Source organism: Moschus berezovskii, chromosome 18 (assembly GCF_049115385.1).
Source record: "Moschus berezovskii isolate FMDL1 chromosome 18, NW_MosBer_1.0, whole genome shotgun sequence".
NCBI classification, from domain to species: domain Eukaryota; kingdom Metazoa; phylum Chordata; class Mammalia; order Artiodactyla; family Moschidae; genus Moschus; species Moschus berezovskii.
The window spans coordinates 43,855,165-44,143,522 of record NC_142477.1 but is presented as its reverse complement, the minus strand read 5'-3'; the positions used below and the strand labels follow the sequence as shown (position 1 = coordinate 44,143,522).

The 288,358-nt window shown below is 39.8% G+C and overlaps 1 protein-coding gene and 1 non-coding gene across 2 annotated transcripts; both read left to right on the top strand.

The window, feature by feature from the left end:
- The first annotated feature begins 64,931 nt into the window (after positions 1-64,931).
- TRNAY-GUA (transfer RNA tyrosine (anticodon GUA)) lies at positions 64,932-65,020 on the top strand. Its single transcript is given in 2 exon segments — positions 64,932-64,968; positions 64,985-65,020. It is a non-coding gene; the product is annotated as a tRNA-Tyr (tRNA).
- Positions 65,021-86,204: 21,184 nt separating this feature from the next.
- PLCXD3 (phosphatidylinositol specific phospholipase C X domain containing 3) lies at positions 86,205-280,814 on the top strand. The gene is made up of 3 exons (XM_055422122.2): positions 86,205-86,474; positions 210,498-211,206; positions 273,955-280,814. Exons 1-3 carry the CDS (start codon positions 86,372-86,374, stop codon positions 274,106-274,108), a joined length of 966 nt encoding a protein of 321 aa, XP_055278097.1. The 5' UTR covers positions 86,205-86,371; the 3' UTR covers positions 274,109-280,814.
- The last annotated feature ends 7,544 nt before the right edge of the window (positions 280,815-288,358 follow it).

The following is a 288,358-nucleotide window of genomic DNA, read 5'->3' as shown; positions in this document are numbered from 1 at the left end:
TCATTTAGAACCAGAAGAGAGCCAGAAGTTAATATTAGTTTCACTGTCGTTTCTGTTTAAGTGAAAATTGTTTCTTAAAAGGAAGGCTTATTAGCCTATGCTATGTTGAAACCACACACATAAATATGAAATAAATGATTTAGTGCTTTAAAAAATTGTATTAATTTTCTAGAGCTGATGTAACAAATTACAACAAAACTGACAGTTTGCAAATAGCAGAAGTGCACACTTTCACGGTTCTGAAAGCCAGAAGTCTGCCAGGTAGTGTGCTCTCTGAAGGCTCGAAGGGAGAATTCTTTGTTGCTTCTTTCTTAGTTTTTGGTGAGTACTAACACTTCCTTGCATTCCTTGACTTGTAGACCCATCATCATTCCAGTTTCTGCTTTGGTTGTCACATGGCCATTTCTACATGTGTCTGCCTCTTGTCATAATGATCCATCGTTATACTAGGGAGTATACCATCAATATTAACTTGATTAAATCTACGAAGACTCTGTTTCCAAGTGATGTCACATTCACAGGTACTGACAAGAGGGGGGCTCTTGCACATAATTCTGTGGTTTGGATCTCAAAGTATGATCCTATTCCTTTCCTGTATGTTTCCCTCTCAGAAGCTTTCTCTCTGAAGTACTCTGAAGGCAGGTTTCTCATCTTTTCCTAATTTTTAAAAAATGTCTTTTATTTAAAATTCTTTTATTATTTTTTAAATTTGTGGCTGCATGGGCTTTTTGTTTCAGTGTGAGGAAGCTCCAGAGGTCTCGGGCTTGGTACTTGTGGTGCATGGGCTTAGTTGCTCTGTGGCATGAGGGGTGTCAGCTCCTTGACCAATGATCGAACCCATGTCCCCTGCATTGCAAGGCAGATTCTTAATCACTGGACCAGCATGGAAGTCCCTTCCCCAGTTTTAATAAAGAAAAAATAATCAGAGAAGTGATAGGCCAAAGGCAACATGTTAAGATTTGGAAAACAAAGTCTAGTCAGGAAAACATAAATCACTCCAACTATTTTAATAGAGAGGATTTAATATAAAGAATTGGAGAACTGAAAAGGCAAGATAAAAGTACTGAGGTGACATAGATCTAGTCAAGGAAAGTTTTTCCAGTAGTCAGATATGGATGTGAGCATTGAACCATAAAGAAGGCTGAGCACAAAAGAATTGATGCTTTTGAACTGTGGTGCTAGAGAAGACTCTTGAGAGTCCCTTGGACTGCAGGATCAAGCCGGTCAATCCTAAAGGAAATCATCCCTGCATATTCATTGGAAGGACTGATGCTGAAGCTCCAATATTTTGGCCATCTGATGCAAAGAACTGACTCATTGGAAAAGACCCTCAGGCTGGGAAAGATTGAGGGCAAGAGGAGAAGGGGGCAACGGAGGATGAGATGGTTGGATGGCATCACTGATTCAACGGACATGAGTTTGAGCAAACTCTGGGAGATAGGGGAGGACAGAGGACCTGCTGTGCTTCAGTCCATGGGGCCACAAAGAGTCAGATGTGACAGCAACTGAACACAACAACACAGGAGGGACACAAGGAAGTGGTTGGAACTTGTCTCTGGCAAAGAAGTGTCAAGAGCTGGGGCCCACACTGCTGGGGAGACGGTGCTGGGCAGTCTTCTGGTATCTCTGAAGGGCACAATGAGGCCAGTTTTGTGAGTGTGAAAAAATACAGTAAACTAGAATCCCACTTACCACTGCATGGGTGATGGGCTGTTGCTGAGTGGAGAGTGACAGGATGGCCAGTACTCGGGAAGGGGGCGTGTCTCCCTCTGCCTTCCTCCCTCTCTCTGTTATCACTAGTCCTTTTGGTAGTGGAGCCCCTTTTGCCAGAACCAAACTGGGAGCCATTGAACAAAGGTGAGATGAGGTTCTGATCCCAGTGGTGGCATCTTAAAGTGGATGGCAGAAAGGTGGATTTGGAGTTGGGAGAAGTTTTAGCTTAATAACCAGCAAATGTAAGTTTGCAGGGTCAGTTTTCATATTTGAAAGACTAGTTGACACTGTACATTTGTTTATATACTGTGGCCCTTTTGAGAGACATATACCATTGTAATGACTAAGATTTCCCCTCCCCATGACCTCCATAGCCTCCATAAAGAAGGCTGAGCTTCAAAGAATTGATGCTTTCGAACTTTGGTGTTGGAGAAGAATCTTGAGAGTCCCTTGGACAGGAAGATCAAACCAGTCAGTCCTAAATGAAATCAACCTTGAATATATGTTGGAAGGACTGATGCCAAAGCTGAAGCTCCAATACTTTGGCCACTTGATGTGAAGAGCTGACTCTTTGGAAAAGACTGATGTTGGGAAAGATTGAGGACAAGAGGAGAAGGGGGCAACAGAGGATGAGATGGTTGGATGGTATCACTGACTCATGGGTATGAGTTTGCACAAACTCATGGAAATACTGAAGGACAGGGAAGCCTTTTGTGCTGCAGTCCATGGGGTCACAAAGAGTTAGACATGACCTAGTGACAGAACAAAAACAACAAATACCCTCTAAGAACTAATATCACCCTTGAGGGAACATTGCCTCATGAACATGAACGTCACTGATTCTCAGAGCTGGATGTTTGAAAGCTTACCTCTCAGGCACAGATATTAAAAGCTGAAATGTGTGGTGTGGGGTTCAAACCGTTTGCTCTTCAGGGATAAGCTCTGGGCTTTGAGTTCCCTCCTGATTGTAGGTCGCAGTTCAGTGTTGGGGTTTATGGTGATACTGTGTCTCTGTATCCAGCTTCTGGTAAACTGTAAACCAGCTTCTCCTACTCACCTCCATGTGGACCTTGTGTCATTTGACTGGTATGTAGACTCAGACAGTTTTTCTACATTTTTTTCAGTGAAAGTTGTTGCATATGTAGCAGCAGATTCTGTGTGTCCATGGGAAGAGGTGAACCCAGAATCCTACTGTATTTCCATCTTGAATGGGAAACTCAAGAAGCTCCATCTTAAGGAAAGAGCACTGGAGGTACAGTGGTTAAGCCTTCACCTTCCAATGCAGGGGCTGTGGCTTCCATCCCTGGTCAAGGAGCTGAGATCCCAAGTGCCTCATGGCCAAAAAATCAGAATATAAACAGAAGCAATATTGTAGCAAATTCAACAAAGACTTTAAAATGGTCTACCTTAAAAAATATTTACAACAGAAAGAGTACAAACCAGGTGAATAAGCAGGAGTGAATAAAGAATGATTGTGGGCATCAAAATGAACAAAATGTGTAGGGTTTTTGCAGATGGTGAAGAGGCTGAATATTCAAGTTAAAGAGTAAATCCCAGTGGGCTCTTGGGTAGCTATTTCAGAGAATGACTATCCTATCTATTTCAGGGAGGTTAGGTAATTGGGAAGTGTTCAGAGGAAAAGTGTTCTGAAGAAGTCTTCCCTGGTGGATCAGTTGGTAAAGAGTCTGCCTGCAATGCGGGAGATCCAAGTTCAATTCCTGGGTCAGGAAGATCACCTGGAGAAGGAAATGGCAACCCACTCTAATATTCTTACCTGGAGAACTCTATTGTCAGAGGAGCCTGTACGGCTACAGTCCATGGGGTCACAGAGAGTCAGACTCAACTGAGTGATTAACACATTTTCAGTTCCAGATCCTATATTTTCTCTTTATTTTGCCCTGCTTTATCACTCAAGATCTGCATAATCAACAAACCACATCAACCACTCCTGTCTCCAATTCTATGGTCATCATACATAAATCTCACATTTTTTAAAATTACCCTCTATTGTCCTTGGACTTCTCCCTATGTGTCTCCATCTAAACGTCCCATCTAATCGGTTGCTAGAGGTACCTACCTCTGCCATCTCCCTGCCTTCACTCCAATTGTTTAAGAAAGCAAGCCAGCTCAGTAAGTCAGTCCTAGAAATTAACAAATTGAATTGCTTTGTTTTCTTCTAAAGTTGGACACGACTGGGTGACTTCACTTTTCACGTTCATGCATTGGAGAAGGAAATGGCAACCCACTCCAGTGTTCTTGCCTGGAGAATCCCAGGGACGGGGGAGCCTGGTGGGCTGCCATCTATGGGGTCGCACACAGTCAGACACGACTGAAGCAACTTAGCAGCAGCAGCATAGTTATAAATGACATTACCTATCTTAGGCTGCTGCACTATAGTGGAATTAGGAGTAGGTGAGAAGGAGATAGCTATTTAGAACAACATTTGAAAGACTTCTCTGTCTTCAGAGATCTGACATTTCCAGTAAAATCAAGGCCAGGGTTTGTCAGATGCTCTGCTTTTGGACAAATGAGCTGACGGTTGAGTTTCATTCTTCTTCTTCTTGGCAGAAAAATCATATTGCAGCTTATAAATTAAGAGAGAGCCAGTAAGGAAATTTCATTGAGCATTGGTATGGTTAATGGCCCTGAGCATTTGAGGAAATGCATCCATTAAAAAACAAAAAAGCAGAGTCCCAAAACAGACTGTTAGGAATAGGAATAATCAAATGATAGGGGATCACAGAGAAAGGGACTGTAGGCATCTAGAAAAATGGAGTGAGGGGAGTACAGGATTCGAGAGATAGAAGATTACAGATGGTGCTGATTCTGCAGTTCTTGCTGATTTTTTAAAATTTTGTTTTAAATTTATTTTTGGCGGTGCTGGTTCTGTGGTGCTGTGAGGGCTTTTCTCTAGTTTTGGAGAGCAGGGGCTACATTCTAGTTGTGGTGCATGAGCTTCTTATTGCTCTTTTTGCTGAGCACAGGCTCTAGGGAAACTCGGGCTTCAGTAGTTATACCTGCGCTCTTAGAGCACAGGCTCAATTGTGGTGCAAGGGCTTAGTTGCTCCGAGGCCTGTGGGATCCTCCCTGATCAGGGATCAAACCCATGTCTTCTGCATCGGCAGGTAGTTCTTTACCATTGAGCCACCAGGGAAGCCCGTTGTTGATTCTTTTTACTATTTCTTAGATTTTTCTCCGTTTCTCCTTACTCTTTGCCACCACCCCTCTTCAGATCACAGCCATCACTCACCTGGGCTATTACAATACCCTCCCAGCTTGGCTCTATGTTTCATGCCTTGCCACCCTCAAACCTACCCCAGTTTATTTTATACTTTTCTGTCAATGATCTTTCTAAAATATTCATCCATTAACTCCACAGATATTTGTGAAACATCAAATATGCATGAGGCATTCTATTGGGTGGTGGTCAGACAGTGATCAGCTAAGCATATATGGCTGCTGATTTCAGTGAGCTTGAAATTAATTGTTTTTCGTTCTTCAGTCACCCAATCGTGTCTGACTCTTTCGACCCCATGAACTGCAACATGCGAGGCCTCCCCATCCCTTACCATCTCCCAAAGTTTGCCCAAGTTCATGTCCATTGCATTGAAGTCTTTAATGAACAGTGACAACAATGATTAGAGCTTTGAAGGCCAGGTATGGGAAGGATGATGGTGTGGTTGGAAGGAGAGAAGGGGCAGGGATCTGAAAGAAAGATCCTAGAGGGAGTGATGTCTGTTATGTCAGAGTTTGGTTTTTAGCTGAAAGCATTTGAAAGGTTAGCCAGGGGAAGGTTGTTGACCAGAGGAGATCTGAGTTTTGTAAAGGCCATTCTGGCAGCTGAACGGAGAAAAGTTGGGAGGGTAATTACTAATTAAATGTTTTCCGTCTCTCCTTTCAAAGGATCTCCCAGTGTTCAGATTTAAACACTGATTCCTTATGCTAGTATTCAAAAGCTTTTTGTAAACAACCCTTCCCTCTGCAACTAGTTGCATCAGTTGCTGGACCTTTTCTCACAGTTTACACCTCTGGTTCTTAATGCAGAATTACCTGGGGATATAGTAGAGATTCAGATTCTCAGGCTCCATCCCCAGGGATTTTGTTTTATTAATTTTAGGGTTTGACTTCAAAATCTACACTTCCAAACAGTACCCCATGCTATCAGTCAGGACCAGTTGTTGTCCAAATATTGAACTGGCCGAAAAGTTCCTTTGTGCTTTTCTGTAACATTTCAAGGAAAAATCTATACAAACTTTTCGGTCAACTAGTAGAACTTCCTGTTTTTCTCTGTCTGCATGGTCCAATATGGTAACTGTTGAACACTTGAAATATGACTGGTGTAACTAACTAAATTTTAATTGCAAAAAATTGAAATAAATTTAAAGAGCCACCTGTGGCAAATTGGCCACTTCAGTCTGGATTCTAGTCTGAGACACTTCCTTTATGAGGGTTGTACTCCATGTATGGTTTCTTGCCTTGCGGTCTAGGCACAAGCTTCCAACTCTAGGAGCCTGCTCTCCACTAGTCACCACCTCCTCCCTACATGGTCAGTTTCCATGGAGTCTATAGGTCTCTCCTACAATAGCTTCCTTTTGACCCCTTCAGATACGGAGTAGGTACCCCTCCTTCCATATCGCAGACATAGACCTCTTTTTATCCCCAGCACCTTGAGAGCTACCTGGATACAATTCTCTCTGTACATGCATGTTGTAGAAATAAACAAATAAATGAAACAATTGAGACACAGAACAATAGGTGTTAGAATCATTTAACTGAGTACTGGTTATTAGAAGATGAGGGTTATTGTTTGTTTGCTGCAACTTTGTTATTAGAAATGCCACAAAGCTGGACCCAAGAGAATTAAACTGTTCGTGATCTTTAGTTGCTAATGAATTCAATGTATTGTCTCCAATATCTTTGTGGATTAGTTAGTTTTGCAAAGTTTGGATGGCAGCAGGATTTGGGGAGAAATATTTTGGAGCCATACTGCCTAGATTGGAACACTGGTTCTGTTGCTTACCCAGCAACTGATTCTGTTGTTTAACCTCAGGGAAGATGTTAAGTTACTTAACATTTCTTATATTCAGTTTCATCACCTACAAAATGTGTTAATTATAGTACTTATTTCTCAATGTTATTAACAAATTAATATTTGCAAAGGTCTTAAGACAGTATCTGGCACATATTAAGGAATTAAGTGTTTGCTTAATAAATTAAAAACAAACTTGGCTGTTGGCTCCATTAATATCCCAAGCTTGTGATCTTTCATCTTAGGCAAAAGAAGAATTAGGAGGACAATGTAGGCAGTGAATACACATTATCAATACCCAGCAACCACCCATGCCTTCCAGGATTCAGTTGGGATGAAGAGATGGGACAATGTTATGAACACAGAGGCAGGCTCATGTGTATGCTCAGTGGCTTCAATCGTGTCCAACTTTTTGCGACCCCATGGATATAGCCTCCCAGGCTCCACTGTCCATGGAGTTTTCCAGGCAAGAATAGTGGGGTGGGTTGCCATTTCCTCTGCTGGGGGATCTTCCTGATCCAGGGATTGAACCCGCATCTCTTTTGTCTCCTGGATTGCAAGGAGATCTTTACTGCCACTCGATCTGAGTCACTCTGTCAACTGGAGTTTACGAGAAGTAAGGTGAGAAGAAATTCTGGAAAGGTAAAAATGAAACAGCCAATATTTAAATGTAATCCAGCATGATTTTGATGTAAAATGTAAATTTCTTGAAAAATGCCTCATTTCAGATCTCTTATCACCTTTTCCATCTAAGCCTAAAGTAGATTTTGAAAGCGGAATTTGAGCTCCCACTTCTCCTTTCTCAAAGAACACATGTTGGGCATTTGATATTTACTTGTCTACTTAAATTATAACCTTTTCTTAATAGAACTCTGCATTCTCTTCAGGAAAATTTCCTCCTTGCCATCACAGGCACTCCTGATTGGGAGGAATTCGAGGTGAGCTGTCTACCTCTAGGAGATGGAAATGAATCCAATATAAGTTGATATGACACTTTCCTCTAGGAATTACATTTTGAGGGGAATGATACATGGAAGGATATACCAATCCAGCTATTCATTATCTTGATACCTGGACCCCATAGTTAAGAAATTCCTATAGCTTAAGAAAGAGTTTGCCCTGTTCCTGACTTAATTCTCTGAAATTCTGGCTTATTCAGAATTTTAGCTACTAAATATACCTCTAACAGATTTCATGTTCTGTTTACATGAGCCAAGGTTAGTCTATGATGTAAAGAATTCAAACTGATAAAATTCCATATTTACTTAAGTCATGATCTGGTGAAAGAAATAGTGAACTCTGAAATTTTCCCTCAAAACACTGTTTTTAAATGTACTTTCTTATTGACTATGAAGTAGACTAGGAAATTTCAGAGGTTGCACTACTGAGACTTCTTGACATTAAGGGGAAATGCCACATGTTTAGGAACATCAAGTAAGAAATAATGGACTAATAAGGAAAGTCATATCTAAAAACCCATCTCTAGAACAGTCAGCAAACTTTTTCTAAAAAGGCCAGAGAGTAAATAATTTAAGCCTTGAGAGTAATAAAGTCTTTGTTAAAACTCTTCAACTCTGCTCATTTCAGTTTAGTTGCTCAGTCCTTTTTGACTTTTTGCTACCCCATGGACTGCAGCAGCCAGGCTTCTCTGTCTATCACCAACTCCCGAAGCTTGCTCAAACTCAGGTCCATTGAGTTGGTAATGCCATCCAACCATCTCATCCTTTGTCATCCTCTTCTCCTCCTACCTTCAATCTTTCCCAGCATCAGAGTCTTTTCCAGTGAGTCAGTTCTTCGCATCAGGTGGCCAAAGTATTGGAGTTTCAGCTTTAGAATCAGTCCTTCCAATGAATATTCAGGACTGATTTCCTTTAGGATGGACTGGTTGGATCTCCTTGCAGTCCAAAGGACTCTCAAGAGTTTTCTTCAAAACCATGGTTCAGAAGCATCAATTCTTCAGTGCTCAGCTTTCTTTACAGTCCAACTCTCACATCCACACATGACTACTGGAAAAACCATAGCTTTGAGTAGATGGACCTTTGTAGGCAAAGTAATGTCTCTGCTTTTTAACATGCTATCTAGGTTGGTCATAACTTTTCCTCCAAGGAGCAAGCGTCTTTTAATTTCATGACTGCAGTCACCATCTGCAGTGATTTTGGAGCCCCCCAAAATAAAGTCTGTCACTGTTTCCATTAAACTCTGCTATTAAAGCACAAAAGCAGCTCTAGATAATGTGTAAACAAATGAACATGACCCTGTTCCAATAAAACTTTATTTATAAATATAGGCAGCAGACGAGATTTGGCTCACTAGCCACAGCTTGCTGACAGCTGCCTTAGAAATGTGCCTGGTGTATATCAGGCTTTCAATAAATATTCATTGACTGGATGAATGAAAGAGGGATGAATTTGTAGGCTAGATACAGTTTCCATCTGATGGTTTCTGTTTTCTCAGACTATTAGCAGTGTGAGATTTTTTACTGACAGCCGAGTAGAGCTGGGGCTTTGAGACCATTAGCAAATCTCTGAAATAACTGCTGGTTGGGGACAATGTCTGATTCCAAAATCCAAATCTTATATATTGCTAGGAATAGTTTACTGGAAGGGAAGGAAAGGAACTAGCATCTATTAAAAGAGTCTAATGTCATTTGCACATAATAACGATCTTACCTCTTCCTTTTCAAATGGATATCTTTTGTTTCTTTGTCTTATCTGGTTTCTGTGGCCAGGACTTCCAATACTGTGTTGAATAGAAGTGGTAGAGTGGGCCTCCTTGTCTTATTCCAGATTTTAGTGGGAAGTCTTTTATTAATAGCTTTTCACCATTGGGGATTATATTGGCTGTGGATTTGTCATAAATAACTTTTATTATGTTGAGATATGTTCCCTCTGTACACACTTTGATGAGAGTTGTTACCATGAATGGATTTTGAATTTTATCAACTGCTTTCTTTGCATCTATTGAGATGATCATGTGGTTTTTGTCTTTTCTTTTGTTGATGTGGTATATCACATTGAACCATCCTTGTTACCATGGGATGAGTCCAGCCTGATCATGGTATATGATCTTTTTTGTGTTTAGTTCAGTTTGCTAATATTTTTGTTAAGAATTTTTGCAACTACATTCTGTACACCTGAATCTAACTCAACACTGTAAATCAACTATAGTAGTAGTAGTGTTAGTCCAACTCTTTGTGACCCGACAGACTATAGCTTGCCACGGTCCTCTGTCCATGGGATTCTCCAGGAAAGAATACTGGAGTGGGTTGCCATTCCCTCTCCAGGGGATCTTCCTGACCCAGGGATCGAACCAGGGTCTCCTGTGTTGCAGCAGATTCTTTACCATCTGGGCTACAAGGAACTTTAAAAAAAAAAAAAAAGTTTAATATAGTGCTTTTCAAGGAATGCTCTTTGGAAATTTGAAACAATCAGTTGAGGTGTTTGTTAATAGATGTGGGTTCTCAGACTCCTCACCAGACCAGTTGAATCAGAGACACTGAATGGACCGCTAATTTTATCAAGATCCTAAAATGATTCTCATGCAAAATTTAGTTTTAGAACTACTGGTTTAGTTGATATCAGCAACTTAAAATACATTATGTTTTCTTCACAACAGTCTTTGAAAGAGATATTATTATTAACCCCCATTTACAGATAGAGATACTGGAGCTTAGAGAGGCAAAGAGAACTGCCCAAAGTCACATAGATCCTAAATGAAAGCATGATATTTCACATCCCCACTTGTCTGTCTTAAAGCCCACACTTCCCCACTATGCCATTCTGCCTCAAGCATCATCAGCAAAACAGAAGTATAGATTAAATTATTCTAGTTCATTATCTGATTTGCATTATCTGTTGAAAGATCTAAAATACTACTGAGGTTCAATAGGACAATGAAAGATCTTAAAATTGAATGTTTTGCTCTGAAACTTAAGGACTATAAGTTAAGGAGAAATAATCTTACAATACTGCTGGAGTCACAGGAATCTATGAATTAAGGAGGAGATTCTCTGAACTGTATCATGTTTTTCTTTTCAACGACCTACCACAAAAGAGATATATCAGAGATAATTTCTGTGGCTCTTGTTAACATCAGTTTGAAGCAAACTCCTTTCACTTTACAAGTTGATAAACCAAAATTCACTCAAGCTGTGAAGGAGATCTAGATTGGCTCCTTGGATGGAAATCCACTCCAGAATTCTTGCCTGGAAAAGCCCATGGACAGAGGGGCCTGGTGGACTATAGTCCATGGGATTGCAAAGAGTCAGACATGACTGAGCACACAAACATGATCTATCTTACTGGAATGTGACATATTTAGTGAAACTATATAGGCCATTCCATTATGTTACAAAGGGCTTCCTAGGTGGTAAAGAATCCACCTGTCAATGCAGCAGCTGAGAAAGATGTGGGTTTGATCCCTGGGTTGGGAAGATCCCTTGGTATAGGAAATGGCAACTTGCTCTAGTATTCTTGCCTGGAAAATCCCATGGACAGAGAAACCTGGTGGGCTGCAATCCATGGGATTGAAAAAGAGTCAGACATGACTGAGCAAGCATGAACATTATTTACAAAATTATGCATATTATGTAGACCGTCGTGCTCTTACTCAGTGGTGTCCAACTCTTTGTAACTCCATGGACTGTACCTCGCCATGCTCCTCTGGCCATGGGGTTTTCTGGGCAAGAATACTGGAGCGGGTTGCCATTTCCTACTTCAGGGGATCTTCCCAACCGAGAGATAGAACCCGTGTCTCACACGTCTCCTGCATTAGCAGGTGGATTCTTTACCACTGAGCCACTGAGGAAGCCTGTGTAGATCATGGAGAAAAGAAGTGAAGAAAGTGTTAGGTACTCAGTCATGTTGGACTCTTTGCAACTCCATAGACTGTGGCCCACCAGGCTTCTCTGTCCATGGGATTCTCCAGGCAAGAATACTGGAGTGAGTAGTCATTCCCTTCTCCAGGAGATCTTCCCAAGCCAGGGACTGCACCTGAATCTCCTGCATTACAGGCAGATTCTTTACTGTCTGGGCCACTGTGTAGACCATGCCTCAGTTCAAATCAGGTTCATTTAACTGACAATTGTTTCCAACTATGTAGTACCAGCATTTTGAACTGAGACTTCTGTGCTAACTCCTTGATACAGGGCAATCCTTGACCAGCAAACCAGATGGAAGCAGCATAAGTGTAACTATGATTATTCCTCCATCAGCGAGAAATGCTATGACAGGACTTGGTGAGATCCTTGAACTGTGTTCTCAGGGTAGAGGAAACTCCTATGTATGTCTTCTGGAAAGGGAGCGTATTTGGAATCCTCCTGCCCTCCCATTAAGTGTTAGCTTATGTGTATCTCAAGTTGAACAGATTTCAGTTCAGTTCAGTTCAGTTCAGTGGCTCAGTCGTGTCCGACTCTCTGCGACCCCATGAATCACAGCACGCCAGGCCTCCCTGTCCATCACCAACACTCAGAGTTCACTCAAACTCATGTCCACAGAGTCGGTGATGCCATCCAGCCATCTCATTCTCTGTCGTCCCCTTCTCCTCCTGCCCACAACCTTTCCCAGCATCAGAGTCTTTTCCAGTGAGTCAACTTGTCGCATGAGGTGGCCAAAGTATTGGAGTTTCAGCTTTAGCATCAGTCCCTCCAATGAACACCCAGGATTGATCTCCTTTAAAATGAACTGGTTGGATCTCCTTGCAGTCCAAGGGACTCTCAAGAGTCTTCTCCAGCACCACAGTTCAAAAGCATCAATTATTCGGGGATCAGCTTTCTTCACAGTCCAACTCTCACATCCACACATGACCACGGGAAAAACCATAGCCTTGACTAGACGGACCTTGGTTGGCAAAGTAATGTCTCTGCTTTTTAATATACTATCTAGGTTGGTCATCACTTTCCTTCCAAGGAGTAAGCGTCTTTTAATTTCCTGGCTGCAGTCAGCATCTGCAGTGATTTTGGAGCCAAAAATATAAAGTCTGACACTGTCTCCACTGTTTTTCCATCTATTTCCCATGAAGTGATGGGACCAGATGCCATGATCTTCGTTTTCTGAATGTTGAGCTTCAAGCCAACCTTTTCACTCTCCTCTTTCCCTTTCATCAGGAGGCTTTTTAGTTCCTCTTCACTTTCTGCCATAAGGGTGGTGTCATCTGCATATCTGAGGTTATTGATATTTCTCCTGGCAATCTTGATTCCAGCTTGTGCTTCTTCCAGCCCAGCGTTCCTCATTATGTACTCTGCATATAAATTAAATAAGCAGGGTGACAATATACAGCCTTGACGTACTCCTTTTCCTATTTGTGAACAGATTTGCTGTCTGGATAATTTTATTCTAAGATTTAAAGCTTAAGAAAAAATTCTACTTTAAAAAAAATTTTATTTTTAATTGGAGGAAAATTGCTTTATAATGTTGTATTGGTTTGTGCCACACAACAATACAAATCAGCCATAATTATACATATGTTCACTCCCTCTGGGGATTCCTTCCCCTGCCCCAATCCCATTCCCTCTAGGTCATCACAGAGTGCTAGGTTCGGCTCCTTGTGTTATTCAGTTCAGTTCAGTTCAGTAGCTCAGTCGTGTCCGACTCTTTGCGACCCCATGAATCACAGCACGCCAGGCCTCCCTGTCCATCACCAACTCCCGGAGTTCACTCAAACTCATGTCCATCGAGTCGGTGATGCCATCCAGCCATCTCATTCTCTGTCGTACCCTTCTCCTCCTGCCCCCAATCCTTCCCAGCATCAGACTCTTTTCCAGTGAATCAACTCGTCGCATGAGGTGGCCAAAGTATTGGAGTTTCAGCTTTAGCATCAGTCCTTCCAATGAACACCCAGGATTGATCTCCTTTAGAATGGACTGGTTGGATCTCCTTGCAGTCCAAGGGACTCTCAAGAGTCTTCTCCAGCACCACAGTTCAAAAGCATCAATTCTTCGGCGCTCAGCTTTCTTCACAGTCCAACTCTCACATCCATACATGACCACTGGAAAAACCATGCTGCTGCTAAGTCACTTCAGTCGTGTCCGACTCTGTGTGACCCCATAGCCGGAAGCCCACCAGGCTTCCCTGTCCCTGGGATTCTCCAGGCAAGAGCACTGGAGTGGGTTGCCATTTCCTTCTCCAATGTGTGAAAGTGAAAAGTGATAGTGAAGTCGCTCAGTCGTGTCTGACCCTTAGCGACCCCATGGACTGCAGCCTACCAGGCTCCTCTGTCCATGGGATTTTCTAGGCAAGAGTACTGGAGTGGCTTGCCATTGCCTTCTCCGAAAGCCTTGTGTTATTAATACATAGCAATTTCTCACCAGCTATCTATTTTACATATAATAGTATATATATGTTGATGCTGTTTTCTCCATTTGTCCCACCTTCTCCTTCCCCACTGTGTCCACAAGTCTGTTTTTATATCTGTATCTCCAGTCCTTCCCTTTAAATAGGTTCATCAGTACTATTTTTCTAGATTCCATATATATGCATTAGTATATGATATTGGTTTTTCTCTTTCTGATTTATTTCACTCCGTATAACAGACTCTACATTCATCCACCTCACTAGATCTGACTCAAATTCATTCTTTTTTTATGGCTGAGTAATATTTCATTGTACATATGCACCACATCTTCTTTGGGGCTTCCCTCGTGGCTCAGCAGTTAAGAACCTGCCTGCAATGCAGGAGGTGCAGGTTTGATCCCTGGGTTTGGGATATCCCCTGGAAGAGGGCATGGCAACCCACTCCAGTTTTCTTGCCTGGAAGATCCCATGGACAGAGAAGCCTGGTGGGCGACAGTCACAAAGAGTCGGACATGACTGACGTGACTTAGCACCCGCACATGCACCGTAACTTCTTTATCCTTTGCTCTGTAGATGGACATACAGGTTCCCTCCATATCCTGACTGTTGTAAGCAGTGCTGCAATGAACACTGAGGTACCTATGGCTTTTGGAGTCATGGCTTTCTTTGCTTTCTCAGGCAGTGGCATTGTTGGGTCATATGGCAGATTTACCGTTAGTTTTTTAAGGAAGGAAAGATTCTACTTTTGTTCAATATCTGGAAATTTAAGTCAACTATGAGAATTCATGAGCCTGCAATATAGTTTAGATTACCAGAGGAATACTAATCTATAATAACTCTACAAAAAAAAAGTGCCTGTTCTGAATTTATTAAACACACATTCAAATCAAATGTGTGAAATACTGCCAAGATTTAAAAATTTGAATAATGCTTTAAAATTTTTTTATTGGGGTATAGTTGCTTTACAGTGTTGTGTTAGTTTCTGCTGTACAGCAAAACGAATAAGCTATATGTGTACATACATCCCCTCTGTTTTGGATTTCCTTCCCATTTAAGTCACCACAGAGCATTGAGGAGAGTTCCCTGTGCTCCACAGTCAGTTCTCATTAGTCATTATTTTATATATAGTATCAACAGAGTATGTACATCAACCCCAGTCTCCCAGGTCATCCCATAATCCTTCCTTTCCCCCTTGGTGTCCATGTGTTTATTCTCCATGTCTGTGTCTCTATTTCTGCTTTGCAAACAGGTTCATCCGTAGCACTTTCTGGGCTTCCCTGGTCGCTCAGACAGTAGAGAGTCTGCCTGTGGTGCAGGGGAGCAGGGTTCGATCCCTGGGTCAGGAAGATCCCCTGGAGAAGGAAATGGCAACCCACTCCAGGATTCTTGCCTGGAAAATCTCATGGTTGGAGGAGCCTAACAGGCTACAGTCCATGGGGTCACAAAGAGTTGGACATGACTGAGCGACTTCACTTTCACTTTGTCCCACTTTCTAGACTCCACATATATGTGTTAATATATATTATTTACTTTTCTCTTTCTGACTTACTTCATTCTGTATGACAGTCTCTAGGTCCACCCATGTCTCTGCAAATAAATAATTCTGACTATACGCAAATTTGGGTTTATAGGCTACTCTTTTGAAGATAACCTTCCTGTATGATATGTCTCTATTCTCCTGAAACATTTGATGTATGTTGAATTGCACTTTAATTCCCTGTACATTATTGGGTTAAATGCACAATCAGCACTTTATAAACTACGTGTGAATTTTTCACCACATGTTAAAAAATCATAGCCCAGCTTTTGCTCAATGCCCTCTCCTCTCCCCATAAAACTGCCGGCAGTGGCTGTGTGCCCATATCATACCAGTCCAGGCAAAGCATAGATGAAAAAAATTACATCTATTACAAAAAATCATCCATTATAATATGCTCCCAATTATTATCCAAGTAGTATATTGTGCATTATCTATGCCAAGGCTCAGCTCCTTTTAGCATGGAAAATTGAGAAAGGACTAGAGAGCCAAAATTATAGTGTTTACAAAGGACAACTTTATGAGCCAGAAAGAAGCTGCCCTAAATTCCTGCCAATGGCAGGAGAGAATACTTTCCTCCAAAGCTCAGCCATAAGGTTCCATCTGCCAGGTGATATTGCAGTACCAAGGAACAGATGATTCCACGGTCTGCCCTGATTTACCCACCCTATGGGGAGTCTAACATATAGGATAAAACAGGAGGAAAGGTCGAAAACTCCAGTATCAAATAAAATCTGCCTGTCCAATGATACTTCAGGGTCAATACCCTGTTGATAAATGTCCTCTGAAAAAAGTAAGACATTTCACAGTACCCTTCCTAAGGGAACACACAACAGAACTGCCAGAGTTATAGGGAATAGAAAACTGTTGGCTGAAAACGAGTCATGAGACTCCTCTTGGACTCTTATCTTTTAGAATACAGATCATCTGCAACTTATGAATATTCATTTTTGGGTCATTCCATGTATGTATTAGAACAGGCAGCTCATGCTGGGTTGGGGCAGCAAGAAGGGGAGTTGATTTTGACATTCAGAAACAAAATGAACCAAATCATAACAGGGGCGTGGAAACCACAGACTCTGACCAAGTAGGGAAAGAAATATAGAAAACTTTTAGCAATGGGGAGTCAATTACCACATCGATATTTTGTAAGAAGTAGTAAGTTAGCATGACTAGGTATTATGCTATACAAACTGGGATTTGGACCCAGGACTCCAGATTCCAGAAGAACTGTGGAGAAGAATACAAAAATCTCAGTACCAAGGGAGCCAAGGTAGGGATTAGACATAAGGAAATAACACAATAGAGTTTCCAAGGGCAGGAAGACCATCTTAGTCATTTTGGGGTTCCATTTTCTAACTCAGTGCCTGGTGCATGGAGACTGCATTTGAATCTACTGACCACTCCACTCACTCTTTCTTGAACATTGACTCTTGTTGGCTTCTGTGTCATGACCCTTTTCTTTAACTCTGGGCATGCCCTTTTAGCCTCCTTTGAAGGATTTCTTCTCAGCATATATAGTGCATCTCTATGTGGATGTCTCATTGATGTTGTTTAGTTGCTAAGTGACCCCATGGACTGAAGACTACCAGGCTCCTCTGTCCATGGGATTTCCTAAGCAAGAATACTGGAGTGGGTTGCCATTTCATTTTCAGGGGATCTTCCTGACACAGAGATTGAACCTGGGTCACCTGCATTGGCAGGCAGATTCTTTATTGCTGAACCACTTGGGTGGCTACCAGATGTCTCATTGGTACCTCAAATTCAATGCATTTAAAATACTCTCACTGTGTCCAAACCTGAGCCTTCTCTTGTGTTCTCTGCCTTGGTGCATTGGCATCATCAGTCTTCGCCAGAACTTTAATCATTACTTGAGTGTCAGCCTTTCCTCTCTCGTCTCCCTCACCATTGCATCCAGTCACAAAGTCCAGTTGATTTGACCTGAATCGCTTTTAAAATCCCTGTCCACATTTTTCTATAGTGACTGCCACTTCCCTATTCAGGCCACCATGACCTTTTACTAACATCATTGCACAGTTTGCTTAATATTCTCCTTGCCTCCTGCTTTACAGTCATCCAGTGCCTTCCTCTTACTGCAGCCAGGTAATCTACTAGAAGCACAAATCTAATTCTGTCTTTTCTCTGCTTACGTCCTTCAGTTCTCTGTCAGACTTGGGTTCCCACATTAAGAATAAAAACCTGATTTCTTGAAGTGATTATAAGACTTTTCTTGATTCGACTCCTGATTACTTCTCCAGCCTTCTCTTTCCACTGCGTCTTTCTTTATATACTCTCTAACCCTTTTCAACTTTATTCTAGAAAGAGACTGCTGTCTATAAAAACTTCAGTCAATTGCAAATTTTTCTGTCTGCTTTGAATACTCTTCCCCTCTTAGTCTGGCTAGTTCTTACTTATCATTTAGGTCACACTTTAATATCACCTCTTCTAGAACATGTTCCATGCTCAAACACCTTATCATAGAAATTATCAGAAGGTATAACTGCCTTTTACTTTCATATATTGTCTATCAGAAGTTAATCCGCATAAGGGCAGAAATGATCAATCTGCCTTGCTTGTCATATTTCCAGGCCAGGGCATTTCTCCTGGCATGTTATTCTCTCCCAGTGAGTAATGCATAAATAAAGGTTTATTGAACTCACCTGAAGAAATTTGTAGCAGTGGATTTTAAAAGTTGTTTGAACATGAAAATAAGGAAAGACCTCAAAGTTGACAGTGTAGCCCTGTTAAGAGTCCTAGAAGAACACCGAAATGGATTAAAAATGGCTGAAAAGTTTTGCCATTCTTCCCATGGAAAGGTGAAGAGCTGTTCCTTCTCCCTTTGAATCTGGGCTGGCCTGTGCCAATTTGGCGAATAAAATATGGTGGAAGAGATTCTCTGCCAGTTTGGGCTTGGCATTTGAAAGGATAGGCAGCTTCTACTTTATTCTCTTGGAGTCCTGAGGTGCCATGTGAGAAGTCCGGCTATCCTATTGGAACCCTATAGCTAGGAGCTCTGCGACTCCAGGGAGACAGAGGGGGCCCCCTGCTGAGTGCACCCTTGCAGCTATTCTTGCTGAAGTTTCAGGCATGTGAGTGAAGCCCTCGGGGGTTTTTTCAGAATGTAAGGAACCAAGCTACCAGACACAAGTGATCCCAGTAGACTTTAAGTGAGTGGAAGAATTGCTTAGTAGAAAATTACCCTAACTCCTGACCCCCAGAATCATGAGATATAGTACAGTGGTTTTTCTGTTCAATTTATGTATGGTCTCTAATTTGGAGCATGGCTTGATATAGAACAGTAGATAACCAGAACATTCAGGGCTTCCTTTCATTAGCTGTTAGGGATTCAAAGTAGGGAAGGGGTCATTCTGAACCCTACCATGTTCTCTCTGCAGTAGCTGTGGCTTTAGGTGTGAAGCTGGGGTGGGGAAATGTATGCTTGAGAGTCTCTAGTCTTAGCTCAGGGTCCATTTCCCCATAGCGTCAACTTTCTTTGTGGTTGGGTTTCAGCTCTCAAAAACCTACAAAAACTCACGTACATTTTGAAGGATTACTTTCCCAGCTCACACACATAAATATTTGGAACCTGACCTATTTGGAAACTGGGAATGGAGTGGAGAGAAAGAGTCTCATATCTGTTTAGAAGTGGCAAAAACACTCATGGGGTTTGACTTGAAGCCGACAAAAAGGGATTGACAACTGAAGTGGTTGTGGGGAGGAAAGTGGTGGAGGCTATACATACCTGTTCTTGCACTTTGTTTTGTTCCAGCCCAGGTTTTGGGGACAATCAAACTGCTGGGTAGAGTGAATATTATGGCTAAAGGAAACTGTATCTGTTGCTATTTTGTCTGAACCTACAACTCAACTTCAATTAGTTGACTTGTACATTTTGAAGGATTACTATACCAATTACTAATGACTCATTTTCCTGTGCCAAGTCATTACCTGGCATGGTAGTCCAGTTCCCAAAGATGAAATTCAAAATACCTGCTTGCCTCCTGACTCTTACCTCTCTCAGGCCTCTGCAGTTCCTCTGATTTGGAGACTGCTTGACCTACTTTTACTCAACAACAACATCCCGAGTATTGGACTTGCCCTCTCTCATCTTTGCACTCTTTCCCCTCTCCAGTATTACCATCACCTCTCCAATCCTCCAAAAGGGTAAATCTCCAGTTGGTCCCACTTGACAGTGTGCCTTAGTCTTATGCTTAACTTTGTTTCCAGAATCTCACTCTTTTTAAGTTGGTGATGGACAGGGAGGCCTGGCGTGCTGTGATTCATGGGATCACAAAGAGTCGGTCACGAGTGAGTGACTGAACTGAACTGAAGATAAATTATTTAAGTTGTAAGAATTATATGTCCAATTAAATCCTATTTAAACTAAAAGGGGGGGGGGGTTATTAATTTTTTTTTTTTACCCAACAGACGGAAGGAATCCTCTAAGGGATTTGGATCATGGGAGTGATCCACAAGATTATTTTCTGATCTCTGACATCTTTTTTTTCTCATTTTCTTTTGCTATAAATGTGTCAGGAAACAAAGCTACAGAGCTCAGAGCTTATATCCTTTTAGCAGTAAACCAGAGAAGGAAGAAGGGTTTCCTTGCTAGTATCAATGCATGTGCCCAGCTGGAGCTGTCACTGAAGGGTGAAGGACTATAGCTGCTTCAGACGGCTCTTTGCCCAGCCCTGTGATGAGACAGGGGCCTGTTACCAAGCAGAGCCTAGACAAGTGCAAAGTCTCCATGGAAATAGGTTTGAGCTAAGGAGAGGCCCCAAGTTGCATCTGCAACTCTTGTCTGATTCTCTGAGTCAGTGGAGATTGTCCATTTATGAGTGACCTTGAGGAGGGACAGGTTAGAGAGACTGTGAAGTGCTGAGGAGTGAACATGGGAAATTGGGAATGGAGCAAGGCAGGAGTCTGCCCATCCTGTCACTGCCCAAGTTCACAGAAAATGGGGCAAATGGGAAGAGCAATATGGACTTTTCTCAAAGGTGCCCAGATTGTGACCATATGGCCATGTACAGAGATCTGTTAAGAACAAAACATCAAAAAACAAGCATTTGAAGACTGGACAAACTTGAAATTGAGCGCCTTATGGCTTGTGTTAGAACAGTTGTTTTCTTCAGGTAATTCTGTTTTATTTGAATTGTGCTTGTTTACTTATATTATACCCTGAGGATAATAGCTGAACATCATTTGAGCTGTTAGCAGACTCGGAAAGAGAGCTCTGACTTGAAATAGGGTATAAATGAAGGTGAATATGATTTCTTTTTTTTTTAATGCCAAAAGTAGTTAAAGTGATAAGTTGTTTTAAAATAACTATGAAACAATGAAAATATTTTTTAAAATTTCTTTTTACCAGGAGGAAATGAAATATTTTGAGTTGACAGCTTAATTACTTTAAGAATATAATTTTTACTAAGAAAATAAAATGAATATGTTTAAATAAATTAGGAGTTGAAAAGTTGCAAAATAGTTTAGGAAAACAAACAAAAAAAAGATTTAATTTTGCAATGAATTAGAATACTTCTATTTACTCTGATAGATAATTTGCATATTGCATTTACTATACTAGCTGTCTACAATATCCTTACCACTAAAGTTTAAGAATTATATAGGCCTTCACTGGTTAAGGTGATTGATTTTGGAACTCATGTGTAGATTCTCAGAATAGTGCTAGTTTATGCATATTAAGACAGATACTTAGTTTCCAACTAATCAGACAAATCTTGTTTTGCTGACAGATTATTCTAAAACTTAAGTGCCTTTTCAATTTCCTATCTTAGTTTTGATTCTAAATCAGGTAAACATAGTTTGAGTTTTGATCGGAGAAAGTATTCTTAAGCGGAAGTATTTCTGTCTTCACAGAAGGCAAAGGCACTGTCATTGGATGTTTTTCACACAACCTGGCTTAGTATTCATTGAATTCTCTTCTATTTATGACAGATTGACTTTCCAGAGAAGTTTGGGTTTCAAATCTGTAGTTCCAGTGAGTGCACTTCTGTAAGTTAGACCATGTGTCTTGGCTCAGTGTTCAGAAAACACAGACATTACATTCAGACAGCAAGAGTGGTGGGGATTTTACCAATTTTCCAATTTTCACTTGGAAAGCTTAGTTGAAATTGGCCAGAATGGGAAACTGTCACACAGTGAAAAGTGACTTAAAGAACACCGGGAACGTGGTTAAAATGGATAGAACGTTAGTACTCTAGCTACATCTAGAATTCAGTTGATTAAAATGCAGATTGGACTAGAGAGAAATAATTGTAAACAGCAATTCTCAATGGGTGAGAAACTCACACATTAGTCATCCTCAAAGGGGCACAAGTCGAAAGATAATTTAAAACATCTGTGAGTATGCTGGACCTCTCAAAAACAGACTGATGGAAACAGGTGATGAAAGGCAATGAGAAGGCAAAGTGTTTGGGCTACATGGAAGGAAGCAGTCTCTTCTTGTGCTGTCAAGGCATGGCAACGAGGGAAGAGAAAATTGCTGTGATGCAAAGCCACCTCCTGAGATAGGTCGATGAAAAAATGAGAAGCAGAGTCCCTAGAGGGTCAAGGAAGCATTTGCTTTCCTTTGTATTTCCTTTTCCCTTGCTTTGACCATATAAAAGAATGCAGGGGGCTGAATAAGGTCCCCTTTCCAGTCCCAATTCATATCCAACCGGAACCTCAGAAAGTGGCCTTATTTATAAATATGATTTTTGCTGATGTAATTAGCTAAGGGTGTTGAGATAAAATCATCCTGGATTCGGGGATTCAAGGGCTAGTGTCCTTATGAGAAGAAGAGAGGACACACAGAGACCCAGGTGAGAAAGCCATGAGAAGGCAAGGACAGAGATGAGTTATGTCAGCATACGCCAAGGGACGCCAGGAGCCATCGAAGCCAGAAAAAGCAAGGCAGGATCTTCCCTTACAGCTTTTAGCAAGTGTGCGCCCTTGATTTCAGACTTCTGGCCTCCAGAACTGGGAGAAAACAAAATTTTGTGAGGTTCATACTAGTTTGCAAGGCAGCTCTAGGAAACTAACAGTGAACAACTCTGTAAAACTTCCTGAGACAGCCGGAGATCCCCATGAGGCCATTGTATCTGACTACATACAGGTGGACTGGATCGGTCATTAAACACCTCATTTGTTCGCAGAGAGGGACCAACAGCAGATAACTACTGTGTGGGTGGCGTGAGCCTAGCCAAGTGAAAATCTCATTATATGCAGCCACATTAAGAAATATTGCACATGTGTGGGAGTAGTATATGGTAAAACATTAATAAATGAACTGGGTATCAATTCTGTGGCTGGGAACTGGCATGCAGGCAAATTCTGATAAAGATTAAAAGAAAACACAATGTGTCTGATGGCCTGAGTGTTGAGTGGAGAAGTAAACCTGGCTTTGGGAGCCTCCCTCTATAAACCTGGTGCAGCACATACAGCTATAGCAGCTCGAGGCTCCCAAGAGTAGGCAGTTTTGAAAGAAAGGTGAAGAAACCTAGAATGAGTATTGAGAAACTTATGTAAAATGTTTTTTAAAGAAGGCCTGAAACAAGATAAATGTGATAGGTGTTTAATAAACATAAATTCCCATCCTGGTCCCCTCCTTGTATTACTAAGCAGAGATCAACCCTATAGAATTATATATAGGTAGCTCAGCTGTTAAAAATCCATCTGCAAGGCAGGCAACCCAGTTTGATTCCTGGGTCGGGAAGATTCCCGTGGAAAAGGGATAGGCTATCCACTCCAGTATTCTTGGGCTTCCCTGGTGACTCAGATGGTAAAGAATTCACTTGCAATGACAGAGACCTGATTTCAGTCTCTGAATTTGGAAGATCCCCTGGAAGAGGGCAAGGCAACCCACTCCAATATTCTTGCCTGGAGAATCCCCATGGACACAGGAGCCTGGCAGGCTATAGTCCACGGGCTCACAAAGAGTTGGACATGACTGAGGGACTAAGCACATAAGAAATACTTTTGGAGCTATGCCTCATCTGTCTCGAGGTCAAAGCAGGGTCATATCTGAACAAGTAAAGGCCAAACAACACTTTAAATTCTCCCATCTGCTTCTGTTCCCCATCTGCTTCTACCATAAAATTAGGAGTCTCTTACTCTTTGACCCCAAAGAACACTGCTATCCACACTGCTGCTGCTGTTTAGTTGCTGAGTCGTATCCAACTCTTTGCGACCCATGGACTGTAGTCCGCCAGGCTCCTTGTCCACGGAACTCTCCGGGAAAGAATACTGGAGTGTGTAACCATTCCCTTCTCATCCAGTCCCTGTTATCTTATTTCAAAGACCAGCTGTGGCCCTAAGACATGTTCCTTATACTTTAGTTTCCCAGATACCATCAGATTTCTGGGCATATAGAAATCTTCCTTCAGCACCATGTTCTCAATAAATGATTCATGGAGAAAATTTCACCCTCTCTCTCCTTGAAGAAGGGGAAAAGAAGAGGTAAATAAACAGGCAAAAGTAGTCAGAAAGATACCACAAGCCTCACCACAATATATTATTTTATCTGACTTCCCTGGTGGCTCAGCAGTAAAGAATCCACCTGGCAGTGCAGGAGACATGGGTTCAATCCCTGGATCAGGAAGATTCCCTGGTGGAGGGAATAGCAACCCATTCCAGTATTCTTGCCTGGAGAATCCCATGGACAGAGGAGCCTGGAGGGGTTTCAGTCCTTGGGGTCGCACAGATTTGGACATGACCGAGTGACTGAAGCACAGAAGGCAATGGCAACCCACTCTAGTACTCTTGCCTGGGAAATCCCATGGGCGGAGGAGCCTGGAAGGCTGCAGTCTATGGGGTCGCAGAGTTGGACATGACTGAGCGACTTCACTTTCACTTTTCACTTTCACACATTGGAGAAGGAAATGGCAACTCACTCCAGTGTTCTTGCCTGGAGAATCCCAGGGACGGTGGAGCCTGGTGGGCTGCCGTCTATGGGGTCACACAGAATCGGACACGACTGAAGTGACTTAGCAGCAGCAGCAGCAGCAGAGTGACTGAGGAGGAGCACAATGTGCGATCTAGTTAAACTACCTGTATTTAATCTTCCTGAGCAGCACCCTTCTCTCTCCATTTCATGTCATTTCAATGAATATGGAATCTTCATTATCAACCTAGTATCCCAAATTACCTGATATACGTAGCTGACATATGCTGTGGTTGGAGAAACAAGATTAAAATGAAAAATTTGCCTAGAAAAGTATCGCCAAGAGAAAAATGGATGTGTTGTGAGATTTCCCTTTCCTAAAGCACTGAGAGTCAATTCCTAGGCAGGTTGATGGGAAGTCTGGGGGTTCCCAAGGAGATAGGGGTCTGGAATTCTCAAGGAGGAAAAAAGGACAAACTTTTTGTTTTCCTCTACATTCCTCAGTCTTAGTCATATAAAACATAACTTTAAGCCTCAAACTGATGGCTACACAGCAAACAACTCAGTTTAAACTCTGTACTAAAGAATATATAACAACAATGTACCCTGCCTGAGGATAGTTTCTCCTTCATGAAAACCTTCAGGCTAATTCAACTCAGATGACCATTGTATCTACTACTGTGGGCAGGAATCCCTTAGAAGAAATGGAATAGCCATCATGGTCAACAAAAGAGTCCGAAATGCAGTACTTGGATGCAATCTTAAAAACGACAGAATGATTTCTGTTTGTTTCCAAGGCAAACCATTCAATATTACAGTAATCCAAGCCTATGCCCCAACCAGTAACACTGAAGAAGCCAAAGTTGAATGGTTCTATGAAGACCTACAAGACCTTTTAGAACTAACACCCAAAAACGATGTCCTTTTCATTATAGGGGACTGGAATGCAAAAGTAGGAAGTCAAGAAACACCTGGAGTAACAGGCAAATTTGGCCTTGGAGCACGGAATGAAGCAGGGCAAAAGCTAATAGAGTTTTGCCAAGAGAATGCACTGGTCATAGCAAACACCCTTTTCCAACAACACAAGAGAAGACTCTACACATGGACATCACGATATGGTCAACACCGAAATCAGACTGATTATATTCTTTGCAGCCAAAGATGGAGAAGCTCTATACAGTTAGTAAAAACAAAATCAGGAGCTGACTGTGGCTCAGATCATGAACTCCTTATTGCCAAATTCAGACTTAAATTGAAGAAAGTAGGGAAAATCACTAGACCGTTCAGATATGACTTAAATCAAATCCCTTATGATTATACAGTGGAAGTGAGAAATAGATTTAAGGGACTAGATCTGATAGAGTGCCTGATGAACTCTGGACGGAGGTTCGTGACATTGTACAGGAGACAGGGACCAAGACCATCCCCATGGAAAAGAAATTGAAAAAAGCAAAATGGCTGTCTGAGGAGGCCTCACAAATAGCTGTGAAAAGAAGAGAAGCGAAAAGCAAAGGAGAAAAGGAAAGATATAAGCATCTGAATGCAGAGTTCCAAAGAATAGCAAGGAGAGAAGAGAAAGCCTTCCTCAGCAATCAATGCAAAGAAATAGAAGAAAACAACAGAATAGGAAAAACAAGAGATCTCTTCAAGAAAATTAGAGATATCAAGGGAACATTTCATGCAAAGATGGGCTCGATAAAGGACAGAAATTGTATGGACCTAATAGAAGCAGAAGATATTAAGAAGAGGTGGCAAGAATACACAGAAGAACTGTACAAAAAAAGATCTTCACAACCAAGATAATCACGATGGTGCGATCACTCATCTAGAGCCAGATATCTTGGAATGTGAAGTCAAGTGGGCCTTAGAAACATCACTACGAACAAAGCTAGTGGAGGTGATGGAATTCCAGTTGAGTTATTTCAAACCCTGAAAGATGATGCTGTGAAAGTGCTGCACTTAATATGCCAGCAAATTTGGAAAACTCAGCAGTGGCCACAGGACTGGAAAAGGTCAGTCTTCATTCCAATCCCAAAGAAAGGCAATGCCAAAGAATGCTCAAACTTCCGCACAATTGCACTCATCTCACACGCTAGTAAAGTCATGCTCAAAATTCTCCAAGCCAGTCTTCAGCAATATGTGAACCGTGAACTTCCAGACGTTCAAGCAGGTTTTAGAAAAGGCAGAGGCACCAGAGATCAAATTGCCAACATCCGCTGGATCATGTAGAAAGCAAGAGAGTTCCAGAAAAACATCTATTTCTGCTTCATTTACTATGCCAAAGCCTTTGACTGTTTGGATCACAATAAACTGGAAAATTCTGAAAGAGATGAGAATACCAGACCACCTGACCTGACTCTTAAGAAACCTGTATGCAGGTCAGGAAGCAACAGTTAGAACTGGACATGGAACAACAGACTGGTTCCAAATAGGAAAAGGAGTATGTGAAGGTTGCATGTTGTCACCCTGCTTATTTAATTTATATGCAGAGTACATCATGAGGAACGCTGGGCTGGGAAAAGCACAAGCTGGAATCAAGATTGCCGGGAGAAATATCAGTAACCTCAGATATGCAGATGACACCACCCTTATGGCAGAAAGTGAAGAGGAACTAAAAAGCCTCTTGATGAAAGTGAAAGAGGAGAGTGAAAAGGTTGGCTTGAAGCTCAACATTCAGAAAACAAAGATCATGGCATCTGGTCCCATCACTTCATGGAAAATAGATGGGGAAACAGTGTCAGACTTTATTTTTGGGGGCTCTAAAATCATTGCGGATGATGATTGTAGCCATGAAATTAAAAGACGCTTACTACTTGGAAGGAAAGTTATGACCAACCTAGATAGCATATTAAAAAGCAGAGACATTACTTTGCCAACAGAGGTCTGTCTAGTCAAGGCTATGGTTTTTCCCGTGGTCATGTATGGATGTGAGAGTTGGACTGTGAAGAAAGCTGATCACCGAAGAATTGATGCTTTTGAACTGTGGTGTTGGAGAAGACTCTTGAGAGTCCCTTGGACTGCAAGCAGATCCAACCAGTCCATTCTAAAGGAGATCAGTCCTTGGTGTTCATTGGAAGGATTGATGTTGAAGCTGAAACTCCAATACTTTGGCCACCTCATGCGACGAGTTGACTCACTGGAAAAGACTCTGATGCTGGGAGGGATTGGGGGCGGGAGGAGATGGGGATGACAGAGAATGAGATGGCTGGATGGCATCACCGACTCGATGGACATGAGTTTGAGTGAACTCCGGGAGTTGTTGATGGACAGGGAGGCCTGGCGTGCTGTGATTCATGCTTCTCAAAGAGTTGGACACGACTGAGCAACTGAACTGAACTGAATCCTGTTATCTTAAAATGTAAATTATGGAAGTGGATCTAGTAAGATCTTTACAACCTCCAGACATTCTTTTGATTCATTGTAATAACTAATTTAAAAATATATAACTCCCTTGCTGGTACTAGCGAGGGGGCACTCTTTCTGCCCCCTTCTGATGTCTACATCAGACGCTTTCTCTATCTCTTTTATACTTTAATAAAATTTTATCACACAAAAGCTCTGAGCGATCAACCCTAATCTCTGGCCCTGGATTTAATTCTTCTCCTCTGGAGGCCAAGAATCCTGGCATCTTTCGTGGTTCAGCAACAACCTTTCAATACCATTGCTTTTGTTATACTTAATCAAGTCCAAGTGATTCTTTGTTGCCCCCTTTGCCATTGTACTTCTGCTGTGGACCCTTCTGGTTCCCCGAGAAATAATCTCTTTAGCATTGTGACTCTATGTCAGTTATTACACGGTGATTTCTGTGTTATTCCTTGGTAAATTGTTGATGTAACTGAGTCCCCACAAGACTATTGGTCCTTTATAAATGAGATGTTTATCGTTAGAGTCAAGCACACACCTAGTAGGTATTCTCTAAGCACTGAACTGAGGCATTTAAATAGTTAAATTATTTTTGTATTCAGTTATTACATTCCCCAGTACACTTTCAACCTTTTATATGGAAGGCAACTGGGCTGACCTGGTAATAATGAGGGTAATATCTTAACTTACTGATTATAGGTTTTGTTTTCAGTGGTTTTGACATGTGGCCTTCGGTTAAGTAGTATGATGAAGGAAGTGTCCTTTGTATGGCTGTTTGATTTCATGGTCCAAATGACAAGACCTATATTATTAATAGTGGGGATATCCTAGTATGTGCCACCTATAAATGAGTGACTTCTGCTACAGAGGCTCAGAGGAGATGTGAGGCTGAGGGGAGCACAAAGTCAACAAGAGACCATGATGGTAAACTTGAAATGAGGCCACTAGAAGAAGCCAGCAGCCCCTGGCCCCATTATCCTCAGGATTCCACCTTTTTTCTTCTCCAGAATCAACCACTCTTATCTAGATGGACACTGTGTCGTTTTGGATCAATAGTTTATTTCAGTTGGCCTTCTAAAGTTCTTTCTTACCCCCAGAGGCTGGCATTGTGTGAAGTCGATGATTAAAATTGGCCGAGATTTTTGCCCTGGAAGTCCACGAGGCACAGAAGGGCAATGCTGAAGAGAAGTGCCAAGAACTGAGAAAGTCTTTTCTGTGAACCGAATGGACCACCCTCAGAACATATAGGAACCTGGAAAAAGTGAAAACTCTGTAGAAGAATGTCCTGCTTATTTCTGACCAAAATGTTGATTGTTGTTAAGGGACACAATATGGGCATGGTCTGCTAGTTTAAAGGTTGTAAGTTTGCTTCAAACTGTACTCTCTTCTTTAACAAATACTTCATAGGTTGCCTGCTATTCTGTTATTAACACAGATGGAGGCTACCCAATGGCGTGCAGGGCTGAGTGATCCAAAGGACTGACCTAAGAGAGACACACCCTGACTTGCCAGAACAGTTAGTTGACAGATGTTTTCTCTCACCTAAAAAGATCATCATGGGTTATTTAAGTTTTGATGTCCTCCATATGGCAGAATAAAAGTACAGATGCTAGATTACAGTCATAATAGCAATGATTGTTTCTGTAAACAGCAATGACCTCAGAAAGCTAAAGAACTTGAAAAGTGAAATTTAGTGGAAGCTGAAATTGCTGGAAGAAAAATTAAGCTCATTATCATTTGTCTACCTTTTAATCCTCCTCTGGAGGAAATGGAGGGAGGGGCAGAAATTTCAGGCCAAACCTTTTTGTCAACAGTAGTTACACAGAAAATGCATCAGATGTCTTCTCTTCCTTTCCCTTAAGCTAAACATCAGGGTGAAAATGTTTTGGACATTTCATCCCTTCAAAGCAGCAGACCCTCTACTGCCTGCTAAGAGCCTTGGGAAGCCACAGCTTTGCAAAAGAGATTAGCTTAAAAGAAAACATTATTATCTGGCTTCACAGAGACTTTCAGCTTTGCTTCAAGTCATATGTTTTTTTCCTCCTAAAAAAATAAACATAAAGGACAGAAAAGCAGATTTTTTAGAAGGTCAAATGCATCGCTAAAGGAAGAATATGTGAACTTTCAATATAACTTGTATATTTCCAATAGAAAACCAATTTGGTTAGAATGTGTTGAGTGAAGAGGAGAGAAACGAGAGAACAGTTTGGAGGGATAAGCAGACCTCAAAGGGACTTGGAAGGCATTCTAAGTGTTTTGGACTTTATTAGTAGTTATAGAAAATGACTGAAGAGAAATGATGATTAGATTTACATTTTGAAAAAAATCACCCAACTTAGTAACTGATACAGCCAATGATCATCAATGGATGCTAAAATATTGGGTGAAAGCTTGGTGGGGAACAGGGTATTAGCATGGTGCCAGAGGATCACCTGAAAAATCACTTTCTAACTGAAAATGGAAAAGTATATGGTTGTGATGAAGAGAAGAACAGACAGCTGTCAGCACCCTGACCAAACATTAAAATGTAACATGTCTAAAAACATTATCCAAAATGATACATGCACCCTATTTATGCACATAAAGCACTGTTTACAATGGCCAAGATGTAGAAGTAACCTAAATGTCCATTGACAGAGGAATGGATAAAGAAGATGTGGTACATATATACAATGGAATATTACTCAGCCACGAAAAAGATGAAATAGTACAATTGCAGCAACGTGGATGGACCTAGAGAATGTCATCCAGAGTGAAGTAAGTCAGACAGAATAGGAGAAATATCATATGACCTCCCTTAAATGTGGAATCTAAAAAGAAATGATACAAAGGAACACACGCACAAAACAGAAACAGACTCAACAGACTTCCAGAGCAAGCTTATGGTTGCCAGGGGGAAGTATGGGGGATGGGGTGGTTAAGGAGTTTGGGATGGACATGTACACACTGCTATATTCTAAACAGATAACCAATAAGAACCTACTATATAGCACATGGAACTCTGATTAATGTTATGTGGGAGCCTGGATGGGAGGGGTGTTTGGGGGAAAATGGATACATGTATATGTATGGCTGAGTTCCTTCCTGTTCATCTGAAACTATCACAAAATTTTTTGTTAATTGGCTATATCCCAATACAAAATAGAAAGTTTAAAAAACAGAACTAAAATGTAGCATCTCTGAACAATGAGGAAATAGACCAACATACTCAGAATATGTAACATTCTACAATGCAATTATCTTGAACTTAACTTTTTCAAAGTTCATGTCACTGAAAAAAATGATTTGGAACAATTCTAAACTTGAATGTGAAAGAGATATATTATAATGAATTAATTAATAACAAATTAAATAAATTCATTAAATAATAATGAATTCATTAAATGCAATGAATTAATCCAAGGAGAATTTGGATTGAGGATGCAGGGAGCAACAAGAGAAGAGATTTTTGGGGCAGTTGAGAAATTGAGAATATGGACTGGATATTATGGAATATTATTGCTATTCTCTTAGATATGGTATTGTAGTTATATAGGACACCCTCTGTATTCTTAAAATGTGTACACTGAATTCATAGGGTGAACTGTCATGTTATTTACAACTTATTTTCAGATAGTATAGATAAAACATGAACATTTTTATGGTCACAAACACATTATACAGGAAGAATAAAATAAAACAAACAGTAAATGTCAACAATTGTGGAATATAAGAAGAGGGTACATACACGCATGTTTGTTATTCATTGTAAAACTTTTGAAGATTTTTGAAATTTTTGTTAAATTTTTGAAGATGTTGATAATTAAAAGTGGTGCTCAGTTCAGTTCAGTTCAGTCGCTCAGTTGTGTCTGATTCTTTGCAACTCCATAAATCACAGCACGCCAGGCCTCCCTGTCCATCACCAACTCCCCGAGTTCACTCAAACTCATGTCCATCGAGTTGGTGATGCCATCCAGCCATCTCATCCTCTGTCATCCCCTTCTCCTCCCGCCCCCAATCCTTCCCAGCATCAGAGTCTTTTCCAGTGAGTCAACTCATCTCATGAGGTGGCCAAAGTATTGGAGTTTCAGCTTTAGCATCAGTCCTTCCAATGAACACCCAGGACTGATCTCCTTTAGAATGGACTGGTTGGATCTCCTTGCAGTCCAAGGGACTCTCAAGAGTCTTCTCCAGCACCACAGTTCAAAAGCATCAATTCTTCGGCGATCAGCTTTCTTCACAGTCCAACTCTCACATCCATACATGACCACTGGAAAAACCATAGCCTTGACTAAAGAGTATTAAATATTATAGCATAGAGATAAATGAGGAAAACAAGAGTGAATATGGGGCAATTAGGAGGTCATTGCAGTAGTTCAGGTAAGACCTGGGTCATAAACTAAGGGGTTGGTGGAGAATATAATTAGGCAAATTAGATCACTATTTATGTAACAGAAAGAATTAAACAGACTAAAATAGAGCCTGGCACCTGGTAGGGACTTATTTGTCTCAATGCATAAAAAAAAAATGAGTGTATAAAGTGGGATTAAAGAAGAGGAAGGAATACGATGCCTTCTAGATTTTTTTTCATTAGCCACTGGGTGCATAATAAGACCATTAATTAAAATAAAAAATAAGAGAAGGAGCACATTTTGAAAGGAAAATGACATGAGCAAGTTGAATTTGAGCTTTCTTAAAAATCATCAAAATGGAGGCATTGGGTTGGCATTCATATAGAGCTCAGAAGCAAATGATTTCAAAACTATTGACCAATAAAGTAACAGAAGGAAAAAAAATTGCTCAGAAAAAGTTTATGAAATGAAAGTTAAAGAAAAAACCCAGGATAAAGCCCTGAGGCACTTTAACATTGAATGTATGGGCAGAGATGGGCAGGTAGCCAAAAATATTGAGAAGGAGTGACTAGAGAATTTGCAGCAAAACTAAGAGAGAGTGACAGCAAGGAAGTCAGGGAAGGGTATTTTAAAAGGGAACTACTTGAAAAGTGTCAAATGCTATTGAAAGATCAGGCAAGATGTTTGAAAGGTGAATACAAAGACCTAGAAGAGTTCAGTTCTTAGCTGGAGAGAGCATCTTTGGAAGTGTAGTAAGGGTAGATGCCAGATGACATTGGGGTGTGAAGTTGTGTGAGAGGTGAGCAAATGAGAAGAATGGGTGCATCTTGTGCCTCTGAGAACTGGACTCTGACAGAAGAGACGTGGACTAAAAACTGGAAGGAGGTAGGGAGAAGGGGAATTTTTTAAAAGGTGGGAGACATTTGAGCATATACACATGCAAGTTGGAAAGAGCAAGATGTGAGGCAAGATGGCAGTTACAGAAGAGGGGGAATCCTTGATAGTGCAAGGTCTCTAAAAGGCTGAAGACAGTGGGATCCAAAGCAGAGATGTGTAAAGTTCATCTCATTATCCAGCCAGGCTGGGCTTCATGCTTTTACTGCTAAGATGAAGAGCATTGACTGAAAGATTTCCAAGGCTCTTTCTACCTCTAACCATTTATGTTTGGGAGTGTTTTGAGAAAGAGAAAGAACTTTGAGGATAGATCTTAGTAGGCATCGCAGTGTATAAAGGTTGCAGGACACAGTCCAATTGTAGGGTCAAGAATGATAGTCTTGGGGTGACTGTGTTCCTGGGGTGTCACCTGGAGGGGATGAAATGAATGAATGGACATCTGTGAAACTCACTCAAAACCCAGAAGTGCTGCTCATTGGCTCTCTTCTCATCTAAGGAATAGGAGGAAACAGAAACCAAGCTGTTTTTGTAGCTTTATCCTTGGTTAGTCTTGCAACTGTCAAAGCTTTTGAGACAGACAATGATAAGCACTGATACTGGTTGTGACTCTGCAGGAGTTCAAGCCAATTTTGACCGTTACTGTGAATCATAACACTAATAATGACCATTTATTGAGTACTTGCTATGTGCCAGGCACCACAGACACTGTTTATTATCTCTGTAGACTTCAAAATAATCGCATGGGGTACTTTTATTCTTCCTGTTTTTTTAAATTGTGGTAAAATACATATGGGATAAAATTTGCAATTGAAGCATTTTAAGTGTCATTAAGTACATTAACAAAGTTGTATACCATTATCCCCCAACCATCTCTAGATCTTTTTAATTTTCCAAAACTGAAACTCTGTACTCTTTATACAGTAACTCCCCATTCTCCTTTCCACTACTGTTTCTGCTTGGAGGATGAGGCATCTAAGGCTTGAAGATGGTGAAAAACATTTCCCACGGGCATAGGGCTGGCATGTGTCTTAGTATGTGTCTAGAAGAGCTTAATCTGAAGTGAATATGGATTTCCAGGCAAAATTGCCAGTTTATGCCCTATGTTTCAGCCACTCCAGTACTCTTGCCTAGAAAATCCCATGGATGGAGCAGCCTGGTAGACTGCAGTCCGTGGGGTCGCTAAGTGTCGGACGCGACTGAGTGACTTCACTTTCACTTTTCACTTTCACACATTGGAGAAGGAAATGGCAACCCACTCCAGTGTTCTTGCTTGGAGAATTCCAGGGACGGGGGAGCCTGGTGGGCTTCCATCTATGGGGTCACACAGAGTCGGACACGACTGAAGTGACTTAGCAGCAGCAGCAGCAGCAGCCCTATGTTTCTGGATCCACCAGGGTAAGAAGGATTGTGCTAGGAATATAGTCTGTGTTCTGGAATACCAGAGACCAGTAAAATGCTCACATGTTATTACTCTTAGAGTCCTGGCTGATGAGTTTCTTGCTCCGCATTCTCTTGTGCGTGATCAATGCTTTGGGCCTTTATGAGTCTCTTCTACTTGCCAAGTAAGAAGGTATTTTGATGACCATCAAGAAACTTTCTTGAATTATGTTTCAGGCTAGAATAGCTAGCTATAGAAGAATCCAGTAAAGTATATCATTTAGTCAGAAACTCTGAATTCCTTCCAGAGATTACAAACTTATTAAACAATAGCCAAATTAGAAAACAATAATGGTATTTTTTGCAGATTTACCAGAGAAAAATTTTTTTAAAGTGAGAAAAACAGAATTATTTTGATTTTTATTTTAATTTTGCTTTTGCTTTTGATGCCTTTTTTCTCTCTTAACCATTTTTCTGGAAAGTCAGGTGTACCCACTGACTATTCATACATCAGTTGGCGGCACACTTTAATATGTTGCTTGGATACAGGTGTTTGGAAATATAAGAGCACAGTTTATACGTGACTCTGTTACCAGGGAAACCAGGGCAACTTTGGAATTTTCCTTTGGGAATCACGACCACAAACTGGAAAGAAGTCTGTTAAGAGTTTTAGAAGAAGGAAACTATGTAAGACATGGTTTAATTGTATTTCTACACTGACAAATCATGTTTATAAGTTTCTGTAGCTTCTGTTTCTTCCTGTGGTACGAATATTGCTACAGAAGTCTTTTTCAGTTAAGTTTGATCACATTATATGGAATGTGGGGATGGTCAGAGTATTTAAATATAAACACAAACCACACTTGGAAAACATTTCATAAAATAGGCTAAAAATGATATCATTTGGTGCTTCAGAGGACAGTAGTTACAGATTTTAGTTCTACAAACTTTCTTTCACAACCAGAGCATGGGATTTGCAAGAGATATTCTTTGCTTATATTAACCCTCCTGGAAAAATCATCTCCAAGAAAAACAAACAAGAAGTTAATTGGTAGAATTTATTTTTATCTTCACGTTACAAGTAAATGTTATGCCGGTCTGAGATTTCCTTCCATTTAGACCCTGCCAGACATTCTTAATACTATTGAGTCTGACAATGTGAAAGGTACATTTGGGATAGCAGGGAAAATCCTGCCTGCCCAGGCTAGTGGATAGAGCCTTTTAATAGGTATATGCAATTGTGTGCTGAAACACAGCTACTGGCGCCTAAGTGAGAATGTTCCCTTCCAGAGGAAGTCTTCAACAAAGCACAGTGTTCTTCTTATAGCTCAGATCATCTTCTAAAAGCTGCTGCAGCACGACTATAGGAAGTACCTTGTCTTTGAACACAGAGGCCAAACAGTGCTAAAAAGGGAAATGGAACATATGGTAATAAACTCTCGGAAGCTTTGATGCCGGGTTGTAATCAGCAAGCAGCCAGGGTGAGGGAGGCACTGGCAACCATGAACTCTCCCCCAAGGGCCTCATTAACAAGGCCAACTGTACCGCCGAGGAGGAAAACAGTATCGCACATTTGAGGGAGACTGCAGCATTTCAGAGCAAACCCTAGATTTTCTGTGGCTGGAAGGAACCTTAATTGGAAAGAAAGAAAACTTCCACAAAAGTCTGCAACAAAAACCACTGGCCGAGTGGCCCCTTTACTGTAAATGTCTCTGTGTATTTTGAAATGAGCTTCCGGAAAGTTTATTTTCACTCAGTGTTGTGTTTAGAGCACTGACTCTAAAGGATCAAAGTTTTGCTATTTGGCTACTCCTAGCGCTCACCATAATGGTGGTGGGACGTCACACTTCAGTTTCTCCATAGGAGGAATGAGATTGGGAGCCTCGAACATGGGGAAGCAGTGTGTCTGGCCTGAGTATTCTCCAGGCTTCTCCTACAATTCCCTTAAAATCCTCCTCTCTGCAAGAGCACTGATGTTCAGACATTTTTTTTCCTGCAAGGATGAGAAGATCACTGGGTGAATTCATGGACACTGCCAAGACAGCGTGTCTGTATTTCCTTTTCAATCACAAAAGACTTCTTTACGTACAAGTAGTTCTGAAGAGCAGGTATGTCCCTATACATTGCCTGTCTTCCATTACATCACCTCCCAACCCTCTCCTTCCTTTCTCTTCCTCCTCTTCAGCTGCTGCTTCTAGCTTATTCTTGTTAATGATGGATTTTCAAAATTCTTGGTACTACTATATGCTATGGAAAGATTTCAGGCAGGGTCATATCACTGGTTCTGTCAAATGTTTTAATCACAGAAGCCTTTAGTTATCCAGTCACTATCATATCTACTTACCTATTTGTGTATGCTTTTGGTTTTTTTGTTTTGTTTTTACCTAGCACTTTTTAACTGCATCCTACCTGTTTGTCAACTTGAATGCACTTTGCAGCTTCTCTAATGACAATAATTATTATTATTGAGCAGTTATTACTGTTCTGTGCCTCTTTCAACCTTTAAATACAACATCAAAATTAATCATTAAAATAAGTCTTTGGCATAAATATGATTGTCTTCCTTGTATAATGAAACTGAAGATCGTATAAGCTCTATGTCACAGAGTTAGCAAGCCACAGCCTGGGTTAATAGGCAGTGGCCTGAAAAGTGTGACTTTCTATTATACCAAACTACCTTTTCTCTCAGAGTGTCTGGAAAGATTTTAAGATCTCAGGAAGACTTGATTGAAATTTACCTGGAGTGAGAGAACCATTGAAGATCCTTGCAGAGATGTAACTTGATGCTGTATGTCTACCAGATGTTAGAGATACCAGCAGCCATACTATTTACTGTAAAATACTGAGTAGTGTATGAAAAGATGGTCAAGAAGTCAAGAGAGACTTGGGTTCTACCCTTATTTCCATGGGTAATGAAGACTTTGAGCAAGTCTCTAGCCAGTTTACTATGACCAGTGTGTTTTAACAAAACGTTATTAGCCTTTGCCCTGCTTCATTCTGTACTCCAAGACCAAATTTGCTTGTTACTCCAGGTGTTTCTTGACTTCCTACTTTTGCATTCCAGTCCCCTATAATGAAAAGGACACATAGACATCACCAGATGGTCAACACCGAAATCAGATTGATTGTATTCTTTGCAGCCAAAGATGGAGAAGCTCTATACAATCAGCAAAAACAAGACCAGGAGCTGACTGTCGCTCTGATCATGAACTACTTATTGCCAAATTCAGACTTAAATTGAAGAAAGTGGGGAAAACCACTAGACCATTCAGGTATGACCTAAATCAAATCCCTTATGACTCTACAGTGGAAGTGAGAAATAGATTTAAGGGACTAGTTCTGATAGATAGAGCACCTGATGAACTATGGACGAGGTTCATGACGTTGTACAGGAGACAAGACCATCCCCATGAAAAGAAATGTAAAAAAGCAAAATGGCTGTCTGAGGAGACCTTACAAATAGCTGTGAAAAGAAGAGGAGTGAAGAGCAAAGGAGAAAAAGAAAGATATAAGCATCTGAATGCAGAGATCCAAAGAATAGCAAGGAGAGATAAGAAAGCCCTCCTAAGCGATCAATGCAAAGAAACAGAAGAAAACAATAGAATGGGAAAGACTAGAGATCTCTTCAAGAAAATTAGAGATACCAAGGGAAAATTTCATGCAAAGATGGGATCAATAAAGGACAAAAATGGCATGGACCTATCAGAAACAGAAGATATTAAGAAGAGGTATCAAGAATACACAGAACTGTACAAAGAAGTTCTTCATGACCCAGATAATCATGATGGTGTGATCACTCATCTAGAGCCAGACATCCTATAATGTGAAGTCAAGTGGGCCTTAAGAAGCATCACTACGAACAAAGCTAGTGGAGGTGATGGAATTCCAGTTGATCTACTTCAAGTCCTAAAAGATGATGTTGTGCAAGTGCTGCACTCAATATGCCAGCAAATTTGGAAAACTCAGCAGTGGCCACAGAACTGGAAAAGGTCAGTTTTCATTCCAATCCCTAAGAAAGGCAATGACAAAAAATGCTCAGACTACCCCATAATTGCACTCATCTCACATGCTAGTAAAGTAATGCTCAAAATTCTCTAAGTTAGGCTTCAGCAATATGTGAACCATAAACTTCCAGATGTTCAAGCTGGATTTAGAAAAGGCAGAGAAACCAGAGATCAAATTGCCAGCGTTTGGTGGATTATCGAAAAAGCAAGAGAGTTCCTGAAAAACATCTATTTCTGCTTTATTGACTACGCCAAATCCTTTGACTGTGTGTTTCACAAAAAACTTTGGAAAATTCTTAAAGAAATGGGAATACCAGACCACCTGACCTGCCTCTTGAGAAACCTATATGCAGGTCAGGAAGCAACAGTTAGAACTGGACATGGAACAACAGACTGGTTCCAAATAGGAAAAGGAGTATGCCAAGGCTGTATATTGTCACCCTGATTATTTAACTTATATGCAGAGTACATCATGAGGAACGCTGGGCTGGAAGAAGCCCAAGCTGGAATCAATATTGCTGGGAGAAATATCAATAGCCTCAGATAAGCAGATGACCACCCTTATGGCAGAAAGTGAAGAGGAACTAAAGAGCCTCTTAATGAAAGTGAAAAAATTGGCTTAAAGCTCAACATTCAGAAAACGAAGATCATGGCATCTGGTCCCATCACTTCATGGCAAATAGATGGGGAAACGGTGGCTAACTTTATTTTTTGGGCTCCAAAAATCACTGCAGGTGGTGATTGCAGCCATGAAATTAAAAGACGCTTACTCCTTGGAAGGAAAGTTATGACCAACCTAGATAGCATATTAAAAGGCAGAGACATTACTTTCCCAACAAAGGTCTGTCTAGTCAAGGCTATGGTTTTTCCAGTAGTCATGTATGGATGTGAGAATTGGAGTATAAAGAAAGCTGAGCACAAAAGAATTGATGCTTTTGAACTGTGGTGTTGGAGAAGACTCTTGAGAGTCCCTTGGACTGCAAGGAGATCCAACCAGTCCATCTTAAAGGAGATCAGTCCTGGGTGTTCATTGAAAGGATTGATGTTGAAGCTGAAACTTCAACACTTTGGCCACATGATGGGAAAAGCTGACTCATTTGAAAAGACCCTGATGCTGGGAAAGGTTGAGGGCAGGAGGAGAAGGGGATGACAGAGGATGAGATGTTTGGATGGTATCCTTGACTCAATGGACATGAGTTTGGGTAAACTCCGGGATTTGGTGATGGACAGGGAGGCCTGGCGTGCTGCAGTTCATGGGCTCGCAAAGAGTCGGACGCGACTGAGCGACTGAATTGACTGACTAACCAGTTTGCCCTCCTATTTCTCCTCTGTAAATTGACTTTTAAATTTTTTATAGATAGATTCCATGACTGCTATAAAGGAGAAGTAAAAGCCTTCCATTAATCTGTGGCATTAACTGAGATTTGAATAACGTTTTACATTTTCCTATGGCACTTAGAGCTTCATAGCATTCCTTAATGACCCAGAATCTGTTCTAGAGGAGCTGTGTGTCCATACTGAATGACTTCTCTATGTCTCTAGTGTTGGACCAGAGGTTTAATGGAGAGAAAAGGAGCAGAGCCCATGGTTGAAAATACCTCTGACCCCAAATTTGGACTTCAAATTCATCATGCATTTCTATAATGGCATGTTGACCTGGAAGAGAAAAAGATGAAAGTATGGGAGGAAATCTCCAATTTGAGCTTTTATTCTGGGATAAGTATTTGAATTTCAGCTCCACTTTAAAAACCTATAAACAACTGCTTCTAGTCTCATTTCCCAGGAGAATGAGGTACATGATCATCATGGTGTCTGGAGAACTTTCTGCAGTTTCTGGAGTGCACTTCATGGAGAGCACACGTTGGTAGGTGTGTCTCCTTTTGTTAAGAGAGCTGCTCTCCAGGCAAAGCTGGAAAGACCACTTTCACTCTGAGAATGGGCCCCACATAAGCATGGGTTGGTGCTTTGTGGAGCCTTCTCTCCCAGAACCCTTGGTAGCCATCTTCTTTGGAAGGAATAAAGGTGAGCCTCCTGCCACCACCTAATGAAGAATCATACATCCTCCCTCCTGCATTAATGTTTGGGCTGCTCTTCCTTTATCTTCTGGCCAGATCATCTCTCTTATCAAACAGGTCTTTTCCTAATAAGATAGCAAGACATTTTATGTTAGATCTACCAATTTTGTCTCTCAGCCTTCAGAGTTCCTTATATATCATGGACTGTAGCCCACTAGGCTCCTCTGTCCCTGGAATTTTCCAGGCAAGAATACTAGAATGGGTTGTCATTTCCTCCTCCAGGTGATCTTCCAGGCCCAGGTGTTGAACCCATATCTCTTGTGTCTTCTGCATTGGCAGGCGGATTCTTTACCACTGAGCCACCTGGGAATCCCATAATATATATAGTAGTACTAAAAACTGCCGAACTATATAACGAATATCTGTTTATTCAATGAATAAATGAACTCTGAAGTTGTATCTTGAAAAAACACTGTAATTCCTTCACTTTTCCTCTTTATTTCCCCAAACAAACCACATGCTCTCTGTTCAGGCTCCTGTTCACTCTAGAGCATCAGCTGGCTTTGCAGCAGAACCTCCAAGGTGAGATGTGGACAGGGAGGTTTTTCCCTCACATATTCAGACTCACAGTCAACTCTCCACTGGGCGTTTCCATTTGGGTATCTAAAAAAATTTTGAACCTTTGTATGTTCAACCATTTCTTGCTTTTTCTTCCAGTACCAGCTATTTTCTTATTCCGGATTCCGGATATCTAAGTTACTTACAACTGTCTTCTTTCAGTTACTCGAGCCAAAAATTTTGTGTTATTCTTGTCTCTTTTCTTTCTTTCATATCCCACAACCAACCTGTCAGCAAATCTTGTTAGCTCTACCTTCAAAAATTATTCAGAAACTGACCACTTCTCACATCTCCACTGTCAAATCACCATCATCTCTCACCAGGATTATTTCAATTGCCTTTGAAACTGGGTTCCTGCTTCCACCTGCTCCCCTAGAGTCTACTTTGAACTGTGGTCATAAAGGTCCTGTTAAGGTACAAGTCAAATTATGTTATCTTTTGATCAAAATCTTTCAGGAACTTCCTATCTCACTTGGAATAAAAGCCGAAGTCTGGCTCCTCTGTTACTTTTTAGAACTCATCTCCTATTACTTTACCCTGTGTTCACTCTGCTTCAGCCATGCTGTCCTGCTTGCTGTTCTTTGAAGATGTATGGTACATTCCATGAAGACTTTTTATGTGTTCTTGTTCAAGTATTCACTAGCTGGCTCCCCTGTCTTCAGATCTTTATGCAAATATCTCCTTTTCAGTGAGACTTCTTTTGGCTACTCTAATAATGCATCCGATCCATATTTCCTACGTATACACATGTTGTGTTGATCTTCTCCAATTAATTTTCCTCACAGCATCTGTTATGGGTTGAATTGTGTCCCTAGAAGGTTGTATCACCTGCAATACCTATGGATGTGATTTTATTTGGAAATAATGTCTGTCGATTTACTCAAACTAAGATGAGGTCATTAGAATGGGCCATAACCCGATAAGACGTGTGTTTTTTATGAGAAGAAGCAGCCACCATAGGAAGATGGAGACATTCAGGAAAAACGTTTTGTGATGACAGAAGCAGAGACTGGAGTGATGTACCTGAAAACTAAGCAATGCCTTGATTTTCGACTTCTAACCTCCACACTGGGAGAAAATACATTTTTATTGCTTGAGGATACCCAGTTTGTGGCACATTATTATGGCAGCCCTGGCGAATGAATACAGAATATATCACACCACCTGATATACTATATATTCTACATAGTTTTTGTGTTTATTGCTTGTCTCCCTGATGCTGGGGCTCACCTGGTAGCTCAGTTGGTGAAGAATCCGCCTGCAATGCAGGAGGCCCGGCTTTAATTCCTGGGTCGGGAAGATCTGCTGGAGAAGGGATAGGCTACCCACTCCAGTATTCTTGGGCTTCCCTTGTGGCTCAGCTGGCAAAGAATCCGCCTGCAATGTGGGAGACCTGGGTTTGATCCCTGGGTTGGGAAGATCCCCTGGAAAAGGGAAAGGCTTCCCACTCCAGTATTCTGGCCTGGAGAATTCCTTGGATTGTATAGTCCATGAAGTCCAAAAAGTGGGACACGACTGAGTGACTTTCACTTCCTTGATGCTGTAACGTAAACTCCAGGGAGGACATTCCAATTCTGACTCCCTGTTCCACACTGCTCTGATCTCTGCTGGGTTCTACCTAATTTGACTGTCTAAAGATTGATTGATCCTAATGCTTCCTGGGGGAACTTGAAAAGAAATCTCATGAAAACAAGAACTGAACTCAAAACAAGAACTGCAGCTCCCATATAAAGATAGTAGGGTGGAGGAGGATGGTCAGAGGGAGGTTCATCAGGGAGAGGGTATATGTGTACATATGACTGATTCACACTGTTGTACAGCAGAAACTAACACAACATTGTAAAGCAATTTTACTCAAGTTTAAAATAAATCAGTTCAGTTCAGTTGCTCAGTCATGTCCAACTCTGTGACCCCGTGGACTGCAGCATGCCAGGCTTCCCGGTCCATCACAAGCTGCCAGAGCTTGCTCAAACTCATGTCCATTGAGTCGGTGATGCCATCCAACCATCTCACCCTCTGTTGCCCCCTTCTCCTCCTGCCTTCAATCTTTCCCAGCATCAGGGTCTTCTCCGATGAGTCAGTTCTTCACATTAGGTGGCCAAAGTCTTGGAGCTTCAGCATCAGTCCTTCCAATGAATATTCAAGACTGATTTCCTTTGGGATTGACTGGTTTGATGTCTTTGCAGTCCGAGGGACTCTCAAGAGTCTTCTCCAACATCACAGTTCAAAAGCATCAATTCTTCGTTGCTCAACTTTCTTTATAGTCCAACTCTCACATCACATGACTATTGGAAAAACCATAGCTTTGACATAGATGGACCTTTGTAGGCAAAGTAATGTCTCTACTTTTTAATATGCTGTCTAGGTTTGTCATAGCTTTTCTTCCAAGGAGCAAGTGTCTTTTAATTTCATAGCTGTAGTCACCATCTTCAGTAATTTTGGAGCTCAAGAAAATAAAGTCTGTCACTATTTCCTTTGTGTCCCCATCTACTTGCCAGGAAGTGATGGGACCAGGTGCCATGATCTTAGTTTTTTGAAAGTTGACCTTTTAGCCAACATTTTTACTCTCCTCTTTCACTTTCATCAGGAGGATCTTTAGTTTCTCTTTGCTTTCTGCCATAAGGGTGGTGACATCTGAATATATGAGGTAATTGAAAGTAAAGATAGTAAAATGGTCCTTTGGAGACTGTATGAACGTTTTAGACTGTAGGAACTGTGATATCACCATATAGGGACTCATCCATTGGGACTCACATCTAATACTGACTATGTTCCCAGACTGAGTGGTAAAAGGAGTTATGTAAGTGCCTGCATACTTGCTGATAAACATCCTGATGAACTGGTTGAACATAGAAGGACAGAAATCACAGAGAATTCCTGATAGTTATAAAGATATCTTGCCAAAAACTTACCAGCCTTTATTTTCTCCTCATGTTGTTAGCTGTAATAGCTTTTAATTTTTTTCACAGCAAAGTGTCTCAATAGCACTATGCCCCAAAGGAAAATGTGTTATCTTTGCAACACAATCTTATATGTATTATTGAATTCTGAAGCTAATATGTTAGAAAAGCATGCACAATGTACAAAGTATTCTCTAGAACGTTTTAGAGCATTTAGAATAACACCTAAGAGAAGTGGTGTCCATCACCCTGGAGATGGCCTAAATCTTGTCCCTGGTCTATAAACATAAATAGAGAATGTTATGGGGACAAAACACAAGGAACTGAAAAAGAAAATGAGGGCTCTTATGGCAATATAGTGCAGTGTTTGGAGGAATAGACTATAGAGTTAGAGATGGATTTAAATCCTGTTCCTAAGACTCAATAGCTGTGGATGGACACTATAATTTGCCAGAGTAAAACCTGCCTTAGAGTGTTGTGGTGGGTTGTAAATGAAATGCATGCAGGAACTACTTAGTTCAGTTCTCAGCAAATGGTACCAATTATTGTTATGTTTCCCAATGCAACTACTACCTGCAGGTGAGATTTATTTTAATATATTATGAAAGAACATCTATTGAGAGACTCACCTTGCTGTAGGGCTGCTCAGAACCTCCTTTGAGGAATGATCTGAATGTGCTTGTTGACAGTAACTATTACTTTGGAAAAGAATCATTCACATCCTTCCTGATTAACTACTGTATCTCTTCCCATCATTATCCTTTTCATCCTACTTGACTATAAATATATAATCTAATGATCCTTTCACTTAAATCAGTCCTTTGATGATGGGATTTTCAAAGTGTTTTTTAGCCACTCATTAATTAGGCAAATATACCCATTTTTGTACAGCCTATCACTGAGATGCTTGAAGAAGTTTGGGAAATAGAAAACTCCCCCTGATTCTTCCAGAGAAGACAGACAGACTCACAAATTTTAAAGCATCATATAGAGGAGGAGAAAGGTCCTTTCATGAGTTAACTTTATTACTATTGCCTTACTAGTGTTTCTTCACAAGTTCTTATTAAAAGCTTTTATCAAACACATAAATTGAGTACAGTCTATGACATGACAATTTGACCCTCTTGGAAACTTTCCGTCTCTATTTTAGTTATCATCCTCTTCAAGGCCTGGTATCATGAATTCTGATTCCATAGCATTACCTTCACCTTTCTTTAGTTCAGTTCACTTCAGTCACTCAGTTGTATCTGATTCTTTGTAACCCCATGGACTGCAGCACGCCAGACTTCCCTGTCCATCACCAACTCCCAGAGCTTGCTCAAACACATGTCCATCAAGTTGGTGATGCCATCCAACCATCTCAGTCTCTGTTGTCCCCTTCTCCTCCTGCTTTCACTCTTTCCCAGCATCAGGGTCTTTTCCAATGAGACAGTTCTTCACATCAGGTGGCCAAAGTATTGGAGCTTCAGCTTTAGCATCAGTCCTTCCAGTGAATATTCAGGACTGATTGACTGGTTTGAGGTCTTTGCAGTCAAAGGGACTCTCAAAAGTTTTCTCCAACACCACAGTTCAAAAGCATCAATTCTTCAACACTCAGCTTTCTTTATGGTTCAACTCTCATATCCATACATGACTACTGGAAAAACTAAAGCTTTGACTAGACAGACTTTGTCAGCAAAGTAATATTTATGCTTTTTAATATACTGTCTAGGTTGGTCTTGCTTTTCTTCCAAAGAGCAAGCATCTTTTAATTTCATGGCTGCAGTCACCATCTGCAGTGATTTTGGAGCCTGAGAAAATAAAGCCTGGCACTGTTTCCCTTGTTTCCCCATCTATTTGCCATGAAGTGATGGGACTGGTTGCTGTAATCTTCATTTTTTGAATGCTGAGTTTTAAGCCAGCTTTTTCACTCTCCTCTTTCACTTTCATCAAGAGGCGCTTTAATTCTTCTACACTTTCTGCCATAAGGGTGGTGTCATCTGCGTATCTGAGGTTATTGATATTTCTCCTGGCAATCTTGATTCCAGCTTGTGCTTCATTCAGCCCAGCATTTTGCATGATGTATTCTGCATATACATTAAATAAGCAGGGTGACAATATACAGCCTTGACATACTCTTTTCCCAATTTGGAACCAGGCTGTTGTTCCATGTCCAATTTTAACTGTTGCTTCTTGACCTGCATATAGTTTTCCCAGGAGGCAAGTAAGGGGGTCTGGTATTCCCATCTCTTTCAGAATTTTCCAGTTTGTTGTTATCCACACAGTCAAAGGCTTTGGCATAGTCAATAAAGCAGAAGTATATGTTTTTCTGGAATTCTCATGCTTTTTCGATGATCCAACAGATGTTGGCAATTTGATTGCTGATTCCTCTGCCTTTTCTAAATCTAGCTTGAACACTTGGAAGCTCTCAGTGAACGTATTGTTGAAGCCTAGCTTGGAGAATTTTGAGCATTACTTTGCTTGCTAATGAGATGAGTGCAATCGTGTGGTAGTTTGAATATTCTTTGGCATTGCCTTTCTTTGGTATTGAAATGAAAACTGACATTTTCCAGTTCTCTGTGGCCACTGCTGAGTTTTACAAATTTGTTGGCATATTGAGTGCAACACTTTAACAGTATCATCTTTTAGGATTTGAAATAGCTCAACTGGAATTCCATCACATCCACTAACTTTGTCCATAGTGATGCTTCCTAAGGCCCACTTGACTTTGCATTCCAGGATGTCTGGCTCTAGGTGAGTGATCACACCATCATGGCTATCTGGATCATTAAGATCTTTTTTGTATAGTTCTGTGTTTTCTTGCCACTTCTTCTTAATATCTTCTGCTTCTATTAAGTCCATACTGTCTGTCCTTTAATATGCCCATTTTTGCATGAAACGTTCCCTTGCATCTCTAATTTTCTTGAAGAGATCTATAGTCTTTCCCATTATTATTATTTTTTTTTCTCACTATTTCTTTGCACTGATCACTGAGGAAGGCTTTCTTATCTCTCCGTGGTATTCTTTGGAACTCTGCATTCAGATGGATATATCTTTCCTTTTCTCCTTTTCACCTTTCTTATTTCATGGAAATAGTTACCTAGCTGAGTATTCCATTTTCCTCTTAACTAGGTGGAATTGGCTGTTAGATAACTGAATTTAAAACTACTGGGCTAAAGGAACGCATCAATTTAAAAGTGAAAGTGAACCAGGAATTTGACTGGAGCTGAACTTTGGCTGGCAATCTGAGCAGGGTACTTGGCTGTCAACAAATGAGGCATTTTAATTAAAAACTTTTGTTACATCATCACAGAGAGTAAAGACTATGATTCCAGAGATCATATGTTAGATGGTTAAGGAGGCTATCCTGCTATGAGACTCTCATCAGAATCTGACCTTTAGGATTATGGAAGATGATGAGAAAGAAAATGTGCTATCTTCCTTGGTTTGTACGGCGGTTAAGAAAATAACTAGATTCTTCGAAATTACAGAAAAATTGCCCCTCTTCAGAAATATTTCTGAAAAGGAGAGGGGGATCATTGCTGTGCTCTCTGCAGAGAATTCACACCACAATATGTGGCCTTATCCTCACTTTGCTTAGGCCTCTGTTCAAATACCCGCTCCTTTATCTCTTGTGTAGCATATATTCCAACCTTCTTATTGCATTTTATATTTTTGGAGGGTTACTTATAGTCTGCCTTCTCGAGTGAAACATGAATTCTATGAGAGCAGGAACTTGAGATGATTTATCACTGCTTCACTTCCAGTCAGTAATGGCTGAATGAAGGTTGAATGACTTGAAAAGAAATGGTGGAAAATTGGAGTTAAAGACATGCAGTGTAAAATAATGAGATGGACACAACTAGCTGGTCTGGGAGCTACTGGTCCTAATTTCAAAGAGTTTTATGAAAAATAAATTCTACTTATAAGAGCGTAGCTCATGTTACTATGGTCATGTGGTCATGTTACATGTGGAGACGGAAATGGCAACCCACTCCAGTATTCTCGCCTGGAGAATCCCATGGACAAAGGAGCCTGGTGGTCTACAGTCCACGGGGTCGCAAAGAGTTGGACACAACTGAGCAACTAACACACTCTGGTCATGAGAAGCAGAAATAATTACAAATAATCTACAAATAATTCTAAGAAACCAAAAATTTTGGTCACTAATTTAAGCCCTCTATCAGAGTGACCTCCTTCCTATCTCTGCATCATCTTTCCTGACCCTCGGCAGGAGAGAAAAAAGTTGAGCTAGGTGAGCACCCAAGAGTGAGGGAAGGATGTCCTGGGGCTGACAGGGGCTAAGCGTGAGTGGCAGTGTCTAGGCTTTCTCTCAAGTGGCTGGTGACAAGAGCTTTATGCATTAGCAACTGAATTGCTTCCCCGATCTCCATCACTCTTCCCTTCCTTTCTCACTCCTAAACCTCCTTCCTCTTTTGCTTTTTTTCTGTACCAGTATCTTCCTTTCCCTCTGCCTTCCTGACTGGGATAGCAGATGACTCCCTCTGCTAGAAGTTAGGTATAAGATTTGGAGTTAAGGGGCTGGGACTTTAAAATATTGTCTGTTCTTCTAGTTACTGGTTGAGAAGCCCGGACTCTAGTTTGGGGGCTGGTTATAGATTGTTCTTTTCTTTTTTTTTTCAGTTTGATTTTCTTCCAGGGAGTGTTAAGGATGGAAGAAGTTTCACATGGTGTAATGAACATGAAGAAAGTGAATTTATCAAACACAGAGTCAGGAAAAGTTAGAATTAAATCTATAATTAAAATTATAAAGTGTTGCTAAAAGAAATTAAGGAAGACCCAAGGAAATAGATATATCAAGTTTGTAGATTAGAAGATTTAGTATTTTTAAGATGTCATTTTCCATAAATTGATCTATTAATTCCATGCAACCCCACCCACAGTTCTAGCAAATTTTTGTGTAGAAATTAACAAGCCGATTCTAAAATTAATATGGAAATGAAAGGACTTTAAAAAACTTAGGCAATATTGAAGAAGTGCAGAGCTGGAGGGCTCCACACTATCAGATTTCAAGATTTACTATAAATCTCTAGTAATTAAGACTGTAAGGTATTATGCAATGAGAGGCAAATAGACCAATTAGACAGAATTAGAAGTCCAGAAACAGACTTACATGTATACTATCTCTTGATTTATTATAAAAGCGCCACTGAAGTTCAGTGGGAGGATAGTCTTTGCATTAAATAATGCTATAGTTTTAAATATTCACATGGAAAATGAACCTTGCTTCCTATATTGCAGTGTACAATAAAATCAATTTGAGATGGAGTATAGGTCTATATGTGAAGGAAAGATGAAGCTTCCTGAAGAAAATAGAAGATATGTTTTTAACCTTAGAGTAGACATAGATTTCTTACAAGGTAAATGAAGCACTCATCAAAAATCCCAAACCAAGAAAAAACACCCCCAAACAAACAATCCAATTTAAAAATGGGCAGAGGAATTGAATAGATATTTCTCCTAAGAGAAAATATAGATGGCCAACAGGTACATGAAAAGATGCTTAGCCTCATTAATCTTTGGGGAAATGCAAATCAAAACCACAATGAGATATCACCTCACACCTGTCAGAGTGGCTATTTCAAAAAGAACACAAATAACAAATGTTGGTGAGAATGTGGAGAAAAGGGAACCCTTGTACACTGTTGCTGGGATGTAAACTGGTATAGCCACTGTGGAAAACATATATGTAGGTTTTTCAAAAAACCAAAAAATAGAACTACCACATGACCCAGCAATTCTACTCCTGAGTATATAGCCAAAAAACCCCAAAACACTAATTTGAAAAGATATATCTACCTCAGTGTTCATAGCATCACTATAATTGTCAAGATATAGAGGCAACTTAAGTCCATCAACAGATGAATGGTTAAAGAAGATGAGCTCCTAGCCACATGTAGTTATTGATCACTTGAAATGTGGCCAGGATTAACTGAGATGCTGAAAGTGTAAAATACACACCAGATTTTGAAGACTTCAAATGAAAAGAAGACTATAAAATACACTACTAATAGTTATTTATTCTGATACATGTTGAAATACCATGTTTTATATGTAGGTTAAATACAATGTATTCTTAAAATTAAAAAAAATAAGATATGGGATATATATGTATATGTGTATGTAGTGTGTGTGGTATATATATATGTGTGTGTGTATATATACATATATATATGTGATATGGTATTTATATGTATGTGTATATATACGTACCATACACACATAACACACACAATGAAATACTACTCAGCCATAAGAAAGGGTGAAATTTTGCCATTTGCAGGGACATGAATGGACTTGGAAGGCATTATGCTAAGTGAAATAAGTCAGACAGACAAAGACAAATACTGTATAACATCATTTATATGTGAAACCTAAAAAATTCAGCAAACTAATGAATAGAACAAAAAAGAAGCAGACTCACAGTTATAGAGAAAAAGTTAGTGGTTACCAGTGGGGAGAGGGAAGCGGGGAGGGACTCTTTTTAAGGGTATAGGAGTAAAAGGTACAAACTATTAGGTACAAAATAAGCTACAAGCATATATTGTACAATGTGGAGAATATAGCTGATATTTATAACAGCTATAAATGGAATATAACCTTTAAAAGTTGTAAATCTCTCTATTGCATACCTATAACTTATCTAATAATGTACAGCAACTATACTTCAATAAAAACCTCTCAAACCCTGATACTCTGAACGTCAATAAAATCACAATCTTAGATTCAGTGAAAGATATCAGTTTGTATGAGAATAAAAAGACAAGCCATATACTGAAGAGGATATTTGACAAAGGTCTGGTACCTGAATATATTGAGAGTTCATGCAAATTCAGTTCAGTTCAGTTCAGTTGCTCAGTCGTGTCCACCTCTTTGCTTAATATGACATAAACAAACCATATTTTAAAAAAAAATTTCAAGCATATCATGAAATAGTATATGCAAATAACCAGCAAGTATATTAAAATCTAATTAATACAATTGCGCTGTGCTTAGGTGCTTAGTCATGTCCAACTCTTTGTGACCCCATGGACTGTAGCCCACCAGGCTCCTCTGTCCATGGGGGTTCTCCAAGCAAGAATACTGGAGTGGGTTGCCATGCCTTCCTCATTAATACTCACCAAAAAATATAAATTTTAAAACCACAACAGAATAACATTTTATAGCCACTAAAATGGTAAAAAGTCAAAGGACTTATAGTATGAAGTCTTATTGTCAAATACTATTGGTGTGAGTATAAGCAAATATTTGGAAAACTTACAGTTTCTACTAAATCTGCATTCCTATAATTCAGGAATTTTGCTCTTAGTTATACAAGAAATAGAAACATATGTTTGCCAAAATCTGTACATGAATATTAATAGGATAACTATTCATAATTGCTAAAGACAAGAAACAACAAAACATCTATCAGAAGAATGGATGAAAAACCATGGTGTGTTCATACAATGGAATAGATATAGGCAATAAAAAAAATCAACTACTGGTGAACAACATGGATGAAAAGCAAAATAGTTATGCTTTAAGAAACCAGACCAAAAAATTGCAAAATTCTGATTTTATTTACATTTGGTTCAAAACAGGTAAAACCAACATATTTGTAACAGACGTCAGAATAGCATTTATTTTCGGGGAGTGTAATTACTGGGAGACCTTGACAGAAATTCCTCCAATGCTGGTACTATGTTTAATTCAGTGGTGGTTATCCACATGGATTCATATGTAAAAACATTTCTAGCTGTACCATCAAGATGAGTACACTCTACATGTGTTACAGTATTGCAATTCAAAAGTAAGCAAAATTAAAAATTAGATTTTAGTGAAAGTCAAAGCATTGGTGAAAAGAACATAATCAAATAGGGTAAAATAATATAAGGCAAAAGCTAGAACACAAGTCCCAAATTCTCCCATCTCTGGAGCAGACCACCAGGTTATAGCTCCCTGCAGTGAAACAGCAGGCAGTGTATACTGAGGTCTGTGCAGGGCTAGGTTCACTAAAGGTCAGCTAACACTCTGAGCATCAGGCTTCAGAGCTAACAGCTCTTCGGCTCCTGTGCATGGCTCAACTGGTACCAAATAGGCATTAACACCTTAAAGACAGCAGAACTCTAAGCAGCCTCAGGCACCCAGCTGAACTCTCTGTAGTCCAGTCGCTTGTAGCAAGCAGAATAAAACTTTTGGCAGTTAGCCTTTCCTTTTCTCACCAGCAGATCTCTGGAGGATGCCCCTGGCATGGATTGAAAAAACCACCATCCTTTGCCCTTTGTCCATTTTTCACAAAAAACCAGTTCCATCCTTCTTTTTATGATAGATTTTTCAGTTCAGTTCAGTCGCTCAGTCGTGTCTGACTCTTTGCAACCCCATGAATCACAGCACGCCAGGCCTCCCTGTCCATCACCAACTCCCGGAGTTCACCCAAACTCATGTCCATCGAGTCGGTGATGCCATCCAGCCATCTCATTCTCTGTCGTCCCCTTCTCCTCCTGCCCCCAATCCCTCCCAGCATCAGAGTCTTTTCCAGTGAGTTAACTCGTTGCATGAGGTGGCCAAAGTATTGGAGTTTCAGCTTTAGCATCAGTCCTTCCAGTGAACACCCAGGATTGATCTCCTTTAGAATGGACTGGTTGGATCTCCTTGCAGTCCAAGGGACTCTCAAGAGTCTTCTCCAGCACCACAGTTCAAAAGAATCAATTCTTCGGCGATCAGCTTTCTTCACAGTCCAACTCTCACATCCATACAAGACCACTGGAAAAACCATAGCCTTGACTAGACGGACCTTGGTTGGCAAAGTAGTGTCTCTGCTTTTTGATATGCTATCTAGGTTGGTTAGGCATTGTCAATAGACTACCACTGTGTGTTTGTTCAGTTGCTTAGTCCTGTCCGGTTCTTTGTGACTGTAGCTACGACTGGACGATGGTCCATGGATTGTAGTCATGGACTGCCTGACATGGACTGTAGCCCACCAGGTTCCTCTGTCTGTGGGATTCTCCTGGCAAGAATACTGGAATGGGTTGCCATTTCCTTCTGCAGGGGATCTTCCCAATCCAGGGATAGAACTTGTGTCTCCAGTGTCTTCTATTTTGGCAGGCAGAGTCTTTACCCCTGAGCCACCTGGGAAGTCCAAGTAAACTATTTTAGGACATTAGAAAATTACTTTTAATCCATTCAGATAGAAAAATTTGTTCAATAACTGAAAGACTATTTCAACCCTGGTGTTTGAAATTTTTATCACATTCTCAAACTTTGTTATGTAAAATGGATGAGATTAACGGCCGAAGAGCTCTGTCTTTGCTTTCTGTTGCCTTAAGCTTGCTCCGTGTAGATGCTGGCTCAGATACTGAGCTGAACAAAGAAATCATCATAAACTTCTGGTCTTTGGTGTCATAACCTATAATGATTAAAATAAGAGCTCTGTTTGATCGTGCCTGTCTCAGCCTCTTATTCATCTCAAATTGTAAAGGGAGGTGCATTAGTATTTGTGATCATATGTTGACCAATTGAAATCTCACAGATTGCTTTCAAAAGCAAGTAAAAAAGCGATTTTTAGGGATGAGTTATTGCAAAGAGCAATATAGCATTGTAATAGGTAACTGTTTGTCCAGTGCACATTCATACTTAATATTATCTTCATGTTTATATAAGATGTTAAAATTCAGCACGTTTCCATACACATTGTCTCATTTGATCCTCATGAATTTCCATGAGTTTGTTTATTTTGTGGTTGCAGAGTGTCTTCCTTATTGCATGCGGGCTTTCTCTAGCTGAGGAGAGTGGGGGCTACTCTTCATTGAGGTGTGGGGGCTTCTCACTGTGGCGGCCTCTATTGTTGTGGAGCACAGGCTATAGGTGCATGGGCTTCGGTAGTTGCAGCATGCAGGCTCAGTAGTTGTGGCACGTGGGCTTAGTTGCTCTTTGGCACGTGGGATCTTCCCAGCCCAGGGATCAAACCTGTGTCCCCTGCATTGGCAGGTGGATTTCTACCCATTACGCCACCAGGCAAGTCCATATATGTCTATAAAGTAGGCACCATATCCACTGGGGATCCACTCAAGGTTACTAAGTAAGTGGAGGAATTGGTATTAGAACACATATGCTTTAGTCTCTCCACTGCAATTTTTATGGTTGGTAAGATTGTTACTAAGTTGCTTCAGTCGTGTCCGACTCTGTGCGACCCTGTCCCTGGGATTCTCCAGGCAAGAACACTGGAGTAGGTTGCCATTTCCTTCTCCAATGCATGAAAGTGAAAAGTGAGAGTGAAGTCGCTCAGTCGCGTCCAACTCTTAGTGATCCCACGGACTGCAGCCTACCAGGCTTCTCCGTCCGTGGGATTTTCCAGGCAAGAGTACTGGAATGGGTTGCCATTGCCTTCTCCGTAAGGTAAGGCTGGAATTTCACAATCTTTTGCTTTTGAACTCTCAAATTTGAGAGTCTGAGCTAGAGGTCTCCTTTCCCCTCCCTTTGTTCCCCCTTATATTTGCCCCCAAACTTTGCAACTCTTGACATTTATACAGGAAATATTCAACACACCATTTTGCTGGTCATGCAAGGGGCAAGGATCACATGGAGATATTGTTATATTTCCCCCAAATAATAGATCCCTGTGATGAAAGTAGCGAGCTTGTAATAACCACAATTTGCTTTAGATTTAGAGAATGTCAGACAAACTTATTAAATCATCAGAGAAGGGAGACAAATGCATAACTGCCATCTCAAATACCTGAGAAGTGTCCCTGAAAAAAATGTAACATATAGGACTTAACTCTAAGAAGGAGCCTTATTAGAAAAATTCAGTTCTCTGTAAGTTCCCTCAGTATCTGAAATGACTAAAAATACAACTCAGGAACTGTCATTATTTCATACACTATTTGCATGATTTTTCTCCATTGTTTTAGTAAGGTATAATTTTATATTTAACAAAATCCCTCTTTTTTTTAAGTGCTCAGTTCTGCAAATTTTGGCTAACACATGCAGTTGTGTATAACCATCACCCAATCAAGATAAAGAATAATTCTATAATTCCCCTCAAATCCTATATCATATATGTTTTCTGATTTTCTACAATTACCTAAAATGTGTTGACAAATCATGAAATCCAGAAGCATAGAAGTTAAGCTATGCATTTATACACAAAATACGTAGATAATTTTCCTAACTGGTAGAGCTATATGTCTGTCAGACTCTGCAACTCTTATCACTGTTCTGGGGCACACACATTTGAGATCTGGATCTATAAGCTAAAGAATACGCTAACTTACATAAAGAAGTCTAAGAAAGATCCTTTGTTAGGAAAGTGGGACCTGTTAGAGGTTGACCTCAGCTCTCTGGTTGTAAAAAAATAGATTGTGCTTCTTTTCACTCAACACAAACTCTCCTTCATCATCAGTAATTTTTGATTTAGCCCAGTGTGAGATTTTTCTCCCTTGTATAAACACCAGTCTGATTTTACAGGAGAAATCTATTAAAGGAGGTAATTTACAGAATAGTGCTATACTTATTGCTTAATTCCACAATTCTGTGATTCTAGCTGCAACTTGATCATAAAGTAAGGGATATGAGTTTCATCAATGAGCCCAGCTATTCTGGACTGAAACCTCACAGAGGAAGAAGGGATGATTAATTGGGCAAGTAAAAATTTCCTGCTCATGGCATCCTCCAACTGTGTGTATAGCAAGCATCATTATATTTTAACATGCTGGGAACACTCGACTTGATTGAATGTTAATCAATAAAAATTCCCTTTAAAAGGATTGCTGCTGTGGGGTCTGCTCTTATTTCCTGGAGCTGCAGAGACATACTGAGAATTCAAAGTAAAGCATACTGCACAATATTTAATAACATGCTAATAAAGTACTCAAGAGTCACCGTCCCTTGTCTGCTAAAAATACAGTAAATTTTTCTGAAAGTTAAATTTAATATCATGTTATTTTTTCCTCCTTGAATATTTCCATTAGATCCAAGGTAGACTGACATGATAGAAATGATGAAGTGAAAATTATAGTTATCCATTGGATATCAGAAGAGAAAGAAGATAAGAGATTTATAACAAAAATAAAACACAAAGGAATTCAAACTCATTCCATTTACAATTAAAGCACACATTTAAGCATGAGGTTATGCAGCCTTAGCTGATGAGTTGAGCTAATTCATAGGTATTTAATCAATTCCACAAGGTAGAGTCCCTGTTGTTGTTTTGTGAATGTAATTTACATTGATATTTAATGTAATATAATTTACACTGATAATTATAAGACTAATTTAAAATATTAAAGGAGACCTACATGAATACAGTAAAGCCATTTCTGTCTCAGACTCCAAATGGTCCACATCAGATTGTGAAAACTGACCCTAGTATTCATCAACAACTTTACCTGGGACTTCAGGTGGTAGGGGAACAGGATAAAAAGAGAGGAAAGAAAAATGTGACAAAATCTATTTTTGTTTTCTTTGGGTGAAGAAATCTAGAGTGTCCTATTTCCTTTTTATCATCCTGGCTGAAAGCAACATAGAGCCAACAACTTAAAACAGCATCTTGTTTAAAAGACATGGACTGCTGACCAACCAGTGAATTCCTCAATTCATATTAATTCTATGAGGGTGAAAGAGGAGACTGAAAAAAGCTGCCTTGAAACTCAACATGAAAAAAATCTTAGATCATGGCATCCGGTTTCATTATTTTATGGCAAATAGAAGGGGAAAAAGTGGAAGTAGTGACGGGTTTTATTTTCTTGGTCTCCCAAATCTCTGTGGATGGTGACTGCAGCCTGAAATTAAAAGACACTTGCTCCTTGGAAGAAAAGTTGTGACAAACCTAGACAGTGTATTAAAAACCAGAGACATCACTTTGCTGACAAAGGCCCGTATAGTCTTTGCCTTGCATAGAAAAAGCTATGGTTTTTCCAGTAGTCATGTACGGATGTGAGAGTTGGACTATAAAGAAGGCTGAGCACCAAAGAATTAATGCTTTTGAACTATGGTGCTGGAAAAGATTCTTGAGAGTTTCTTGGGCTGCAGGAGATCAAACTGGTTAATCCTAAAGGAAATCAACCCTGAGTATTCATTGGAAGCACTGATGCTGAAGCTGAAGCTCCAATAGCTTGGCCACCTGATGAGAAGAGTTGACTCATTGGAAAATACCCTGATGCTGGGAAAGATTGAAGGCAAAAGGAGAAGGGAATGGCAGAGGATGAAATGATTAGATACTATTGCTGACTAAATGGACATGAACCTGAGCAAACTCCAGGAGACAGTGGAGGACAGAGGAGGCTGGCGTGTTGCAAATCATGGAGTCACAAGGAGTCAGACAAAACTTAAGGACTGAACAACACAAAAATTTTTTTTTTTAGTTCTCATGCATTTCTCTCACCCCTAGCACAGACACATATTTTTTTCCCCAAAGTTAAAGGCCATCACATGACTGTTTTTCCTCTCTTTAAGAGCTGACTATAGTGTTTGCTCAACGATCAACCCACACAAGTGACTGAACTGAAGGATTATGGACATGTTTCTGATCTCCCAACAGCAGGGGACAACTTTGTTGAGTTCAGTGAGCAGTTTTTTCCTGAAAGAAAGAAAATCTATTATACTCAAACTTCTTAGAGGAAGTAATGACCATGTAAAAAGGGATATTTGTTAGCTGGCAATATTTATTGAGCACCTAATTGACAGTGTCTGCACAATTTTCTCTAAGCTCCATCCTGCCTGTCTTTGAAGAGGGAAATAGAAAGCATCATTTTCTTAATTGTCATGAGTTAAAACTCTGATTACAAAATAAAAGAGAAATGTTTGGTAGGGTAAATAAGTTTTAAAAAGAATGAAAACTTCATTCACTACTCAGCAGTGTATACTTAAAATCCAACACCTTATTTACTGCAGTTCAGCATCTTTAAATAGCTCTCTTGGTCTTCTACTTCTGTCTTCCTGTCTTCTCTGACGCTCCTGTATTCCTCTTGGACCCAGCCAGATAACTCAAGATAATCCCCTCATCTCATCCCCTTAACAATACATACATCTGCAAGGTCCCTTTTGCCATGTAAAATAATATGTATACAGGTTTCAGGGATTAGGATGTGGATAATTGTGGAGGAGCCATTATTCTGTCAACTGCATATGCTAGTTGCTAAGCTGTTTTTCTTTGGTGACAAACCCACTTTTCCATTTCTTTGATAAGAGATAATGGAACTTTGCAAACTGTGTTTTTGCTTTAGTAACTGGTTCTATGTTAGGTTATGCCAATAGGGGGCATTAAAGGATATTGGAAGACAAGAAGAAGGGATTGAGTTCTTTCTGTGTATCTTGATGCTGTTACTGGCATTGCGCTAGCAATGGTCCTCACTGGCAATAGCAGATGATGCAGAGCCAAGCCTTTTTCCAGATTCCCAGAATGGCCACACTTTCACAGTCTCATTACCCTCAGACTACCCACAGAAGCTGGGCAATGACCTTTTGAGAGATTGAAATCTCCACTCATTAGAGCCACTGCTCCAAACATCTGCATTCTCTGATAACCTCAAATTACTTTATTTGTTTCTCCAACCCTAGAGATGACAGCAGTTTCTTGCAATAATTACCATAGTATTCATTTTTAGACTTTTCAGTTCTCCAACATCTGTTTAATCATTTCCCTACATTAAAATCTCTTGGTTGGAATACCCAGTATACTTTTGGTTCCCTGATACATTTGCAGTATAATCAGATTTTCAAACCTCCCAACAAATGGGTACAAAATTAAAGAGTGATAATAGCCTTAAAAGAAATGAATAAGAATAGCTGTGAGGGAAGAAAAATGATCTCAAGTTTGACTGATGCTGATTGTTTTGTAGGATACATTATAGTATAGAAAGAAAAGTCTATCTTCCCAAGAAAATCATTTCACAACATTATAAAGTTAACATTTTCTTTTTAATATGAAGCAACCAAAATCCAAAAGACATTCACACTGGTTTAGATTTATTTGAAAGTGAAAAATCATTTAAAGAAATACAATTCAAGATTATTAGAAAGTCTTAAAGCTTAAAATATGCAAAAAATGGTTTAGTTTGGCAAGATTTAATTCAGTACTTATGTAATTTTTAATATCAGTAGTTTAATGGTTCATCTCAGTGAAGTTACTAATAAAACTTCACAGGCACACATATATTTGTGCACACATGCATGAAAAAGAGAGAGATTTATAAATTATAATGTCTTACAGTCTTGAAACAAGCTGCCAAAAGAAACAATCCATTTGAATTTCTAGATTGTATTATAGTAAAACCACACTCACAATTTATGACCTCATTTACAATATCATATGTTTGAACATTCTTTAGATTACACTCTTGCCAGAGATAAATGCACTTGACATAAAATAGTAATGTTTCAATCATGGAAATGTGATCTTAATCCTGTTTAAATCTGCTTTTTATACTCTGACATTAATTAGCAATCCAGAGCCCCTTCTAAGCCTCCACACCCAGTCTTTGAAGAGGTTATTTATCAGATAGGAATGATGTTTGTCTAAGAGTGCACTTCTCTTAATGGACCTAATATCATTATTTTTAAAATATCCAGACCCTGGCCACTCCCCCTCTCTCCCTCACCCTCTGCTCACCTCAATGGCCTGTATAGCTCTTTGAAGTCATTGAGACACTGGGAGGAGATGAGGTGATATAAATCTAACAGAAGTCAAAACAATCCAGTACATATTCAATAAAAAGACAATACTTTGGGGGCTGGGTGGAAGGAGTTTGGAACCTAGAGCCAGTCCCATGGAGGGTTACCATATATAAAGATGGGTTACATGAACAACGGAGTTTAAAGGGAAAAGTATTTCCCAGAAGGAAAAACTGAAGTGGCGTGTGTATATGCATGTTTATGTGTGTGTATAGATTAGAAGGTGGATATATCTTCCCTAGAGCTCAGTTGGTAAAGAATCTGCCTGCAATGCAGGAGACCTGGGTTCGATTCCTAGGTTGGGAAGATTCCCTGAAGAAGAAAATGACAACCCACTCCAGTATTCTTGCTTGGAGAATCCCATGGACAGAGAAGCCTAGCAGGCTACAGTCCATGGGGTCGCAAGAGTCGGACATGATTTAGTGTTTAAACCAAACCACCACCAATATTCTTGCATTCCAATCTGAGGTCTAGTGCTAGTAGTAAGAGACCCAGGGACTGTAACAGAGGTTCCGCTGTATAGATTATTTCCCACTGGCTGCTGCTTGAGACACTGCCCAACCTTGAACTGCACCCTCCTCCTTAAAGCACAGAGCCTCACGGTTAACAGAATTTTCCTTACCAATAAGAGAGGCTTGTTTACTGAGAATATAATTGGGCTTCCCTGGTGGCTCAGAAGACAAAGAATCTACCTGCAATGTTGGAGACCTGGGTTTGATCCCTGGGTTGGGAAGATCCCCTGGAGGAGGGCATGGCAACCGACTCCAGTATTATTGCCTGGAGAGTCCACATGGACAGAGGAACTTGGTGGGCTACAGTCCATGGGGTCACAAAGAGACAGGACTGAGAGACTAAGCACAACATGATAACAGAAGTTATTCCATTGCCTAAAATATTGACCCACCACAGAAATGACTTGACAGTCTGATACTATGCAATATAAGGGATCCATAATGCATACTAGTTATAAAAGAAAGGAGAAGTTCTATGGATAAATATTAATTTTAGCTTGAAAATACAGAAGTAAGAACAAAGACTGTCCTTGGAGTTTAAATTCTGGAGGAATAGTTTCAAACTTGAAAATGTCTGGGTTCAAAGGAGGAATCAAAAGACAGAAGAGCAAAACCCACTACAAATTAATTTTCAGTTTATAAAACAGATGCACGATTCAAAACTATAGGTAAAGGTCTAACTGCCAAGCTTGGTGCTGGACCCAGACTCCAATAACTCCTTCACCTTAATGTTATAAGACAGCACGGGAAAAATGAAATTATTGGAATAATATTTATTAAGGGATATCAAAAGGCTATGGTTGTGGAAAGAAGATTTGAGGATATTTATAGCCAAATGACTGGAGAAGGCAATGGCAAGCCACTCAAGTACTCTTGCCTAGAAAATCGCATGGACAGAGGAGCCTGGTGGGCTGCAGTCCATGGGGTCGCTACTAGTTGGATACGACTGAGTGACTTCACTTTCGCTTTTCACTTTCACACATTGGAGAAGGAAATGGCACCCAACTCCAGTGTTCTTGCCTGGAGAATCCCAGGGACGGTGGAGCCTGGTGGGCTGCCGTCTATGGGGTCGCACAGAGTTGGACACGACTGAAGCGACTTAGCAGCAGCAGCAACAGCAGCAGCATAGCCAAATGACAAGTCATTTTGAATGGTTATGAATTTATTCATTGAAATTTTTGCATTCTCTGATGACTCAATTGAAAGTTCAAGCCTTGGGCACTGATGGGTTAATGCATTTTAATCCTCATATGGGGTCTAACAGAATCACATCCATAATGTGTCGCTTACCCTAGTGCCTACAGTATGTACTAAGGACTCGGTATGGGTGTGTGCTAAGTTGCTTCAGTCATGTCTGACTTTTTGCAACCCTATGGACGGTAGCCCACCAGGCTCCTCTGTCCATGAGATCAACTGTACTTAACATTATTAGTGTGTCTGTAGTCTTCTCTGGGAGTGATTTTCAGAGAATAAATTATAGGGAGCCTGAAACACTGAGGGAAATGTGGTTGATGAAGTTCTCTTTTAATTATTGTCAGATGAAGGTATATTTTCCAACACTATTTTTAAAAATTTTAATTATTTTTAAATATTATCTTTCATTCTCTTTGCCCTGGTATGTGTCTTTGGAGATTAAACAAAAATTTACCTCTTGTGTGTGATTTCTGTTGATATATACTGCCAGAATACCTTAATGAAAAAAGAAAAAATCAAACCTTACTAATAGGGGCAAAACATCTGAATAATTGAAGGAATCACCCCATTTTCATCTGGGTGTTGTATTATACGGTAGTTTTAGGCACAGTTACACAATATAAAGTGAAGTGAAGAGGAACAAGTTAATTCAGTTCAGTTCAGTTCAGTTCAGTCGCTCAGCCGTGTCTGACTCTTTGCGACCCCATGAATCACAGCACGCCAGGCCTCCCTGTCCATCACCAACTCCTGGTCAAATAAACAGGAATCTAGAGGTGCCAAATTTGGTATCTTCATCCAAATAATCAGTCAAGGTTTTTACATTGCATTAACTGGATAATTTTCAAATTTCATCTAACTTTTGTTTATCTCTCTTCTTTGCTTTCCCTACTTTTAGCACATAATGGTTTCTGCTTTTCTTCTCCTCTGCCCATTGCTTGCAGTATAGATTATACAGACTTGTTTATAGCCTAGACTTTAAATGGTTAATATTTATCAGTGACAGATACTTAAAATTATCCTGTGTTAGTCTGAAACCATTGTGCCATATTACTTATTAGCTGACCTGACAATATTTACTTCACATTAAAGCTATCTGCATAATTTCTAAATCATTTATATTTCAATTACCCCTATAACTATTAACTCCAGCAAATGTCCTACCATCAAATCAAACCACTTAATAACTGGAAGTGTAAATGTGCTTATTTCATATTGCCTTACTATCATTTCCAACAGGTATTTTGTATAGTTTATTTTAAAATCATTTTTAACTAGGTGAAGGATTCCCAATCTCCTTTAGAGCAATTGTAATAAACTGCAGTCCATTCAAATGCAGTCTTTTAAAATGCTGAATTTTCCAAACTCTGTGTCTCTTAGGTATAAACTAGGAGCCACTTCTCAGTTTTTTTTTTTAATATTGGTCAAATAAAATAAGAATGGCATGAATAATCATAATAGACATATTCTTTTAAATCTTAGTAATAAAATTTAATGGTGAGGAATAATGAGTAATATCTTGTGGGAAATTATACCAGCAATTGCCATGTGTGAAGAATTAAAGTTTTGTAACTACACAGAGTATATGATAATGCTGGGTTATAATTTCCTTGCTATAAATTCTTTTAAGTAGAAAGTAACTTACTTCCCTGTTACTAGCCCAGACACACTGGGACATTCTTCCTTAACAGTCTGCAGGTGTCCACATTACTTAGTCATAACTTTATTCATTTTATTGAAGTAAGCTTGATTTATAACATTGTGTTACTGCTGCTGCTGCTGCTAAGTCACTTCAGTCGTGTCCGACTCTGTGTGACCCCATAGACGGAAGCCCACCAGGCTCCCCCATCCCTGGGATTCTCCAGGCAAGAACACTGGAGTGGGTTGCCATTTCCTTCTCCAATGTGTAAAAGTGAAAGTGAAGTAGCTCAGTTGTGTCCGACCCTTAGAGACCCCACGGACTGCAGCCTACCAGGCTCCTCCATCCATGGGATTTTCTAGGCAATAGTACTGGAGTGGCTTGCCATTGCCTTCTCCGTAACATTGTGTTAGCTTCTGGTATATAGCAAAGTGATTCAGTTATACATGCTACTGCTCAGTCGCTTCAGTTGTGTTCGACTCTTTTGCGACCCTAGGAACTGTAGCCCACCAGTCTCCTCTGTTCACGGGATTCTCTGGGCAAGACTACTGGAGTGGGTAGCTATTCCCTTCTCCAGGGGATCTTCCCAACCCAGGTCTCCCGCATTGGGGGACGATTCTTTACCAACTGGGCCACGAGGGAAGCAGTAGCAGATGAGATGGTTAGATAGCGAAACTGACTCAATGAATTTGATCAAACTCCGGGAGATAGTGACCGACAGGGAAGCCTGGCATGTGGCAGTCCACGGGGTTGCAAAGGGTCAGACACGACTTAGTGACTGAACAACAACAGTTTATATCTGCCAGTCCCAAACTACTAATTTATCCTTACCCCATCTTCCCTCTTTGGTAGCCATAATATTGCTTTCTATGTCTATGAGTTTGTTTCCATTTTGTAAATTTCATTTGTATCCATTTCCTTAGATTCCATATATAAGTGATATCACATGATAATTTGTCTTTCTCTGTATGAGTTGCTTTACTTAATATGATCATCTCTAGGTCCATTCGTGTTGCTACAAGTGGCATTAGTTCTCTTTTTTTAAACGAAGAAGTGATATTCCTTTGCATATAAGAATCACATCTTCTTTATACATTCATCTGTTGATGGACATTTAGGTTGCTTCCATACCCTGGCTATTGTAAATAGTGCTGCTATGAACATAGAAGTGCATAAATATTTTTGAATTAGAGATTTTTCCAGATATATGCCCAAGGGTGGGGTTGCTAGATCATATGGTAACTCTGTTTTTAGCTTTTAAAGAAATTTCTATACGGTTTTCCATGGTGGCTGCATCAATTTATATCACCGCCAACAGAATAGGAGGGTTCCCTTTTCTCCACTCCTTCTCCAGCATTCGTTATTGGCAGACATTTTGATGATGGTCATTCTGACCAGTGTGATGCGATACCTCACTGTAGTTTTGATTTGCATTTCTCTAATACTTAGCTATGCTGAGTATCTTTTCATGTGTGTTTTGATAACATGTATGTCTTCTTTGGGGAAATGTGTATTTAGGTCTTCTGTCCATTTTTAAAATTGGGTTATTTATTTTGTTATTGAGTTATATAAACTGCTTGTATATTTTGGAAATGAATCCTTTGCCAGTCACATTGTTTGCAAATATTTCCTCCCAGTCTGTATGTTGTCTTTTGTTTCATTTATTATTTCCTTTGCTGTGCAAACGCTTAATAGTCTGATTATGTCCCATTGTTTATTTTCAATTTTATTTTTATTGCCTTGGGAAGCTGTCCTAAGAAAACACTGTTACTATTCAGAGAATGTTTTGCCTATGTTCTCTTCTAGGAGTTTTATGGTGCCATGTATTATATTTAAGTCTTTAAGTCATTTTGAATGTATTTTTGGGTATGGTGTGAGGGAATGTTGTAATTTCATTGATTTAAATACGGCTGTCAGGTTTTCCCAACACAATTTGCTGAGACTGTCTTTTCTCCATTGTATATTCATTATATTTTCAGTCATATGTGTGTTCCCTTCGGTAGCTCAGCTGGTAGAGCGGAGGACTGTAGATGCCTGTCTGTGGCCATCCTTAGGTCGCTGGTTCGATTCCGGCTCGAAGGAGAAAGGTTTTATATTTATCAATGGAACAGAATAGATAGCCCAGAAATTAACCCACATGCCTCCAGTCAATTAATCTTTGACAAAGGAGACAAGAATGTACAATGGAGCCACAACTTAAAATACTGCATCTTAGAATTTCCAGGCAAAATCAAGATTAGTTTTATGACTCTTTGTGTCTGCAAACCAGCATTATTTACTTTGAGAACTGTGCCATTTTTCAGTGTTCTGACTCCATGGGTTTTCTGCCAAACTCATTAATTTAGATACTTGCTAATTTTTCTGTTTTAGAAAGGTAGCTCCATAATTTCCTCATCCCCCAGTGATATTTATGTGGGGTGTCCTCTTGGATTATATTTTTTAGCTCCTGTTCTCTTCTTTGTACTTTACAAATTAATCATTCAACCTGGGAAATAGGCATCTAGGCATTTCTAGTGTCCTTTCAGAATATTTTGTCAGTAGCTATCTGATTTATTATAGATTTTGGCATTCATCTCTTCTTGGTCCACAATTGTCTTTGTTGGGCCAGGAAAGACATTTTGTGTTTGGCTCCTTAGCCATTTTGTGTTAATGACAGTTTGTCTGTATTTGATATAGTATACATTTTGTAACACTTTCTGTAGGGCATGTAAAGGCAAGTTTATATACATGTTTTTCATACAAGCTATCAAAGATACTCTGACTCCATATATAGCCATTTAGTACTCAGTACAAATATTATATAATTATTAAATAGAATGCATTCTTATATCTTAGAACTATGCTATTTTTCTATAGCAACTGTAAAAAAGTCCTTATATGTATTTTCAGAGATATATGAAAATTTTCTTAGTATTTTGGCCAAATGACATTTCCAAACGATATGCAGTAATGAAATAAAATTATATTATTGCCTATATGGGAAGGTAAAAAATATGTCTTGTATAAATGTGATACATAATAAAATAATTTAGTCATCATTTTGTTTTACTTAGTGTATAGTAGACAAAATGAGGCCAAGGTCTTAGGTTTGACTTTTTAAATCAAAGATGTATGCATTTTCATTTGCTCTTCCCAAAAAAAGGATAATGTTTTGATTAAAAAAAAAGTATACAAACTTCAATCCTTTTAAAAGATCTTTAGGCTATAAAGATTAAATGCAGTGATTACAATATATATAGATTCAAGGAAATCAGTTTTCTCTTCAACATTGTATTCAAATAGTAATTGCAAAACCAGAGAGTGTGGTTACCTTTAACTTAGGATAATGTATGTTTGTAAAGTTTTAATTTCAGTTTTTATAATTTACCTACAAGTTGTATAAATAAGTGCATATATATTTCCCCACATACAACTTGGGTTAAGAAACAGAATTTAATGTATTCCATTTATATTGTATCTAGGATACTAATCAGTGAGTTGAGAAAATCCCAGTTCATCCATTAATTGGTGATTTTTAAAATATGAATTGATTGATTGACTATATTAGAACATCAACTTAATATATCAAAATATTTTGGATTTAATATTATCATACATGGAATTTGCCCTAAAATCATTCAATTTGAAATAGCAGTGTGTAAAAAGTAGAAGTTTCCCATGAGCTGATAGTCATTGAGTCTGAATGATTAGTATGTGGTTTATTAACTGTTCTCTGCACTTTTGCAAGTGTGTGAAAATTTTCATGATGAAATATATTAAAAGATACCAAGTAATAAGAGAGCTGTGACTGAAAATTACCAGAATGTTTGTTATTTACCACCGGGGCAGTATAGGTTTAAAAAAGCTGGCCATCATAAACATACACTCAGAGCAAATTATGAATCTGTTCATGTTCAGCACTAGAGTTGTGGACAGCTACTCTGAATGTAGTTTATAGCTTAGATGCAGGATCCTTTCAGTTCAGTTCAGTTCAGTCACTCAGTCGTGTCCGACTCTTTGTGACCCCATGAATCACAGCATGCCAGGCCTCCCTGTCCATCACCAACTCCCGGAGTTCACTCAAACTCTTGTCCATCGAGTCGGTGATGCCATCCAGCCATCTCATCCTCTGTCGTCCCCGTCTCCTCCCGCCCCCAATCCTTCCCAGCATCAGACTCTTTTCCAGTGAGTCAACTTGTCACATGAGGTGGCCAAAGTATTGGAGTTTCAGCTTTAGCATCAGTCCTTCCAATGAACACCCAGGATTGATCTCCTTTAGAATGGACTGGTTGGATCTCCTTGCAGTCCAAGGGACTCTCAAGAGTCTTCTCCAACACCACAGTTCAAAAGCATCAATTCTTTGGTGATCAGCTTTCTTCACAGTCCAACTCTCACATCCATACATGACCACTGGAAAAACCATAGCCTTGACTAGATGAACCTTTGTTGGCAAAGTAATGTCTCTGCTTTTTAATATACTATCTAGGTTGGTCATAGCTTTCCTTCCAAGGAGTAAGTGTCTTTTAATTTCATGGCTGCAATCAGCATCTGCAGTGATTTTGGAGCCCCCCAAAATAAAGTCTGACACTGTTTCCACTGCTTCCCCATCTATTTCCCATGAAGTGATGGGACCAGATGCCATGATCTTTGTTTTCTGAATGTTGAGCTTCAAGCCAACCTTTTCACTCTCCTCTTTCACTTTCATCAAGAGGCTTTTGAGTTTCTCTTCACTTTCTGCCATAAGGGTGGTGTCATCTGCATATCTGAGGTTAATGATATTTCTCCTAGAAATCTTGATTCCAGCTTGTGCTTCTTCCAGCCCAGCATTCCTCATGATGTACTCGACATAGAAGTTAAATAAGCAGGGTGACAATATACAACCTTGATGTACTCCTTTTCCTATTTGGAACCAGTCTGTTGTTCCATGTCCAGTTCTAACTGTTGCTTCCTGACCTGCATATAGGTTTCTCAAGAGGCAGGCCAGGTGGTCTGGGATTCCCATCTCTTTCAGAATGTTCCACAGTTGATTGTGATCCACACAGTCAAAAGCTTTGGCATAGTCAATGAAGCAGAAATAGATGTTTTTCTGGAACTCTCTTGCTTTCTCCATGATCCAGCAGATGTTGGCAATTTGATCTCTGGTGCTTCTGCCTTTTCTAAAACCTGCTTGAACATCTAGAAGTTCACAGTTCACATATTGCTGAAACCTGGCTTGGAGAATTTTGAGCATGACTTTACAGCGTTTGAGATGAGTACAATTGTGCGGTAGTTTGAGCATTGTTTGGCATTGCCTTTCTTTGGGATTGGAATGAAGACTGACCTTTTCCAGTCCTGTGGCCATTGCTGCAGGATCCTTTAAGTTTATGCATTTACTAAGACAAATACAGGATTTAGCCAAAAGTGTAGTCTTAAATGATGCTAGAATGGTAGTCAGAAAAATGAATAAAAGCACAAATAGTCATTGAGTCTAATTCTTTGTTTTTCTGTGCTGAGCATTTTCCAGAGCTCCTAGAACAGCCAGATACCTGTCCTTCCTGTGTCTCACACTGTGGCCAGATTTCTGACACTATCTCGCATTGCTGATCTGTAGTTCCAGGGCTAAGGCTAGACTGAGAGCTCATTATCTGACTTTTCTTCTGAGAATCTCTTTCTCTGAGGTGTTACTGGTGTCCCACAGCATTACTTTTGCCTGTCAGACAGCCCTAGATATAGATGATTGCCTTTGGGGTTTGCAAGAAGAGACTGAAAAGAAATGCAAATTGAATGAGTTATTCTGCAGCAGGGATTATCATTGCTTCTGTGTACCTTGGGAACTATTCGAGAATGGCAGGGTAGAAAAGGTTTTGCAGGGCATATATGTGCATGAATACTCATGAGCTTGTGCATGCAGGCATAAAAATTGCTTTATTGCATCAATCTGTTCATGCCAAAAAATGTAAGTGAAAATTTTATTGATGAAGAGTACATATCAAAGTTGTAAATGTCATCAATCATTTGCAAAGGTCTACTAGACTAGTACTCTTGGAGCTCCAAATAAATTAAGTTGGGCTGTGTCCTTCTACTTATTCGTGGGAAAGAAAATAGTCCCTGAAATCTGGGATTTCTGGTATGATCAGCCAGGCTTTGGTGTTCACCTGTTAAACATAAACATATTCATGGAACATTGACCCTGGACAAGGCCATTCCAAGACCTTGAGCAACTGCAACAAATAAGAACATGAACCCTCTGTAATCATGTCTGAAAACAGATAAAACATTAGTTAGTGTATATGTCACAAAAATGATCTGATGTACCCTCCTCTAATGAGTGACTCTTGTTTATTTCTTATAGCTCTAGCCTTAGTCTAGTATCTCATCCTTCTAGATAAGATATATGAAGATACTCATTGAATTACTCCCTACACCACTTCCTGACAGAATCCAAATCAAAGCAAAGCCCAACTTCCTTAAATCCTTCCCAAATCTCCAAATATAAGAGAAAGTCCTATAATATGTACTTTCTAACACCCTCTTACTTATATGGCCCAGGTTCCCATGATGTGGATTCTCCCTTGCTACAAAAACTATAAATCCAACTTGTATAATTTCAGGTATGTTCTTGGCAATCATTGGCTAGAGGATAAACTATTATTAAAGGGTTATTATGGGAACCTTATGATTGGTGAAGCAGGCATGGTTCTTCTGTCCAACTATCATTTGTTATTAGCTTTTAAAACTGTGACAAAATATACATAACATAAAATTTACCATCTTATTTATTTTTAAGTGTAAAATTCAGTGGCATTAAGTGCTTTCACATCATTGTGCAACTACTACCATTATCCATCCATCTAACTTTTTAATGATCCTAAACTGAAACTCTGTTATCAGTTAAACAGTCCTCATTCTCCACTCTTCCAGCCCTTCATAGCACTGTTCTACTTTCTGTCTCTATGAATTTGATTATTCCAGGTACTTTACATAAGTGAAATCATAGAATATTTGCCCTTTTATGTCTGGCTTGTTTGATTTAGTATACAGTCTTCAGAGTTCATCTGTGTTGTAGCAGGTATCAGAATTTCCTTCCTTTTACAGGCTGGGGACTTCCCTGATAGTCCAGTGGCTCAGAATCTGCCTGCCAGGGGGCACGGGTTCGAACCCTGGTCCATAAGATCCCACATGCCATGGAACCACTAAGTCTGTGCTGAAAACTACTGAAGCCTAGAGCCTATGAGCTGAAACAAGGGAAGCCACTGTAATGAGGAGCCTGGGCACCACAGTGAAGAAATCCTTGCTTGCTGCAACTGGAGAAAGCCTTCACACAGCAGTGAAGATGCAAGGCAGCCAAAAATATATAAGTTAAAAATAAAGGCTGAATAATATTTCACTATATGATTATACTACATTATATTTATCCATTCATCTGTCAATGAATATTTGAGTTGTTTCAACTTTTTACAATTGTGTATAATGCTACTATGAAAACTGGTATAATTATGGTAATATATGTATATATTAGTAATAAGAAGTAGAATAGTTTCACGATTTTTTTCTGACTCTACATGTAAACCTGAAGCATTTTCCTTCTTCCTTCCCAGGCTAACCTCCACCCTCAGCAATTTGCATGCTCTAGGGAATCAAACATTTTGAGTGATGACCCCTGGAAATCTAGAAGTGTACATCATGTTATTTTCAATGTGACCACTGACTTTACCAAGATAGAAATAAGGATGGAAAGAATTAGAGAAGAAGAGTTTAGAGAGGCAAAATAATTTTTATTTCAAACTATATTTCAAAACTAAGTTATGATGGAAGATGGCAGATGAGTAAGATGGGGAGATTGCCTTCCTCCCCACAAATACATCAAAAATTCACTTGAATATGGGACAACTCCTACTGAACAATTTCTGAACAACAGCAGAAGACCCCAAACTTCCAAAAAGGCAAGACAATCTCCTTAGAATGAGGCAGGGCAAAAGATAAAGACACAGAAAGGGACAAAGGATTTCAGGATGGGGACTTGTACTCCAAGGGAGAGAGCTGTGAAAGAGGAAAATTTTCTGAATATTTAGAAACCCCCTTATGGGTGGGGATGGGGAGAACTTTGGAACCTCAGAGTTAAGTGAAACAGCGGGCACTCAGAGGGCAAAACAGAAAAGGCATCACAGAAATCACTGTCGAGTCTCAACCTGCTGCAGAGGCTGGGGGAGGGGTGCTGAGGCTCAGGCACAGATGTCAGATCCCAGGGAGAGGTTTGTGGTTAGCTGCCGTGAGGATACTCTGAGGGGGCTGCTTCGAAGCACTGGAGGGAGTCCAGAGAAAAGACTGAGTGTCTCAGAGTGGCAAGAAGTCATTGTCACCAGGATCCTAACGCCACACTTGCAGACAGTGGCTGAGTGCCTACTGGCAGCCACCAAAACCCAAACTCAAAACTGGTCGGAGCACCAGTTGCAAAATTAGATATAACTGCCACTTCTAAAGCCAGAAAAGTGCCTGAGGTAGAAGACAAAAAGCCACTGATGCAATCCTGACCCCAGAGGTGGCAGATACCACCAAGCTGTGAGCAGGCACAGGTTACTGCCCACACTTTCCTGGCAGCTTAAACAGCTAGATTCTTACTAGGGTCCCACAGCCTGAGGCCAGTTCCTCTGGGAGAGCACAGGACCTGCCTCAGACTCAGACTCAGAATAGCATCCAGCAGTTCTCTATTGCTGCAGGTACTCCCAATTGTGCCACAGGTACCTCCCAACTGTAGCTGCCATATTCTCCCTTTTCCCCAGCTCAAGTGAAGAAGTGAGCCTTAGTAAGTCTTGGCCTTAGCCTCCTTTTGTCTGGGTGGGAAACAGACTGTGAACTTTAGGGGTAACTGAATTTTAGGAGCAAGTACAAGCTGGAATAAGGCCAGATCTGAGACTGAGCTGACCCCAGCCTGCCTACAATAGGTTCAGAGACCTTCCTAGAGATATTGGAGGATGTTGGTATGAATTGCGCTGGTGTTCTGGACTGTTGAGTATTGCCTTCACCAAGAGTCTTGGGGTTTTGTCTTCTGTGCTGTGTGGTTTGTGAGGTCTTGGCGCTATAGTAGAGGATAGGCATTAACTCTGAGCTTGAGACTTTGATCCACCAGAGAACCCCTGACTCCAGGGAACATTAATAGGTGAGACCCCTGCCACAGGCCTTCATCTCAACACTAAAACCTAGCCCCACCCAAAAGCCAGCAAGTTCCAGTGCCAGATACCCCATGCCAATTCTTCAGCAAAACAGGGACACAACCCTGCACATTAGCAGACAGGGTGCCCAAAGCCATACCAAACCCATAGACACCACAAAACACACTACTGGATATGGCACTGTCCTTCAGAGAGACAAGATCCAGCTCCAGTCACCAGAACACAGGCACAAGTATCCTCAGCCAGAAAACCTTCACAAAGCACTGGTCCAACCCTACCCATGAAGGGCAGATTCCACAATTAAGAGGAACTACCACCTTCTAGCCTACAGAAAGAAGACCTCAAATACAGTAAACTGAACAAAATGAAAAGACAGAAATGTGCAGTAGATGGACACAGTAAAAACCCACAAGACCAAACGAAGAGGAAATAGGCATTCTCCTGAAAAAAGTAATGATATTAAAGATGATCCAAAATCTTGACAGTAAATGGAGACATGGATAAATAGATTGGAAGCACAGGTCGAGAAGATGCAAGAAATGTTTAACAAGGATCTAGAAGGATTAAAGGATAAACAATCAATAATGAACAACATAATATCTGAGATTAGAAATATACTGGAGAGAACCAACAGTAGAGTAACTGAGACAGAAGAATAGATAAAGGAGTTGGAAGATAAAATGGTGGAAATAACGGAAGCAGAACATAATAAAGAAAAAAGAATAAAAAGTCATGAGGATAGTCTCAGAGACCTCTGGGACAACATTAAGTGTAACGACATTGACTCATAGGGGTCCCAGAAGAAGACAAAAGGAAAGGGCATGAGAAACTATTTGAGGAGATTATAGTAAAAAAGTACCTAAAATGGGAAAGGAAATAGTGACCCAAGTCCAGGAAGCCCAGAGAGTTTCATATAAGATAAACCCAAAGAGAAGCACACCAAGACAAGTTTGATATTACTCAAACTAAAAAAATTAAACACAAAGAACAAATATCGAAAAGCAGCAAGGAAAAAGCAACAAATAACATACTAGGGGATCCCCTTGCTTATTTAACTTATATGCAGAGTACATCATGAGGAACGCTGGGCTGGAAGAAGCACAAGCTGGAATCAAGATTGCTGGGAGAAATATCAATAACCTCAGATATGCAGATGACACTACCCTTATGGCAGAAAGTGAAGAGGAACTCAAAAGCCTCTTGATGAAAGTGAAAGAGGAGAGTGAAAAGGTTGGCTTGAAGCTCAACATTCAGAAAACAAAGATCATGGCATCTGGTCCGATCACTTCATGGGAAATAGATGGAAAAACAGTGGAAACAGTGTCAGACTTTGTTTTTTTGGGCTCCAAAATCACTGCAGATGCTGATTGCAGCCATGAAATTAAAAGACGCTTGCTCCTTGGAAGGAAAGTTATGACCAACCTTGATAGTATATTAAAAAGCAGAGACATTACTTTGCCAACCAAGGTCCCTCTAGTCAAGGCAATGGTTTTTCCCCTGGTCATGTATGGATGTGAGAGTTGGACTGTGAAGGAGGCTGATCGCAGAAGAATCAATGCTTTTGAACTGTGGTGTTGGAGAAGACTCTTGAGAGTTCCTTGGACTGCAAGGAGATCCAACCAGTCCATTCTAAAGGAGATCAATCCTGGATGTTCATTGGAGGGACTGATGCTAAAGCTGAAGCTGCAATACTTTGGCCACCTCATGCGACGAGTTGACTCACTGGAAAAGACTCTGATGCTGGGAAAGGTTGGGGGCGGGAGGAGAAGGGGATGACGGAGAATGAGATGGCTGGATGGCATCACCGACTCTGTGGACATGAGTTTGAGTGAACTCCGGGAGTTGGTGATGGACAGGGAGGCCTGGCGTGCTGTGATTCATGGGGTCGCGGAGAGTCGGACACGATTGAGCGACTGAACTGAACTGAACTGAACTGAGGGGATCCCCATAAGGCTAATAGCTGATCTTCAACAGAAAGTCTGCAGGCCAGAAGGGAATGAAAGGATACACTTAAAGTGATGAAAGAGGAAGATTTACAACCAAGACTACTCTACCCAGTGAGGATCTCTTTCAGATTTGAACGAGAAATCAAAAGTTTACAGATAAGAAAACTTAAGAATATTCAGCACCACCAAACCAGCTCTACAATAAATACTAAAGGAGTTTCTCTAGATAAGGAACGCAAAAAGGAAAGGCATGCAAAACAAATCCCAAAGAATAAAATAAATCATAACAAGATCATACATATTGATAACTACCTTGAATGTAAATGAATTAGGTGCTCCAACCAAAAGACAAAGATTGGCTGAATGAATACAACAATAAGCACCCTATATATGCTGTCTATAAGAGATCCACATCAAAACTAGGACATATACATACTGAAAGTGAAACGCTTGCAAAAGATATTCCATGTTAATGGAAATCAAAAGAAAGCAGGACTCATATCAGATAAAATAGATTTCAAACTAAAGATGGTTACAAGACAAAGAAGCACACTATATAATAAACAAGGAATGAATCCAAGAAGAAGATATAACAATTATAAATATATATGCAATGAACACAGGAACACCTGAGTACATAAGCCAAATGCTAAAAATTATTAAAGCGGAAATCAACAGTAACACAATAACAGTGAGGGACTTTAATACCCTACTCACATCAATGGACAGATCATCCAAACAAAATTAATAAGGAAACAGAAGCTTTAAATGATATACTGGACAAGTTAGACCCAATTGATACCTACAGGCATTTCATCCCAAAACAGTATCTTTAACTTTTTTTTTTTAATTGCACATGGAATATTCTCCAGGATAGATTACATCCTGGGCCACAAATCAAGCCTTGGTAAATTTTTTAAAAGTGACTAATTCAAGCATCTTTTCTGACCACAATGCTGTCAGGTTAGATATCAACTATATTGGACTGCAAGGAGATCCAACCAGTCCATTCTAAAGGAGATCAATCCTGGGTGTTCATTGGAAGGACTGATGCTAAAGCTGAAACTCCAATACTTTGGCCACCTCATGTGACGAGTTGACTCATTGGAAAAGACTCTGATGCTGGGAAGGATTGGTGGCAGGAGGAGAAGGGGATGACAAAGAATGAGATGGCTGGATGGCATCATCGACTTGATGGACATGAGTTTGAGTGAACTCCGGGAGTTGGTGATGGACGGGGAGGCCTGGCGTGCTGTGATTCATGGGGTCACAAAGAGTCGGACACGACTGAGCGACTGAACTGAACTGATAGGGAAAAAAACTATAAAAAACACAGACACTTGGAGGCTAAATAATACACTTCTGAATAACCAACAGATCACTGAAGAAATAAAAAAAGAAATAAAAATATACCTAGAAACAAATAACAGTGAAAACTTGACAATTCAAAACCTATGGGATGCAGTAAAAACAGTGTTAAGAGGGAGGTTTCTAGCACTATAAGCCTACTTCAAGAAACAAGACTGTCATCAAATAAACAACCTAATCTTACACCTAAAGCAACTAGAAAAAGAACAAAAATCCCCCCAAAGTAGAAAGGAAGAAATCATAAAGATCAGAGCAGAAATAAATGGAAAGAAATGAAGGAGACAATAGCAAAGATCAATAAAACTAAAAGCTGGTTCTATGAGAAGATAAACAAAATTGACAAACTGTAAACCAGACTCGTTTAAAAAAAAACTTAAATGAATAAAATTAGAAATGAAAAAAGAGAAGTTACAACAGATAACACAGAAATACAAAGGATTATAAAAGACTACGATGAATCAATATGTAGTCATGTGTCAATAAAAATGGACAACATGGAAAAAATGACAAATTCTTAGAAAAGTGTAAGCTTTCAATACTGAACTAGGAAGAAATAGAAATTATGAACAGACCAATCATAAAGCATGGAAATCAAAACTGTAATAAAAATTCTTCCGACAAACAAAATCCCAGGGCCAGATGGCTTCACAGGTGAATTCTGCCAGAAGTTTAGAGAACTAACATCTATGCTGCTCAACTCTTCCAAACAATTTCAGAGGAAGATAACTCCCAAACTCATTCTCTGAGGCTACCATCACCCTGACACCAAAACCAGACAAAGATGCCACAGAAAAAGAAAATTATAGGCCAATCAGTGATGAACATAGATGCAAAAATCCTCAACAAAATTCTAGCAAACAGAATCTAACAGCACATTTAAAAAGATCATCAGTTCAGTTCAGTCGCTCAGTCGTGTCCGACTCTCCGCGACCCCATGAATCACAGCACGCCAGGCCTCCCTGTCCATCACCAACTCCCGGAGTACACTCAAACTCATGTCCACAGAGTCGGTGATGCCATCCAGCCATCTCATTCTCCGTCGTCCCCTTCTCCTCCCGCCCCCAACCTTTCCCAGCATCAGAGTCTTTTCCAGTGAGTCAACTCGTCTCATGAGGTGGCCAAAGTATTGGAGTTTCAGCTTTAGCATCAGTCCCTCCAATGAACATCCAGGATTGATCTCCTTTAGAATGGACTGGTTGGATCTCCTTGCAGTATAAGGGACTCTCAAGAGTCTTCTCCAACACCACAGTTCAAAAGCATAGCGATAAAGTATGCTTTATCCCAGGGATGCAAGGATTCTTCAATATATGCAAGCCAATCAGTGTGGTACACCATATTAACAAATTGAAAGATAAAAAACATATGATCATCTCAATAGATACAGGGAAAGCCTTTGACAAAATTCAATACCCTTTCATGATAAAAACTCTCCAGAAAATAGGCATAGAAGGAACATATCTCAGCATAATAAAGGCCATATATGACAGTCAGTTTAGTCGCTCAGTCGTGTCTGACTCTTTGCGACCCCATGAATCACAGCACACCAGACCTCCCTGTCCATCACCAACTCCCGGAGTTCACTCAAATTCACGTCCATTGAGTCAGTGATGCCATTCAGCCATCTCATTCTCTGTCGTCCCCGTCTCCCCCCACCCCCAATCCCTCCCAGCATCAGAGTCTTTTCCAGTGAGTCAACTTGTCGCATGAGGTGGCCAAAGTATTGGAGTTTCAGCTTTAGCATCAGTCCTTCCAATGAACACCCAGGATTGATCTCCTTTAGAATGGACTGGTTGGATCTCCTTGCAGTCCAAGGGACTCTCAAGAGTCTTCTCCAGCACCACAGTTCAAAAGCATCAATTCTTCGGTGATCAGCTTTCTTCACAGTCCAACTCTCACATCCATACATGACCACGGGAAAAACCATAGCCTTGACTAGAGCCACAGTAAACATTATCCTCAGTGGTGAAGAACTGGAAGCATTTCCTCTAAAATCAGGAACAAGACAAGGGTGCACCCTCTCGCCACTATTATTCAACATGGTTTTGGAAGTCCTAGCCACAGAAATCAGAGAAGCAAAGGAAATAAAAGGATTCCAGATTGCAAAAGAAGTAAAATTCTCACTGTTTGCAGATGAAATGATTCTCTAAATAGAAAACCCTAAAGATGTCACCATAATATTACTAAAGCTCATCAATGAATAAAGTTTCAGGGTATAAAATTAATAAACAAAAATCCCTTGTATTCCTATGCACTAACAATGAAAAATCAGAAAGAGAAATTAAGGAAACAATCCCATTCACCATTGCAACAAAAAGAATAAAACACTTAGGAATAAATTTACCTAAAGAGATGAAAGATCTATATGCAGAAAACTATGAGACGCTGATGAAAGATATCAAAATGACACAAACATATGGAGAGATATATCATGTTCTTGGATTGGAAGAATCAAGATAGTGAAAATGACTATACTACACAAAGCAATCGATCTATAGATTCAGTGTACTCCTTATCAAACTACCAATAGTATTTTTCACAGGACTAGAACAAATAATTTCACAATTTTTTTTTAAAACACAAAAGACCCCAAATAACCAAAGCAGTCTTGAAGAGGAAGAATAGAGCTGGAGAAATCAAACTTCCTAACTTCAAACTGTACTACAAAGCTACAGTCATCAAGACGTCATGGTACTGGCACAAAAACAGAAATATAGACCAATGGAACAACATAGAAAACCTGGAGATAAATCCATCCATGCATCTACTGGCACCTTATTTTTTAAAAAGGAGGCAGAAATATACAATGGAGAAAAGACAGTCTCTTCATTAAGTAGTGCTGGGAAAACTGGTCAGTTACATGTTAAAGAAGGAATTACAACATTTCCTAACACCATACACAATAATAAACACATAATATATTAAAGACCTAAACATAAGGCCAGAAACTACAAAATTTTTAGAGGAAAACATAGGCAGAACACTCTCTAACACAAATCACAGCAAGATCCTCTATGACCCACCTCCTAGAGTAGTGGAAATAAAAACAAAAATAAACAAATGGGGCCTAATTAAACTTCAAAGCTTTTGCACAGTAAAGGAAACTATAAACAAGGCGAAAAGACAACCCTCAGAATAGGAGAAAATAATAGCAAATGAAGCAACTGACAAAGGATTAATCTCCAAAACATGCCAGCAGCTCATGCAGCTCAATACAAGAAAAACAATCTACCCAATCACAAGGTGGGCAGAAGCCCTAAACAGACATTTCTCCAAAGAAGACATATAGATGGCTAATAAGCACATGAAAAGATGCTCAGCATTGTTCATTATTAGAGAAATGCATCAAAACTAGAATGCGCTATCATCTCACACCTGTCAGAATGGCCATCGTCAAAATGATTACATGCAATAAATGCTGGAGAGGGTGTGGAGAAAAAGAAACCTTCTTGCACTATTTATGGGAATGAAAACTGATACAACCACTATGGAGAACAGTATGGAGATTCCTTTAAAAAAAACTAGGAATAAAACTATCATATAACTCAGCAATCCCACTACTGGGCATATTCTCTGAGGAAACCATAATTGAAAAAGACACATGTACTCCAGTATTCATTGCAGCACTATTTACAATAGTTAGAACGTGTAAGCAACCTAGATGTCCACTGAGAGATGAATGCATAAGTAAGTTGTGGTACATATATATACAATGGAATGTTGCTGCTGCTGCTGCTAAGTCACTTCAGTTGTGTCTGACTCTGCGTGACCCCATAGATGGCAGCCCACCAGGCTCTGCTGTCCCTGGGATTCTCCAGGCAAGAACATTGGAGTGGGTTGCCATTTCCTTCTCCAGTGCATGAAAGTGAAAAGTGAAAGTGAAGTCACTCAGTCATGTCTGACTCCTAGCGACCTCATGGACTGCAGCCTACCAGGCTCCTCCATCCATGGGATTTTCCACGCAAGAGTACTGGAGTGTGTTGCATGTTATCCTGCTATAAAAAGGAATACGTTTGAGTCAGTTCTAATGGGGCGGATGAATGTAGGGCCTATTATACAGAGTGAAGTAAATCAGAAAGAGAAAAAAACATATTGCTTATTAACACACACATACATATACAGAATCTAGAAAGAATAGTACTGATGATCCTTTTTGAAGGGCAATAAAGGACACGCAAACATAAAGAACAGACTTTTGGACACAGTGGGGGAAGGAGAGGGTGGGATGTTTTGCAAGAATAGCACTGAAACATATACATTACCACATGTAAAATAGATAGCCTTTGGAAGTTTGCTGTATGATGCAGAGAATCCAAAGTTGGTGCTCTGTGACAACCTAGAGGAGTGGGATGGGGAGGGAGGTTGGAGAGGGGTTCAAGAGGGAGGGGACTTACGTATATCTATGGCCGATTCATGTTGATGTATGGCAGAAACCAACACAATATTGTTTATCCTCTAATTAAAAATAAAAATGAAAAAGAAAAGATTTAATGAGATCCTCCATCATAAAATTGCCCTGGCTTTTTGACAGCATCCAATTTATAAGAAATTCCCACTTTCTTAGACCTTAGCCCTAAATCTCTCAATTAGATCCTGAATCTTTCATTAAGTACTTTCTAGCATCTTATTTGGAGAAGGCAATGGCAAGCCACTCCAGTACTCTTGCCTAGAAAATCGCATGGACAGAGGAGCCTGGTGGGTTGCAGTCCATGGGGTCGCTACTAATCGGACACAACTGAGCGACTTCAGTTTCACTTTTTACTTTCACACATTGGAGAAGGAAATGGCAACCCACTCCAGTGTTCTTGCCTGGAGAATCCCAGGGACGGTGGAGCCTGGTTGGCTGCCATCTTTGGGGTCGCACAGAGTCGGACACGACTGAAGCGACTTAGCAGCAGCAGCATCAGCAGCATCTTATTATTGGAGAAGGCAATGGCACCCCACTGCAGTACTCTTGCCTGGAAAATCCCGTGGATGGAGGAGCCTGGTAGGTTGCGGTCCATGGGGTCACTAAGAGTTGGACACGACTGAGCGACTTCACTTTCACTTTTCACTTTCATGCATTAGATAAGGAAATGGCAACCCACTCCAGTATTCTTGCCTGGAGAATCCCAGGGATAGGGGAGCCTGGTGGGCTGCCATCTATGGGGTTGCATAGAGTTGGACACGACTGAAGTGACTTAGCAGCAGCAGCAGCATCTTATTATTGAGACACTCTGCCATTCCCTGTTCCTGCTCTCTTGTGTTCTTCCTCTAGGTAACTTTAATAAATTCCACTTGTTCAAAACAAGAAAACAAGTAAGTTATAAGTTGTTTGCTACATTGCGAAGTACAGGAAAACAGAGAAGCTAGAGGAGGGCTTTTGACATTGAGGCCATAGATACAGCCAAGTCATTTATTTATTCAGTCATTAAGCTATCATTTGCCCCTTTCTGCCTGGAACATAAACTCAGTGAGTTCTGTCTTCTCTCTCTAGGACAGAGCACTTAAAAGACACTCAATAAATATTTATGAAATAAGTAAGTGAATGATTATAATGAGTCCTTATTATGTCTTAGGCACTGAGAGGCATCATAGGGTATCAAATATCACTATTCTCTCCACATAAAGCTTGAAGGCGAGCTAGGGAATTAGAAACACACTCCAAGATAGCTATAAACAAACTGTAATGGGTGTGCAGGAAAAGGAAAAGTTACTACTACTTACAAATAATGACAGAATTTCCAAAGATTAATTAGAATGGAAAGGATTTTTTTCAGGTGAAAACATGGAAGTGTATTCCAAGTGGAGTTAATAGCATGAGCTAAGGCATGGTGGTCACAAGAAGCATAAACTATATTTTATTGAGCTTCCATTCTGTTCAATACTCTTTAGATTCTTCACTTAATTTAAGTTTCATAGCACCTTCCATTTCCCACCTCCAGGAGGGAATAATCATTATCCATGCTCAATTAAGGAAACTGAGAAACACATAGTAAGTAAATAGGGAAAACTGAATTTGAATCCAGGCTTTCAGATCCCAAATACTAGATAGTATTTAGTGAGCATTACTCAGCTTATTTTGGACTGGCATACAAGACGTAGATATAGGGGAAGAGAAAATGGTAGGACTGAAAACTCTAAAGGGTTAAAATGGTAGAGAGAAGTGAAAGTTATCATGTTTTTTCTATTTTGAATTTAAGTGTAAAAAGCATTTTTATATACTTGGAATACAGCTAAGTTCTGCTAAAATATCTGGGTAGAGGTTGTAAAGAACGATCAAGAAGCATTGATCATTAGTAGTTTTTACAAAGATTCTTTATTGCCCTTTTGTATATGTTTTCTTTAACTGTAACTCTATAAACACTATTTCTGAACACCATGATTTTTAATGATTTTTTGACAGAGTTGTTTTAAACAGAGCCCCTATTTTTAAACATTATTCATCTGAAAAGTGTTCTAAAGTTTTCTGATCTATAAGAATTCTTGTTTTGAGGAACATAATTCAACCTAAAACTATATATCTCCAACAACTGAGAAATATGAACTAATGAAAGAAACTAAATAGTAAGAGCCATGTACTTTTAAGGGTAGAGGAGGATATGAAATAAAAAAAATGTTCCAAATGAGTAGCATGGTTATAAACTGCATACTGTGGACAGCTAAGGATTATACAAATAAGTTTAAATAGAGGCAAGAAACCACAGCAATGTCATTCTCCTCTTTCCATTTATGCTTAAAAAATTTTAAGGTTGGCTACTCTCAACACCACAATTAAAAATGATTAGCATTTTTTCATCTCTGTTGTAATGGTAAAAATGTTGATCCACACCTTGAATACTCTGGATAGAGTTAAAAAAAAAAAAAGAACTAAATATTTTCGTTCCTCCTTTTGCTACTACCAGCAACTATATGCATGAGAAATAATCATAAAAGAAGTAAAATGGTGGAATAATAGAGTCAAAAGAGAAGATCAGCAACAATTTCTAGTTTGGTTTGTCCCTGGGTGTGATGGTTAATTTCATGTGTCAACTTGGCTAGGCCATTATGCTCACTAGTTTTATCAAACACTGGTCTAGATGTTGCTGCGAAGGTATTTGTGGATGCAATTATTTGTATATGCAATTATTTGACTTTGAAAACAGCAAATTACTTTTTATAATGTGGGTGGGTCTCAGCTAATCAGTTGAAGGTAATAAGAGCAGACAGTTTTCCCAGAGAATTTTGTTTCAAGGTTGCAACATAAAAATTCTACCTGGGCTCCAAGCCTGCCGATCTGCCTTTCAGATTTACCAGCTCTCACAATTATGAGTCAGTTGCTTAAAATAAATCTCTATACATCTATATGTTAGTCCGCCAGTCAAGTCCAACTGTAGACCTCCAGGCTCCCCTGTCCATGGAATTCTCCAGGCAAGAATACTGGCCTGGGTTGCCACTCCCTTCTCCGGGTGATCTTCCTGACCTAGGGTTTGAACCTGGGTCTCCTGCATTGCAGGCAGATTCTTTACCATCTGAACTATACATCTGTATCTACATTTATATCCATATTTCTGTGTCTCTTGGAAACCCTAACTAATACAGTGGGCAAACTAAAGCACAGAGAAATTATATGATATTCCTAATAGGAAAAGGAGTACGTCAAGGTTGTATATTGTCACCCTGCTTATTTAACTTATATGCAGAGTACATCATGAGGAACGCTGGGCTGGAAGAAGCACAAGCTGGAATCAAGATTGCTGGGAGAAATATCAATAACCTCAGATATGCAGATGACAGCACCCTTATGGCAGAAAGTGAAGAGGAACTCAAAGGCCTCTTGATGAAAGTGAAAGAGGAGAGTGAAAAGTTTGGCTTGAAGCTCAACATTCAGAAAACGAAGATCATGGCATCTGTCCTATCACTTCATGGGAAATAGATGGGGAACGGTGGAAACAGTGTCAGGCTTTATTTTCTTGGGCTCCAAAATCACTGCAGATGCTGACTGCAGCCATGAAATTAAAAGACGCTTACTCCTTGGAAGGAAAGTTATGACCAACCTAGATAGCATATTAAAAAGCAGAGACATTACTTTGCCAACCAAGGTCCATCTAGTCAAGGCTATGGTTTTTCCCGTGGTCATGTATGGATGTGAGAGTTGGACTGTGAAGAAAGCTGAGCACAGAAGAATTGATGCTTTTGAACTGTGGTGCTGGAGAAGACTCTTGAGAGTCCCTTGGACTGCAAGGAGATCCAACTAGTCCATTCTAAAGGAGATCAATCCTGGATGTTCATTGGAAGGACTGATGCTAAAGCTGAAACTCCAATCCTTTGGCCACCTCATGCGAAGAGTTGACTCACTGGAAAAGACTCTGATGCTGGGAGGGATTGGGGCATGAGGAGAAGGGGACGACAGAGAATGAGATGGCTGGATGGCATCACCAACTCGATGGACACGAGTATGAGTGAACTCCGGGAGTTGGTGATGGACAGGGAGGCCTGGCGTGCTGTGATTCATGGGGTCGCAAAGAGTCGGACACGACTGAGCGACTGAACTGAACTGAACTATCATTTAGTAAATGATGTCAGAAGTATAACAAAGAGATGGGGAAACTGGGTCACAAAATTGCCTGAAATACTGATTGTAAGTCTGGAAAAGAAATTCATAAGCTATCCACTTTCATCACTGTTCTATCTGGTGGATTGCATGCAGTGAAATGTGAAGTTTCATGGAAAGCCAACACATTAGAAAAAAATCTGAAATTTGAAGCAGATAAAATAGAGGAGGGATTGCTTATTTTCTTAACAAAAGATAAAGGGTACATTTTAATTGGAGGAAAATTGCTTTACAGTGTTTTGTTAGTTTCTGCCACACAACAATGCAAATCAGCCATAATTTTACATATATCACCTACCTCCCCTCCCCCATCCCACGCCTCTGGGTCATCACAGAGCACCAGGCTTGAGTTCCTGTGTTGTATAGCAACTTCTCCCCAGCTATCTATTTTACCATTCTTGAGAGAGGCAACTTTTCTCAACATTTAAAGTGGTTTTCTTTTTTTTTTTTTTTAAATGCCAGGTTCCTCTGTCCATGGATTTCTCAAGAATACTGGAGTGGGTTGCCATTCCCTTCTCCAGGGGATCTTCATGACCCAGGGATCAAACCTGGGTCTCCTGCATTGTAGACAGATTCATTACCATCTGAGCCACCAGGGAAACTTTAATAAACATAGATCACACATTTTACATGATGCTTTGCTGATAACAAAGCTCTTTCATATGTACTCTTCTGGAAGCTTCACTGCAAATCTCTGAGTTACTGTCACCAGTTTATGATGGAGACAAGCAAGGCTGACAGAAACTAAGGGACTGCCTAAATGACTCAGAGCAGCTGATTACCAGATCTGAGCTCACCTCCTTGTTCTGCAATGATGCCTACAGAGCACCAGCATTAGCCAGAAGGGGGATGTTTGTAGGTCTCTTGACCAGGAATTCCACAGTGAGCTGAATTCTTAGCCTAATCAAAAGGATATGTGAGTTCTACTGTGCTAACAGGAATATTAAGATTTACTTTGGAAGAAAAAAAATCCCAATATATCTCTTTCTCATTCTTAAAGATAGCCCTATCATATCCTTTTTCAACTATGAATTGATTCTAAGGCAGAATAGAAAATCTGATTTCTTTTCTTTTTAATGCTATATAGTTTACTGAAACTGTTTATTCCCATGTTTTATAGCTCTTTCTCCTACCTGGGTTTTCATTTTCCCAACTTAACAGAATGTACTTTAAGAAAAGGACTTTGCATCACTGGATCAAAGAACAGAGGCATCTGTATTACATCTACATTCACTGGGCTGCTAAGACCCTGCACATTTTCAGTCTATTGCTTATCATACCTACCCAGGCCACAGCTGGACTCATACATTTGTAAGACTTGATTCCTCTGCTGTTTCTCATCTGAGAGCAGGTGAACCAAGACAGTTCTTTGGAGACTCGACAAGTGATTTCTCTTGAGAGAAGTGCCTCTGTCTAGTCTGCCAAGGAATGAACATTCAGACAGTCACATAGATCATTTTGAATGGTGCCAAATAAATTCCACCAAATGCAGTAGTATTGCCAGTAGGCAATAATTACAACGTGCCACTGGGAAATGTGGTGATTTTCGTCTAACATCAGGCTTTAGTCTTATCCTGAGTGTCACAAAAATGACAGAGAGGACGAACTGTTTTCTCCATAGATATAGCACCATTTTTCATATTCAGGGAAATGGGGGTGAAGTGCTTCTTTACCTTGAAATGACTGGAACAGGATGCCAGGGATTGAATAGGTACCACCTAGAACTTAACTGATCTTTTCTGACAGCACGCTTGTCAACTACTCCAAAAAATTAAGCAAAGTGGTGAAGAAAGACCACCATTTTGTTGTCAGCAGGGCTCTCGGCCCCAGCTGAGGAAAGAAATAACCTGTTGTAGTTTACGAAAGGAAAAGCTCTTCAGTAAGAATGGAAAGTCCTGAAAGCAAGTATGAGAGTCTGCTCAGGGGAGGTGATAGCATCCCAAAGTCTTCCAGGATTTTAGCTTCAACCCGTAGATTGTGTCTTTCAAACATAAGCAAGACCAGGAAGCCACATTAAAGGGCCGAACAAGATCGTGGGCAAAACAGCTGTGTGAACCAAGTTTAAAAAAACCATAATAAATAATAAGAAGCCAAGGAATGCTGTAGAAATGGCGAGAAAAGAGAGAGACGCATAGGAGGGATAAGACGGGAGGAGGGAGTCGGGGAGGGAGCGGAGAGAGCAGAAAGCTGAGTGCGGACGTCAGGAACAAAAGCTCCAGCGGAGTCTGGCGGAGGCACTAAGGGAGCATGGGGTGTTTTGAATAATTATTAAAATTAGCATGTGTCTGCGCCATCCTGTGGGTGTGGCGCACAGCGGAGTGTAAACTCTAGCGGGGCTGGGAGCAAACATTGGATTAGCGGCAGCAGCCTGCCAGCCTGCGCGAGGAGTGTGAGGACCAGCGCGCGGCACCCCGACCGCACGATGGCCTCGTCTCAAGGGAAGAACGAGCTGAAATTCGCCGACTGGATGGCAACTCTGCCGGAGAGCATCCACAGCATCCCCCTCACCAATTTAGCCATCCCAGGTAGGCGCTCAGAGGCTGCCGCCGGGGCGCTCGGCGTCCGCTCCCCCTGCCCCGCCCTGCTTTATCTGCCACTGAGTGGTAACTTGCCAAGATGCCCGCGGGAGGCAAACTCGTCTCCACGGGCGGGTCTCGGGCCAGGCGAGTGCGCGCCCGGGCGCCTCCGGCCTCCCAGCGCTCTCCCAAAGCCCTGGGGAGCGTGGCGCGGGGAGTCAAGGTGACTGCTTTTCCGTGGGTTTTTGAAGCAGGTTGTGTTGAGAGGGCTGGGGCAGGGGAAAGGCTTGGCTCGAGGGTGGCGCCTCGTACCCCACTGCCCCCCTACAGTTTTTTCCCCCCGGAGACTTGGGTCTGGGGACGATTTCTGGGGCTGTGGGATGGTGGTGGTCGGCGAGCGCGAGCCGCTGTCCTAAGGGCTCGGCTCTGGCCCGTGGACCTCCGACTCCATCTCTGTCACGGAATCAAGAGAATTGGGTGGATTTCTCGGTTAGAAGCTACTCGAGTCATTAATATTCGTCCCTAGTCTCCTTTCAAGAGACAAAGCGCTTCCCGAAGAGTGATGAAAGTTCAGGGACCGCCGGCGGCTTTATCGATGCCCTTGACCTGGAGCTGAAGCGGGGACAGGAATGTAGGGAGCCGTTTCCTGATCTGCGTGGACCTAGAGGGCCCGGCCGGGTGGTCAGCATCTGGACTGTGGTCCCAGGGCGGTGAGCAGCGTCCAGCGCGCGGGCCAGGAAAGCAAACCCTCGTGGACCGTGCATTTGTTGCTCGGGACAGAAGCCGGGCAGGGGAACCTGTGTAAACTGCGGCGGAGGGGTGGGCTTCACCGGCAAATCTTAGGAAAAAGATGATTGCGCTGGTGTCCAGAGAGGCTAGAAAGAAGGAAGCCTGGACAAAGCGAGGAAGAGACTGGAAGGGTCAGACGCTTCAGCGTGAAGCGCGCGACTTGGACCAGAGGACTGGGCAGTTTTCTGGGGGCGGGAGCGCAGCAGACCCTAGTTCGGGTGTGCAGGGGCAGGGTGGTTTCAGCACGGTATACCACGGTGACAGCAGGGTTCATAGCCATACTTCGTTGACTTTTCGCTTGGGCTGAGAGTGCAGATTATCTCCCTGACCCGCCTGACCCTTCCAGGATTCAGCTAGAGGGCAAAATACCGACAGGTTGTTCGTCCCTTGCCTTGAATTATGCCGGGTTATCAAGTTCAACCTTCTGGTCTCCCTTCTCTGATCTTACCCATCCGGCGCCCTCTCTCAGCCACTGGGGGAAATCATGCTTTAAAAAAAAAAAAAAAATTTTTTTTTTTTTTTTTAAGGGAAAGATGGGTTTTCTTGAAAATATCTAACCAGTAGCACTGGAATTGATCAGTAAGTGAAATCAGTGGTTATTAGTCAAATAGATGTTTGGCAATTATGACAGACACAGGCTCTGAGCACCAGCCCTGGAAGGGAAGGGTTTCTCTCCTCTTGCCCTTCTTCAGAAGGGAATTTCCCAAGAGCCCAGGTGTCTCTAAGGAAAAGAACAAGCCAGCTTCTCCACTCTGCATTTACCCTCCTCCTGGGTGAGCCTAGGGATTGCTCTTTTGAAGGAGACAATAGAAACTACAGAACTTTGTTGGCAAAATTCCACTGTCACTTCCACAGGCATTGCTATCCCCCCTTTCTTCCTTTTTATTTGGTCTTTAGACAGGTATTTTCACATGGTCTCACCTGAGCATTTATGGAGGCCTAAAAGGTAAGAAGGGCAAGGAGTCTGATGCCAGTTTCCTGACAGGTGACTCTCCAGAGACACAGGGAGGTTAAAAGTGCAAGCTCACATTGCAAGTTCTGAGGCTTGGCATGATATCATGTCTGAATCTAACATACATTTTATAATACTTCACTTTTCAAAGCCCTAACATATAACCCGGGAGAAGGCAATGGCAAGCCACTCCAATACTCTTGCCTGGAAAATCCCATGGATGGAGGAGCCTGGTGGGCTGCAGTCCTTGGGGTCGCTAGCGGTCGGACACGACTGAGCGACTTCACTTTCACTTTTCACTTTCACACATTGGAGAAGGAAATGGCAACCCACTCCAGTGTTCTTGCCTGGAGAATCCCAGGGATGGGGGAGCCTGGTGGGCTACCATCTGTGGGGTCACACAGAGTCGGATACAACTGAAGTGACTTAGAAGCAGCAGCAGCAACATATAACCCAGATAACATAATCCTTCTCCTTACCTTGTGAAGCAGGTGATGCTGATAAATATTAACTCCATTTCACAGATACGAAAGTTGCATCTCAGTGAAGGGAAATGACCTGCTATCAGTTCAGTGATATGATCTTTAAATATGGTCCTTAGAAAAACTAGCTAGGAATTTTGGAGGGAAATGCTTTGCAGTTTGGATCTGGATGATTCGGCAGCAACAAGTACTAATCAGGCTGAAAGGACAAGGAAATAAGGCATTGACAGGAGCGGGAGGAATTTTCTTTTCTTTCCCACAGGACAAGGTGGAAACCTGTATTCAGAGGCTTCGAGATTCTGATAGTTCTACAGTAGAGACACAATGATGATAGCACTCGACACAGTGGGAATTTCCATTACTTGCCTAACTCCTCTTAGTTTTATACTCAAAGTGGATCCCCTGCAAAGCTTTCCATTCTCATCCTCAATAATTCTGAGATAAAAACCCTATTTCGCCCATCGGCATCCCTCAATTCCCCCATGATTTTTTAATGTAGGTTTGGCAGATCTACACAGGTTTAAAAATGGGTTTGGTACCTTTCTGCATTACTCAAACTGTGAGAATTTTTGGAGGAAAAAGAGATGTTCAAACTTCGATAGTCAGGGAAGACTAATTGGAGAATATTAAACGCTAATGGAATAATTGCCTTAAAATCATGCTAATAGCTTCCTGGCTGCTACATGTTTACTTGGCCAGTTGCTACAGCTTGAATTAAGTAATTATCTCCACCATTTAAAACCACTCCTGATGTACCACCCAAGGGTTTCTGTAGAAGGGAACGGCTGCTTAGTCATGCTCTAAGCTTCAGGTTTGCTTAGGTGGAGCAACTGGAGAGTGAAGAGCTGTGTAATTATGAAGCCATCCTCTTGGGTCAGCTGACCTGCATTACCCAGAGCTAGTGCAAAGAACCATCTGCAGTTGTGTGATATTCCCCCCAGGTGTGCAGTTCTGGCATCTTTAAACTGTTTCTCAAGATGTCTGTATATTGAATGCTTTCATAACTGAATTTCTGTGTCTGTTTTGCATTTAAATGGCATCATGATTTGGTATTGACTGGCCCAAAGAATTAAGTTAGTAATTGGTATTAGTAGTTTTACTTTCACTTTATTTTTCAGAGGAATGGTACTGTCGGAACACCCTGTCAGTCACTCAGATTTCAGTCTCATTTGTCTTTTCTATCTCTGATGACACCAAGCTGAGTTTTCATTCATACATGCTTGCTTAACAGTATTCTGGCATTTTGGACTATGAATGACGCATCTTCTTACCATAAACAGGTGAGAGAGGGTAAACAGGGATGGAAGCTGGGAGACAAAGTGTCAAGTTCAGGTGAAGGTGAGTCTGATGAATTTCTGGCATCTTCAAAGCCGAGTTTTAACTTTTATAATCATGGTGCTGCCAGAACCATTGTAAAAAGATCCATCATGGGAGCAAGCAAGCTGTTGCTTAATCTGGGTAAGTTGCTGGTGATCTGGATCTATGACAAGGAGTCATTCTGTCTGAAATCTAAAAAATCAGGAAGGGTTTTTATTTTAATGGGAAGGGTCTGTTACGCATTTGCTGATAGGTGATGAAAGTCTTCGTCACATAATACAGTAAGTTGACCATGTAATACTGAAAGACTGGCTAGTGTTGTGGGACTAGAGCCTCAGAAGGAGTGTATGTTTCCTTGGTGTCAGAGTTGTTTACTGAGTTGACCACCAGTTGGCCTGTGAGCGGGACCTGGGCAGTCAGTTTGCTTACCCTCTCCCCTGTCCTTGAAATGCACTTTTGGCCCATCATTTCCACAGTGGGAGCCTTTTTCAAGGAAGCAGCCTTGAGAGAGCAATGTGTTATTGAGACCATCTGGACAGTGTACGTGGCTGAACCTTGTTAAGGCCTCTGTATAAACTTTTAAATAGGCACAGAGATCCATTTATCTTGCAGCTACTTCCAAACAAACTTCCTACGTAAGTTTCCTGATTATGACACTTACCTACCAATCTGGAAGTCATCTGCCTTTCTTTGGTCTCTCCTTGCCAGTTTTCAAACCAAAACTTGAACAGCAACTGTTGACTGTACTTTACATAAGGAACACAGAAATGCCTTAGAAATCAATGTTCTTGCAGACTTTGTACACTCTTCCAGGAAATGCTAACACCAATAAAAAAGGACAATGTTACTTAAGGAAAAGAGATGTGTTTAAAATAGCTCGGAATTCTGTGATCCTGTGTTGGCTTTTATTAGTTTTTAATTTCTTTCCTCACAGTGATCTCTTCTTGTTGTTCCTAGAGTCAACTGTTTTCCTTTTCCTTGTCATTTACTATTTCTGTTTTGATTAAGATGGGATAAGATTGTCAGGGCAAATCTGGAACTGGGTCTAATTGTACAAGTTTCTTTTAGGAAGCAGGGCATTTCCCCCCATCATTTTAGTCCTTATAGTGATATGGTAGTTAATCTTATTCAAAGCAATCAAAAAGCAACAAAATTGTTTAAAATGACCAGCTTTCTTGTGCTGCTTGTTCAATTCCCAGTTTTGTTTTTGATTTTGCTAAAAAGAAAAAACAAATATCAGAACATAATTTTTTACACTTTTGAAAATTTTTAATTGGAGCATAATTGCTTTACAATATTGTGTTAGTTTCTGCCACACATCAACATGAATCAGGCATAGGTTTACATATGTCTTCCTCTTCTTGACCCTTCCTCCCACCTCCCGTCCCATCTTACCTCTCCTAGGTTGTCACAGAGTATCAGGTTTGAGCTCCCTGTATCATACAGCAAGTTCCCATTGGCTATAAATTTTACACACGGTAATGTATATGTTTCAGTGTTGCTCTTTCAATTCCTCCTTCCCTCTCCTTCTTCCATTGTGTCCACAAGTCTGTTCTCTATGTTTGCGTCTCTGTTGATGCCCTGCGAAAAGGTTCATCTGTACCATCTTTCTAGATTCGATATGTATATGTTAATATGTTTGTTTTTCTGACTTGCTTCACTCTGTATAATAGGCTCTAGGTTCATCCACCTTATTAGAACTAACTCAAATGCATTGCTTAATTTATCCTATTGGGGCTCTTCCTTGTTGAATTGAACTGAATCACCAACTATTACTAATTAATATAAAGTGATACTTGTGTCATTTTACAGTTTACAAAGTGTTTTCTCATGAACACACATGATTTTCACATGTTCTATCAATAATCTCCTCAGGCCTTGCTACTCACAGTTGATCCAGGGACCAGCAGCATCAGCGAACATGGGTGCTTGGTAGAAATACAGCATCTCAGACCCCAGTCCTCAGACTGATTTAATCCCAAGCTGTATGTTAACAAGATCCCCAGGTCATCTTTAAATCTGCACACACATTTAAAGTTTGAGAAACACTGCTTAGGGAATCTCTAAGGGAAACCTTTATGTAAGTGGCAGAGCCAAATTTAAATATACTTGTTTGATTGAGCTCTTTCTAACAGACCATGAAGTCTATATGTGAATGTTCAAATTTACATTTAGGCTTAGAGCCAGAGGCCCATATCTGACTCAAGGCTAATGGCCCAGGTTAGGAACATTTCTGATAACTGACATTACAGTTCATCATGCACCTTGAACAATAAAAATGATTTAATTGCTATTTGAGTGTTCAAATTGGGTCACTGTGATAAATGTAAAACCTTCCTCCTCATTTCCTTAAAGTCCTGATGCTCTTTGATACCAGCCATCAACAGCACTTAAATTCAGTCCATCTGGCGATGCTAGTGGTCACTAATGACAATTTAGGAGACACTCTGTATTGGTTCTTTGTCCATTTGGTATCATTTTTGTTGTGTCATAGGACCAGCTATTTCTGTTGTATTTATAGGCCACAGGTTTGTTCACCTTATCTATAAGCTTCCTTGGTGGCTCAGACAGTAAAGAATCTGGCTGCAAAGTGGGAGACCTGGGTTTGATCCCTGAGTTGGGAAGATCTCCTGGAGGAGGGCATAGCAACCCACTTCAGTATTCTTGCCTGGAGAATCCCTTGGATAGAGGAGCCTGGTGGGCTACAGTCCATGGAGTCGCAAGGAGTTGGACATGACTGAGTGACTAAGCACAACACAACACAAATTTCAAGCCCCTTTGAAGTAATAGTGGCATCATAAATGCAAACTGTAGTAATGATCAGCAGCAGACAGCCATCAAACACAAAGGTAAATGGTGAATTGTTTTATAATAGGAAGAAAATGATCAGTCTTTGTATTTGTAAACCATACCTCATTTATTTAAATCATGACTTATGTGGATTTGAAACATGCATAACTCACTTGATTTTAATTATTTATTATAATTAAAATTATAATTAAAATTATAATTATAATTTAGCATAATCCAGGCTCTGAAAGAATTGAATTTTAAAAAAGAAACTTCAGCTGGCTAAAATAGATACATTTATATGTTACAGCTCACACACTTTACTCATATGAAGATTTCTCATATCCTTCAGTTCAGTCGCTCAGTCGTGTCCGACTCTTTGCGACCCCATGAATCACAGCACGCCAGGCCTCCCTGTCCATCACCAACTCCCGGAGTTCACTCAAACTCGTGTCCATCGAGTTGGTGATGCCAAACAGCCATCTCATTCTCCGTCGTCCCCTTCTCCTCCCGCCCCCAATCCCTCCCAGCATCAGAGTCTTTTCCAGTGAGTCAACTCTTCACATGAGGTAGCCAAAGTATTGGAGTTTCAGCTTTAGCATCAGTCCTTCCAATGAACACCCAGGATTGATCTCCTTTAGAATGAACTGGTTGGATCCTTATGTAGAGTTTATTTTCTCCTGTGTAATTCTAACCCTGCCTAATCAAAATAGAAAGAGTAAGTTACAAAGAGCTTGAAGAGTAAAGCTGTTGAGTGACATATATTGGCTATAAAAATAGGCAATATTTTTGAGGGAAGACTAATAAATAAGGATATAGGTATCCTTACATAAAAGGTAATGTTCCCTAAACTCTGAAAGTCCCAAAGTAAAATCAGAGTCATGTTAATTGTCAGTTTTGATCCCTTTAAAGTACCTCCTTCATGGACTTCCAAATAGTTCTAGAAATCTCTGGACAAATTCTTAAATAAGTTTTTATAAACCAGTTTTGTGGGCTATCACACACTGCAATTTTCTTTCTTTCCTGTTCTGGGGAGGTTATGGGGAGTTGTCATTTTTGCTGCTTTGACATGTAGAGGAACTGTACTTCTGTAGTTTTATACTCAGAACACCACTGCTGTTGGCAGTCCCACCAGAGCCTGTGCTGTGTCTGCAAAGGCCCAGCATTGAGGATGTTAATGTGTAAAAAGGGCCTTGGATAGGATTCCACTGTGGTCAAAGGCTCCCAGAGCTGGGTCCCCTGCTGTAGAAAGTGTGGATGCCAGTCCTACTGCTGGCTTTGTCTGCCATCAACACTGAAACCATGAGTGCCAATGCTGCTAGATCCTATCAGTCCTTTTGCTTTGCATGGATGCCAGCAAAAGAGTTCTTTGACTGACGTTGATTCTTTTGGTGCTGCCACCTTGCCCTAGGACTTAGGAATGAGTTTATGAGGGCCAGGCAGAGGACAATATGTAGGACAGATTTATTCTGTACTCTGCATCACTCTCAGTGTTAATTTGCTCTCTGCATGCACATGTACATGTGCGTGTATGTGTGTGTTTATCAACTTTCTGTTAGGATAACTTCTTTTCTGAGAATCTTCTGAATAGATCCTGTCAGTAGGCCTATGGGGCTACCCAATTAATCATTCCTCCAGGCAGATCCAGGGTAACAACACAGCTGGATCCATACTGTCCCCAGTGAGCAGCCTGGGACAGTGTAAATAGACCCAAATCATCTGATAGACCTAAAGTAATTACTAACACCTCCATTGCTTTGAAGCACATAAATAAAGTAATCGATGCACTCTGAACCTTCAAGAGAAGGTTAAGTCTCAAACATACATAGGCATGCATTTTAATTATCTTTGGTTAAAGGGATCAGCTCTGTTAATATGGATATTTTACCTATTAATGTTACCACCAATGAGATTTACCCATAACTATTGCCCATGGACACTCAAGGAACTTCTGGGTACAATCATGTAATTTATTATCCTCAAGAAGCTTATAGATTCTATTACCTGTCTCTCAAGGGTTAGGATCAGCCTCAGAAGATCGGGGACCAGGAAAATATGTAAGTCATATACTCTAAAAGGCAAGAAAATGTGAGAGAGAAATTTACCATGGTTCAGATGAAATTCGGCAACCAGACACTTTCTAGAGCACCATATGCTTTTATTATGCTCTGTTAAGAGAGGAAGATGGGTCAGGAAGAGAGGCAGAAGGAGATAGTTAAACATCCTTGAGAAACTGCCAGGATTAGTCACCTCCGGAGATCAGGTACTGAAACAGATGGCCCACTGCTTTGTTAGATGTGCTATTGTTTTGTGTCTGCTTTTCATTATGGATCCTGGGAGTGGACAACTCTTAGACCACTCCATTTTTAATGTCAGCTAATTTTATGTTTCACATAGAATAATTCTTCTTTTGCATTAATTTTTATGGAGCAGTCATGTTTTTCCTTGGTCAACATTGTAAATGATGGTTGTGTTCCTTGATTCACTTGGAGAATTTTTATTTCATGAAGGAATGTGGACTCCAGTGAATGAATGACAGTCTTAGTTGCCTGGGAGGCTTTCCTGTAGGTCTCCTTTGGCTTGTTGGCTGGTGCAGAGGAAGATGTACTTGAAGGAGTCCTCATGGGCAAATGGGAACCTATCTCAATGCACAGCTCTGACTATATTCCTTGTTCCATGTGGAGGAGGAGGAAGATGAGGAGAAGCACGACTTAGGCTGCCTTAGTACAGAATTCATCCTAAGCACCCACCTGCTACGGCCTGCCCTGGGCTTTTCTGAGAGAAAAAAATTGGTCAAGGGGTTGTAAAGATTCTGCTTTGCGAGTTGCTAGGAGGGAAGGCTACGTAACTGTCACCTCTCGTGTTCTCGTTTCTGTTTGCGTCAGTTCAAGTTCCTTGGGTCCAGCATTAGAGTTTCACTCTTGAAAATGTCCTTAATTCTCTTGTCTTACTCTTTTCTGCTCTGCTTCCTTGGAAAAAAGTCCAACTTAGTCTAACATTTTTCTTTTTTTAAAATCTATTCCAATCCCAGAAAACTTCAATGGTGAAATATTACTGAAATACACAGCCTGGATGGTTCCACTAACCAGAAATTTCTCACCATGAATCTTACACATCAATAGTAAATTCAGTTTTCTACTCTCTGATATAATAACTTCATGCCTCTTCTTACTTCTCAAATCAGAATCTCCTTCCCACCCCACTCTAAACTTATGACTTCACCTCTTATTTTACAGGAAAAGAAATAGATGCAGACATGAACTTTTTGTTTCCCACCATTAACCCATCAACCTACTTGCATCTATTTCTGCATATCCTGCATTTTCTTTAGGTAAGAAGTCATGGACCTTTTTCTGCCTGAATTCAGCTTCTCTACTTGTGGTCTGGATCCCCTTCACTCAGATCTCCTAAGTTTTACCCCCAGTTTATTCCCTCCCCTGCATAATTATTTTTCTCTACCACTGCTGGATCATTCCAGTCACCACACAATCATGCTTTATTACCCTTCTTAGTGAAATAAAAATCTCCCTTGACTCCACATCTGTGCCTCTCTCCATTGTGCTATTTCTCTGGTATTTGTGAAAGCATTACCTCTGTCGTCAGGTTGTTATTTCCTTTCCTTGCCTACCCCATTTTAATGTTATTTCACTACCACTGCAGCAGCAGCACTAAAATTGTTTTTATCAAAGTTGCCAGTGATTTTTTTTTTATAAAGCTAATGAGTGATTAATTCTTTATCATTTTATTCGACTTTTCAACATCATTTGATGTGACTGACCACACTCTTCTTGAAATGTTTTCCTCTTTTGGCTTCTTAAGACACGTGTGTGTGTGTGTGTGTGTGTGTGTGTGTGTTTATGTGTGGCTAAAAAACACATGACATAAGATTTACCCTCTTAATGATTTTTTAAATATTTAGTGTTCTTAGTTCTAAGCACAAAGGTATATAGAAAATCTCTATAACTTTTTCATCTTGCATGACTGAAATGTTATACCCATTAAACAGCAACTCATCATTTCTCTTCCCAGCAGCCCCTGCAACCACCATTCTACTTTTTACTTTGATGAAATAGATACCTACCTCATATAAGCAGAATAATGTAGTATTAATCCTTTTGTGACTGGATATTTCACTTAGCATGGTGTACTCAAGGTTCATTCATGTTGTAATATATAGCAGAAATTTCTTTCTTTCTTCACAGCTGGGAAATGTCCCATTACATGTATATACCAATTTTGTTTATTCGTCTTTCAGTGGACATTTAGTTTGTTTCTGTATCTTGACTATTGTGAATAATGGTGCAATGAACATGGGGTGTTACTATCTCTTTAATAGCCTTTTGAAATTCTTTTGGTTCAATACCCAGAAATAGGATTGCTGGGTCACATAGTAGTTCTATTTTTAACTTTTTGAGGAAACTGCATTATTGTTTTCTGTCTAGTGAACGTTTTCAATTTCTCCATATCTTCACCAATACTTATTTCTGTTTTTTTTTTTTAATAATTACCATCCTAGTAAGTGTGGGTTTATATCTCAGTGTGGGTTTGATTTTTATTTCCTTGATGATTTGTGACTTTGAACATCTGTTGATGTACCTGTTGGCCATTTGTATGTCTTTCTAGGAGAAATGTCTTTCAAGTCTTTTGACATTTTTAAATTGGGTTATTTGTTATCTTGCTACTTGGTGGTAAGACAATGATGTATTTTGAAAATTAATCCCTTACAGATATATGATTTGTAAATATTTTCTCCCATTTCATAGGTTGCTCTTTTACTCTACTGATTGTTCCCTTTGCTCTGCAGAAGTTCTTTAGTTTCATACAGTCCCACTTGTCTATCTTCTGTTTTGTTTTCTAGCTTTTTATATCATATTCAAGAACACATTGCCAAGATCAATGTCTAGAAACTTTTCCCTCATGTTTTCTTCTAGAAATTTTACAGTTTTAGGCCTTACATTTAGATCTTTAGTTCATTTTGAACTTATTCGTGTATGGTCCAGTTTCATTTTTCTGCATGCAGTTACCCATTTTTCCCAACACATTTGTTGAAGAGACGAACCATTCATCATTGTGTATTCTTGACACTTTTGTCACAGCTCAGTTGACTGTATATGTGTGAGTCTACTTCTCTGTACATTTTGCTCTGTTGGTCTATATGTTTGGCTTTGTGCTAGCATCATACTTCTTTGATTGCTTTATCTTTGTAATATGTTTTGAAATGCGAAATGTGATGCCTCCAGCTTTGTTCTTCTGTCTCAAGACTGTTTTGTTTAGTTGGAGTCCTTTGTGGTTCCACATTAATTTTAGCATTGGTTTTTTTTTCTATTTCTGTAAAAATAAAATACCGTTGGGATTTTGATAGTAATTGCTTTAAATCTATTAGATTACCTTAGATAATTCGGGCACTTTAGCAATACTAAGTCTTCCATCCACCAACAAGGAGTTTCCTTTTACTTGAGTCTTGTTTAAATTCTTTCATACATATTTTCTGAGAACAAGTCTTTCACATCCTTGGTTAAGTTTATTTTTAAATACTTTATTCTTTTTGATGCTACTATATCTAAGATTGTTTTCTTAATTTCCTTTTGGAGTGTTGATTTTTAGTGTATAGAAATAAAGGTGATATTCATATGTTGATTTTGATCCTGCAACTTTACTAATTGCACTTATTATAACAGGTTTTCGTTGTTGTTGTGTGTTAGTGTACAGTGTGAAATGAACAAGTGATAACATGAAATAAGAACTGTTGATTTAGGCAGAGGAGATCCTTTAAAAATGCAGGCTCTGGTTTCAAATACCTGAGGTTTGTAGCCCAGCTTTGACATTTACTAGCTCTGTGCTTCAGTATTCTCAGCTAAAACATGAGGCTAATAACAGTACTTCTTAAGCTATTATGAGTACTTCATGGGTATAGTACTTCTTAAGTTGTTGCAAGGATTAAATGAGGATATGTATTAAGTGTCTAAGAAGGCCTGGCATACATAATGTTACCTACTCAGGTTTCACTTGTGATTTTCAATCCCGATGAATAATCTTCAGAACAAAATAGAAAGCGAACGTGAAAGTCTCTCAGTCGTGTCCAACTCTTTGTGACCCCATGGACTAAGTCCATGGAATTCTTCAGGCCAGAATGCTGGAGTGGGTAACGTTTCCCTTCTCCAGTGGATCTTCCCAACCTAGGGATCGAACCCAGATCTCCCACATTGCAGGCTGATTCTTTACCAGCTGAGACACAAGGGAAGCAGAAGAAAATAGAGAAGATTGTAATAAAATATGTTTTCAAACGTGTGTCCAAGCTTTTGTGCCAAGGCAATGTATATCTCTAGGTACTAAAGAGGAGAGATGATAAAATATTACAGAAGTGAGCAATCATTTCTAGAGATTGTGAAAATGGAGGTATAAAGATAATACAAATGTCACAGTGTCCAAAAGAGGAAAAATAGACCCCAACAAATTCATATGGTAATATCTGAATGATGTGTAAGTGAATAAAAAAGGAAGTGATGATAAGGTTCACCCTTCCTGTGAAAAGTGAATCAGTTGGGAGGCATGGGACCCTGACTGCAGTCCTGGATCTGCAACCAAGTGTTGGTCAAGTCAGTTAACTCTGCTGGTCCTGTGGTATTAGATCTGTAAAACTGCTCAGCAGTTAATGTTGTGGACAAACTTGCCTTGAACCATAGCTCTGCTGCTTACCAGCTGACTCAGGGGACCCACTGAAAACCCTCTGAGTTACAATCTCCTTAGTTCCAAAATGAAGATGATAGTACCAACCTCACATCCTCTGTTGTGACGAATCAATAAAATATGTCGTATACCTGTCACCGGAGAAGGTAATGGCACCCCACTCCAGTACTCTTGCCTGGAAAATCCCATGGAAGGAGGAGCTTGGTAGGCTGCAAGTCCATGGGGTCGAGAAGAGTAGGACGCGACTGAACTACTTCACTTTCACTTTTCACTTTCATGCATTGGAGAAGGAAATGGCAGCCCACTCCAGTGTTCTTGCCTGGAGAATCCCAGGGGTGGGGGAGCCTGGTGGGCTGCCATCTATGGGGTCGCACAGAGTCGGACACGACTGAAGCGACTTAGCAGCAGCAGCAGCATACTTGTCACAGAATAAATGGTCAATAAATGGAACTTTTTTTTTTTATCATTCCATCGTGTATAATTCACTTCATTTATTTGCTAACAAGGTGGTTCTTGTCTTTGTAAGATCCTTTTCCCTCACCTCCCTTTAGTCACAGCTTGTTGACTTTTTTCCTTGCAGGCTCAGCCCTGCCTTAGGCTCCAGACCCAGTCCAAACCTTGGATAAGGGAATGTGAAGAGGACTGTTTGATTTCACCAGTTTTCTTGTTGCGTCTAGAACTCAGCTTCTGATACAGCTGGTTACCGAAAAATCAACTGTCATGGGAGGGGCACACCTGCTCAGCCCAGAGCGAGGAATGAAACTTCCCACAGGTGGAGATGTTGGCCAGATAGACTCAGTGGCAAGTTATTGGGAGAATATCCATATCCAGAGAGGACAGTGATCAGCAATACTTTTGATCCAGCACAGGGAAAAGGGTCTAATATGTGGACAGAGACCCTTAAGAAACCTACAAGCAGATTTCTCAGAAACACAGGGAAACCTCAGACACACTGAACTTCCTCATATGAAGTTTACTTGTCCAAGTCAGAGCTTTGGACACCATCTTAGATGATTAGACTTTTCGCTCTAAGATTAAGTTCTTAGTCCCAGGCTATACACAGATCCTAGGAGGAAAATTCTGTATAATTCTTTCTAATCCCAGCTGGTCCCTGAACACCTTGTGCCTGACTGAGTTCTCTTTCACTATGATGGATGAGAAAACTCCTGGTTGTTACAAGTTGATACATTAGGCAACAGAGCCTAAATTTTAAATTGATTTTTAAACATGAAGATTAATTGGAGCTATTTTGACAAGCTTTAACAAGAGTGAAACTAAAAAAGTTTTGAAATATAGAATATGTAAGAGCAGGTCCATAGAAACTTGACTTAATGTGGTCTGTGAGAAATAGACCTGGGGCATGTAGTCAACAGGGGGCTGGCGGTCAGTCAGTGGCAACACACATAACAATGTGTGCGCACTATTGGGCTGCTGCTCCAGATGTAGTTCAGAGAGCAAGGGGTGTGATAGCCTGGCTGACCCTGTACTGGGCTGAGCTATCTGCAACATGGAATTCTGTTCTGGGCTTCAGACTTTCATGGGTACTGTGGAAAGTTGCAGAGTTTTGGGGGAGCAAGGGGTTGGGATTGTGGGGAGGCCTTTACCAAGCCATTGATTTTGAAGTTTCTGGAAGCCACCTTAATGGGAATATAGCCAGCTCTCTTCAGACACACGGAGAGGTCTATGAAGTTCTAAATTAAAGCAACTGCAAAATAGAATTTAAAGGGATGATGCTTTTGGAAAGCTACAAGACAAGGAGAAACCTTTTATCAATGTGATTTTTAAGCAGTGAACTTACCCTCTCTAGAAGTGTGTAAAAAGAGGCTGAATGGTCATCTTCCAAACATCTGCATTTATTAATACAAACCATTTGATCCAGATGACCTCTAAGGCCTTTTCTGCTTCTCTGACACTGTGATAATGGATAGGTTGTTATTGTTTAGTTGCTAAGTCATGTCTGACTCTTTTGAGACCCCATGGACTGTAGCCCTCTAGGCTCCTCTGTCCATGGGATTTCCCAGGCAAGAACACTGGAGTGGGTTGCCATGCCCTCCTCCAGGGGATCTTACTAACTCAGGATTGAACCCACATCTCCTGCATTGCAGGCAGATTCTTTACCCCTGAGCCACCAGGGATGCCCCATGGATAGGTTACTTAATGTCTCATAACATCAGTTTCTTAAATGAAAACAGGAGTAAGAATTGTATTCATTTTTATGATTGTAAAAATCAAATCACTGATCACTGTTTCTCCCTTAACCCATTCTCCACTTGTAGCATGTTTCTGGTCTTTTCCCTTCATTTTTAATAAAAATTTATTTATTGTTTTAATTGCCTAGTAGAATTTAGCAATCTCTCCTAGCAGACAGGATATAAACTGAAAATTGAATACAGCAGGAAGAAAGCCCATTTTAACACCTGACTGTTATTTACAGGGTTATTAGACTAAGAATAATATTTTGGCATATCAGTAGGTAGAACTGATTTTTCTCTTGTGTCAGTATAATTACTGAAGCTGACCTCCTATGACAGGAGAGGTGCAGACTCCCAGCTGCAACCATTCCATTACCCTTACACAGATTGGGATCCTCCGGGCCTTTCCTGAAGTCAAGATGCCAGAATGACCCTAAGGACTTGACTTCCATCAAAGCTCTTGAAGGCGAAAACAACAAGCTTGAGATACAAAAAGGTTTTGAAGAATATTTTTTTCCTTAAAGCCAGCTCACTCTCCAGGCATTTTGTTATGTTAACAGACTGTTCATCTTTCAGCAATGCAGTGGGGTACACTACAGAATGTGGCAACAATAAATATCAAAGAGTAGAATAATGGTTGCCAGGAGCTAGTTGAGAGGAGGGAACACTGGAGAGATGTTTAGTGCGAATAAAGTTTTAATTTTTCAAGATGAAAAAGTTCTGGAGACCTTTTGCACAACAGTATGAATATGCTTAACAATATTGCAATGTACAGATAAAAGTGGTTAAGACTGTGAGTTTATGTTTGCTTGTTTTTTTTTTGTTTGTTTGTTTGTTTTATACAATTGAGAAAAAAATTTGCTCAGTCAGATCAAGTTTTATAGTTTTTGACATAAGTGCCTGGAGGCTTGCTATATAGTTTTCTGCGGTGTTTGTAATTCTTTAAGGCTCTAACATCAAGAAAAAGCATTGCTCCTGGCTATGAGGTTAATAATCTTGTTTTTCCCTCTTTGTATTTCATTCATGATTTCACTGATTGAAGATGGCGAAATCATATTAACTTCTTAGGTCTCTGTTTCTTTAGTGTGATATCAGATTAATGCACTTTGTCCTCTCAGGTACCCTGCTGGTGAGGGTTAATGAAATAATATACAGATGCTTTCAAATTCCTTATATTGGAAACACCTTCCTGGGTTTGTGAAAATTTAGGATTCACATGGCCCAGAGTTACCTGCCAAGGTCAGTTTCTCTTCTTGGATGGAATCTTGGACAAGATTAGGATTCATTCATTCGAAATTCATACTAAACATGGAATATGTTTCAGGCTGTTCTGTTGTTTTTCATTGTCCAGTTGCTAAGTTGTGTCTGATTCTTTGTGACCCCATGGACTGCTGCACGCCAGGCTTCCCTGTTTCCCAGAGTTTGCACAAAGTCATATCCGTTGAGTCGGTGATACCATTCAACCATCTCATCTTCTGCTTTCCCCTTTGTTCATAGAATTCTCTAGGCGAGAATACTGGAGCAGGAGTAGCTGTTCACTCCTCCAGGGGACCTTCTCAATCCAGGGATCGAGTTGAGGTCTCCTGTCTTGCAGTTAGATTCTCTACCATCTGAGCCGTGAAGGAAGACACCAGTGGTTTGTTATTGTTTAGTGACTTGGTCATGTCCAGCTCCTTACAACCCCATGGACTCTAGCCCTCCAGGCTCCTCTGTCCATGGGATTTCCCAGGCGAGAATACTGGAGTGGGCTGCCATTTTCTTCTCCAGGGAATGTTCCCTGAGCTAGGGATCAAACCTATATCTCCTGCACTGGCAGGCAAATTCTTTACCACTGAGCCACCAGAGAAGCCTGTCCAGGCTGTTCAAGGGGTTGGAAATAGAGGTAGACAAGCTTGATTGGGCAATTCCATTCTAGTAGTAGACAGGAGACTATAAGCAAAATGTATGGCAAAACAAATACAATAATGTAAAGTAATTAGCCTCCAATTAAAATAAATAACTTAAAAAAAAAGAAAATGACCCTTTTGTAGGATTTACCTAAACCAGGGGAATCATGTTGATTGTTGTTGAAATATCTGAGATCTAGGTTCTCATAAGTTCCCTTGGAGGACTTCATTTTTTTGTTTTCACGCTAAAATGTGGAAAAAGAGCACAATGGTTGGGACCCATCCTATACTCCCAAAGTACTCAGGTTATTGTTCACATGGAGTGGCCCTGAAGAGCCAATTAAATAGGGTAGATTTCAGGGTTTATTCTAGATAGTTCCTGTAGCAGATGGCCTGACCTTACCATCTTCCACGGGGATGTTTTGTAGACTTATTCCCCTCTCTCCATGCCCGAACACAAGAGAAGGGAGGCGGGCTGTGGCTGAGGGCTCGTCACAGAAGCATTTTTCTCTTCCTTTAACTTTGTTCCACGTGCCTCGTTTCTTATACAGCCTCCTTCCAGGCCTCCTGATGTCCTTGCAATCATGTTACACTCTTGACTTACTTTAAGGCTCAGTTTCAGGCACTGACCGAGGTAATCAAAGAGTATTTATCCTTTTTCCTGGACCTTTGGGAAGCTGTTGATCTAGTTGAGGAGCATTTGCTGAATTTTAAGGTCACTCTGCATCGTGAGAGTCTGAGGAAGTTGTTTCAGAGGTGAAAGACAGTTGTTGGTTTTGCTTTTTACCTGTGATTCCAGAAGTATAATCCGATTCATTTTCAGTAGGCTGAAAAGCTCTCCCACAGGCAGAACTACAGTTTCAGGAGATGCAGCTGAAAGTACTATTCAGTAATATCATAGGGAAAGATCATAGGAATAACTACCATTTATCAAGGTCCTCTTCTGACAATAACTTACACATATTAACTCTCTTATAATAACCCTGTGCAGTCAATACTGTTCCCATTTTACAGACATGTGAACAGAGAGATTAAGTACTTGTGCTCTAAAATGTATTAGGTGATGAATACAGAGAGCTGTCAGGCTTAAAAGCCTAAGAATTTTTTTTAGTTAGGTATTATATCCAGAATAAAACTCCAAGGTCTTGAGTAGCAGTCTTCATTTTTCCAAGATTCTCTTCACTGACAATTATAAGTCATCTTTTTCTCTGTTCTTTTTATTTAAGCACAAATTTATCTGAGCCCTTTCAAAAACAATTGGCATTTGTGGATTTAAATGTTTTAATTTACCTTTCCATCAGGCAATAAACTTTAAAAATGTACTGAGATATTTTCTTAAACACTTAAACAAGTAAAACCCCAAGACTAATGGAATTAAATTCAGGAAGAGTGAGATTAAATATTTGCTTTATGCTTAAACTCCAAGTTATGTTTTCCCTTCATACCCTACCTGCAAAATTTCATACCTGCAAAATATCATGCCTGCAAAATGTCATCATACATTTTCCTATAATGAGAAAAAAGCAAATCCTATCAGTGGGAAAAAAAAAAAAAAACATGTTCAGTGTATCCACAACAGACTCTTAAAGACTTAAGTGGAACTTCAAACCCCAACGTTATATTCAAAAGGACACCATTGAAGGCCTCCCAATGGGTGGCACATTGGGCCTTGACCCTGGGAGATGGCATTTTGATTTTGATTGCTTTTCCATTGAGAGTTTAAAGGCATCCTCAGAATATTATTTTCAAGGGATTTTTCTTGGCTAATGTTTGGGTAAAAATTATTTTTGTTCCTGCTGAAAGGCCTCATTTCTAGCAGAATCCAGAATAAGATATGACAAAGCTTTGGCTCCTGTCTGTTTGTGACATTGCTGACAGTCATAACAAATACACTTTCCCAAACTTTATGACATTTTAATAGGAAATTAAATGAAAGAAATCCATCTTACTAGCTTTTATTCTTCATTAAAAAGGATAACTTTTGGAAACATTTAACAATTGGTTTCTATAATTCTAGGAAGTGTGTTAGATGTTTTGGCAAATATTGGCTAACATTTATATTAATACAATCATGGGGTCACTTTTTTAAGTATAGAATTTGCCTCTTTAAAGATAATACCATGATTAATTTCAAACATTTTGAACAGTTTTTTAAGGACCATATTCTTTTCTCTCTCTCTCTTTTTAGCAGAGTACTAAGGACGTGTATAATTTAGCCATTTTATCATACAGGATTATGATTATTGTTAGCATCATTTATTAAACTACATACCGTACAGAGATATTTAGAAGAAACCATTGGTATGTTCACAGCTGTTTGTGGCTATCCCTGCTGGATCAGACATCTATATTTTTAAGTTTTTGTGTTTGATTTTTAGGGTTTTTTTGATTTTTATTCTTTTAACATGACATAAAAGTTACCATTTTAACCATTTTTGAGTGTTAAGTTAGTGTTAGCAGTAAGTGCACTCACATTTCTCTGCAAACCATCACTACCGTTCATCTACAGAGCTTTTTTCCCTTTCTCAACTGAAGCCCATTAAACACTAACCTCCCCCTTCCTCCCTCTTCCCATTGCCTGGCAATCACCATTCATCCTACTGTCTCTATGAATTTGACTACTCTAGGGACTTCATATAGGTGAACTCAGATAATATTGTCCTCTTTTGAATGGCTTATTTTTCCTAACACAATGTTTTGAAGGTTCGTCTATGTTACAATATGTGTCGGATTTTCTTTCCTTTAGAAGGCCAAATCATAATGCGTTAGATTTATATACCACATTTTGTTTATTCATTCATTTGTTGGTGGATACCTGTGTTGCTTCCACCTTTCAGCTATTGTGAATAATGTTGCTGTGAATATTGTTGCACAAATATCTGTTCATGTCCCTGCTTTTGCTTCTTTTGACTATATTCACAGAAGTGAATTGCTAGTTTCTATGGCTAGTTCTATGTTTATTTTTTTTTGAGGTATCTTATTCTTATAGTTTTTATCTCTCAATGCCTTTTCATTGTTCCTATTTTCAAGAAACCTTACCTAAATAGTTACACCTCTTTCTACTTTGCTGTTTATTTTCTCTTAGCTGAAGAGGGATTTAGCTAAGTTGATTACAATTGTGCTAGAACAGAAGTAAATAGACTCTGAGGGACATTTAATTAAAGTTCATCAGCTTTAGTGCATAAATTTTATCATATATACTTTATCACTGAAAGGTTCTTTTATGTACATTCAAAGTATATAATTGAGAGTGTTACCAATGGCATTTTAGATAATTAATAGAGTAGAAGTGGTGACTTCTAGATAAGTAAGATGCTGTAGTTACTTGAATTAAGATGTCTAGTGGTCATGTATGGATGTGAGAGTTGGACTGTGAAGAAACCTGATCGCCGAAGAATTGATGCTTTTGAACTGTGGTGCTGGAGAAGACTCTTGAGAGTCCCTTGGACTGCAAGGAGATCCAACCAGTCCATTCTAAAGGAGATCAATCCTGGATGTTCATTGGAAGGACTGATGCTAAGGCTGAAACTGCAATACTTTGGCCACCTCATGCGACGAGTTGACTCACTGGAAAAAACTCTGATGCTGGGAAAGGTTGGGGGCAGGAGGAGAAGGGGATGACAGAGAATGAGATGGCTGGATGGCATCACCGACTCTATGGACTTGAGTTTGAGTGAACTCCGGGAGTTGGTGATGGACAGGGAGGCCTGGCGTGCTGTGATTCATGGGGTCGCGGAGAGTCGGACACGATTGAGCGACTGATCTGAACTGAACTGAACTGAATCTAGATATTTGGCTTTCCTGGTGGCTCAGTAGTAATGAATCCACCTGCCAATGCAGGAGACTCAGGTTGGATCCCTGGGTCAGGAAGATCCCCTGGAGAAGGAAATAGCAACCCACTCCAGAATTCTAGCCTGGAAAAATCCCACCGAGAGAGAAGCCTAGTGGGCCACAGTCCATGGGGTCACAGAAGAGTCATGACTTAACTAACACATGACTTAGCAAACAAATAACAACAAATTTAGATACAGTGTGTTGTTACATGTTCCAGTAATGGACCAAACATCGGATGATATTCATAGCAGAACTTCCTTGGAATTCATGAATTATTATTAGTTATAGATGCTCATTATCTATCTGTGTGAGTCCCTAAGCACAGGTCTGGATTAACATGTGGGAATACTGAGTGAGTCTAGACATTGAGCATAAAATGGAAATATAAGCCTTTGTGCATCTGTCAAAAACCAGATAAAGCATAATTTCCTGGTAGAACAAATGGCCTTAATAATAGCCAGTGATTTCACTCAAAATAAATAAGTACAGATAAATACCATGACCACATGGAAACAGAATATAATCATCAGTTTATCATGATTATCAAACATCATTTTTAGCCACATTATATAAGAAATTAGAGAATTTTTCAATGGTGTAGTTTTCATCCTCAGACTTTTGAGAAATAACCATTACGAACCACTGCAGCATTTTAGCAAATGGTCGTCCCTGAGTCCTTGCCTTTTCTAGGGAAGCCAGACCACCCAGCCAGTTCCTTCATACTCCAGCTCAGATCAGGACATTTATCTTGGCTCCTGGTTATTTTCCTTCCCTCCTACACTCCCACTCATGTTCTGTGTCCATGTTTCCATCCAAAGTCTACTTGGATTCTAACCCATTTGGCTTTATCTCTCATTTCCACTTGCCTGTAATACTTAATGACAGAGAAAAACAGACCTCTGCAAAATAATACAGGAAGAATTATCATTATCTTCATTAGAAATTTCATAGAAAGCAAAACCAAAATAAAAAAAGTCTTCCTTCTCCAGAAGTACTTTTTTGAGGAGTAATCATAGAAAATCAGTATATCCCTTCTGCCTTTACTCATTTAATGACCATTTATTTACCTTAAAGAGCTTATTAGACACTGCTAGGTTCTGTGCCCACAAAAAATAAGATCACCTCTATTCCTAAGTAGTTCATAGTTTCTTGGAGAAAGCACACATATTTAAAATAATGGTAATACAGTATGAACGAAACCAAAGTAGAGATACACCTAGCTTCTCTGAAATGTATTAATGTAAGTAGTGAGGGGAGTAGACAGAAAAGATTGAACCATAAGAAGCAATGCTGAAATTGAGTCTCAAAGAATTTGTTTTCTTGGTACGAAAGGAAGTTCAGAGCAATTCCAGGCAGGAAGGGTCAATGCGTGCAAAAAGCATCAAATTGTCAAGTAATATGACACAGTCAAGGAATCATTAGTTGTATGATGCAAGGTAATTTGGAGATGAAATAGAGCAGTTAACAAAAGCTGGCGGATAATGAGAGCTTCAGCTGGAGTTGAGAAAGTAGCATCTTTGCACCTATGCCCAGTTAACAATTAAAAGGTAATATGAAAATATCACAGGGTGCAAAGAACTGCCATATAAGACTTCATAATAGAACCTTACATTACCATGTGTAAAATAGAGCTAATGGGAACCTGTTACAAGCACAGCAAGCTGAACTCAGTGCTCTGTGATGACCTTGAGGAGTGGAGTGGGGGGGACATGGGAGGGAGGCCCCAGAGGAACGGGATATATGTATACACATAACTGATTCACTTCACTGTACAGCAGAAACTGACACCACATTGTAAAGCAATTATACTCCAACAACAAATAGAATAGCTGTAAGTCTTAGGAGTCCCATATCACTGCATCCTTTGATCTTTGTTGTGGCATGCAGGATCTAGTTCCCTGACCAGGGATCAAACCTGGGCCCTCTGCATTGGGAAATCTGAGTCTTAAACACAGGACCACTAGGGAAGTCCCTTGCATTCTTTGATCTTTGGAACTGGGACCTCTCAGGTTTCCCTTTATAGTGTGCCCAGCTTCAGGTACTTCATCCAGTGCTGACTCTGAGCAATAAGCTATTGCTTAGTTACTTATCATTAATTTAGCTTCATTTTCTTGTGTACTGATTTTTTTCAGTGTAAGAGTGGCTTTGGATTATTTTCTCAGTTCAATTGGTGACCTCACTCCAACTTTTTATATGAGGTATAAAAAGTCTTAATACAGAATCCCAGAGTTAAACTGGCTTACCCTAAGGAGCTTTAAATGCCATCCCCTGGTAGAAAGGGATGCATTAACACATTCTCTGGTAGGTTGGGGTGTCCACTGGGAATTCTAAATGTGATTGTCATTCCTGCACCCACCATGGGAAGGACTGCAGAAGTACATGGAAAGAGGCCCAGAGCCTCAGAAGTGAGGGAGGAATTTTTCTCCTCCCAACACTCTCTGCTCAACTTACTATAGGACTATCAGCTTTATCTTTCCCCCTAATCCTCCAAAGGACTTGTTGTGCCTTGAATCATAGTGCTCATGATCCATCCTGCTATCCAGTTAGACACCAGAATACTGCACCTATCTCAGCTTTCTTTTCTTGTTTTCTATTTAAACTTCCCCCTATTACTTTCTGGTTTGTCTCAGCTTCATAACCTGTCAACAAAGCCTAACAGCCAAATATTGTTTATGATGGGTGATTTCATTCTATCTAAGCTCTTATTCCTTCAGAGGGAAGATCATGGTATGTATGATTCATCAGGATACCAAAACATGGTTTCCTTGGGCTAGCTGCTATTTAACTTGTCTGATATTCGAATTCATGTCTTTGAAATTTCAGAGTTGGACTAGATGATCCCTAGGATCTGGGAGACTGTTTTATCCTGTGACTCTGTAGTAGCTTGAAATGTTTTTCCTGGATCTTCACCCCCTCCTATATCCACTTGGCATAGTTTCATTATGAATAGAGAATACTTTCTTACCCCTTGATTTCAGAATTGGCCACGTGACTTCCTGAGAAAAGAATAAAAGGTACAGTATTCCAGTTCTGCATCTTGAAGAAGCCTCCTTCTTTGAGCTGGCCAAAAATTTGTTCAAGTTTTTCCTCCAACAGCTTTTGGAAAAACCCAAAGAAACTTTTCGGCCAACCCAATATTGTTGTGATAATAGTTTTCCCTGGTTAACTTGCCAGTCCCAAGAGGAAGCAGAGAGATATGTGGCGTATAACCACACAAGCCACTGCTGTCTGAAGTTGAGCCTTTTCAGCCACTTGACATTTGTGAACAAGAAGTCAATGCTTATTGTTGTGTGTCACTGAGATTTTGAAGTTGTTATAAAGTATTATTATGTGAATACCTAACAACTTCAGCCTCCATGGTAGGAATGTTTCGCATGTAGCAGACTTGATAAATACTGATTGAATGATCTTGTTACTGAGAATTGTTTCACTGTATCTGTTTCACATGAAACACAAGGGTCAAAGTAAAATGTCTTCTGGATTACAAATATTATCTATCCAAAGTGCAGTGGCCAGGGATTCTTAAACCTTTTCTATAAGGGAAAGTGGAGTAGTAAAAATATATTTTGCCAGACATTTCCTAAAGTACTGTTACTTCTGCAACCATACCCAACCCCATGCTTAGCCAGTACTTGTCTGTCACCAATTCTTAGAGACTCCACTCCATGCAAGTCCCTTCAGAAGTTTTTCAAGTGACTTTGTAATTTTCCCAGCTGGTTGTATTGGGCCATTCTGACCTAGCTCATTTGTGGGAGAAAAGAGAGGCTACTAAAGAGTTGAAGGCTTTTAATGAGACTCTTTCACTGGAGTCTTCACAAATTAGGTCAGTTCCAATCTGATAAAAGCAAAAGTTAGTCTGTAGTGGATAATTAGGAAATTTCACTGAGATATAGGTCAGCCTCTTCAAAATGACTTCTAATATCTACATGAGTTTGTTGTTGTTGTTGTTGTTGTTGTTTTTTGAGCAAGTGACAATGCTGAATAACCCAGAGTTTAGAAGCTGTTGTGGAGGAGGCTGGGTATTAGGGATCATGGAAGAGACATCTTGACTGTGAGTTCCATTTCAGACCAAGGATCTGAGAAAGGATGTACCTGATTCTTTGAAGTGCCCTTCAAGGAGAAATGGGTAATGTCACAGGTGTGTTTAGCAACAAGGATGCTGAAACTCAGAAAAGAGAAAAAATTGGCAGAAATTCTCCCTACACCAATCGGTAACATGCTGGCTACTTTCTACATTACAGTATGAATAAAGTATATTTTTTTATTGATCAGCTGTAACAAGATCTGTACTATACTAACAGATTAAATGATGATTTAATATTATAGAAACTACTACAGGTAGCAAGTATGATTTCATGAGTTCTTATGATGTTTAATCTATATTATTTCATTTAATTTTCATAATTTTACTATGATTATAATATTTTTTTCCAATTTTCAGATGAGGAAACTGAAGTCCAGGGGGGAAAAAGTGATTTTCTTTCACATTCACAGGAACAGAAACATCAAACATGGGCGCTGGCTTTTAGAAAAGGGAGTTTTCTCAGGATAGCTGGTTGGAAAAATGATATATGGGAGATGAGAACAATACAAATGGCACAAGGTCAGCTAGGAAAGGGAAGACTTGACCATGAAGGGTCTAGAGGGGGAGTCTCAAACTTTTTCTGTCGAGGGTTTCAAGAACTATATGATCTTTGATGCAACTACTCAACCATGCCATGAAGTATGAAAGCAATCACAAAAATGTGTAATCCAATAGACATGGATGGTTGCAATGAGAAATCATATGCTCAGACGCTCAGTCATGTCTAACCCTTTGTGACCCTATGGGCTGTAAACTGCCAGACTCCTCTATCCATGGGATCCTCCAGGTAAGAATACTGGAGTGGATTGCCATGCCCTCCTCCAGGGGATCTTCCTGACCCAGGGATTGAACCTGTATCTCCTGTGACTCCTGGATTGCAGACAGATTATTTACCACTGAGCTACTGGGGAAGCCCAAAGCATCATATGTGGACACCTAAATTTGAATTCATCAGAATTTTAATATCACAGAGTATTATTATTATTTTCCCTTTTTAAAACTAAAAATATAAAGCCATTTTTAGGATGCAGGATGCACAGAAACAGGTGGCAGGCTCAATTTGTCTTGTGATTTGCAGTTTTGTGACTCCTGGTCTAGTGTCTAGCAGTACATTTGTGTACATATATATATATTTAATGAGTGAATGAATTAAATTTCTGTAGTAGGAAGTGGAAAGTACATTGTCACTGAATACTAGTTAAACAGGGAAATCTATGGAAACTATATTTTGTATCCATGTCAGAATCAGTAGAAAATAAGGGTATGATGCACTGTTATGCCCTACAGAATAATATTTGATCTTTACTAAAAGCCTTGATGAAAACTTTGAGATCTCTGTAATCTTTTTATAATATATTTTATTTTTATAAATATTGTTTATAAATCTTGTTGATGTGGACCATTTAAAAAGCCTTTATTGAATTTGTTCCAATATTGCTTCTGTTGTTTATGTTCTGTTTTTTTTCTCTGCAAGCCATGTGGGATCTCAGCTCCCCAACCAGGGATCTAACCTGCAGCCCCCCTTCATTGGAAGATAAAGTCTTAATCGCTGGACCACCAGGGAAGTCCTTGAGATTTCCTAAATCTTTGTGTACTTTAGTTTTCTCCTAATGTAATGTGGATAATAAGAATACTTACTCTCTGTGTCAAGTTCCCTGAGACTAGTGTGTTAGGTTGCTCAGTCGTGTCTGACTCTTTATGACCCCATAGACTTCCTCTTCCATGGAATTCTCCAGGCAAGAATACTGGAGTGGGTAGCCATTCCCTTTTACTGGGGATCTTCTTGACCCAGGGATCAAACCTGGGTCTCCTGCACTGCAGGCAGATTCTTTACTGTCTGAGTCCTGAATGATAGGACTCAGGATATGCTCATACTCACAGCTATAATTTACTCTGGTAAAAAGACACAAACTAAAATCCTAAATGGAAAAGGCACATGGCACAAAGTCTAGGAAAACCAGGCCCGAGCTTCCATTTTTCTCTCCTAGTGGAGTCACACAGGACGTGCTTAATTCTCTCAACCGTGAGTTATGACAACACATGTGAGAAGTTGCCCACTGGGGAAGTGAATAAGAGACTCAATACCTAGGTTTTTAATTTGAGGTTAAAATAACACATAGATGTCCTCAGCCTGGCATGCATCAAGCTCCAGACATCCAGAAGGAAAGCATATATTCAACATAAACAGTATTGCATAAGCAATTTAGGCACAGTAAACTATTCTTACCAATTCTGGAAATGGTGGGAACCCTCCTAAAATCCAAGTTCCTAGATGCCAGTCAAGGGCGAAGCTTATAGGTAGACTTTTCAGAGAATAACAGTCAAGAAGATGCCTAGTTAACTCTTTTCTGCTGCTGCTGCTGCTAAGTCGCTTCAGTCGTGTCCGACTCTGTGCGACCCCACAGACAGCAACCTACCAGACTCCCCCGTCCCTGGGATTCTCCAGGCAAGAACACTGGAGTGGGTTGCCATTTCCTTCTCCAGTGCATGAAAGTGAAAAGTGAAAGTGAAGTCGCTCAGTTGTGTCTGACTCTTCTCGACCCCGTGGACTGCAGCCTACCAGGCCCCTCCGTCCATGGGGTTTTCCAGGCAAGAGTACTGGAGTGGGGTGCCATTGCCTTCTCCGAACCCTTTTCTGCATCCTCTCCCAAAATGGGGAGGATTATGTGAGATAATATGTTATGCTTGGCAGAGAATGAGCCCACAAAACAGCATATTTTACTCTCAGCAGATTGACAGGGAGGCAAAGAGGGATAAAGAGGAAGTTTCACAGAGTTGCAGATATGGCAGGATCTTTTGTGGATATATTTGTGTGTTATGAATTATTACACACCCATATAACCACATGGGAAAATGTCATTAATTCCATCTGTCAAGCTGTAGCAAGTGTGATATGACCTCCCTAGGAATTTCTTGAGCATTATGCTTTATTGCCCACATACTCGGAGAAGGCAATGGCAAGCCACTCCAGTACTCTTGCCTAGAAAATCCCATGGATGGAGGAGCCTGGTAGGCTGCAGTCCGTGGGGTCGCTATGGGTCGAACACGACTGAGTGACTTCACTTTCACTTTTCACTTTCACACATTGGAGAAGGAAATGGCAACCCACTCCAGTACTCTTGCCTGGAAACCCCTGGTGGGCTTCCGTCTATGGGGTCACACAGAGTCAGACACGACTGAAGTGACTTAGCAGCAGCAGCCCACATACTTAGGTTCACACACAAGAGACAATGTCATCCTGATGTACAGAATTCCCATGATAGTACAGGATACTCATGCCCGATAGACTTCTATAAATTTGAAGATTTGTTTGAAATTAATGAAGAAGAAGGGGCCTCTTGCTCTAAATTTCCTCTGAAGGGAACATCCAAACCATTGTATAATAGTAATTGACAAGTTTACTTCTGTGGGCTCTTTCTGTGTGCCTTTCTCTCTACCAAGGAAGGCTGAATATGGAATGGCTGTACTGCTGGCTCAGTCATTGTATTGCTCATAACAGGCACCAAGAAAAGATACAAATGTACTATTACACACTTATTGTGCTTTGTATGAGGGAGTAAGCCAGTACATTGTTTTGTGCTATAGAAAGTCCAGTGATCCTAAATTGATTCATTAAAGGCCCAAGATATCAAAGTTCTTCCTTTATTCCGTTGTGATATTGCTAATCCTCAATTACCCACCAAGACATTTTTCAATTTATGCCTACATTAGATGCTAATTTTTGATATCAGGCAGATTTTCTCCTGCCATCAGAATATTTTCCATCATGTTCAAACTTTTTTAGACAATAGAAAATGCTTTAGAAAGTAAAATATTTAAAAATAAATCTTTGATATAAAATACCATGCAAATTATCAACAAGATAGACAGAAAAGGCTTATAGTTTTATTTTGATTATCCATAGTCTTGATGCTGATTTTTGAGTCAACCGTGAGTTTTTTCTAAAAACATGTATTCTTAAAGGAAAACAAAAAATTCTGTTCTTTACACTTAATAAACCAATTATCCTTTAATAACAGAGATACAACTTAAGATTACATTAGTATTTGCAGTGAACAGTTTTTCCTTCTTTGGTCAACTAACGAATCTCCTAAATGTTGAGAAATTGGTACCAAACTAAAGATCATAACCTCTTTAATAATCCAGTGCATTTCTGACAAAACTATTAATTTCCAAACCTTAACTGTTTCTTAGAAGGCAGAGCTTTAAGCCACTGCACTGTTACCTCTCAGAAAGATAGCAATATATTTCTCCTGTCCTGGATGAGATTTTGTGTTGTTTTACTAAATAACAATTGGTCTAGATTGCTAGTTATTTTCTTTTTAAGAGCCTGCTTTAATTATCCAAGGACTTTTTAAAAAATGCACTTGAGTGAAGACTCAATAACATAACCATTTCTAATTCTATGATGTACAATTTAACATAGTTTATATGCTTCTTCATTATCTTAAATCTCTTACTGAATTGTAGGCAAGGAAATCTAATCATTGGAAAAATAATATTTGATTAGACAATGAAGAGAATAAATTATTTATCCAATTCTTAGACCATACTCTACTTACCAAATGGTTCAGAAACCAGGCAGGGCAGCTTGGATACAGCCAATAATGCTTATAAAAATAGCTATTGTTCCTGACATGTACAGAATGACAGAAACAATGCAATTTGAAAAATTAAGAAGCAATAAACAATAAGTCTTTTGTAACCAGATAGGGCATCCTTTATGCAGAGGCTTGCATAAGCATATCATTTAATTTGAAAATTTCAGTTATGAACTCATTATATTTAGCAACTTACATTTTAAGTGGGAAGTAGATCCAGATTTCAACCTTGTGACATTGTTCTGAGATTGGTCTAGGGACTTGGAGTCTTGCTTGTCAAGGGAGTAGTGAAGGAGATGTGATCATCATTCAAACCCAGCTATATAGAGAGGGCAACAAGAAGTAAAGCAATGTGAAATGGAAGTGCCCTTGGGTGTAAGAAAATAAATTCTATTTTAGCTTTACTGACGAATATTTCTATATGTAATAATAAGAAAGGTCATTTTGGGGTTTGACAAATGATCATATCAGTATTTAACCTGGGTTATAACTGACAGATTAAATCCCATAGGCAAATTGAAGGTCAATTTCAATACCAAAACCTTGGTTAGTGAAGTAGAGAGTGGTTTCATTTATCTTCGAAGATGTACTTAATGAAGTGTTCCTACCTTATTGATTTAACTAGATTCAAGATCAAACTCATTTTATTAAAGTCCATGTAGGTTTATTGCAAATGTTCACTTAGTTATCTAATTAAAATCTGACATTAGGTTATCTGTCACTCTCAGCATGAACACTCAAGACTTGCTTTTACCTAGAAAGTCCACTGTTAGGAACATATCCTGATATGCTTGCACATTTGCAAGTGGTATATGTAATAAGATATTTCAGTGTTTGCAGTAGTAAATGACCTAAACGTGTAGCAGGAGGGGTCTGTTTAAATAGTTTATAGTTCAATGAAATACCCTGCCAGCATTAAAAAAATACTTAGACAGCTCTATATGTCCAATGTGGAATGATTTTCATAATATTTTAAGTGAAAACTATTATGCAGAAATCTGTATTACATTCAGCCATTTGTGTTCAAGTCTATTTTAACACTTCTGTATGAATATATATTTATATGCTCAGAATGCATAGAATATCTTTAGAAAAATACACAGTTATTGGTAACAATTATTAGCTCTTGGGAGGTGAAAAGTTGTTGAAGACCAAGAAAGACAGGGAGATTGAAATTTCACCATATATGTTATTTTAGATCTTTTGACTTTTGTAATGTGTATATATTATCTATTCAAAACATTGTTTTAAGAAAATTCACCTGCCTGGGAAGAGCAAATAGACTTGTCACCTGTTCTCCAGAATATTTTCTTCATATTTTTATCACCACATTAACCAAACTGTCTCCTGTTAAGGATTTTCTGTTGAATCCCCTTGCTAGTGTGTGAGCCTCTTAAGCCTAGAATTGTTTTATGCATTTTAGCAGACTCAGAATCTACACTATCTGGCATGTGTAGGGGTTCAATAATGTCTGAATGAAGGTATGAATTTTTATATGCCTTGGTTCTCTTCAGTTACTGTTTTTAATTTTTATTTTATTGTTTTATGATAATTTATAAACAAAGTTGGAGGAGGAAATGGCAACCCACTCCAGTATTCTTGCCTGGGAAATCCCATGGATAGAGGAACCTGGCAGGCTATAGTCCATGAGGTGGCAAAAGAGTCAGACATGAGCACCTAAACAACAGCATAAAGTAATAGCTTTAACTTATATAGTACGAAAACACTGAACAGTGAAGTCGCTCAGTCGTGTCCGACTCTTTGCGACCCCGTGGACTGTAGCCCACCAGGCTCCTCCGTCCATGGGATTCTTCAGGCAAGAATACTGGAGTGGGTTGCCATTTCCTTCTCCAGGGGATCTTCCCGACCCAGGGATCGAACCCGGGTCTCCCGCATTGCAGGCAGACGCTTTAACCGCTGAGCCACTAGGGAAGCCCATATAGTATGAAAGCATATACCAAAAAGCAGAAGTCTTCTGTGCCCATTCTGTCCCTTTTTATAGAGAAAACCTTTCTTCCTTTTAGCTATATCTTCTGATATTTACCTCCATATCTCTAAATAATAACCTTCTACTGATGCTTACTGATTTGCGAGTTTCAGTCACCATCTGTTGACTTCTTGGTATAGTACTGGAGGACTACTTACTCACTGACTCCTACTGATTCCCATCTCCACCCCTTTTCTCATTATAATTATATTACTGTCTTCAGTTAAATCAATTAGTTGCTATTTACATTCCTATGACTGCTACTGCTGCTAAGTCGCCTCAGTCGTGTCCGAATCCCTGTGACCCCATAGACAGCAGCCCACCAGGCTCCCCCGTTGCTGGGATTCTCCTGGCAAGAACCCTGGAGTGGGTTGCCGTTTCCTTCTCCAGTGCATGAAAGTGAAAAGTGAAAGTGAAGTCGCTCAGTTGTGTCCGACTCTTAGCGACCCCACGGACTGCAGCCTACCAGGCTCCTCTGTCCATGGGATTCCTATGACGAGGTAGCTATTTTTTACTATGGAGTTAAGTAATGATATGATTATATTTTACACAGTTTTAATTTTTTACTAAAGTTAAATTTTTTTAGTTTGCAGTTTTAAAAGTTGTTTTTTTTTCTTTATGCTTATGAATATTATATTCCAAATGCAAAGATTTTGTCATCTTCTTATAATAATTTTTCTAAATTTTCACAGTTCCAAATAGTGCATCAGATCCATTTTCCCCTGGACACCTCAATCCTGAGCCTTCCAACCTCCTGCCCTAGTATGGATTACTCTCTAGATTTGATGTGCAGCTGTCATCTGAACTTACACTTTCTGACCCTGTGTAGAATTTCCTATATCCTGGATAATAAGCCCATATCGTCCATGGTATTCCATGATGATAATTATATTCAGCTCTGTTTACATGCATGGACTCACTGAATGCTTGTGATATAGGTACTATTATCTCCATTTTACAGATGAGGAAATTAAAGTATATAACAGTTAACAATTTTTGTAATGCTACACAGCTAGAAAGTGGAAGAGTCAATATTCAAATCCAGGATTCTGATTCCAGAATCTATGCCTTGTATCATTTTAATATGCTGCCTCTCATTCTCAAGATATATCTTAACTACATATTAAAGAGTAGAGGGTGCATGTCACCTCTAAATACTTTTTGAATCCCTGCATGTCAGAAAATGTCATTATATTATGCACATGATTGATTGATATATTAACTAAGTATAGAATTTTGTTTTGACTCATAATTTTGGAAGTATTATCATTCAGCATCAATGTTTTTTTTTAAGAAATAAAATGCCACTGACTCCATGTGTAGGAGCTGTTTGTAAATAATCTCTGTAACCCCTTAGAAACTCCTGTTTATCTCTTGAGTTTTGAACTCTGATGATTTCCCTTCATTCATTTTTTTTTTTTTTTGGTAATTAGTGGCCCTTTCAATCTATAAACTTTACGTTTTGGGGCCTCTGAATTTTTTCTTTATTTATTCATTTATTCTTTTTACTATTTTCTTCCCTGTTCTTTTAACTCTTTCTTCATAAAAAGCTTTATTAGCCTGTGTCCTTAGATATTCCTTTTCTTATTTGTTTGAGTCCTTCTCTTTCATGCTGGAGGCTTTGTTCGAATGTCTGATGATCTTGGATGTCCGTTCATATTTAAGAGTGAAGGAACAGATAGAGATTTATTGGAAGTTCGATGATGATGATCATCATGATGCTGGTGTGTATTGAAGGGGGCTTAGGGATGAAGTCTATCAACTCTTAGAATTTACTCCAAGGTGTTCGGTCTATTCATTAAGGTAGATGCCTCCCATGGTGGTTTTGTGGAAGAATTTTTTTTTTTCAGAAGCTCTGCAGGTTACTTGGAGAATATTCTAGTCTTTTGTCTGTTTAGACTTCTAATACTAAGGGGATTGGCTCAGTAAGGAAGCTGGGATTTCCACTGGTGAGTGACATTTACCCACCTTCAGTTTCCACCATATACATGCCCTTTCCTGAATAAATTTCTCCGGAGCATAAATCTTTCTTATTCTTCCACTGAGGGAAGGAATCCTTGCCCAGTTTTATGAGAGAGGAAGAGACCTAACTACTCTGATTCAGAGACTTTTGACTAATGCTCCCCTCATATCCAACTTGTCTCCTCATTGTGTCTTCCCTGATTCTTGCACTTCTAAATCTTATACTTTTTCAGAGTTCTGTGAAATGATTGTCTTTTTTTCATCAGTATCCTCTCTTTAGGCCCTTGGGTTTCGGCTCCCTCTGCTTTTTTAAGTTATTTATAATTAATTCATTCATTTACTTTTAATCTTCCAGATATGTATTGATATCTCAGTTTCCTTTCATATTCTCATCATTATTATAGTTTTTAAATCTCTCATTCTTTAGGTTGGGATGGGGATAGAGATCAGCACATATATTTAATATAAATCATTTCACATCATGTATTTTTAAATGATGTCTTGGTTAGCAGAGTCATTAGAGCTACTGGTCTGGATCACATGAAAGAGGCCATTGTTGAACTCTTTCCAGACTAGCTTTTATCAGCCCATTATCACTTTTGGCCCCATTATTCTCATTCTTCATCTCACTCAAGAGAAGCAAGGTGTTTAAGAAGATAGAAACTGTGGATAAACTCTGCTGGTGTCTAAGACTTTTCAGTTAAGTAAAAGAACATGGTAGGTGAATTTATGACTCACATCACTGAGAAAAGTATTGAAAACAACATATGTTCTGATACAAAAAGAACATCTTCCTACCAAAATGATATATTAGTATGGCATGGATAAAAATACACCCTAATTTCTTCTCACTTGCTATTTCATCGATGGTACATTTTTAAAAAATTATCACCGTTTTATAAAAATGAAAGTATAGTAAAAATTTTATAGTACCTATGATTTTTCTTCCCATGTTGCTAGATTCAATTATGAAATTTGTAAACATTTTTAGTTGTGCTTTTTCCCTCCAGTAATCAAATTTCTTATATATTTGAAAATACTTTTCTACGAAATCTCTAAAAACAATTTTGTGACCCTTAAAATATATACATAGTATTTTAAGATCAAATTCTTATTAAAGTTTTCATTCAATGTGGAGACTACAACACTTTAGAAGATTAGAAAAAGTGAGCATGAAAGAGAGCAGTATTTAAGTGTTGGCTAATGAGATTGAAGGAGAAAGATGAAAGAAACGAGTTCCCTTTTGTGTCTATAGAAGGATGAGGGGAAAAAAGGAAGGAAAATCTTAATTGGTTAGTTTTTTTTTTTTTAATTCAAGGTCTTGATTTTGTGGGATAGGAAAATGTGGGGCTTAAAAACTCTTAGCCAATTTCATAGCAGAGATATATTTTCAAATTGAATTGAGGGGAAAAGTCTTTTGAGGTTAGTAAGAAGCATCCATAAGTGAGCTGAGACAGCAGCTTTTACCCTAGGCTATTTCAAAAATCAAGAGCAGAGCTAAGAATAGAGGTTCGTAATGGCCAGTCCAGTTTTCCGACCACAGGCACATGCCCTCTGGTCCCCAAGTCTGCTTAGAGCATCATTTTAGATGTGCAGTGGTTGAATATCTCTAAAGAGACTGTGAGTCACTTCCATACTCAACCACAATTTTTTTTTTTATTTCCCGGGTTAATTATTAGATTGAAGCAAAGCTGAGGCAACGACCAAGGACAAGTTTTCTGATTCAAGAAGGTGAATAGAGAATTGAGTACATGTCAAATCCTCTCCCGTCTGGTCCAAACTCATTAAAAAATACTGGATAAATACTTATAAAAATTTAGAAAACACATAAATATTTCAAACTCTGGGAAAGGGAAATCTCCAGAGACCACAGGTAGAAACGTTGCTTTAAAAAGAGAGAAATCTATGGGAATAAGTAGGAACTGAACTTTAGGAAAATAAAGTTCAGGCTATTAAATAGCCTGAGTTTCCCTAACAGAGCCTGAATACTGGGCACCACACCCCCGATGCTGGGGCCTCCATGAAACTACTTCGGATGTACACAGATAATGATCTCTTGGATTCCTGAGAAGACTTAGGAATCTACACTTCCCAACACAGAAATCATTGACCAATCTGAAAAAAATTAAAGCAAATACGTTTAATATCTTTTAAAAGATAAAGAATTGAATGGGAGCACCAGAAAAGTACAGGGGATAATAAAACATGAATAAGAAATAGTGAAGCAAAAAGCAGGTGTATTGAAAATTGCCATTAAAGTTCTTAGAACTTAGTAAAACAGTTATTGAAATAAAAAGGAATGCAGCTATATGCATTAAATAGTAGACTGGAAACAGTTGTGAGAAGAGGCTAATGAACTACCTGCTGCTGCTGCTAAGTCGCTTCAGTCGTGTCCAACTCTGTGTGACCCCATAGACGGCAGCCCACCAGGCTCCCCTGTCCCTAGGATTCTCCAGGCAAGAATACTGGAGTGGGTGGCCATTTCCTTCTCCAATGCATGAAAGTGAAAAGGGAAAGTGAAGTCACTCAGTCATGTCTGACTCTTCATGACCCCATGGACTGCAGCCTACCAGGCTCCTCCGTCCATGGGATTCTCCAGGCAAGAGTACTTGAGTGGGGTGCCATTGCCTTCTCCTAATGAACTAGAATGTAGCCCAAAGATATAGAAAAGAAAATGTGAAAGGAGACTTAGGAGACACAGATTTAGAAGTCCATCACACACGTGCTGCAAATTCAGAAAGGAGGAAATACGGAGAATGAAAGAGAAATAGTGCTTTAAAAGATTATGGTTGAAAATTCCCCAAAATATAAGACATAAATCTAGAACTGGAAGCAACTTCTAGGGACTGAGCTAGAAAAATGGCCAGCAAGGCTAAAGGAAAATTTTTGAAAGTAGAGACTGGAAGTAAATATGATTTTACCCATGCTTTTTAAAAAATTTCATGGTTTTACCTCTATTTTTAGCATGTGTTTCGAGCAATGCCTGTAGCATAATTGCTAATAAAACATTTATATTAAAGTGTTGTCTCTGATTTTGTTGAGTTCCCAAGGATTTAGGAAGCCTAATTCTCTTTGACAGGACAAATATCCAAAGAGGAAGGTAACTCTGAAAGTGAATGCTATGACGGGTGGGAAAGAAGGAAGTCCAGGGAAAACCAGAGCTGATGGTGGTTAATGCCAATGCACAATTCAGAGAAGCTTCGCACCAATAGTGCAGCAGCAGTACAGAGATACCTGTCATGGTCAGGAATATAAGCCTTGAGTTATGGTATTTTAATTCTATGGAAAATATGGAGTCTGCATCCAGATAGCAAGCTCTGGAAAGAAGCATGAAGTGCTGCAAATATATATTTGAGATAGAAAGCTAACTAGAACAAAGACCAGAAATGTGAATCTCCTAGCAGAAGAATCAAGTACAATATGACAACTTTTCTTTGAGGTGGGATTGGTGTTTAAGTGAAACCACAGTTGTTTTGAACAATTGGTTTTAAGACGCATAATATATAAACTTTCCTCAAAGACAGCTTAGCTCAGAGTTGCCTTTGACTCTCCATTCTTTTTCCTATTCAAATCAGTCTGGCTGATGTCCTCACCATTCTATTAAAAATGTCCATTCTAATTCACCAATAACTTTTAAAATCAGCATCTCAACATCACTTCACAAAGTTGAGCACATCGTGTTTATTTAAGAGGATCCTTTACTCTACAGGCTTCTGCTACATGGAACTTTCATCGATGTTCCTCCTACTTATTGAGCCATTATTCCTCAGCCCTCCTCTATCATCTGATTTTATTTGGCAAGTATACGTATATATTACTAAACTATAGATGCATATATAATTATGTATATAAAACTCATAGATATGACATATAAATGCAATGTCAAATTAAGGAAATATATACTGTCTAAAGAATGTGTTTGGGATATAAGTTCTTTCTTGAGATGTTAGGCTCGCAGCTGAAAACTCTACAAAAGGAAAAATGATGGGATATACAGTCTATAAATTTTAGAAAACACAGGGAAAAACCCTTAAAATTTTATTCAGGAAATGTTACTTTTAAATATTCTTATTTTAATCAACAAAGATTAAATCCAAGCTGAAAACTCATGTCATATAAGGTTTTGCTAACATATTCAAAGGGCTTCCCTGGTAAAGGATCCGCCTTTCAATGCAGGAGACACAGGTTCAATCCCTGGGTTGGGAAGATTCCCTGGAGGAGGAGATGGCTACCCACTCCAGTATTCTTGCTGAGAAATCCCAAGGACAGAGAAGCCTGATGGGCTATGATCCATGGAGTTGCAAAAAGTTGGACACAACTTAGCAACTAAACAACAATAGCATATTCAATGTCACAACCTTTCCTAAGTATTAGATTTAGGCTTTGTCCTGGATCCCTCTTCTCTCCTCATTCTGTATTCTCACTCTAGATGAGACTGTTGAACATTACCTATATACAAAGAGCTCCCCAATTTATATTTCCAGTCAAGAGCTTTCATCTGAGCTCCAGGACTGGCCAGCTACCAACATACCATCACCACTGAATTGTCTCACAGGTGTTGCAAACATGTTCAAAACTGCATTACTGCTGTTACCTCACTTCCCACGCTGGGATTTCATAGCCCTCACTCCAAAGTTTCTTCAAGTTAAAAAAAAAAAAATATAATGATGCATCTGTCTTAGTCCATTCAGTTCAGTCACTCAGCCGTGTCTGACTCTCTGCGACCCCATGAATCACAGCACGCCAGGCCTCCCTGTCCATCACCAACTCCCGGAGTTCACTCAAACTCATGTCCATCGAGTCAGGGATGCCATCCAGCCATCTCATCCTCTGTCGTCCCCTTCTCCTCCTGCCCCAATCCCTCCCAGCATCAGACCCTTTTCCAGTGAGTCAACTCTTCGCATCAGGTGGCCAAAGTATTGGAGTTTCAGCTTTAGCATCAGTCCTTCCAATGAACACCCAGGATTGATCTCCTTTAGAATGGACTGGTTGGATCTCCTTGCAGTCCAAGGGACTCTCAAAAGTCTTCTCCAGCACCACAGTTCAAAAGCATCAATTCTTCGGTGATCAGCTTTCTTCACAGTCCAACTCTCACATCCATACACGACCAAGGAAAAACCATAGCCTTTAGGGATAAATAAATAAAATATTGTAGAGTAGGTGGGTGGCTCAGAGAAACATTGTTCTGGAGGCTGAGAGGTCAATGATCAAGGTGTTGATTTGACAGAGCTTTGTCGGCCAAGTGATGTGTCTGTGTTTTAATATACTGTCTAGGTTTGTCAGAGCTTTTCTTCCAAGGAGCACGCATCTTTTAATTTCATGGCTGTAGTCACAGTCTGCAGTGATTTTGGAGTCCAAGAAAATAAAATCTACCACTGTTTCTACTTTTTCCACTTCTGTTTGCCATGAAGTGATAGGACCAGATGCGATGATCTTAGTTTTCTGAATGTTGAGTTTTAAGCTAACTTTTTCACTCTCCTCTTTCACCTTCACCAAGAGGCTCTTTAGTTCCTCTTCATTTTCTGCTATTAGAGTGGTACCATCTATATATCTGAGGTTTTTGATATTTCTCCCAGCAATCTTGATTCCAGCTTGTGATTCATCCAGCCTGGCATTTCACATGATGTTCAGTTCAGTTCAGTTGCTCAATTGTGCCTGACTCTGTGACTCCATGGACTGCAGCACACCAGGTTTCCCTGTCCATCACCAACTCCTGGAGCTTGCTTAAACTCATTTCCATCAAGTTGGTGACTCTGCATATAAATTAAATAAGAAGAGTGACAACACAAAGTCTTATCATACTCATTTGCCAATTTGGAACCAATCTGTTGTTCCATGTCTAGTTCTAACTGTTGCTTCTTGACCTGCATACAAGTTTCTCAGGAAACAGGTAGGTTGGTCTGGTATTCCCATCTCTTTAAGAATTTTCCACAGTTTAGTGTGATCCACACAATCAAAGGCTTTAGCATAGTCAATGAGGCAGAAATAGATGTTTTTCTGGAACTCCTTTGCTTTCTCCATGATCCATTCATCCCTGCAAGCCCCTTCACCATTACAAGGCTGTGATCCATGAAGAGGTTATCTATGCATGTCTTTGTTGGAAAACAAAGGCTAATTAAGTCTTCTAAACTGTAGTTGCTTTTCTCTCTGCACTGCATAGTTAAGCTCTTTGTTATATGACCTTGAACTGGGATTGTTTCTTAAAGCTACATCTTGACCTTTAACATTAGCACTTTGCAAAGATTTGTGTTGATGTATCTAATTATTCTTCCTTTCTCTTCCATGACACTGTAGCCTGATGATAGGCACAGAATAGATGCTCAGCCAATACTTGTCACTTACTTGATTGTATACTTGGAGGTAAGCCTTAAATTGGGTACAAAAGAAGTTGCTTGGTTATCTGTTTTATACATAGTACCAATAGTTTATCTTTTCACATGTTTATTGGCCATCTGTATGTCTTCTTTGGAGAAATGTATTTTTAGGTCTTCTGCCCATTTTTTGATTAGTCTGTTTGTTTTCCTAATATTGAGCTGAATGAGCTGCTTATATATTCTGAAGATTAATCCTTTGTCAATTGTTTCACTTGCAATTATTTTCTCCCATTCTGAGGGTTGTCTTTTAATCTTGTTTATTGTTTCCTTTGCTGTGAAAAAGCTTTTAAGCTTAATTAGGTCACATTTGTTTATATTTGTTTTTATTTCCTGTACTCCAGGAGGTGGATCAAAGAGGATCTTGCTGTGATGTATGTCAAAGAGTATACTGCCTATGTTTTCCTCTAAGAGCTTTATAGTTTTCTGGATGTACATTTAAGTCTTTAATCCATTTTTGGCGGGTTTTTTTTTTTGTGTGTGTGTGTGTGTGTCTGTGGTGTTAGGAAGTGTCTTAGTTTTATTCTTTTGCATGTAGCTGTCCAGTTTTCCCAGCACCACTTATTGAAGAGGCTGTCTTTTCTCCATGGTATATTCTTGCCTCCTTTGTCAAAGATAAGGTGCCCACAGATGCATGGGCATTATCTCTGGGCATTCTATCTTGTTCGTTGGTTCATATTTCTGTTTTTGTGCCAGTTCCATACTGTATTGATGACTGTAGCTTTGTAGTATAGTCTGAAGTCAGGACACTTGATTCCTCCAGCTCTGTTTTTCTTTCTCAAGATTGCTTTGGCTTTTTAGGGTCTTTTGTGTTTCCATACACACTGAATTTTTTTGTTCTAGAGGGAAAGAATGGGATGAATGGAGAAAGTAGCATCAATATATATATACACAATCAGGTATAAGATGGATAGCTGGTGAAAAGTTGCCGTGTAGCACAGGGAGTCCAGTCTGGAGCTCTGTGATCACCTGGAGGGATGGGATGAGGGGAGGGGAGGGGAGGGAGGCGAGGGAGGGAGGAGATTTATGCATAATTGTGGCTGATGTGCATTGCTGTATGGTGAAAACCAACACAACATGGTAGAAATTTGAAAAACAAACAGAAAGAATATATATATACATATATATATATATATATAGCTGAGTCACTTTGCTGTACACAAGAAACTTGCATAGCTTTGTAAATCAACCATACTTCAATAAAATAAATTTAAAAAAATAGTGTATATGAGATAAGTAATGAGAACATAGTGTATAGAGAACTCTGCTTAATGCACTGTGGTGACCTGAATGGTTAAGGAAACCCAAAAGGGAGAGGATATATGTACATGTTTGGCTGATTCATTCTGCTCTACAGGAGAAACTAACACAACATTGTACAGCAACTATACTCTAATATAAGTTAATTTTTAAAAAGAAATTGCTAGGAAGAGATCAGGATCTGACAGGTAGACTGAGAGTGATGACTGAAGATGCTAACAGAGAAAGAACTTAATGGTAGACTGAGAACTTGTATTGGGGAGTCTCTGATGGAATGCAGTGGAATGTGTTAGGAAGCAGTAAGAGATAAAGCCACCTAACCGATTGGCAGTCTTGAAGCCAGGGGCTATGAAATTTTGTTATTAACCTTACAGATGTGGTATTTTAGGAATATTAACTTGACATTTGTGTGCTAAAAGGACTTGAGTCATGTGATGCTAATGGACATGCTCCATTCATTCAAGAATTTACCATTCTTTGAAAATTATTATGATCAAGATGAACTCTACAGTATTTATTCATCATGGCATTATTATCTCGCCCCAGGTTGTGTTGATTGATCCCCCCCTCCACTGATAACAATGGAATCTAATTGAAGGGCTTTTAAGCAAGCTACTCTGCCACATTGATGTGGGTAATTTTTTATAGCATTTCTGAAATCCTGGAGACTATTTTTTCCCTTCTGTCTAGTCTGAATGTCATTTACATTTGGAAGAATCAAGACACAAAATCCTCCTAACGTGTTCAAACATCAAAGTGGCTGCAAATGTATTTTTGTCATTTGTCTTCTTAAGGCATATTTTCTCTATAGCCTTGAACCTAAGTGAACAGACTCAGAAAGAGAAGAGAACATTTAATCAATAACTTTACTATTTTTCTATTTAATCATTTGAAAAAGTACTTGGCCTTTAAGGGAAATATTTTTCTTAGGAAAAATTAGTTAAGGAAGCAAGAAGAAAAATCAAGCAATACTCTTTGGAAATGTCTACAAAAAAGATTTTTTTTTTTATATATATATAAGGAAATAAGTTGTAGGACAGAAACTCTGAGCAAATATAAATATACCTTATGTGAATACTAAAATATGGTTATATGTTGCATTTGTCTGCATAATACCATTCAATGTTTCTGTGTAAATTACCTTACAGGGTCAGATAAGGTATTTTCCCTGTTAAATGTATGTATAGTTCTTGAAATAAATGTTATTTATGTAGATGCATTTGAATATTCTTCCTCAGAACCCTGGGTTTTCACTTTAGCCCATTCTTCAAGCTTTAGCTTTATCTGGCCTCACAGTGCAGAGAAAAACATACTGATTTCCAGGGGAGTTCAGTGTTACTCTGAAATGACCAGCCCTTGGCTCTGGCCACTTGCTTTATTGCTGTATAGGTAGCTAGGTAAATAGATAGATATATAACTAGGGGGTAATTACTTTACAATATTGTGATTTTTTTTTTGCCACACATCAACATGAATTGGCATTAGGTATACATATGTCCTCTTCCTCTTGAATCCCCCTCTTACCTCCCTCCCCATCCCACCCTTCTAGGTTGACACAGAGCACTGGCTTTGGGTTCCCTGCATCATACATTGGGGGCTTCCCTGATAGCTCAGTTGGTAAAGAATCTGCCTGCAATGCAGGAAACCTCAGTTCGATTCTTGAGTCGGGAATATCCTCATCAAACATTAAATTTCCACTGTCTGTCTATTTTGCATATTGTAATCGTAGTTCAGACAGTAAAGGATATGCCTGCAATGCAGGAGACCCAGGTTTGAACCCTGGATGGGGAAGATCCCCTGGAAAAGGGAACATCCATTTGCTTTAAATCCACTGTTTTGACTACCATTTCAGTTCAGTTGGTCAGTTGTGTCCGACTCTGTGATCCCATGGACTCCAGTACACCAGGCATCCCTGTCCATTACCAACTCCTGGAGCTCATCAAACTCATGTCCATCAAGATGATGATGCCATCCAACCATCTCATCCTCTGTTGTCCCTTTCTCCTCCCACCTTCAATCTTTCCCAGCATCAGGGTCTTTTTTAAGGAATCAACTCTTTGCATCAGGTGGCCAAAGTATTAGAGTTTCAGCTTCAGCATCAGTCCTTCCAATGAACACTCAGGACTGATTTCCTTTAGGATAGACTGGTTGGATCTCCTTGCAGTCCAAGGGACTCTCAAGAGTCTTCTCCAACACCACAGTTCAAAAGCATCAATTCTTCAGCACTTAGCTTTCTTTATAGTCCAACTCTCACATCCATACATGACTACTGGAAAAACCATAGCCTTGACTAGACGGACCTTTGTCGGCAAAGTAATGTCTCTGGTTTTTAATATGTTGTCTAGATTGCTCATAGCTTTTCTTCCAGTGAGCAAGCGTCTTTTAATTTCATGGCTGCAGTCACCATCTGCAGTGATTTTGGAGCTCTCCGAAACAAAGTCTCTCACTGTTTCCCAATTTATTTGCCATGAAGTGATGGGACGGGATGCCATGATCTTAATTTTTGAATGTTGAACTTTAAGCCAGCTTTTTCAGTTTCCTCTTTCACTTTCATCAAGAAGCTCTTTAGTTCCTCTTCACTTTCTGCCATAAGGGGGGTGTCATCTGCATGTCTGAGGTTATTGGTATTTCTCCTGGAAATCTTGATTCCAGCTTGTGCTTCATCCAGCCCAGTGTTTCTCATGATGTACTCTGCATATAAGTCAAATAATCAGGGTGACAATATACAGCCTTGATGTACTCCTTTCCCAATTTGGAACCAGTGTGTTGTTTCATGTCCAGTTCTAACTGTTGCTTCTTGATCTGCATTTCCAGCAATTAGCTCAGTGCCTGGCACAAGACTGGCATTCAATTAACACTTCCTTCTCCAGGGGATCTTCCTGATGCAAGGATCGAACCCAGGTCTCCTGCATTGCAGGCAGATTCTTTACCATCTTAGCCACTGGGGAAGCCCAGTTAGTTAATATTTACAGAATGAAAATTTTTAGACCTCCTTATATTTGGTCCAACTTTCTTTGTCACTGAAAAATTTTGCTCTTCAAGGTAAAATGACTGTATAAATGTATTATTCATCTTGGTAACATTTCTCCTTCTCTCTTACAACCCGAATTGTGTTTTTATTACTTTTGGTTTTATTTTCAACTTTATAGTTTCAGCTTCTAACCTATAATTTTCATTTAAGTTTCTTGGGCTGTTCACCAAATCTTTTATCTTTCTATATTCAGTTCTTCAAAGATTAAATCCTTAAAGTTTCATCTACTTGGATCATATCTGAATCTGTTTTTAAAAATATGACACTCACCCCTCTACTCACTCACCTCTGACCAAACTCATCTTTACCACCATGGATGTTGTGTAGAACAGGGTGAGGGAGAAGAAGCAATTTATGTGATTAAACATCATTCCAGTGACAATTCACATTTGTTCTCTCCTTTTTAAAATTATTGTTGTGTCTCCAACACATTTCATGTATAATGATTACTGATTTTTTTCCCCAAGTTAAATTTGCTGCTTCTGTTGTTTCTTTCCAATCATCTAGCTACATAGCCTTTCTTTGCATCCATATACAAGGAGCCCTATATTTCTGTGGTTTATGAACTACTTCCTTTCTTAGAACTACAGAACATTATGGGCGGGTAGGAGAATGAGCTGAAACACACTGGTCCACAGATGATGGGGAAGAGCCAGTCTTTTTGAATCTCCTTTATCAACTTTGCCGTGTCTCGGGGGTAATCTGCTGTATCATGAGTTTTCACGTGCCTCCTAAGAGACCTAGGCCCATGAAAGAGTTCTGAAACAAGCATAAGCAAAAGGAATTTATGTGACTTATTTTTTAAAGGGCACCATTTTGAAAATTTTCATACTTTTCTGGTACCAAAATTAACTTGAACACAGTCAGCTTGGGTTATCCATGTTCTGCTTATATTATGCCCAGGGACAAATACAAATTCCCCAGGAGTAAGCTATACCAGAGAAGGCACGCTCCTGGGTTCCTGGGTTCCCGTTATCTGAGAGGAGACTGGGCACTCCCTTGACCAAGACTAAGCCCTAGTGTCAGCTTCTCTGAGTGAGCTGCCATCTGCCAGGTGCATGAGCTTCATGTAGATAGCTGATTACATCCACCATAGTCACTTATATGTACAAATATCTCCCTCTGTTATTAGTAGGCTATTGTGATGGTTGCATTTAATTTTCCTATCATTTAAAAAAGCCAATAGATGGAGAAACAGTGGAAACAGTGTCAGACTTTATTTCTTAGACTCCAAAATAACTGCGGATGCTGATTGTAGCCATGAAATTAAAAGATGCTTACTCCTTGGAAGGAAAGTTATGACCAACCTAGATAGCATTTTAAAAAGCAGAGACGTTACTTTGCTGACAAAGGTCTGTCTAGTCAAGGCTACGGTTTTTCCAATGGTCATGTATGGATGTGAGAGTTGGACTGTGAAGAAAGCTGATCATCGAGAAATTGATGCTTTTGAGCTGTGGTGTTGGAGAAGACTCTTGAGAGTCCCTTGGACTGCAAGGAGATCCAACCAGTCCATTCTAAAGGAGGTAGATCCTGGGTGTTCATTGGAAGGACTGATACTAAAGCTGAAACTGCAATACTTTGGCCACCTCGTGCGAAGAGTTGACTCACTGGAAAAGAGTCTGATGCTGGGAGGGATTGGGGGCAGGAGGAGAAGGGGAGACAGAGAATGAGATGGCTGGATGGCATCACTGACTCGATGGACATGAGTTTGAGTGAACTCCGGGAGTTGGTGATGGACAGGGAGGCCTGGTGTGCTGTGATTCATGGGGTCGCAAAGAGTCGGACACGACTGAGAGACTGAACTGAATGTTCTCAGAGTGTCATACCTTTCACTTTCTAATGATTGTCTGATGAGTAGACAAGGATAGATACCAGGCTATACAGGTGTCAGTAGGCCTTTAAGTTGGTTATCCAATGAAATTGAATTATATATTTCAAGTATTTATATTGGTTTTACTTACTTTTATGCTTCTGAAATGGCAAAAGCATTCCCCAAATGCATTTTTGCAGAAATTTCTTGTTTCTTATTGATTTGTGTGTACTTGGTATGTGCATTTTATCCTTAGTGCTAATGTGTTCTCATAGTACACCATCCACTTTGCTCAGACAATAGAAAAGTAATCTTCCTTAATAAAATTTAATCCACCTGGGCTTCCCAGGTGGTACAGTGGTAAAGAATCTGCCTGCTAACACAGGAGATGCAAGAGACGTGGGTTGGATCTCTGGGTTGGGAAGATTCCTTGGAGGAGGAAATGGCAACCCACTCCAGTATTCTTGCCCAGGAAATCCCATGGACAGAGGAACCTTACGGGGTACAGTTCATGAGGTCACAAAGATTCAGACCCACTGAGTAACTGAGCACACAATATACCATCCACTTTTCTAAGACAATAGAAAAATGATCTTATTTAATAAGATGGATAACTGCCATTTTTGAGAACTCTTTTTTTTTTCCAACATGAATGGCCATTTTATGTTTCATTTATCCTTAGAAGAATTTTTTCATCCTGAATTTCTCTCCTTTAGAAAAAAATCAGCTATTGCATGAAAGTGAACGTTGCTCAGTTGTGTCTGACTCTTTGAGACTCCATGGACTATACAGTCTGTGCAATTCTCCAGGTCAGAATGCTGGAGTAGGCTTTCCCTTCTCCAGGGTATCTTCCCAACCAAGGATAGAACCCAGGTCTCCCACATTTCAGACAGATTCTTTACCAGCTGAGCCACAAGGGAAGCCCAAGAATACTGGAATGGGTAGCCTATCCCTTTTCCAATGGATCTTCCCAACCCAGGAATTGAATCGGGGTCTCCAGCCTTGCAGGCACATTCTTTACCAACTGAGCTATCAGGGAAGCCCACTATTGCATATACACTGTATTTAATACTGGGAAACACATAGATTCTTTAGGAACAATAGGTTTTAATGGCTATCAGAATTTCTGTTTGCTAGGTAATTATGTACAGAGATCATAAAAAGAATCAGCTTCCACAAAACTAAACAGAACCTGGGATGCCAGGAGAATTCTAGGGTTATTGAGGACAATAAACAACTGCTTATTGTCTAACTACAGGGATAAATCCAGTTCTTCTTTCAGATCTCTGCTCAAATATCACTTTCATTATGAAGCCTACCCTATCATCCCATACAAAATGGAGCCACTCTCCCTCAGCACTTATCAATTCTATTTATGTCACTCTACATAGCTTAATTGGAGAAGGAAATGGCAACCAACTCTGGTGTTCTTGCCTGGAGAATCCCGGGGACAGGGGAGCCTGGTGGGCTGCCGTCTGTGGGGTTGCACAGAGTCGGACACGACTGAAGCGACTTAGCAGCAGCAGCAGCAGCACATAGCTTAATAAGTGAACAGTAGGATTTGAGTCTCTATTTCCCTGACTCTAGACTCCATGTACCAAGCTGCCTAGTTACCTAGGAGTAAAAGACTGGGCAGTAGCAGTAGTAATATCATGTATTTTAAATCTTTTTATAGTTTGCAACAAATTTTCACATGTATTATTTTTTAAATGATGATATGGAACAGTAACTTTATATGTTTCTGTTTCTCTCAGGACCTGCACTGTCATGTTTGAAAATGTAGTACAGGCAATATAGTTCTGAGATTCCCCTTGTGAGCTTATTATAAGATTGATAATGATTCAAAATGGTTTTTGAGAATCTGCTAGAAACAAATATTCTAAAAATATGAACAGATATTTTAAGACAGGCATTGTTTCTTTTCAGAATGCATGAACTCTCATGTGGCAGGAGTGTGCCCTTTTGTACTTAGATTTATTTTCTGGAGTCTGTGTTCCTGCAGTTTAATCCATGCAGGTCTCCACCTAACTTTTCTCCTTCCATTTCCTCTTTCCATCAGAGTTATGTTTCTTTTCTCTTCTGATTTTGGACTCTCCAGTGCTGTTCAGCCAGCCATTGCCTTTGTGGTTAAGGCTTGCCCCTTAACTTCTGCCTGACATCTGATTTCATTGTCCTTCTGGGAGAGCTGGACTAGGCTTCCTTATTTCATGTCACTTGCAGTTTTCAATCATAGTCAAACTGAGAAAATGGTGGTTTAGGCTGTTGATATTGGGAAAAGAGAGTCAAGGCATAGAATAATAAGGAAAAAGAACAACTTTATGTATTAGACTCCTAGGGTTGCTGTAACAAATTACCAGAAACTGGATGGCTTAACGGGGGCTTCCCCTGGAGGCTCAGAGGTAAAGAATCCACCTGAAATGCAGGAGATGCAGGTTCAATCCCTGGGTTGGGAAGATTCTCTGGAGGAGGGCATGGCAACCCACTCTAGTATTATTCCCTGGAGAATCCCATGGACAAAGGAGCCTGGTGGGTTACAGTCCATGGGGTTGCAAGGAGTTGGAGACAACTGAAATGACTGAGCATGCGCACATGGGTGGCTTAAAACAACAGAAATGTATTCTTTTCCGTTCTGGAGGCTAGAAATCTGAAATAAAGTTGTGTGCAGGATTGGTTCCTTCTGAAGGTTCTGAGGGAGAATCTGTTCCGTATCCTTCTCCTATAATCTGATATTCCTTGGCTTGTAGATACGTCACTCTAATCTCTGAGTCCATCATCGCATAAATGTCTTCCCTTTGTGTGCATCTCTGTCTTTACATGTGCTGTGCTTAGTTGCTCAGTTGTGTCCGACTCTGTGACCCCACGGACAGTAGCCTTTCAGGCTCCTCTGTCCATGGGGATTCTCCAGGTAAGAATACTGGAGTGAGTTACTATGCCCTCCTGCAGGGAATTTTCCCAACCCAGGGATCAAATCCAGGTCTCCCGCATTACAGCCAGATTCTTTTTTTTTTTTTTTTTGGTACAGTAGTGGGGCCAGCTAAGACTTTTACATTTTCAGCTATTACATTTAGGGTTTTCATCCTTTTTTAAAAAAATATATGGTATGAGGTAATCATGGGATTTGAAATAGCTCAACTGGAGTTCCATCACCTCTACTAGCTTTGTTTGTAGTGATGCTTTCTAAGGCCCACTTGACTTCACATTCCAAGATGTCTGGTTCCATGTGAGTGATCACACCATCATGATTATCTTCATCGTGAAGATCTTTTTTATATACAGTTCTCCTGTGTATTCTTTTTTTTTATTTTAATATTCCATTTTCCCAAATTATCTCACCCTTGCCCTCTCCCACAGAGTCCAAAAGACTGCTCCACACATCCGAGTCTCTGCTGTTGTCTCGTATACAGGGTTATCGTTATCCTCTTGCTATATTCCATATATATGTGTTAATATACTGTATTGGTGTTTTTGTTTCTGGCTTACTTCACTTTGTATTATAGGCTCCAGTTTCGTCCACCTCATTAGCACTAATTCAAATGTATTCTTTTTATTCGCTGGGTTGTAAAAAAGTCGCTCCATTGTGTAAATGTACCAAAGCTTTCTTATCCATTCATCTGCAGATGGACATCTAGGTTGCTTCCATGTCCTGGCTGTTATAAACAGTGCTGCAATGAACATTGGGGTACATATGTCTCTTTCAATTCTGGTTTCCTCAGTGTGTATGCCCAGGAGTGGGATTGCTGGGTCGTATGGCAGTTCTATTTCCAGTTTTTTAAGGAATCTCCACACTGTTCTCCATAGTGGCTGTACAAGTTTGCATTCCCACCAACAGTGTAAGAGGGTTGCCTTTTCTCCACACCCTCTCCAGCATTTATCTCCTGCATTGCAGGCAGATTCTTTATCTTCTGAGCCACCAGAGATGTCTTCACATGGTCTTCTTATAAGGACACCAGTCATGGCTTTAGGCTCACCCTAATCCAATGTTTCCCCTGATTCTGGGAAAGATCAAGGTCAGAATGAGAAATAGATGTCAGAGGATGAGATGGCTGGATGGCATCACCAATGCAATGGACATGAATTTGGGCAAACTCCGGGAGATGGTGAGGGACAGGGAGGCCTGGCATGCTGCAGTCCATGAGGTTGCAAAGAGTTGGACACGACTGGGCGACTGAACATCAATCCAATGTGATGTCATCTTTATTTAATGATTTACATCTGCAAACACCTTATTTTTAAATAAGGTCACATTCTGAGGTTCAGAGTAGACATGACTCTGGGAGAGTTATTATCTAACCCAGTGTACATTGTGATCTGTTTCTAGCTTTCGAACGAGTGCTGGTATTATGAGGTGTTCTTACCTGTGATTGAGCAGACGCCTTGAAAGTCTATACCCATGCCAATAAAGATATTTTTCTCTTGTCAAATGGAAATAACATGTGCAGAATTAGGTATTTGGAACATGGAAACATAGAAGCCTAAAAGTCATGATCATTGTTTGGATAAAACCTATGAAAGATGCGTAATCAAACCAAGCTTTGTGTATTATAACTCAATTTCTCATTGCCAACATCAGCACATAGAGTGAATCAGGAAACATGATGAATCAGGAATCTAGAAACTGGAGACCAGCTGAATGACTCTGGGCAATTCAGTGGATGTGTCTTTCTGGGGAAAAATTACTGAGACAAAAATTTCCTGCATATGAACTTACTCTCCTGTCCTTAGAATCTGGGATTATACAACTGTGCAGAAACAACATTTGTGTTTCATTGAAGAAATATATTTAGCACCTACTACATGCTGGGTGATATGATGGATTCTCTATTAAATGTAAGTAACTCATTTGTTTATCAAAACAGAGGTGTATGATATTTACTACCCCCATTTTACAGATGAGGTAATGATACTGAGAAAGTTTAAAAATCTGCCCAAGATAAACAGTCCTAATGAGCCATTGAGCCAGAATTTGAGCCCACATCTGTCTATGCTTATGTCATACAACAGAAGCAAAACCAAATGGATAAACTTTGGGTAAGTGGCTGGATAAGGGGACATGCTTATGAAAGAATAAAGTTATCTAGGAAACTAGTTCCCATATGGTAGAGAAAAGAAAATAGGAAATAGTCAGCAGAGTTGCAAAACATCCAGTCAAGAATTGGTGACACTTGTGTCAGTTCTTTGGCATAAGAATGTTGATTGTCTTTGTTGTTTAGTTGTTAAGTCATGTCAAACTCTTTGTGACCGCATGAACTGTAGCCCATCAAGCTCCTTCTGTCTATGGGATTTCCCAGGCAACAATAATGAAATGGGTTGCCACTTCCATCTCCAGGGGAACTTCCTTCCCCCAGGGACTGAACTTGTGTCTCCTGCATTGGCCAGCAGATACTTTACCACTGAGCCACCAGGGAAGCCTAAGAATATTGATAGGCTATTTCAAAAAATGCAATGGCACACGGTTTTTGAGATCAGAGTTAGCTATGGGAGCATGAAAAGTGTGTGTGTTCCTTTACGTGCAAATACTTTTAGATTTCTGGTACTAGCTGGGCTGGCCAGCATTGTTCAAGAAAATCACTAACCGTTGTTTAAATAAATATGTTTGTGCCCACAATGACCTTGAAGTAGACTATATGGGGATGCTCTGTGCAGGCAGCAGTTTGAATGTGTATCACTGCTTGTGTATATGAATGTCTGCTTGCTTTTGAGAATTTTCATTTGGAGGTCATATTTGACACTACTTTTGTTTGTTTGTTTACTCTGCAGTCTATGGCATGTCTCCTTATCAGTAGTTACCCAGGGCTCTTGGACTTGGTTTCACCTGCTCTGGGAGATCACTGCCTACTTATTTTAGTTGCTGTCTTGGATGACAGCCTTAGAGCCTCTATTTATAAAGTTGAGAGCCTTTCAAACATGTCGTCTAAATTTGGCAAAAATCTAACCAGCTTCATTTTATGTATGCAGATTATTTTTCTTAGATCATTTCTCCTTTGCTTTTCCTTAATACTTATGAAAATTCTGCACTTTGAAATCCTGATGGTACAGTGCTAAAGAAAATCAAAGAAAGGTTGTTTTGTCCAAACTTGGACAAACGATTTAATAGGAGCCAACATCCGTGAAATTAGAAAGAAGAGAACACCAAGGGAAGGACAAATTTGGGAGACAAAACCAGGGCATCTCAGTTTGATTTTCCCATCAGACTCCTCCTTCAGGAACGGATACCTAAGGTATTGGTTGTATTTCAATAAGGAGCATAATCCCCATGAGAAGAAAGGAATATGTGGCTGACAATGTGGCAATCAGGATCTCACCTTTGTCCAACACAGCCACAAAACTGTCTTCATCAAAGTTGGTAGATATTCTACTCCAAGTGTCCAGAGTCAGGCAGGCATTGGGAAGCCTCCATACCAACAAGAAGATGATATTTTATCTTACTGTTCAGTGAATCAGTTGATTATATTGTTTAAAGAAAATTGCTATCTGAAGGCTCTCAAATAAAGTGACAAATGTGAAAAAAGGAAGACCTCCCATGCGGAGTCAGCTTCTAGGGCACAGACTCCCTCCAATGTCTTTCATTAGGTGAGTTCATCTGGTCCTTTGCTGATAACAAGGATTTGGAGTTGATGCCCGGGGATAAATAAGCAGAACCCAGGTCTACCTGACAAAATAATCACTTTTCCTATTCTAAGGTGTTTCTCTCAAATGTCATTGGCCAAGCAGTGCTGCCCCCCACCCGCCCCCCGCATAAGCATTTGGAGCATGTCACCTCTGTTATTTCAGTGGTCTGTACTCACCTTTTCTGCCCGACTCTGTCCTTCATGGCATCAGTAATGGTTTTGTGCTCACTTTAGCACTTTAGGCACATGGATGTCTGTCAAATTGAGTTGTAAAGACAATCCCACCATGTCCCCGCTCAAGATTTTTATAACATTGCCCAAAGATCATCAGATGGCAAATATTCTGTACATGTTTTTTCTATCTAGAAATTTCACTAACTTTCAAAATATTCTATGTGTATAGCTCAGGGGACAAAAAAAAATAATAATAAAAAACAAATTTAGATTTACATTTCTGCCTTTAATTGAGATGTCTCAGTACACCTGAAGGTGTTTGGAACCCTTGAGCCTTCAGTATCTCCTATTTACTTGTTTAGCTGTGCTGGGTCTCAGTTGTGGCATGTGTAATCTTCAGCTGAGTCATTCGAACTCTTAGTTGCAGCAGGTGCGATCTAGTTACCTGACCAGGGATGAAACCCCGGCCCCCTGCACTGGGATCACAGAGTTTAAGCCACTGGACCACCAGAGAAGTCCCTTTTCCTCAGTATCTTCTGAAGTCTCCCTTAGAGTAAAATTCTGTTCAATATGTACTGAAAGAATGTTGCTTTTCCAGATTCCATTAATTTCATCTGAAATATGTGCAAGCAGAACTGCTCCTAACATGGAGGTCTCCTCTAGACCACAGAGCTGACTCCAGGGTCCCAAAAATTTGGCATAGAGGCAGCAGGAGACTCCAGCTCCAGCTTTCCTAATTGACCTCCTATTCCTCTTCCTCTCTCTATATATATATACATGTGTATATTTTTTGGTTTCTGTCCTCCCCACTGTTTGCTGCAGCTCATATGCTTAACCCTCTTCTTACTGCCCCCATTCTCTCTGTTCATCTCCATCTGGGGGATCCCTTGAACAACAAAGATTCAGTTGCTGTCAGACCCTCTACATTACTCATGGAGCAGGATCTGTGTGTTGATATCTGAGGTAGCCCGTGTTTAGAAAATGTGTCATTGATAAGGAAATTCTGTAGAAAGTCTTAACAAGTAACGCATTCTTAGGAAGACAAGGGTTAAATGGGAAAACAGTAAATTAGCCTCTCTCTTTGTGCTGCTGGAGAGACCTCAAGTCAGGTGTATCTTTTCCAGAAACTTGCATCCTGCTTCAATCAGTGTTGTCAGTCTTGTGAGCTATGTGTAAACTACCAGTCCCTCTCTTGACAGCCACCTTTCCTAAGCACCACCCGGGGGAGCTTCATCTTTAAACTATTGATGAATAGAAGGTTAAATTTTAATTCTCTGTCATTTGCAACTTGCTAATTAAAATTCCATGTTCTTTTATCTCAGAGACCTTTGAAAAATGGAGTATAGAAGCCTGTCTGGAGATAACATAACTACCACCTGTTTTGAAGCTTTTGTGCCTAAGATGCTATAAATGTTAATTTCCTATCAATTGCAACTTGCAAAGAAAATCAGCAGGTTTTCTGCTCTCCTGGCATCAATTATTTTTTATATGGCATCTTTCCAGGGTGTCCTTTGTCCCTGCTTCCATCAAGCTCCTCAACATTTTGATCCTGGGGAAGTCAAGCTAAGACCAAGGGCAGATTTGAAGTTGGAAGAAAGGATGAGGTGTCATAGGACAGAATCACTTTCTTTTCTTTCAGCTTATTTTCAGGGTACCATTTCTATATGTAGACATACTTACTATATTATTGCTGTCTTGCATACTTCTCCAAAGAATGCCATTGACATATCCTTTAGGATTAAAATTATAAAAGTATTTGGTGTCAATACCATTTCTCTGGTGAGGCTTATAATTTTATGCTTTAAGATAAACAGTAGAGCAGGCACTGTTGGTATCCTAGGCATTCCCCACTCCCGTGCCTGCAATGGCTGCTAAACACAAGGAAAAGGAGCAAAAGGAAGTTGATAGATAAATATCCCAGCCTCCTAAACCCCTGGTGAAACAGCTCTGAGGTGTATTCAGTATTATATCCTAGACAGTCTCAGTGGGAGAGAGCCCCAAGTCTCACAGTGATATTCTGCTCATTAAGCCTTGCATAGGCTTCTTTCCCTTTCCTGGGTCACATGCCCAAAATCCTACTGGTGCTTCAAGGATCGCCTCTCAAAGAAACTTTAAAATCTTAGGCTCAGCATCTACTTTTAGCAAGCCAAACTAAGCCACAGACAGAAACAATTTATTTTATTCCTTGAACATGAAAATGTATGGTGTCACTGATAAATAGAAATACCTGCATACAGTTTAGAAAATTAGAAAGTTATTTTGAAATTAGACCAGGGCCTATGCTGTAAGATTTCTGTGTTATAATCTCAGCACAATCTTGATTAGTCACTCATTTTAAAACCAATTTCTGAGTTCTGATAGGAAAGGCATTAATGCAAATTGCTATAAGGATAACAGAAAATCTTTTAAAATAGAAATCTTTTTCTATTTATAAGAATATTAGTTCACTTGAAGAGAATAGGGGAAAACATACAAAGATAAAAATAAACATACAAAGATAAAGATAAACATAGAAAGATACAAAGATAAACATACAAAGATAAAGATAATAGATAAAATACTATGCAGGTTGCCAAGCAGTAAATGTCAAAATTTAACATGAAAATGGAGACAATATATACTGGAGGAGTTCAGAAAAGAAGGCATTTTTAGGAAAGTGTCCTGGAGAATGAGATAGAAAAGGATGTCTGATGGCTAGAGGAGTTTTATGGGACTAGAGAGGACAAGGTGTGCCTGTGTGGCGTTCTTGGTCTGCCTGAAATGGAAGATTCTTTCAGGGAAGCATTAAAGACATGAGGTGATATTGTCCTTAGGTTAAAATCAATCTGAATGTCAGGCTAAGGAGTCTGGAAGGTAAATATAATTTTTCTTTTTTTTTAACCTTTTTTTTGTTGTTGTTGGGAGGACAATTGCTCTACAACATTGTGTTGGCCTCTGTCACTCATCAACATGAATCAGACACAGGTATACATATGTCCCCTCTTTTTTTTTTTTTTCTTGTTTTTTAACAAGGTACTAGCATTCATTCATTCTCTCAATCATCTGTTTCATTAAACACATACTGAGATCCTGCTCTACTTAAAGGCAATAGACTGGGTGTTGTTACCTGGTGAAAAAAAGACAAAGAAAAGGAAAAGATAATGACTCAGAAGGGGGATGACTGAAAAGTTAGGAAAATTAAGGGAGAATTGATTTTGGTTTTAGAGAAATTATGTATTTATTTATTCAATTAACTTCCGGAAATATTTAAGGAAGGCCACGCAAAACCCATACATCAACCCTGAATGGTTTTACACAGTGAGACATCTTACAAAATTTTATCTGATTCTAACCATTTTCTCAGTTACTTTTGGAAAACTTTAATTGGTACCAATTCTCAAGGCAGTATTTCAAAAGGATTACTGTATTGACTAGTGGCCAGTTTGTGAGATGGGAAGTAAGAAGACTCCAGCCCAGTTGGTAAATGCACCCCAAGATTGACCCCAGACCTCCTCTATTCAAGGGTAGGTGGTCTTTTCATCCTTCTTGTCTCCTAGAGGTCAAAAGGGTTCCTGGTTTGGACCAGTTCTGCAGGCTCCAGGAGTGAGGGGAGAAGTGGGCTCCAGGTGCCAGGAAAGCACACCTTGTCAGATGCGTTCATTTCATCACGTCTTCGATGTCTGTTTTGGTCCTGAAGATCTGCAGAAATATGATCTTAGAGTTGATGTTCCAACTCTATGGCATTTTAAAAACCATTTATGAGGCTTTCAGTTACAGCTGCACCAGTGTCTGAGTGTTTTAGAGTAGCCTTTTCTCTTTCCTCCTCCTTTCTGCCCCATCATTTTGGTGTATGAATGATAGGTGGTGTTTGTACTGTTAAACTGCATATCAGCCAACAACAGCCAGAATGCTTCTGAAAACGAATTTAATTTATTCACAGCACAGTGTGCAGCCAGATGATGATGGCAAGTTAATGGGCTTTGCCTTAATGAGATAACTGTTTGCCGCCCAGGTTTAGAGGTTTATGCTAGTTTTATCTGTCAGTCTTACCTAAGTTCAGAGAAGAAAAAAAATTGTAGCTTTATGCTGATATATTGTCAGGTCCATTTGCAGAGAGAGACAGATGTTATGACCTCCTTCTGCTGCTTTGTTCTTTGAGCCATTTCAAGTTTTCTCCTCTATTCTTGGCAATTAAATGCAACACCCCTTGTTGTTCACCCATGTGGCTTAGATGAGGAGGCTGTTCAAGTGGCATAATCCACAGAGTTGCATCTTCATTCTAATATGCTGTTATTAAACAGGGTCTGCCAGTGCACTGGCTCTGTCTCTGCTCTTTGCTTCCTTTCTTCTTTGCTCCTGATTTCCCTCTCTCTTTTAATCCAGCAAGATTTATGGTTCTGGAAATAATATGACATGAGAACCTAAGCTTCCCAAAGAAAGAGGAATTAGCATGACACTTTAGCTTTTTCAAATATTTTGGCCTAGTCCTTTTCCTCTCAAATTCTTTTTCTCCATTCACTTCAATTACCACTGAATCTTTAACCCTGGCTAACAACCACCTCTTTTCCAGTCTGCCTTTCTGATAACTTATTAGTGTTTAGCAATGAGAAAAGGGCAACAGTTCTATTAACACAACCAAATTGATTCATAATCAGTCATGAACCAAGAACTGGGTAAGGGTTTTTTACAAGCACTAGAGGTTAATAGAACCATTCTCCAGCCCATTTTCCAAACCAACCTTCATGAAGTATTCTGACCTCCACCCCCAGACGTACAGCCATTGCATAAGAGCTTTTGGCATGGGTGGCATGTAGGTGGAAGTTATTTATGAACATTAATAGCTTTTTCAACTATTGAGCAATTATTAGAGCACCCCTACATGTAGCCCCAGCTAAGTTCAGAATAAAGTAATTATATAGTTAATTTAGCATTTATCTGGAAGACTAACTTTCAAATTAAAAAGCTTGTTCAGTTGAAACTAGCATTTATTCATTCCATGGGGATTTTTACACAGCCTCTATTTGCCAGTATGAAACACCCATGTGCAGCTCCTTTTCAGAATTGACTAGTTGAGTCAGATCACAGTCCAATCAATTTGAGAATGAACAGCCAGCTGGATAGAAGCCATACTTTCCATTACTGGTTAATTGCTTTGGGATGAATATGATTGGCTAGTCCAGCCTCTAAAGCCAAGGAGACCTTAAAAGAGCTCATGGCTGCTAGCTCACTGGTAGGAAGGAGCTAGACAATAGCACTGCCCTTCCTGCTGTATACTGTTCTCTGACTGTCCTGAAAAATAGTTTCACCTTTCTCCCTCTCCCCGCCAAATATAATTTCTCTTCCATCTAAATTTTGGGGTGAATTATTTAATTGATCTTTTCCTCAGAGTTGTTGTTGTTGTTCAGTTGCTAAGTCATGTCCAACTCTTTGCAATGCCTTAGACTGCAGCATGCCAGGCTTTCCTGTCCTTCAATATCTCCCGGAGTTTGTTCAAACTCATGTTAATTGAGTCAGTGATGCCATCCAACCATCTCATCTTCTGTTGCCTCCTTCTCCTCCTGCCTTCAGTCTTTTCCTGCATCAGTGTCTTTCCAATGAGTTGGCTCTTTGAATCAGGTGGCCAAAGTATTGCAGTTTCAGCTTTAGCATCAGTCCTTCCAATGAATATTCAGGGTTGATTTCCTTTAGGACTGACTGGTTTGATCTCCTTGGAGTCCAAGGAACTTTCAAGAATCTTTTCCAGCACCACAATTCGAAAGCATCAATTCTTTGGCAGTCAGATTTCTTTATGGTCTAACTCACCTCTACACATGACTACTGGCAAATCCATAGCTTTGATTATATGGACCTTTGTTCTGGCAAAGTGATGTCTCTGCTTTTTAACATACTGTCCAAGTTCATCAAAGCTTTTCTACCAAGGAGCAAGCAACTTTTAATTTCATGGTTGCAGTCACTATCTGCAGTGATTTTGAAGCCCAATAAAAGAAAATCTGTCACTGTTTCCACTTTTTCCTCATCTATTTGCCATGAAGTGATGGGACAGGATGCCATGATCTTAGTTTTTGAATGTTGAGTTTTAAACCGGTTTTTTCACTCTCCTCTTTCACCCTCCTCAAGAGGCTCTTTAGTCCCTCTGCTTTCTGCTTTTAGAGTGGTGTTATCTGTATATTGTCACCTTGCTTATTTAACTTATATGCAGAGTACATCATGAGGAACGCTGGGCTGGAAGAAGCACAAGCTGGAATCAAGATTGCTGGGTGAAATATCAATAACCTCAGATATGCAGATGACACTACCCTTATGGCAGAAAGTGAAGAGGAACTCAAAAGCCTCTTGATGAAAGTGAAAGAGGAGAGTGACAAGGTTGGCTTGAAGCTCAACATTCAGAAAACAAAGATCATGGCATCTGGTCCCATCACTTCATGGGAAATAGATGGAAAAACAGTGGAAACAGTGTCAGACTTTGTTTTTTTGGGCTCCAAAATCACTGCAGATGCTGATTGCAGCCATGAAATTAAAAGACGCTTGCTCCTTGGAAGGAAAGTTATGACCAACCTTGATAGTATATTAAAAAGCAGAGACATTACTTTGCCGACCAAGGTCCGTCTAGTCAAGGCAATGGTTTTTCCCGTGGTCATGTATGGATGTGAGAGTTGGACTGTGAAGAAAGCTGATCGCCGAAGAATCGATGCTTTTGAACTGTGGTGTTGGAGAAGACTCTTGAGAGTCCCTTATACTGCAAGGAGATCCAACCAGTCCATTCTAAAGGAGATCAATCCTGGATGTTCATTGGAGGGACTGATGCTAAAGCTGAAACTCCAATACTTTGGCCACCTCATGCGACGAGTTGACTCACTGGAAAAGACTCTGATGCTGGGAAAGGTTGGGGGCGGGAGAAGAAGGGGACGACGGAGAATGAGATGGCTGGATGGCATCACCGATTCTGTGGACATGAGTTTGAGTGTACTCCGGGAGTTGGTGATGGACAGGGAGGCCTGGCGTGCTGTGATTCATGGGGTCGCGGAGAGTCGGACACGACTGTGCGACTGAACTGAACTGAACTGAATCTGAATAAATGAGGTTATTGATATTTCTCCTGGCAATCTTGATTCTTGGGATTCATCCAGCCTGGCATTTCCCATGATGTACTCTGGATATAAGTTGAATAAGCAGAGTGACAATATACAGCCTTAACGAACTCCTTTCGCAATTTTGAACCAGTCTGTTGTTCCATATCCAGTTCTAAATGTTGCTTCTTGACCTGCGTACAGGTTTCTCAGGAGACAGGTAAGGTAGTCTGATATTCTCATCTCTTTCAGAATTTTCCATAGTTTGTTGTGATCCACAGAGAAGACCCCGCTAATCAGTTTCAGAGAGGGATTCAAGGAAGTCTTTCCTCATTGAATTCAACCCTCCCTTCCTTGTGAGAATTGGCGGCATCATTGCCATATTCCCACAGAAGGAGACCTAAGGCTTTTCCCAATTCTTCCCTTCTGAATGACTTGCTTTTTGAAATCCTGTCATGTGTTTGAGATATTAGTCTTCCTTTGGCTCACTGGGTAAAAGGTGGCGTAATAAGGATGTCCCAATCAGCATAATTCCTAGGTTGAGAGCCACTATGTGCCTTTCCTTAATGAGAGACCCTGAACACTGGATATGAATAAATTGCTACTTGAAAATAGTCTATCACCAGGAATTACTCCCCACAATGCAATAAACCAGCCTTGTTGTGAATGGAGTTGGCAGGATCTTCAAAGTCACAAATCAAAATTGACCTTCCTCCTGTTGACTGTGCTCGGCTTATTGAAGAAACAAGTTTTTCTTCAGGGCCACGTACGTAGAGTCTCAGCAGTGGAAAATTATTTTTAGAGCTACATTCAGGGAGAGCATATTGCATATTTACACATTATTACAAGCTGTCTATGTGACAAAAGCTTACTGGACAAGCTCTTTCTCATCCTTTCACTTCAAGAAGATGAACCAGTGTTTTACTTCCTTCTCTCCTTTTCTTTTTTAAAATATAATATGCCAAAGTACTCAACTCGTTCTATTACTTAATTCATGCCAAGATTAATAGCCATCCTAACAGCAGACCCTTACATAGAGCTTACTATGTGCTCTCATAAACAGAAAGCCTACCAGGTGCTAATAAGATAAATTTGGCACAGCTTTGCTATGATAAATTTGCTCGTGTCTGTTTGCTTTGATGCACAGTTAATGGGCTTCAGCCTACGATACCTATTGAAAATGGAACTGGCCATTTGATTATTCACTTTTATTAATATCATTATCTGCAGCTCTGAAATTGCTGCTTAAAATGTGTCATCTTTTATTAATTCATGTATTATTAACCTTCCAGCATGTATTGCAGCTTAACTGCTATTATAGGACTTGAGTTATTTGTTTAAGTAATTAGGACAAAACAAGAATTGGGCTTATATTTCAGCAGGAGGAATTGAGTTCAATTATAGATAAACAGGCTAATCTTGGCAGACAAAGTTGATGCTACTGCTCAGGTGGAAGATGTTACCTGATGCTTTCTGAGAAGCTCTGAATGAGCTCCTCTACCCCCAACCAAAACTGCAACTCCATCTGTTTGTCTTGGCACCTGAAGTGCTATCCCTAGGATTTCTCCCCTTTGACTCTAACTTTGCCCTCCTCAGACAGAATGGTTACCATATTGATACTCCTAAGTTTGAGGAATCCTGGAGACATGTTTGAAGAAACCCTAAATTGAGGGTGATATCTATGTGTAGACTTGGGATATATAATGTTTAAAATAGCAGACAAATAACCACATGACTATTATGTGAGAAATTTGGTTGTCATCACTGTTCAAATTAAAGCCACTGATTATTTGCTGTGTAGTTGCTAAGTTGCGTCTGACTCTTTGAGACCCCATGAACTGTAGCTTGCCAGGCTCCTCTGTCCACGGGATTCTCCAGCCAAGAATACTGGAGTGGGTTGCCATTTCCTCAGTCTCTTGTATCTGCTCTATTTGCAGGCAGATTCTTTACCACTGTGCTACCTGTGAAGCCCCTAGAGATGAGTCATAAAACCCAAGAAAAAAATATATCTACAGACTGATTTGCACTTCATTGATCTTCTCATTTAAAAGAATTACTACAATAATTTAACTCGGGGAAAAAAAGAGGCAGATTCCAGCTTCTTACCAACAAAATAACTCAGAAAAAGTATCAATACAGAACAGAGTTTAAAACAAACAAACAAACAAAAAAAAAACAGATGAGGAATAGTTCACATGGATTCTCAGACAAATTTGTTATTCTTTTAGCACACTCACAGTTCTCCTAGTACTTATACTTAAGTCTGGTCTGTCTGTATATCATCCAGTCTGCCCTGAAATGCTTGTCAAGAAAGGTAATCATTTAAACAGCACATCCCAAGTTTCCTAAAGGGGAGACGCAGTTTAGATTTCTTCCCTTAGATAGCTAGCCTTCTCAGGATTCTTGCGAGTGTTATCAGCCCCATTCTTCTATACTCCAGGCTGTGTCTCTCACATCATTGTCATCATTGTCATCATTATCAACATCATCATCATAATGACAATATATTGCCGGTTTGCTAAACCTTAAGTCCTGTAATGACTGATTGTATCTATCTACTTATCTATCTTTGTATCCTCTCTCTGCTGGACAAATATTAGACCCCTGGCTCTACTCCTTCTCCTCCTCCTCATACTTAGGAGAATCTTGACTTTGCTGCCCTCATTTTCGTAACTTGTGTGGGTTGGAGTAAAGAGTGAAGGAAAAGACTGAAACAAACCACGACAACTTGACTGAGTCCCTTTGGCAGATACAGACAGAGAAGAAGAGACAAGGAAGACGAGAGTCATCCAGTCAGGCTTGGTTTGAGGTGTTTGTGCAAGGCAGTGGGGATGAGGGGCATCTCATGAGACGGGGAAAGCAGACAGTGACGTTTCTCCTGTGTGGTGAGTGGAACTCTCCTTTGGCATTTTTTTTGCCACTGCAGCACCACTTTTTAAAGCTTGCTTAGTTTCATTATTTTGGGATATTGAAAAAGTGTCACTTCTCAACGTGCCTTGTGCTCAGGGAAACCATAAAATACCTCCATGATTTATTATGTATGGTTTAACACATTCATGAACACATTTAATCCTCACAATAGTGACTTTTGTTTTCCTTCTACTTTATGGATGAAAAAACAGTGGCTTGTAAACAGTGATTTGGGTAAGATGGCAGTGGCCTAGTCCTCATATATATATTTAGCATTATTTTAATGTGTATTTAATATGTAAAGGGTTGGGATGCACCAACATACCAGAACATATTAAAGAATCTCTTTGGCGCTGGAAACTGTCCAGTGAACTTGGAAGAGTGTAGAATATTTTCAGCTAAATGATACAGCATGCTTACTTTGTGCACTCACTTACCTGTTAGTAAACACTTGAGTTGTTTGTTCATTATTACATACGGATTTAGAAAAGAATATATTATTATCCTGGAATATTCAAAGTTTGTTCTTTTTAATATTAATAGTATTTCTTTCCATAGTATGGAATGATTTTTTTCCATGGGATGATCAAAATTTCATTCTGATCATATTATAACACTCTGGAATTCTTTGCTGATCTACATAATTTTTCTTAATGGACAGCAAAAATTGAGTCAACTTAGGGGAGAATCTAAAGTGATCTGTTACTCAAATCTAAATTTTGCTTTTCAAATATGGTAATACTTTTAAAAAAAGAGTAATTTAAATTCAGACACTGAGACTCCCCCAAAAATTAGCCCTCATATAGATTTAAACTGTTTTCTGATTGTTTAGAGAAGGTCAAAGCAAGGTTCTATGACCTATGTGTGGAGACACTTTAGGTATTTGCATTTATAGTATGAACCATGTTTTATTTTCATCTATGGGCAGGAACTTGAAATATAGGGAGGCGAGATGATCCCTTAAAGTTTGTTCAATAATTTGTTTGTTGTTCAGTTGCTCAGTTGTGTCCATCTCTTTGCAACCCCATGGACTGCAGCACGCCAGGCTTTCCTGTCCTTCACCATCTTCTGGAGCTTGCTCAAACACATGTTCATTGAGTTGGTGATGCCATCCAAGCATCTCATCCTCTGTTATCCCCTTCTCTTCCCACCTTCAATCATTCCCAGCATTGGGGTCTTTTCCAAGGAGTCAGTTCTTCGCATCATATGGCCCAAGTATTGGAGTTTCAGCTTCAACATCAGTCCTTCCAATGAACACCCAGGACTGATCTCCTTTAGGATGGACTGGTTGGACCTCCTTGCAGTCCAAGTGACTCTCAAGAGTCTTCTCTAACACCACAGTTCAAAAGCATCAATTCTTTGGCAATCAACTTCCTTCACAGTCCAACTCTCACATCCATACATGACCATTGGAAAAACCATAGCCTTGATTAGACGGACCTTGGTTGGCAAAGTAATGTCTCTACTTTTTAATATGCTATCTAGGTTGGTCATAACTTTCCTTCTAAGGAGTAAACGTCTTTTAATTTCATGGCTGTAGTGACCATCTACAGTGATTTTGGAACCCGAGAAAATAAAGTCTGTCACTGTTTCCATTGTTTCCCCATCTATTTGCCATGAAGTGATGGGACCGGATTAGCCCTAAGAGTTGCCCAGGACTTATCATCACCACAGATGGTAGGAAAGACACCCAGGGAGACAAAAGAATCAAGAAACTACTTTAGAGTGCATGATGAGGTCCAGAACATGTAAATCCACCTAGAGAAATGGTGTTGCATGTGGGCAAATGGGATGCTCTGGAGAAATCTCTTGTGATCCACTTTGCATTCCTCCCTGGAGAGAGGTTTCCGTATGAGGGTGCTTAGGGGCGGTATCACAGGTGAGGAAATTCTATTAGTCATTCTATTAGCTTCTCATGAGAATGAGGAGAAGGGTGAAAATCAGGGCAATACTAATGGGTTTGGATGTATTTGTACTCTCTCCTGTGAGAAGTAATGATCTTGCAAACAGTAGCAGAAGGGACGCCTTGTTTCTGCTAGAGTTGCGTTACCTTTAGTGAGTAATGACACTGACAGGGGATAAGTGAGTTTTCGAGTCCAGTTCTCCTCTGTCTTTGCTAGTGCTATTCCTTTTTACTCTCCTTTCACTGCCCTTCTCTTTAAGACTGCAGTTTGGGGGTCTGTCCTCTTTTCAAGTACCAAAAACCCAGCTCTAACTGTTTTAAGCAAAAGCTAACTAACTAACTGAATGAATGAGGAGACAAATGGACAGAACTTAGTGGCGAGATGTTTGGGTAGATCACACAATTAAAGGAAGTGCTGCCATCACCAGATAGCTCTGAGTCTGTGGACCTGGAATATCATCAGAATTGTCTGTTTTTGTTTCTGCATCTCTCTGTATGTTGGCTTCCAGGGTCACCCCTAGGCATCCTGTTCTGACAGTCCAGTCTCCTGCTATCCTGTTAGAGTACCACAGTGGGCAGAAGGAGCATAAAACAGGGCTTGGGCATAGGGCCTTGGGGTGATCATATGGTCACAAATCCTGGAGTTTCTCAGAGCATCTGGTCACTCTATGTGCGGGACTAGTGGGCCTGGGAGAACAACAAAGGGATTGCAACAACAAAAGAATCATTGCAATAACTCTATAAATTAGGTGTTATTTCTTCTACTTTATGAATTAGAAAACTAAGGCATGAGAGATTATATAATATGCTCAAGGCTACATAGTTAGTAGTGGAAATAGGATCTGAACTCAGATGGGCTGGCTCCTGAATCCCTAGACTTAGTCACTGTCCTCTACTATCCCACAAATGGTCATCATACAAACCATGCCCACATCCCACCTGTCTATGAATCCTTCTACACCTGTCCTGATTGACTTCTCCTTTCCACTTAAAAGTCACAGTCACTTCTATCTAATTTAGAAAAGTTATTATTGTTTTTACTCTTTATTCTCTAAATTTTGCCTGCTCAACTAGTCTGAGAAAATGTATAAAGGAGCCAATGTTATATGCTTCTTTTGTGTCTCTGGAGAACCTAATACTTGATAAGGGGCCAATGTATAAGTCAATGGAAATAAGATATTGAAGGTTTTAGAAATTAGGTTTAAAATATATAAGACTGTCAATTTAGAAGTGAGTTTCATTGTATATTGCAGAATCCAAATAATAGCTTAAACAAGATGATTTGTTTCCTCTCACCTGAAGGAAGTTTGGAAGAAGTTAATCCAGTGCTGAAATGGTAGTTTTATGACATATTGATCATAAAGATAAAGGTTCCTATCTTTGTACTCTGTCATCCTTTGTTTTTGGCATCCATCCAGGTCATCTCTGCTATCTAACCATCTCAACCTTTGCCACCCCTTTCTCCTTTTGCCTTCAATCTTCCCCAGCATCAGGGTCCATTCCAGTGAGCCAGCTCTTCACATCAGATGGCCAAAGTATTGGGGCTTTAGCTTCAGCTTCAGTCCTTCAAATGAATATTCAGGGTTGATTTCCTTTAAGATTGACTGATTTGATCTCCTTGCAGTCCAAGGGACTCTCAAGAGTCTTTTCCAGCACCACAATTCAAAAGCACATTCCCACTAGGTTGAATCTATTAAATGAAAGATAAAATGGAAAAATACAGAAGTTTTTAAAAGAGAGACTGGACCAGAGGGCTAACATTTCAATCAGAAGTTCAGATTGTACATCACTCCCCTTTCTAACATCATGAGATCCTATGATGAGACTTGTCCATATGCTGCTTAAGTAAAAGAGCTTTCCAGAAGAATTAACATGACACTCTAAGTATACTTTTTCCTTCACTATGCTAAATACCCCAAAGTATAGAATCCATGAAATAAAATAACAGAACTTTAGTTGAATTCTATAGGTAAGTTATTTTGAATTTTAATGCACCAAGTTTGGTCTTAGAAAATCTATTCTGAGGTAGGTTTATATCTTTTGCCCATTACATCCCAGAGAAGTGTGAAGCAGCTTTCTGTAGGCTTTGATTTTGCTCTTTCTACCCTCTTGCTGGGCACCTGCTAAGTAAGTGCTTATTGAGAGGGGTTGGATAGCTTAAATTGAAAGATTTCATGGTTTCTTTTCATGCTGGGTGGTATTGGAGGGTCACAACCTTCTACTTTGGGATTTATTAGTAGAATTCCTGCTGATGCTCTTACAAAAAAATGTCTAGTAACTTTTCAGATAATTCAGCGATAGTAAGAGCTAACATTTATTGAACATGTTAAGTAGAGAACTCTGTACTTGTGTGTCTAATTTTTTCAACCAAGGTTTTGGTTGGAGATGAGTCAATCAAGGCTTGGAGACATTAAGTAACTTGCAAATGATTTACAGCTGGTAAGAAACAAAGCCAGACTCTGAATCCAATTTAGTCATATAACAGATCCCATTCTCCTAACAGAGAAGGCAATGGCACCCCACTCCAGTACTCTTGCCTGGAAAATCCCATGGACGGGGGAGCCTGGTAGGCTGCAGTCCATGGGGTCTCTGGGAGTTGGAAACGACTGAGCGACTTCACTTTCACTTTTCAATTTCCTGCATTGGAGAAGGAAATGTCAACCCACTCCAGTGTTCTTGCCTGGAGAGTCCCAGGGACGGAGGAGCCTGGTGGGTGCGTCTATGGGGTCACACAGAGTCGGACGCGACTGAAGTGACTTAGCTTAGCAGCATTCTCCTAAACAATACTGAAATGCTCATATTAGTGGGCATTTACAGGGACATTGTTCAGTGATACATAAGAAATGCTATTCCAGATAATTGCTAAGGTGGCTGTCAGTGTTGACATTTATGAGCCTAACCAGTCATAATATTCAAAATATCAAGCAACTGGTCAGAGTGGATAACTAACTAGTCTGAAAAGATGCCAGCACACTCTGGTTTCTCAAAGGATGTTTATCAGAAGATGACTTACAATAGTCCAAACTTGAAAGATAATCTCCATCAACATGGGACTAGTCACATAAGTTGTGGTGTAACCATTTAGTGACATCTACCATTTTTATAAATAGAATGACAAACTGTACACTTGTTGAATTGAAGATGCCCAGGAAATATCAAAAGGTGATAAAGGCAGCTTACAAAGTAATGTTCTCAGTGTGACACCATATGTACCTTTGTGCATGTAGATGTTGCTGTTTTTCAGTCACTAAGTCATGTCTGACTCTTTGTGATCTCATGGACTGCAGCACACCAGGCTTCCCTGTCCTCCACTATCTCCTGGATTTTGCTCAAATTCGTGTCTATTGAGGTGGTTATGCTATTTAGCTATCTCATCCTCTGCTGTTCTCTTCTCCTTTGGCCTTCAGTCTTTCTCAGCATTAGGGTCTTTTCCAATGAATCAGCTCTTCACATCAGGTGGTAAAAGTATTAGAGCTTCAGCATCATGTAGACATATGTCTGTGTGTAAAGAAAAATATCTAAGACCCTATATATCAAAATACTAACAGACAACTCTTTGAATGGTAGCATTATATGTAATTTCTGTTTTATTCATATACTTTTTATACTGCTGGAAACATTTTATACCATTAAAATAAAGAGGGAAAAGCTATGAAGCTACTTCCATTTAGGAAAACAAAACATTAGGCCTCTCCCTTCTGTTTCCCATTTACCAATTCTAAACCCATCCACTTTCTCCTAGTGAAATATCTGTAACACCAGCTATAGGCATGACACCAGGGGCTCTCTCTGGATAGTTCCTTCTGCCCTCTCTTTCACCAGGCTAATTTCACCCAGGTCCTAATAATAACTTTTCTGCTTTTCAGTGCAATGCTCACCTCTTCCCTTTTTATCTTATTACCTCCATCCACCAAAATTCTATCCATCTTTCAAGGTCCATTCCAAGATTCACTTTGGATGATTCGGATTTTGATGCCTTTGAAATCATCCTATCGGTTGTGTTCTTTTTTCTGCTCTTACAAGACTTCCTATCACAGAGCAAGATAAGGACCTCTGGGCTCATTGTACCCTGCATAAAGGGATGTGACTGCAGGACTGAAAAGAGAATAAAATCCAGGTTGCAATCTGGTCACCAAGCTGGTCTCCCTGACCGCCTTAACTGGGTTAAGTCATTGTTATTAACTGTTATTAGTCATTGTCCCAGTTCACAATCATACATTATCCATACCCATCTCTTCATTACCCAATGAGGAGAGGGCTCAGGTCTGCTTTTGGCTACCACTGTACCCCCAGCCCTCATACAGTGTCTGGCACATAGAAAGTGAAGTCGCTCAGTTGTGTCTGACTCTTTGTGAGCTCAAGTTCTGTAGCCTACCAGGCTTCTCCATCCATGGAATTTTCCAGGCAAAAGTACTGGAGTGGGTTGCCATTTCCTTCTCCAGGGGATCTTCCTGACCCAGGGATCGAACCTGGGTCTCCCACATTGCAGGCAGACACTTTACCACCTGAGCCACCAGGGAAATCCACATAGAAGGTACTCAATAAATGTTCATCAGATGAATTAATAAATGAATGACAGGTTGAATGACTTGGCCAAAATCATACACAGAAAACACATTGGAGGGGTGCTTTGTAATATAGCAACATGGGTTGCAGCCACTAGGGCAAATGGAAGCAAGTAAAGATATGTGGAAGAAGCACAAGGTTCATAAGCCTCGGGATCTTTCTGCAGTGGCTGTGAGAGCATCTCCCGCTGCTTCCCTTTGCAGGAGAGAGGTGAATGGCTCAGGCACTGCTAGTGAGTGTGTTTGTCCCTCATGCATGCATCAGTTCAGTTCAGTTCAGTTCAGTCTCTCAGTCGTGTCTGATCTTAGCGACCCCATGAACCACAGCACGCCAGGCCTCCCTGTCCATCACCAACTCCTGGAGTTCACTCAAACTCATGTCCATCGAGTCGGTGATGCCATCCAGCCATCTCATTCTCTGTCGTCCCCGTCTCCTCCCGCCCCCAATCGCTCCTAGCATCAGACTCTTTTCCAGTGAGTCAACTCGTCACATGAGGTGGCCAAAGTATTGGAGCTTCAGCTTTAGCATCAGTCCTTCCAGTGAACACCCAGGATTGATCTCCTCTAGAATGGACTGGTTGGATCTCCTTGCAGTCCAAGTGACTCTCGAGAGTCTTCTCCAGCACCACAGCTCAAGAGCTGTCCTGAAACCTTGCATCCCATTGGCTATAGTCAGATCATATCACATGGCAGTTACTCCAGTGGTCCATTCATTTTCCCTTCTCACCTCCAGGCTTTGGGGGGAAGGAGATTAGAAGAGGGGGGAAAATCATATCACCTCAAGGCAGAGGAGTCATTGTATATTTTTTCCCCCTGTGCATTAAGAATCCATTCATGAGGTTTTAATGGCTTACTTAATATTGCAGCAATACTCTCTCCCTACTGTGAGGGTGCTGATTAGATCAACAGAGCTGAGCAAGGCTGTGTTTACACCACTTTAACCATTCTTAGGAGGAGCATTTTATTTGCTGTTTTTTACACTCATCTTTTCAAGTCAGTGATAGGAGAAACACTGTGGCACCAAGAGCTCAGGTCTCATTTCTCCTGTGCCTGAGAAAACACGGAAAAATCTATAAAATTGCTCTCAGAAGTTACTGAAAAATTAACCTAGCTGCCTCCATCTTGAGACTGAAGAAAGGTGTGTTGGCAATGATTCAGTGGGATTCTTTAAAATAGGGAGGTTTGGGGGAGCCAACCTCAGGCCACTTTTCTGACTCTCTCTTTAGTATTACTTAGTAGATAATGGGGCTTTCCTGGTGGCTCAGAAGATAAAGAATCCGCCTGCAATGTAGGAGACCTGGGTTCAATCCTTGGGTTGGGAAGATCCCCTGGAGGAGGGCATGGCAACCCACTCCAGTATTCTTGCTTGGAGCATCCCCATGGATAGAAGAGCCTGGTGGGCTACAGTCCATGGTGTCACAAAAAGTTGGACATGACTGAGTGACTAAGCACAGGTACAAAATAGGTGGGAAGGGGGCAAAAAGTAAAGATATAAGTATCACTTAAAGAACACTGGACATTATAAGCATTAGGTACTTACTATCATATTATCATGGAGAAAGCAAGAGAGTTCCAGAAAAACATCTATTTCTGCTTCATTGACTATGCCAAAGCCTTTGACTGTGTGGATCACAATAAACTGTGGAAAATTCTAAAAGAGATGGGAATACCAGAACCACCTGACCTGCCTCTTGAGAAACTTGTATGCAGGTCAGGAAGCAACAGTCAGAACTGTAAATGGAACAACAGACTGGTTCCAAATAGGAGAAGGAGTACGTCAAGGCTGTATATGGTCACCTTGCTTATTTAACTTATATGCAGAGTACATCATGAGGAACGCTGGGCTGGAAGAAGCACAAGCTGGAATCAAGATTGCCGGGAGAAATATCAATAACCTCAGATATGCAGATGACACCACCCTTATGGCAGAAAGTAAAGAGGAACTCAAAAGCCTCTTGATGAAAGTGAAAGAGGAGAGTGAAAAGGTTGGCCTGAAGCTCAACATTCAGAAAACAAAGATCATGGGATCTGGTCCCATCACTTCATGGGAAATAGATGGAAAAACAGTGGAAACAGTGTCAGACTTTATTTTTTGGGGCTCCAAAATCACTGCAGATGCTGATTGCAGCCATGAAATTAAAAGACGCTTACTCCTTGGAAGGAAAGTTATGACCAACCTGACAGTATATTAAAAAGCAGAGACATTACTTTGCCAACCAAGGTCCATCTAGTCAAAGCTATGGTTTTTCCCGTGGTCATGTATGGATGTGAGAGTTGGACTGTGAAGAAAGCTGAGCGCTGAAGAATTGATGCTTTTGAACTGTGGTGTTGGAGAAGACTCTTGAGAGTCCCTTGTACTGCAAGGAGATCCAACCATTCTCAAGGAGATCAATCCTGGGTGTTCACTGGAAGGACTTATGCTAAAGCAGAAACTCCAATACTTTAGCCACCTCATGCGACGAGTTGACTCACTGGAAAAGATTCTGATGCTGGCAAAGGTTGCGGGCAGGAGGAGAAGGGGACGACAGAGAATGAGATGGCTGGATGGCATCACCGACTCTGTGGACATGAGTTTGAGTGTAGTCCGGGAGTTGGTGATGGACAGGGAGGCCTGGCATGCTGTGATTCATGGGGTCGCAGAGAGTCGGCCATGACTGAGCGACTGAACTGAACTGAACTGATCATATTATCTTCAAACAGGGCAGTGAGATTGCTTTGATTATTTTTACTTACAGTATGGATTCTGAGGCTCAGAGGAGCAAAGAATTTGCCCAAAGTTACCTGGTTGTTAAGTAGCAGAGTCCAAATTCTCATCCTCGTCTGGCTCCAACAGAGGAGCAGACACAGAGGCAAACAACAGGCTGGTGCTGTGCAGATTACCTCCGAGTTCCTCTTTCATGCAACGATGAAAGCCCTGCTCTCAGGCTGATTAAATAGAACTTCAGGAGTGCAATGTTCTGACCTCACCACCACCATCAGCTTGCTGCTCCGAGACCTTCAAAATAAGGTCAAGTTCCTTGTAACATAAGAAAATAGTTCTGGACCAAAAGAAAGCTACAGACTGAGATGTGGACAGAGTAGGCAGCCCTTTCTGTCCTTTCACAGGGAAACAAAAGATGTGGCAGTTCAACTTGTGAGCAGATCACTTCAACAAAAATAAGAGAGCCACTGGAGCATGGCTATTTATTTAAGACGCAACAACTGGTCGATTACATTTCTTTCATCTGTGAGTTGTGTTATTATATTAAAATAAGCAGCATCTTCTTGCTCCCATGTATTTGTTCAACAGATATCCTTCCTGCATTGACTGTGGTAGACTGTGCTGGTTACTCAGGTATCACAGACAGCATCGCTTTCCTCTTAGAACTTGGTTCTCTCACTTGCTTTTTGCTGGCAAGTTGTGCTCTGGTGAACTGTGGTGTTGGAGAAGACTCTTGAGTGTCCCTTGGACTGCAAGGAGATCCAGCCAGTCCATCCTGAAGGAAATCGGTCCTAATGTCCATTGGAAGGACTGATGCTGAAGCTGAAACTCCAATACTTTTGGCCACCTGATGCGAAGGACTGACTCATTTGAAAAGATCCTGATGCTGGGAAAGATTGAAGGCAGGAGGAGAAGGAGATGACAGAGGATGAGATGGTTTGATGGCATCACCAAGTCAATGGACAAGAGTTTAAGGAAACTCCAGGAGTTGGTGGTGGACTGGGAGGCCTGGCGTGCTGCAGTCCATGGGGTCGCGGAGTCAGACATGACTGAGTGACTGAATTGAACTAAACTGTGCTCTGGAAAGGAGAGTTTTAAAGCAATGTATGGCAAAACCAACCAATATAATATTGTAAAATAATTTGCCTCCAATAAAAAATAAATTAATTACCAAAAAAAAAATAAAATAAAAAAAATAAAAAATAAAAAAAATAAAGTAATTACTTTATAAGTAGGCATTTGAAAACATGACATACAGCTTACCCCCGAAAATTTTAAGACTTTATTAGATAAATAAGGAATTAATTATTATAATAAGGGGTTAATGATCTTGTTTCAATATATCTGCTCTCTCCTCTTTCCTTTATTCCTTTCCTCCCTTTCTCTTCCATTCTTACTTTCTCTTACCTTTGGAATAAACTCACACTGGCCACCAGAAACACAGTTGTAGTCAAAGAAATTAGAGTCTTTCAGCTTTGATAAATTTACCCAAATTTCACAATTGGAACATTTAGAAAGGAACTCCTCTACTTTTAGTACCAATATGACAATTGCAGTTTATGCAAAATTGTTTGTATTTTAAATTACAAAGTAAAAGGGGCTTGAAATATTCAATCTGGATTATATTGAGCAGGTATTCATATCTACATCAGATTATAAAGAAATTTTAATAATTTCACAGCATTTGAGAGCAAGAAACTAGGGAGAGTTGGGTCATTTTTAAGTGGACACTAGGTAGTTGGAAGTCTCTTTCATGTTCCAGACAGAAGGATCTCTTACCTCTGCTTCATCTTTCCTGCTCCATCTTTCTGGTTTCTCTCTCTTGCTCATCCCAAGTGGTTGCCCTCGGCTTTTTGCATACAAGTTTCATGGACCTAGCACCCATCAAGTGACTTAGCAGCAGCAGCAGCAGCACCCATCATGCACCATTTGTAAAAGAGTGACTTGAAATTGGAGATAATCACGTTACTATTCCCCTCCTAAATTTCTAAAAGCAAAGTGTTACCTGAAATCTGAAATTATCTGTTCTTGCCTTCAAAAACCTTGTTTCTAGTAGAGATCTGTGAATAATGGCTCAGCAAGACAGCCAGGTCAATGAGACCTCCCTCTGTGGGGTTTAATGTAAAATACTCCCATTTAGTCTGAAAACAATCAAACAAAAAGGATGATTAGACTTTGTTCTGCTAGTTTTCTTTTTAAGTGAAGAACAGAAAAGTAAAATACACAGATAGGCAATCAGCCCTTTAATGTAAAATCTAGCATTTCCCTCCCAATTCATGTTGTATAATTTCTAGAACCTCTCTATAAAATTAACTACCTTGACAAGAAAATTTAGGATAAATTTTTACAAACGTGTATTATGAGAATAAACCTATAACCTAATACAAACGTCACCACCAAGTAATATGCAAGAATTTATAAGTTTAAATATCAAGAATTTCATGGTTATCTTTATGACACAGATTGCGGTGTTGGTTTCACAGATGTATACCAATCTCTAAACTTATCGATATGTAGATATTAAATATGTACAGCTTTTGTATATCAATCTTATCTCAGTAAAGTGATGTAAAAAAGAAAGCTCCTATAAAAGAGGTATATCATATGTACTTGGTGTGCTTTTTTTTCCACTTTTTAAAATGTTTGCTCATTGTATTTATTTGCCTGTGTTGGGTCTTTGTTGCTACATAGGCTATTTGTTGCGGTGTGTGGGGCTCTAGTTGCTCCACAGCATGTGGGAACCTACTTCCCTAACCAGGAATCAAACCTCTGTCCCCTGCATTAGAAGGTAGATTCTTAACCACCAGATGACCAAGAAGTCCCTAGACTTGGTATGCTTTTTACCTTTACAAACTCTAGCACAATCTCTTGTATATTGAGAATATACTGAAATAACTTTTTTTTTTCTTTCACCAGTCCAGGTTCCACGCATGATACAGGATGCTTGGGGGGCTGGTGCATGGGGATGACCCAGAGGGAGGATAGGGGGAGGAAGGAGGTGAAATAACTATTTTTTCTCATTCCTATTCAAACCAGAGAATAGGCCAGGAGTTCTATCAAGGACCATTCTTTAATTAAATAAAGTTTGGGGGTAATAGCTCCAAACCTAGTGCTTGGAATTCAGGACATCATCAGCAAGAGGTTAAATCCCTACATGGAAATAGACTGATGATTTCCAGTCGAGGGTATTGGCATGCATCTCCTCTAATTCTGATGTTTTGTGCATCTGTTCTGTGACTCGTGCCCACAGAGCTCCTCACTAGAGAGTTCCTCTGTCACATATTTCCAAGTGAAGGCAATTTGGTCAAATACCCTTTAGAGGACAACCAATTGGTCAGCCAAAGCTGGGAGAAAACAGTCGTTCCTAGAGCCAGTTTGGATAAGCAGATGGAAACAGTGTAATGGGCTGAGGGGACAGACTTCTGATGTGCCCAAATTTTCCTGTCTTTCATTGAAACATTTCTATTTTCTTTACACTTAGTATATTTTTTAAAGGATGATTTTATAATTTAAATATTTCATTCCCCTTCCCAAAGATTTTGGATAATCTATATCTTCAAATGATGAGAGCCTCAAGGACTACTCTGGCCCCCTTGAAGGTGTCCTGGAGAGAAACTAGGGAAGGTCATTGAATAAGTGAATACTCCACACACACACACACACACACCCCACCCAGCACATAGCACACACAGCAGCCGGGTCAGAGAATTCTCTTGTAGGCTTGCCGAATTAAATTTAACATAATTGTGTGTGTGCTTAGTTGCTCAGTTGTGTCCAACTCTTTGTAACCCCATGGAGTGGAGCCCACCAGTCTCCTCTGTCCATGGGGATTCTCCAGGCAAGAATACTAGAGTTGGTTGCCATGCCCTCCTCTAAGGAACCTTCCCAGCCCAGGATCGAACCCAGATCTTGTGCATGGCAGATGGATTCTTTACTGTCTGAGCCACCAGGGAAGCCCAAGAATACTGGAGTGGATAGTCTATCCCTTCTCCAGGGGATTTTCCTGACCCAGGAATCGAACTGGGGTCTCCTACATTGCAGGCAGATTCTTTTCCAAACATGTAACCACCATCCAAATCAATAAACAAACACCTAAAATTTTCCCTTATCTAGTCACTCAGTCCTCATGGGTAAGACTATCCTGATATCTATAAATTAATGGTGCTCATTTTTGTATTTTATAAATGGAATTGTACATTCAAAATTTACATTAAAATACTTCATATATACTCTAGATGACATGATTAAATTATAAAGAAATTTGTATATTCTACTCCACTATAATTTATTCATTTCATTTGCAATGATTTTAAATTTATTAAAGTGAAGAAAAAAGGAAACAATTGGGGCAGGTAAAGGCTGAGCAGAGAGGAAAGTGAAAATGCAACTATGTTTGTGAAGCATTTTGTGTCTTTCTTATATTTCCTGCCTCATGAAACCCTATTATTGAAGGAAGATGTAGAAATTTTTGCTGCTTCAAGATAAGACATTTTCCACAAGTTGAATTCCTGCTGTTCCCATATTTAACCTTGTAAAATTATAGACAGCCCGATATCTTTATAAGTTCACTATTTTTTTTTTCTGTAATCTAATATTGGACTCATTTCAATTTAGCAAATCTGTTTTTGGTTCATTGCTTTCTCATGGAAAACAATTAAATATGTATATTTACTTTATTGACAAACATTTCTATAGCATTTGCTATAGTCTAGGAAAAGTTAAAGTGTTTTATAAAGATTAACTCATTTAATCTATAACAACCTTATGAGTGAGTGAAAGTCACTCAGTTGTGTCCAACTCTTTGTGACCCCATTGACTATACACTCCATGGATTCTCCAGGCCAGAATACTGGAGTGGGTATCCTCTCCCTTCTCCAGGGGATCTTCCCAACACAGGGATCAAACTGAGGTCTCCCGCTTTGCAAGAGGATTCTTTACCAGCTGATCTACAAGGGAAGATCCAGAATACTGGAGTGGGTAGCCTATCCCTTCTTCAGTGGATCTTCTCGATCCAGGAATCGAACTGGGGCCTCCTGCACTGCAGGAGGATTCTTTACCAATTGAGCTATGGGGAAGCCCCATTGTTATGTCTAAAATAATATAAAAGCTATTATTATTCATATGATAGAAGTGAAGCAACTAAGGCACAGAAGTTAACTAACTTGCTCAAGGCTGCACAGTGGGAAACTAGCATTCAAACTCTGACAGTCTTGCTCCAGAGTATTCTCTCTTGATTTAGATAACTGGAGATCCCTTACCAACTTGGCATTGGCCCCTTCTTTGACATTTGCTTTCCTCCGATATAGACACAAAGTTGATGAGAGACTGCTTATTTTTCTAACATTATGATACTTGTAATTAATTGGTGCTAAATAAGAGCATCAAATGTAAGTTAAAACTTTAACTTATCTGACTCCTCAAATGACCTTTGGATCCTTTTGGATGTGAATAGATGTTAACTCTTATGGAAAAGTCTATCTGACTTCCTTCTTCATTCCTATTTGTCTCCTTTTTTTCTTATCGTCCTTCCTTATCATATTTTCTTGTTCCTCTTTTTCATGGGCATTTATTTCCCAAAGCACCCACATAGTCACAGCATCCAATAAACTTGATTGTGGCTTTTTTTTATTATTTGAAATCATATTAGCACATTCATGTTCAAGATGATTGGGAACTCAAGTTCTGTGATATTAGAAATCCCAGTCCTGTAAGATACAAATCCACAAAATTTTCCTTAAATCATTCGGCATATACTCCTGTTTTAATCAATTCAGTTTGACCAGGTAGTTGTTAAGGTAACAAGAGATAACATCATTACTATTTTCTCTCTTCTCCTCCCTTCCTCCTTTCTCCCCTCCATCCTTCCATGCTTCATTCACCACAACCCCCGGCAGTAGATTATCTCCAGATATGAAGCCCACCCCCAGTGTCCATCTGCCCACCCCCAGTAGTGCTATCTTTTTTGTCTTTTTTCTTTCAGTTTTCAGTCTCATCCGTTCCTAACTCCATTGGACAGTCGCTTGGTCTTTCCTAACCAAGCCCTAGTAGAAAACAGATCATGAGTCCAGTGGCTTCTCTGAGTGGAAAGTTTCCACCAGGTAATATTGTGTAACTGTTTTGGTGATTGGCAGTATGCCTAACATGATAGACTCAATGAGTCATTTTCCTTTTGAATGAAATCCCAAAGTTTGTATTGCTTGGATAGCCTGAGTAATATAGACATAGAGAAATTTCCTAGAAAGCTGGAATAATTCTGTATTTCTCTAAGGAAGAAACACTCTCTTCCAGATCTCCCAAGTCTGTCCATAGTCTGATTATTCCAGTGTCTGGAAATGGCCTGAACTTAGGAAGTCTTTGAAATACCATATGACTAAAACCAGCATTTGTTTTACCTCATCCCATTTATCTTACTGTGACATCAATTTTTTAAAAGTACCTTTCCTAATCAACTGTTTGGTTTTAAATAACACATGAAGCTTCCATAAAGCATTTTCTTTGTGTATAAAAATGCAGTAACTCTTATGCAGTGGTAGTAGGGAAGATGATGGTATTGATTTTAAAAGATAAATAATTTCTGAAAAATATCAGAGTAGACTAGGATGAATGAAGATTTTTATGCTAAAGCACTACATAAGTTTGCTAGCTCTCATGACAAAATGCCTCAGACTGAGTGGCTTAAAAAACAGAAATTTATTTTTTCACAATTTTTAAGACTAAAAGTGCAATGATCAAGGTGCCATCAGATTATGGTTTCTTCTGAGGCCTCTCTCCTTGGCTTACAGATGGTCACCTTCTCTTGATATCCTCATATGATCTTTTCTCTGTGTGTTCACACCCCTTGTATCTCTTTTATGTGTCCAAATTTCCCCTTCTTATTAGGACACTGGTCAGACTGAGTTCATGGCTTTAATAGCCTCATTTTAACTTAACAACCTCTTTAAGTGCTTTGTCTCCAAATGGTCATTCTGATCTTAAAGCTTAGAGGTTAGAGCTTCAACATATATATTTTGTAGGGGACACAATTCATTCCATAACAAACATTGAGGAATGCTGGTTGAAATAAAATTTTTTAAATATATGTCTAAACTTAGAAGAAAGATACAGAAATTCCTGTGAGCCAGGGATGAAGACAGAGCTAAAAGCTAAAGGAACTATCTTCCATTTAAGCCATGACAAGTTGGGATACAGGTGTTGAGGAAGGGATGAAGCTTAGATTTGAACATCTTCCTGGAGATAGAAGACAAAATATCTGACCCAAAGAGATCCCATAGAAGGTGAAAATATCAATAGTTACTGAGACTTCTGATGAGAGGTCAAAAGGTTCAAAGACTAATACCCCAAGAAAAGGGGACTGAATGGATTCACAACTTGGCTTGAGATAAGTGCAAGATGTTTGTTTCTTTTACTGTTTTGAGTGGATTAAAAAAAATGTTTCCCTTATTCCCTTAGTGATATTGGAGCCCAAATTTATTCTACCTAAGTGTAACTTCAAACCTTAGGCTCAGGAAATTGGCAAAAAGTTGTTTCCATGAGAATTATATTCATGGGGTGAAAGGGGGGAGAAAACGCCAAATTGTTTGAGAGTAACAGTTCAACAAGCCAGACACCTGGAGGAAAGGGAGTCAAGGTTCCCTTAGGAAAAACAGTACTTGCTTAAAATGATCCCCCACTGAAAACTTCCTAAACATACCTGGACATTACCATAAACAACAGGCAGCAGATAATTAATTTGTAAGGCTGGGTAGAGGATTAGCAACCACTTGAGATAATAGACAAATCATCTGAAAGAGACATTCATGTAAGTATAGCTAAAATTATTAAAAATTAAAATAAAATTTGGAAGCCAAAAGAGTATGGTATTATTTATAATAAGAAGAAATACATGAAAAATAAAAACAAAGTAAAGCTAACAGAATTTCTGAAAGAAGTAAGGAGACTAGAGACTGGGCAATATTCAAAGAAATCAGGACTAAGAATTTTTTAATTTGATTAGCAATATGAATCCTCATATTAAAAAACAATCATTGATCCTGAATAGGAAAATGAAAAATAAATCTACATGTAAGCATATTGTGCTGTAATCACAAAACAACAAAAGTCTTAATAGAAACAATAGAGGAAAGATTAATATGTTGTAATTGCAAAACAACAAAAGTCTTAATAGCAACAATAGAGGAAAGATTAATATGTTATAAAAAATAAAATCAACTACCAGAATTCTCAGTAAAATCATTAGTGATCAGAAAAGAGTGAAGTAATACCTTCAAAATACTGATAGCAAAATAGTCATACTAGAATTGTCTATTCAGATAAATTATGACAATGAGAGCAAAATTAAAGACATTTTTAGAAAAGCAAAAACTCACAAAACACATCTCACTAAAGGCCCAGGTAGCCCAATGTTGAGGAAAGAACCAGTTCAGGGACTTCTGACTGTGAAAGGCCCTAGAACACTGAGACGTCTAGCTCTAGAGTCCTGCCCTCTATTTGCAGGTAGAGCTGTGGAGGCCCCCACCTGAGCGTGGCTGCAGTTCTGAGCTGTCCAGCTCACTGCCCCCCGGCTCACTTGCTCTTTCCCACTCATGCCTGATGGCTCAAAGACCCTCATTAGATGAACTACCTTAAAAAGGAAAGGGATGAAATTTTACAGACAAAGATGCCAGATCAGATCAGATCAGATCAGTCGCTCAGTCGTGTCCGACTCTCCGCGACCCCATGAATCACAGCACGCCAGGCCTCCCTGTCCATCACCAACTCCCGGAGCTCACTCAAACTCATGACCACAGAGTCGGTGATGCCATCCAGCCATCTCATTCTCCGTCGTCCCCTTCTCCTCCCGCCCCCAACCTTTCCCAGCATCAGAGTCTTTTCCAGTGAGTCAACTTGTCGTATGAGGTGGCCAAAGTATTGCAGCTTCAGCTTTAGCATCAGTCCCTCCAATGAACATCCAGGATTGATCTCCTCTAAAATGGACTGGTTGGATCTCCTTGCAGTATAAGGGACTCTCAAGAGTCTTCTCCAACACCACAGTTCAAAAGCATCGATTCTTCAGCGATCAGCCTTCTTCACAGTCCAACTCTCACATCCATACATGACCACGGGAAAAACCATTGCCTTGACTAGACGGACCTTGGTTGGCAAAGTAATGGCTCTGCTTTTTAATATACTATCAAGGTTGGTCATAACTTTCCAAAGATGCCAGAAGTAATTCTAAATAAACATTAAATGCAAAACTATTAACAGTGATTATTAATTTGGACAGGGGATTGAAATCAAAGTAGAAATAAGATTTTGACAATAATGACTTATAAAGTAGGAAGAATATTCAGTTTTAAAATATTATTATGTTTTTCAAGAGAAGGATAAAAACATTGATCCTAGACTGTAGAGTAAGTATGTTTGTTTAAATCTTAAGGATAAGGAATAAAATATAAATATTAATAGAATGCATAACTTCCAAACCAGTAGAAGAAAAAGAGATTAAAGCAAACTTGGTAACACAAAAGAAGGCAAAAAATAAAACAAGACAGAAAGAAAAAGTTCAGCAAATTGAAAGTGCAAATAAGCTGGCAAGAGAAAATCCAAATTCATTAATACAACACATAGAAATAAAAGACAATTAAGAAACAACACTGTGGCTTAGACAGTAAAAGAATCTACCTGCAATGTGGAAGACCCAGGTTTAATCCCTGGGTCAGGAAGATCCCTTGGAGAAGGAAATGGCAACCCACTCCAGTATTCCATGCACAGAGGAGCCTGGTGGGCGACAGTCCATGGGGTCCCAAAGAGCCAGATATGACTGAGCAACTACACTTTCACTTTCTTTCTTTGTTTTTTTTTTTTAAGAAACAACTCTATTAAAAAGTGCATCATTGCAAGTCCTAGCTACAGCAATCAGAGAAGAAAAAGAAATAAAAGAAATTCAGATCAGAAAAGAAGACGCAAAGCTCTCACTATTTGCAGATGACATAATACTATACATAGAAAACTCTAAAGATACTATCAGAAAATTACTAGAGCTAATTAGTGAATTTAGCAAAGTTCAGTTCAGTTCAGTTGCTCAGTCGAGTTGCAGGATACAAAATCAATACACAGAAATCACTTGCATTCCTATACACTAACAATGAAAAACCAGAAAGAGAAATTAAGTAATCAATCCCATTCACCATTACAACAAAAAGATTAAAATATCTAGGAATAAACTTACCTAAGGAGACAAAAGAACTGTACACAAAATTATAAAACACTGATGAAAGAAATCAAAGATGACATAAGCAGATGGAGAGATATTCCATGTTCCCGGGTAGGAAGAATCAATATTGTGAAAATGACTATAGTACAAAATGCAATCTACAGATTCAATGTGATCAAATTACCAATGGCATTTTTCACAGAACTAGAACAAAAAAATTCACAATTCATATAGAAACACAAAAGACCCTAAATAGCCAAAGCAGTCTTGAGAAAGAAGAATGGAGCTGGAGGAATCAACCTTCCTGACTTCAGATTATACTACAAAGCTACAGTCATCAAGACAGTGTGGAACTGACACAAAAAACAGAAATATAGACCAATGGAACAAGATATAAAGCCCAGAAATAAACCCAGTCACCTATGGGTACCTTATTTTTGACAAAGGAGGCAAGAATATACAGTGGGGCAAAGACAGCCTCTTCAATAAATGGTGCTGGGGAAACTGGACAGCTACATATAAAAGAATGAAATTAGAACACTTCCTAACACCATACACAAAAATAAACTCAAAGTGGATTAAAGACCTAAATGTAAGACCAGAAACTATAAAACTCTTAGAGGAAAATAGGCAGAAGACTTGATGACATAAATCAAAGCAAGATCCTCTATGACCCACCTCCTAGAGTAATGGGAATAAAAACAAAAGTAAACAAGTGGAACCTGGCTAAATTTAAAAGCTTTTGCACAGCAAAAGAAACTATAAGCAAGGTGAAAAGACAATCCTCAGAATAGGAGGAAATAATAGCAGATTAAACAACTGTCAAAGGATTAATTTCCAAAATATACAAGCAGCTCATACAACTCAATACCAGAAAAACAAACAACCCAATCAAAGAGTGGGAAAAAAGACCTAAATAGACATTTCTCCAAAGAAAACAGATGGCTAACAAACACATGAAAAAATGCTCAGCATCACTAATTATCAGAGAAATGCAAATCAAAACTGTAATGAGATATTCCCTCACTCTAGTCAGAATGGCCATCATCAAAAACTCTACAAACAACAGATGTTGGAGAGGGTGTGGGGAAAAGGGAACCCTCTTGCACTGTTGGTGGGAATGTAAATTGATACAGCCACTATGGAAGACAGTATGGAGATTCTGTAAAAAATTAGGAATAAAGCCACCATATGACCTAGCAATCCCACTCCTAGGCATATACCCTGAGGAAATCAAAATCAAAAAAGACACATGTATCCCATTGTTCATTGCAGCACTATTTACAATAACTAGAAAATAGAAGCAACCTAGATGTCCATTGATAGATGAATGGATAAAGAAATTGTGGTACATATACAAAATGGAATATTACTCATCCATAAAAAGGAACACATTTGAGTTAGTTCCAATCAGGTGGATGAACCTAGAGCATATTATACTAAGTGAGGTGAGTTAGAAAGAGAAAGATAAATATCGTATACTAACACATATATACGGAATCTAGAAAGAAGGTACTGAAGAATTTGTTTGCAGGGCATCAGTGGAGAAACAGACATAGACAATGGACTTATGGACATGGGCAGAGGGGAGGAGAGGGTGAGATGTACGGAGAGAGTAAAATGGAAACTTACATTACCATATGTAAAATAGATAGCCAAAGGGAACTTGCTGTGTGTCTCAGGAAACTCAAACAGGGGCTTTGACTCACTGGAAAAGACTGATGCTGGGAAGGATTGGGGGCGGGAGGAGAAGGGGACGACAGAGAATGAGATGGCTGGATGGCATCACTGACTTGATGGACATGAGTTTGAGTGAACTCCGGGAGTTGGTGATGGACAGGGAGGTCTGGCATGCTGTGGTTCATGGGGTCGCAAAGAGTTGGACACGACTGAGCGACTGAACTGAACTGAACTGAGAGGAGTGGGATGAAGAGGGAGATGGGAGGGAGGTGCAAGAGGGAGGGGATATATGTATACCTATGGCTGATTCATGTTGAGGTTTGACAAAAACAGCAAAATTCTGTAAAGCAATTATCCTTCAATTTAAAAATAAATAATTTTTTTTAAAAAGTACACCAAAGATGTTAACAGACACCTCACTAAAGAAGATGTACACAAAACAAGTAAGCATTTGAAAGATGTTCCACATGATATGTCATTAGGGAAATGCAATTAAAATATCAAGATATCTATCAGGATGGCCAAAATCCTGTACTATGGTGAGACTGTGGAGCACCAGGAACTCTCATTCATTGGTGGTAGAAATGCAAAATGGTACATCCACTTTGGAAAACAGTTTGGCAGTTTCTTATAAAGCTAAATATACTCTTAAACCATACTACCCATCAGCTGTGCTCTTCAGTATTAACTCAAAGGAATTTAAACTCAAGTCCATACAAAAACCTGTACTTGGATGTTTATAGCAGCTTTACTTATAACTGCCCAAACTTGGAGACAACTAAAATGTTACCTTCAGGTGAACAGATAAATAAACTGTCATATATCCAGACAGTCAAATATTATTCAGTACCATAAAGAAATGAGCTATCAAGCTATAAAGAGGCGTGAAGGAAACTTAGATGTGTATTACTGATAGAAGTCAACCTGCAAATGCTATATACTGTGTGATTCCAACTATGTGACATTCTGGAAAAGGCAAAACCAATGGAGATCAGTGATTTCCAGGAGTTAGAAAGAGAAGTCGAGTCAATAAGTAGAACACAGAGAATGTTTAGGGCAGTGGAATTGTTTCTTTTGATAATTATGCACAAACAAGAATATGCTGTAAAATGTACGTACCACTCTGGCAGGGGGAGGTTGACAATGAGGGAAACTTTGCATGTGTGTGATGGTAGGGGACGTGTGGGAAATCACTGTACCTTCCACTCAATTGTGCTGTGAACTTAAAACTGCTCTAAAATATGTCTAATTTTTAAAAAGACAGAAGACAATTTCAAAAATATTCTGCTTTTATGATCTTCATGAGAGAAATGAGGACAGCTGAGACATAAGGAAATGCAAGACACTGAGACAGAAGGACACAGAAAAGTTGAAAGCAAAAGGATGGAAAATGCATATGTGGTAAATATGAATAAAAGGAGCTGATTTAGCTATGATAATATCACACAAATCAGACTGTAAGGCAGAAAGCATTGTTATGAAAGGAAGACAGTTACTATACAATGATTAAAAGAACAGTTCACCAAGAAGCTTGACTAGCCCTAAAACTGCATACACCTCACAGAGTGGCCTCAAAATATACAAAGAAATAGTTTATTGCACTTTGGTAACAAAATTCACAATATTAGTTGAGGGGCATTTTTAGCATGGGCTTTCCTGGTGGCTCAGGCCATAAAGAATCTGCCTACAATGAAGGATACCTGGGTTCGATCCCTGGGTTGGAAAGATCCCCTGGAGAAGGGAATGGCTACCTACTCTAATATTCTCACCTGGGGAATTCCATGGACAGAGGAGCCTGGCAGGCTACAGCCTGTGGCGTCGCAGAGTCGGATATGACTGAGCGACTAACACTGTCACTTTTAGCATAATTCTCATTTTGTGTGCCAGACCACAGTAAAAGGGTAATTGATAAGATGTTAAAACTAGACATAATTTGACAAGAAAATTGGGACTTCCCTGGTGGTCTAGAGGCTAAGACTCCACACTCCCAAAGCAGGGGGCCCGGTTTGATCCCTGGTCGGGAAACTAGATCCCACTTTCCACAACTGAGTTCTCGTGCCAAGACAAAGACCCAGCACAGCTAAATAAATATGCTCGGGGCTGGCATGCGGGGATGACCCAGAGGGAGGATAAAGGGAGGAGGGAGGTGGGAGGGGGGTTCAGGAGGGGGAACTTATGTAAACCCAGGGCGAATTCATGTCAATGTATGGCAAAACCAACCAATATAATACTGTAAAATAATTTGCCTCCAATAAAAAATTAATTAATTACCAAAAAAAATGACCAAAAAAAAATAAAGTTTATTGCACTTTGATTAAAAAAATCTACACTTTTAGCTGAGGAATATTTTTAGCATGATTTTCATTTTGTTTGCTAGATCAAACAGTTAACAATTTGGTAAAATTATGTATGATTTGACAAGAAAATAAACAGGCTTGATATAATAGGGACATAAAATTGTGTTCTCTCCAAGTTAAAGAATACTCATTTTTTGAGCACATTTGGGATATGTTTGAATGTTAACTCCATATTAAGCACATAGGTAGATTGCAACAAATACTAAGATTAAATATCAAATTTGTATACACCAGGTTATTTAAAATGCAAAAAATAGAAATAAATTAAGAAAAAGAAAAATAATTTACAGAAGTATTAGGGAATTAAAAATTAAAATATTTTCTAGGTTGAAGAAAAAGTAATGAACTGTAAAAGTGAAGTAGGTATTAAAACTTGCAAAATGAAGTTAAATTGATTCTTTTGGTGAAATTCAGAGCCTTTTATGCATACATTAGAGAAGAAAAAAGTGTAAATAAGCTAATCAGTTGATTTAAGAAGTGAACAAAGTAAAAAAGGAATTAAGCTGAAATAAAGGTGATGGACAGGGAGGCCTGGCATGCTGTGATTCATGGGGTCGCAAAGAGTTGGACACGACTGAGCGACTGAACTGAACTGAACTGAAAGGAGGAAAAAGTAATGAGACAAATAGATTAAATAAAATCAGAAAATATAAAGACAACAATATAGTAATAAAAATCTATCTCTTCTAATGAAATAGACTAACCTCTAGAAACATTTATCAAAGAAAATATATAATATAAAAATAAATACGCTAGAAATGAAGTCATAACTATTGGTGCAGTAGAATTTCAAGAGACATCCACTTTATGCCAATACACTTGAAAAAAATATTTTAGAAAGTAGAACTTACTGAATATAATTTAATCAGAAATAGAAAACCAAAAAGCCTATAATGATTAAGCATAAAAAAACTTAAAAAATCTATCTTAACTGACACATGTAACATTTGGACCAGAATATATTCCAAGCATAATCTTCCAAGCCATCAAAGAACATGTAACTCCTATTTCATATAAATTGTTCTGGAGCAGAACCTAAATCAAAGTCAAATAGGACTTATGCCAAGAATGCAAGGATATTTTGAAATTAGAAAATCTAAATGTTATTTACCACATCAAGAGATTAAAAAAGGAAAAGACCATCTCAGAAATATAGAGAAGGCATTTGATAAAATTCAACACCAATTCATAATTTTTTGAAAACACACTTTTTAGCAAACTAAGAATAGAAAAGAGGTTCCTTACTCTGATAAAGTGCATCTACCAAATATATAAATTTAGCATTTTATTGAACAATAAAAGTGACTATTTCTCTTTAAATTTAGAAACAGGGCAAAGATGCCTACTATCCTTATTGCCAACTAGGACTATATTGGAAGACTAGCTAGTATGAAGAATGAATTGATTAAGCATTGATTAAATTAAGAAATAATTGATAAAAAACACATATTGTAATGAAAGAAAGAAAACTGCTACTTTTGTGGCAAACCATACTATGAGATGCCTAAAATGAGTCTAACAGAAGGGGCGTAGACGCTTCATGAACAAATTATAACGCTTCATTGAGTAAATAAAGAGAATAATAATGTTGGAAGGTAGGATGAGTTCAAAATAATAAAAATTACAATTCTCCCCAAATTGTCTGATCAATTAATGCCATCGCAATCAAAATCTCAATAAGTTTTTCAATGGATCCAACTAATATATTCTGGAATTCATATGGAAGTATGAAACTCCAATATTAGCCAAATCAATTTTGACTGTGAAAGGGAAGAGAAAGGGTGAAACTCTTTCTACCCAGATCACCAAAAACAATGGATGATAAATTTCCCAAGACTGCAGAATTTAGTAAAAAGGCAGAGGAAGGTTAAACCATGGTTCATGTTGCTGCCAAGTCCACACTCTTACACACGATGTCCTCCAAGGACATTGAAGTTATAACTTAAGGTCATTTCTGGAACTGATAAAATGAGGAGTGTGCCTGTGAAAGAATAGTGAGGAATAACAGATTTATTTATAAGAAAGACCAAGCTGATTAATTTGGCTGTGAACCACACTGAATATACATTATGAATAATTATCAAGAGTGTAGAATTCTAAAAGCTTTTAAATAGTAATATATACTTCCTATTGTCTATAAAGACACAGAATATGGATAAAATTACAATAAGCATGTTAAAAATACATGTATAAGTAACTCTTAAAAGCAAAGTTGATAGCTTTTTATATGCATTAGAAAATATGTATATTTGGAAGAACCTAGGTCGTTTATCATTTTATGAATGATACTGAGAATTATGGTAAATATGTGAAGAAAAGCACGTGATTACATCCAACTTAGTTTTTAATGGGTAAATAGGATATGAGATCTCACTGCTCAGGATACCTGAGTGGACTTGAGTCAGAAATTTTCTTAAAGTCGGCTGAAATTAGAATGTGCATATATTTAAGCTTTGCATTCATCTTGTTTCTGCCAACTAGTATTTTTTTTAAGATCTGTTAAACATCCAACACTCTAATACTCTGTAGACTATTAAAAGAAATATAATTCATGGACCCTCCATACCCTCATACTCTTTGTATTTTAATTAGAGAGATATGGTCCAGAACCCAATTAAAAAGATATGAAGGGTTGAGAAATGTGAATATGATGAAATTTTATGAAAGAGATGCACAACAGAAATATAAGCAGGGAAGAATTTATACATACTGTTTGGGGTTGATATTAGGCATATTTCCCCCCATCTTTAATATTACCTAGAAATAGCTTACTTAGGACTCCAGAGATCATATACTGTTACTGGCAGGGTCTTCTGTTTACCTTGGGAGAGTAGTAGGGGATCAGGTTTCTATTTGGAGAGGAGGATTCAACCGAAAATACATAGAATGCAGCAGAGAGAGGTGTCCTAATTTATGAGCTTAATGAATGGTTGCATTTGATTACCTGTAGTTTTACATAATCTGACTACATGATTGCAAAGAGAAACTGCTTGAAAGAGTACAGTGAAAACAACTAATAGATTGCAGATAATACAGAACTGATGTAACAAAATGAAGGGATGGGGAAAGACTAAATATGCAGAAATAATGTTCCATGGCCTGGCCTATTGTCTATGATTATCCTGCTGTGCAAAGATAAATTCTTTACTGAGCATTGGTAGGGTCACTTGCCACAGAAGAGCAACTGGAGGAACTGGATTGCTAAGCCCGGCAGTTTTGGCAGAAATACAGCCTGAGAGATAAAACCCATTTGCAACTAGCAGGGGAAGGAGTTTGGTAGGTAGGCACACTTAATTCCTTTGCATCTTTGCTTTTGCTTAAAGAAAATAAATGTAATTATCATAATCTTGTTTCATGTGGCATCTGAAGTTGGATGTTTCTGAGGATGAGAAACATTTCAGTTCAGTTCAGTCGCTCAGTGGTGTCCGACTCTTTGAGACCCCATGGACCATAGTACGCCAGGCCTCCCTGGCCATCACCAACTCCTGGAGTTTATCCAAACCTATGTCCATTGAGTCGGTGATGTCATCCAACCATCTCATCCTCTGTCGTCCCCTTCTCCTCCTGCCTTCAATCTTTCCCAGCATCAGAATCTTTCCAAATGAGTCAGCTCTTGCATTCACGTGGCCAAAGTATTGGAGTTTCAGCTTCAACATCAAACCTTCCAATGAACACTCAGAACTGATCTCCTTTAGGATGACTGTTTGGATCTCCTTGCTGTCCAAGGGACTCTTAAGAGTCTTCTCCAACACCACAGTTCAAAAGCATCAATTCTTCGGGGCTCAGCTTTCTTTATAGTCCAACTCTCACATCCATACATGACTACTGGAAAAACCATAAACTTGATGAGACAGATCTTTGTGGGCAAAGTAATGTCTCTGCTTTTTAATATGCTATCTAGGTTGGTCATAACTTTCCTTCCAAGGAGTAAGCATCTTTTAATTTCATGGCTGCAGTCACCATCTGCAGTGATTTTGGAGCCCAGAAAAATAAAGTGTGTCACTGTTTCCACATCTATTTGCCATGAAGTTGTGGGACGGGATGCCATGATCTTAGTTTTCTGAATGTTGAGCTTTAAGCCAACTTTTTCCCTTTCCTCTTTCACTTTCATCAAGAGACTGTTTAGTTCTTCTTTGCTTTGTGCCATTATGGTGGTGTCATCTGCATATCTGAGGTTATTGATACTTCTCCCGGCAATCTTGATTCCAGCTTGTGCTTCATCCAGCCCAGTGTTTCTCATGATGTACTCTGCATACAAGTTAAATAAGCGGGGTGACAATATACAGCCTTGGCATACTCCTTTTCCTATTTGGAACCAGTCTGTTGTTCCATGTCCAGTTCTGACTGTTGCTTCCTGACCTGCATACAGGTTTCTCAAGAGGCAGGTCAGGTGGTCTGGGATTCCCATCTCTTTCAGAATTTTCCACAGTTTATTGTGATCCACACAGTCAAAGGATTTGGCATAGTCAATAAAGCAGAAATAGAGGTTTTCTGTGGATCTCTTGCTTTTTCGATGATCCAGTGGATGTTGGCAATTTGATCTCTGGTTCCTCTGCCTTTTCCAAAATCAACTTGAACATCTGGAAATACACAGTTCACATATTGCTGAAGACTGGCTTGGAGAATTTTGAGCATTACTTTACTAGCATGTGAGATGAGTGCAATTGTGTGGTAGTTTGAGCATTCTTTGGAATTGCCTTTCTTTGGGATTGGAATGAAAACTGACCTTTTCCAGTCCTGTGGCCACTGCTGAGTTTTCCAAATTTGCTGGCATATTGAGTGTAGCACTTTCACAGCATCATCTTTTAGGATGTGAAATGGCTCAACTGGAATTCCATCACCTCCACTAGCTTTGTTCGTAGTGATGCTTCCTAAGGCCCACTTGACTTCACATTCCAGTATGTCTAGCTCTAGGTGATTGATCATACCATCATGATTATCTGGGTCATGAAGATATATTCTGTGCTGTTCTTCTGTGTATTCTTGCCACCTCTTCTTAATATCTTCTGCTTCTGCCAGGTCCATACCATTTCTGTCCTTTACTGAGCCCATCTTTGCATGAAATGTTCCCTTGGTATTTCTAATTTGTCTTTCCCGTTCTATTGTTTTCCTCTATTTCTTTGCATTGATCCCAGAGGAAGGCTTTCTTATCTCTCCTTGCTATTCTTTGGAACTCTGCATTCAAATGGGTATATCTTTCCTTTTCTCCTTTGCTTTTGGCTTCTCTTCTTTTCTCAGCTATTTGTAAGGCCTCCTCAGACAGCCATTTTGCTTTTTTGCATTTCTTTTTCTTGGGGATGTTCTTGATCCCTGTCTCCTGTACAGTGTCATGAACCTCTGTCCATAGTTCATCAGGCACTCTATCAGATCTAGTCCCTTAAATCTATTTCTCACTGCTACTGTATAATAGTAAAGGATTTGATTTAGGTCATATCTGAATGGTCTAGTGGTTTTCCCTACTTTCTTCAATTTAAGTCTGAATTTGACAATAAGGAGCTCATGATCTGAGCCATAGTCAGCTCCCAATCTTGTTGTTGCTGACTATATAGAGCTTCTCCATCTTTGGCTGCAAAGAATATAATCAGTCTGATTTCAGTTTGACCATCTGGTAATGTCCATGTGTAGAGTCTTCTCTTATGTTGTTGGAAGAGGGTATTTGCTATGACCAGTGCATTCTCTTGGCAAAACTCTGTTAACCTTTGCCCTGCTTCAGTCTGTACTCCAAGGCCAAATCTGCCTGTTACTCCAGGTGTTTCCTGACTTCCTACTTTTGCATTCCAGTCCGCTATAATGAAAAGAACATCTTTTTTGGGTGTTAGTTCTAAGAGGTCTGTACATCTTCATAGAGCCGTTCAACTTCAGCTTCTTCAGCATACTGGCTTGGGCATAGACTTGGATTACCGTGATATTGAATGGTTTGCCTTGGAAACGAACAGAGATTATTCTGTTGTTCTTGAGATTGCATCCAAGTACTGCATTTCAGACTCTTTTGTTGACTATGATGGCTGCTCCATTTCTTCTAAGGGATTCTTGCCTGCAGTAGTAGACATAATGGTCATCTGAGTTAAATTCACCCATTCCAGTCCATTTTAGTTCACTGATTCCTAAAATGTTGATGTTCACTCTTGCCATCTCCTTTTTGACCACTTTCAATTTGCCTTGATTCATGGACCTTACATTCCAGGTTCCTATGCAATATAGATCTTTCCAGCATCGGACCTTGCTTCTATCACCAGTCACATCCACAACTGAGTCTTGTTTTTGCTTTGGCTCTGTCTCTTCATTCTTTCTGGAGTTATTTCTCCACTCATCTCCAGTAACATACTTGGCACCTACTGACCTGGGGAGTTTATCTTTCAGTGTCCTATCTTTTTTGGATTGACTGGTTTGATCTGCATGCTGTCCAAGGGACTCTCAAGAGTCTTCTCCAAACACCGAAGAGGGAACGAATAATGACATAAAGTAGCATCCACTGTCCATTAATCATGGCCTCAGTCATTGCCCCAAGGTGGCAGAACCCAGAACTCTCTGCTGCCCGCAGTTCAGTCTTGGCCCCTCTCTGACTCTTCTGCTTTTCACACAGATTTTGACTTTTATGATGAACAGTGTAACCTTTCGGGATGTAATGGTTCATCATTTTGTTGTGCATCATAGGAAATGACAAAATATTTGGGGGTCATATTCTAACAGAGAGTGATGAATGACTTAGCGTCACTGTCAGAATAACAAATGGTTCAGATAGTTAATGATTGAATGTGTTTTCAGCTGGAAGCTGGGGTGGAAGATGTGGATAGGGTATGTGACAGGAAGAAGAGAGGGAACAATAAGATATTACGTCCACTTTAGGAGCCCTTGATCTAGTTTAGTCATAAAATGGAGGACTTACGGATATTGCCTAGGCTACCATCAGGCACACAATAAATATTGTCTGCCAAAAAATAAAGCTCATATATTTTTTGTCTTCAGTTTCCAAGTTTATAAAAGACTTTGGAAGTTCTTTCTCTCTGCTTCCATGTAGAGTTGTACATCACTAGAATTCCTTAGAGCTTTCCATCCAGGTACTTCTAATGGCTGTATATGGCCCACATCCCCTGAACAGAGGGGTGTGGCTTTGTGTGTTGTTTAGAGTAGCTTGCCACAGAGAAGACAGTTTTGGAAGCTTCATGTCTTATCTTAAAAACAGAAGCAAATTTTGTCCTCTTCTCCTTAAAATATATGTCTGTATGTGTGTGTGTTTGATGAAAATAATATCTTCCTTCTTCAAATATCAGGTAAAGCTGATGTTCTAGAAATAGATGTCATGTTTATGCATTGGCTTCTAGAACACTACACTGCCATATATCTTTATTACCATTTGAAAATACTATCCTGAGTCAGTCGGGACATTTTCCCCCTAATAATGAAGAGGCAATTACATTTGTTGTCTGATTGTTTGATAGAGCTCAAGTTTGGAAATCTTAATATACTATTTGAATTCTGAAAACCAATCCATAGATAATTCCAAACTGTTAGTAAGTAGTGAGATGAAACAATACTTGAGGTTCTTTTCTTTTCTCTATCCCACATTTCCTAATCTCCAAAACCCTGGTCAGTCTGTTCAGCTAGTCTGATGTGCACCAGATCAGGCTCCACTGTGGGCAAATTTCCCTGGCCAACCTCCCCTGGTATGCAGTCACCTTACCCAAATATCTGTGGCTTCCTCACAGAAGTCCAGTCATCAAAGATCTGTATAGTACAGATTTGTGCCATAGCTTGACAGCTTTGTGATGACAGCACTCTCCTAATCATCAGGGAAAAGGTTGGTAAACTCATTTGCAACAATTAACTGCTAATCAGGGAGTAGTTAATATTAATGTATTATTCTATTCCAGGATTCTTTTTCTTCCCTTGGGATTTCTCCAGGGATTTCTCAGAGGCCTGATTGCTGCTCTCCTGTTGATCCTTCAGTCACTCACTGTCTTTTTGCCTTGCTAGCTAGAACGAGAACAAAGGAGTGCTTCTTCATGGTCTAATCAAACAGCACCCTGAGCCCCTCTCTTGGCATTGAGCTAAGAGTTATTATACACTGCTTCTAGCTACTAGTTCCTGGAGTGGGAAGGAGGAAACTGACTCACCTTTTCTAACTGACTCAGGATTTCAGCTGGGACCCTGAAAAGGCATACTCCATCACCTTATCTACCCAATTGCTATGGGAAAACTCATTTTGTAATGCAGATATCAGCAATGGAACTGTTTTTCAGAATAATAGCCATCCTAAGGGGTAGAAAGGAGTACTGGAGTACTCTTGCCTGGAAAATCCCATGGACAGAGGAGCCTGGAAGCCTGCAGTCCGTGGGGTCGCTGAGGGTCAGACACGACTGAGCAACTTCACTTTCCCTTTCATGCATTGGAGAAGGAAATGGTAACCCACTCCAGTGTTCTTGCCTGGAGAATCCCAGGGATGGGGGAGCCTGGTGGGCTGCCATCTGTGGGGTCACACAGAGTCGGACACGACTGAAGTGACTTAGCAGCAGCAGCAGCAAGGGGTAGAAATGGATATTCCCTCCTGAGACCATTAGACAGCCCACAAAATGGGTAATAATAACAACTGTTATGTGTAGAAAGCCCTACAGCTTAAAAAGTTATTTTGTTCTTTCACTTGACTATCGTAATAGCCCAATGAGATATGTGTAGAAAGTAAAAATGGGTACCATTATTATTAAATACAGATTAGGGAAATAAAGAGGAGTCGTAGATATCTAGTATTAATATATCATCCTGAAATGATCCCACTGTTGTTCTTGTCATGCCCATGCATATTATTGTTGCCTTTATTTTTTAATTTATTGAAGTATAGTTGAATTGCAATATTGCATTAATTACTGCTGGACAGTAAAGTGATTCAGTTATACATACATATATATATATACTTTTTCATATTCTTTTCCATTATCCTTAGCACAGGATATAAATAGAGTTATCTGTGCTATACAGTGTGTGTGAGTTGCTCGGTTGTGTCCGATTGATTCTTTGCAACCCCATGGACTGTAGCCCACCAGGCTCCTCTGTCCATGGAATTCTCCAGGCAAGGATGCTGGAGTGGTTTGCCATTTCCTCCTCCAGAGCTATAGTAAGACACTGTTATTTATCCATTCCATATATACCAGTTTGTATCTGCTAATCCCAAACTCCCAATCCAAACCTCTCCCAACCTCTCTCCTCCTTGGCAACCACCTTCTCTAGGTCCCTGATTCTGTTTCATAGATTCATTTGTGTCATATTTGAGACTTCACATATAAGTTATATCATATGGTATTTGTTTTTCTCATTCTGACATACTCCACTTAGTATGATAATCTCTAGCTGCATCCATGTTGCTGCAAATGACATTATTTCATTCTTTTTTATGGATGAGCAGTATTCCATGGTATATGTATATACTACATCTTATTTATCCATTCATCTGTCAATGGACATTTAGGTTGTTTCCATGTGTTAGCTATTGCGAATACTGCTGCTGTGAACATAGTGCTCAGTTGCTCAGTTGTATCCAACTCTTTGTGATCCTATAGACTGTAGCCCACCAGGCTCCTCTGTCCATGGGATTTTTTTCAGGCAAGAATACTGGAGTGGGTTGCCATTTCCACCTCCAAGGGATCTTCCCGACCCAGGGATCAAACCCTGAACTCTTGTGTCTCCTGGATTGCAAGCAGATTCTTTACAATTGAGCCATCAAACATAGAAGTGTGTGTATCTTTTTGAATTTTAGTTTTGTCTGGATCTAGGCCTAACAGTGGGATTGCTGGTTCATATGGCTACTCAATTTTTAGTTTTTTTGAGGAAACTACATATTGTTTTTCACAGTGGCTGCACCAACTTACATTCCCACCAAAAGTGTAGGAGAGTTCTCTTTTCTAGGAGAGTTGCCTTTAAATCTACAAAGAGATGTGCATCTACTCCTGTCTTCTTGAGGGAGGAGGCAGATGGGCCTTCCAACCCAAGGTAAAGTGATTGGAGATTCATTCCCCGTGAATTGAAACTCCAAGATGAGAATAGCAGGACAACCAAGGGAGAAGGCTGGGTCCTGCCCTGACCACACATTTCTTTTCCCAAAATTAAGAGACCTCCTAACCACACATGTGTAGAAAAAACTCCTTGCAGACTAAAGGGGGAGTTAAGTCAAGGGATATTCTACCCAGATGCCTTTTCGGTAAAATCCATCGTGGTTAAGAGATGTGCATACTCACATAGGAGGATCCTGAGATATACCAAATATGGACTGTGAGCCAGGCAAATCAAGATCGGCCAAAGGAAACCCAGAAGAAACACCCCATAAAAGAAATTCAAACCGTCACAAGGGTGCAACTCAGTGACTCGCTGTCTCCCTAAGTCTGCCAATGTGTCTATCCATATGCGCTGTATTCTTTTTCCTCTTAATAAATACCTTACTTGTTCTATCACTTTCCATCTTTGTGGGAATTCTCTTCTGCAAAGCCGAAGGGCCAGGGCCCTTGTCACTGACCACTGATCTAGTGACTAGGATCTGGTGCTCTCATTGTTGTGACCCATTGCAGTCTCTGGCTGGGAACCCAAGCTCCGCTCCAAGATGTTGCAGGCAGAGGCCACATGAGATCATTCTGGAGTTCAGTTCCACCCCTGACTGGAGCATGGGTCTTAGATCAGTGCAAAGGACCAGTGGTTCTTGAACTTTTTCAACCTACCCAGTCTCTTCTCACATGGAAAGACACTTCCTAGCATTAGCTCTCAAATTCTGAAAACTGACACGTCTCTTTTAAGCCAGACCAGATCTGCCTTTGGCTATGGTCCCACACTTCACACAGTGTCCGGCCTGCCATATGCTAGGCTGTGTCACTGTTTAGTAGAAGAGGATGCTGAATGGATCTGGTTGTTTCGAACATTCTACTCACTTGGCCCTGGGCTTCCCATCTGTTTCTGAGTACAGTTCTTGGTTCTGACTCCAATTCTGACAGTAGGAGATGGTAGAAGACTCACCCTCACTGGGCTGTGACTCAACATTACATGCCCAGTGATTCCTTCTTGTTGGGAAGTTATCATTCAATTCAGTAACTCAGTGCATTTAAGTATCTTGAGTAATGTGAGAAGAATTATGTTGAGAGTCCCTTGGACTGCAAGGAGATCCAACCAGTCCATTCTAAAGGAGATCAGTCCTGGGTGTTCATTGGAAGGACTGATGCTAAAGCTGAAACTCCAATACTTTGGCCACCTCGTGCGACAAGTTGACTCACTGGAAAAGACTCTGATGCTGGGAAGGATTGGGGGCAGGAGGAGAAGGGGACGACAGACAATGAGATGGCTGGATGGCATCACCGACTTGATGGACATGAGTTTGAGTGAACTCCGGGAGTTGGTGATGGACAGGGAGGCCTGGCGTGCTGTGATTCATGCGGTCGCAAAGAGTTGGACACGACTGAGTGACTGAACTGAACTGAACTGATAGTGGACTTAGAGTTAGGAGAACTCTATTACAACCAAAGCTATATGTCCCAAACAGTGTTTCTTTTTCCCTCCAGATCTCTCCAACATCCTTCACCTTGTCATTTGCTCCAGAAGGCTCACTAGTATGAAATTCATTAATGGGTTTCTATGTTCTCAAGCTTACAGTTGGGCTTAACCATTGGAGGTACCTCAAGTGGCTATGGGAAAGTGATGGGGCATTTATCGCTCTGCATCCCTCTCAGAGCTTGCTTTGGGACAAGTAAGTCCCTTCACTTAAGGTCCTTGTTCCTCTCAAGGCAGCCTTCATTATAGCCCTTTTCTACCAGTTTTTGGTAAAACTCCTGTCCTTATTCTTTGCAGCCTAGAAATGGTAATGGTTTTTCATGTATTACTAGCCTTGAGACACTACATTACAATCCATGGTTTTCTACATCGCATCCACATAATCCCTTTATAAGTAAACTCTCTTTGAATTATCCTAATTGGATTTTTCCATCTGTTTTCTGTTGACATTCTGAGAGATACATTGTGTGATTTCAGGCAAGTCACTTCATAGGACTAGTTACCTCAAATGTAGTATGAGAGGCGTCAAGCAGATTCCATGCCCTCCAGCTTTAAATCTGTTTGACAATGCAGAGATTGCAAAAGAAATGTCTTCTTCAAGTCTCATTGAGGAGATGATGCATATACCTATGAAATACAGAATAAAACTAAGAATACAAGTGATGATGATGCGTAAGTGCACTAAGAATTCAGAGATGGGCAAGGTCAGTATAAACTGAATGGTTAAAGGAAACATGTGGATCTGCCAATAACGTCTGCCCCAGCAAAGAATCCCAGAAAAACCCATCTATGTAGGCTTTCTAACTTAGATCCATGATGGATTGTGTATTCAAGGCTGTACCAGGCAGAAAGCCTGTTATGGAGCTGTACCGAAGAGCTCACACAGTGCAATCAGCCCTCAGTATTCATGGAGGAATGGTTCCAGGACCCCTCCCATACCAAAATCCTTGGATACTCAAGTCCCCTGCATAAAATGGCAAAGTGCAGTCAGCTCTCCAGTGAGTTCCGGTGGATTCAATCAACTGCAGGTAGATGCAGAACCTGAAAATACAGAGGGTTGACTGTTAGTAAGTCTTAGATGAGGCCTGCTGGAGATGATTTATTCGTGAAAGTGGACTCAGTCATATCTCTCAATAAAATATCAAGCTTCTAGGATTTCTTGAATTGAAATATTCTTTTTAAAAATCATATAGGAAGGTGAAGGGATTAAGAGTTTTGAAGAGGCTACAGGTCTGATTTTAATTGTCATTAGCTATACCTTTGTGCTCGGTCGCTTCAGTCATGTCCGACTCTTTGCAGCCCTGTAGAGGGTAGCCTTCCAGGCTTCTCTCTCCCTGAGATTTTCCAGGCAAGAATACTGGAGTGGGTTGCCATGCCCTCTTGCATGGGATCCTCCCAACCCAAGGATCGAATCCACATCTCCTCGATTGCAGGCTGGCTGTTTAACACTGAGCCACTGGGGAAGATGTACCTTTAAATGTGTTTTAATCTGAAAACAATGCTATGTTTAATTTGGTATAGACTCCTTTTCTTTGATTCAGAGATATTGAAGACATACACACTTGTATGAGAATAATAGAATAATCACCTTCATATCCACTGTACAAGTTAAGAAATAAAATATTATTCATATAATTGATGTCCATAGCATATCCTCTCCTATTTGGATACAACTTTTTTTTCAACCAGAGATAATTTCTTCTCCCTGTCTTCCTCCAACCCTCCCAAACTAGCACCAAGGCCAAGACAGACAAATTGCTTAGCCAACTCCCTTTGTGAGCTTCCCTGGTGACTCAGATGGTAAAGCGTCTGCCTGCAATGTAGGAGACTCGGGTTCAATCCCTGTGTTGGGAAGATCTCCTGGAGAAGGAAATGGCAACCCACTCCAGTATTCTTGCCTGGAAAATTCCATGGACAGAGGAGCCTGGTGGGCTACAGTCTTTGGGGTCCCGAGAGTCAGACAAAACTGAGATACTTCACTTTCATTTTTGTGTCTAGTAGCCTCCTTTTCATTGAGAGTATAAGATTACGCTATAGCCTCAGAGGATTTTAGATTTATGTGAATACTACTTGCTCAGGCCCAGGCCTTTTTCCTGCATACCAGTAAAAACCCAAAACCTTGGATTTTTCTACCAATATGTGTCTACATTTCATCAGCTTCCTGACAGTACAGGTTGACTTACCTACTGGATTTTATCTACTCTCTGGTTTGGTTTTAACCATTAAAGATTTTCCTTATTCCTTATTAGCTTAGTTGTGCATCCTTTAAATAAAATACTTTTGAAATATATTTTCACATATTTCTCTTGTGGTTCAGTTCAGTTCAGTTCAGTCGCTCAGTCGTGTCTGACTCTTTGCGACCCCATGAATCACAGCACGCCAGGCCTCCCTGTCCATCACCAACTCCCAGAGTTCACTCAAACTCATGTCCACAGAGTCGGTGATGCCATCCAGCCATCTCATTCTCTGTCGTCCCCTTCTCCTCCCGCCCCCAACCTTTCCCAGCATCAGAGTCTTTTCCAGTGAGTCAACTCGTCACATGAGGTGGCCAAAGTATTGCAGTTTCAGCTTTAGCATCAGTCCTTCCAATGAACACCCCGGATCGATCTCCCTTAGAATGGACTGGTTGGATCTCCTTGCAGTCCAAGGGACTCTCAAGAGTCTTCTCCAGCACCACAGTTCAAAAGCATCAATTCTTCAGCGATCAGTTTTCTTCGTGGTAGGAGACTTTAAAAAAAAAGTCTAGTTTATCATATTTTAAAATTCAGAAACAAGGCACTCTGCTTTGATTCAAAGATGACTTATCATGGAAGTTTGAAAACCCTGCTTTCATCTCATAAGCAAGATGTTTGCATGAGTGCTCAGTTGCTGAGTTGTGTCTGACTCTTTGTATCCCCATGGACTGTAGCCCGCCTGGCTCTTCTATCCATGGGATTATTCCAGCAAGAATACTGGAGTGTGCTGCCATTTCCTACTCCACGGGATCTTCCACATCCAGGGATCGAACCCAAGTCTCTTACGGCTCTTGCATTGGCAGACACTTTCTTTACCACTGAACCACTTGGAAAGCCCCATAAGCAAGATGATTATTGCCTAAACTAATTATAAAAATATACCTATGGCTGATTCATGTTGATGTTTAACAGAAAACAACAAAATTCTGTAAAACAATTATCCTTCAATTAAGAAATAAACAAATTAAAAAAATAACTTATATTTATAAAGAAAAACTTTTATAGCCAAATAGCTAATTCAGCTAATTCAAATCTGCTGCAATTCAAGTACCTTGACAGTGAGAAATGAATAGTGGAAAGTAAAATAATAGTCTTCTTGGTAGTATTCTATAGAATGTTTAATTTAAAGTTTCTTAAAGATAAGGACCATTCTTTTAAAAACATTCATTTCAGCTTATTGGAGCTAGAACTTGTCTTATTTATTTTTATCTCTCTCATGGTGTTTAGTATGTCTCCTTTCACATTGCAGGTTTTCAAAATGTATTTGCTTAGTTGATCTGAATTGACTCTTCCAAGTCCAATGCAAAAACAAAATGAACTTAATATTTCCTCTTGTTCTGATGCATAACTTCAACCAGCTCACAACAATCTCTTCCTTATGTTGCACAGAATCTGTGACTTTCATTATCTAATCTTGGGCTTATTCACTTACAGAGTATTTGCTTGGCTTGTGTAAAATAAATAACTTCTAACTAGAGAGTTGTTTTTTAATTATTTGTAATCTTCTGTGATCAAGTGTTAACTCCCTAAGTATACTTAAATTCTAGCAAGTGTAATACTGTAAATAGCAGGATTTATTATAATTACTTTTTCTTTGTTTTTGTCTTTGTTGTTGTTATTTTTATCTCAATCTTAGATCACTAGGAAATGACTGGTTACCATGGGAAATTCTTTCAACTTTCATTTGCCAAAAGTGGGTAATAGCATGGAGTAGGTATTTGGCCACAATTTAATTCCAGTTTGAACAGTTCCTACCAGAAGACAATACAAATAGTCTGGCACAATAAAAAGGTTTTTCAAGTAAAATAATTTCCTTAAGAAGTAAAAGAGAAATTTCTCTAACGGTCTAGTGGTTAAGACTTCATTCTCCCAATGCAAGGGGTACGGATTCAATCCCTGGTCAAGGAACTAACATCCTGCATGCCACATGGCTCAGGCAAAAAAATTAAAAAGCAAAACAGCTGTTTGTGATCTGTTTGTTTCTGTGTGTGTTCTAAATAGTGTGCTTTCCAATACAGATAATATCAAGACTTTTGGGCATGAGGAAATCTTTGAAGTGAGATCTTGAGTGGCGAGATACTTTAAGTAAGGGCTGAAAAAAGGAAGATAAATGAGGAAACAGAGATGTGAGGCATCAAACCTGAAGCAAGAAGTGCCTGTGTCCTAGGGGGTACTGATGGAGAAAGGCATAGATTACAAGAAGGTCATTATCAGAAGCAAGTGGACAAGGAGGTCATTGCCACCGTAATTTCCCCGGCTCATAACTGTCGTGACTTCCACAGCCAGCTCTGAGAGTCCTGTACTTCTCTTAAGGTTACACAACTCTGGGAGGATGCAGGAAGAAGTGATAAAGTAGAGGAGGAGGAAAGATTGTTAAATAACTCCAAAAATAAGACTACTGAGTTTCTGAAAATTTATTGTTAAAAAAAAGGAAGAAGTTTCCTTTATAGAATTTATATGAGAGGGAACTCAGAAATAAATACTAATAGAAGAATTGTTAAAGTATGTATCATCATGTGCAATTTGATGCAATCATTTAAACAATGTTTGAAGACTGTAATACCACTGACAACATTGATGCTATAATCCAGTGTGCTTGGTATATACCAATCAAATGATTAAAATATGAATGTATGTGAACACAGACTAAAAGTGGATAATTTTCTCTATAGTAGCTCTCTTAGGGTAGGAAAATTCCATATCTTCTTTATTTTTTTAACCTATCTCTTGATGTTATCACATTTGCTTTGCAGTTAATAAAATCAGTGTATAATGTTGGCATATGGAAGAGGGAATGAAGGAAGCTGGTAGAAAGCAGGACCAGCCCCTGGATAAGACTGGTGCTGTCATTGTTGCCAAGTTTCCTTTGTTGTCTTATTTTTACCATGAGAGACTAAGAAAGATCTTGAACGATACAGAACAGCTATCTCCTTTCTATATACATACTAGCCTGCTACAGCACATATACTAGGTGCTTGTGAAATACTAAGTTTTCAGTGAATACATTTTGAGTATCATTGAGTATTTTTTTCATTTCACAAGGAGCAACATCCATTACCCATTTTAGATACATGGGTTTTTCATTTGAAATCAAGACAATTCTGTATATCCCTGATTAAGACTCTTTTTGACCAACCTTGATAATATATTAAAAAGCAGAGACATTACTTTGCCAACAAAGGTCCGTCTAGTCAAGGCTATGGTTTTTCCAGTGGTCATGTATGGATGTGAGAGTTGGACTGTGAAGAAAGCTGATCGCTGAAGAATTGATGCTTTTGAACTGTGGTGTTGGAGAATACTCTTGAGAGTCCCTTGTACCGCAAGGAGATCCAACCAGTCCATTCTAAGGGAGATCGATCTTGGGTGTTCATTGGAAGGACTGATGCTAAAGCTGAAACTGCAATACTTTGGCCACCTCATGCGATGAGTTGACTCACTGGAAAAGACTCTGATGCTGGGAAAGGTTGGGGGCGGGAGGAGAAGGGGACGACCGAGAATGAGATGGCTGGATGGCATCACCGACTCTGTGGACATGAGTTTGAGTGAACTCCGGGAGTTGGTGATGGACAGGGAGGCCTGGCGTGCTGTGATTCATGGGGTCGCGGAGAGTCGGACATGACTGAGCGACTGAACTGAACTGAACTGATAACCAACACTAATGAAAAAACAATGTGTGTGCCATGTTTAGTCACTCAGGTGTGTCCAACTCTTTGCAACCCCGTGGACTATAGCCCACCAGGCTCCTCTCCATGGGGATTCTTCAGGCAAGAATACTGGAGTGGGTTGCCATGCCCTCCTCCAGGGACCTTCCCAATCCAGGGATCAAACCCAGGTCTGCCGAATTGCAGGTGGATTCTTGACTGTCTGAGCCACCAGGGAAGCTGCCAAAAACAAAGCTTTATAACAAATAAGTACTCTAGGGTAAGTGGTTTGGGAATGATTATACAGCATGTAATACATATGTGTGTTCTTGGATTTATGGAATGAAATATGTAGCATTGAAAGCAAAAAAGAGAAGTCACTCAGTCGTGTCTGACTCTTTGGGACCGCATGGACTGTAGCCTGCCAGGCTGCTCCATCCATGGGATTTTTCAGGCAAGAATACTGGAGTGGGTTGTTATTTCCTTTTCCAGGGGATCTTCCCAACCCAGGGATCAACCTGGGTCTCCCACACTACAGGCAGACTCATTACCATCTGAGCCACCAGGGAAACCCATGTAGCATTAAGTTGGTGCTATTCTGAATTTTCTTGGGCCAAATAATGGCCCTGGTGACTCAGATGGTAAAGAATCCACTGGCAATGCAGTAGACTTGGGTTCAGTCCCTGGGTTGGGAAGATCTTCTGGAGGAGTGCATGGCAACCCACTCCAGTATTCTTGCCTGGAGAATCCCATGGACAGAGGAGCCTGGCAGGCTGCAGTCCATGGGATCACAAAGTGTTGTACACCACTGAGTGACTAAGCACACAGCACAGCACATATTTAGCTTTATAAACCAGTGTGTACGACTGAACTGAACTGAACTGAACTGATGTATGCACCAGATTAACAGACCTTGCTTATTATTTTAGCTTTGCCTGAGTTTGAAAAGTAAGAGGAGGTATACTTTTCTTTACATGTCCAAAAAAGCTGGAGGAAGACAAAAGGAGACTGGAAGGAAGACAGGAGGAATAAATAATCCCCATGCCTCAAACACTTCTTTGATAAAAAAAAAAGATCCAGCTGTTGGCAAGTGGTGTTTTACGGGGCATCACAGAATCAAAGGCTTATATTTCAAGTAGATGTTCTTTCTGTGGTACAGACATGATGAAGGGTAATGTGTTGTTTCAGATTTTCATTATTCATAAAAGAAAAACCAATAGTGCTAGACATGTAAGAACAAAGCTAAATAGGTTTCAGAGGCCTTCTGGCTCTCAAATCTAAGAGAATGTAATAAATGGACTATTTATTTGCCATGTTTTATATTTGTTTTCTTCTTAGAGGGAAAAGCACAATAGAGATTCTTTATTCAGAAATAGCTGATCTTAGTAATAAGGATTTGGCTTTATCTTGGTTTTCTCTAATCTGCCTCCCTTTCCCCAGTTCATTTCTTTTCTCTGTCCGGGTAACCAGCTTGTTCCAGTGCTTACAGATATTCACATATCTGCCCCCAGTTCTGGAGTCTGCCTCTACAGGGAGGTTTTAGTGGAGAAACAAGGGAAGGAGGTGGCATTAAAAAAAAAAAAAAATCAGCATCTTAGACAATCAGTTCCTAAAAAGAAGTGGGAAGGTAGGGCTGATTGTGTGGCAACCACATCTCTTTCCCTAACATTTTTTCTTTCCCTGGCTGGGGTAGATCCCCTGGAGAAGGAAATGGCAACCCACTTCAGTATTCGTGCCTGGGCAATCTCATGGACAGAGGAGTCTGACAAGCTACAGTCTATGGGGTCACAAAGAGTCAAACACTACTTAGCAACTGACAACAAGGACAAATGATGGGTGTAACCTGAGTATGTTTGAATCTCTTTTGCATCTCTTTCAATGCCTACCGTACATGCTTAGATTTAGGTACCAAGGATAAAACTTCTGGGAGGAGAGGTGGTCATGGGGTAAGCTACCCTACACTTGAGCCCCATATAGGTGGCCTTAGTTGAAGGAGAGTCCTGAGTTCTGGCTCCACATCTCAGGGGAAATTACACTTGTGATAAGACTCTGGAATGGCCTGTTGGTAAGGAGCAGAGCCTTCCAGAGATGGTGGCTCTTGGCATTGCTGCATCTGGTACAGGAAACGGAACCCATAGTCCAGGGAATCAATAAGGGAGAGGACTTTAAACACTTTTATCTATCTAAGGCACTCATCAATGAGTGCCTCATGATGAACCACTCATCCATTGAGTGGTTCTAAGAATTTATGGCAACCATAGTGTTTAGAGCTTTTTGGTGCAATTCTCATTCATTGGTTTATCCAGAGAACCTATTATGTGTCAGGTACTTAGTGCTCAGAGTTAATAATGCAGAAATAATAGTGATGATAAAAGCTGGTATTTGTGAAGTATTTTCTGTAATCCATGTCTAGTAGTTATCATTTATTTTATTTTGCAGTCTTATATGTAGATGGCATCATCTGTCCATTTTCATATTAGTAGATACTGAGGTTTATAGAAATGGAAAGATATTATTTCATAAAACAAATATTTGAGTATCTTTTATGTGCCAGTGCTGTGCCCTTTGTTAGAGATACAATAGTGAACAAGACAGATTCTATTCTAATTCTTATGGAATTTGAATTCTAGTTGTGGAGTGGGGAGATAGACAAAAAGCAAATAAGAAATTAAATAAAATGGAACCCGAAGTTAGTGATAAATACAATGAAGAAAATAAAATTTGATCATATGATGGAGGCTGGCAAGCAGCAAGGGCGGGTGAGTTGAGTTAGATACTTTAGATGCTAGAAGGTTCACTTAAGAAGATGATATTTAAATGAAGACTTGGATGAAAAGGTGCCAGTCACACAAACAACTGGGGGCAGAGCAGAGGGAAGAGTGCTCACAAGGGCTCAGTTGGAATGAACGTAGTGTTTTTGATTAGCAGAGAAAAGTCCAGTGTTGCCGGAATGCAACAAGCAAAGGGGGTCTCATCTTGAGTGGCCTTAGGACCATGTTACTTAAGGCTTCTGGGAGTTCAGTTTCTTTTGACTTCATGGATCATCTTTAGGGTAGTGAATGGGGAAAGAACCAGCCTGTCTACAGTTGAAAACAGATTTTCTTACATTTTCTTTTACGTAAAGAACATCTCTCTTAGGTACAGACTGGGCCCTGAGAGTTGAAGCAGAGTAGAATATCAGAAAAAGTATGGTTTCCTTCTGGTTCCCTTCCACATTATTCACCAGCAGATCAAGTTCCCTTTGGAATTCTTCTCTAGGCTCTACTAAAGCAGCCAAGGCCAACAAAATATGCCATTTTCTCTCTAATATTTGCCACAGTTCCTTCAGGACTACCACCTCCCATCTTTCTTATTTAGTCATCCTTGATTCATTCTTCTCTCTGACTCATTGCATCTGGTAGAGTGGTCACTAGGAATCTGGAAATACAGACATTTGAAGGACAGCAGCTTGGTGTCCTCAAGGATAAAGGAAGTGAAGCTTTCTTGTGTTCTGATGTGCTACTGCCTCATTCTTGTGGCCAGGGACTTGTGTTTGGCTTATTAATTAGGATGAGTAGATTAACTTCACATGTAAGTGATCTCAGAAACTTATCAAAATAAATATTTTATTATAAAGATTATTAATAAATGTTGTGAAGTATTGAAAGTGTTAGTCACTCAGTCGTGTCTGACTCTGCGACTCCATGGACTGTAGCCCACCAGACTCCTTTGTCAATGGAATTCTCCAGGCAAGATTACTGGAGTGGGTTGCCATGCCCCTCTCCAGGGAATCTTCCTGACCCAGGGATCGAACTCAGGTCTCCTGCACTGAGGCAAATTCTTAACCATCTAAGCCACCAGGGAAGCACCAACTTAATAAGCAAAAAGATCAATGCAGACTTTCACCTGAGTGACACAGCAAAGTATTCAACCAATAACCCACAACACAGGTGCTTATGCCATCTCCCCAAACTTGGAAATCACACAAGCAGAAGTGTGTGCATCAGTGTGTATGTATTTATGCATATGTGTGTATGTGTGTGTGTAAAGAGATGGGAACTAGGAGTTCAGAAGCATAGGAAACTGAGGAGAGAAGACAGTATAATGGGTATGTAATTGATGAGCAAGAGATGCTAATATTACTTTAATTACTCACTATTCAAAAATGGCCCTTTAAACAACAGCATTGATAATACCTGGGAGGTTATTGCAAATGCAGACTTTCATGCCCCATCCCAGATATTAACAAGTTCCTCAAGTGATCCATATGGACATTAATATTGGAAAGTATAGCCTTTTTTAAAAAATTTTTTATTGGAGGCTAATTACTTTACAATAGTATATTGGTTCGTTTTGCCATACATTGACATGAATCTGCCCTGGGTGTACATGTGTTCTCCTTCTTAAACCCCCCTCCCACCTCCCTCCTTATCCTCCCTCTGGGTCATCCCCATGCACCAGCCCCGAGCATCCTGTATCATGCTTTGAACCTGGACTGGTGATTCGTTTCACATATGATAATATACATGTTTCAATGCCATTCTCCCAAATCATCCCACCCTCACCCTCTCCCACAGAGTCCCAAAGACTGTTCTGTACACCTGTGTCTCTTTTGCTATCTCATATACAGGGTTATCATTACCATCTTTCTAAATTCCATATATATGTGTTAGTATACTGTATTGGTGTTTTTCTTTCTGGCTTACTTCACTCTGTATAATAGGCTCCAGTTTCATCCACCTCATTAGAACTGATTCAAATGTATTCTTTTTAATGGCTGAGTAATACTCCATTGTGTAAATGTACCAAAGCTTTCTTATCCATTCATCTGCAAATGGACATCTAGGTTGCTTCCATGTCCTCGCTATTATAAACAGTGCTGCAATGAACATTGGAGTATATGTGTCTCTTTCAATTCTGGTTTCCTTGGTGTGTATGCCCAGGAGTGCGATTCCTGGATCATATATAGCCTTGATGATTGGGGTATTGTTCTCACACTTTATCTATGATTATTAATGATCTCTAGAAGATGATGTTCAGCTCAGTACTGAACTACCGTTTCATCAAAAGATATCACATATAGTTATTATAGTATTTATCACACTTTATAATAATGGTGATTTTCTTGCCTAATTCACCCTACTATGATATGAATTCCACAAGAATGAACAATATGGGTTTGAACTGTTTGGGTCTACTTACATGTAAATATTTTTCAATAGTAAATACTATGGCATAGCACAATTTGTGATTGAGTTGGCAGATGCAGAACCGAGAGTGCAGATGAACCAAATATACAGAATTCAGTTCCGTTCAGTTTAGTCGTTCAGTCATGTCCGACTCTTTACAACCCCATGAACCACAGCACTCCAGGCCTCCCTGTCCATCACCAGCTCCCGGAGTCCACCCAAACCCATGTCCATCAAGTCGGTGATGCCATCCAACCATCTCATCCTCTGTCATCCCCTTCTCCTCCTGCCCTCAATCTTTCCCAGAATCAGGGTCTTTTCAAGCTCTTTGCATCAGGTGGCCAAACTATTGGAATTTCAGCTTCAACATCAGTCTTTCCAATGAACACCCAGAACCGATCTCCTTTAGGATGGACTGGTTGGATCTCCTTGCAGTCCAAGGGACCCGCAAGGGTCTTCTCCAGCATCACAGTTCAAAAGCATCAATTCTTTGGCACTCAGCTGTCTTTATAGTCCAACTCTCACATCCGTACATGACCACTAGAAAAACTAGAGCCTTGACTAGATGGACCTTTGTTGGCATATACAGAGAGGCAACTATAAATTATACGCAGTTTTTCGACTGCACAGAGGGTCAGCATCCCTGGTCCCTGCCTTGTTAAGGATCAGCTGTGTACTCTTTTATTTCCATATCTTTGACCCAATGTATGGCATGCAATATATACTCAATAAATAACTACCAAATGCTTGATACTATAGAGCAGGACATGAGGAATACTTAGCAAAAGAAACCCACCTCCCCTTCTTTTACTTGATAAGTACTGTTATTTTAATCTCCCAACTGCCCACCTCTTTTCAGACACACACAGAACTCCTTTCACAGAATTGCACACAACAGGCACTTGATTTATTAACTAAGTTGAATAAGAACTAGACAAATCTAGTCCCTACAAAAGTCGTGCCACAAAGAACTTTCTGCAGTGGAGATGGAGATCAATGAATAAAAAGTACTTATCTGCATGGTTTAATTTTAGCCTGAAAGATTTACTGATTATCTCAAGAAATGTCAGAATAATCAAAAGGAATTCTAAAGAAAAATCAAGAGATTGGTAGAAATCAGTGTCTAAGCCACATAGTCTGATAAGGGTTTCAAACAAACTCAAAAGCAATGCTTCATGTGTGGTAGTTTCGGTTGCTCTAAGTATTCAGAACAACTTCAAAGTAGAATGGCACAATGAGAAGCTTGTGAGAGATGAATTTTGCTGTGGGAAAATGTGTATGTGGGTGGAGAGAGGCAATTCAGTGTTTGGTTTCTATTTCTGGAAATTAATCTGCCTGTTCCGTTTTCACTAGAGCAGGCTTTTTCAACCTTGTTACTACAATAGTCCTCCTTTTTCGAGGTTTTTTTTTTTTTTTTTTTTTTTTGTGTGTGTGTGTGTGTGTGTGTGGTTTCAGTTATCTGAGGTTGGCCCTGGTCCAAAAATATGAAATGGAAAATTCTAGAAATTAGCAATTCACAAGTTTTAAGTTGCTTGCTGTTCTGAGTAGTGTGATGAAGTCTCATGCCAACCACTCTGTCCCACCTTGTAGTGAACCATCCCTTTGAGTAGGATATCCCACCCGTTGGTCACTTAGCCATCTTGGTTATGAGACTATCTAGGTATTGCAGTGCTTGTTTTCAAGTAACTGTTATTTTACTTAATATTGGCTTCAAAGTGCAAGGGTAATGATGCTGGCAGTTCAGCTATTCCCTTACTGTCTAATCTGAAAATTAAACTTTCTCATAAGCGTGCACATACAGGAAGAAACATAGTATATATGGGCTTCCCAGGTGGCGCTTAGTGGTAAAGAACCTGCCTGCCAATGCAGGAGACATGAGACACGGGTCGATTTCTGGGTTGGGAAGGTCTCCTGGAGGAGGTCATGGCAACCTACTCCAGTAATCTTGCCTGGAGAATCCCATGGACAGAGAAGCCTGGTGGGCTATGGTCCATAGGGTCGCAAAGAGCTGGACATGCTGAAGTGACTTAGTATGCACACATGCACTATTTACGGTGTCAGGCATCCACTGGGTGTCTTAGGACCTATCCCTTGCAGATAAGGGGAACTACTGCATAGACATTTGGGGCTGGTTGATTCTTTGTGTGGGAGCTCTCCAGTGCATTGTAGGATGGTCAGCTGCATCCCTGGCCGTCTACCCACTAGATGACGGGAACACCGCCCCTTCACTTGTAACAGTACAAAACATTTGCAGGAGCTGTCAAATATCTTCTGGGTCAAAATAAACCCTGGTAGAGAACCACTTGTCTATGGTAACAGATGGGTCTATTGGTCTTTCTGATTATCTAACAATACTGCTGCTGTACTGATTTTCCTCTTAAATTTTTACATTTCATGCATAGATTTTTCCTGGTCCCAGGACCTTCCCATTTAAGAAGCTGCCCTCCCTGGGACTGTGTTGGCAGATGTAGATGTTTTGGGATACTGTTATCCTTGGCTTAGCAGCTCCTGTACACAGCAGGACCTCAGGAAAGGATTCCATTTGACTGTCTGTTGAGAAGTGTCCAAACAGATGCTGCAATGGAGAGGGAGAATGCATGTCTGAGCTGATTTATGTGAAGATAGACAGTAATTTAGGACTTCTTTATTTCTTAGGGTCTCTTTATTTGTTCAGACAGCCCTACTGATAGTCCTTAAAAGGAAATCCATATGACAAAGAGGCTTAATAGTTTCACTAAGAGGTCGGTTGGAGCAGCTCTTTTTCCTGCTCCTTGATGAGAATGCTGCTGCTCTAAACTAATCACTGCCCACTCATCTATTGGTTTAAAGAAACAACCCAGCAAGTTTAAAGACATTGTGATGAATATTGAACTCCTCTACTGGGAGGCATTAATGTAATAGGGCTTCTCAGATTTAGAATCCAGGATCCTGGATCAAAAGACTTACATAAGGAAACCAACCTCTTGCTGTCTCTGAGATGCGCTGAGGAAGAAGGCTTTATACAATATAAAAGGCACAGATTTACCCAAGGAGAAATATCGCAGAATGATCATTTTGATTTTTCCTTTACAAAAGGATTAATCTCAGTGTTCTACAAGATATGTCAGGTTTAATTTAATATTAAAAATTATATTTCCTATATGTTTATGTCAAATGAAGTACAAATATTGAATTACCAGTATGTAGTAGGCTGCAGTCCGTGGGGTAGCTAGGAGTCAGACACGACTGAGCGACTTCACTTTCACTTTCATGCATTGGAGAAGGAAATGGCAACCCACTCCAGTGTTCTTGCCTGGAGAATCCCAAGGACGGGGAAGCCTGGTGGGCTGCCATCTATGGGGTCGCACAGAGTTGGACACGACTGAAGTGACATAGCAGCTGCAGCAGTTTTTCAATTATCTGTTCAATTTTAGAAGTGTTTTGGTTTGTGATACATATTGTGCATTTTCTCTGATGACACAAAATCTCTTATATTGTCCTCAGAGCCCTGATCATGTGTTGGAGGTCTGAGGTAAGATGCCAGGAATAAGGAGCAATCTTTATTCTTCAAGATTTGGTCTTTGCTGCTGAAAAATCCAAATAACCAATCACTTTAATCAATGGAGTAAACAAAAATTAATGAGGTTAATTGTAGGTTGTCAAATAATAAATTATAATGGATTCTGTAGCTCAGTTGGTAAAAGAATCTGCCTGCAATGCAGGAGACCCAGGTTTGATCCCTGGGTCAGGAAGATCCCCTGGAGAAGGAAATGGCAGGCTTTCCAGTATTCTTGTCTGGGAAATCCCATGGACAGAAGGAGTTTGGTGGGCTCCAGTCTATGGAATCACAGAAGAATTGGACATGACTTAGCAACTAAATAATAGCAACAAGACCTAAGTCCACAACAAGAGCTGTGTTTGGGGATTTAGTATAAGGTAACAGGGAATGGAGCTGGCTGATTAGTACTATGGAGTCAGTGATACTGAAGGAATAATAGCAGGCAGACAGACACAACACGTAACCAGGTTCTACTTACCTGTGTAACACTTAGTGCTGAAATTTTAGTATTCTAATGATGGGAGGGTGTCATAAGAGCAAATAATTCCCTTGGAATACTTAAATACTAGATAATTTATCAAGGTAAAATTCCTGTTAATGAAACTGAGGCAGAAGGCAAGAGGAATTTGTTCAGATGTGCCACTCTATTGGCTGGAATCAATTCTCTTTTTTCTAAGATTGAATCCATTCTAGAGACTGAGCAGAGTAATGCCTATAGAAGAGGTTTGGATGGTCGTAGCTGGGATGTTTGTTAGGGATACTAGGGATATATCAGGAACATTACCTGAAAGCTGTGTCAGTGGTCCCAACAGGAAACCATTCCATTAGCAATGGAATGCAATGGAGATGAAGAGGCCATATTTGAGAGAGAATTTGGAGGTCAATATGATGGGACTGGAAGACTGATGAACATGAGGTTTGAGGGGTGAGTTAGAACTCAAGATGAATCCAAGATGAGATGGAAGGAATATGAGATGAGCAAAGTCATGCTCAAAATTCTCCAAGCCAGGCTTCAGCAATATGTAAACCGTGAACTCCCAGATGTTCAAGCAGGTTTTAGAAAAGGCAGAGGCACCAGAGATCAAATTGCCAACATCCGCTGGATCATGGAGAAAGCAAGAGAGTTTCAGAAAAACATCTATTTCTGCTTCATTGACTATGCCAAAGCATTTGACTGTGTGGATCACAATAAACTGTGGAACATTCTGAAAGAGATGGGAATCCCAGACCACCTGACCTGCCTCTTGAGAAACCTGTATGCAGGTCAGGAAGCAACAGTTAGAACTGGACATGGAACAACAGACTGGTTCCAAATAGGAAAAGGTGTACGTCAAGGTTGTATATTGTCACCTTGCTTATTTAACTTATATGCAGAATACATCATGAGGAACGCTGGGCTGGAAGAAGCACAAGCTGGAATCAAGATTGCTGGGAGAAATATCAATAACCTCAGATATGCAGATGACACTACCCTTATGGCAGAAAGTGAAGAGGAACTCAAAAGCCTCTTGATGAAAGTGAAAGAGGAGAGTGAAAAGGTTGGTTTGAAGCTCAACATTCAGAAAACAAAGATCATGGCATCTGGTCCCATCACTTCATGGGAAATAGATGGAAAAACAGTGGAAACAGTGTCAGACTTTGTTTTTTGGGGCTCCAAAATCACTGTGGATGCTGATTGCAGCCATGAAATAAAAAGACGCTTGCTCCTTGGAAGGAAAGTTATGACCAACCTTGATAGTATATTAAAAAGCAGAGACATTACTTTGCCAACCAAGGTCCGTCTAGTCAAGGCAATGGTTTTTCCTGTGGTCATGTATGGATGTGAGAGTTGGACTGTGAAGAAGGCTGATCGCCGAAGAATCGATGCTTTTGAACTGTGGTGTTGGAGAAGACTCTTGAGAGTCCCTTATACTGCAAGGAGATCCAACCAGTCCATTCTAAAGGAGATCAATCCTGGATGTTCATTGGAGGGACTGATGCTAAAGCTGAAACTGCAATACTTTGGCCACCTCATGCGACGAGTTGAGTCACTGGAAAAGACTCTGATGCTGGGAAGGGTTGGGGGTGGGAGGAGAAGGGGACAACGGAGAATGAGATGGCTGGATGGCATCACCGACTCTGTGGACATGAGTTTGAGTGTACTCCGGGAGTTGGTGATGGACAGGGAGGCGTGGCGTGCTGTGATTCATGGGGTCGCGGAGAGTCGGACACGACTGAGCGACTGAACTGAACTGAACTGATGATAGGTACACTGATAAAGGAGCTGGTTTGAAAGAGAGTATATGATAATTCATCTAAAACATTGTAAGTTTAAGGTTCCCATGGAGCAATAAAATTTAGTTACCTGATAGGCAGACTAGAAATCTGTAATTCAAGTCAGATTAGATGGTATCAATTTATTATGTATCTATTATAAGGCATGAGGCCAAAGAGATTAATGAGATCACCCAAGGAATAACCATGGAGCAAGTTGAAGTCTTGACTGGAACTTTGGATAATATTCTCATTTAGGAACTGGAAGGGCAGCAAGAGGCAGCAAAGGAGGCTGGGATGGGACAATAACAAAAAAGTGGAAAAACTAGGAAAGAGTCATGTCTAAAAAGCCGAAGGGGGAATATATTTTAAGAAGGAAGAAGGAAGAATAGCAGTATCAAACATTCCAGAAAGTCTGAGCAGGATTCACTCATTGATTTATTTGACGACAGTAATGAAATGCCTGCCTCTAAGTTCTGTGCTAGGATTTAGGAATGAGGCCACAGAATTCTGATGAGTACTTTTAGTTATCATTGAGGCTATTTCACAGAGGTTTTATATGAGTTACAATCATGATAGTCTGATTACAGCAGTTAAAGATGGAACCAGAGTTAAGGAGAGAGAGCCAAGTTGTTTAGCTTAACTTTCTGAGAAATCTAAGAGGAAATGTTAAAGAAGACAGGGGTCAATAATGGCCTAATCCCGTATGAACTCATTTTGACGCACTGACTTGAATCAAATGTTTATTAATAAAGCTGGATATAGTAGTGAGCACAGGAGATGATAGTTTTTTTTTGCTTTTGAGGAAGCTTACAACCCAGATGTACTTTATTTTCTTGAGCTCCAAAATTACTCAGATGGTGACTGCAGCCATGAAATTAAAAGACACTTGCTCCTTGGAAGAAAAGCTGTGACAAACCTAGACAGCATCTTAAAAAGCAGAGACATAACTTTGCTGACAAAGGTCCATATGGTCAAAACTATGGTTTTTCCAGAAGTCTTATATGGATGTGAGAGTTGGACCATATAAAAGGCTGAGCACCAAAGAATTGATGATTTTTAAGTGTGGTGTTGGAAAAGACTCTTGAGAGTCACTTGGACAGCAAGGAGATCAAATTACTCAATCTTAAAGGAAATTGTGGCCACCTGATGTGAAGAGACAGCTCATTAGAAAAGACCCCGATGCTGGGAAAGATTGAAGGCAGGAGGTGAAGGGGATGGCAGAGGACGAGATGGTTGGATGGCATCACTGACTCAATGGACATGAATTTGAGCAAGCTCTGGGAAATGGTGAAGGACAGGGAAGCCTGGCATGCTGCAGTCCATGGAGTCACAAAGAGTTGGACATGCCTGAGAGACTGAGCAACAATGAACAACAAACAATCTAGATGAAAATTAATGTGTATATTTGTGAGGGGATTGCAGGTGGAGAGCAAGATATAAAGATTGAATAAAAATTCAATGAACATAATGAGCATTAGTTACAATATCTAATAACAATTATTGGTTGATGAAAAGGAGCTATAGACTAACAAACTGTGAATTCAGGGGAAGGGAAGATTACCATGAGAGCCCAAAGGTTTTGCCACAGAGAAAGAAATACATGTAAGTTGCAAAAGAAGACTGCTGCTGCTGCTAAGTTGCTTCAGTCGTGTTTGACTCTGTGCTACCCCATGGACAGCAGCCCACGAGGCTCCTCTGTCCACCGAGCTCTCCAAACAAGAATACTGGAGTGGGTTGCCATTTCCTTCTCTAGGAGAACTTCCCAACCCAGGGATTAGAACCTGGGCCTCCCAAATTGTAGGCAGACACTTTACCATCTGAGCCATCAGGGAAGTCCATCAAAAGGGGCCTCAAAAAATAAATCTACTCTTCCTTACACACTCAGCAGTCTCTTTTTGGCTCACAGATTGCTGGTGCATATGCTTCAGTACTCCTGTGGTGCTGGCCTTATCATCACAAATGGTACCAAGATATTAAATATGCAGGAAACCTGTTCGCAGAAAGCAGGAGTCTTAAAAACCTTAGCCCTGTGCTAAATAAAACAGGCACAGAACAAACAAGGAAAGAGAAATGCAGAGTGTTACAAGCTTTTGCAAGCAAGTTCAGCGCCCTGCAGAAGCCAGGAGGGGAGCAGTTCTTGTATTGATGGAGTCAGAGCCTGAATTCTAAGGTCACGATATAGATATTAAAACTGCACACTCATGGGCACATCAAACCTTAGCCATGTGGGCCTTTTTGTTCTGAAGATTCACAGATGAAATTGACTTTTTGATGAATCTATACATTTTCTTTGATGTTTATTAAACCGTAATTTTGTAGAATTTGAAATGGAATGATGGCTAAACTGAGAAACCAATCAGAAGTTCAGCTCAAAGAACTTTAATAGAAAATAAAAGAGGTAATACTTATTAGATCAATGATCAATTTTCTTAACATGGCAGAATGTAAATATTTAGGTGCTGTTTATTAAAATTTCAAGTTAATATATTAGACAGTTGGGTCTGTAGATGTCAAATCCTCTCATTAACCCCAAAAAGTTGTTATAGTCTGCATTAGTTAGCTATTGCTATGTAACAAATTATATGAAAATTTAATCACTTAAAACACAGTCTTTGTGGGTCAGAAATCTAGGCAAATATTCACATGTCCTAAGATCTCTCAACGGTAGCAGTCAAGATTCCACTGGGGTAAGAGGTACTTCCAAGCTTATACATTGCCTGTTTCCAAGAAACAAAAGAAAGTAACTTCTTTCATTCCATTCACTTATTCAGAGCTAGAGCAAAGGTTCTTGATTGAGCAGGGTTCATAATGGGAGTGGCCAGCTCTTGTCTGACTAAAGAGGACAAATTGAACCCCAAATTGAGCGGGTAAGTTCAGAATCAGAGGTTCAACATTAAATATAATGTCCAAGGTATGAGTTGGAACTGTAGATAAGAAAAGAATAAGAGGACAAGCGGATAGGAATACTAAGCCAGTGTAGAAGCAAAATATTAGACCAGATAAGGCAGACAGGTTGTAGATTTCAGGGCTTCCCCAATGGCTCAGCAGGTAAGGAATCTGACTGCATTGCAGGAGACGTGGATTTGACCGAATTAGGCATGAACAAAGAAATAGTGCTTAGCACTGTTTTGCTCATAGGCAGATTCCTGGTTTTAAAGACAAAGGGCTGGGCCAGAGGTTTTCTCTGTTATTGAAAATCATAAAGTAGTATTGCTATATTTTTGTTTTATGTTCAAATAAATAGAAAAGAGTCTAGAGGAAATGTTGAAATTTGCGAGGAACTACTACTCCAAATGAAATTAAAAGTCCTGAAAATATTATTTCTTAGCCAACATTAGATTATGTATTTTCTCCCAAAATGCACAGGTAATGTTTTGCATTGATTGAAAATTTAATTCTCCTCCTTCTTCAAACAGTATTTGCATCTGGTCATTTTTTCTTCATGTCAGTGTCATTTAGCTTAGAATAAATACTGGTGGGGGTGCCGATGGTTTCTTCTGTTTGCTGTTTTTTAATTTTTATTTTCGGAGAAGGCAATGGCAAGCCACTCCAGTACTCTTGCCTAGAAAATCTTCAGACATGCCTGAGGACTGTGCACACATACACACAACAAATTAGTATTTTTATTAACACGTTGCAAACAAACAACAGCTCATTTCTGAAAGAACAAATCTAGTCATATTTAATTCCCTTTTTGCTTGCTTCCAATTATGTCTTCTACCGGATTACAGAAGTAATCAATTTCTTTCATCCACCTTTTTTTCACATGCCTGCAAATCAATTATTAATTTTTTTGATTTTATAAATTAACCCTTATTTTGAGGGCTTATTACTTTATTTGTACCTATTTCAATCTTAGATCATTTCATTATAACTCTTCTTAAGCTTGCTTTTTACTTTATTTAAACATATTCTTGCTGTGTTTTAAACCATAGTACAATTTAGTTTCTTCATTTATATTAGCCATTGACTGAACAATTAATAAGTCAACATGCAGTAATTTAAATCTCTATTAAAATTTGTCAATGCCAGCTCCAAACAGACAGTTTTCTTTATTCAGAAAGTGTTGACGTTTTCTTCCCATCAGTTCAGTTCAGTTCAGTTCAGTCGCTCAGTCGTGTCCGACTCTCCGCGACCCCATGAATCACAGCACGCCAGGCCTCCCTGTCCATCACCAACTCCCGGAGTTCACTCAAACTCATGTCCATCGAGTCGGTGATGCCATCCAGCCATCTCATTCTCCGTCGTCCCCTTCTCCTCCCACCCCCAACCTTTCCCAGCATCAGAGTCTTTTCCAGTGAGTCAACTCGTCGCATGAGGTGGCCAAAGTATTGCAGTTTCAGCTTTAGCATCAGTCCCTCCAATGAACATCCAGGATTGATCTCCTCTAGAATGGACTGGTTGGATCTCCTTGCAGTATAAGGGACTCTCAAGAGTCTTCTCCAACACCACAGTTCAAAAGCATCGATTCTTCGGCGATCAGCCTTCTTCACAGTCCAACTCTCACATCCATACATGACCACGGGAAAAACCATTGCCTTGACTAGACGGACCTTGGTTGGCAAAGTAATGTCTCTGCTTTTTAATATACTATCAAGGTTGGTCATAACTTTCCTTCCAAGGAGCAAGCGTCTTTTAATTTCATGGCTGCAATCAGCATCTGCAGTGATTTTGGAGCCCAAAAAAACGAAGTCTGACACTGTTTCCACTGTTTTTCCATCTATTTCCCATGAAGTGATGGGACCAGATGCCATGATCTTTGTTTTCTGAATGTTGAGCTTCAAGCCAACCTTTTCACTCTCCTCTTTCACTTTCATCAAGAGGCTTTTGAGTTCCTCTTCACTTTCTGCCATAAGGGTAGTGTCATCTGCATATCTGAGGTTATTGATATTTCTCCCGGCAATCTTGATTCCAGCTTGTGCTTCTTCCAGCCCAGCGTTCCTCATGATGTACTCTGCATATAAGTTAAATAAGCAAGGTGACAATATACAACCTTGACGTACACCTTTTCCTATTTGGAACCAGTCTGTTGTTCCATGTCCAGTTCTAACAGTTGCTTCCTGACCTGCATACAGGTTTCTCAAGAGGCAGGTCAGGTGGTCTGGGATTCCCATCTCTTTCAGAATGTTCCACAGTTTATTGTGATCGACACAGTCAAAGGCTTTGGCATAGTCAATAAAGCAGAAATAGATGTTTTTCTGAAACTCTCTTGCTTTCTCCATGATCCAGCGGATGTTGGCAATTTGATCTCTGGTGCCTCTGCCTTTTCTAAAACCTGCTTGAACATCTGGGAGTTCACGGTTTATATACTGCTGAAGCCTGGCTTGGAGAATTTTGAGCATGACTTTACTAGCGTGTGAGATGAGTGCAATTGTGCGGTAGTTTGAGCATTCTTTGGCATTGCCTTTCTTTGGGATTGGAATGAAGACTGACCTCTTCCAGTCCTGTGGCCACTGCTGAGTTTTCCAAATCTGCTGGCATATTGAGTGCAGCACTTTCACAGCATCATCTTTCAAGACTTGAAATAGCTCAACTGGAATTCCATCACCTCCACTAGCTTTGTTCGTAGTGATGCTTTCTAAGGCCCACTTGACTTCACATTCCAAGATGTCTGGCTCTAGGTCAGTGATCACGTTATCGTGACTATCTTGGTCGTGAAGATCTTTTTTGTACAGTTCTTCTGTGTATTCCTGCCACCTCTTTTTAATATCTTCTGCTTATGTTAGGTCCATACCATTTCTGTCCTTTATCGAGCCCATCTTTGCATGAAATGTTCCCTTGGAATCTCTAATTTTTCTTCCCATACCATCTACTAAAGATAAATAGATCAGATAGTATCAGATGAAAGTAAATGTGGCATTTCTATATCTTTTGGTTACCATTCATAGTTTGAAAAATTCCATTAATTCTGAGGAGTTTTCTGTTCCAAATCTTAAAGGTAATGATTTTCAGGATATCAAAGTATTTTTCAAAATATTTTCTCTAACAACCTACCATGGCATCTGAAGTTCATACTCTTGTGATTCCTGTGCGTTGTTTAATGCTAGATAAAGATATATGTAGATGCCTGTAGGTACAAATTGACATATATATATGGACAAAGACAAATATTGCATCACTGATAAAATTTGCTATAAACAGCTTATTAAAGGCCCTGCTGCTACTGCTGCTAAGTCACTTCAGTCGTGTCCGACTCTGTGTGACCCCATAGACGGCAGCCCACCAGGCTCTCCTGTCCCCGGGATTCTCAAGGCAAGAACACTGGAGTGGGCTGCCATTTCCTTCTCCAATGTGTGAAAGTGAAAAGTGAAAGTGAAGTCACTCGGTCATGTCTGACTCGTAGCGACCCTATGGACTGCAGCCTGCCAGGCTCCTCCATCCACGGGAATTCTAGGCAAGAGTACTGGAGTGGCTTGCCATTGCCTTCTCCTTAAAGGCCCTGAGGTGATGATAATAAGTTTAGAGATGTTTGTGTGTTTGTGTGTGCTTGCGCACATATTGGGTTGGAAGAGTGAAAAATATAGAAAAAGCTGTACCTCAATGCATGTAGATTAAGAGTGAGCAACAATGTATGAGAAAGCCTGAGTAACAGATGGGGAATAATAATATCTGCCTTTTCTAATGTGTGTAAAGTCCAGAATATATTAATTTAATTTTACCTATTTAATAAGTCATGGCCAAGAATTAAAGGAGGCTTTAAAAATAAAATTGAAATAACTTTTCTTTTTGGTTCCAATAATATTTTAAATGGCAATCTGTACTCACAGATAAATCATACACGTGTTCATTGCTACATTTATGGATTTGAAGTAACTCTAAAGAGAGCTTTCACTTTTTTTGAGAGGAACTATCTGTGAAGAAAATAGTCTATTAGCTAATTTTTAAATACTGTTAATTGTGTTAACCTGCAAGAAAAAGTAATTGTTTATTCAATATTTAAAGTGTATTTGACTTCATGTACATTCACAGTTGCCCAAATGCAGGGTCAAGAATAATGTTAAAATACCAGTATTGTACTTTTCTCTCACCTTATTTCTCTCTTCCTCTATTCCTATGACCTCCTGTGCTTTCCAAAGTATAGGTGGTAATACTGATTGTCTACTTATGAAACAGGCTTCTTTATTCATTGAAATAAGCCCACTAGGCTTAAAATCAACCCAAAATAAAGGGAAAGGAAAAGATTTAGACAAAGCATTTGGGAAGTGATGAGTCCCTATAAATTCTACTCTATGGTCACTTATGCCACCTACATGGACAACCAGTTCTTGGACTTCTCTGGTGGTCCAGTGTTTAAGACTTTGCTGTCCAATGCAGGAGGTGTAGATTTGACCCCTAGTTGGGGGAGCTAAGATCCCACATGCCTCATGGCTACAAAATCCAAAGGCATAAAACAGAAACAGTATTGTAACAGAATAAATAGAGATTTTTTTAAATGGTCTGCATCAAAAATCTTTTTTAAAAAGAGAAAGCCTGTTCTAATTAGTAAATTCTTGGTTTACAGAAGTAGAAGATGATCTTTTGAATTTTAAAATATTGATTAAATGGGATTTTAAAAATTATTATTGTACAAACCACTTGGTCTGTTGGACCCCTCTGTGTACTATTCTTGTTGAGTCACTAAGTCGTGTCTGACTCTTTGCAACCCCTCTTTGCCGGACTGCAGTATGCCAGGCTTCCCCGTCCTTCATTCAGTTCAGTTTAGTTACATAGTTGTGTGCAATTCTTTGCGACCCCATGGAAAGCAGCACACCAGGCTTCCCTGTCCATCACCAACTCCTGGAGCTTGCTCAAACTCAAGTCTATAGCGTCAGTGATGCCATCCAACCATCTCATCCTCTGCTGTCCCCTTCTCCTCCTGCCTTCAATATTTCCCAGCATCAGGATGTTTTCCAGTGAGTCAGTTCTTCACAACAGGTGGCCAAAGTATTAGAGTTTCAGTTTTAGCATCAGTCCTTCCAATGAATATTCAGGACTGATTTCCTTTAGGATGGACTGGTTGGATCTCCTTGCAGACCAAGGGACTCTCAAGAGTCTTCTCCCACACCACAGTTCAAAAGCATCAATTCTTCGGTGCTCAGCTGTCTTTATAGTTCAACTCTCACATCCATACATGACCACTGGAAAAGCCATAGCTTTGACTAGATGGATCTTTGTTGGCAAAGTAATGTCTCTGCTTTTTAATATGCTGTCTAGGTTGGTCTTTCTTCCAAAGAGCAAGTGTCTTTTAATTTCATGACTGCAGTCACCATCTGCCGTGATTTTGGAGCCCAAAAAGTCTGTCACTGTTTTCATTGTTTCCCCATCTATTTCCCATGAAATGATGAGACCAGATGCCATGATCTTAGTTTTCTGGATGTTGAGTTTTAAGCCAACTTTTTCACTCTCCTCTTTCACTTTCATCAAGAAGCTCTTTAGTTCTTCTTTGCTCTCTGCCGTAAGGGTAGTGTTATCTGCATATCTGAGGTTATTGATATTTCTCTCAGCAATCTTGATTCCAGCTTGTGTTTCAACCAGCCCAATGTTTCTCATGATGTACTCTGCATACAAGTTAAATAAGCAGGGTCACAAAATACAGCCTTAATGTACCCCTTTCCCAATTTAGAATCAGTCTATTGCTCCATATCAAGTTTAACTGCTTCTTGATCTGCATACAGATTTCTCAGGAGGCAGGTCAGGTGGTCTGGTATTCCCATCTCTTGAAGAATTCGCCAATTTGTTGTGATCCACACAGTCAAAGGCTTTGGCATAGTCAATAAAGCAGAAGTAGATGTTTTTCTGGAACTCTCTTGCTTTTTTCATGATCCAACGGATGTTAGCAATTTGATCTCTGGTTCCTCTGCCTTTTCTAAATCCAGCTTAAACATCTGGAAGTTCCTGGTTCACATATTGTTGAAGTCTGCTTGGAGAATTTTGAACATTACTTTGCTAGCGTGTGAGATGAGGGCAATTGTGTGGTAGTTTGAGCATTCTTTGGCATTGCCCTTGTTTGGGATCAGAATGAAAACAGACCTTTTCCTGTCCTGTGGCTACTGCTGAGTTTTCCAAATATGCTGGCATATTGAGTGCAGCACTTTCACAGCATCATCTTTTAGGATTTGAAATAGCTCAACTGGAATTCCATCACCTTCACTAGCTTGCTTTGTAGTGATGCTTCCTAAGGCCCACTTGTCTTCCAGATATCTAGGTGAGTGATCACACCATTGTGGTTATCTGGGTCATGAAGATCTTTTTTGTATAGTTCTTCTGTGTATTATTGCCACCTTTCTTAACATCTTCTGTTTTTGTTTGCTCAGATTCATGTCCATTGAGTCAGTGATGACATCCTACTGCCTCATACTAGGTTAAAAAAAAGAAATTCTAAGACACTTGGATGTACTAGTTAAATGTTCCTTAGCATTTCCCTTGGCTCATTTGAGGCAGAAATATGGACTCGGCAAGAGGGAAAGAAGTTGGGTAGGACAAAGGACTGAAATGTAACCATGTTGTGCCTTCTTATTCTTCTAGGATCTCATGACTCCTTCAGCTTCTACATTGATGAAGCCTCTCCAGTGGGGCCTGAACAGCCAGAAACTGTCCAGAATTTTGTCTCTGTGTTTGGGACTGTGGCCAAAAAGCTGATGCGAAAATGGTTAGCCACTCAAACCATGAACTTTACTGGTCAGCTAGGAGCTGGGATCCGTTACTTTGATCTTCGAATTTCCACCAAGCCTAGAGACCCCGACAATGAACTCTACTTTGCTCATGGTTTGTTCAGTGCCAAAGTCAATGAAGGTCTTGAGGAGATCAATGCATTCCTCACAGATCACCATAAGGAGGTAGTATTCTTGGACTTCAACCACTTTTATGGGATGCAGAAATATCACCATGAAAAACTGGTCCAAATGCTGAAAGACATCTATGGGAATAAAATGTGCCCAGCGATCTTTGCCCAGGAAGTGAGTCTGAAGTACCTGTGGGAGAAGGACTATCAAGTGCTGGTCTTCTACCACAGTCCAGTGGCTCTGGAAGTGCCCTTTCTCTGGCCTGGGCAGATGATGCCAGCACCCTGGGCCAACACCACAGACCCGGAAAAATTGATCCAGTTTCTTCAGGCGTCCATCACTGAGAGAAGGAAGAAGGGATCGTTTTTCATATCTCAGGTGGTGCTGACTCCCAAAGCAAGCACCGTGGTCAAAGGGGTGGCCAGCGGTCTCAGAGAAACTATCACAGAAAGGTAAGTGTCCTTAAGTTCTCAAGGGGAGAGTTGAAGCAGTTTAACCCAACATCAAAGAGCTGTTAAGTGATGGAGCTGATTCACACCCGTGTATGTTAGTTTCCCAGGGCTGTCACAACAAAGTGCCACAAACTGGGTGGCTTAAAACAGAAGAAATTTACCACCCCTCAGTTCCAGAGGCTAAAAGTCTGAAATCAAGGTGTCAGCAGGCTGGCTCCTTCTGAGGGCTCTGTGGGAGAATCTTTCCCATGCCACTCCCCTAACTTCTGGTGATAGTTGGCATCCCCTTGTGGTCCTTAGCTAACACATGCATCACTCCCATCTCTGCCTCCATCTTAACATGATATTCTTCCCTGTTTCTCTGTCATCTCTTCTTATAAGGACACTAGTCATATTGGATTAGGGCCTACTCTAGTGACTTCATCTTAACTTAATTACGTCTGTAAATGTCCTATTTTCAAATAAGTTTACACTTAACAGTGCTGGGAATTAGGACTTCAGTATGTCATTTTGTGGGCTTTCCTGGTAGCTCAGCAGTAAAGAATCCACCTACAGTGCAGGAGATGCAGGTTGGATCCTTGGGTTTGGAAGATCCCCTGGAGAAGGGAATGGCAACCCATTCCAGTATTCTTGCCTAGGAAATCCCATGGACAGGGGAGGCAGAAGCTGGTGGGCTACAGCCCATGGGGTTGCAAAGAGTCGGACACAATTTAGCAACTAAACAACAACAATAACACCATGTCATTTTGTAGGACACAGATCAACCCACAGGAACATGGAGTTTTTGTTTTGTTTTTGCTGTACCACATGGCTTGCTGGGTTTTAGTTACCCAATCAGAGATCGAACCTGGACCCCTTGCAGTGGAAGTGTGGAAACCTAACCACTGGATCATCCAGGGAATTCCCACATTATGCATTTTGACTCCATATCTAGTTATCTTTTCATAACACTTCTTTTCATATGTGCTTAGCATTATATATATAACAAAGCTCTTTCTCTACTGTTTTCAGAGTATTTTCACATACCTGATTCCATTTGACCTGCATAATAATCCTGGGAAGTAGATACTATATTACAGATAAAAATTAAACTTCAGAGACATGAAATGTTTTACCTAAAGTCACTTGGACAATGAATAGTGAACCAAAGACTCAAACCTCATTTTTCCCAAATTGTGTTCTATGTCTTTACACTTTATCCAAAGCAACAATCAATCTCCAGAGAGTAGGCATTCTACTGGTCAAGCCCCAACACACCTGTAGGGCAGTGGTCATCTGTGAGCCACAATTAGCAACCACAATTAGCAAAAACGTCTGTAACTCATTCCCAATTACAACATGTATCGTTGTACATATTGCTTATTCTTTTGAGTTAAAATATTAAACAAGGCAAACATTGAAAAGCAAGCATGGTTCCTATCACAGCTTTTTAATTGGTATTTTGAATTATGGTAAGGAGACAGAGAATGAATGTTTTGCTCAAGGTCTTGTAGGGAAAGACAAGAAAATGAAAAGACTGAGAAGTGGAAATACTATGGATGGCCTTTACAGGTGAAAATGCTAGATGGTGGGAAATGGCCGGTGAAATTAGTAAAGGGGCAGAAACAGATTTGTATGAAGACTTTTAGGCAGGCTACAGGGAATGTCATCCTATGACCCATGGGGAGCTAGAAAATGATATCTAACAGTGGAGTGATTTGACCAGGTCTGCATTTGCAGTGGATAAGAGGTGAAGCATGGAGGGTAAATGGAATGCAGAGACTAAGCAGTTAAGAAGTGCATGAAACTGTTTTAGCAATCATATGGAAGCTCAAGAGAGGAAGTGAGAAAATGGAGAAGGGGACAGTATGCCCCAGCAAAAGTTAGAAGGACTATTTAGCTATGTGGTGTGAATGTGAGAAAAGAGAAATAGAATAAGTGATGGATGCATTCACAGAGGCAAAAAACAAAGATACAAGGACTTGGTAAAAACATGAGGAAGATCCAATCAGGATTATGTTAAATTTGTTTGCTCAGTCCCTCAGTTGTGTCCAACTCTTAGGGATCCCATGGCTTGCAGCCCACCCATGCGCTCCTTGTCCATGGAATTTTTCAGGTAAAAATACTGGAATGGGTTGTCATTTATTCTTCCAGGGGATCTTCTCAACTTAGGGAATGAACCCATGTCTCTTGTGTCTCCTGCACTGGCAGGCGGGTTTTTTACCACTGCATCACCTAGGAAGCCCCACGCTAAATTTGAAGTACTAGAAAGACATCCAGGTCAAGGTGGCCAGTTGATCATTAGGAATATACATTAATGTTTTGGGGAAATATTATATTTTTTGGCAATGACAGGCACAGAACCTTGGAGAGGAAAAATTCCTCCATACAAAATTATAACTTCCTTCTGTTATTCAGATATTTGCTAGACTCTCCCTGTTCCTTCAATACAAATAAGATTCCCAACCCTTCACTGTACACTGTATGCAAGTGTAAAGTCTTCCCTAAAATTTCTGCTGATGTCTAGATTTCTTCCATGCATACAGAATAAGCCCTTGCTCTTCTGGATTTGTGTCATTTTATGAATTGATTGTCCAAGGTGGCCTGTCCATGTTCCACCCTCTATAACCTGAGATGTGAAACTTGCTGCTGCTGCTGCTGCTAAGTCACTTCAGTCGTGTCCGACTCTGTGTGACCCCATAGACGGAACCCCACCAGGCTCCCCCGTCCCTGGGATTCTCCAGGCAAGAACACTGGAGTGGGTTGCCATTTCCTTCTCCAAGAGATGTGAAACTTACTTCTTGCTTAATTGCTATATAATGGTTTATTCAGACTTTACTAAGGATCTGAGCAGACAAGGGAGGTTTTATAATCATAATGTAGACGATTTAAAGTTGAACTTCAGATTCATCTGGAATTACGAATCTCCTGACCTGGAATATCTTCTGATGACATCCGTACCACTATTCATCCTAGACTCAGGTCCTCTGACGGAATCGTCTCCTTATCCTTTTCTCACCTGTTTTACCCGCTTCCCCCTGTATTGCAGTGGAGACACTACTCTCTCCTCTAGATTACTACACCTCTCTCCCTGGCCCTAAGCCTACATTCAAGTTAGTCATCAATGTGTTCGTCAGAACAAGAAGACTATTTCTTTAATAGAACCACCTTCTATAAAAATTAATTGTTCTCATAAATAACAACTTACCACTTATCTTACCTATTTAAAAATGAGGGCATTATATACACAGAAGAATGTGTTGTTTTCAAATTTACCCCATAGAGCTCCGAGATTTTAAGAAATCCCCACTAGAGGTGGGGAAGGGGCAGGAGAGGGTGACTGACTAATTTTCTTCATTCTTGCTGCAACTTTAATTAAGAAAAAAAAAATCTTTACTTCCAACATCTACATATTGGGCCTGAAAGGAATTTTCCCTTCCAGCTTTACCCTCTGCTGTTTTAGTCTATGCTTAGGAAAACACTTTTCCATACAATTTGCCTACTTTGCATTTGGCCAGGAATCACACCCTGATTCCATACTTGTGTACAGAATAGTCTTTGGGAAGCCGAGAAGGAAAATCTATTCAAGAAAACCTACTCAAGGACTTTTGTTTTTCTCTCTTATGGACTTTCATGCAGTGTAGAATTTTATAAGTTATAAATTGAACTTCTTTCTGGTTACATATGCTCTAGTACAGCATTAACAAAATAGGATTTATAGAATAAAGATTAGAAAAGTTAGGAGAGTATTGAAAATATTAATGTATATCTACACAATTCTCCCAAAAGAATCACAATGCACATTAGCATATAAAAGGCACTAACCAGTATTTTAGTGAATAATCCTATTTAAATTTAACTAATACAATTTTTCCCAAGCACTTAATTTTTTTCCAGATAACACTTATTAACACCCCATGGAATTAATTTGGACAGAATGTCCTCAGCCATCTGCTCTAATTCAGAACTTCTCATTTGCCTCTGGCTTATATATCTGGAATAGTAGAGTTGTTTCAGTAAAAAGGGAGCTTCCCTGGGTAGTGCTAGTGGTAAAGAATCCACCTGCAGGTAGATATAAGAGATGTGGGTTCCATCCCTGGGTTAGAAAGATCCCCTGGAGGAGGGCATGGCAACCCACCCCAGTACTTTTGCCTGGAGAATCCCATGAACAGAGGAGCCTGTAGGGCTACAGTCCATAGGATTGCAAAGAGTCAGACCTGACTGAAGCAACTTAGCATGCAACATGAACATCAGTAAAAAGGGGGCTTCCCTGTTGGCTCAGTGATCCCTGGGTCGGGAAGATCCCCTGGAGAAGGAAATGAAAACCCACTCCAGTATTCTTGCCTGGGAAATCCCACAGACACTGTAGCCTGGTGGGCTACAGTCCACAGGGTCACAAGAGTCAGCACAACTTAGCGTTTAAACAGCAACAACAGCAAATCAGTGAAAAGAGGGAGTGGAAAAAGAATTTAAAAAGTAGAAATGAAGACCCTATAGGTAGAGTCAACCTTTTGTCTCTAGAATTATGCATATGACTTACAAATGATTTGTGAATATGTCTGAATCTGACCATCATACTTATGCTATAAGCATTCTCAGTGCAGTTTGTCTCAGTACTCAAAGACTTTCTTTTAAACCAATTGCAGAGCCTGTGTTTGCCTGTGGTGTTAATGTGATATTCAGAGGGTTAGTTTGGTTTGTACATATTTCGGCTTTCTGGGTATGCCTAGGATAGATAGGCTCAGATAGTAAAGAATCTGCCTGCAATGCAGGAGACCTGGGTTCGATCCCTGGTTGGGAAGATCCCCTGGAGAAAGGAATGGATACCCACTCCAGTATTCTTGCTTGGAGAATTCCATGGACAGAAGAGCCTGGTGGGCTGCAGTCTATGAGTTCACAAACAGTCTGACACGACTGAGCAACTGACACTTTCACTTTCTATAGGGAAATATCACTGTCAGTCCTCGGATGATGCCTTGCAAAGGTGACTTACTCCTGAAACAGTGAAAGAACACTTGACTCTCCAAAAACATGTTTCCTTTCTCTTCTCACCAAGTGATGAAGCCCGCAAAGAAGACTTTTTCTGCACACTTTTCTTTTGCTATTGTGCCAGATCTGCTCATTCAGAAAGTCCTTTGCCACCAAAGAGGAAGTCTCTAGGCAATGTTAAGACTTGTCTGGAACTTGGTGTATTTTCATTTGTAAAATTTGGAGTTTGAATTCAATTATCTCCAAGATCTTTCTGAGTTCTAAAATCCTACATTTCTGCACCTGACAGGTTTCTCTATAATTTTTCAGTATGTCTAATATTTGGGTTAACAAAACTCTGAGCACATGAATTTAGAAAACAGTGTTTTAAGATGTGGGTGGCTTTCAGGGAAACTAAATCCAGCTTGGATTTAGGTACCGTAACTTTCAATCTGGCTACTGGTTCCAAATACTGCAGATGCGTTCTCTACATTTTAGTAATGCCAAAAGACACAGATTTTAACTTCTTAAGACCTATTTTTAATTTATTTTTCAAACACCAGCTTTTGCACCTCACCCCCACGGAATTCACACCTTCTTAAAAAGAAGGTGCATAACTTGAGTCAAGTCCTTCTCTAATTTGTGGAAGTTTATTAAATCATAGGTTTTTTGGTTAAAAAAACTCATTAGACCACCTGTCAGAATATTTAAGGAGCAGTGCATTTTTGTAAGTAAATTGATGCAGGATTAATTTAGACAGTGTTTACACAAGTCAACAATTTAGATGATGATGATGAAGATAACAGTAGAAGTAATGATAATTTATTAAGTACCCTCTATGGTGGCTCAGTGGTAATGAGTCTGCCTGCCAATGCAGGAGACGCTGGTTCAATCCCTAGATTGGGTAGATGCACTGGAAAGAAGGAGAGAAATGGCAACCTGAGCTAGTATTCTTGCCTGGGAAATCCCATGGACAGAGGAGCCTAGCGGGCTACAGTCCATGGGGTCACAAGAGTCAGACACAACTCAGTGACTAAACACACACACACAGACACACACACCTGTTTAATACTAATTGCCCTGCCCATTTATTCTCATGATCACAGCCACTGCCTTGAAGGTAAGGTAGAAGGATGTGGATAGGTTTTAATAAGCTCCACTTTCTTCCAGCTGAGGAAAGGAAGGCAACTACATTTGTTGAGCCCTCTTTCTGTGCCAGGCACTGTGCTAAGTGTTTCACACGAATTGTGTCCATTTAATCTTCCCTGCAGCCTTACAAAGTAAGCATCACATCCATTAGAGATGGGAAACGCAGCCTGAGAAATGTCTAGCACTTTGCTCAAAGTCCCATATTAGTTTAGCAAAGGCAGGATTATTATTTGGGTCTGACTCCTAGTCCCATGTTTACTTCTATAAATTAGGTGAGATTCACATTTCTTAGCAGTGAGTGTATATAGTACATCATTTGTCATCTTGGAGGGCAGAATCAGATCTGAGGCGTTGGGAAGGTAAAGTATGGTGGAAGTGGAGTGGGCAAGGCTATGAAAGAGCAGATATTAAGTGTAGGCTTTGCCTCAAGATAGCATGCTGTCAGGGGTCCCCCAGGGATCCACTGCTGTTGAGTAATAAAACAGAAGGGGAACTTTGAGATGACCTGGCTCTATCCTTCTTGCTTTGTGCCTATTGCTCATTTGACTGTTTTTCATTTAGTAAGGAAACTGAGGCTGAAGGAATGCTAAAATGTAGCCCAAGGTCACAGAGCTGTTGGCAAAAATGGAATCATAATCCAGGTCTCCCAGCTTGCAGACAGATTTCTGCCCTCCAAGGAATGCTGACAGAAAATGGACAGGAAGACTCGGATGAGTCAGTGACCATCAAGCTGCAAGAAACAACATGGAAGAGTGAACCAGCTCTCAGCCTGCACTGTTCCCGACATAACATGATGCTCTGGAACCTTGAATGGAGGGGGTCAGAGGTTGGGCCTGGGATGCTCTATGGATTTTGTTCCTGGCTGACCTTCACGGGGCCCTCTCTCTTTCCGCTTCGCAAGCACAATGGTCTTTTTTCCATTCAGTGGAGACACCCCAGCTCACAACAGCTCCCCAGAGAACACTCCTGCTGTTTGATTTATCCCGTCAGTGCCTGGACTCAGTAGGTATGGACTGGTCTCTGAGAAGCTGTTCCCTTGCAGCACCACTCAGCATAGCAGCTCTGGGGAGCAGAGAAACACCTCACTGAGGGAATGGGAATCAGAATGGTTCAAAAGCTGCTACAGGGGACATCAGTCTTCATGAAGAACAGCTTTCTGGCTCCACCTCCAGACCACGTGGCCAAGTATGTCAGCGCATTTGTTGTTGTTCAGTCACTCAGTCATGTCTGGCTCTTTGTAACCCCATGGACTGAAGCACTCCAGGCCTCCCTGTCCATCACCAACTCCAGGAGTTTACTTAAACTCATGTCCTTTGAGTCAGTGATGTCATCCAATCGCCTCACCCTCTGTTGTTCCCTTCTCCTCCTGCCTTCAACCTTTCCCAGCATCAGTCTTTCCTAAAAAGTCGGCTCTTTTTACAGGTGGCCCAAGTATTGGAGCTTCAGCTTCAGCATTAGTCCTTCCAATGAATATTCAGGGTTGATTTCCTTTGGAATTGACTGGTTTGATCTCCTTGCAGTCCAAGGGACTCTCAAGAGTCTTCTCCAGCACCACCATTCAAAAGCATCAATTCTTCGATGCTCAGAGCATTTGTAGAGCAGATCTATTATCAGTCTATTCTGTAAAAGGGGCTGCCTTCTCAGGCTACATATGCCTAAGGAGAAAGAATATCAAGGACATTATGTAAAATGAGTATTAGAATAATCATTGTTTACAAGATGCTGGTATCATGTTTCATTTTTCAACATATATTTATTAGAAGCTTCATTTATTCAACTGATGATATTCCCAATTTGCAATTTAGAAAACCAAAGGTCAAAAAGGCTAAATAATTTGTTCAGATGGTAGTGTGAGCTAGTGCTGGGATCAAATCAGAATCTGGTCTTTTGGAAAAACTTTAATTGGCAAAGATATACTCGTGTTCATAGCAGCACTATTTATAATAACCAAGACAAGGAAACAGTCCAAGCGCCTATCAAAAGATAATTGGTTTAAGAAAGGTAAGGGATATGTGTGTGTGTGTGTGTGCGTACGTGTACACATGTGCGTGCGTGTACACATGTGCGTGCATGCTCACTTGAGCAAATGTGCTCAGTCGTATCAGACTCTTTGCAACCCTACGGACTGTAGCTTGCCAGGCTCCTCTGTCCATGGGATTTTCCAGGCAAGAATAATGAAGTGAGTTGTCATTTCCTCCTCCAAGAGATCTTCCAATCCAGCAATCAAACTGTGTCTCCTGCATTGCAGATGAATTCTTCACTGCTGAGCCACTGGGGAAGCCATATATATGCAAAATGGAATATTAGTCAGTCAGAAAAAGAATGAAATGTTGCAATTTACATCAATATGGGTGGACCTCGAGATTATCTTACTAACTGAAGAAAGTCCCACAGAGAAAGACAAATGTATGATATCACTTATATGTGGAATATAAAAAATAATACAAATGAACCTATATGCAAAACAGAAATAGATTCACAAACATGGAAAACAAATTTATGGTTACCAAAGAAAATATAGGGGAAAGAGAGGGAAGGATAAATTGGAAGTATAGGGTTAATAGGTATAAGCTACTATATATAAAACAGATAGTAAAGTGGAATCATTCAGTTGTATCCAACTCTTTGCAACCCCTTGGACTGTAGCCTGCCAGGCTCCTCCATCCATGAGATTTTCTAGGCAAGGACACTGGAGTGAGTTGCCATTCCCTTTTCCAGGGGATCTTCCCAACCCAGGGATCGAACCCGGTTCTCCTACATTGAAGGCAGATTCTTTACTATCTGAGCCATCAGGGAAGCCCAAAGCAACAAGTATTTACTGTGAAGCACAGGGAACTGTATTCAATATATTATAATAACCTATAATGGAAAATAATCTGAAAAAAGTATATACATAATGGAATCACTTTACTGTATACCTGAAACTAACAAATATTGTAAATCAATCATACTTCAGTTTAAAAAAAGAATCTAGGTCTTTTGAACCACTTAAAGAAGGAATCTGCCTTGTAAATCAGAAGGAAGCTCCAGAAAGCAAATTTTCTTCTAGCCCAGGGCTTGGCAAACTGAGCAATGCTATGCCACCCTCTGAGGTTATGATTCATGAGTCTGATGCTTAAAGAGTTTAATTTCTAACACATGAGGCTTACTTTGAGTAACACTGCTCTTGTTTGCAGACAAGGTGTGCCTCAGCTGTCCCCACCCACAGATGCACTTGGTTTTAAGCAATCTAAAAAGAGAGTCAACTCCAAGATTTATCTATCAGTCCCTCCCCACCCCAGGTTCAGGTATTTCTTCCTTAAATCTAAGCTATGACTCCTCTAAGTTCAAATTTTCTTGTCCTATCACTAAGGTAGAACTGCCCATCATCAATTATTTCCAAATAATTGTTGTAGTTGTTATTGTCCAGTCACTAAGTCATATCAGACTCCTCGCAACCCCATGGACTGCAGCGCATCAGGCTCCTCCGTCTTCCGCCATCTCCTGGAGTTTGCTCAGATTCATGTACATTTAGTCAGTGGTCCTATCTAACCATCTCATCTTCTGTCACTCCCTTCTCCTTTTGCCTTCAATCTTTCCCAGCATCAGAGTCTTTTCCAAAGAGTCAGCACTTTGCATCAGGTGGCCAAAGTATTGGAACTTCAGCTTCAGCATCAGTCCTTCCAATGAATATTAAGGGTCTATTTCCTTTAGGGTTGACTGGTTCAGTATCCCTGCAGTCCAATGAACTCTTCAGAGTCTTCTCCAGACCCACAATTTGAAAGCATTGGTTCTTCGGCACTCAGCCTCCATCATGATCCAAATAATGGTCCTCTGCTATTCTCCTTGTATCTTCTCTCTCACATCTTGGATGACTGTGCTTCAGAAACATAGACAAAGTCTCCTGGGAGCGATTCTTTGTTCCCCTGGGGTCTAAAGCACACCTCATGGCAGAAGCCTTAATAACTTCTAGACTCTGTGTCTTTCACCAAAACTGATTAACATTTCAGCACCAATTAACATCACGGCTCTTTGCAACCCAATGGCCCTCTAGCCCTGATTTCAAACAGTAAAAAAAAAAAAAAAAAAAAAAGATTCTGTAACAGCTTCCAACCATGAGGCTCTGTGACAGAAGAGTGATTTTAGCCCAGGTCATGCTGGGGTATGGAAGGAGGGAGGGCTGTCTATAACTCTTTTTTAACAACTTTGACGCAAGAGTTTTTGAAGCAGGAGTGCACATAAAAGCTTTTGCTCTCCTTCAGTCTGCTGATGTTGTAAGATTAAAGTACAGGCAAATGTAGACAGGCACCTTTCACTATCCGTAGCAGGAGAGCCACAGACTAGAGAGAATTGCCAAGCTACTGAGAAGTCAGATACCCATTCAGTGCCTGCTGAGTGTGTGTGTGTGTGTGTGTGTGTGTGTGTGTGACAGAGAGAGAGAGAGAGAGAAAGAGAGAGAAAAAACATACTTTCCTAAAAAAACACAGCTTAGGATAGAGGTCTACTCACTCTAGTAAATCTCTCTGGAGCTCCGTTTTCTTAGATGGAGTTGCTGGAGTTTAATATCTAAAGAAAAACTAACCTAGTGGATAGTTGGCACTCACAAAGACGTAAGAGCAGGGAGATTGATGGGGGTAGAAGGAATACAGAGGAAATGTCCAGACAACAGGGGTGTTTAGTCAGCCAGGTCAAGGCACAATAGGGTGGACATTCAGCCAGCAACTGGGGAGGGGAGGCTAGTTTGGGACTTGAAAAGAACTGTGATGTGAACTGACAAGCAGTTGAGCAAGAGGTTTCTGAGACTGCGAGGAGGGAGCCTTAGTCAAGACACAGACTGTGGAAACCATGAACATCCCAGTAAGAGAGGGTAGGAAGCACTTGCTGGTGACTTGAGGGAAGGTTTAAAGGAAGCAGAGGTCCTCACTAGGTTGGAAGCTGTCAGAACAAGTCTATAATCGGCTATCTCAATATGTCTTATCTATAGAACTAGGGTGAGGATAAGCTATAACTGGTAAAGAAGTCATAGTAGTTTGTTTTAGTCTAGAGAGGTCAATGTTTCATATTTTGTGGGTGATGTTTCTGTGTTGAGACAAAATTACAAAATATCTTTTTTATCTCACTTTCTCACGATCTTGAATAATCTTGTCTGGGGTTGGTATTCTGGGAGAGTATGTCCAACAACAGGAAGAGAACATGACCTTGTTGTGAAAGTCAGGTCAGCTTCCAGATGTCAGGACTTGCTTTTAAATTTCTTTTTATTTACCCACTTTGAGTGCACTTATTTCCATTTGGTTTGAAAACCTCTGATGTGAATTAGGCTTTATATGTGCTTTGTTTTATTGTTCTTTTCCTCATTAAAACAGCTGAGACTGTATCTGTGCAGATTCCCAGACCATTTTGACAATGAGACAATTCAAAGAGTTGGTGAAAAACTAGCCCAAGGCTTGTCTGTTGACAAGCAAGCTAATCAGATTGAGTCATACTGAAAATCAGCATTCTCCGTGGCTGAGGTTTCTGCCTATCTGTTTGGACAGGGATTGGAAATGACTGATGATGAGTATAAGGAATCCCAGGTGGTAGAAGCCAGAGGGATTGAAACTGGAAAAGAAATGTGAGCACACAGCATTGTGTAAAGGGAATTCCTGATTCTTTGATATTGGTGAACATTCCAACTTCTTCCTCAAGGTATTACAACTTATTCAGGGAAGAAAGAAGCAGCAGGTGAGGTGGCCAACAGTCATATTTTCACCTGAATATTTATCTTGCCCTTTTAGGCAGGGGGAGCTATATCTTTCTCAGTCTTGGTTGAATGAGTGCCCCTGAAGGCTTGTTTGTGCTGGGTGTACTTGGAAGACACAGCTTTGGATGCTGTTGTTCAGTCACTCAGTCCCGCCTACTCTGTGCAACACTGTGGCCTGCAGCATGCCAGGCTTCCCTGTCCTTTACCATCTCCTGGAGCCTGCTCAAATTCATGTCCATTGAGTTGATGATGCCATCCAACCATCTCATTCTCTATTGACCCCTTCTCCTCCTACCTTCAATCTTTCCCACCATCAGGGACTTTTCCATTGAGTGGGCTCTTTGCCTCAGGTGGCCAAAGTATTGGAGCTTTACCTTCAGCATCAGTCCTTCTAATGAGTATTCAGGGTTGATTTTTCTTTTGGATTGACTGGTTGGATCTCCTTGCAATCCAAGGGACTCTCAAGAGTCTTCTTCAACACCACAGTTCAAAAGCATTAGTTCTTTGGCACTCAGCCTTTTTTGTTGTCCGTCTCTTACATCAGTTCATGACTACTGGAAAAACCATAACTTTAACTACATGGACCTTTGTTGGCAAAGTAATGTCTCTGCTTTTTAATACACTGTCTAGGTTTGTCATAGCTTTTCTTCCAAGGAACAAGCGTCTTTTAATTTCATGGCTGCAGTCACTGTCTGCAGTGTTGCTTTGGATGACTGATCTATTAATTGCCAAGGGTGATTCCAACAAGTGTAAGTGCTTATTTAAGTGAGATGATATAAGCCAAATCATCCCTGCTAGAAGTGGGCTCCCCCTAACAAAATTGTTAAATAATCTCTAATAACTTGCTAATATCATTCTAGGCAATGACATTTCAGCTTTTAACTTACATTCAGTTGACAAAATGTTTTCTTTCATAATCTTTTCAATATAATAGCAATTTTTTAAAAGTTGGATGTATGAAATTTTCTCAGTTTATCTGGCCTGGGAGGACTTCAGAAGAAAATACTACACATATCAACTGAAGACACTAATTTTGGCTTTATTATATGAAGGGCAAATCTTCTGGCTCTTGCCCTGTATGTCTGGGATTATAGCCTATTTCTAATTAACTTATTTTAAAGTACTAAAAATAATTAGATAGGACTTGCTAGAGATTTTCTTGTCATAATTGACTTTTTTCCCCCCAGAAAGCACAAGTATAGCTTGAATTTTGGCTTTAAAATATTCCTTCCTCCCACCCACTCATCACTTATTTCCCTGTGGCCTCAGCTGTTAAAAGAAAAGAAGCTTACAAGTTGTTTCTGGAGCTGTGGCATCCTATCCTGAAGGAGCAGTATGTGGAGGTGAGATTGTAATGTGTGATTTCAGTAGTAGATGCTAAAAGCACAGGCTGCCCTTTGGAAATGTATGTGAGATTTGGCCAATGTAAAACTGAGCAAATTCACCAAATAACTGCTGCTCATCTAGAATACTAAACAGAAAAGCTGTTGCTCTTATGATTTAGCTCAGGTTCAAAAATGAACCAGTCATGAAAATAACTAACACCATAATGCCACAAAAAGTGATTCATGAAAATACATCTTTCAGATCTTTGGGATTCATTTTGGAAGGGTTTAATTTATATTTCCTATTTCTCCAAATAAAATATCTGTAATAATTACTTTGTCATGAATAGACTGTAGGGAAACTTCGTCAAGAGCATGGTTCAATCTAAGTTCAGTCTGTTAACAAAGACCATATGTGGATTCAGGGAAGACACGGTGGATCTGTTGCTAGAAAATAGCCAGGAAAATTAGTGCTATTTTTAAATTTATTGGTGAGCAGTTAAGGGGGTTATTTAATGAACTTAACTCTTACTGCTCTTCACAGGCAGAGCAGGCTACCTCGTACATATCTGCATGCTTTGACATGACATGAATTTATTGGTGAGCTGAAATTTCACACCTTTGAAGCACACACAACTCATTGACCACTGTGTTGTACTTCAACAATGTGTCCAAGCAGCTTCCAAATAGATATGGCCACAGATTCTTGAATCTGATAAAGACTGAGAGATTCCTTAAAGCCATAAACCATGTTCAGGGGCATCTTGATGTTTCTATGACATGAGCTCTGCATATAAAGGCTGTTTCAAGGGGTTACTGTTTACTGCTCCTACTGGCACTAGGTGGACAGCTTTAGACCTAAAAAGTGTGTGTATGTTGAAAAGAGAGAAGCACTTAAAGTAAGTAGAAATGTAGTCTTCTCTCAGCCTCTATGAGAATACATGACTTTACTCCTGCTCATGCAGGAAGTTTTTTATTTTAATCAAAGTATAGTTGTTTACAATGTTTTGTTAATTTCTGCTGTACAATGAAGTGAATCAGTTATACATGTATATACATACATTCTTTTTAAATATTCTTTTCCATCATGGTTTATCAGAGGATATTGAATAAAGTTCCCTGTGCTATACAGTAGGACCTTTTTGTTTATTCATTCAAACAATAAATGTTGTTTATTATTAGAATGAATAAGCCCCAAATCTGCTAATCCCAAACTCCCAATCCACCCCTCCTCCAGCTCCCTCCCCCTTGGCAACCACGAGTTTGTTATCCATGTCTACGAGTTTGTTTCTGTTTCATAGATAAGTCCGATTGTATCATATTTTAGATTCCACATATAAGTGATAATCATGTGGTATTTGTCTTTCTGACTTCACTTGGTGTGATAATCTCTAGTTTCATCCATATTACTGCAAATGGCATTATTTCATTCTTTTTAATGACTGAATAGTATTCCATTGTATATATGTACCACATCTCAGGAAGGCAGAGTTTTACATCCAGTTTTTCTTTATCTTCCAATTGAGGTTAGAGAAAAAAGTTGGGCTTAAATACCCAATGTGGAACTTTTTTACTTGGTTTCATGATTGTCTCGGAATGAGCATTTACATTCTTTTAGCTTGCTCTAGATCTTGTATCTTCTTTAGTGTTTTTCTTGAGGGATTTCTTTGGTGGTTGTACTTGGGAAAGTTTTTTTCTTCCCCAAGAGTGCATGACTTATCTCTGTGACATTTGGGGGGTTTTTCCTTCTGCAATCCTTGCTAAAAATTCAGATAAAATTTACACATGGTGAGGTGGGGAGGGGAAAATGTAGTACAACCATTTGGTGACTAGGATGTTATTTATGGTATGCCTTTAAAGAATTTTAATTTTTCTTTTTAAAAACCAACAAAAGCATTTCCCCCCAGTGCCTCAGCATAAGAATCCATCCATTTATTGAGTTAGCCAGTACCTCAATAACAAGAATGTAACAAGACCATGCTGTGGGCTTGGAGTGGGCACAGGAGAGGCATGGTGTAGAGTGAAAACACTTTCCTCTTGATTCTTGTCCTTGATTTGCAGGGCAGTCTTCTTGGAATGTGAGATTTATATGGACACAGTTACAGAATGGTACAAGGCAGATTGCAACAGAGTACTAACATTTTGACTTGTAGACATCACACGCTGTTGGCGCTCAAAGAAAGGAAAAATGGCAGCAATGACTTATCTAATATCTCAGGACAATAGTACCCTGACCTTCCCTACCCTTTACCTTTCCTCAAACCATTGTAATGTTTTGCCCAAATATGAAGAGCACATCTATTTTCTTTATTTAAATGTGATCTACTTTTTTAGATCTAGTCATGGATCCATGTGGATTCAGTGGTCCAGTCATAGACCACTGAAAATAGTAAAAAAGCATCTCTTCTAAGGCAGAAAACTGTGCTTGGTTTGGGGATTGCTTGTAGACAATGAAGTTCAGATTAGGCCAATGAATGAGAGTTTCATGGAGATTTGAAAGATCCAGCAGCAGACATTCGACACTTTGTGTTCTCACTGGTGTTAATGACAATTGCTTATGTGAGGGAGGGGGGATAGCAAAACATTAGGTGAAATGGTTCTCTTTTTTATTAATTTTTAATGGAATATAGTTGCTTTACAATGTTGTGTTAGTTTCTGTTGTACATCAAAGAGAATCATATATAAACACACACATTTATCCCCTCTGTTTTGGACTTCCTTCCCATTTAGGTCACCACAGACCATTGAGTAGAGTTCCTTGTACTATACGGTAGGTTCTCAGTAGTTATCTGCTTACACAGTAGTGTATATATGTCAATCCCAATCTTCCAATCTATCCCAAGCCCACTTACCCTTTGGTATTCATACATTTGTTCTTTATATCTGTGTCCTTATTTCTGCTTTGCAAATAATATCATCTATACCATTTTTCTAGATTCCATACATGTATGTTAATATACATTGTTTTTCTCTTTCTGACTTACTTCAGTCTGTATGACAGTCTCTAGGTCCATCCACATCTCTGTAAATGACATGGTTTTGTTCCTTTTAATGGCTGAGTAATAGTCCATTGTATATATGTACTACATCTTCTTTATCCGTTCCTCTGTTGATGGACATTTAGGTTGCTTCTATGTCTTGATTATTGTTAATAGTGATGCAATGAACATTGGGTGCTTGTGTATTTTTGAATTATAGTTTTCTCTCAGCGTATGCCCAGTAATGGGATTGTTGGGTCATATGGTAGTTCTAGTTTGGGTTTTTTAAGGAACCTCCATACTGTTCTCCAGAGTGGCTGTATCAGTTTGCATTCCCACCAATGATGCATCGAGGTTCCCTTTTCTCCACACCATTTCCAGCATTTGCTGTTTACAGATTTTTTGATGATGGTTATTCTGATTGGTGTGAGGTGATACCTCATTGTAGTTTTGATTTGCATCTCTCTAATAATTAGTGATGTTGAACATCATTTCATGTGTATGTTGGCCATATATATGTCTTCTTTGGAGAAATGTCTGTTTAGGTCTTCTTCCCATTTTTTAACTAGTGGTTTGTTTTTTAGATATTGAGCTATGTGAACTGTTTGTATATTTTGGAGATTAATCCTTTGTCAGTTGCTTCACTTGCAAATAATTTCTCTCATTCTGAGGGTTGTCTTTTCATCTTATTTCTGGTTTTCTTTGCTGTGTAAATGTCTGTAAGTTTAATTTGGTCCCATTCATTTATTTTTGGTTTTGAAATGTTTCTCTTTTGACCATAAAATTCAGCAAGTCCTCTGAGAACATTTGATAACTACATGTTACATATTTTCATTTAAAAAACCTGAAGTGGAAAAAATGCTTTTAGGCTTGACATTCTGTCCTATACAATGTATATGCCAAGACAGATTATTTATTTTCAAAAGTATGTATCCAATGAAGTGCATTCCTTCATTTATTGAATAGACAAAAGGGAAACCACCTTTGGGACTCCCGAAAGACAGCTGCAAAGCAACCTTTTGCTAAGTGTGGGTGGCCTTTGCCCCGTTTTTTTCCTGTCTTCCTTCTCAGTTTTGCAATGAGAGGGGACAATTTTATAGTAAGTTGATGAAATGACAGAGCAAGAAGTCCCAGCTGCTCTTGCCCCAGCTGTCTCTCAGATCTAATATTATAGGGTGGGAATAGCACATTTCTCCGAAGAGCACACACATGTTAAGTTGCTTTAATTTTCCTGCCAATTAGACTTTTAAGATGCCAAATACATCTCCAGGCAACCTCTCTGACAATTTAGTACTCGTTGGTAAAGGAGCCGAAGGCAGAGAGAAAATTTCAAGTGGCAAAACAGCATGGAAAAAAATTATTCTTTCATCACCAAAGAAAAATTCACGTGCATGCTTTTATTTAGGGAAACATGGGGACAGGGGGAGACTTTTTTTTAAAGTTTTTTTATTGGAGTGTAGTTGATTTACAATGTTGTGTTAATTTTAGGGATACAGCTAAGTGAATCTGTTATACACATATCCATTCCTTTTTTTTTTTTTAGATTCTTTTCTCATATAGACTATTACAAAATATTCAGTAGAGTTCCCTGTGCTATACAGTAGGTCCTTATTAGTTCTTTATTTTATATATAGTAGTGTGTGCATGTCAATCCCAGTCTCTCAATTTATCCCTTCCCTCAGCTTACCCCCCGCTAGTCATAAGTTTGTTGTCTGCATCTGTCTCTACTTCATAGTAATATTGATACTAGCAAAGGCTACCAAAGAGCCTGGGAGTCAAAATTCTCAGCCTAAGTCAGGGTTTCTCAGCTTCAGCATGGTTAACATTTTGGGCGGATAATTCTTTGTTTTGGGGGGCTTTTCTATGTACTGTAGGATATTCAAGGGCACCCCTGGCATCACCTGCTGAATGCCAGTAGCACTTCCCCCCTTCCCCCAGTCATTACAGTCAAAAATGTCTTCAGATATTGCCAAATATTCACTCCCTAGGGCCATGTGTGAGAAAAAAAAAATCCCTCTGTTTGGAAACCACTGGACTAGAGAAGCCGGCACAAAAAAGGTCTTGTCTTGTGACAATCACTTTTCCTGGTGCTCAATTTCTTTCCTTGTTAGATAGATGATACCAACTGCCCACGGATTAAGGAAACATAAAATATTTAGTTGTATGATTTATTTTTTGTGTAAATGAATATGCCAAAAATTTATTCATCTTTAGTCTCTGCTGCTTTCAGATTAGTCACCCTGGGAATTTATTCATCCATCCAAGTGATCCTGAAGCAATTTTAAAAATAGTTTTAGCGAGGGGTAAATCTTGATCCTTTCCAGGTGAATTGGTTTTAGAAGCAGCCTAAACTTATTCAGAGCCAAGTAAATAAGGTGGGTGAGCAAAACAGATGAATGCTATTTGGAGACAAAATACAAGTGGAACAATAATGAGATTGATTTTTCTAATGTGCCTTGTGAACACACCCTGAAGGCAATCTCAACAGAGGAGTCATAAAAAGCTTTTGAGTCATCCTGCCACTGATGGGTTCAGTGAACAATCATCTCCACAGGTAACAATTCTGAATGATGGCTCACTTTCAGCCTGTACATTTGGGGGTGTTTGTTATAAAAAGAAAATCCCACTACTTTAGAGTCATACTTCATAGAAAAAGCTTAAGAGAAAATGTTCTTGATTGTTGAAAAAGAAGTCTTTCCTTAAATATATTTATTATTATTTGTGTTACTTAAACAATAGATATTTGCATAACTTTTATTACTGAGTCTATGCTAAGTGCCTGAACTTCAAATTGACTACAATGCAGACCCTCACTGATTCTCAGGGTGGTTACTTTCTAATAGGGAAACATTTTAATAGATATTTTAATTAGAAATTCTAATAGGAACAGTTAATTTCAACAGAGTGTAGTAAGTGCTAAGCTAAATCAGAAGCAGGTGTTTACCTGGTTTATCAACCCAGCACTGACACTGAATAAACTGAAGAAGTCGATTGTACCTGCCTTCAGCTTCCTGATCTTGTGCAGAGAGCCATTGCTAACCTTTGTCCTTTCTTCTAGCATCAATAATCTGAGCCTATGGCAACCGTGACAATTCCCAAGTGTGTATGTATTGCAGTGTTTTGTAAAGGAAACCTTATCAGATGGTATCTAAATATTAACCATCAGTTCCATTGAATCATTACCAAAAGAGGAAGAAATGCCCTGTAAAATGAACACTGACTGTCAAGAGACATGGCCTGTTACTAAGTTCATTATTAAAGAGTGATCATGAGCCAAATGAATTATGCTGACTTTCTTCTTCCTGGATTCTGTAGGATTATAATGAGCTATATGTATCCTTGGTGGACCAGAAGTTGCTGTATCCTGGGAAAACGGCAAGAAATGAGAAGTGAAGTAAAATGTCTGTATTTAAAACAATCCACAAATTCTTTGTTAAATTCATGTATAATATTGGGAAAAAATATAATTTGCATCCATCAACCTAGGTTCAAGTTTTTATAGCTTTCAGGATGTCAGTTTCTGACCTCAACAGAATTCTCCATTCTCAACTGTAAGACGAAGGGATTGAGACAAAAAATAATATATTCTAAGTAGCTACAATAGACACATAAAACACGTTCTCATTTTAGACCTCCTAAAGGAGATCAATCCTGGGTGTTCATCGGAAGGACTGATGCTAAAGCTGAAACGCCAATACTTGGGCCACCTCATGCGATGAGTTGACTCACTGGAAAAGACCCTGATTGGGGGCAGGAGGAGAAGGGGACGACAGAGAATGAGATGGCTGGATGGCATCACCGACTCGATGGACATGAGTTTGAGGGAACTCCGGGAGTTGGTGATGGACAGGGAGGCCTGGCGTGCTGTGATTCATGGGGTCGCAAAGAGTCAGACACGACTGAGTGACTGAACTGAACAATTGAATGATGCAGATATTTTCACTTCTATTTTGTATGTGGAAAAAAAATGAGACTCAGCAAAGTAAACCAACTCACCTTGCCTTATACAATGTCTATGGCAGAATGTGTTACTCGCTCAGTTGTGTCCGACTCTATGCAACCCCATGGACTGTAGCCTGCCAGGCTCCTCTGTTCATGAGATTCTCCAGGCAAGAATACAATACTGGAGTGGGTTGCCATGTACTTCTCCAGGGGATCTTCCTGACCCAGGAATAGAACGCAGGTCTCCTGCATTGCAGGCAGATTCTTTACCATCTGAGCCACCTGGGAAGCAGAGCAGGAAGTCAATCCTATGTCTGTCTGGCTTCAGAATCCTTCTTTTTTTACCCCCATACATCCCTCCACCTGTGGAGTTGTCTCCAATTCACTTCCGAAATTATATAATTCTTTTCACAAGTAATCTAAAGCAGTAGTTTGAAAATATCCCATATTTACTAACTGCAAGAGAAACAGAAGAAAATGTTTATATCTACTTCCAAATTCAGGGATTTTTAAATGACGAAGAATATAAAAGTCCTTGCATTTCCCCAACAAGTGAAAACAATTTCCAAGGAATGTTGTTCATTCTTATTCAGAATATTTTAAATTTCCGATGCTTCAGGGAAAAGGGGCTGAAGGTTTTCCCTTTGGTCAGTGTACTACCAGACATGGTAATGTGAAAATAAGTGTGCTATGCTATTTGATGGCTGCCCACTTCTATCTCTAGTTTTTAACTTTCATTTGTGAGAACCTTGTGTATATTGTTGGTGGTGTTTAGTCACCCAGTCGTGTCCCACTCTTTGCAACCCCAAGGGACTGTAGCCCACCAGGCTCCACTGTCCATGGGATTTCCCAGGCAAGAATAGCCATTCCCTTCTCCAGGGGATCTTCCTGCCCCAGGGGTCAAACCTGCATCTCCTGCATTGATAGGCAGATTCTTTACCACTGAGCCACCAATGAAGCTCTTGTATATATTACAATCATGAAATCAGTTCAAGGTTATAATAGCCAATTAAGTGAAATAGTCCATTTTAACATTAGTACCTTTGGGTCATATTGTAGTAAGTCAAATTGTAGAGAATTGTAGGGCAGGAAATTAACTGATAGCCCTGGGATGTGGCTTTCAGCAGAGATCAAAGTAGTCTGTCCATTCATTTCTTCCTTCCCTTATTTGTTCTCCCTCCTGGAGGTGAGTGAGGCAGAGTCTCACGTTAATTCCATTAGGCATCTCATTCATGTTTCCAGTAGAGATGAAGTAGCGCAGAGCGTTCACTCTGCAGACAGGGCTGGGCTTGCCCTGACTCTGCCACTTGACCGTTGTGTGATCTTCAGAATATTCCTTAACCTCTCTGAGCCTCAGTTCCTTCTCCATAAAATGGAAAAAAAAATACACTTGTTTCATAGGGCCATTGTGAAGCATATATTATATAAGACAATCACTCAAGGTGTTTTTCTCAGTACCTTGCACACAGTGAGTGATCAATAAGTGTTGACTTTCATTATTATTATTAACAACAATTTTGAAAGTACACCCAACAGTGCTCTTCTAAATTAAAAAAGTAAATATGCCTTTTGGAGAACCTAATTTCCTAGGAAGAGACTTCATTATTGAGACTAATTAAGTTTACTTTAGATAGAACTTTATTGTAATAGAGATTATTATGATTTGGATTTTTCAATAGATGTGGGTACATATAACAATTCCTTACAGTAACTGTTAGATGTTGTGTGGCCAATTTGAGAGATATCTTGGGATTTTCTTTCTAACATTAATACAGATTTCTACTATATTGATTATTATCTTTATCATGGTATAATCATTTTGAGAACTAAGCTGAAGTGTGTTAACAGTGATTTTGTGCATCAGAATTACCAGTGGAACTTTACAATCTATTATGTGTCCTTGCAGAAATGGACCACCACCTTTTCAGTTTTGTACCCCTAAAGTGGCTTAAAATAACTATTACATGTTTTGTGAGTAGCTTTGGAAGTCAGATGCTGTAGACTATGATAAAAGAGAAATTGAATTACATTTTCTAAACAGAAACAAAGTCTTCATGTTTTAAGAAATGAGTTTATATCTGATGAATTTTTAATTGGCCAGTGCTACCTTATTCCATGGACAGAGGAGCCTGGTGGGCTACAGTCCATGGGGTCACAAAGATTCTGACACAACTGAGTGACTTTCACTCCCTTCACTCACCTTAAAATAAGACAATAACAATTTTTTAATTGACAACATTGTTTTCTAAAATTCAGTCTCTAATATTTTTCTGACATCTATATTGATTTATTCCAAGGAGCAAAGACTAGTCATATGAATAAACAGTTTAAATACCTGTTCTTCAGGGATCTCTTGATAGGTTGGACTGACTGAATAATGTTGACAAAGCAGTGTTCTGAGGAAGACATGTTGTTGTCATTAATCACATTTCCTTTATTTAAATATACAAACCAACCTAGCAGATTTTGTTGCAAGTAAGCATATGTCTGGTCCCAGGGAGACATCAAGCGTGTCTGCATACACAGGGTTGTTACCATAAAGCTGAAAATGGTTCATTAAGTTGATTCTAGGATCTCTGTCACCATTGGTGACAACTTGGTGTGACTGGGGTAATTGTGCAGCTAATTCGGGGAGCTAATGTGGCCCCCTGGGATGTATGAATTTTCCATATTCCCATGCAACTCTCCCTGTTTGCCATGTAGCTTTCAATAACACCATGTGTCCCTCCAGATGGCATGGCCTACTGAGCCATTCCCATTTAAGCCCCATGAGCAGAAAGATGGGAGAGGAGAAAGATCTCTCCTATCTCTGGACCTGAGTCCCTAAGAAGTTTTGATAAGGGTGTATAGCCTGTGTTTCAAAACACATTAATAGCATAAAGGTTTGTTCAGATGTGATACTCTGTAAACTGGGTTATATGTAAACGGAGTTAAAGTGAGATGACATTTTCATTCTTAAAAATGGGGATCTACCTAACTTGGCAATTGTTGATATACTTAATGATAAGAAGCTTAACACTTATGCTAATGAAGGGACAGTTAAAAGTTGTGACCCAAAATTCAGTTAATAGTAATAGTATCTCAATAATTGCTGATGTCTTGGAAGCAACCTAAATCTCCATCAACAAAGGCAATGGATAAAGAAGGTGTGGTACCTGTATACAATGAAATATTACTCAGCCATAAAAAGGAACAAAATTGGGTCATTTGCAGAGACCTGGATGGACCCAGAGTCTGTCATACAGAGTGAAGTAAATAAGAAAGAGAAAAACAAATGTCAGATGTTAATACATATATGTGGAATCTAGAAAAATGGTATGGGTGATCTTATTCACAAAGCAGAAACAGAGACACAGACGTAAAGAACAAATGTATGGATACTAAGGAGCAAAAGAAGGCTGGGATAGATTGGCAGACTGGGATTGACGTATATACACTACTATGTGTGAATTAGATAACTAATGAGAACAGACTGTACAGCTCAGGGAATTTTACTCATTGCTCTGTGATAACCTAAATGGGAAAGAAATCCAAGGAAGAGGGATATCTGCATACTTGTGGCAGATTCACTTTGCTGTACAACAGAAACTAACACAATATTGTAAAGCAACTATGTTCCAAAACAAAAAAAAATTCTGATGCCTATGCTTTTAGATCCACACACATGTAAAGACTTACCCAGCGTCACTTACTGATTTTCACCTAGATTAAACCTTCTATAATCATGCCTAGCTTTCCTCCCAATACCACCCGCAAGACCATCTTTTGGTTGTAATGCTCATTATTGTAGTAAATCTGATAAGGACATCAAGATTCTCAGTGTTCTGGAGAAGTGACTGCGTAGCAAAGATAAATGGCCTAATTTTGCAAACAATCATTTCATATAAGTTAAAAATTGAAGCCAAAGGAAACTATTTTATGCCCAAAGGAAAAAAATAATCTAGTTGGAAAATAAAAAAGCCCTGAAGTAGGATGAGCGGAAGTTATTTTCTTCTTCTCCTGATAAGCTCACCTGTCCCAATCTAACCTTCAGGCTGACCAACACTCCCCCTCACTCACTCTCCATGTGTTACATGCAACCCACTCTTGTGAGATGGATGCATGGATGCAGAGGAAGACATCGTTTGGTAATTGAAAACAATGCAAAGATACTCATTTCCTTACTGTGTGTCAAAGGAATTCAAGAAAAGCCCCAGCTGCCAGTGACATTCTCCCCAGGGGTGACAGGGAAAGTTTGGACAAAGTGTAAATGGACATTGATAGTTTATGGCATGACTCTGTTAAGAGTGCAAAAAAAGGTGGAGCTTCAGGCTGAAGCAGGAGCACGGAGGTTGTGGTAGATGTGGGTTGTGATGTCATTATTTCAAATAAGTGCTTTATTGCCTAGGAAGATAATTATGCAAGCTGAAAAGTGTTCTAGGTTACATCATCCCTGTTGTGTTTGGAAAGGTGTCGCTCCAGGTGCTGTGTGGCTCTTTGTGGCTCTGTGCATTTAAAAGTACAATCTCCATGGGGATCCCTGGTGACTCAGTGGTTTAGAATCGGAGCTTCCAAAGCAGGGGACTTGGGTTTGATTCCTGGTCAGGAAACTAAGATCTTCCTCATGCCATGTAGTGTGGCCAATAATAATAATAATACAATCTCCAAAGACAGAAAAATAGTTTATATCACATAATCAAATGTTGTATTAGGAACTGTGATATCCAGAACTCCAAAGGTATTTTCTGTCTGTTTTAGTTGTAAGAGGTTTCTTGCTTCTATACTCTTAGTAGACTGATACCCGGAGTCAGGCCAGTGTTAGGGGAGGGAATAGATGGTGGTGCAGTCAAGTCTGTCTTAGAGTAACCCATGAACACAATTTGCATATCAGAAGCTTTGTGTGTGTCTGCCTGTATTCTGCTGGCAATTTTTTCTTTAGACATAGAGACCTGCATGTGTCTGGAGTTAAGAGAATGTACACAATGCATTAAGAAAATAGCAAGGGATTCTATACAGAAATGCAAAAAGGCAAAATGGTTGTCTGAGGAGGCCTTGAAAATAGCTGAGAAAAGAAGAGAAGCTAAAGGCAAAGAAGAAAAGGAAAGATATACCGCTCTGAATGCAGAGTTCCAAAGATTAGCAAGAAGAGATAAGAAAGGCTTCCTCAGTGATCAGTGCAGAGAAAATAGAAGAAAACAATAGAATGGAAAGACTAGAGATCTCTTCAAGAAAATTAGAGATATCAAGGGACCATTTCAAGCAAAGATGGGCACAATAAAGGACAGAAATGGTATGGACCTAACAGAAGCAGAAGATACTAAGAAGAGGTGGCAAGAAGACACAGAAGAACTATACAAAACAGATCTTCATAACCCCAGATAACCATAATGGTGCGATCACTCACCTAGAGTCAGACATCCTGGAGTCCAAAGTCAAGTGGTCCTTGGGAAGCATCACTAGGAACTAAGTTAGTGGAGGTGATGGAATTCCAGCTCAGTTATTCAGTTATTTGAATCTTAAAAGATGATGCTGTTAAAGTGCTGCACTCAATGTGCCAGCAAAATTGGAAAGTTCAGCAGTGGCCACAGGATTGGAAAAGGTCAGTTTTCATTCCAATCCCAAAGAAAGGCAACACCAAAGAATGTTCAAACTATTGCACAATTGCACTCATCTCATTCACTAGCAAAGTAATGCTCACAATTCTCCAAGCCAGGCTTCAATGATATGTGAACTGAAAACTTCCAGATGTTCAAGCTGGATTTAGAAAAGGCAGAGGAGCCAGAGATCAAGTTATCAATATATGCTGGATCATCAAAAAAGAAACAGAGTTCCAGAAAGACATCTACTTCTGCTTTACTGACTATGCCAAAGCCTTTGACTGTGTGGATCACAATAAACTGGAAATTCTTGAAGAGATGGTAATACCAGATCACTTGACCTGTCTCCTAAGAAATCTGAATGCAGGTCAAGAAGCAACAGTTAGAACCAGACATGGAACAATGGATTGGTTCCAATTTGGAAATGAGTACATAAAAGCTGTATATTGTCACCCTACTTATTTAACTTATATGCAGAGTACATCATGAGAAATGCTGGGCTCGAGGAAGCACAAGCTGGAATCAAGATTGCCGGGAGAAATATCAATAACCTCAGATATGCAGATGATACCACCCTTATGGCAGAAAGTAAAGAGGAACTAAAAAGCCTCTTGATGAAAGTGAAAGAGGAGAGTGAAAAAGTTGGCTTAGAGCTCAACATTCAGAAAACTAAGATCATGGCATCCTGTCCCATCTGCTGCTAAGTCACTTCAGTTGTGTCCGACTCTGTGTGACCCCATAGACGGAAGCCCACCAGGCTCCCCTGTCCCTGGGATTCTGCAGGCAAGAACACTGGAGTGGGTGGCCATTTCCTTCTCCACTGTGTGAAAGTGAAAAATGAAAGTGAAGTCACTCAGTCGTGTCCGACCCCACGGACTGCAGCCTACCAGGCTCCTCCATCCATGGGATTTTCTAGGCAATAGTAATGGAGTGGCTTGCCATTGCCTTCTCCGTCCTGTCCCATCACTTCATGGCAAATAGATGGGGAAACAGTGGAAACAGTGGCAGACTTTATTTTTTTGGGCTCCAAAATCACTGCAGATGGTGATTGCAGCCATGAAATTAAAAGATGCTTACTGCTTGGAAGGAAAGTTATGACCAACCTCAGTTCAGTTCAGTTCAGTTCAGTCACTCAGTCGTGTCCGACTCTCTGCGACCCCATGAATCACAGCACGCCAGGCCTCCCTGTCCATCACCAACTCCCGGAGTACACTCAAACTCATGTCCACAGAGTCGGTGATGCCATCCAGCCATCTCATTCTCTGTCGTCCCCTTCTCCTCCCGCCCCCAATCTTTCCCAGCATCAGAGTCTTTTCCAGTGAGTACCTAGACAACATATTAAAAAGCAGAGACATTACTTTGTCAACAAAGATCCATCTAGTCAAGCCTATAGTGTTTCCAGCAGTCATGTATGGAAGTCAGAGTTGGACTGTGAAGAAAGCTGAGCGCCGAAGAATTGATGCTTTTGAACTGTGGTGCTGGAGAAGACTCTTGAGAGTCCCTTGGACTGCAAGGAGATCCAACCAGTCCATCCTAAAGTCCATCCTTTATCTGATGTTGAAGCTGAAACTCCAATACTTTAGCCATCTGATGGGAAGAGCTGACTCATTGGAAAAGACCCTGATGCTGGGAAAGATTGAGGGCAGGAGGAGAAGGGGACAACAGAAGATGAGATGGTTGGATGGCATCACCGACTCGATGGACATGGGTTTGGGTGGACTCCGGGAGTTGGTGATGGACAGGGAGGCCTGGCGTGCTGCGGTTCATGGGGTCACAAAGAGTCGGACACGACTGAGCAACTGAACTGAACTGAATATGATCATATTTGGATTTAGACAAATCACTCTCTCTGTAGTGGAGGAAATGAATTTGAATGAAATAATACTACGGCCCTGGACACCAGCGAAACATTACCCAGCCAAATTCCTCATTAAAGGAGGGACTTGATCTATTTTTGCTCATCAGGATGGGAATCATAAGATTGTTGAGAGAGGGAATGAAAATCCAAAAAGGAAGGGGCAGTTAGGGAGGTTGGTATTGACATGTACACACTGCTATATTTAAAATGGATAACCAACAAGGACCTACTGTATAGCACAGGGGACTCTGCTCTGTGTTATGTGGCAGCCTGGATGGGAGGGGAGTATGGGAGGAGAATGGATACATGTATCTGTATGGCTGAGTCCTTTGCTGTCCATGTGAAACTCACAATATTGTTAATTAACTATACTACAATATAAAATTAAAAGTTTTTTTTTTAAAGAGATGGGTTTTGATTTTTTAAAAAAGAAGAACACAATCACCAACATTTTAGTTTGGGGTAGAAGAAAATTAGTTGCAGAAAAACTGAGAAGGAGCCAAAGGTTGACAGAAAGCACCTCAAGGAATATGTCTTCATAGAAGCCAAAGGAGGATAAGAAGGAGCACATATTTTAGACACTGAAGATATAAAGACAAAAGAAACATAGTCCATCCATGGACCAGTTCACATTATGATAAGATGGGAAACAAGCTGATAATACAGAGCCACCAACACTCACAATGAAGAAGTAAAGTCTTGTTGGAGCCCAGAGGAAAAGTGCCTCTACCAATTCCTTGACTCTGAGCTTCCAACATAAATTCAGAAGTTGAAGAATCCTGAATAATTGCTTACTTAATGAGTGGTTTTGTAGCACAGCATAACTCTATATTTTACCTGACAGTTTATTATCTGTCTCTTTAATAACACTGAAACTCCACAAAGGATTTTTGTCTCTTTTGATCACATTTGTGTCCCCAGTGCCAACCATGGTGCCTGGCATATCAGTTCAGTTGAGTTCAGTTGCTCAGTCGTATCCGACTCTTTGTAAACCCATGAATCGCAGCACGCCAGGCCTCCCTGTCCATCACCAACTCCCAGAGTTCACTCAAACTCATGTCCATCAAGTCGGTGATGCCATCCAGCCATCTCATTCTCTGTCGTCCCCTTCTCCTCCCGCCCCCAATCCTTCCCAGGATCAGAGTCTTTTCCAGTGAGTCAACTCGTCGCATGAGGTGGCCAAAGTATTGCAGTTTCAGCTTTAGCATCAGTCCTTCCAATGAATACCCAGGATTGATCTCCTTTAGGATGGACTGGTTGGATCTCCTTGCAGTCCAAGGGACTCTCAAGAGTCTTCTCCAGCACCACAGTTCAAAAGCATCAATTCTTCGGTGCTCAGCTTTCTTCACAGTCCAACTCTCACATCCATACATGACCACTGGAAAAACCATAGCCTTGACTAAATGGACCTTGACATATAGAAGATGCTAAAAATTTTTTTTGTTGAATGAATTAATTGTCAATCATACCTCTGGACCAATTGTGTACTGACCTCAGACCATATCTAGGAAAGGGTGCAGGCATGCTCAGTTGTGTTTGACTCTTTGCGACTCCATGGACTGTAGCCCACCAGGCTCCTATGACCATGGGATTGTTCAGGCAAGAATACTGGAGTGGGTTGCCATTTCTTACTCCACGGGATCTTCCTGATCCAGGGATCAAACCTGCGTCTCCTGCATTGGTAGGCAAATTCTTTACCACTGTCCCACTTGGGAAGCTATCTAGGAAAGTCTGTTTATATAAAATTCCTAATATGAGTTCACTTTCCTGTGTTATGGCTTCTTCTTGTGAAAGCTGAGTGTTCAAAATTTTGATTTTGATTTAAATTTCAGGTATATGGTGCTTTAGGTAACCAACAGTTCACTGTCATAAGAATTATTCATTGCCTCTAGTAAAGCTCCTTAGCAGGATGTGCACTGTCTAAATCATATGAGGAAATCTTCATAGTATCTTGCTCTTTAAAATGCTCACTAAGCAAGGAGATCCAACCAGTCCATTCTAAAGGAGATCAATCCTGGATGTTCATTGGAGGGACTGATGCTAAAGCTGAAACTCCAATACTTTGGCCACCTCATGAGACGAGTTGACTCACTGGAAAAGACTCTGATGCTGGGAAAGGTTGGGGGCGGGAGGAGAAGGGGACGACGGAGAATGAGATGGCTGGATGGCATCACTGACTCAATGGACATGAGTTTGAGTGTACTCCGGGAGTTGGTGATGGACAGGGCGGCCTGGCGTGCTGTGATTCATGGGGTCGCGGAGAGTCGGACACGACTGAGCGACTGAACTGAACTGAACTGAACTGAAGAGAACTCTCCTTCAGATAGGTTTAACTCTGGGAAGTATTCTGTAGATAGTGAAGGCTTTGGGTCTTTTTCTGTCAAGTTAACTCTATTTGTGTAGAACTCTCCTAGAAAATTATCTGAAACTTAATACCATAACTCTAAATGAATGACTTATTAAAATTCTGTTTTAAGCTCTCTAAACAAAGCATTTCTCATTTGTCAATAATTGTTCAGATGTATGTTTGCTGTTTGCTTGAATACCTTGAAGACAGCTGAATCTTAAAAATTTCAGATATACTTCAAAATAGAAAAAAATGGCTTGTATAATGGATTAAATATTTATTCTAATCAAATACATTAGGAAAATGAAGAAAAATAGGCAAATATTTAGGACTGGAATAATTACCGTTCACTCATATCTTAAGCACTTGCTTTTCCAGCATTTGCTACATATTGTCCATTTGAAGTTAAGTAAGGCATTGTCTCTGCTTTCATGATCCCAGAGGTTTTTAGGAAAACTTCAGAGAGAAAGTGATTTTTGATCTAAGAATTTCCCAGATGAAAAAGAACTTTTGAGGCAGAAGGACTACTATGTACAAATTGTATAAAGTATTACATATGTTCATATTCAAGACCCATAGGTGTTTAATGAGTCTTGAGCCAAAGTTCACAAGAGAGGGGCCAGATGAAGTAACCAGAAGCTTAAAAGAGATCAGACAATGGGGTGGTTCCCTTGTTGGTCAAACTTTTAAAGTGACAAGAAGACATCATTCTGTATTTTATGACTTAAAATACACATATGCATAGGGAGAATGTGTCAATATCTATGATTATAATACATACTGTGACCAGTTTTATCAGTCAAGTTCATTGATTAAAAGTCTCAGGATCTGGCCATTTTGGGGAACAGGCCATTTCTGGCCTCATTAAACCCACATAACTTAATGTTGCAGTAGATAAATTAGGTAAAAATGCCCTAGTTCTGAAATCTAATAATCACCGTAAAATGTAATATTCATCATCCCAGAACACTGCAATTATTTTGCTTTTTTCCCAAATGTTCCCTCAAGAAAATAAATGGCATATTTCTCACATGTTTCAGAACATAATAACTAAGGAATAGTGACTAGTATGTTACAACTGAAGTCACATTGACGTGAAATCGAAAGCAACAAGTGATGTTAAGTGGAAAAATGTATGGCCCAGTAAAAACATTTGTCAGAGGGACTTAGTGAGTCATTATTTACCTTGATTTTGTTGTTGCTGTTTTTTCTTAGAAAATCAAGCAAACCAAAGGTTAAAGTAACTTTCTTCAAAAAAAGTATCTTCTCTGAATTCTTGGGATTTATTTGATAGTTTATGAAACATATCATCACCTAATTTAATTTTTTTCCAATCTTTGCCACAAGCAATATTATAAAGCATGGTTTGGTGAATTTTGCCCACTTCAAGAGCAGGAATGACTTCTTTGCAGAGCTTTTCGTTTCAAGATGGTGGTAAAGGTATAAATAAAGTCATCAAAACTAGATATAGATATTAAAAGAAAGATAAGATCTAAACAGGAATTCAAAGAACAAGAGATTTTGATTTGTTTGTGCAATATTTTTATTATACTTTAAGAAGCAATTTTCTGGGGAAAATAATATTGTCTATAATTGCCTTACTTCACAGATCTCTGGCCTTTTTCCATACTGAGTCTTCTAAAACAACCTAGAAAAATTGTAGTGACCTTCTCTTTGGACAGGATTGCACCTGATTTTCCTGATATGATGTTACATGCTCAGAGCATTGTTATTGTATTCCTTTAAGCATAATTCAAGAAAGATGAAATTTGTGTTTAGTTACCCAGTTCTCCACTGCCTCAACAGTCTTTCTAATGGCATGTATCTAAACCCTAAGAAGATAAAATCCCATGAAAATTTATAGTATCCTCTGCATAATGGAGCTAGGACCTATAGCCTAGGATTAATCCCCCTACTTAAGCTTCAGGTGGAGATAAAAGAAGAAAAAAAAAAAATAGAGAAGAGCAAGTGAAGAGAATCTTAAAAAGAGCAGGGGTGTGCAGCAAATGATTTCCCCGGGGGTCCAGTGATTAAGAATCCACCTTGCAATGCAGGGGATGTGTGCTCAATCCCACATCCGGGGAACTGAGATCTCACCTACCATGGAGCAGCTAAGCCTGTACCACGACTACTGCGCCTGCGCACCACAACCAGCGAGCCTGTGCCCTGCAACAAAAGATCTCGCATAACTCAACCAAGACCTTACGCAGCCAAATAAATAAATAGATTTTTTATAAAAGGTTCTCAGGTGGTGAGAACTGTAGCAAACAGAGTTTTCCTAGGATCTTTCTTATGGAGTTTGCTGTAGAATTGCCTGAAATCAACCATGCCTCATGCTTCAATGAGTAAACAGAGAGGAGAAGCTAAAAGAGTACGAGAATTGGGCTTTTAAAAAGAAGGGAGTGGAGGAGAGGCGAAGCCGCGCATAAGGTGTTTCAAGCCTAGATTCTCACAGTGGACATGACCTTGAGTATTTTGAAGCAAGGCTACCCAAGCAGCATGTTGCAAAACCACACGCTGAGCTGTCAAATTTTGATCAATGTGTAGAATTTATTTAGGCTTTGTTGTGAAAATGAAGCAGTCCGCAGATTGTCCCTGATGTTTAGTACATGAAGAAGAAAACAGGCAGCAGATACTCAGCACAGAGGAGAATGACTTGGCTTTCCAAGCTCCTCGGTACCTTGACGTTAAAAATGTTCTACGTAGAACTACTTAAAAACCTGAGCAAGGGAGAGATATGTGTCATGCATCTCTCATGACACAGGGGACACTGGAAACTTCTGGCATGGGAGTTGAGCAGAGTCTTCATCAACTTCAACCATTGTGGGGTCATCTGAGGACAGGTATTAGCCCCACTGCACAGCCTGGGAGCATTGGATAGAGCTGGATACAGTTGTCGGCAACAACATGGTGCAGAGCAGTAAGGAAAAAAATAAAAGTGTGCTCACCAGGACACTTCAGCTTGGCTTTGGGAGTTCACAGGTTTGGCCAGGGCAGTAAAAGCAATAAACACAGTACTGAAGGACCACCAAGGGGCTAGTGAATGCTCCATAGCCCTCGGTGATTTATATGCACTGTGCTACATGCATTTGTGTTGTAATAATTACTCATCTGCTTAGTGCCTTTTTGAGTCTGCTAATCTCCTCAAGCAGCCAAAAATATCTAGCATTTTAAAGTGTCATTTAAATCTCTGAAGGACAAGACTCACTTCTTGGTCCATTTCATGTGGGGAAAGTACGGGATGTTTTTGACAATCCCTCACCTCCATCTCCACAATAGCCATGGAATGGGATGTGCCCTGGTGGCTGCTGCTTAAAAGAATATTGATTTCTCCACGAGACTGTCCTTTCATCACACTGTGTGGCAGAACTTAGTACAACAAAAGGTTAAAGAATGCCATGCACTTTTCCTAGCAAGAGGACTTGACATCTCTGAATTTGGGAAAAGTAATTTCCCTGAGAATGACAACCCTCCTGAGGAGATGTTTGATTCACAAAATGACATTTTTTTTCATCCAGACACAACACTTTGAATTTCTGATTGCTCCTTGGTGCCTAAAATCATGTTCAGTGTTCTAATGACCTTTAATAAGCCCAGCTATCCTTTTAAAAAATGAAGTTTGCTTTGGAAATACTGGCTGCTTAAACAACCCCTGGAGAGAGGAGTTTTCCTGCAGATGCCAGACTGGCAAAATATAAGTATCTAGAATCTCTAATACTTTGCATTTATTTATTTACAGTCATTATCTGTTGATGAATATTGTCAATAATTCATAGGAAAGATTAGCAAATCACATTACAGTCATCTAGGGATTTTGAATTATACGGTTTAGATCCAGTTACTTGGTACTTGGAGCAAGTACTTGAATGTGTGATTATTATTTGACCTTGTTAAAGCTTGGCACTTTACACTATCCTGGGTAGACCTTGCAGAGCTTAGTGTTTCTGCGCTTTCTCTGAAAGTGAGGGCTTGTTCTCATTCTCAGGCAGTTTAAAGTCTCTCTTCTTCCTTGCCAAGTACTCTTGGATCAACTGCAGGTCTTGATCCCAATGCCTTTCTACTTAGTGAGCTTGCATTGTGCAGACTGCCAACCACCTAATGTATTCACCATCACCTCTGGTCCAATGGTTTTGGAATCTAAAACCAAACCAAACCTCCTTGTAATTTGTTCTATTTTCAAGTCATTATTTTATATGATGGTTATGACATTTCCAGAAAAAAATCTGTTGCAAAGTTGGAAGGCCTTTTGCTATATTTGCAAAAGCCACCTTACCTTGTTAATTAACTGGTTAAGCTAGAGTAGTAGGTAGTGACATTGCACCTGGAGAGGATGGGGGTGGGGGTGGGGCAAAGGGAAAGGGGGAGAAAGCCAGCAACTTTCTATTTTTAATGGACTACCTACCCCTTTGGGGACTATTTTGTTTTTTTCTCTCTGTCTTTTCTTTCTTGCCTTTACTTGATTGTTTGAGTAATAGTACCTTTACTTGATCTAGTTTTAGAACAGGGAGAGGCCACAAATGCAACTTGAGAGAAGTTAGTGAGGCAGAGGCCAGGATTGATTTGAGTTGACCTCGCATGTCCTCGAGGCTTCCCAGGTGGCGCTAGTGAATAAAGAACCCACCTGCCAAGGCAAGAGATGTAAGCTTCAATCCCTGAGTCAGGAAGATCCCCTGGAGGAGAGCATGGCAATCCACTGCAGTATTCTTGCCTGGAGAATCCCACGGACAGAGGAGCCTGGTGGCCTGCAGTCCATCATGTAGCAAAGGGTCAGATGCCACTGAAACTACTTAGCATGCACACATGCACATGTTCTCTACTGATATCTGTCATAATCAGGAACAGCTCCGAGCTGATGACCACCACATAGGGACTCTGTGTTCAGCACAGGGCTGCAGACTCATTCACCTCAAGTTTTCTGCCTTCAGAACCTCAAAGTCCAGTGAGAAAGTGTGGCATAGCAATATATGCTTATGGTACAGTGTGATAAGCAAGCAATATAAGAATGAACAGTGTGCTGTAAGAGCGCAGAAAAGCGATCAATCATTTCATCTCGAACTGAAAGGTTGCTAAAGACCTCGAAACTGATTTAGTAAATATCTAAAGTGGACCAACTTTAGAATGGCAAACTTTGCCAGTAATGGATCAGAGGTTATTTTAGTAGGTGAAGCATTTTATTTTACTGTACTGAGGATTCTCTTCAACATTGTAATTTGGAAAGTTCTAAAATGTCCATTTATTAAAACAGTAAGATACCACTACAATTAGGATGGCTAAGATCCAAAATGCTGGCAACACCAAATGCTCCACCAAACTTGGAGCAACAGGAACTCTCATTCTTTCTAGGTGGGAATACAAAACAGAACAGGTATTCTGGAGAACAGCAACCTCATTCCTAGGTATTTATCAGGATGAACTGAAGATATGTATACACAAAAACCTGCACATGGATGTTTATAGGAGATTTATTCGTAATTGCCAAAACTTGGCAGCAACCATGGTGTCCTACAATACCTGAGTGGATAAACAAACTCTGATGCATCCATGTATGTGTTTGTGTTAGTCACTTAGTCGTGTCCAACTCTGTGACTCTATGGACTGTAGTCTGCCAGGCTACTCTGCCCTTGGAATTCTCCAGGCAAAAATACTGGAGTGTACAGGGTAGCCATTCCCCCTCCAGAAGATCTTCCCAACCCAGGGATTGAACCTGGGTCTTCTTCATTGCAGCAAATTCTTTACCATCTGAGCCAGAAGGGAAGCCCAATACATCAATACAAAGGAATAACATTCAGTATGAAAAGAAATGAACCACAGAAAGGCATGGAGGAAACTTAAATGCTTAATGGTAAGTTTAAAAAGTCAGTCTAAGAAGGCTACATACTGTCCATTCCAACAATATGGCATGTGGGGAAAGGAAAAGAAAAAGAGATAGTTGAATAGTGGTGTTGCTTGCAGTGTAAATGTGCTTAATGCCTGCTGAATTGTACACTTAAAAATTGTTAAAATTGTAAGTTTTATATTCTGCATATTTTACTACACACATACAAAACAATATGTATAGTAAAAGATCAGCAGTTGCCAAGGTTTTAAAGAAAGGGAGGATAAGCTGAATAGGTGGAGCACAGAAGGTATTTAGGGCAGTGAAACTATTCTGTATGACTCCGTAGTGGTGGATTCAGGACATTTTTCATTTGTCAAAATCCATAGAATTGACTGGCTTCTCAGGTGGTGCTAGTAGTAAAGGACCCACCTGCCAATGCAGGAGAAATAAGAGATGTATCTTCGATCCCTGGGTTGGGAAGATCCCCTGGGGGAGGGCATGGCAACCCACTCCAGTATTCTTGCCTGGAGAATCCCCATGGACAGAGGAGACTTGCGGGCTGCAGTCCATGGGGTTGCAAAGAGTCGGACACAACTGAAGCAAGTTAGCACAGCACAGCACAAAGAACTGACAGCACAAAGAGTAAAATATAAACTATGGACTTCAGTTAATAATAATGTATCAATATTGATTATTTGATTGTAACCAGTGTACTGTACTCATGTAAATTTTAGTAATGGGAGAAACTGTGTATGTGGAAAGAGGATATGTATGGAAGCTCTCAGCACTCTCTGTGTATTTTCTGTAAATTTAAACTTCCCTAAAAACTACAGTTTATTGAAAACATCCATTTGGATAAAATCAAATAAATATACAGGAAAAATGGTATATAAGATTGGCCATGAATTAATTTCAGTTTTGATTTGAGCAAAAGAATACGAGTCTATAAAGGTTAGTGGCTTTAAACCTAAAGATACATATACGCACACACAATTTAAGGAAAAGAATGAAGCATGATAATTAACTGGAAACTTACAAGATATCTGGTTGTATGCCTAGCTACAGTTTTCTTTCAGCTGTGGCTTGAGCTGAGTGACAGATTTTGTTCAGAAAGTAATTGTTCCTTCATGAATATTCTCATTTTCTAGGCTTTCTTACCATATTGCTATTTCAGTTACTGCCTCAGTGCATTAGATAGCATTAGGTAAACCAGACGCAGGGTGGTATGGATGAGAGGCTTGTGCGCTGGAGAGAATTTTAGCATTATGGGGTTCTAATTCCATCTCTACCACTGAGCGGAAACAAACAGGCAAGCTATTCACCCTTCCACAAGCATAGTTTCCACATCTATCCAGTACGAGGGTTGGACGACAAGTTCTCTGAATTCCATTTTTGCTCTCAAGTTTTTTTGTCTTGTCTGGTTAAATTTAGCCAAGACGTAATTTGGAGAATCTCAAACAAAGCCCATGTCTGCAAAGATAATTTCATTTTGAGACAAATCAAATGTTGACTTACTTCATCAATTACTATTTGGACTTTGAAAAAGAAAATACCCACATCAGTATCCTGACTACTCTGACTAGGTCAGAGTTGCCCTGTAACATGCTCTTATAGAACCATTTAACTCCCTTCTGTATCTCTTACCACAGGTTTTAGTTAAACCCTTATTTTTATGATTACCTTTAATACCTGCACAGATACACACCCACCACTAAACTGTGAGCTGTATAAGAGTAGGCAAAGAATTTATGTTATTTACCATTAATTCTCTAGTCCCTGGAGCCCAGAGTATGTGGACTATACATATATAAGTAAATAAGTAAATGAATGAAGATATTAGCTTAATATAACACAAATATAATTTTTAATTTATGTGAAGAAAAATAAACTTATGATTTTTAAGGCATGCCTTACTCTATACGAATTAGGAAGCCTTTCCTAAATGATATCTAGCATAGATTGCAAACTTAAGCTGAAATAAGAGCAACTGAGTAATTTTAATATTTAGGAATCAGTAGTAATTTCTTTTACTTTATTGATCTGCTATTAATTATGTGAGTCACTGGCATCAGTTACATTTATACATTTTTCATCTAAAGTAGTTTCTAGGCAAATGGATGAATTAAAATTGTCATAAGAGAAAATTAATGAGAGTAGAGGAGCCTGGCAGGCTACAGTTCATGTGGTCAGAAAAGTTGGACATGACTTAGAGACTAAACCACCACTACCATATTCAGTATAAATGTTAGAACAAAAATAACTATCTTCTTAAGTAACAAATGGAAATAGGTTTTTCATTTTAGATTCAAATATTTCTTCAACTGGTGATTTGGTCACTTAGAATTTACATTTTCATTTGCTGTGAAAAAAGAAAATGAAAAAATGTAAAAAAAGAAAACTCCTATTATTTTATTTGAATAATAGCTGAAGAAATCTGAAATCTTAATTACTTAGTCTACCCTTTCTAAAAATAAGTTACATTTCTGCATGGCTGACTTGGTACTTCTTTTGGTCAGATAACGTCAATAAGCTATTGGGCAGACTATCTTTTGCTTTCTTCTATCCTGTGTTTGTGGAGATGATTCTAAACACCAGTTTAATGTTTGTCCTTTATGGCCAATTTATTATTCATGTTTTAAAAGTCCATCTAAAACCATCCCTTTAATTCATTTAATAACATGCCTAATAATTCAAAACATCAATTTACAAAGATTATTTGTTTAGTCCAAGAGAGTATTCTATGGCAAATGGAGAACCATAGATTTAAAACTTAGAACAAATACAAGATGGTAAAAACACAATACAGTGTTTTAAGACTTATCTGAAATTGAAATAGATGCCTGAGGTGTAAAGAATTTTTCAAACAAACAAATCATCCAGTTCAGTTTAAGCAAGTAAATAACACAATTCATGAAAATGTTTGCCTTGTGTATACAGCAAATATAGACCTTGGCTTTGGGGGAAAATGTTTTAATATGACTGTGATTGCACATTGGAAAACATTTTCATTAAGATCAGAAAAATGTCAGAATGCACTATTAGCTGATGTCATTCTTTATTTTCCCTAGGTTTAAGCATATTGGATTTTCATTGTGACTGAAAATATTCTCAGTCTAGACATGTGTGTTGGTTTTAAATTATTTCAATCTATTGTTCAGGCTGTAGATACACACTGAGCTTAGTGATTTTTGTGGTAGTCCAACATAGAACCACCTACTGGGGTTAGAAATTTTTACTTTGAAACTAAATCAGCCATTTATTTTCGCTGAAAAGAAGGCACTTTGTATATATACAAAGTTCATTTTCCTTTGCCTAACAGTAATTCATTTTCAAAATACTCATTGGATACTTGGAGATAATTTGTTTTTGCTTTGGATTTTTTTTTCCTGCTTATATAAAATATTTTTGAAGCAAAACAGTAGATTTCAAGTAACATAGACTCTTCAGATCACATAATAAAGGGTAGTCCCGTTTGAAGGAAAGAACATGCTTTTAATACCTTTGTTCCAGTTTCCGTAAATCATTGTGACATATTAAGTATGTAAATAAGTATACCCTTAGAAGCTCAGTAAGTGGAGGGTGCAGGACACCAAAAGATCCAGCCACCTGGGTTTAACTGTAAGAATCCTACAGCTTGTGTGAAGTTGAAGCAGCCTTGACAGCACACGTGTATTGATGAGTTAATTATCATTAAACTTTTACATGCTTCTAATGAAAAGAATTTAACCTGGTGGTTCACCAGTAAATGAATCCACCAATAATTTAGGAGATTCAGGAGATGTGGGTTCGATCCCTGGGTCGGGGAGACACCCTGGAGAAGGAAATGGCAACCCACTCCAGTAATTTTGCCTGAAAAATCCCATGGACAGAGGAAACTGGTGGGCTACAGTCCACAGGGTCACAGAAAGTCAGTCACAACTGAGCAAAACAACGATGAAAAGAATATCCGTCTTCATTCTATATTCACATTCAGATAAGTATAAATCTTTGAAGCTGTCACATTTCCAATTCTAAGAACATAAAGACTTCTAGGACCCACCCAGTCATCTACCACTATTCTTAATTTTGTCCAGATGGTATCGTTCTTAGATAAAATGGGCGGGGAGGGGGGGAGCCAAAAAGAAAAGAGGGACACCATTGCTCATGTTTTTCTATATGTGAAGCAAGGGTATCAGCTCATTGAAATAAGTAACTACAATCCAAAATCTTATGTATGTGAATTTGGGGATGAATCAGCTACTTCTTTCCTACTGATTTATATTTATTTTTATGCTGCACTAGGGTGTTTCACTTCTGTTTTGAAATTTTTCCTACCACAGTTGACTATTGATATCTTTAAAGAGAAATAAGAACAAGATGCTAAAATTGGTAATAGAATACTGACATTAAATGTACAAGCCATTCTGGATAGCTTTTATTGTATGTTTAGAAAAACATAGTTTGTGAAGCTTCATCTTAAATCATCAAGCTACCTTTTGCCTCAAACTCTGTGGTATGAAACTTTTTGTCCCATCATTAGGGTATTTGGTGAACAGAGTTAATAGCACCTAACTGCTGCACAGATGGTAAAGCTAGGGCCATTTCTTGAGTTCTAATTTCTTATGTTCCAATATTTGGTTTAAACTAGAAACCAAACATTAAGGCCTTATCGCCACATACTCTTCTGAGCTCACTCTTCAACACCTGTGAGTGATGCGTCCATCACCTAGCACAGTGCCTGGTATGCAATAGCATTTGGTTTGACAGCAGCAAATGAAAACTATGGCATCATTGGCCAGAATGATCCCAAAGTGCTATACTCTGGTCGAGCTGGTATTACCATGCCTCGATCAACTGGAGAATATATGGATTACTCTGTAAGGGATGGTACCTTCAAAGTCATATCTCCTTGCTGTGCTGCCTCATTTCCAAAATGGACAGATTTCTTCCTAGCTACCTAGGTTTATTCTTAAGTAGATAGATGAGAAGACAGGAGTTCACCAGACCTTAGCCGCATAATCAAGTCTCCTTTACTGCAATTAGAAGAAAGCCTTCTTGTGGATGGTAGAAACTGAGAGGGGACTGTGGACTATCTTGAGCAAGAAACTATGACTGAGAGTGTGCCCCAATGCTGCCCAGTTGAGTTGCTTGGTCTCCAAGCATCAAGCTAGAATTTCAGTTTATAATCTTTAGGTACATTGTGGCAGATGACTCCAACTTCATTTTAGATTCTAATCATCTGAGATCAGCAACATGGGGAAGAGTCCAAGAAATGTAAAAATAGTGATAGAAACTCTTTTCTTCCATGACCTTGACTATTTTCTGCCATCCTTCATGACCTCTAATAAGGTGAAAGGATTGATACATAACCAAGGCAGGTTAGGTGAATAAACACAGAAAACTCAATGGCAGGCCAACCCATTTACAAGTGAAAAGTTCAGCTGAGGGCAGAAGGATTTTCATTTTACATAATCTCAAATAGTTTGTTTAATTAGAAAACCTTAAATTTGTAGGGCGTGTTGTCATTTTCAAGATTTGTTCACAGTCATGAATATATCTGAACTACCCAATAACCCTGAGGTGGAGTGATCTATTTCTATACTGCACTTTGCACAAAGAGAGTCAGTGACTTATAGACATGGTTAAAGCAGGTTTGCAGCCTTGGTTTCATGACTGACTTTTTCATAGTCAGGGAGGAAGCCTGGACATCGATGTCACAGACTGCTGCTGCTGCTAAATCGCTTCAGTCGTGTCCAACTCTGTTCGACCCCATAGATGGCAGCCCACCAGGCTCCCCCGTCCCTGGGATTCTCCAGGCAAGAACACTGGAGTGGGTTGCCGTTTCCTTCTCCAACGCATGAAAGTGAAAAGTGAAAGTGAAGTCACTCAGTTGTGTGCAACTCTTCGTGACCCCAAGGACCGCAGCCCACCAGGCTCCTCCATCCATGGGATTTTCCAGGCAAGAGTACTGGAGTGGGTCGCCATTGCCTTCTCCATGTCACAGACTAGAGATGTGAAATTGATGCTGTTGTCTTTCACAGATAGCCTTTAGTAGTACAGCCAGGCTGAGGATCAAAGATTTACAATTCTCAAGTCGATCTTCATGATTTTGTTTTCCATTCAATTCTGCTAGATGTAATCATATAATGTAGCTGAGACATGGATCCGTGGGTGTGCATAGTCGTGTTCGACTCTTTGCAACCCTATGGACATGTAATTTGAAACCCCATACCCCACTAGGTTCCTCTGTTCATGGAATTTCCCAGAAAAGAATACTGGAGTGGGTTGCCATTTCCTTCTCCAGGGGATTTTCCCAACCCAAGGACTGAACCGGAGTCTCCTGTATCTTCTGCATTGCCAGGCAGATTCTTTACCACTGAGCCCCCAAAGTAAGTCATCATTATGGACTTTATGAAAATAATAATGAGTGTCATCCAAAAATGGGGAGTATTTTAGCAGCAGCATCTTTTACATTTATATAAAATGCCTTACTTTGGTGGATATTATTGAAGATTTCTGTTTGTTTTTTAAATAAAACCCTTTTCATCCCCTAAAATGGAACTGAATACCAGGAATAAAACCTGTTATAAACTATATTCTATTATTAGTAGCTATGAAAGCCACACATTTGAAGATATTTTCTATTAATTTCTATTTAGTGACTTCCAGAGAGACATGAATTCCTAATGAAATTAGAAGCAACATTCTTTAGGTTCTTTCCAACTGATTTCAACTTTTAGTTGAAAAATATTCATTAATTCTTTAACTTGAAAATAGTGCTGGCCTTCTGAAACAGTTCCCTATCAGAGAGACTTTTACACCTTGGAGAAGATGCTACTCTGTCTTAGCCTGTCCCCCAAGGGCAGGGCTCACAACACTGAGGAGAAGCTGGCCCATAGAGCCCTCTGAGACAGTGCCCATTCCAGGGGCTTCCATCCAGTTTCCCAGTGACTTTCCTTTGTGGATTCCTTTTCAAATTTGGACTCCAGTTGTTTGAAAGAAAAGTTCCCAGTCTAGAGTAGAAAACAATACATTCAATCTTTATACTTCTAGCCTAGAACTGAGAGACTGAGAACACTTGGCATTCATGTTATTTTATGACTTTCAGATAATTGATATGTACTATCAATTATATACCATATATTTTGTGGCCTCTAGGGTAATTTTGATATTTCAGTATATTATTTATTTAATTAAGTTGTTTCGTAGGATCATGTCATCTGTTTTCAGGACACTGTGCAGTCATTTTCAAAATTCAGTTCCAGGCAAATACCTTGATGTAAGGCTGACTGTGGTGCCTGCTCATCATTGCATTCTCTGAATGAGACTACTTCTTCTACTTTTAGTATTTATTTATTTGGCTATTTCTTCATTTGGCTGTCGAGTCTTAGTTACAGCATGCAGTATCTTTAGTCACGGCATGCAAACCCTTAGTTGCAGCATGTTGGATCTAGTTCCCTGACCAGGTATCAAACCTGGGCTCCCTGCATTGGGAGCATGGGGTCTTAGCCCCTGGAGCACCAGGGAAGTCTCTGTATCTTATTATTGATATCTCACAGAGGTACTGCTGACAGAAGGATTTAGGAGCACAGCATCTTTATAAAAATATGCAGTTAATGCAATTGTAGATGTGACTTTATAGAATTTTGGAACTTGAGGTTCCAGAAAACACACACACACACACACAGCCTCTTTTCTGAATTTCCAACAGCTCTACATGTGCCCACCTGAAGGCTCCTTTGGCCTGTTTTATGGCCAGTTATTTTCCTTCTATTCCAGTCAGAAGCAATCCTATAACTTGTAAAGACCTAACCCTGAAAACCTCCCATGAGATCATCCAGGACTGGATATGGTCTGCCATGAAGGAGCATTTTATTCCACCTTTCTAGGAATTATTTTGATTGAATTCTAGATAAATGTGAGGGAGATTTTAATTAAGAAAAAAAAAAAACATAGCAAGTGCTTTTAGGACCACATTGTCAAATGTTGCCCTAAAATATAACCAGACACAGTTGCAAATAATGTGGTACCCCTTTATATGGTACATTCTATGCTCAATGACTTTTAGAATCAATAGCTAGGTAATTAATGACTTAATTAAAACTGCAGTGAGGAAGGGCAGCATTATTGTCATTATGTCACTTGACCAGACCCTGCTTCTGTACTCACTAAGTGCAGACTCAAGCAGGCAGTAAGATAATATACATGGCCCAATATTTACATGCATATATGATTTCAAGTTTCAGAGAAAAATACATTTCTCTGTATTCATTGCCATCCTTGCTCTAAAACAACCCAGAGGAGACTCACTTGGATATCTAACATCCCCTGACAACACCATTGTTACTGCCAGCTGGAGCTACTTCCTAGAAGATCCAGACTTCCATATTTCTCATCTGCTGCCATACTTTAGTCTCCAGTACCATCCAGTCTCGGACAACTCTTGAAGGCTTTTCTTACATTTCTAGTGGGATCATACCTCATGCATACTTGGTATCTTTTTTGGTGACAGATTTTTTGAACTCAGGAGGAAGAAGAACGCATAAGAAAACCAGCTGGAGTTGACTCTTCTAGAAGTAGAGCTTGAGGGGTACTGCTTAATACATTCCTGCTTGCTTCAGAAGAAGCTGTTAAAGAATTCCCAAAAGATGATGGTGGAATGACTGGGAAACATGAATAGAGAAACAGTCAAAAGAATCTTAGGTGGTAATAAGAGAGCCATAGTACTCAGAATAAGGGTGGATATACTCTTTGATACTCTCTACCCAAGTTAGAAAATTGCATGATTTTCCAGAGGTACCTCTTTTGGAGGGAGTATAGACAAAGTGAAATGTTCAGAAGGGAGTGAAAGAACCATAAGAAAGTTCTTAATTGATCATCTAAAGGAAAGAAAATGAGATGTTAAAGATGGAGAAGGGCAGATACAGATAGTGGGGCAGGAGGATCCCAATCATTTGCAAATATATAAAGGAATACCATGTCACAGAGGGATAATCTTGTGCTGGGTGAACCAAAGAAGACTAGAGGGTGGTCAGAAAGAATTCTAATAGTGGGAGCAGGCCAATGATGGGAGGGTTTGACTTAGGAGGCTGCGAGAATTTCAAGTCCCTGAAATATATGGCAGAGGTGAGCCTTTGAAATGGATGCTTTCCTACAATAATTCCAGAACAGTGTTTTGTAGAACACTGGGAATGGTAGATGTCTCTTGATGATTTGTGGGAAGAAATGAAAAAGGTGTATTTGTGTGTGCATGCCTGTGTGTTAATAGTTTTGAGACTATTCTTGGGTCAAATAAGTTTGGAAAATGCCAGTTTGATAATAGGGAAATACATTCTTATTTCAAAAACATCTCCATGTCCTTAGCATGGTAATATGGTTAATATGCTACTATGTCTATTGTGAACATCAAAAAGGCTTTAATATTACCTAAATTTATTCTACCAAAAGAGTATTTATTTGTCTTAGGAATGTCTTTCATTTAGCTTATGAAGTATTTTACCATGGAACTCTGTTTGGGTAACATATTTTTAGAGAATGTGGTCACTGATTATGAACATCTTAAGGATATTTTCAAACTGGATATCCTCTGGTGCTTTTCTAAATGTGGCAAAGAGGAAATATATAAGGAAAAGGGCGGTACATTAACAAATGAGATACATATATGGCACCAATATGGTTTGGCAATATTCATTGTATGTTATTAAGTTCCTAGGAATTTTCCATGTTGTGAAAGAATACTAGAGCAGAGTATTTTTAAAGTGTCAGGTAACACAATTTCCCAAAGCATAACCAATAGATAACACAATGGAAAGCACTCTTCTCAGACTAATTGACTCAAGATTTTGCACTCTTTTGGTACTATTAAAAGACTCTGACTTTGTAAGACCGCTGTCAGGAGGAAATTATAGAATTAACAGCATAATGAATCTTATTCTCTTGCAGAACAAATGACATATTCCTCTACCCTTTGCACCTGCAGTTGTCACTGATTAAAAGGGAAAGGCCAAAGAAATCACCCCCTCATAATTATGCATGATTACATGGGTCCAAAGGCACACAGACACATTAGCACCTGTGATATTATGATCAAATTAATTTCTGTTGTGTTCATTCTGTCTGTTAGCATTTTCTCTAAGGAATGAAAAATCTCTGAATTTGACTTTAAAAAAAATTGAACATCTGATTTGGATGCTACATTTATCTTTGAAAGAACATATCAGAGACATGGAGATGCACAAAGTACAATGCAGAAAAGGCTGTAATAATGTAATAAATACCACCTTGACCCCCACCCCAGCTTATGCTGGGCAATTTGGACTTGAAAAACTCTCCCATTAGACTGACGATAACAATTGTTTTCTTTAGAAGTAAGTTTAGATCTTCTGAGCTTTTGATACATTATTCTTAGCATAATGGTATCCAAAGGGAAATCCTAACAGGTGACTGATGTAAGACTATGTGGTCACTATTTATAAGTAGTCTAGACTTGGTGGCCTTTCTGCTGTGCCAGAGGATGTAAAGGTTCTGCATGACTCTGCATAGTACGTGGCCCTAAGCATAAAGGAAGCTTTCCTGAGATGATCCTCTCCCATACTGCCTCCAAAAAAATAATTCTCAAACCAGTCTAAGACCTACCCTGTTTGCTTGAGAGAAGTGGAAATGTAATTTTAGTTTCTCTCTCTCCTAAGATTACCACAGTCTACCCCTGATTCTTATTTGGCTGAAAGTCTACTGATTGCAGAATTTCTTGCCACCTAAATTGTAGACTTAGAGATTAAATTTCCCAAGAAATAGACCCTAATTCTCTGAGATTTGTGTGCGCTTTTATTCTGGAGTTCCCTTGGAATCCATGCCTATGGGCAAGTGAAGTGAAGAGGATTGAGTAGATGGAGATCTGGGTTTTGATACCGTCACCACAAGGTCTTAGCCAAGCCTATAGGAAGCTCTGCAGCTGGGATGAACCTTCTGAGTTGTCCTGCCTTAAGGCAAGTGCTTATATTGCACCCTTCCCAAAGATCAGTCATTAGATGCTGGTTGTCCCCAGAGAAGGTGTACGACCTTGAGTGGTGTGTGACCCTGACTGGTATGATCAGCTCTTTTGTTGTGAAGTTGCTTTCCAACTCTTTGCAACCCCATGGACTGTAGCCTACCAGGCTCCTTGGTCCATGGGATTTCCCAGGCAAGAATACTGGAGTGGGTTGCCAGCTCTTTAGCAGTGGGCAATTCTCAGGCAGAAACTCGGCTGAGAGCTGATAGTAAACAACATTCCTAGCGCTTGTTGAGATGAGTACTCTCAGTCTGAAAAGGAGTATCTGGGCAACTCTTCACAGCAGACACTACACATCTATTCACAGAGTAACTTTTCCAGTCATTTGCCTTCAATAATCTAAAAGTAGGAAAAATGAAGTTTGCTAACTTTTATTTACAGTCTACAATGTACTAGTTACTTCAAGCATGAACACTAAGAATAGAGTAACAGCTATCATTTATTGAGTTCTTATATCTCAAGTATTATATTAAATGTGTTTTTTTAATGTTGTTCTATTTAACCTCCACATTAATTTACGCTTCTTGGAGAATGAAATGGCAACCCACTCCAGTATTGCCTGGAAAATCCCATGGACAGAGGAGCCTGGCGGGCTACAAAGAAAATAGGGTCACAAAGAGTCAGACTTGACTCTGTAACTAACACTTTCACTTAATTTACTTTTTATTCCCTTTCACAAATGAGGAAGCTGAAGCTGGAAAAGTTTAAGTGACTTGACTAAAGTTACACAAATGAAGTGAGAGTGTCAGGATATGAACTCAGTCTTCTTCAAAGTCCTCTCTCTTAACCTCTATTTTCTACCACCTGTCCATCTTGTATTGCTTTGTTTTATTCTTGTGAAAATCCTAGGTTTTACTTACCATTTTTATCCCCATTTGCAGTGAAGAAATTGAGCATCAGGAGATTACATAGTCTTTCTCAAGGTCACATATTATTAGTAACTCAAACAAGGCTCTGTTTAATTCTAAAGCTCTTATTCTTTCTACTTACACTGTATTGATCATAGGCAGTTCATCAACACTTGAGGAGAGGGAAATGGCACCCCACTCCATTACTCTTGCATGGAGGGTCCCACGGACCGAGGACCCTGGTAGGCTACAGTCCATGGGGTCGCTAAGAGTTGGCACAACTGAGTGACTTCACTTTCACTTTTCATTTTCATGCATTGGAGAAGGAAATGGCAACCCACTCCAGTATTCTTGCCTGGAGAGTCCCAGGGACAGAGGAGCCTGGTGGGCTGCTGTCTGTGGGGTCTCACAGAGTCAGACACGACTGAAGTGACAGCAGCAGCAGCATCAAAACTTGATAAGTACTCACTTAACTCACTTATGAATCCTTAGAGAGTAGTCTTTACTTAGCCTTATGAATTTATAAGGTTACATAGACTATTTCCATTTGGAATTGTAAAGTGTGCTAAGAAACAGGCCAGCAGCCAGTTCGTGAGGCTGAAAGAGGCTACATGGACATTATTGTCCAAAGTTTTCATGCAAGTCTATTCAGAGCAATTAAGCAATTTCTATTCATAACAATTCAGTTATTTCCAGAATTAGTCCCGTAATTAAGGCAGGGACCATCTTGGATTCATCCCTGTACCCACTTCAACAAATGCCACATTCTTGGTACCCAGTAAAATTTATTAAAACTGAGAGGGAATATGTGAACATAATGAGAACCAATAGTTTTCAGGATTTCATCATCAAAAGTCTCTACAGATGGATGTATAAAGAAGACGTGGTGTATATTCAATGAAATATGTCGTTGCTGTTGTTCAGTCCCTAAATCTTTTCCAGCTCTTTGTGATCCTGTCAACTGTAGCAAGCCAGGCTTCCCTGGCCTTCACTATATCCCAGAGTTTGCTAAAACTCAAGTCCGTTGAGTTAGTGATGGCATCCAACCATCTCATCCTCTGCCACCCCCTTCTCCTTCTGCCCTCAGTCTTTCACAGCATCAAGATCTTTTCTAATGAGGCAGCGTTTTCTTTCAGGTGGCCGAAGTGTTGGATATTCAGCTTCAGCATCGGTCCTTCCAGTGAATATTTAGGATTGATGTTCCTTTAGAATTGACTAGTTTGATCTCCGTGCAGTCCAAGGAACTCTCAAGAGTCTTCTACAGCACCACAATTCAAAAGCATCAGTTCTTTGGCACTCAGCCTTCTTTATGTCCAGTTCTCATGTTCCCTCATGACTACTGGAGAAACCATATCTTTGATGAGACAGACCTTTGTTGGCAAAGTGATGTCTCTACTTTTCAATATACTGTCTATGTTTGTCATAGCTTTCCTTTTTTTCTTTTCTTTGTACATTTTTCTTTATTTTTTTAAATTTATTTATTTGAATTGGAGGCTAATTACTTTACAGTATTGTATTGGTTTTGCCATACATTGACATGAATCCACCCCGGGTGTACATGTGTTCCCCATCTTGAACCCCCCTCCCACCTCCCTCTCCATATCATCCCTCTAAGCAAGCATCTTTTAATTTCATGGCTGCAGTGGCACTCGAGCCCAAGAAAAGAAAATCTGTCACTACTTCCACTTTCCCCCTTCTATTTGCCATGAAGTGATGGGACTGGGTGGCATGATCTTCATTTTTAGAATGTTGAGTTTCAAGCCAGCTTTTTCACTCACCTCTCTCACCCTCAACAAGAGGCTCCCTAGTCCCTCTTCACTTTCTGCATTAGAGTGTTATCATCTGCAAATCTGAGGTTGTTGATATTTCTCCTGGCAATCTTGATTTCAGCTTGAGTCATCCAGCCCAGCATTTTTCATGATATACTCTGCATAGAAGCTAAATAAGAGGGTCATATTATTCAGCCTTGATATACTCCTTTCCCAATTTTGAACAAGTTTATTGTTCCATGTCCAGTTCTAACTATTGCTTCTTGATTTTCACACAGATTTCTCAGGAGGCAAGTAAGGGGGTCTGGTATTCCCATCTCTTGAAGAATTTTCCATAGTTTGTTGTGATCCACACAGTCAAAGGCTTTAGCATCATCAATGAAGCAAAAGTTTATCTGGAATAATCTTGATTTTTCTATGATCCAATGAATGTTGGCAATTTGATCTCTAGTTCCTCTGCCTTTTCTAAATCCAGCTTGAACATCTGGAAGGTCTCAGTTCACGTACTGTTGAAACCTAGCTTGAAGGATTTTGAGAATTACCTTTCTAGTATGTGAAGTGAGTGCAATTGTATAATAGTTTGAACATTCTTTGGCATTGCCCTTCTTTGAGATTGGAATGAAAATTGACGTTTCCCAGTTCTGTGGCCACTGCTGAATTTTCCAAATGTGCTGGCATATTGAGTGCAGCACTTTCACAGCGTCATCTTTTAGAATTTGAAATAGCTCAACTGGAATTCCATCACCTCCACTAGCTTGGTTCATAATAATGCTGCCTAAGGTCCACTTGACTTCAGACTCCAGGATGTCTGGATCTAAGTGAATGACCACATCATCATGGTAATCCAGGTTATTAAGGCCTTTTTTGTATAATTCTTCTGTGTATTTTTGCCACCTCTTGTTAATCTCTTCTTGTTCTCTTAGGTCCTTTACATTTTTGTCCTTTTTGATGGAATTAAATACTACTCAGCCATGAAAAAGAATGCAATTTTTGCCATTTGCAACAACATGGATGAACTTGGAGAGTATTTTGCTAAGTGAGGTACATAAAACAAAGAAAGACAAATACTGTATGATTTCATTCATATATGGAATCTAAAAAACACAACAAGTTACTGGATATAATAAAAATGAAGCAGACTCACCAATATAGAGAACAAACTAGTGGCTACCTGAGGGGAGAAGAAAGGGGAGAGGAGCAATATTGAGGTAGGAGAGTAAGAAATACAAACTGCTATGTATAATACAAGCTACAAGGATATATTGTACAACACAGGGAAGGTAGCCATTGTTTAATAATAACTGTAAATGGAGGATGGGCTTCCCTGGTGGCTCAGTTAAAGAATCCACCTGCAATGCAGGAGATGTGGGTTTGACCCTGTGTTGGGAATGTTCCCTGGAGAAGGAAATGGAAACTGAATCCAGTATTCTTGCCTGGGAAATCCCATGGGCAGAGAAGCCTGGAGTGCTACAGTCCAGGGGGTCACAAGAGTTGGAAATGACCTAGTGACTAAACCACCACCATAAATGGAGTATAACCTTTAAAAACTGTGAATCACTATTTGTACACCTGTAACTTATATAATATTATACATCAGCTACACTTCAATTTTAGAAAATAGTCTTGTATACCATTTCCCCTCACTTCTCTTAATAAATCTATATTTTATAACTAATAACATGTCTCCATTGTTAAAATTAAAAGCATACAGAATTCCACTAGAACTTCCAATAAACCACAAATAGTCAATAGTAAATCTGAATTGATAAAAATGATTCTGCCAATAGTAAAAGGCAACATTTCAGTGAGTGTGTGTGACCACAGTTCATGGGTGACCAATTTCTTTCATGGCTTTTGACATTACTAGCTCTGCTATCCTGAGATCCTGGAATCCCAAGACGGGAATGGTTGAGAGTGAAGGGATAAACCTTGACAGTCCTTGATGTGTTTGTTCCAGGCAAAATCAGAAATGCTAAAACTTCCTTTCTGCACAAATTCAGCTGCAGCTTTTTCTTTGCAAATGGAAATCTATCCAAAGGGGAGAAAGGACAGGTGGGTGCCAATAAATAGAAACTGTAAACTTTGAATAAAGTAAATCACTTCTGAGCTTTGAGTCCCTGAATTCCCCAAGCACTGGCACTGAGTGAGGGGCTATATGGTTCCCAGGAAGAGTCTGAGAGGTGAGAACACTTGATCCCACACAGAAGTCTTCATTATGTTGAGATACTACCCTTGAAAGAAAACCCACTGTCTGCCTCCTGGCAATCTAAATCTTGTCAATACACTGAAGGAACGCTTTGTTTAGAGTGTACAAAGCTTGCTTTCTTCCTTCTCTCCCTTAGAAAATCAGCAGACAGAATATTCCCCCGGCAGTTGGGGCTCCATTGAGGGCTGACCGTGCTTACATTCGTTTTTCTGGTTTATGACTCCTGAAACAGGGACTGAAGTGAACGATGCGCCTGAGGACACAGCACACTTTAGGAACTCTAAACGCCCTTCTTCTTGCAGTTTATATGATCTTATTTTAATCGAAAATGGGTTTTTAACGGTTTTCTTCTTTGCCACAATAAAAAAGTTGCCATCATCAAAGGAAACGAATGGCATCTTTTGCTTTGATTTGACTGCATTACTTTTTGTTAAACAAACACAAAATCAAATTAAACTAACAAGCTTCCAGGCAAAGGAGGGAGGGGAGATGGTTCCCCTGTCTTCCTGAGGACTTGGAATCTGTCCCTTTGAAAACTGGATGGTTAGGGTGAAGGCGAGGGTCACTCAGTCCTCCAATATTCCTGGTGTGATAGCAGTTCATGTGTCCTTCACACAGGTTACCGTCTCTGAGACACACCTGTCTGTCTCAGTTCAGTTCAGTCACTCAGTTGTGTCTGACTCTTTGTGACCCCATGGCCTGTAGCCTACCAGACTCCTCTGTCCATAACAGTTTCCAGGCAAGAGTGCTGGAATGGGTTGCCATTTCCTTTTCCAGGGGATCTTCCCAACCCAGGGAAACTGCATAGAAGTTAAATAAATAGGGTGACAATATACAGCCTGGACATACTCCTTTCCCAATTTGGAACAAGTCTGTTGTTCCACGTCCAGTTCTAACTGTTGCTTCTTGGCCTGCATACAGATTTCTCAGGAGTGAGGTAAGGTGGTCGGGTATTCCCATCTCTTCAAGAATTTTCCGGTTTGTTGTGATCCACACAGTCAAAGGCTTTGGCATATCAATAATGTAGAAGTAGATGTTTTTCTGGAACTCTCTTGCTTTTTCGATGATCCAACAGATATTGACAGTTTGATCTCTGCCTTTTCTAAATCCAACTTGAACATCTGGAAGTTTTCAGTTCACATACTGTGGAAGCCTCGCTTGGAGAATTTTGAGCATTACTTTGCTAGCGATTGAGATGAGTGAAATTGTGCAGTAGTTCGAACATTCTTTGGTGTTGCCTTTCTTTGGGATTGGAATGCAAACTGACCTTTTCCAGTCCTATGGCAGTACTGAGTTTTCCAAATTTGCTGGCATATTGAGTGCAGCACTTTCACAGCATCATCTTTTAGGATTTGAAGTAGCTCAGCTGGGATTCCATCACGCCACTAGCTTTGCTTGTAGTGATGCTTCCTAAAGGCCCACTTGACTTCGCACTTCCGGGTTGCTGATTCTAGGTGAGTGATCACACCATCGTGGTTATCTGGGTCATTAAAATCTTTTCTGTATAGTTCTTCGGTGTATTCTTGCCATCTCTTCTTATTGTCTTCTGCTTCTGTTAGGTCAATACCGGTTCTGTCCTTTATTGTTCCTATCTTTGCATGAAATGTCTACCTGAGGTTGTTTTGAAGCCCTTTCTGGGATTTAAACCTACAGATGCAAAGGCCTTGCCTTTTATCGCTGTATGATTCAGTGCATGAAATGCCAACCTTCTGGGGAAAGAGTTTATTTTTGTTTCATCTTTCTCTTTACATTTTCAAGTGAAATTTCTAAGTTTTTAGAAATGGCCAGATTGACAAGAAATCACATTTTAAAATATGTCCGACTTGATTTTAATTCGTTGGTCCTGGGTGACTCAGTTGCCCAGGGGAAGAAAGACCTGTTATCATTATTTTAAATTTTGCAGATTAGGGAGGCCTCCATTTCTCAGCAGAGGCTGGGTTTGGGAAAGGCAGTAACAAGGCTCTGACATTTTCATTGTAATCTTTATTTCCAAGGGCGTCAGAGAGTTCTGTAAAAATGGTGTGTGGGTGTGTGTGTGTTAGTCACTCAGTTGTGTCTGACTCTTTTCAACCCCATGGTCGGTAGCCATCCAAACTCTTCTGTCCATGAAATTCTCCAGGCAAGAATACTGGAATGGGTTGCCATTTCCTTTACTTTCTGTAAAAATTAATAATTTAATTCAGAGATTCTATTCATTTCAACAAAAGAAACGTTTCATTGAAAATTAAATATATTAAAATAAAATTCACTGAAAGATGCATGTGTTTTATTATCCATAATTGTTCATTCATAACCACAAAATACAGAAGTTTAGAGAATTTAGAGGAGTAGTATATATAAAATGCATTTGCTGCAAAAATACTATGTATATATATACACATACACACACACACTTGAATATGAATTTGACATGGATTCGTAACAAATTTAAATCTAATTAAATGATAAGAAATTAAAACTCATAATTTAATAATAAATTGATAGTACACAAAGAAACCTGATTAAGTTTAATTCTAATAAACTTTATCCTTTGAAAGATATTTCTAAAAATAAAACCTATTTATTCAATATGCATTTATTGAGTACTTAGTCTATGCCAGGTGCTATGCTAAGCACTTGGGCTACAACAGTAAGAAAACAGGGAATCTTTGTCCTCAAAGTCATTGCTGTCTAATTGGAGAGGGGTATTGATCAAACACAAAAATATAATTACCATTTTGTCTAGTGCTTTGAAGCAGTGACATTTAAACTATCTCCTGAAAGAGGAGTGAGTGAGTTGATCAAGTGAAGAGGCAGGAAAGATAAGGTATTCTTGGTGAAAAAAAAAAAAAAATAGCAAAATAACAACAATCAAACAGCATTTACAAAATTCTCTGGGGAGAATTAGTCTGGTCAAGATAAGCAAGACTGAGGATATGTCTAGAATTCAGTGGGGGGAAGAGTGACAGAAATGTAGCCACAGGAGCAGCTGGCCATTGTTCAGAGCCAATAGAACAGTTAAGAATTTTTATCTTTGTGCTAAAAGCAGTGATTGAAGCACCCTAAATAGGAAGCTCACATGAATTAATAAGTCAAGGTCAGCACATTGAGGGTTACTGAACTTAGCACCTCTAATTTCTTTATTTTTTTCCTTTAAGTCTTTTCAAAATTGGTTCTCAAAGCCAGCACATCAGAAGAACTCTGGCTCCCACATTGCTCCCCTCCCATTGCTTCCTTGGAGGAAGATTTTCTGATTCCTGTAGACTTGCCTGTTTCTAAGGAGCCTGCAATCTGTTTGAAGATGCCTTTCCTCAGGAGAGCTCCATATTCCGGAGAAGAGCCGCGAGGCTTCCTGTACCAAATTTTGGTTCTGGATCTGTTCTTTGGCTAACCTAAATTAGAATCTATGATGGGGAAAGTGTACTTGGTTTTTTTCCTATAATTGTGTGCCCCAAAGAAAGCACTTCCAAGGGTACTTCCCTCAAGTCTCATCACCAGTCTTGCCCTTTTACACCAGGCCATCTCCCTCACCTGCTTTCTATCATTGCTAGAAAATGGTGAATGTTGGGGGAAAAAAATCTCATAGGCTCATTTTTACATCCCCCTGTACTGTGGCTGAATGCTTCTCTCAGAATTCCCTGCTGACTTCCTTCTTTGAGACTCTGGAGCAGAGTATTGCCTTGGTTGTAATTCAGTGAATATTCAATACATTGTCACTTATAGAGAGCTAGGCATTCATCTAAGCACTTTATATGCATTAACTACTTCAATCCACATTAATATGCCCATTTGACAGATGGTAAAATTGAGGCTTAGAGTGTTAATCATCTTGCTCATAATTAATGCTGATGCTGAGACTTGAGCAGAAACAGTCTGGCTCTACGTTTAACACTAGGACTATGATTTTATTTATATTTTTATTTATCTTGAAGTGATGTGATTCTCCTGGTAGTCAGTGAAGTCTTGTGAATAAGCAGTATAAATCCACAATATGAATCCAGAATCTAATGCAAATGAGAGATGAAGAAAAAGAGAGGCATTTAAAAGACAGCACTGCAATATCTGCATAGTCACATTTTTCTATGTGACTATAGGAGACCAAAAGAAACTATTCCATAAATAGATACTGAAATATTAACATACAGATTCAAAGAGAATTTAGTCATCTCTTCAGGCTGCATAATTTCACTAAGAAATATTTCCATTCATAATATTAGTGAATGCTATTCAAATTTCTGCTAGCAACTTTTTGGGTATAATGGTGGAGCTAATGTGAATACATGAATGAGTGAGTGAATGAGGGCTTTTTAAAATCTCACAGCAATCTGAGAACTTCCCGAGGAAACTTCCGGAGGTCTCGAATACTAGTTTCAGTGTCATTAGGCAGTGGACTTACTATGGAATTAATATTAGATTCTTCTTTGCATGAGAAAATCAAAGGACGCTTCTTTGGAAGACATCAAGAACAAATCTGAGAGCATGTAAGGGGAAGCTCTGACTCCACAGGTCAAAGGAGGCCCCTAACAATCTGGCCCAAACACCTTCTTGTTCCTCCCCTTCTCCAGTCACCCCCTCTAGTGTCCCCACACCATGGCACCTACTCTCTGGTCACCTCATCCTTCTTAATCATGCCATCTCTTTCATACCCATATACTTAAAAAAAAAACACTTTATTGAAGTCTGATAGATAAAATTGGTATACATATTTAATGTATATAACTCTATGAGTTTGGAGATAAGTATGTATACCCATGAAACCATCACCATTAAGGCCATAAACATACCCATCCCCTCTCAAAATTTCCTCCTGTACCCTTTATTATTTTTATTATTTTATATATATGTGTGTGGTAAGAGTACTTAACATAGAATCTACCTTCTTAGCAAACTTCAGGATACAGTACTGTTAGGAGGGCATTATGCTAAGTGAAATAAGCCAGACACAGAAAGATAAATACTGTATAATCTCATTTCTATGTGGAATCCATAAATAGTCAGTTTCATAGAAGCAGAGAATAGAATGGTGTTTACCAGGAGCTGGAGAGACGGAGATATGAAGTAATGATTAAAATGTACAAAGTTTGAGTTACACAAGTAAGTTCTGGTGATCTACTCTATAGTCCATATTCAACTGGATGTGCTGTTCCTTTTTCTTGAAATACTTGGCTTCTTTATCTAAAGAGTCTTGACCAAGCTCAACATGTCACATATTTTTGTGATGCATTCCTTAAATTTTTCCCAAGTGAAATAAATTATTTTACCTACATACTCCCATAGGCTCCTATGTCCATGTCTATTGCACCATATTGTATCATCATGATTGGTTCATATCCACTTTGCTCATTGGACTTTTGAGACAGCTGGGACCAGGATTTCCAGTTCAATATCTGAGTTCAATAAATGTGCTATTTTCCTTTTGGGTTCCAGGGATTGTGGTAGGTACAGAGGATCTATTGATGACTACAGTATGATTTTTGTTTTTTGAAAAGGGTGCAAGCACTGATAGAAATAGGCATGGAAGTGGAAAATCTGAATGCCATGCGCAATGTGTAGTCACAGACTGTGCTTGAGGAGTATAAAGCATCAAGAAGAGAGCTCTTCACCCAGATTTGAACTGAAAGGATGGAAATGCTGCCTCAGCCAAGTCTTGAAGGGCAAGTGGAAGTTAGACCAGGAAGGGTACTGAAGAAGGAATGGTATTTTATATAGAGAGAAGTCTTGAAAAAAAACTGAGGCATGAAACTACAGGATGTGTTTGGGAGAACACACAGAATATCAGTATTACCAGAGAACAAATTAGCCCAGAGGCTGAAGAGAGGTGTGTGTGTGGTGAGTGTGTGAGGGAGGCTGCAGGGACTCCCCCTGACTGATTCAAAACTGAGTGTATCTTCTAGATGAGAGGAGACTGCAGTTGTTCATGTAGAAGAATAATGCACTCAGTCCTGAGAAAGATTATTGTGACTGTAGGTAGAAAAGTCGCAGAAGGAGAGTGTGGGGGCAGGGCTGCAGCAATGTTTTCTTAGAGAGAGGTGAGAAAGGTTCAAACCCCAAAATTCTCTAAGGAGCTACACCTAGAACACTGTCTTCTGCAGGTATAATATATCTTTGTTGAATGAATGAATGAAAGTGAAAGTGGCTCAGTCATGACCGATCCTTTGAGACCCCATGGACTACACAGACCATGGAATTCTCCAGGCCAGAATACTGGAGTGGGTAGCCTTTCCTTTCTCCAAGGGATCTCCCCAACCCAGGGATCGAACCCAGGTCTCCCGCATTGCAGGCAGATTCTTTAACAGGTAAGCCACAAGGGAAGCACAAGCATACTGGAGTGGGTAGCCAATCCCTTCTCCAGTGGATCTTCCTGACCCAGGGATCAAACCCGGGTCTTCTGCATTACAGGTGGATTCTTTACCAAATGAGCTATCAGGGAATTCCAAATAAATGCCTGGGTGATTTTAAAACATTAAAGTTTAACCAGTTTGTTTTTTCTTTAATTTTTTTAAAATTTTATATTGGAGTATAGTTGATTAACAATGTTTTGCTAGTTTCAGATGTACAGCAGCAAAGTGATTCAGTTATACATATGTGTGCTAAGTCTCTTTAGTAATGTCCTACTCTTTGCTACCCTATGGACTGTGGCCTGCTGGACTCCTCTGTCCATGGGATTCTCCAGGCAAGAATACTGCAGTGGGCTGCCACGCCCTTCCCCAGGGGATCTTCCTGACCCCGGGGTCAAACCCCTGTCTTTTATATGTCTCCTGCATTGGCAGATGGGTTCTTTACCACTAGTGCCACCTGGGAAGCCCATACATATACATGCATCTATTCTTTTTCAAATTCTTTTCCCATTTAGATTATTAAGTATTAAGCAGAGTTCCCTGTACTATATAGTAGGTCTTTGTTAACCAGTGTGTCTTATACAGTGAAAATTATTGCATTGAGACAATATTTTATTACCACCAGAGTAGGCTTTTCAATTTATTTATCTAATATAAGAATTGATTCTCAGAAGGGCAAATAAAAAATGTGCTCTTTTTATGTAAAAAGTACAGGAACAAACAAACAATAAATAAATATATTTAAAGTCTATCTGTGGTATTAAAACTTTATTGAGAAAGAGAGTGAGGAAGGAAAATATTTTAAAAGGTTCTATGGTGGGAAAAGAATTTTAAAAGTTTAAGAAATGCCACTCTAAATAATTATTGTAACTTCAACAGCATTTGTTTGTTTTAATCTAGAACACTGAGTCTTTTTGTTTAACACAATTCTACTTAAGTCTGTCTGAGTATTTGAGATTCAATTTGGCATTATTGCTTATTTTGTTTTTGGTATCATATTGACTTGAGAAAAGTATATCTGAACAGAAAAAGGAAAATATTCCCATGACTCAGAGAAGTGGCATTTTAAATGTAAAACTCATTTCACCTGAGGACTACAAGCTATTCCAAAATGATATTTCATCAATCCTCAAAGTAATCTATTTTATAGCGAAACAGAGAAGAGCACTTCTAACATCTCTCCATGGGGATAGCAATTAGTTGTTCTAAATTCAGGCCCAGGAATATCAATCTTAGAGTAGTAGCAGGCATCTGAGTTGCTGTTTTCATGATAGTCATGGTTCTCAGATGGAAATTTTGTTGCTCAAGAACTTTCCATAACCTAGTACCCTGGGGATCTGGCAAACCAGCTACTCGGTTAAAGCTAATACAGAAATTGGCACCGGCCTCAGAGCCAATCACTCTCCTACCCACCTCTCATCTGCTAAGCAACCATCTTCTCAGGAAATGGACTGGTTTGATACTTTTTCCAAAGAGTGTCTGCTTTTTCTGAAATGCCAAGGTGATACTGTGTTCACAACAGAGATATGCCATCTGCCCGAGCAAGCCCAGAAGAGAAAGTAATGGAATTCAAACCCGAGTGGCTGCACACACGCTGCCATGGCATCTGTCTCTCTGATGAACTTGAATACCCCTGTGTCTGTGCTCTAGGGATCCAGTTTTTTAGTTCAAGATAGACTTCCCTTCAGAAACTGTTGCTATGAAGACCAAATTCCTCCACCTGCTAGTCTATTTTCTAACGGTAATGGGTCTTTTAGATCCATGCTATCCTCTTTTAGAAGCACTTTTTGGGTTCTCCTCTATCTGTATCTAACAAACTAAGGTAAATGCTGGAAGACATGGATCAGAATTTTTAAGGTACTACCGCAGGATTAATGTAGTCCAAAGCAGCTATTTCAGTTTTGCCTGGATGGGTCAAGTTTGGCTATATGTGCTTTATGAGATCCGGATAAAGGCACTGTATTACATTCTGTACTTCAACCTCACAAACCAAAAGGAGCATGACTTTCTTTTTTTCTGATTTCATGATACTATATGCTCCTGAGTTTCATCCTACTTCTATACCTAATTCTCCCTTTTTTAATTGAATCAACTTTTCTGCCCATATAGCTGATATTCAGATTTTCTCTTCTTGTCCTTCTCTGTACAATCTTCCCAGGTAATTTTATCCACTCTCATAGCTGTTTTATGTGATGGCCCTTGACCAGCTCTATGTCCTGAATATTAGACCTGTAAGTAGTCAATTGAAATCTCAATTTATGTGTCCCAAAGTCACCTCAGAATCAACAGGTCTCAGATTGAACTTAGTACATCCACTGGGAAGTCTTCAGTCCTATTCTTCCAAAATTAGTAGACGATGCTCACCTGCCAGAATTCTGCTAGAAATCTAGGCATCATTCATGGCCTCTTTCTTCATCTCCATCATATCCAATCCCACACCAGTCAAATGTTGTCCTTTTATCTCCGTGTGTGTGTGTTCAGTCACTTCAGTCATGTTCAACTCTTTGCAACCCCAAGGACTATGGACCACCAGGCTCCTCTGTCCATGGGATGCTGGCATGGGTTTCCATTTCCCCCTCCAGGGGATATTCGTCACCCAGGGATCAAACCCTCATCTCCTGTGTCTCCTGCATTGGCAGGTGAGTTCCTTACCACTAGTGCCACCTTTTCTCCTTAGTTCCTTTAAAATATATTTATTGTGGCCACTTCAGTGTAAGTTCCCATTATCTCTGGTCTAGACTCCTTCCACAGCTCTCTGGTTGTTAGCTCTGATCCTAGTCATGCTTTCTTCATTTGTTCACTGAAGGCAAACCACACTCTCTGAATCACAAATCTAAGCATATTATTTCCCTGGTTAGCATCTTAAAGTCGATTTAAATTCTGAAAATGGTCCTTTCTTATTTCTCCAGCACTTTGAGGCTTCCTTAAATTTTATAGCTTCTTTGAGATTCTTAATTTCATCATGATCTCTCCACTCACACCCTTGTATCTTTCCTTCTCTCTCCATCCCATCCAGGAATTTGACATCCACATGGACTTCCTCACTCTTTCATTGCTATTGCACTGCCATCTCTAAGACCTTGGTTCATTTATCCCTTTCTCAACCTCCCTTCCTGCTTAAATCATAGTGGTTTCTCTTCAATGTGCTATCATAGGATATTGCATCCTCATTAATAGCTGGATCTGTCTGTCCAAATGCCCTACTCCTAAGCACAGAATACCCCTGTTAATGACTGTAGAAATGCTATTTTCTCTGTCTGAAAATATACCACAACATCCTCCATCCCCCATTCCCACCTTCGCCCAGCTAAATCTTCCTAATCTCTCAACATTCAGGGAGTGCTTTTCTGAAAAGTGTTCCCTGATTTTGCAAATGAGGCTAGGTGACTCTCCACTGTGCTCTCGTGGTAATGAATCATCTTTTATAATTAAGTCAGATCACAACACTATTCTGCTCGAGATCTTCCAAAGACTCCCCATTTCACTCAAAGTAACACTCAGAACCCTTGTAATAGCCTACAGTGCCATACAGCATCTACCCCCCGCCTTTCCTTATTATTCCTCTAACTTCATCTTTTAATGGTCTCCTCTTTCTTTTACCAAATTTAGGCATGCTACCCATTTAAGGTGATGGCAGCAGCTGAAATGTTTTCCCTGGCTATCTACTTGACTAACCCCTTGTCTCCTTCAAACCCTTGTACGAATATCCCCTTGTCAATGCACCTGTGTAAGCACCCTATTTTAAGTTGCAATCTGCTCCACTCTTCTCTATCTGCACACTTCAAATCTTCCCTTTTTTGCTGCATTTTAATAGCGCTTCTTCCTTCCTATCAAATGATGTAATTAATTTATGATTATTATTCATTGTTGGTCTTTCCTTATTAGACTGTAAGCTCCTCACAGGTGGATATTTTTATCTGCTATGCTCACTCAAGTTTTCCAAGTGCCTTTAGTGGTGTCTGGAATACAAGAGGTGATCAGTAAATAAGTTTAAAGGATGAGCCCTGATTATAGTATATTAAAATTGTCTTCCTTGTCCATCTGTCCACCACCAAACTATGCACTCTTTAAATGCAGGGAGTTTCACTAGTATGTCTATTTATAATATCTAGCACATTTCCTGAAAATAGTGGGTTTGTAATAAATGTTTGCTGAGTGCATGTAGTCATCCCTGACCTCACTAACCCATAGTTCTCCAGGGTTTGCAATCACACCATACCAAACTAGAAAATGAGTGCAAGAATGTTGTTTTCTTAGTGGAGAAATTTCACTATAAATTCTCATGGTATCTGAGATCTCCAAAGATGGAGTCCAATATTGACTGATATAGACTACAGTCAGCCCTCCATATGCTTGGGTTCCATATCCACAAAAATCGATCCTGGGTTGGTTGAATTCATGAATGCAGAAACCATGGATAAAAAGGACTGACATTACAACTTCATTTTATGTAAGACACTTGAGCTTTCACAGACTTTGGTGTCTGTGGGAATTCCTGGAACCAATCCCTCATGGATTCCAAAGTGTTAGTCTTTCAGTCTTGTGCAACTCTTTGTGATCCCATGGACTGTAGCCCACCAGGCTCCTCTATCCGTGGAATTCTCTAGCAAGAATACTAGAATGGGTACCCATTTCCTCCTCCAGGGGATTTTCCCGATCCACGGATTGAATCCACGTCTCCTGCATTGCAGGCAGACTCTTCACCATCTGAGCCACCCTCCAAGGATGACTGTATTTCTCCTGCAGAGTCACTTAAGAGGTTAAGAATTTACCATCGTCCATTTGTTCTTTATTCTCCATTATGTATTTGTAATTGGGGCATTTATTTTAGTAAGTTAGAAAACAAAAGGAAGTCCTGGGGATTGCAAGCTTGAAAAATAATATCTTTCCTTCTGTAACATCTCTTTTTCTTTCCTTTCTCAGAGCTCTTCCTGCCATGATGCAGTGGGTCCGCACACAGAAGCCAGGAGAGAGTGGCATCAATATTGTCACTGCCGACTTTGTAGAACTTGGTGATTTCATCAGCACTGTCATAAAGCTCAACTATGTCTTTGATGAAGGGGAAGCCAACACCTGATGGTACTGTTTGGAGTATCAGTGAATAAGACGGAGAAGATTCACTGTATTAGATGTATTGTCTATAAACACTCTGATCTTCCTATTCCACTGAGTTTCTGAAGGGATAAGGGCTGAAAGTGGGTGGGAAAGGGGGAAACCATTTCTTCAGTGATTATTATCATACTCTTCATTACTATAAATATTTCATTTCCCATTTGATAAACAAAACCTACTCCTAGTGTTAGGGATTTAAAAAAGACTAGTAAATTTTGTTTTTCAGAATTAGTCTTTGTAACTTATGGGTGTTTACTTGATTGTGTTTCTGATTTCAACTTAGGGCTCCTACACTTTCCTCCAAATGAAACTTTCTGCTCCCTCTCTCGCTCGCTCTTTTTAATCTGATGCTGTATGGGACTTAAAAGTAATTGAATGCCCAGCATAATGTGTATTACATTGTTGTACTGAAATTTACTTGTTTTGTAGGATTTGGTATAATACTCTGTAGTCTGCAGTCTTGCTAACTTTTGATCATAGATAATATGCATCAAATTGATTTCCCTGCATCAGTAATATTGGAGGCCATAATCAGTAAATTTTGTGTCATCTAAAAACAATAGTGTTTCACAGTATTTCTATTGAAGGCAGCTATAAATATAGAATAAAAAACTTTTGTGGAAGAACAATTAGTGCCAACTCCGTATTGAGAAATGGAGGTGGTGAGGAGATGGATGTCACTTTAATTTAGAAATCTCTTAAATATTGTCTTGAAAATGCCCAGTAAATGAAAAATTATGTGTGTTAAAATCAGAAAACTCTGTTGGACCTGAAGATGATCATACTGAGTAAAATAAGAAAGAGAAAGACAAATAGCATTTGATATCTCTCATATGTGGGAAAAAAAAAGATACAAATGAACTTAAAAAAACAGAAAAAGGTGCACAGACAGAGATCGAACTTATGGTTACAGGGGGAAGGATGGGGACACGAGAGATAGATTGGGAGTTTGGGATCGACATGTACGCACCACTATATTTAAAATAAAATGACTTTCCTTGAAAAAGTAAATAAAAGTAAAATTATAAAAGAAAAAATTTAATTAAAAAAATAGAATCAGAAAACTCTGAAAAGAACACTTACAAAAGTTCTTCTAACAATTAACTTGACTAAAAAAATTAAGAAAAGAAAGAAAGAAGTGAAAGGTTGTGCAAGCTTTCCTACCAAATTAAGATTTCCTAATATGCCATTCTACATCCCAAATTTTGAGGAACATATTCTGAGAAGCTTCAATTTGAGTTTTTTTCATTGAAGTTGAGGAAAAAGGAAGGGTCACAGGAGGAACGAGAACAATGTCTTTGAAACGATGACTGTGACCGCTCAAGGATCCATGAAGCATCTTCAGGAGATTCATAAGTATATGTGATTTGAGCAGATTTTGAAAATCACTTTTGGGTTCCGTCCATCTCACCCCAGGGTTGATTTTTGAGGCAGAGGCCAAAATTGCACAGAAAGTTTCTGCCTTCTACCAGGTGATAGTCCACATGTATGAGGAAGAAAAATGCAATACAACTTTAAGCATTGCTTCCCCCTTGGTGTCTTTGCGATATTTGACAGCTCTAAATAACCTTACAAGAGCACAATAACCCTTTCCTATATGCCTCACAGGACTATTTTGAGGCATTTATTAAAATCTGTAACTTTGCTGAAATTTGTACAATTCTGAATTATTTTATCTTCATGGTTAGAAATAGTCACACCTCAATCCTGGGGGGAAACAACATAATTCATGTAAAGTGGGACCATAGCATGCTCTCAGTTTTTAATTAATTTAAACATACAACATGTGGTTTAATCTCTGAGTCTTAGGTAAGGTATTTGATTCCAAGTTTATGTACATTAAAATTATAAATAATCAAGAGTTTATTAAAAGATTATAAATAATCACTATCAGAAAATAGTATTTATTTACCACTGTGGGGAAGGGAGAGAAATTGTTTAGACTGAAGAGAACATTTATGAAAAGTATACAGCTGTGTTTTGTTGACCAAGTAGTGTGTATATATACACGCAACAGATATACTCTCCAGTCCAGTTGTATTTGTATCAACAAACAAAATAAACCAATCTGTACCTACTCCTTGCAGGCAGACAGATACAAATACACACAAACACACACAGTCATGGACAGACACAGTGACAATTCTTCTTTTCAAGTGAAAACTTTGATGATATTAAATACTTTAGTTTTAAGACCAAAACCCTTAACAATGTATGAAAAAGAGTTGATGAGAACTTTGAAAGTAGAGTAGCTGATTATATTCAAATATTTTTGTACGAATAGATAATATTATCTACAAATATAGTTTTCTTCCCTCTTCCTCTCTCCTTGCAGTTTTATTGTCTTTCTGTATCTTTCACCTGCTCTTTATGTGCAATGGAATATGATTCCTTTTGTAAGGACTATAGCTTATTGGAATTAATGTCCTGTGAAGTTGTTTTTTGGGCAGGTTTTCTCTGACTATTCATTATTCATCCCTCAGGAGGACCTTTAGCCAAGCAAACTTACAATGACACAAGGATTTAACTTATAAATGTATAAGAAAACAGATCTTTCAACATATTAATGAAAAATGAGTAAAATAGAGAGGTAACTATGTTGTAGTTTCTTGAATTTAGATGCTTTCTTATAATATTCGCTTAGAATTAGCTTTGCCATATTTGTCATTTGGGTGCTGGAAAAAAAACAAACATGCTGAAGCATTAGATTAATTGTGCAATTTTTCAACTGGAAAAAGCATTTAACTGCTATTAATAATCTGCACATAGAGACCTTGTTTGACAAGAGATATTTCCAAGCCAGTGTTTGGTTTCCATGTGGATATACAGTATATATGTAGCAAGCACTAGGAGTACATGGACTTGCCTTAATTTCTAAAGGAGGGAACAGGTAGATGTGAACCCTGGGTCCTCCATCTAGAGGAAGAGTTCATTAGAAGGGATTCCTTTGCAAGGAGAATGGAGAGAAGATGCCTTTGGCTGCCTTCTGTCCACTGGCCCTGCTCTGGAACACACTTGGGGAGCAGGCTGTGGGCCTTAAATAAAGAGGCGGGGGTGAAGACTAGTGGTATGTGAGTGGAGTTTACCATCAGCCTAAGCTCCTTTGTCTCAGTTAGACATCGTGCTTCCAGAGCATTTGAGCACAAGGGCTACAAATGAACCCCCAATGGTAGCAGATACATCTTGGTGCACATTTTGTTTTGCTTAGTTCTTAAGACTTTTCCATCACTAGTCCTGCAAGGAAGGAAAAAAACAGAAGCAAAATCCAACTTTTACCCAATTATAGCAGGAAATCAAAGGGGTGAGTGGCTGATGAGGGAAAATGTGCAAAGAGTATCATTTTTTAGTTTGCTTTCCTGTCTTTAATTTTGAAGGCCCAACATGGTGATGACTCCTGCCATTTCATCCTTTATGTCTCCCTTATCACTACACAGTCATATGAATGCAGAGAATGAGGAGGCATCTTTGAAAAGCCTTAGGATCCTCTATATGATGACCTCAATATTCACTTTCAGCCATACTAGGGAAACTTACTTTTCATGGAGCACCGCCTAACAGTGAATGTATTAGAGCTTAAAGTGTTTGGTGTGTATGCACCTACGTGTGTACACAAACACACACACACAGCATGAACATCACACACATTATTCAAGTGGAACACTTTAATCAGTCAACCTGATTCTATTGCAGTTTTAACTGTTAAAATCAATATTCCCTACATAAGTAGGCACAAACATAATTCAAATATTTAAATATTTAAAAGGAGAAAAATCACTAGAAAACCAGTGAAAAATAAGACCATCATAAATAAGAAATGCCTAGCAGTGATAGTCTAACTATATTGTCAGTAACACTTCAAGCTGGAGAATCAAAGATAAACTTAAATCACAAACAAGCAAACGCACATCTTCTCTTAATGTTGTTTTAAGTTCTTTGAGGCTCTAAGATGTTTTAGCCAATGTTACCCATTCAGGATCTCCCCTGTTAGGACTCCAGACCAGAAAGTTGGAAGTCTCAGGAAATGTATGTTTTCGTGAGTTTTTCAGTTCTGCAATTTTAATGATCCAGCGACACAAACTTCTGACCTTTGGTTGCTCTCCAGATCAGAGCTTCACAGGTGGAGTGCTGCTTTCTGAATCACTAATAGAAAATGTGTAGTGTCCCTCAAGATATGCTCAACAAGGTTTTAAAAGTATTTTATGTTATAGCACTTTAGTCTTTTCAACTAGATTTCAGTGACACAATGGTGTAAATGCTGTATTTGCCATAACTTACTGGTGGCTCCTGTGTTACATACAGTTTTAAATAATGCTCTAAATTGTTTGTTTTCCCAATGACAATGATAAAATATTCTGTAGAATTTGTAAAATGTGTTGATTAAGTCTATTGAAAATTGTGCACTTTTTATTTCATTTATGATACTCTTTTATAGGTATTAGTTCTAAATGTGTATTTGTATGAGTCAGAAGTATGTGCTTGTATGTGGTGTGTGTGTAAGTGTAATATATCTTGTACAAAATCAAACTTATCCTAAAGAAAAAGGGCACATTATGACCAGCCTTAATACATTGACATTTTTGTTACTGTTGCAATTTGGGATTAAAATTTAAAAGGAGATTATGTTTTGTTAAAAATGGCCTTTTTTTAACCACATGAGGAATGTGCTTTAGTACTTATTTGAGTTCCCACAAGCAAATAATGCAGCTTGTGGGATACCCAATGCTCTTTAAGTTTCAAACATCAATTAATTTATTAACTTCATTAATGTGCAAAGAAACTAAATTCAGACTCACTTCCATCCTCAAGAGAGCCAGTGCACTTCTAAAGTTGTTCTTCCAAACATGGCACCCATTTTTCATGGAACCTAATTTTAGGGAACCCAAGTTTTCCATAAAAAAATGTTTCTCCAAACCATTACTTAAAAAAAAAAAAAAAAACGGTCTTCTCAAGTATGATGAACTGCCTTGGCTCTGTGAGAGTCACGAAAGACCCAACAACATTAATGGTACCAACGTGATTCCCTTTGCAAAAAAACAGGAAGCAACACTCCTGAATTTTTGCTATCTGCCTCAGTGCATTCAAATACTAATTTAAGGATCTGCACTGGTGGTCATGTTCAAAGCAAAACTCTGTAATCTTTAGGTCTGGGATCTTGATACAGGATATTGATCTACCTTCTTTTCTTTTTCTCCATCTCCAATTATTTTTGTCCCATATTTAAGGTTGTTAGAATACTGGACACCCAGTGAAACTCAAATTTCAGATATACATGAATATTTTTAGTATAATATTTCCCAATATTTCATGAGATGTACTTATACTAAAAATTATTCATTGTTTATCTGAAATTCACATCTAATTGGGGTGTGTCTGCATTTTTTTCTAATCTTAAATCCCTATACATCCTGTCTTTTTCAGTAGGGCTACCTATAGGGGATAACATCCTACCTCTTTCCACACTCCTGTGTTAAGATAGTTCATGAAAATCAGTAGTCTTAATACCCCTCATGAAGAAAAATATTGACCCATGCAAGTCCCAGAAATGTGTTATGAAGGGCCAACTGAAGTACAGGAAAAATAATCAGGCAAGAACTTTCATAAGATCAATGCCACATTCACTTGTCTATTGTGAGATCCAAGTCTCTCTCCCCACAATTAATCCCTATTGTAACATTCCCCAATAATTGGGACAACCTGAAACATACCCATACATTAAAAATGCCCCTGGCGAGAAGCACCTTCTAATTCATACCAGGACCCCTTTAAAAATTTGTTCTCTTTTTCTTTCAAAGAGGTAACAAACGAATCCATTACTCTTCTTATTAACAGCTTAACACAAATTATTTTTATCCGATTATGCCTCTATGTATTAGACATATGTCTATGTATTAGACCTAATACACATTAGGTCATCTATGGAATTGTAGAAAATTTGACATAGAAAGGAACTCTCTTGACTGTTGGAAGAAGAGAGGAGTGTCTGAGATATGGACACAGCTCTCTCTGTGCCTACTCAGGAGATTGGGTGGAAGAGCCAGCAGGTGGGAATGTAGTTTCTGACAACGAAGCCGCACCTGCCAGAGAGACTCGTCAAAGCAGATTATCACAACCAACACTTTTTCTAAGGAATTGGAAACCAAACCCATCCCAGAGTAAGAACTGTGAAACCTAAGGCCAATTTCTAGACAAATTTGCAAAGCATAGAATGTGTTGGAATTCCTAAAATAGAGTTTTCAAATAGTTCTGAATCCAACAGTGACTCCTTGGCAGGGTCTGAATGGGGATGGAGTTTCAGGACATTTGCGTAGCTGCCTCCTCTCTTGAAATTTATATAAGTGATAGGAAAATCCAAATCTCTTAATGTAACATTTCCATCTCATGGCTCCTGCTTTCACACATTTCTGTTGATTTACTTCATGTCTAAAGGATGGGAATTTGCAGAGCTGGTGACATTTCCTTCATTAGACACGAGAAATTCACCAGCGGGAGACAGACCTGTGCCTTCTCTTTTTAGGATCTGGTCATTGATACTTTAATAAATGTGATGTAAAGAAAATACATGCCTACAGTTCTGTTTAGCAAATGAAATTTTTTTGATAAGATTGTGTTCTTAATGTTAAAAAAAGTTTCTTTGTATCCAGTGAAAAGCCTAATAAAGTCCTAATACCAGTTGTCTTAATTTTTTTATTTCATATTCATCAGCGCTTTATTACAGCCCCAAAGTGGATCTTTTAAATAAGACATGACTCAGAGAAACAGAAAATGCCATTCTTTTTAAAAAATATAAATCACCATATTAAGATTTCCTCTGTGAAAGAATATATCCTCCACCAATAAAGGCAATGCCATGACTGCTTTCATTGCATCAAAGTTGCTGCTGCTGCTGCTGCTAAGTTGCTTCAGTCGTGTCCGACTCTGTGCCACCCCATAGATGGCCGCCCACCAGGCTCCCCCGCCCCTGGGATTCTCCAGGCAAGAACACTGGAGTGGGTTGCCATTTCCTTCACCAATGCATGAAAGTGAAAAGTGAAAGTGAAGGCACTCAGTCATGTCCACCCCCATGGACTGCAGCCCACCAGGCTCCTCCGTCCATGGAATTTTCCAGGCAAGAGTACTGGAGTCGGGTGCTATTGCCTTCTCCGTGCATCAGACTTAGGCATCTTCAAAGTCTGATGCTTTTAGCTTCTGGTATTGCCACAAAAGTCAATATCACTATAGCAATACTGTATTGATGAATATAGTATATTAGCATTATAAAGCACCATCCTGACACCATGTATAGGATGCTGTACACAAGCATGGGTGCTGTATTAAACAGTAAAACAGGGGTCCCATCCCTTCCTTTTGTTCCCCTCACCTCCAGAACTTCAGATGAAACTACTTTTTCTCAATAGCAGAGGCTGACCTCATAAAGTAAAGTGAAAGTGTTAGTCACTCAGTCATGTCCAACTCTTTGCGACCCCATAGACTGTAGCCAGCCAGGGTCCTCTGTCCATGGGATTCTCCAGGCAAGAATACTGGAGTGGATTGCCATGCCCTCCTCCAGGTGATCTTCCCAACCCAGGGATTGAGCCCAGGTCTCCAGCATTGCAGGCATATGCTTTACCTTCTGAGCCACTAGGGAAGCAGAGCAGGCCCCAGAAATCAAAGAAGTATCTCCTTTCCACAGGTTAAAGAAGTATCTCCTTTCCACAGGTTAAAGAAGTTGGCACTTCCAAGATGAAAGGAGTACTCATATCACTTGGCATTGGAGCAAATATTTCTCTTTTAGTGAAAAGTAAAATTGTGGCATTATGGCATCATTTCAAGGTTGGTTGTCAACGTATGGTTCAGTATTTGTCATCGCAGTGAGCTGTAATAATGGCTGCCCTGGAGTTAAGTGGAAGGAGGTGAACTTAAATTTAACTGGGTCTCTTCTACCATGTTCATCTTTCAGTTCTGTGGATAGAAATATTAATATTCCTGGAAACATCTGGCACTTTAGGCAAAGGTGAAACAGTAAAAACCATATTAAATTCTACAAAGTGGGATTTAGTGCCCTTGGTGAGAAGCCCAGGAGGGCAGTGGAGAACGCCAGTGCTAGCAGTTCCAAGCATTCATTGGTAAAACAGTTATCTTCCAATCACACTTTTTTCCCTCAGAGAAATGTGTAAGCTTGACCTCTTGGGGTTTCACTGAGAAATAATGAAGAAAAAAAAAATCTTTTGCCTCAACACAACTGCTAAGCTGTTATTAAACTGTACTCTTTCATTATGGAAAAAGAAAAATGTGCCTGCAGACCCGTTTCTATTTTGGCATGGGGAAAAGGCAGAAAATATTAATTTTGAACCAATAACTCTTTTCTCATTGAACTAAAGGTTATAAATCTGTGATTTCAGCTTTGAAAGTAAGAGGCACATATTCGCTATTTTTGAATTCTCAGAGGATAGCAGTTATTAAAACATGTTTGAAAACAATGAAACTATGACGGGTTATGACCCAATCGGAGGGTAGACAAGTGCTTGATCGGCTGTGCACATGTGGAACACTGTCTAACGGTTATGAGGCATCAAAAAAGTAGCACGCAGTATCTTCCACCTCTTGTATTCCTTGGAGAAATACTGAAAACACTGAGAGAATTTAGAGGAAAATACACTGCATGGTGTTCTCGTCAAACACTAAGACCTCTTATCTTAGCTGTAAAGTCAACTCCAAATCTTTGTGCAGAATATGTGCCCGGGGAACTTGTGTTATGATTCATCTGTTTAAAAGTAGCTGGGAAAGGGTATGAGAGGGATTACATTTTGAACTTCAACAAACCTCTTGTTAAGTGCTCCCATTCTTCATCCACTTGCAGATGTAAGTGGGGTTGCATGAATACATTAACTAAAATTCCACAGGTTCTTCTTTCCACACAAGACATCTGGTCACACACCCTTTGGGAAGACTGTCTCCTTCCTTACACTTTCCTGCATCCCCAGAAGGTGTTTTCTGTGTGCCAAGCAGAAATTTAGGGCCTCTGGTTACTGGCTGCTGCTACTCTCTGATCGCATGCCCTCTACGGTCTCCAATCATGGCCCTTTCTCCGTGTGCTGTGCTATGCTGTGCTTAGTCACTCAGTCATGTCTGACTTTTTGTGACTCCATAGACTGTAGCCCATCAGGCTCCTCTGTCCATGGGGATTCTCCAGGAAAGAATACTGGAGTGGGTTGCCATGGCCTCCTCCAGGACATCTTCCCAACCCAGTGATTGAACCTAGGTCTCTCGTATTACAGGCAGATTCTTTACCATCTGAGCCACCAGGGAAGCCTAAGAATACTGGAGTGGGTAGCATATCCCTTCTCCAGGGAATTTTCCTGACACAGGAATCGAATCAGGGTCTCCTGCATTGCAGGCAGATTCTTCGCCAGCTGAGCTACCAGGGAAGCCCCCATATCTCCATCAGAACCAGCAATCCTCCCAGTGGGCACCGTTTTCCCTGGGCTGAGCATCAGGTGTTGGAGAAGACTCTTGAAAGTCCCTTAGCCTACAAGATCAAACCGTTCAATCCTTAAGGAAATCAATTCTGAATATTCTTTGGAAGGACTGATGTTGAATCTGAAGTGCCAATATTCTGGCCACCTGATGTGAAGAACGGACTCATTAGAAAAGACCCTGATGCTGGGAAAGATTGAAGGCAGGAGGAGAAGGGGATGACAGAGGGTGAGATGGACATGAGTTTGAGCATGTTCCAGGAGGTGGTGATGGACAGGGAATCCTGGTGTGCTGTAGCTCATGGGGTCGCAAAGAGTCAGACATGACTAAGTGACTGAACTGAACAGAACAGAACATAGACAAAATCCTCAGGTGCTAAGGCGGTGAGTGGTCTGCTGCCAAGCAAAGAGAGATGAGGAAATGCTTCTCTCTTTATGTTACATTCTTGTGTCCCAATAATTAATTCCCCAAGATCAGAGGCAAAGAGCTTATTCAACTCCCTCTCTCTTTCTCTCTCTGCCTCCCTACTCCTGCCCCACCCCATGGACTTATGACAGAAATTAATTCCATTCACAGTCACCATACTGTTCTCAAAATCTCCACTCCCCTTTGAGGACCAGGGCATTTGTCCTGGTCAAATATATCTTCCTGGTTTTTCCTTCTCTCAAAAAGCATCTTACCATTTTCCTTAGTTCTTATACAAATAGTCCTCTGATAGACACACTGCCAATTCTGTTATTTAGTTTCATTCTAGGACCCTACAGACATGTGGCCTAAAAGACCAGCAGCTCCTGCTTGTAGTCATCTCTATTAGATGAGCAAATGATCAAGCTGGGCAAGGGACTTTGTGTACAGATGTCTAGCTTCTCCTTACTGGCGTGCTTCCTTCTCCTGTCCACTCCAGAGAAAACTTATTCCATCACAAATAATCTAATGAATTCACAATGAAGTATTCATAGGGGTGAAAATAACAGTTGTCAATCTTTTTTACTTTAAAGATTCACTTACAGAAAATTGAAACTCCAAATTTTATGCTAGTGTCCATTATTTTCTTTCATACCTTACAAGATTCAGTTCAGTTCAGTTCAGTCGCTCAGTCGAGTCTGACTCTTTGTGACCCCATGAATTGCAGCTCGCAGAGCCTCCCTGTCCATCACCAACTCCCAGAGTTCACCCAAATCCATGTGCATCGAGTCGGTGATGATATCCAGCCATCTTATCCTCTGTTGTCCCCTTCTCCTCCTGCCCCCAATCCCTCCCAGCATCAGGATCTTCTCCAATGAGTCAACTCTTCACATGAGGTGGCCAAAGTATTGGAGCTTCAGCTTTAGCATCAGTCCTTCCAATGAACACCAAGGACTGGTCTCCTTTAGGATGGACTGGTTGGATCTCCTTGCAGTCCAAGGGACTCCCAAGAGTCTTCTCCAACACCACAGTTCAAAATCATCAATTTTTCGGCACTCAGGTTTCGTCACAGTACAACTCTCACATCCATACATGACCACTAGAAAAACCATAGCCTTGAATAGATGGACCTTGGTTGGCAAAGTAATGTCTCTGCTTTTTAATATGCTATCTAGGTTGGTCATAACTTTCCTTCCAAGGAGTAAGCGTCTTTTAATTTCATGGCTGCAATCACCATCTGCAGTGATTTTGGAGCCCAAAAAAATAAGTCTGACACTGTTTCCAATGTTTCCCCATCTATTTCCCATGAAGTGATGGGACCAGATGCCATGATCTTAGTTTTCTGAATGTTGAGCTTTAAGCCAACCTTTTCACTCTCCTCTTTCACTTTCATCAAGAGGCTCTTTAGTTCCTCTTCACTTTCTGCCATAAGGGAGGTGTCATTTGCATATAAGAGGTTATTGATATTTCTCCTGGCAATCTTGATTCCAGCTTCTGCTTCTTCCAGCCCAGCGTTCCTCATGATGTACTCTGCATATAAGTTAAATAAGCAGGGCGACAATATACAGCCTTGACGTACTCCTTTTCCTATGTGGAACCAGTCTGTTGTTCCATGTCCAGTTCTAACTATTGCTTCCTGACCTGCATACAGGTTTCTCAAGAGGCAGGTCAGGTGGTCTGGTGTTCCCATCTCTTTCAGAATTTTCCACAGTTTATTGTGATCCACACAGTCAAATGCTTTGGCATAGTTAGTAAAGCAGAAATAGATGTTTTTCTGGAACTCTCTTGCTTTTTCCATGATCCAGCCGATGTTGGCAATCTGATCTCTGCTTCCTCTGCCTTTTCTAAAACCAGCTTGAACATCTGGAAGTTCATGGTTCACGTATTGCTGAAGCCTGGCTTGGAGAACTTTGAGCATTTCTTTGTTAGCATGTGAGATGAGTGCAATTGTGTGGTAGTTTGAGCATTCTTTGGCATTGCCTTTCTTTGGGACTGGAATGAAAACTGACCTTTTCCAGTCCTGTGGCCACTGCTGAGTTTTCCAAATTTGCTGGCATATTGAGTATAGCACTTTCACAGCATCATCTTTCAGGATTTGAAATAGCTCAATTGGAATTCCATCACCTCCACTAGCTTTGTTCGTAGTGATGCTTTCTAAGGCCCACCTGACTTCACATTCCAGGATGTCTGGCTTTAGGTGAGTGATCGCACCATCGGGATTATCTTGGTTGTGAAGATCTTTTTTGTACAGTTCTTCCGTGTATTCTTGCCACCTCTTCTTAATATCTCTGCTTCTGTTAGGTCCATACCATTTCTGTCTTTTATCGAGCCCATCTTTGCATGAAATGTTCCCTTGGTATCTCTAATTTTCTTGAAGAGATCTCTAGTCTTTCCCATTCTGTTGTTTTCATCTATTTCTTTGCATTGATTGCTGAGGAAAACTTTCTTATCTCTCCTTGCTATTCTTTGAAACTCTGCATTCAGATGCTTATATCTTTCCTTTTCTCCTTTGCTTTTCGCTTCTCCTCTTCTCACAGCTGTTTGTAAGGCCTCCTTGGACAGCCAGTTTGCTTTTTTTGCATTTATTTTCCATGGGGATGGTCTTGGTCCCTGTCTCCTGTACAATGTCACGAACCTCCGTCCAGAGTTCATCAGGCACTCTATCTATCAGATCTAGTCCCTTAAATCTATTTCTCACTTCCACTGTATAATCATAAGGGATTTGATTTAGGTCATACCTGAATGCTGTAGTGGTTCTCCCTACTTTCTTCAAGTCTGAATTTGGCAATAATGAGTTCATGATCTGAGCCACAGTCAGCTCCTGGTCTTGTTTTTGCTAACTGTATAGAGCTTCTCCATCTTTGGCTGCAAAGAATATAACCAATCTGATTTCAGTGTTGACCATCTGGTGATGTCCATGTGTAGTCTTCTCTTGTATTGTTGGAAGAGGGTGTTTGCTATGACCAGTGCATTCTCTTGGCAAAATTCTATTAGCCTTTGCCCTGCTTCATTTTGTGCTCCAAGGCCAAACTTGCCTGTTACTCCAGGTGTTTTCTGACTTCCTACTTTTGCATTCCAGTCCCCTATAATGAAAAGGACATATTTTGGGGGTGTTAGTTCTAAAAGGCCTTGTAGGTCTTCATAGAACTGTTCAACTTTGGCTTCTTCAGCATTACTGTTTGGGGCATAGGCTTGGATTACTGTAATATTGAATGGTTTGCCTTGGAATCGAACAGAGTTTAGTCTGTTGTTTTTGAGATTGCATCCAAGTACTGCATTTTGGACTCTTTTGTTGACCAAGATGGCTACTCCATTTCTTCTAAGGGATTCCTGCCCACAGTAGTAGATATAATGGTCATCTGAGTTAAATTCACCCATTCCAGTCCATTTTAGTTCATTGATTCCTAGAATGTCTACGTTCACTCTTGCCACCTCCTGTTTGACCACTTCCATTTGCCTTGATTCATGGACCTAACGTTCCAGGTTCCTATTCAATATTGCTCTTTACAGCATCGGAACTTGCTTCTATCACAAGTCGCATCCACAACTGGGTATTGTTTATGCTTTGGCTCCATCCCTTCATTCTTTCTGGAGTTATTTCTCCACTGATCTCCTATAGTATATAGGGCACCTACCGTCCTAGGGGGTTCCTCTTTCAGTATCCTATCATTTTGCCTTTTCATACTGTTCATGGGGTTCTCAAGGCAAGAATACTGAAGTGGTTTGCCATTCCCTTCTCCAGTGGACCACATTCTGTTAGACCTCTCCACCATGAGCCATCTGTCTTGGGTGGCCCCACACGAAACGGCTTAGTTTCACTGAGTTAGACAAGACTGTGGTCCGTGTGATCAGATTGGCTAGTTTTCTGTGATTATGGTTTCAGTGTGTCAGCCCTCTCATGCCTCTCGCAACACCTACCACCTCACTTGGGTTTCTCTTACCTTGGACGTGGAGTATCTCTTCACGGCTGCTCCAGCAAAGTGCACCTGCTGCTCTTTACCTTGGACGAGGTCGCCCCTCCTGACCTTGAACATGGAGTAGGTCCTCTTGGCCCCATTGTATTTAGTTGCACTGAAGCAGGTCCAGCTACAACAAAAATTGTGATAAATTCTCTTTCCACTTTTTAAAAATTAATTAATTTTTGACTGCACTGGGTCTTCAGTGCTGCTCTGGAGATTTCTCTAGCTGTGGTGAGCAGGGGCTAGTTCTTCATTTCTGCTCATGTGCTTTTCATTGTGGTGGCTTCTCTTGTTAAGGGAGAACAGATTCTGTGTGCATGGGTTTCGGAAGTTGCAGCATGCCAGCTCCGAAGCTGAGGCTCCCAGGCCCTACAGCATGGGCTCCAGTAGTTGTGGTC

Excerpts from the sequence above, each read along its gene's own strand:
- PLCXD3 (XM_055422122.2), top strand. The coding sequence starts at position 86,372 with ATGGCCTCGTCTCAAGGGAAGAACGAGCTGAAATTCGCCGACTGGATG. Across the intron at positions 86,475-210,497 it reads CACCAATTTAGCCATCCCAG|GATCTCATGACTCCTTCAGC; the intron begins GTAGGCGCTCAG and ends TTATTCTTCTAG. Across the intron at positions 211,207-273,954 it reads AGAGAAACTATCACAGAAAG|AGCTCTTCCTGCCATGATGC; the intron begins GTAAGTGTCCTT and ends TTCCTTTCTCAG.